Below are 228351 nucleotides of genomic sequence, written 5' to 3' on the forward strand. Positions count from 1 at the left end.
GTCAGCATCTATAGTAGGGTTACCATATTTCAGCAACCCAAATTTCGGACACTCTTCAGCGCCCACTAGTGGATTTCAAAATAAGTTATGACGTCACACTAACAAAACTTTGCTCATAGTCCAGAGGTGGTCAGGATCCAGTTCAGGAGTATGTGAGTGACTGTGTGTTGTGTAACGGGACCGAAAGCACATGTTTTCAGCCCCTCCCGCCCAAATAAACAATGATTTTGAGCCCACACTATAGAGTAATCGATGCAACTTCTGGGGGGGGGGGTGCTTGCTATATCAATCTGGTTCCTATATGCATCAGGTCGTTAAATTATTTGAATGAATTCTGTCAATAATATTGTTCGTTCTATTTATTACTATATAGATTCTATACTCGCCACCCACGTGATCAGAGTTAGCGGTAGAGCCGGCGGATGATGATGAGTTCGAAAATAGGCCTACAGGGAGCGTAATCGCACATCGCTAAGTCATGTTCATGTCCTACAGAAAAGATTGTTCATAAGCCGTATGCCGGTGCGCAACACGGAGCTTTACCCCACATCCAGTGGTTTCCAACTTTTTATGGTCGTGACTCCATCTGAAATTTGAAAATGTTCCGTGGCCCAGATCAAAATTTGACGAGCTGATTACTAAAAGAAGTCAGCACCTTTGCCCAGACTTACTCACGGGCTATTTTGGAAGCTGATTACGTTCAACATATTCGCAAACCCCAGAATAAAGGCAAACGACCCCCCGTTTGGAACCCTTTGAATAAAGCATTTAAACAGCCTTAACAATCTCTAGGAACATACCGTTCTCCTATAATTTCGATTACAATTAGGCTTATTCCAGTAAATGGAGGTTGTTTTTATTTATATTTTATTGCAGTTTTTGCGAGGGTGGTAATCTCCATATAAAATTCAATAAATGTGCAGGTAAATCGCGCGCAGCGCGAAGAAAAATATCATGCATCAGCTTAAATATTCCCCCAAAATATTGTTTTTATACTGATGTACGAAAAAATTATGAGCCTACGTTAAGTCTTCAGAATTCCGGACATTTGGCATATTTTAGAAATTCCTCCCGGACGCTAGTTTGAATAGTGAAATTCCGGACATGTCCGGGAAATTCCGGACGTATGGCAACCCTAATCTATAGTAAAATTCCGGACGTATGGCAACCCTAATCTATAGTAACCAACTGTTCTTACACTTTCAGGTGGAAAGGTCATCCACACAATCAATAGTGACGTCACTGAATATTGGCAATCACTCGATTTTCATGGTCAGTCTCATTTATAATGTAACTTACACCGATTGTTCTTCTCAAACCCGTTGCACGCGGCTTAACGGTTGATGTTAACTTTTCCTCAATCATCCCGAATTTATTCAGGCTAGTGACATTAACACTCGAACCCTCCTACTTTACGACCCATTGGGAAATGAGGAGAGCTACGCTCAGAAATTTGAGTTACATAGGAAGTGAGATTCTGCAATTATACTCTACAAGTAGCACAGTCAATAACGACGTAAAATATCAACCCGGTCTCATAAATTTAGTGGTTTTTGGAGCCATCGCAAAGAGGAGTTCGCAACCCCGAGATGGACTATAAAGTCTTGCTCTCATGGTACGCAAGAAGATGGCGTCAACTGTGGTGATCTCGTGCTGAAGGTCATATATCCAGAGGTGGTCAAAGTAGTCAAGAAAGCTACTCAAGTAGAAGTAGAAGTAGCGACGAAAAAATCTACTCAAGTACGAGAAGAAGTACTTCTTCCGTGAGCCACCTAAAACTGCTTGAAGTAGAAGTAGAATTTACTGACCTTAAATCTACTCAAGTAAGTAAGTAGTTTTGAAAACAGTCTTAATTCGTTCGCATGGACTGTCAAAAGCTGCAAATTAAGCTATGCGGAAAGTTCAGAGAGCTTGATTCGTATTGATGCATCCCAGGGGGTATCAATTTTCGACAGAATAAGCATTCTTTCGAATCATGAGATGAAAATTATAGTATCGATATGAAAATGCGATACCAACCCTTTGTTTACTAGAAGACCCCCTTTTAGAGAATATAATGGCATGGCGCGCTACCCCATATTATTAGGCCCCAAGTTTAGGCAAAGAGCAATACGGAGAAGTTGTATCGGATACGGTTTCAACACTTTGCGCGATTAGTTTACGTTAACAACAAATATTGTGGATCGTAAAAGTTATATTTAGTGTAGCTTCATTTTCGGAAAATAGAGGCATTACTACGCTTGTTTATATGCTTCAACATGTATGTTCTGCAGACAAAAGAACTGAAAGTAATTAGAACTTAAAGTATGATACTCGGAATTGAAAGTGAAATACAAATACCACTTCTTAAAAGCGGAGAATATATTTCATGTCTTTTGTCCATAAAGCTTCAAAGGTGATCTGCTAAAACAGGTGTAACGTTAAAAAAAAGTTGGATTTTCCAGTTTAGCAAGACACGTAATGGGCTGCTAGTTTACGAAATGATTGGTAATCGCTAGATTATGAAACGGCAGTTTCAAACGTTATGGCGGGCCATATTTACTGTGATGAAATATTTGATACGGGCGACAATGCGGTGCGAGCGGAACCAAGCAATCCGGTACCTAACATATTTTCACCGATACTTTCGTGAAAACATCTTTGTCACTCCACAACTACTGTGCGCGAAGCGCAACTAAATTACTGGGCTTTACTTGACTTTTATGAATATTAAATGTTGGTACTACGTGAAAACAGCCCCGAACTTCCTCAGGCTGTCTTCCGTATTGGGAGATTAAACTACTTCTACTTGACAAACTGAAAATAGCGAAAAGTAAGTAAGTAGATCACAAAATATTACGAAGTAGAAGTAGAAGTAGAGAAAATCAGATCTACTTGAGTAAGTACCAGAAGTAGAGGAAAACTACTTGAGCACTTCCGAGAAGTAGAAGTACTTCGTTACTGACCACCTCTGCATATATCATATATATCAATCATATATATTCGAAATTTATCAGTCATGCTATTGATCGGATCAAACGTGAATTGTATATTGCTTTCTACATTGCAACAAAAATTTGGTTACTTCATGCTGGCTTATCAAATAGTAGTATCCCCGAATACTAAACCAAATGCAATCAGGAAATGAGCTAGCCCAAGATCTCAGAGTATGGAGAGAACTAGCTGCTCCGACCACGTCATCTGCCTTCTAGTCACATCGAGCAATGAGTATATTAGCGCTATTTCATACACTATGGCTTGAAAGTGACATCTCCTATTATATTTATACACCATCGTCAAATAGAAACATCTTTAATCGAGACGATGGTTCCCATAACACTATACGTGGTTAGGCTATTTGCTTGATTGTAAATATAATTTTATTAAACGCGATATTCAACCGAATTTAATTCGATTCTGTTCTGTTCCTGAGTTATTCCGAAGCTTATTGATTGTCAATTTTTGTTTTATTAGGGTACTTACGTCCACTGATGTGGTTGAATATCTTCCTTTAGGGTCCCAACATGGGTAATTCTTCGATTATATATGTATCGAGTTTGTCGGGAATTCAAGTGTATCTATGTATTGAAAGACGCGATATTAGGCCGAATTTAATTCGATTCTGTTCTGCTCCTGAGTTATTCCGAAGCTTAATGATCGTGAATAATTCTTTATTAGGTGTACTTACGTCCACTAATGGGGAGAAATGTCTTCCTTCAGGGTCCCAACATTGGTAATTCTTCGATTATATATGTATCGAGTTTGTCAGAAATTCAAGTGTATCTATGTATTGAACGACGCGATATTCAACCGAATTTAATTCGATTCTGTTCTGCTCCTTAGTTATTCCGAAGCTTAATGATCGTGAATAATTCTTTATTAGGGGTACTTACGTCCACTTGTGGGGATGAATGTCTTCCTTTAGGGTCCCAACATGGGTAATTCTTCGATTGTATATGTATCGAGTTTGTCGGGAATTCAAGTGTATCTATGTATTGAAAGACGCGATATTCAACCAAATTTAATTCGATTCTGTTCTGCTCCTGAGTTATTCCGAAGCTTAATGATCGTGAATAATTCTTTATTAGGGGTACTTACGTCCACTTGTGGGGATGAATGTCTTCCTTTAGGGTCCCAACATGGGTAATTCTTCGATAGTATATGTATCGAGTTTGTCGGCATTTCAAGTGTATCTATGTATTGAACGACGCGATATTCCACCGAATTCATTCGAATTCTGTTCTGTTCCTGAGTTATTCCGAACCCGAATACTCGTGAATAATTCTTTATTAGGGGTACCTACGTCCACAGATGGGGTTGAATATCTTCCTTTAGGGTCCCAACATGGGTAATTCTTCAATTATATATGTATCGAGCTTGTCGGAAATTCAAGTGTATCTATGTATTGAACGACGCGATATTCCACCGAATTCATTCGGATTCTGTTCTGTTCCTGAGTTATTCCGAAAGTTATTGTTTGTCAATATATCTTTATTAGGGGTACTTACGTCCACAGATGGGGTTGAATATCTTTCTTTAGGGTCCCAACATAGGTAATTCTTCAATTAAATATGTATCGAGTTTGTCAGAAATTCAAGTGTATCTATGTATTGAACGACGCGATATTCAACCGAATTTAATTCGATTCTGTTCTGCTCCTTAGTTATTCCGAAGCTTAATGATCGTGAATAATTCTTTATTAGGGGTACTTACGTCCACTTGTGGGGATGAATGTCTTCCTTTAGGGTCCCAACATGGGTAATTCTTCGATTGAATATGTATCGAGTTTGTCGGGAATTCAAATCTATCTATGTATTGAAGACGCGATATTCAACCGAATTCAATTCGATTCTGTTCTGCTCCTGAGTTATTCCGAAGCTTAATGATCGTGAATAATTCTTTATTAGGGGTACTTACGTCCACTTGTGGGGATGAATGTCTTCCTTTAGGGTCCCAACATGGGTAATTCTTCAATTGTATATGTATCGAGTTTGTCGGCAATTCAAGTGTATCTATGTATTGAACGACGCGATATTCCACCGAATTCATTCGAATTCTGTTCTGTTCCTGAGTTATTCCGAACCCGAATACTCGTGAATAATTCTTTATTAGGGGCACCTACGTCCACAGATGGGGTTGAATATCTTCCTTTAGGGTCCCAACATGGGTAATTCTTCAATTATATATGTATCGAGCTTGTCGGGAATTAAAGTGTATCTATATGTATTGAAAGACGCGATATTCAACCGAATTTAATTCGATTCTGTTCTGTTCCTGAGTTATTCCGAAGCTTATTGATTGTCAATTTTTGTTTTATAAGGGTACTTACGTCCACTGATGTGGTTGAATATCTTCCTGTAGGGTCCCAACATGGGTAATTCTTCGATTATATATGTATCGAGTTTGTCGGGAATTCAAGTGTATCTATGTATTGAAAGACGCGATATTAGGCCGAATTTAATTCGATTCTGTTCTGCTCCTGAGTTATTCCGAAGCTTAATGATCGTGAATAATACTTTATTAGGGGTACTTGCGTCCACTAATGGGGATGAATATCTTCTTTTAGGGTCCCAACATGGGTAATTCATCGATTATATATGTATCGAGTTTGTCGGGAATTCAAGTGTATCTATGTATTGAAAGACGCGATATTCAACCGAATCTAATTCGATTCTGTTCTGCTCCTGAGTTATTCCGAAGCTTAATGATCGTGAATAATTCTTTATTAGGTGTACTTACGTCCACTAATGGGGAGGAATGTCTTCCTTCAGGGTCCCAACATTGGTAATTCTTCGATTATATATGTATCGCGTTTGTCGGAAATTCAAGTGTGTCTAATGTATTGAACAACGCGATATTTCATCGAATCAGTTGTGATTCTGATCTTTTCCTATTCCTGAGTTATTTCAAACCATTTTTATTGCAAATCTGTGTTACAGTTGGGTACCTGTGTCTACTGAATGAGTCGCATTCTTCATCAGGAATCCCGATAACCAGTCACAAAAAGCTATTGCAAAATCTGGCAAGTGGTTTTTGGAATTCTGGTAAAAACTCCAAACTGATAAATACCTTAATGCCCCTGCTTTTTTGTGTGTTTCACATGAACATATATAATTCCCGAGAATTCTATTAGAATCACAGTGGTCAACGTAGATATATCAGGTGAGCAGCGATTCTCGTATTTCTCCATGTTAAAGTAATTTAATGAAAATGAAAAAATAAAGCATAGTGTGAGCAAAGGACACCGATTCCAGACAGGCCCAATATTTAACTCAATTTTGGCGTAGGAATGTCAGGACAGCATCCAGACACAGTGAGCACATTCCAAATATGCCTGTATGGAATCGGTGTCCTGGGCTCACACTATATTCTATTTTTTAATTATTTTTAATCAAATTACTTCAACTTGGAAAATCAACGCTGCTCACCTGATATATCAGGCAAAAAGGCCAGCGATTCCAATCAGGCAAATATGAAGTTGATGCTGTTCGATGCAATCTTGAAGTTATCTACTCCAAAGTATAGTTGCTTTGATGATATCAATAACTGTCTTCAATTACCTTGTCATAGTCTGATATAAATGATTCATGATCGATTTGTGTTCATATTGTTTGCAGACTATGCGTTTTCACATGAAATATACAAGCACCCGACTCCTGATCACTTTCGTAACATATGCCATCATTTTCCTCTTCTTTCGACGCTACGACTTGATCATATTCACTGAGATCGGCGCTCATGTCGAGAAACTGAAATCGAGTTCCAGAAATTCATTGACATCTGCTGAATATGCGCAAACGTTTCATTTGGATGATAAATACAGGTTGGTTGGTTTGAGTGAGCTGCAGTCCAAGTTAATATGTTGAACTAACAAGGTTATGGCAATGATATGATTTTATACAGTGTAACTCCTATAACTAGAAACATACAGCAGTCTGAGACCTGTTTAATTTTAGGATGGATGTATAGGATACTGAATAATTGTCTTACAATATAAAACGGCGTAATGATGCGTGACTTGATGTTGTCAGCTATGCTCAATGTTTATGATGCAATTATGAGCAATATTTTCGTAGTTTATCGCTTCCAATTTATTTGATTATTCTGTTGAACCGCACCACTGTGGATGAAGACTCAAAGTATTTATAATACTTGTATGGTATGTTATGGTAGATGCCATAAATATCTGAAATTATGAATAGCCATTTCCTAAACATTACATGTTTAACATGTCAAAGCTATATGAAATAGCAGTATGAAATATACAGCTCAAAATAGTAGAAGTACGCCATTTCATTTTAAACTTGCCTATCTTCAAACGTCATTATTCATTAATATAACCCACAAAATTACTAAAAGTGCCTTTTTTTGCATATTGTTAAGTACTGTGAAATGTTGTTTTTGTGAGTTATCTTCAGGAGAAAACATGATCGTTTGATCAATACGCATGAAAACAAGATACTTTTCAGTTATTCTCGTACTGGGAAAAGCAGATCGATGATTCCAACGGGGTGCCGATAATGAAAAATGCTTGGGATCATCAACCCAATATAATGTTACCACCTGATTGACTCTGAACATCAAAACAAACAGCAAATTCCCATTATATTTTGAAAATCATGTTTTTGTGCCGATTTTTACAAATTCAGGTTTTTTCGTGTGACTAACTTCTGCGCGACAACTGTTTATTAGTATGTTGACAACAGCTCATCATTTTTGGGAACTTTTATAGTCTGATTACTATGCCAATTGCTACACTTACTGTTTGCGAGTATTTATAAATCTATGTGTTTGTGTAGTTAGTCCATGTGAAATTCTTGTATAGACAATTCAGGGGGCCGCAAGCTTGCTAATTGTTTGAAAGATGTCAGTGACTTGAAGAAGGTGGGGAACCACTAATATATATCGATATCTTCTGCAGGACTCTGGAATCGAATGTGATTCTGATATGGGCGCCACCGTTTGGCTCTGTGCGGCGTACGGGATATCCTGAAGATGGATGCGTGTTGACGCATGATCGATCTGCAATTTCCGTGGCGAAAGCCGTCGTGTTTCATTTCGCTGAAATTCAGGATGATCCGGCTTGGCTTCCTCTGCAACACAAGAAGGAGTGGCAATGGTAGTTATCTATCGAATGTAATTTTGTTTCATGTTCAATAGTAGTACCGTATTAAATGTACCAGTGGGATACCCCTTATCACCATATGTTATTTATAAGTCCCAGTTGGTGATGGCAGGAGGGAAAATTGTGATAAGGGATGAATAAGGGGGCATTAGCCTTCATAAACTACTTAATTTTTATTTTTGGGGGGTGGGGGGGATTCGGTAAAAATCATGCAATAGGCCAGACATATACTATTTTGTTTCAGTTTTAGCCACTGCTCTCATCAACCCTTACCAAATAAGCCTCATTTTTGAGGTTTCATAAAAAATAGAGTGTAAAGGCATACAAAAAACTACATTGTCCAAAGTTACCCCACATGCAGGGGTAACTTTGGGCACAGATAATTTACAAAAATAAGGGACTTATTTATGACCATGAAGATTTTGGATTAGGTAATTCTAATCTTTGCTCCATGACCCCTGAAAAACACAAAACTTGCCTCCCCTACAACCTAGCATTTCCAAGATACAAAGCGAAATTGTTGAAAATTGTCCAAAGTTACCCCGGTTTACGGTAGCTGCGATTCCGCATTCCATGTAAAAATATGAGTTATTCGGCAATCTCCTAAAACAAACAAGGAGCTATCTTTTGTGCGATAATGTCGGGTGTCGGCTATCACAATCTCAGCAGCTTACTTCTTGCAGGTGGGTGTGGCTTTGTATGGAGCCCCCGAAATTGACAAGATTCGTTTTCCACAAGTCATTGACACCCTTGAACGGAGTATTCAATTTGACGATGACGTACCGCTCGGATTCTGATTTCCCGGCGTCTTACAGCGAAGACATGATTCGATCAAATAAGTATGCTCTGTAGTTCCCGCATCTTTAATTGAATAATTTTGTATTGCGAATATGTGGTGATACAATTGTTGATGTACCGTACAATAGGGTTTTCAAAAGAAACCTTTTCCTTCAGATTTTACTCGCTACTTGATAAAATTGTTAAGTTGGTTAAAAAAACGCTGCACACCAACTATGGCTGAATCCCGACCAGTATAAGCGAGATTCTTGCAGTAGAAAGTTTTGAACTTATCATTAAAAAACAATTTCAAAATTTTTCTGTCGACTCCATAAAATTGTTAGGCTGTCATTAGAGATGATGTGCACCAAATTTGGGTCAATTCCAACCACTAGAAGCAAAGTTATTGTAGTAGAAAAATTTGGGTTTGAATAAAATAGTATTTACGGTGACTAAGTCTTAAATTATTTATTATAAAATCCTGGAATTAGAAATTTTTCTGCTGCGATAACTTTGCTTCTAGTGGTTGGAATTTAGACAAATTTGGTATGCATCATCTCTACTGACAGCCTAACAATTTTATGGGGTCGAAAAAATAATTTTGAAAATTTTCTTTTTCAATTTTTAAATGATAAATTCAAAACTTTCTACTGCAAAAATCTTGCGTCTGGTTGAATTGAGCCAAAACTGGTGTGTATCGTTTTTTTTAACCAAACTAACAATTTTATCAAGTAGCCAGTGAAATCTGAAGGAAAAGTTTTTTTTTTTGAACAACCCTAATGTACAATGTTTTTTCTAATTCTCTACTCGTTGCTGACGATTATCCCTGACGAGTGTCAGCCGAAAATATTCGGAGTTATTTGAATATGGACATACTTTTCAATTGTGTATCGAAGTTATGTACCTCCAAGAAGCTCATTTGGAGCAGAGGTTGTCGAAGTCAACGTCGGTACCCAGTACAAGTAGCAGAAGAATATCCAAGGCCTGTCAAAACTACTCGAAGCGAAAATAGGAAAAAAGTCTGACAAGTACCAAGTAGTTTTTTAAAATGTAGATTTGGACGGAGAGTCGCATACTTTTTAGCAATTAATCAATGGTGGCATAAAATCACAAATGCCCAGGGTAAGTTTTCGTTGCACTGAAATCGTGAGAAGTTGCACTTAACTTCGAAAAAAAGATGCAGTAAAAAGTTGCATTGATGATTTTTTAGAATTATTAGGGTACGAGATACTCGAATTGTGTTTGGGAAGCTCTCGGAAGCTGTAAAAAAGTTGCAAAAACTTGCCCTACCAAAGACAAATGACACTGCTAATTGGTCGAATTCATAAGTAGCTTTGCCTGGAAAAATTTGGATGTGGTGGTAGTGTGAAGACGGTCTTTGAAAACATTCAGCAGTTACGGCGAGTCGGTGATGGTTATTTCTCCTTGTTCATACGAGGATTTCTCGTTTAAAAGTGATGCGAATTTAACGCAAAACTAATTTCTACTTTGGAATATCCAAAGTGGAACGCGAGTATGTAGTTCTGCATGAAAATTGTTCAGTAGAAGTGGAAGTTGGCTGAAATTATAAGCAATTGAGTGCGCTGTATGCAGTTCAAGTAGCCAAAGGTAGTAGTAGGCTACTGACAACCTCGAGGTCGCCTTCTCAATCTGTTTTTTTATAAGGTATATAAAATCCAAACTGTAAAAAGAAACTAGTTTTACCTAAGAACTTTTCCAATGCGAGAGGAAGAAGGCTGAAATCATATCCCAAATACCTCAAAACCTTTATAAGGTACTTTCTTACTGACCACCTCGGTTGATACTTATATCATTTTTTTCTCTTGTCAAGTTGAATGAACTTATCGTCCTTGCACTGACGCATTTTTTCACAGATCGGTGCAGGATCTTTTGCGGAACAAGAATGCTCCGGCTTTGGGGATATGGCTCGTGTCGAACTGCAAGTCCACTTTCCGAAACGAAATCATGAAAGATTTGCAGCGATACATGGAGATCGACGTGAAAGGAAAATGCAGCGGCGACGAGCTATGTAGGGGCGAATGCGGTAAAGCGGCGATAAACAGGTAGGTGTCTGTGTCGAACTGACTGACGCATATGATCTCTGTGCCTCCAGTAATTGGAAGATACATTAATCACTGAAAAAGAATAAAAGAGTAAATTTGGTACCCAGTAGAATAACAGGATAACTTGGGAGTTTTATATTTTTTTTCACAAATCCTCATCATATGTAGCTTGACCAGTATTTCTTAGCCTTTACTGACGTAGAGAACCCTTATGCTAATCAGCAAGCTATCGGCAAACCCCAAATATTCACCTAGCCACAAAAACAAACCTGTACCACTTGAGCATCTAATTATTGTAATACATTACTATATACCACTGGTGCTCAAAATTAACTGTGCATTAAAAACAGTCTTAAATAACAAAACAATAAAACATGATTTGTATCAATAGTTGCTGTAAATCTGTATGTATTTTGCTGTGCGAGTAAGGTGTGTGTCAGTGTCTCAACCTACAGCGAAACATTAGGGACCCTTGGTTAAGAGCCACTGAGATAAGACGGATGTGACTCGTGAATTAAATCTTAGCAATTGACAAAAGCATGTTTAATTCAAGCAATATGTTCTGCCACTTCATTGTAACTTGCTGCGCTTGCGGTTGTGTCTCTACGGAAATGATGACAATCGTAGCGAGACATTGCAGTTGCGCAATTTCCTATTCCTGATTCACAAGCATCGATATGCTGACTGATTGTTTTGCCGTTGATCGTGCAGTATGGCTTATACATCCTAAAATGTATTGAACAGATCACCAGAGAAAAAGACCCTAGATATTATGTCGATTTTGTGCCGATTCTTTTACCGTGTTTAGGTGACAACTTTATAAAGAGTCGATTTTGAACTGGACTTAAATGACATAATCGGATTAATCGCGCCCTTGAATGGCACCTCTCATATTTGTGCGTAGAGCAGACTCACGCTACATTCAACATCAATGTCTTTTTGTGACTTGATATGCACCGAACTTGATGTATTCTGGCTTTGTATATGACTAAAAACACCAATTTAGTAATGTTTCGGCTCTACAGGGACTTCTCGAGTGATGTTTGCACAGTGCCAATTTCTCTACACTTCCAAAATCTACAGTGCAGATGCAGATGGTGTCATTCTCGAACTTGTGTAGAATCAGCGAAGATACGTTATGTTGCGAGTAATGGTTTTAATCTGTTCTTGCCTTCCGTTTCAGATACAAGTTTGTGTTCACTCTGGAGAACTCCAGATGCCAAGATTATATAACGGAAAAGTTTTTCAACATCGGACTAAGGACGGAGGCAGTGCCGGTCGTACTGGGCCCGTCTCGGTAGGTTTAAAAAAATGGATTTCAACTAAATTATTGATATACAATTAGTTGCTGAGGATTATACCTGACGAGTGTGAGCCGAAAATATTCGGGTTCATTTCAATATGAATATACTTTCCAATTGGATATATACTTGCAATTCGTACAATCTATACAATATTTTCCGTGTACAGATCAAGCTATCAAAAATATGCGCCCGCCGGATCCTTCATTCACATGAATGACTTTGAAAGCGTAGAAGCGCTCGCCAATTATCTGAAGCGCCTGGACCGAAACGACACCGAATACTCGGAGTATCTGAAGTGGAAATCGACCGAGTACGCAGACCACGCGTTTCACACGCCTCCGAAACCGGACCCCTGGAAGTCGCTGTGCGAAAAAATCAAAAGCGGCTCGGGCACGGGAAAAGTGATGCAAAACCTTGACACTTGGTGGTATGGTGAGGGTTACGACCCCGAGCGTTCCGAGTCCACGATATCAATCTGCCACCGCGACGACGGCACCAACGGCCGCGATCTTCACGCTGTATTTGTGTTCTGTTATCATTTTTTCTTATCACTCTTCTTCATTATCACTTGCTGCATTATTTGGAAATCAAATCGTACATCTATACGGTTTAGGTCCGACTAGACCCTGATACGTGATTATGAAATGTATCAGTTTCGTTTTTTTATTTGTGTTGTGACTGAGATACCGAGATACAAAGTTTATTTTTAGATTATATGATGCAAATTTCTGTTCTTATGTATGCATTAGTATTAAATTATGATTCGTGAACTGTTATTCATTGAATGGTATATTGATATTCTTCAATTGTATATTGTCGTTCTGTGCCTCAAAGAATCTCTTCAATTAACTTTTTGTTGTTTTCCTTCCGCTTTGTATCAAGCGCAGCTAGAACAATGAAGGTACAGCAATGCAGTCGCAAAAATATTCGATGTACTCGCCAATGATGGCTATTATTCGCACCGCATTTCCATGCCTTTATGCACTATACTTAATAAAAAGAAGACTTATGAACTTTGCATCGGTCATGTGTTACGATTACGGCTGGGTGCCCGGGAGTGCACGTCCCCCAGTCGCTATGGGAGTTATTTAATCCATAGTAATGTGTTAGAGGTGCAGTTGAGGTAGATTTTTGTTTTTATGATCCAGCGAAAATTTGGGAAATCAGCGTAGTCTTCCGAAGGTAAGTAAAGGTTAAGAACCACTGACATAGACTATTCTGGTGGTCCTCAACCGGTGTGCCAATTGGAATGCTCAGGGATGCAGCTAGTGAATATAGTGAACAAAGTCGACATATGGAAAAAATTAGGGGATCCAAATTCCGAGTATGCCATTCGGTTTATTATCGATTTTTTTCATTTCAATACACCACAAAAATGTGATACAATGAAAAGATATGAAGGTGTCGAAACTTCTTGGAATATATAGTCTTTGAAATCAGACACCCACCAGAGCCTACCCGGTGTAAAGTAGAGGCATTCACACTGAATGAAAAGTAATAGAACAGCATAAAAGGATGGCATGTAACGGAAGGCGCGGTCGGAAGGAAGGAGGACGAATTGTCATAAAAAGGATCACGAAACCTGATGAAAAACATGCTGTTTGCTGACCTGTTGGCATTTCCATCTGAGGGCGATCAGTGCAGATTCTGTGAACTTCGTCATAACCTCATAATACATCATTTCAAAAAAATCGCTGAAGTAGTAATAATTGTAGTTTTGCTCATATCTTGTGATTTGATTGTCTGCCTGGTTCTCTCGCCTAGTTTATTGGTCTCTAATGCTCTAGTATGCTGTGATGATTGAGGCGCCTCTTGCTATTGGCGATTTCATGTCATAATTGTTGCTCTGACACGGAATAAAAATTGCTGTAGCCTACTCAGTAAGTATTGGTCGTTGGTTCTTAACGATGACATATCTTTCCGTTTCCCTTATATCTAGGCAAGCAATGGCATCTGTAACGATTGCTGTCGACTTTTTCACAAACTACATGTGTGTCACATGGGCGGCTGTCGCACGGATTGATGATCTATGTGGAAAGTACAGACATGTATGTAAGTTATAGTCTACATGTAATACAGGGAGGAATATGCAGTTCCGACATACTATTGCAACTCTTTCCGTCTCCCTTGTATCCAGGCATGCAATCGCATTTGTAACGAAAGCTGTCAATGTTTTCACAAATGGCATGTGTGTCACATGGGCGGCTATCGCACGGATTGATGATCTCTGTGGACGAGTACAGACAGGTATGTAAGCTGTAGTCTACATATAATACACGAATCTGCAGTTCAGACATACTATTGCAACTCTTTCCGTTTCCCTTATATCCAGGCAAGCAATGGCATTTATAACGATAGCTGTCGACTTTCTCACAAACGGCATGTGTGTCACATGGGCGGCTGTCGTACGGATTGATGATATCTGTGGAAAGTACAGACAGGTATGTAAGTTATAGTCTACATGTAATCAGGGCTTTGGAGCAGCCGTAAATTTAAACTGCTCCAGCTCCGGCTCCGGAGCTCTCTTCTATCATACATTAGCTCCGGCTCCAGCTCCGGAGCCGCATTATAACCACGGCTCCGGCGCCAGCTCCGGCTCCGGCTCTGAAATTATCGAATGGTCCTGTCTATATCAGGGGTGGCCCGCAAATGTGGCCCGCGAGAGGGTTTTGCGCGGCCCGCGAGGTAATGTCCTATTATATTATCGACAATGAATTGCTCAGATTGTGAACTTGCAATGCCAACCAAAAATTACAATTCTTACTGCGACACTTGGGATGTTGATGACCATAAATATCAGTTCCGACGCATTGGCAGATCCAGGATCCAGTCACATTTTCAGTAAACCGTCGTACATTACAATAGACTAAAATAGTAGCGAAATTTTTCTTCACGCTACCCCCTACTGAAAATGAAAAAAACGCCTATAATTTACCCGATTGAGTCTAACTGTATTCGCAGTTACGGAAGAAAGTCTTTTCGCGTTTGCGCTCGCATAAAAATCGTCGACGGTGAAATGTAGGCACAAAATGATTGTCCCATATTATCGGAGACCCTCGATATCGATGTGTCCAGACGCTGAATAGTCGTGTCGTGTCCTTGCAAACTGAGCCTAGCGGGTGGTATACAATAGACCAGCAATACTCACCTAGTTTATTTATAAACTTAGAAAATTTTACCCGCTTGGCGTGGCTAGTGGACCGCGCACTCGTTCGTCAATTGCATGTGCCCCTTTAGCCGAAAAGGTTGGCCATTCCTGGTCTCTATGGATTACTAATCTAATAATAATAATAATAATCTATAGTAATCTAGAGTCCGTCAGCCGTCAGTAATATCCGATGTAGCAACAAAGACATATAGGTGCCGCCGTGCCGGCTTGTGACTTCATACTGAATACTTGTCAATTGTCGACAACATCATAGTTGCACTAGAACGCAATTTACTCCATGCCATTGCTGTGCACAGCATTAAAATTCAGTTCAATTATGATAAATCAGCAGATGTGGTTGTTGCATATATAATAGCATCTTATGAAATAGGTCGGAGCCGGAGCTACTCCTCAAATAACGGGCTCCAGCTCCGGCTCCGGCTTCGGCTAAATTTTATGTAGAGCTCCGGCTCCGGCTCCAGCTCCGGTGAAAATGCACGGCTCCGGGGCTCCGGCTCCGGGCTCCGGCTCCGGCTCCAAAGCCCTGCATGTAATACAGGGAGGAATATGGAGTTCCAACATACTACTGCAACTCTTTCCGTCTCCCTAGTATCCAGGCATGCAATCGCATTTGTAACGATAGCTAGTAATGTTTTCACAAATGGCATGTGTGTCACATGGGCGGCTATCGCACGGATTAGTGATCTCTGTGGAAAGTACAGACAGGTATGTAAGTTGTAGTCCATATGTAATAAAGGGATATGCAGTTCCGACATATACTATTGCAACTCTTTCCGTTTCCCTGCTACCCAGACAAGCAATAGCATTTGTACCTACAGCTGTCAATATCTTCAAAAGTGGCATGTCGCAATGGCTGTCATCGCACGGCTCAGTAGAAAGAACACACAAATCTTTCAATTCTTTGTACATATCATAGTTCATCATATGATATTAGCGTTATATCAAGATATATTTGATTTTTGAAGGAACTCGCCAATCTTTTACCACGTAGAACAAGGATCTGATGTGATGGATGTCGGATGTGATCAGTAACTTCTATGTTTGGAAGTACTTGAAGTAGATTTTGCCTACTCGCACTTCGTATTAAGTAGTTATGATTTTTAGACTACTTCAACTTCTACTTGACAGTTTTCGTTTTTTTTAGGCAAAATAGGCGTAGAATATCTACTTACTTGCTTACTTGTGAACCGCCACTCCTACTTCAACTTGAATTGAAATTCCGGAGTTACTTCTACTTCTACTTGAGTAGCGACGTTGACCACTTTGACCACAAAACACGAGGCCCGAGAGAATATTTTGTGCGGCCCGCATTTTCGATTTTCAAGTAATTTGACTATATTTAAGTGCTAGCGTAATGGTGAAGCCTCCGGCGCTATCGCCGAGAGTCGTTTCCAGTTTTTCGCGCCGAATGCAGTGGGTTTAATCGAACACGCCCACTCGAATAATATTCTTCTCTTTGACAATATCGAGAGAAGAAGCGTTTCGGAGTCGAACCAAGCACCTTGTCGTGCTACCTTGCTCATGGCCCACTGCGACCAGACGCATAGGCTACCCTGGCAACTACGAATACAATGCGTGCCGCAAGAAAACACCATACAGCAACTATACCGGCCATCCGCCAATCCGCGCCGAAAGGCACTTCGTCAGCCCTCCCCCAAAAACGTTGGTCTTGGGCCCCACAGGGCAACAAGACAAACTTCCGGGGGCCTCGCCCCAAGACCCTACAGTGGGACGTATGTTTTCGCCTGTACTTGTCAGCATATTCATTCTGCTCAGTGTAAGTAGAAAGTTTATGCAGCTTAATCGCGCCTATAGCGAAAATTTTCGATCATTCAGGACTGAATCGGTTTTCTTGCTGCCGAATTTTCAGCACACCTTTCGGAGTCCCATGCTAGCCTAAACTTCATTATGTGTTGGTACGTCGAGGCGCGGCAATGGTTGATACCGAAATGCCTATTTCTATTAATCATGTGTATTTCTCGGAGAAGGGCACCTATTAACCACACACTTAGGGGCACTAAATCGCGCGAAAAGAAATTGAAAAATGTGGGAAAAAGTTTCAAAAAAGTACGCTATGATTTATGTGTATTTGCAAAATAATTTTGGGCTCTTTTCAAGCTCGGCCCCTCTCCAAATATGCGGTTTTGGGTTGCCCCAGTTACTGTCCTGCACAAAATGAATGAATAGGAAACGAATGATCCCGCGAAATGCGCTGTTTAGCGAGGAGTCAGCCCGTACATGCTCTGTTCTTGTCGCTCGCATGTTGTCAAATGACACGTCTTGAACTTTAAGTCAAAACAAACATGTTACCAGCCCTAATGTTACCTCACGAAGCTCTGAATCAGTTCAAAATTTTATGTTTTATTTATTTTATCAATAGAAAGCCTTCAACATTGGATCTTGAATTTAAGGTATAGAATTGTAAAATACCAGGCGGACCGGCAAGAATGTCGTCGCGGACCGGCGGTTGAGAACCACTGGCTTAGATGGCACTCAACGCTATTATGACGTATCTCGGCACAAAAAAATCATTTTGAGCCGAAAAGAAATTGCACTTACTGTTGAAGGATTTTCCGTTGCCTTCATATCCTTTCATACACGTGCAGATGAAACCGCGACCAACGTTATCGCAAGTTGCGTGTGTGTCGCATGGGCTGGTGTCGCAAGGGAGCGGTTCTAAAAGTATGGGACGACGTGATTTTGACTCAACTGTTTACGACGTTACTGCCGTTTTTCGCACGCTTAGTTCCTACCCGTCGCCGCAAACTGATGTACGTTGTCACGAGTAATATTTTCCAAATCTAAAATTTAGTTAGGGCAGTGGTTCATTAACCGGCGTTTCACGGAACACTAGGGATTACGCGAGCCAGTCTCAGGGGTTCCGCGCAGGTCCAGACGCGGCCTACGATAACCCAAGTGTTCGTAGGCCCCGGTCAAGAGTCACACTCAACTGATAAATGTGATTTGTGGTGATACGCCCGTCATGGCTATCAGGGTTGCAGGTAATTAGTCGAATTATGACTGGTATGATAGTGGCCTACGCAGGAGAGGCTGGTGTTCGGAATCGAAACACCGTGCTTCTAAAATGACAAACATTTGCTAATCCGCAATTAAGCAATTGGTCTCACGCTGTTGCGATTCGACCGAACAATGCGATGACACTTCCCAATGCCTCGCATTTCTGAACTGGTATATGAAAGGAAACAGCAGAAGTCATACTGATTGGCAAAAAAGATTCACTGTAATGTTATCGTTTGTGTGAAAATTATATTTTGATGGTTTTGTTCTTTTATAACTCTGTTGATGTCATTTTGTGCACCTGTAATCTATAGCAATGTACTGAATTCGTAGTTACATGCGTGTTGTGGTAGATTTGTCCTCCTTTTTCAAGAAATCGAAAGTGTCGCCCTGTTCTCCGAGGACGCCTAAATACCCTACTTTTTGGCAATTCGTCCTACTTTATAGCTTTGAGAGCGAGTCGATTGTATACGGACAGCTAAATATATGAGTTTTGACAGCAGTGACGGCAACCATTGTTTAAAAAAAATGAAAAAAGTTAACCACAAGCGATTGTGGGAGCGGGTCTTTCGGAGTCGAGTGGGCAAAATTACCTTTTTTAAATTACCCGTTCTTTATTCCGCTAAAATATCTTTTGTGACTTGTAAAACGTGCCCTCTTTTTCGGATCTCAAAATATGTTAACTCTTATCTAGTGTGTGCTAAGCGAAATCTTCGAACCCTATATAGTTCTATATATCCCTGCTTTCGAGTAAATAATTTTGTAATTGACAATATAGGCTACATATGCTAGTTTAGTGCTGTTTAGTGCTGCCGGCGCCATGTGGAGAACGGCCCGATGTTGAAAAGCGAAGAATTTCAACCAGAGACGTTATAATGACGTGACAAATTTATAATACATGAAAAAGGTTCGAAGTGCAGAACCTACCAAGGTTCGTTTATTACCGTGAACCTCAAATTTACAGAGGTTCACACACAGAAAGCGAAAGTGAACCTCACACCATCCCCAGTATTTCCGCTTGCTTGGGACTGAAGTTAACTGACTTTGTAAATGAATCCATTATTCGCGTTGATAATAATTCTGCCTGACAAGCATATACTCGCTACCATCTATTCTTGTTTGATGTAGTTGGCAGAAGTGATCAAGTAGCTAACAAAGTTACTTAGGTACAATAAGCAGTATCATGGAATGCCACGAAACTATGAGTTGAAATTGGGCAACGCGCATACGAAGGAATGTAATATCAATAATTATAATAATGTGTATAATAGAAAACGTCGGATATTCGGACGCTGTCGCGTTCCGTATCGTAACCTCCACTCCGGAATCTACTACCAACAGTCGTATAGTTTTTGAAAATTTAGCATTCATATCAACTTGGTTCAAATCATTTCCTGCGCTTTGCGTTGATTATCATCACGCTATATCGATTTCAACGTATGCTTCATTATAATTAATAAAGACATAACTTTCGGGGCAATGTTACGCCTCCAACACCATGTCTGTTCCAAATATTATTCAGCAACCAGTGGATCTTGAACCATTGCTGCGCTCATTGGAGTTCAAAGACCCACCAGAACTCCTGAAAAAGGTATTGAACTAGCTACGGGATGGATTATCAGTATGAATTCCCCTAGAAATCGAGATGATATTGTGATGAGTTACAGAAAGGTTTGCGGTGATCCAATATTATATACAAAATCAAACGACAGGCTTTTCTCTGCCAAATTTTTACTTGAGGTCATGGAAAAAATAATTGATAATGGAATGAAGCCATCCTCAGCCGGAGTCATTGGTCTCTGCCAGTATTTCTGAAAAGGAGAGCGATATTTTAGAATACATGGCTGGTTTTACATTGAGAAAGACAATTCGAAAATTCAATGACCAGTTAGACCAGGGGTGGGCAAACTTTTGAGCTCGCGGGCCGCATTCAACATCTGAATCCATTCGCGGGCCGCACTATATAAAATTGGGATTATAAACCAAAACGCAATATTGATATTTGATTATATAGTGAGGACATGCGGAGATAATATATGTGCTTATTTAAAACAAGCTAAACATTGCTTTGATGATATCGTGCACGCGTCAGAAACATATAGTGGCGAGATTTCATAGGCTGGCGGACCTCAATAACCAATTTGTCAAAACGATAGCGATGAAAGTCGGTTGGCCCGATTGTTAGAACATGATTGAAATTGAAATCTGTGAGCAGCGATCAGTCCACTTTAGGCTCAGTTCCAGGACACACAATGCTGACAGCATCATAACCATGTTAGCTTGAAACACGCTTCTGCTATGTGTAGATAAAATATAAATACCCCAGTTCTACGCATACCGACAATGAATCTATACTTGAGACATGCCCGAATCGTTTTTTATAAGCACAACACCGAAATAATTAAAAATGGAGTGGCCAATCTGAAATCCCACTCGTGATCCAAATTATGTCAATCTCGTTGCAGCTATCCCGCTGTGATATTAAGTATTTACTTTAGATCAGTGGTTCTCAAACTTTTCAAGACACGCCCCCCCCTGCCCCCCTTATGATGATGAAAGATTTTGCGTACCCTTATCGTCATATCACAAAACGCAACCAGGATGCTAGCAAACCCAACGGGTAGTTTGATGGCATGGAAGGTTACGACTGTGCATGAGAGACTAAATACAGAACAATAACTTTGAATTGGAAGTAAATCGCGCGAAGCGCTAAATAATTTTTCAGTTGAGCTCAGCTTCGCGCCCCCTGCAGATGCTTCCACGCCCCCAAGTGGGGCGCGCCCACCAGTTTGAGAACCACTTTCTCAGAATTATCATAGTGAAATATACTAAGAAAAAGTTAATCAAGTCCCTGCATTAATTCGATTTTTAGTACGCATTTTATCAATATTTTTAAAAAGTTTCTTTAGACTCTCGCGGGCCGCACAGAACGGTGTTGCGAGCCGCATGTGACCCGCGGGCCGTAGTTTGCCCACCCCTGAGTTAGACCGATCTTTGGCAAGTTAATCCCCCTGATGGAGCGCAAGGCTGGGGCACTTGTAAATCCAGGCTCAGAGCTGCTCTTTCTTCTTAGGAGAGCCTACAGAGAGTTTACGATGGAATGTAGCAAATTCCCAAAGTTGATGAACTTTTCAATTTTGCAGGACAGAGTTGTCAAAAGTTCATACGCAGCGTGTACTAATGTCCACTCCAAACTAGTGATAGACTGTGTCATTGACTTATTTCTTAGAGTGTTGGGTCACTCCTTCACAAAGAAGCTAGTTAACAAGCTTCGGAAAGAAAGAGAGTCGAATAAAGGAAGCCAGGGTACACGTTGCGATTTGAAGGGAAAACCTTGATCCGAAATTGTTTTACAATGTTTTCAATTTCAAAATTGATGGCATTTAACTTACAATGTAGATTGACGAGACACTGCAGTACATTGTGATTTAGTTGAACACACCGCCAGTGTCCTTTTTAGTTTATAAATCTGCTATATTTTTCAGATTGTCATGTTCTACCCGCGCTGCTAAGGATTGACATCTCATTGTAACGAGTATGTGATCGCAGGGTCAACAAGAAACGTTATTACAAGAATGACGATTCAATGACGATGCGAATATTAACAAACCTTTACCACATGAAGGTGTAGGGTACAATACCATATATATCACACCAGAAGCATTTTTGACTTCTAGGCATGCAATCCTTTCATTTCTCATCTGATCAATAAATGAGCATTGCAACAGTCATCATGTGTGGTATTGTATATTGACAAATTATCAAGTATATTGACGATTTATCATACATTCGCTGGATGTTAGCCAGTTATGCAGAGCTGTCCGGGGCACAACTGGTACGAGCAGATAGGTGCATGACGGCACCACGGAGACCAAAGTATAAACCCGATTAAAATGAAAGATCTCCGGGTCGCCATGACCCTTTCATATCCAGCAAATGGGTTGGGTGTCAGTGACAGTTTTCGGTTTTTCTACAGATTTTGTGATTTCCTGGCATGGTTCATATTTTGTAATCTCCTTGCATGGTCCGCGGCGTCATGTGGCCGGTCATATTCATCTGAAAAATAAGATCATACGGCAGCATACGATGGACAAGTCATCGTCAAACCATATCCTGAAATGATAGGACATAAGTGATCATGGTTGGCATAAGCTGGTCGCATTTTCGATGGATATATACAAATTGGTATCGAATCTATGATACGTTTCAACCATATGTGCAGCATTGCAAAAAGTGTGGGCTGTTTTTAATCTATAAACCTGTATTCGAGAGTAGCTCAGGAATTTCGTAAATTTATTTATTTGTAGACGCCTGCACGCCCTGCAGGCCTTGGGAGGAGCAAATCCAAAACTGACCTGATTTTAGGTTGAATATGCTGATCATCTTCCTCCAAATCAAGATAGAGCTTTCCATTCCTCTCATATGCTACCCAGCCACGTATTGAACAGTAAGAAAGTGACAAATTAGCATCCAACTTGATTCTAAATTTCACCTACCTTGAATAAGAGATGCGTCCTTTTTCAATCGGGCAACATTTTGATAATAGAATTTCTTAGCACAAGCTTTTCTGGGAGCTGGCTCTTTCCTTGGTGGGGAAGAGAATGATGCGGACTTTTTAGGCAAATTGAGGCAAGGTATGGCTCCCAACTTCAGCCGACGTCTCCCAGAAGCACCTGCCGCTATGATATCCTCTGGCCGGAAATGTAGATCACATATTGTGGCTCTTAAAAACACAATAAATGGTCAATGAAAGAATAATTGCATGATGCCAGTAACAACGTATCGGTCACTGGTTTGCGCTTAATACATATAAATATCCAACTTTGATATCATACCGGTATGCACTAGCCTGGCGGAACACCTCCCATACCATTTACAGATCATAATCTGTCACAACAGAAAAGGAATTCCGTAACTCACGATTCTCTACCAAGCTGACTGATTATATTATCTCTTTTATCCGTAGAATCACGCATGGACAATATAAAACAACGTAGATGCGACCGGTGCTGCCTTTCCTGTTCGTCCTTTGCGAGATCCACCCTGTAAATGACAAAGAGTGCTGAATTACCATTTTTTCGACTAGTATTACAATCAGGGACGGCACAATTCTTCGCAGGCATTTTCAATATCCGATAGCTCTAAATAAGTACCGATATAGTTCTGCAAAATATATATATATTTATATAGTAGGTCAAATGGTACATCCGATCACAGCTAACAAAAGAAACTTTGTGGATGCCGAGGTCTCGGCGGTCTCACGGCTCTCGCCATAGTGAGCAAAACACGGTTTCGCGCCTGCGCTAATTTGCTCGATGACTTGTCATTCAACCGTATCTGATTGACAGGCCACGCAGTCACAATTCTATCCCATTCAGTTTTCCATGATATATATAGTTCAATACAGTGGTTCTTAAACTGTGTTCCAGCGTCATCCAGATGGCTATATGGGTGGCGCCAAGCTCAGGGGGCGGTATGTGGGCGCTGAAAAACATGGCGTCGCAGTAGATAGTATAGTAGGGACATATGATTAATGATTAAGTAGAACAATAGTTCTATATTCAGGGGTTCGTTTCGTCTGTTCAACAGTTATGGCAAGTAGATATATCTCATTGGTACGGAATGCGTGTTCTGGTAATGATGACCGACGACCGTAAAATGCTGCATAACTCTGTATTGCTGGTTTAAAATATTGTCAGTCTGTTTATGACAGGGGTCGCGGTCGCGAAATTCTCTAGTGGCCGGTCGCAAAAATATACTCATCCACTGACTGTCCACGGAAACGCTATTGCCCTTACTGTCCTACGCTAAAGTGGAAACCAGGTTAAGAAACCTAAGTTCCACTCATGTATTTACAACAGGGGTGTCAACTACCCGCTGGGCGCATCCGGCCCGCCAGACGATTTCATCCGGCTCGCCACGCAATTATGAGTGCGAATTGAGAAATGCTTGTAGAATGTATAAATGCACCACATTTCTAACCAAAGTCGAGAGTTTTAGTAAGAAATTCGTTCACGTATTTATCCCTCAAGACAGGAAATGTGAAACATGTTCGTAGGCCACATTCCAACTATACGGTTGTAGTGTTGCGGCGTCACTCTAGTCATCATTATGCACAAGTTACCGAATTCTGAGAAGGCAAAACAGTACACACTCAGTTCGGATTGTTTATGGAAAGATGGATCAAAACGTACTTATTCACGGAGGCGAAATCACCAATACAAAATCTTTGTATGCAGTGTGTATAGTGTTACAGGGCATGTTTTTGTTGCACTTGAGCTCGTGAGAAAGTTGCACTTAAATTTAACAAAAGTTGCAGTTATAAGTTGCATTTATAATTCTTTCGCATCATTAGGCTAGAGATACTCGAAAGGTTCCGTTGTATAATCCGACAGGTTAAGATTTGCAGGATATCTGCTAGTTTTGTTTCTTTCTTCGCTATTCAATCGACTATGTATATACTTTCAAGTTCTTTACGTTTTAAACCTACATGGCATCATTTCGCTGTTAGCTCCCGCGCAGCTGTCAAATTCGCAACTCCTCCATTTCACGGCCGGCCTGGTGGGACCGCCGAAAATTACATTTTTCGCGGTACGGAGCTAGAAAATAACGCAATGCGGACATAATTTAGTTAGTCCATAAAAAAGTGAAACATCATAATCCAAACATCCTCGGTCTGCAAACTTGGCAGAAGGCATTGCTGCAAAACTCAGTGTTGGCTACTTTAATAAAATCAATAGCCTGAAAAGGAGTCCTAGTAAAAGTGTAATTTTCGGTTGTTTAGCCTGGGCGCCCGCCGCCCGTGAAATGGTATAGGACCTCAAATTTAAACGACAGTGAACCAATCAAGCGATCGATGTACTTGATCGATCCTGCTTGACTGGAGTTGTTTAACTTCTACTTCGGATTTACGTAACCTTAGTATTCTTTAGTTCTATGCCTGGATATCTCATTTCATCTCTGTACTGTACAGTACCAAATTGTGCGAAGTATCAAGTACAAGCAAACGTCTCGGGCGTTTGCAACCTAAACATATACTAAAAATATCCTTGCCTACCCTTCACCCGACTTTCACACAAGGTAGCTTGCAAATTGAAACATAGCTTACTTTGTTTTGTACGTTATTTTATTAAATGCGACTCGCAGCATTGCAACAGTCGCAACGTACGCCGTCAATACCGCCGATTCCGAGTCGTTAGCGGCCACGGCGTGGAATCGTCCTTCGCGTGAAGGTCCGGGGGGTAAATCGCCTCACCGGCGTATTTTCAGTGGTTGGAGCAAGAGTGGTCGGTGCTTCAGTAGCTGTAGTCGTGGCTGGTGTCGTTGGTACGGTAACGACACCCGATATTCTGGAACTTCCTCTCGCGGCGTTGCGATCCAGTACCGACTGCTTGAAGAATTCGCTGCACGCCATCCCGTCTATGAGATCTCCGACTTCTTCGTTGTTTTCGCCTTTCCAGTAAGCTTTGCCTTCGCAGCACCAGTAGTCGCGGCCGTCGATGCAGCTGTTACCGCAGCACACAGCCTTGTCTTTCGGTATGCCGCCGAGTTCGCGGGGTTCGCCGTCGCAGCATTTGAACGCGTCACCGTCCATGGAGCTCTCGCCTGCGAGTGGATTGGGTTATTTTGTATGAATTATTTGCGTTAAGAGTGGTCAGCGTCAAAGGTGGTCACTAACGACGTATAGTTATACTTTTTCAGAGTAGGCCAATTCAAGTCAGTTTTTTGTTTGTGCTACGTACTCAAGCGGTTATGTTTCAGACTGCATTTACTTCTACTTTACCAGTTTATAAAAAGTAGAATATTTGAGAACATTTTGCATCTTTTCTGCGTAAAATTGTGATTCGAACCTCGTGAAATATATCTTTCGATGCGGTACCTGAACGAGGCTAATGTATTTTCGAAAGTTGTACCAGGTACCCGAAGGCATACCCACCACAGCATTGCGTGTCCGCGAATTCCGCTCCGTTGAAGACGTCGGTGCCGCAGCAAATTCCGTCTTCCCCGTACGGGTTGGGAAGTCTCACGCCTTCTTCGCAGAATATGGACACTCTGATGTCATACGTGGTATTGCCGTCGCATCTGCCGAAGTCCTTGTAGAGATTTCGATTTACTACGTCGTCGCAGCAGAGGTAAGTTAATCGATTCATCGCCTCTTCTGCGCAACATTCCAGGTCTGCTGGATCAATCTTCCTGCCGTCTTGTCCGTCTGCAAGATATATATATGTACAGCACCGTAACTGCCGCACCCCAAACCCCCCAATTGGGGGGGGGGCGAGCTCGAAGGGGGCCCCAAATTATTTCATGAATTATCATAAATTATAGAGTATTTTTTGAAAATTTATGCCATTTTTCCAAAATTTTTCGCGTTGCGCGCGATTTAAAGTTGCCAAATATCTTGATTATTTGGTACTCTTCCCACCCAAAAAACACACGCAAGATTTAGAGAAATGGACATATCGGCGTTAGCCATTAACACGCCACTACGCACCAAGATATATAACGATCTAGGACTTATTACATGCGACTCCAAGAAGTGTGCCAGAACGATCGGCACGATCGCGAAAAGCTTGGCCGAAACGGTCTGCCCTTACGCAGACCGAAAACTCCGTTATATATACAAAATAATATGTTTAATTGTCCATAGGCGCCTAAATGACTGGCGCCATATGTTCCTGTCTTGGCAATCTGAACCTCAGAAGACAAATACCATCCAGCAGGAAAAAAAATATATGACAGTGAAGAAATACCAATTTGAAATCGTGTGCGTCTTTTAGTTTAGTACGTTTGAGCGATTCTATATTTTTGATATAGCAGACAGGAGGTCACGAAATAAAATCATGTAACGAAGTCATACCAACGGGTCCGCCCGCCCGAAGAAGTTTAATTATTATTTATGGGCCCTACAGTTTCCGGTAAATCTGATAACGTGAGCAGAGAGGACAAGATATAGATAGCAATATATATGCAATTCCCGATCTTATTGGCCGATTGTATCATGAATTATCGAAAATTTTCGCGCTTCGAGCTGGCTCACTAAAGAGTGCAGCTAATTTCGTGGCAAAAGCGAACACTGTGATGAGGGGTCGGTTTATCACCCCATGAGAACCCAAAACCCAAGTTTTTGTGTGTGGGTATTTTTTGGTGCTGACGAAGTGCTGTTTCGTTCCTGCCAACGGGTATACGGCCGAAGATGTCTAATTATTATTGTGTGGTCCTACGTTTTGAAACAGACATCGCTCAGCTCTACCGGTAAATCTGATTACGTGAGCGGAGAGATGATCAAAATTGATAGCAATATATATATAATTCCCGATAATATTGCCCGATTCAATAATGATTTACTGAAATCTTCCGCGCGTCGCGCGTCTAGGCGGGAAAAACTGTCTCACCAAACGGACATCCAATGGAGATGTGAAATAGCGTCAAAAAGCGGAGAGCCAAAGGGGGTCTGGGGGGCTTCGCCCCCCAGAAGTTAGGTTTATCACCCTATGGGGGGCCCAAATCCAACGTTTTTTTGGGGGTGGGCTGACGAAGTGCTGTTACGGCCTTGTATATGTAATATGAACTGTATATGTATCTATATGTAAACGTTTCACACCGGCTAATAGAGTTTGAAAATTTCGAATTTGTCATAAAAAGTTTTAAATAAATAGTCAAATCTTACTGGCTATAACCCACGGAATTGTTAAGTTTTCTAAAATGCAAACTATGCAAAACAAATTTGACTCAATTACAGCTCGTAGAAGTGAAGTTATTCGAGTTTTTCATTAATATAATTCTTGGGTTACCCGCAGAAAATACTAATTTTTCAAATGCAAGATTTTCAACTCCAATAACTTCGATTCTACCAGTTGGAATTGGGCCAAATTTGAACGATTAATTGTGGGTAACAATGGTTATTGCTATGACCCAACAGCAAGGAATACGTTACAGAACAGGCCGTTTTAGCACTGAAATGCAAAATTTTAAATCACAGATTATAAAAAATCTTGACGTGATAGAAAAAGAGCGACTTCATATTCCTAATCAACGTACGAAAATTGACCTGATAGTCACCATTTTGGACAGAAAGCAAAAATCTTGTCGACCAGTGTAATCAAAATACTAGTCGGAATTGAGTCAAATTTGGTGTGAGACGTTTGTTAGCCAAGCTTTAGTTGATATCCGCGAAAATTTGAAAAAAATGATCATTTTTGAACAACCCTAATGTACATATTAGGTCTGCTCACCCAACGATGCGATGACTCCGCTGCAGCAAGTCTGTGAATCGTAGTCATACGGCCGCAAGGTGGACGGATCTGCAAAATCCCCGCAACAGCGAGTATGATGGCTGACCTGTATCAAGGAGAAAGATTACAGGTTCAGGAAGACATTATGTCGCGCTGCTATAGACCTATATATGACTTTCACCACCTCTACACGATACACATTATTACCTATAGGCCCATATCGTACTTGTACGATGCTCTGCGATAATTTGTTGAGAACAATACAATCCGTATAAAACCTCGAGTAAACTATAACAATATAAATTAAGTACGATTGATCTTCACTTACTGTTACGAATGACTTACGGGATTTGATGGTCAGGGTACTGCCCTGAAACTGCAATTCTTATGTGTAGGCGCCGACGATAAAATGCATTGCACTACGTAATCGAACGCCTTGATGACTTTTCAAGAACAATTTCACGTCCTACCTCTCCTCTGCTGTCCAACGGGTTATCGTAAACTTCCGTACCACAACATGTTTGATCGTAAGCGTCGAAGCTTTTCGTTCCGCAGCAAGCTGGCCATTGCATGTCCGTCTAAACGCGATGATTGCAAACAATTCGAGGATAGGTAAGGCATAAGGTTTGTATTAGCAAAATATTATTTTCATTACCAAATTTCCAATTACCACTATGCCTCTTGTAGCACACGTCTCGGCCACGAATCGAGCACAATAACAGATAATCACGATGGTGGTGACGATACTTGGTTGGATTATATCAATGATCGCGCCATGAAGGCAAAATCAATATATAGTATTCATATAGGTCCGGTGCAAACGACCATCAGAAATCGGGCACTGATAATAAATCTATATACCAACAAAAAGCGTTGGTCATCTAACTAATGCAAATTGTAAGTGAGACTTACAGTCCAACCAAATTCCCGACCACGCCTCAACTGTTCTGCAAATGTCAAGCACATCGCTTACCCCCACCACATCTTCTCCACAGCACACCCCGGTTACTAAGTCGTACGGAGCTCCTGCACAACAGCCGTCTCCCTCTGTATTTCTGTCATAAACCGTGTTGTTACAGCAGTTTCCATTGTCTTCGAAGTAAGCCGCATCACCGCAACACATATCGCCCTGAAATAGCATTTACAACATGATCCTATGTTGTTCTTGTTTTCGAATTTCCTTCAGGCGACAATGCCTAATTACTAGGGCGATTTTTTGACCTAAAAGACGGAAGATTTTGACCTAAAAAATCAAAATTTTGACATTTTTTTACCTTAAAAAACTCAATATTGACAAAATTTTTAACTAGCGAATGCGAATTAGGTGTTTTCCCACAAAATGTAGGAATTGTACTACTTATCTTCATTTTTGGTTGGAACTGTCTGTCCTTACGAAGTAGTTTAGCCTGAAAAAAACTTTTTTGACTCAAAAACTGACAAATTTTGACATAAAAAAGTTTTTCCTAAACGAAATCTGGCCGTATATCAAGAATTCCAGTAGTTACATCACGTATTATGTTAGAAATAATTAAAATTTGTTGTAGTACAGAAAAAGATATACATTCTCGGGTAGAAAGTGTCTGTCCCTATAAGTAGGCCTACCTTGCCAAGAATGGAGAAATAATGTTCAACAGCAGCAGTTGTTGGCTGACAACACTGAAGTTGTGCGTATACACTGCTGGTGACACATTGTGTTGTTTCATTCTGACAACGGTGTCTAAATCACAATTTTTCATCATGCGCTTCTTGATATAAGAATCATGCAATGCCCACGCAGTCTTGCTTCATTTAGTATATTGCGGTACGTTAAGCATAACACCATGTTAACCTATTTGTTTCATTGGAATGTTTATGATTCACAATGAGCAGAGATTGGGCCGTCTACAACGGTAGGCCTATAATCTAGGCTACAGTCTGAGAATTGTCAAATCATAAGTTCTCTGACAATGCAAAATCTACGATACAAACGAAATGCGGGTTGCAAACAATTTTTGATTTTGTATAGAATTTCGACTTTTTTTAACCTAACCCTGCAATTTTGACAAATTTTTGACTTTTTTTGACATGTCAAAAAAAAAATCGCCCTACTAATTACCATAAATCAGTTTCATAATACTAATGTCTCCAAGCAGGTAATACAGGTTTCGCGTGACTAGTTGAGCTCACCACCACCACGGAACGCACGATTCTCGTATTGGTTATCAATAGATTTTGTATATAGTAGCGCAGACTGAAGAGCTCGCAATACGTTATTTCTATTTGAACCGGAGCCTGCCCGATGGTGAAAGGAATATATCCGGCATCGTATACTTGAGTAATTACTGATATTACCTGTTTCTTATATCCATACTCTAGTGATTCATTTTATAAGATACCCTCATAGTTATATTAATTACGAAGGAAGCGAAATTATTCACCTCCGTGTCCCTGTCGACTAATACTCCTCCGCAGCAAGTTTGAATGGTGGCGTCGTACACTTGGTCGGAACCAGCAATCGAGCAGCACCCGATGTTCACATTACCTTCATTTCCTACATCTTGGTCAACCAGGAGACCGTTGCAGCAGTACTGTGACAAGAAAATTGCATTTAGAAGGTTCATTAAAATGCTAGGGTGATAACATCAGCATTATCGTGGCCGTCGGTATGGCTTATCAATCTCGAATGATTACGAGTAAATTTTGTAAGTTCGAACCTGACTCGACGCATTTGCGACCAGTCCATTGCAGCAGATTTCGAGCTCAAGGTCGTACACCTCTCCATCACAACATCCTTGCGTCGCAGGCAAGTAAGGTTGCCAATTATCGCGACTACTACCGAATCGGCAGCATTCCGTTTCTTCCTTCCTGGCGGGAATGACCTTCCCGTTTCCGCAAGGACATGATGAAGATCGCCTGTCATAGGCGACGTCATGACAACAGTTTGCGTACGCGGTGGAAGCTGGTGGAAGAAATTATGTAGTTGTCAATTACAGGATGTGGAGTATTGTTGTTCAAAAATAACTTTTTATTTTCGGATTCCAGCCATCCGCTGAATAAATTGTCAGGTTACCCTAAAAATCGCTGCACACCAAATTTTGGTTCCATTATTCTAACAAATATAAACTGCCTCAGAGTCAACTCCATGAAGTCGTTAAGTTCTCTTCAAAAACGATGCAAAACAAATTTGACTCAATTCCAACTAGTAGAAGCGGAGTTATTTGGGTTTTTCGTTGATAATTCTTGGATTACCCTTGACTAGTTGCTGATGATTATCCCTGACCTAAAATATTCGGGTCAATTTTAATATGAATATACTATTCAATTGTAGTTTTTCTTAGTAAATTAAAAATTTGGTGTTTTGTTGAATAACCGGACAATTTAATCAGTGAATGGCTGGAATCCTGAAAAAAAAGTTATTTTTGAACAACCCTGATGTGTAGTTGGAGATGCGTAAAAGAAAGTATATTCTACGAGTAAGTGATCATCATCATCATTGGTTTATTAGTAATCTTTATCAGTTCAATACACCACAAAAATGCGATACAATAAAAAGACAGGAAGGTGTCGAAGCGACTTGGAGTAGTCTATGGAATCAGACACCCACCTTGGCATAGGCGATGTAAAGAGGAGGCATGCACACTGAATGAAAAGTAAAGAAGATAGTGTAATGGTTATGCGTCCAGCTTCTCGAGCGGTAGGTCGTGTGTTCGATCCCCGGCCGGGTCATACCAAAGACTCGAAAAATGGTATCCGCAGCTATCCTGCTAGGCGCTCAGCAATCACGGATAGCATGGAGGAGAAAAAAAAAACGGGGGCGCAGACTAGATGACCTCATGGGGCCGTATCGCAACTCCGTCGCCAAAGCATCTCGATGGTGCAGGCGAGAAAGAATATCATCTCTCTCTCTCTCTCTCTCTATAGAAAAAAAGCGACAAGAAATGGGGTGGCAGGTCATAGAAAGCGAGATCGATAGGTCAGTCGTGGTCCGGTAATCTTGAGGATGGACTAGTATTTATTCACTAGTAATTGCTTGTATTTCGACTCGAATGTGGACATGCTCGTCGACTGTCGGATGGCCGGCGGGATACTGTTCCACACATCAGGTGCGGCATATTTGCGATACGTGTTCCCCATAACCGAGTAACGAACGAGTATAGGGCCAGTTATAATCGAGTACATGGATGATTCGGTTCTGTATCGAGGATTAGGCATCGAGTTGAGCACGCTATATTTGAGTATTACTCATTGCCACGCCATAACAGTACGTAAGATGTGCAAAGTTTAAATATGCACCTTCTATGCGAATACAAATAATAGGCTACGTACCAGTTTTACATATCATTAAAGATAATTTAGTATTTTTCGAACCAAACCAATTTCATTGCACTTCGTGACAATGCATGCAGTGAGTTGGTCACTACTCTATAGAAATGTCATGTCCGCTAACGCGATAAGCTTAGTGCTACATCCTTCGTATGCTGTGATACGAACGACCAGGCGACTTTTCAAGGCTTCCACAGTAAAGATATTATGGAAGCAATAATTTCCGTTCATAAATTAACCCTTAGTGGCCAGGATCATCAGAATTAATACTCGATCCTGATTCCAGTATACTAATCATTGTGCCAGCCCAAGTAACGAGATGCTATGTCGAAACTAGTCGAGAATTCGATAGGTAGCCGTCATAGGCCTGGGCACAATGATTCGAGTACTCGAATCTGAATCGAGTATTAATTTTAATGATTCGAGTCGAGTAATAAAATACGATTTTTTCGAGTACTGAAATTATATGCTCTTCGCAACCGAAAGTTAATTTACTCACGAGAATTATAGTTTTGATACTATTTTCCACTGAGGAAGCCGTTAAACCTTGATTGGCCGTGTCGCAGCAAACCAGACATTGTACAAAGCTATGAGCGTTACTGGAAATAACACATTTCCGAAGTCATGATCATGCCACAACATTGTCAAGAAGTGCAATGAAATCGGTATGGTCGAACAATACCAAAGTATCTTGCATGTGACGGATAACAGGCATTATGTTCTTTGTGGTGGCATAAGAAAATGTACATATTTTAACTTCGACATAGTACATTTCATTCTGACGTCATAATGAGTGATACTCGATTACTCGACTCGAAGCTACGTGATTCAGAATCGAATCAATCTGGTACTCGATTTTGCCCAGCCCTAGGCCCGACATTAATCCTCAGATATGAGTTGGGAATGTTCGGATTGATAGCAAGTCAGGGTCACAGTACAGCTCTAGCTCAGTTATACAAGGACAAGACAGGGCTTGAGGCAGCAATTGTAATAGGCCTACTCCTAATATGTGTGAATATTGATGAACTTTTGCTCCTGTCCTATGATTGTGAATGAAATTTTTGTTACCTACCCTGCTATTATATTATGCTAGGGCAAGGGTCGGCAACCTACGGCCCGCGGGCCAGATCCGGTCCGCCAAGCGAAATCGTCCTGCCCGCGACCAAGTAATTAGTTACCACAAAAATACGGCCCGCCGTTTCGTAATGAGTTCCAATCTGCAGTGCAGCACTGCTTGGAAAGAATACGACATTGCTGCGATATAACTATCCTACGTCTATTGTTACGCCATAAAACTGGTGCGAAGGCGGTTGACTAGTAGCCTATCTCGTACTAAAAGTAGGAGATAGAGAATATCTGTAGAGTAGACTAAACCAGTGCTTATGAAGCGGGTGTATCGTGCAACCAAAGGTATGCCATACTTTTTAAGGGTTTGCCACTCTAATAGGGTGCGACAATAAAGGTGCCGTTCCTCTGCTTCAAAAACGCAATGACAAAATCTTAAACTTTCCGTTTCATTATAGATAACTAGCCTCCGTATAGGTTAGTCATCTGCAGTTTAATTCACCAGAGGACATTGTACTCCAAGACAACAAACCTGAATAGTATTTTGCACACAGTGGCGAAAGCTGATTTTGGTCTCACAAACTTCATCACCGACAGATAGCCTACCCCATATATTACTAGAAGCAGAGAATCAATATGGCGATGTCCTGTATATCTGCCATGTTCGCACATTAAGTTGGGCAGCTATGCTTGCACGAGTGTATGAACTGAGAAACGAATAAGCAACTTTCCTTGAAAATACAAACATCGCCGACTCATAATCTTGTCATCAAAATGGGTATCTAATCTTACTTTCGTAGTACATTAAACGTCACATCTAAACAAATTGAATTTGCAACTTCATGCCGGAAATAACTGAATACATGAGATGTTGAGGCGCATTCAAAACTAAACTGCGACTCTGGGAATTACAACAATAAAAAGAAAATTATGCTCACTTTCCTATACTGGAGGAGAGTAAACCTAGTACCAGCACTATACATTTGTAACTGTGATGGGAAATTTAATTTCTGAATTGGGACCCGCTTTTCCGACATTCGTTCTGTACAAAATAAATTCTGACTATTGCTCAGTACTCCGTTTAATGTGAACGCCAATAGCATTGCCTGAAAACTTCAAATGGGCCCTTTTGAAATGCGACGCAGTTGAATTGAATGACAAATTTCATACAAAGAGCATATCGCTGCACGACTTTGACAAAGAGTCCGATATTGAAATGGGTCTTTATCCCAGCTTGACCAACAATGCAAAAGAAATGGCATCGACTTTTGGTAGCGCGTACGCAAGTGAACAATAGTTTTCAACAATGAAATTCACGAAGAGCAAGCTTAGATCACGCATTCCAACGCCCATTTAGAATATCGTCTGATTCTTGCTTCATCTGACTTGTTACCAGAACTTGAAAACCTATCACAAAGCGAGCTGAGCCAAGTGTCACATTTATCATGCGTTGTTGAAGTGTAAATACATGTGTTTTGCCCTTTTTGTGATTTGTATGATTGAGATTGCATCAATGTAGGGTACTATACCGACGTTAGCGTTAAATATAGTATTAGGAAAAATTCCGACCCGCCAAAAAGTTGCGCACTCGGAATTTGGCCCGTGACTAGCAAAAGGTTGCCGACCCCTGTGTTAGGGTTACCATATTTCTGTGAACCAATTTCCGGATACTCTTTAGCGCCCACTAGTGGATTTCAAAATGAGTTATGACGTCACACTAGCAAAGCTTCGCTCATAGACCAGAGGTGGTCACGATCCGGTTCAGGAGTATGTGGCTGTGTGTTGTCTAACTATAGATAACTAACCTACGTAGTTAGTTATCTATAGTGTAACCTGGACCGAAACCACATTTTTTCAGCCCCTTCCCGCCCAAATAAGCAATGATTTTGAGCCCAACATAGGGTAATAGATGCAACTTCTGGGAGGGGGTGCTTGATATCTGAATCTGAATTCTATATGCATCTGGTCGTTAAATTTTTTGAATGAATTTTGTCAATAATATTGGTTGTTCCATATATATTACTTCATAGTTACTACTCTCCGCGCCCACGTGATCAGAGTTAGCGGTACAGCTGTTGGAGGATGATGAGTTCAAAAATACAGGGAGCGGTATTGTACATTGTCAAGTCATGTTCATGTCCCACCGATAAGATTGTTTATCAGCCTTATGCCGGTGCGCACCACGGAGCGTTATAAACACTCCACACCCAGTGGTTTCCAACCTTTTATGGTCGCGACTCCATCTCCAATTCGAAAATGTTCCGTGGCCCAGATCAAAATTTGAAGAGCTGATTACTACAAAAACTCATCACCTTTGTCCCGACTTACTCACGGGCTATTTTTGAAGCTGATTACGTTCAACATATTCACGAACCCCAGAATAAAGGCAAACATCCCCCACGTTTGCAACCACTATCTTTGAATAAAGCATTTAAACGGCCTTAACGATCTCTAGGAATATACCGTTCTCCTATATTTGCGATTACAATTAGGCTTATTCCAGTAAATGAAGGTTGTTTTTATTCATATTTTATTGCAGTTTTTGCGAGGTTGATAGTCCCCATAATAAAATCAATAAATGTGATAGTAAATCGCGCTCAGCGCGAAGAAAAATATCATGCATCAGCATAAATATTCCCAAAGATAATGTTTTTATGTTGATTTACGAAAAAAAATTATGAATCTACTTCAAGTCTTCAAAATTCTGGACATTTGGCATATTTTAGAAATTCCTCCCGGACGCTAGTTTGAACAGTGAAATTCCGGACATGTCCGGGAAATTCCGGACGTATAGCAACCCTATATTATGTACGATTATACATTCTACATTCTACATGCATTGTCACCGGTGCGGTATCGTTCTTGACTTTGCACTTACTGATAAAGCCCACTCGGCCATCGCAGCACATGCTGGTCAGCGTGTCGAAAGCTTCCGGCTTGTTTCGCCAACTACTGCAGCACTGCATGTGTGGATTTGCTTCGTTGTCGTACAAATCTGGCCCGCAGCACTTCGGTTCGGTTGGACTATTCTGAACAGTCACCATGGAAAAGAATTAGATTGACTAAGGCCTCGTGTCTCGTGCGATAAAAGAGTCAAACACTGGACTATCAGCTTCTAATCCAGAAGTGCGTGAGTAATGTAGGCCTAAGGGCTGTAGAATCCTTAGAGTATCAGCAGGTAGGGATATATGGATAAATTATATCTATCCTTGCTTTCACTGAAGGTACACAAGTTTCTCGAATAGCATAGAAGTGAAGTGTGATCCGGTCCGAAAAATAACGATCAAATCATCAACAATACTTATTTCTAGTGAATTACAGAAACAGTAAATTATACGGTACGGGTTCAGGCGTACCGTATTGCAACAACAAAAATATGACGATAAAAACTCAATTTTGTATTGAACAAACGTTTGTATTGGCGGTTAACGGCGCGTAATTGGTAGTTACAACTTACAACAGCCATGATCATCAACAGCCTCAATTTGCGATTATGATCACATCAAAATCGTACAAATCCTGCTCTGGTCCGACTCCGGCCGTATCAAAAAATGTGAATCCGGCTCTGGCCAAAATTGAAAAAATCTGGCTGGATTTCAGTCCGGCAGCGGTCCATGCCCCGCTCTAGTGCAATAAAATCAAGAAATGTAGTGACACTAAATCATAACTACAGAATTCCTAAATTCCAAAAATTTATGGTTTGTGTGAATATTTTGGAAGGTGATTAGCCGTCCTAAAATATTGTCTCGTGGACCCGAGTTTGGGAACCACTGTAGGCTACTAAAGGCATTACTAAGTGACTATAGTAGCGAAAAAATCTACTACATTGCCTGGTGATTTCGACATCCTCAATTGTAGTAACGATGCAAAGCTACAAAATTTGAAATGCAAAAATGTGACAACTGTGGGTGTACTCCGAACCAGACATAAAAATAATATATCCCGTGGTCCCATTGGTTGGTACACGATGTTACAATTCGAGCCAGGCTCGAAAACTCCAAAACACACCTGAGTACCAGAGTATCAGTACCTGAGTAAATGGAACGTCATACATTAATGTTGACGTACGGGCTGTTATCAAGATCTTGGCAGAGTATGTCCATTATAATGATTAAATTATAGATAAAACGATATAATGCGTATCATTTGTCGGGGATCTGTGACGGTCAAATAGATATACATAACCATAATAAATAACATCAGCACCTCATATCATTACTGGCAAAGGTCATGCAGCGATGCGTGCAACCTTCCCTGGTCGGAAATGCTATATTATGACGAATTTTAGATAAAATCGAAAATCATTATGACGCTAATACCAATAAGTCACTGATATCATCTGCTCAGTTCTTTACGGAGTAAACCTACTTCAGTTCGGTTGTACAAAGCGTAGTCAAGTGTGGGAGCCCATTCGCAGCATATTTGCGTCTGTTCGTTGTACATTTCTCCAAAGCTTTTGTCTCCGCAACATCTCAAGAAAGAGCCTTCGATGTCGTATATTTCCTTCCCTATTTAAATTGAACGGATATATTAATGATTATGATTGAAGAGTGGGGCGTTCTCAGAAAAGAACAACTGCCAGGGAGCCCATATTACTGCATATCTTGATATGTGATATGTCGAACCGTGCTATAGCCCATACCAAGCCGACAAAAACGGGGCTTAAACGGTGTTTTTTTTGTGATGAAGGCACTGGCCATGGTCAACTCCGTCTAAGCCAGAGGTTCGCAACCTATGGGCCATAGCGCTGTTTCCAGTTGGCATCGGAGCTTTCATAGTATACAGCAGTGTTTCAACCTGGGTAACGTTTGCCTTTGTTTTGGGGGTCGTAAATATACTGATCTTTTTGTGATTATGATCACTAATCAGCTTCTCGAATAAGCCGTTAGTAAGCCAGGGCGAAGGTGCTGACCTTTTTATATAGCTGGCATCATACCATATTAAGACGTGGGACTTGAAATGTTTTCAAATCGGGATTAGCAAGTTAGAACCACTGGTTTGGACATGGACACATTGTCATGACACTATATGTGATCGAGGGACATATATCGCTCATCGTCCTCATACATATCGAGCACCTCGATTGAAAGAAAGCAATAAACTGCTCTACAAAGTAAATTTACCAGATATCAATTGCGATTGATGTAGGTGTAAAATTAATACTCTCGAGCCTAATCGAGGACAAGGGCGCTAATCACGCTAATGACATGCAACCCGATGTTAGGAGACGGACTTCCCAAATTCCATCTTTCTGTTGATTGTTCGCTCAAAGCTCGCCGGTTAGGCGATGCGTTGTTCGACAAGATATATTTCAACACGAGACGTGCAGAATTCAATTCATATTTGGTTAAAAGTGCAGCCAGGCTAATTACTGAATTTAGGCGGATACTTTTAGTTCAAACCACGTTCACGCGAACATCGTCTGCCTGACCCTGTGTGACCGAGCTCACAGTCTATCAGAAATAACATACGCCCGCATTCCTTGTGTATATATAATGGTTAACTGTAGCTTGTTAGCAGCTCGACGATTACTTGAGTCGTTAAAAAACATCATCGCTCATTCGTCGCCCAACTCGGAAAGCGCCACAGTGTACACTGTACACTTATCCGCACATTTAATTGTGCTCAACGACAGAGATGGTTAAAGTAGTCAAGAAAGCTACTCAAGTAGAAGTAAAAGTAGCGACTAAAAATCTACTCAAGTACCAGTAACAGTACTTCTACCATAAGCAACCTAAAACTACTTGAAGTAGAAGTAGAATTGACTGACTTTATATCTAATCAAGTGAGTAAGTAGCGTGAAAACGATCGTAATTCGTTCGAATGGATTGTCAAAAGCTGCAAATTAAGCTATGTGAAAGGTGCAGAGCTTGATTCATATTGATGCATGCCAGAAGGTATCCAATTTTCGACAGCATAAGCATTCGTCCGCATCATGGGATGAAAATGATGGTATAAATATGGAAATGCGATACTAATCCTCTGTTTACTCGAACAGCACGTTTTAGAAAATATCATGGTGGCGACCTTTACATATTATAAGGCCCGTAGTTTAGTCGAAGAGTAACGCAGAGACAAAATAGTGTAATATGGTTAAGCGTCCGGCTTCTTGATCGGTAGGTCGTGGGTTCGATTCCCGGCCGGGTCAGACCAAAGACCTGATTAGTAACACTGGTATCCATGGCTTCCCTGCTTGGCGCTCAGGCATTACTGGGATAGCATGGAGGGGTACTGGTGCATGACTTAGAAAGCCGTAAAAGGCTATAACTTCCTTGTCCAGCGGCATATGCACATCATGCACTCATGGTATGCATATGCGCAGATCGTGTGTATGTGTATCATGAGTCGGTGTATATGCCGCAAAAACATCAAGGTCCTTTCCTTTCCAGAGAAGTTGTATCGGATACGGTGTTAAAACTTTGCGCGATTAGCAAGCGTAGTACTCCTACAGGTGGCGACTGTCTACTGAGGACTTGCGGCCCCTCGTCGTCATCCTGGTCGTACCGGATTTTCCCTGGTGTGACAGATAAATGATTGATTGTTAATAAAAAAAATGGTGGAGCGTAATAATGCCATATTGTGTAGCTTTTATACATCAACATGTATGTTCTCCAGACAAAAGAACTGATACTAATTAGAAATCAAAGTATGATACTATGGGAATTGAAAGTGAAATATAAATACTACTTTTAAAAGCGGAAATGTATTTCATGTATATTTAGTCCAGAAAGTTTCAAAGGTGGTCTAAAACATGTCTAAAGCTAAGAAAGAAAGTCAGAGTCCACTTTTGCAGATTAGGACACGCCATGGACTGCTAGTTTACGATATGATAAGTAAATGCTAGATTGTGAAACATCAGTTTAAAACGTTATGATGGGCCATATATACTATGATGAAATATTTCATATGGGCGACAATGCGGAATGAACGGAACCACGCAATCCGCTACCTAAATTATATTCACCGATACTTTCGTGAAATCATATTGGGCACTCCATATCCTCTGTGCGCGAAGCGCGACGAAAATTCTGGGCTTTACTCAACTTTTATGAAAAATAAATGTTGATACTCCGTGAAAACAACCCCGAAATTCCTCAGGCTATCTTCCTGCTTGGAGGATAAAACTACTTCTACTTGACAAACTGAAAATAGCGAAAAGTGAGTAAGTAAGTAGATCACAAAATATTACGAAGTAGAAGTAGAAGTAGCGGGAAATTAGATCTACATGAGTAAGTACCCAAGTAGCGGAAAACTACTTGACTACTTCAAAAAAGTAGAAGTACTTCGTCACTGACCACCTCTGCTCAACGACCACTACATGTGTGAAGAAATGTTCGCGAATATGTTATTCTTCAGACGTTCAAAGCAGTTAATAATAGAAGCCTTCAGCACCGTTTGCATTGGCAAGTTTCCAGGCTACGGCCTACTCATGTACTAGAACGTTTTTTTTTGTGCACGGGCAGTCGGGCATTGACCGCAATTCTGCTCGAAAAGTGACTGTAATTTGATAGCAATATTGAGTAGACCAATGCTTCCCAACCGGTGGTTCAAACCAGCTATTTCAGGTCGGTCGTTAAGAATTTCTAAATGTTACAGCTTTCAATTCAATTTGCCAAATATGCCGAACTCCATATCCTCTCACGATTGGACAGGCAAATACACGTTCTCCTCTAAATTAAATTGTTTTTGCGCCCATGAGTGCCGTAATCCACGTTCCGTGCTGAGAATACTTGTTGAGACGAACTTTCGTAGCTGCCGACTTGTAGCACGGCCCATTTCAAGGTTTTAAAAGTCACCGCTCGCATGGAGGAGATGGCGAGGAAGAGCCTAAGCCTCCAATACATCGGTCGGACTCGAATCCGCAACCCATTGGGGTTGCAGCCGTGGATTACACCACTATGCTATCTCGCCACACTTGATATGTATGTCTTAAAATTGGAAATTATTCATTTCTTCCGACAAAGACTTTCGGTTGATCGGAAAATGCAATCCAGCCCGATCATCATCGGCAAACAATTACCGCGACGCAAGCTATACTCGAGGGCCCGTTGTGATCGACGTAAAAGGAGAATTTCCGCTTGAATACGCGCTTTCTCGTAATCAATTTATGATCTATTACGTGAATTCTTGTATGCTTGATACACTCGTATTCACGTATATTGTCGCGTAATTTCACTTGTGGTCGCATCTTAGTTACCGTTACTCACACGGCTCATTGTACGTCGAACTATAAGTTTTCAATGGTTCCGTCATATCTCCTGGTGGGTCGCACAATGAAACATTGCATGAAAAGTGGGGCGCGTACAGAAAAAGGTTGGGAAGCACTGGAGTTGACAACATGGTGTCTTTAAGCATGGTTCGTTTTGCTTTATTTGTCAATAAGTCCTCGTGAGTCAGCCCCCACGGCCCGCGATTCCCGAGAACGAGATTTCACCGAAAAACAAACAATAGAATACGGCGACGCGATTTCATAAAAAGTGCCTACCATGTTTGAAAAATCAAAGGTGAAAGCATTTTACACTTTTACACCGATTTGTCGGAACTATGCTGGTCAAATATACACTGTAAAATTATTTTGAAGATTACGTTTGACCATGTTAACACTCTTTTCGCACCACGTCTGGTATGTCGTATATTTCGCATTGCTAATTCGGCTCATTTTTATCACATATGGTCAAAGTAGTTTTCGTCGGTACTCAATTAGGAGTAGGAGTAACCATTGCCCGGAATTTGTACTCAAATTCAACTAAAGTAGAAATTCATGTATATGCAAGTATAGGTAAACCTGTTTTAGCAAGTAGGAAACTAAACTTCCTCATGATTTCCCTAGCTTAGGAAATTACAAATTTGGTTATCATTGATGCTGCAAATTTAGAGGTGTCGTGCACCCCCTGAAAATACTTCAACCAGTTTTGAACCACTGGCCTATACAGTCATAGAAAGCTTGTTCTAGACATGGAATAGGCCAAATCAAGTTGAGCTTGATGTGATGACCTTTATCGTTTATTTTACTCATGAAATTCTGAAATTTCGGGGTACGCGCAACCGCCCGCGAAACTTGATGGCATCCGCGAACAAAAAAGTAGAAGAACCCCGGAAATATAGCAACAATTGTTAATCTTTTGTGTAGTGTTCACAGCGTAGGTACTGATAATTTCCGTAGTGTAGCGGCGATAAGGGCATCTAAATGACACGTGACGAACAAATTCGTGGAGAATTCCGTCCTCTGCACATGAATATGCCCGGCGAAGGCAAATGCAGATCGACGGAATCATGTAATAATAAATTATACGATTTCTAGACGAATTTATGCTGAGACCAAAGTTGCATTTAAAACAAAAATCATTTAAAAACAAACATCGACCATATTGGGTGCAGATCGTCCGGATAGGCTCATACTACATGTTTTTTCAAGTATTTACACAATTATGGCATAATTGTAAAACGTTTGAAACAAAAAACACAATTTGTTTTGAAGGCATTTAAAAAAAACACTGTTCATGTTTTACAACAATGTGTTTTAAGCAGCACCGTAACTGCCGCACCCCAAACCCCCCAATTGGGGGGGGGCGAGCTCGAAGGGGGCCCAAAATTATTTCCTGAATTAGCATAAATCATAGAGTATTTTTTGAAAATTTATGCAACGCGAATTCAAGTTGCCATGTATCTTTATTATTGGGCATTGGGCCATTACCGCGCCACGATCCACCAAGACATACAATCAAGTTTTAGGCCATATAACATGCGACTCCAAGAAGTGTGCCAGAACGATCGACAGCGAGAAAGCCTTGGCCGAAAGGGTCTATGCCAGTGGTTCCCAGCCTTTTTCGACTTTTGAAGCTCCACACCGATCATCGCCCCCCAAGTATTGGGAAACTAAAAGCAGCACTTCGTCACTCCCCAAACCCCCAGACCCCCCCCCTCAGCCAGTGGGCCTTTTGTAGGTACATATCAGCTATACCCTATTTCATGCACTGTTTGGTGAGTTACCGTATTTCGCCTAAACGCGCGAAGTGCGACAAATTTATATAATTCATGTTTGAATTGGTCAATATGGTCGGGAATTGCATATATATTGCTATCAATTTTTTATCCTCTTTCTGCTCGCGTAATCAAATTTACCGGCAGAGCTGAGTGTGGTGTGCTAGAAAAGATAGAACCCCTAAATATTAATTAGACATCTTCGCGCGGAATCGTTGTTATATTGACTCCGTTGCATGATGCTATTTCGTGACCTGCTATATCTGCTATGTCAGAAGATATGGAAATCGTCAAAACGTACCAAACTAAAAGACGTACATGATTTCAAATTGGTATTTCTGTAGCCTACTAGCAAATTATTTTTTCCTTGCGGGATGACATTTGTCCTGTAGGGTTAAGGTCGCCAGGACAGGAACATTCGACGCCAGCCATTGAGGCGCCTATGGAAAATTAAACATATATGTATATTGTATATATAACGAAGTTTTCGGTCAGCGCAAGAGGATTCCTTTTCGGCCAAGGCCTTCTCGCTGCTGATCGTTCTGGCACACTTCTCGGAGTCGCATGTTACATGGCCTCTAAGTTCAAATGTCATTGTGCGTCGTGGCGCAGTAATGGCCGACGCCGAAGTCTCCCATTTCCATAAATCATGCGTATTTTTGTTGGGTGACTGGAAAACCCTAAATCCAGATATATGATAACACTAAATCACGCGCAGCGCGAAAAATTTTTGAAAAAGTTGCATGAATTTCTGAAAGATTACTCTATAATTAATGTTAATTCACGAAATAATTTGGGCCCCCCTCGAGTTCGGACCCCACCCCCCATTGGGGAGTTTGGTATGCGGTAGTTACGGCCCCGACTCCAATATAGCCGCTTTATCGCGCCATCGCCCCCCTATCGCCCCCTTCGTCCGTTTTCGCCCCCTATCGCCCCCTTCGTTATTTTCGCCCCCCTAGACCGCCCAATCGCCCTGATTCTGATTCACTAAACAAACTCCCAACGCATATCCTAAATAGCGGTAAACAGGGTCTCGGCAGAGGGGGGTCTGGGGGGCGAAGCCCCCCAGAAGTTCGGTATATCACCCTATGGGGGGCCCACGACCAAAGTTTGGGGGGGGCTGGCGAAGTGCTGTTACGGCCCTGGTTTTAAGGCAACATTTGCTTGAAATGCAACCCTAGTCCCTAGTTGAGACTAACCATTATCGCAGCTGTCAAAATTATCCCAGCACACCGATTGATATTTTGAGCCTTCATCGGCGGTGATGTGATTCAAAACACCATATCGGCGCTATTGTAGGTCGACCGCTAGAGATTGTTCTATGGCTTGACATATTATGGAACTGCCGACCCATATATATGATTTATAATTATTAAAATTGCAAATATATATTTCATGGCGACTGCAAATTTTTTATCATCACACAGCGTTGAGTTCAATCATATTGTATGTCGATGTGTAACTTCCGGTGGTAGCCTAATGTTCCCATTGCTTCGGTATATGTGGCGAAAAGGAATATGGCTACAATGTACAATGTTACTCATTACAAGAGAAGGATGAACTTACCACAGCAGACTTGCGTACATGAGTCGTAGTTAATAACTGTTCCATTTACATCAGTGCACCGACCAACCGCCCTGCGACATCTGCGGCCACCTGATGATCTTGCATTCACGAAACCAAGCAAGCAAAGCAGGGCAAAACCAACTATCGACGCTCTGCTCCTCATGTTATTTCTAAATTTTAAATAGCCAATAACTCTCGCGAACTACCGTTATGAAGTAGACTGCTCATTCTAATTCGCATGGGGTTGATCGTCCAAATGTCAATGGAAGTTGTACTTACGAAGGTGACTTCTCGTGACTAACTATTGGCAAAGATGAAACAACGTCTGCAGCATTGCCAGCTGACTATCACATTGATTCCCCAATGCAATTCGTGGAAACGTAGATACAATATTTAGAATTGTCGGATAAAATGACACCCCCGATGATAATCAAATATACAAGCAGCGGTATCCATGTCGTTACTAGGTAGCCCAACATCGTCAAATGCGTTTTTTTTAAAGAACTTGCCGAGTGATGAAATGAAGTAACGCGATTAGCCTACTTTCTACGTTGAGACGTATATCACGATTTTGATGATGCTCACAGCTGGTTGATTAGTATAGCTGCTGCGAAATCCAGAGGTAAACGCAGATATCGCAAATGAAAGAAATGGCAATCAGAATGCTCACATGCTTGCCTTCCAGTGACCTTACCAGTAGCCTATATATTAGCTGATTCCCACGAATAACGGCAATCTGTTCTGGGCAATATGAATTTACATTTATATCCTGTCACCGACACTAAGCAGGTAGATCATATTAGCCTGCATTCTAATATTCATCACTGCAATGCTCTGCAGAAAACCATGTCGTGCCCTAATGTTTTCTCCAAAGTTATACCACGCACTCCGTCATTGCAATCAGTAATAAACAATCAGAACAAAACGAGAAATAAGGCCCGTCGCCTTTGTAACGATTTCTCATCTAAGGCGAAGGCTGCAGCTTCTTCGCATATAAGCTGACGAAGAACGGAAATATTACACAAGATTTCAATCCGACAAAAAGTGGAAGCGCAACTTTAACCAGTTGGGTTGCTATATCGCATATCGATAAAAGTCAATTTACCTTTAAACCAGCATTACCCGCGTTTGCTAATATAGCAACCAATAGCCGCAGGGTGCTTGTGATGCAGAGTTTTACCGTTTCCGCGGCATTATTGGATTCAAGCTATTCGCAGAAGTCAAAGCTGTGTGTATTCTGCTGTTATGCTGCACGATGCAAAACGATTCAGATATTCCTTGCTGGGGCCAACTTCGTGGAGTAGCCTACAGGATGAACTGCATGGTCGCTTCATTTCCAGATAGTATAGTTGGCATGAGTGGTAAACGTTTTGCTCGACATCTCCGCTTACCACCACTAAAATGAAATCTTCTCGTGCGAGGCATTCTCACTCGCTGAGCGGATCCAGTTATCATTTTGTAGCCAATTCAGTCTATGCGTAAGCCGACTATCATTTTAAATGGCAAATGCTATAGTTTCGGCTATGCTGATATCAGATTGACTTTGTGTAGGCTACCATTATTTTATACTCGTGTGTGTCGAAAATGACGAGGTTATTATTCGAATTGTGGGATATCGTTGTATCCAGGACTCATGTATTGTGTAGGCTTATACCAGGGTGCAGATAAAATTGAAATCCATTCAAAAGAAACGGGGTGAAAACATGTTATTTATTCTCTTTCTTTTTCATCCATGATTTTATGCAGACAAAAATTAACATCTGAATTTACAACACAGTATATGATAGGCTTACCATACGTCCTCTTTTAAGAGGATTTGTCCTCTTTTTTGACTTTTTTGAAAGTGTCCTCGGAGGACGCCCTTTTGTCCTCTTTTTTGAGATTTTGTCCTCTTTTTTGAAAATTTAGGTCAGATATAGAGGAAATTGCGAGTGATATGCCGCAAAATAGCGCAGAAGTGAAGCTCCGGCGGGTATTTCGGAGGAAAAGCGGTGATTTCAGCTCTGAGCGAAATGAAGACCTTTTTTTTTTTTTTTTTTTTAGTCATCCACCAAGCAATGTGGAGTGAAAAACGTTATTTTGAGATCTGAGCGGAAGTGAAGACCTTTTTTTTTTTTTTTTTTTTTTTTTTAGTCAACCGACCGCAAAGTGGGAAAAATTCACCGGTTTTTGGGAATTCTACTCCGGTTTTGTATCTTGCAAATTTCTGAAAAAGTGTCCTCTTTTTGCATTTTCAAAATATGGTAAGCCTAGTATATGAGTGCGCGGCATGGAATGCTCGAATATGGTTCTAGTATTTAAAAAATATTTTTATACGACAAAATCCCTGTCTACTGCATACTGCCTTGCATAGAGCAACAACTGATTGACCTTTCCCATATTCTCGTCAACGTCATTCATAAATAGGTCATCCTGCGCACCATCGCAACGGTTCTTAACCTGTGTTCAATACAATGGAACACTAGTGCTGCGCTTAGCTAGTCTAAAGGGTTCCGCCCGGCGACAAGATACACCTTCAACCAGGGCTTTGGAGCAGCCGTAAATTTTAACTGCTCCAGCTCCGGCGCTTTCTTCTATCATACATTAGCTCCGGAGCCGCATTATTACCACTACTCCGGCTCCAGCTCCGGCTCTGAAAATTATCGAATGGGTCTGTCTATATCAGGGGTGGCCAACCCGCGGCCAGCGGGCCAAATATGGCCCGCGAGAGGGTTTTGAGTGGCCCGCGAGATAATTTCCTATTATATTATCGAAATCCTGTTATATTATCGAAAATGAATTGCTCAGAATATGAACTTGCAAGGCCCATCAAAAATTACATGTCTGGCTGCGACACTTGGGATCAGACTTGGACAACTAGATAATTCTAGTTGTCTAATTTCACTAAATTAGAGCGAAATGCAAGTAATCTAATTCTAATCTAATTTGTGAAACGTTTCGATGCTCTAATTCTAATTCTAATCTAATTATTGTTTTCCTGAAAACGCCTCTTTGTCCGAGGCACATTGCACTATTGCAGTAAGTTAACAAGAATATCTCATCTTGCGCAGGGAAATCCAATGCCAAGCCGCCATCGCCTTACTTACACCGTGCAGTCATAGCAGATATTATGACGAATAATAGCATGCTAGAGTAGCTTGTAGTCTGCGAACAACATTCTAGTTTTTAAAACTTTACGTTAGTACATCGCCGTTCTGACTAACATGGGCGATGCCCATGGTTACCATAAAAGAAGTAATATTTCATTAAAGTATTGTAAAAATCGAGCCAAGCTTGGTGTACAGAAGTTAACCATTCTCATAGGTATGGGAATGCACTGTTGTTGTTGTTTATCAAACAACAAATATGTGGCGCTTATCGCCTGACGGCCTTTTGCACCACGCACTGTGATTTGATATGAACTGAATTTTGCAGTATTTATTTCCCATGTACAATTTCATTCAATTTCCAAGTTTTTGCGAACTGAGTACCTCTAATTCTAATTCTAATCTAATTTGTAAAAAGCTTAGTAGCTGTAATTCTAATTTGAAGAGCTTCTTGGAGGTACAGAACTTCAATATACAATTAAATAGTATATTCATATTGAAATGAACCCGAATATTTTCGGCTGACACTCGTCAGGGGTAATCGTCAGCAACTAGTAGAGAATTGGAAAGAACATTGTATATCAACAATCGTATCACAAAGTATGACGTCACCAGCATGAAATTTCGAATGAGAGAGCGTTCAATGTACTATTTTTAGGTGGTACACGAACTCCTTTTGTTGACAGAGTTTTGGTTGGTGTATTTTGATAAAAGTTGATTCCAAGGCACACAAATGGAATTGTGAACGGCTGACGATTACCCCTGACGAGTGTCAGCCGAAAATATTCGGGTTCATTTCAATATGAATATACTATTTAATTGTAATTCTAATTCTAATCTAATTTGGAAAAACTGTATAGCTCTAATTCTAATCTAATTACAAAAAAAAACCGTGGAGCTCTAATTCTAATTCTAATCTAATTCAGAAAAGCTGAACATTTTCTAGTTGTCCAAGTCTGCTGGGGATGTTGGTAACTAAAATATCGGTTCCGACGCATTGGCAGATCCATGGTCCGGTCATATTTTTAGTAAATCGTCGTACATTACAATAAACTGAAGTAGTAGTGAAATTTCTCTTAACGCTTCGCGTGTTTAATTGTCACACGACTTCTTGCTTGGTAGCCTACCCTCTCCTGAAAATGCAAAAAAAACGCCTAATTTACCCGATTGAGTCTAACTGTATTCGTAATTACGGGAGAAAGTCTTTTCGCGTTTGCGCTCGCAGAAAGAACGTCGACCATGAAATGTAAGCACAAAATGATTGTCGCATATTACTGGAAACCTTCGATATCGATGTGTCCAAACACCGAATAGTCGTGTCCTTGCAAACTGCGCCCAGCGGGCGGTATACAGTAGACCCGCAATATACTCAAGTAATAATATTATTGACCTAGTTCATTTATAAACTTTGAAAATTTTACCCGCTTGGAGCGGCTAGTGGTCCGCGCACTTGTTCGTCAATTGCATGTGCCCCTTTAGCCGAAAAGGTTGGCCATCTCTGGTCTATATAGATTACTAATCTACCCATGGGTTAGTTATCTATAGTAATCTAGAGCAGTGGTTCTCAACCTTTTTCACCTCGCGGACCGGTAAAGTTTTTAAAAATGTCTGGCGGACCGGTGCACTTCGAAAATTGAAATGAAGCCAAAATGTAAAGTATGCAACCAATTTTTTGCAATTATAGGGTGCTAGAGAGGGACATTTAAAGGGTTTTGATCGTAAAATTAATTATCTTCATGATAGCATCCATGTGATTTTATGGTAGTCAGTCTGCTGACTCGAGGTAAAATTGCCTTATCCAGATAAACGTGCTACCGCCGAGAGTCGTTTACAGTCTTTCGCGCCAAAGGTCGTGGGTTTAACCGACCGCGCCAACTCGAACCAAGTTGAACGAAGCACCAAGTCGAACCAAGCACATTGTCGTGCTACCTTGCTCATTGCCCACTTCCATCAGACGCATACGCTACTCTGGCAACTACGAATACAATGTGTGCCGCAGGAAAACACCTTGCCGCAACTATAGCGGCCATCCGGAAATTCGGGCCGCAAAAGCACTTCGTTAACCCACCCCAAAAACGTTGGTGTTGGTCCCCCACAGGGAGATAAGCCAAACTTCCGGGGGATTCACCCCCAGACCCTACAGTTCGGTGGATGTTTTCACCTGTACTTGTGAGCACATTCATTCTACTCGGTGTAAGCAGAGAGTTTATGTAGCTTAGTCGCGGCAATACCGAATATTATCGATCATTATAATGACTGAATCGGTTTTCTCGCTGCCGAATTTTTGGCACACCCTTCGGAGTTCCATGTTAGCCTATACTTCATTAGGGGTGGGTAGGTCGTGGCGAGGTAATGGCTGACGCATAAATGCCTATTTCTATAAATCATGCGTATCTCGGAGAAGGGCACTTAATATGCAAGACATTTAGTGACATTAAATCGCGCAAAGCGCGAAAATAAACTGAAAATGTTGGGAAAAGTTACGGTCCTACACAAAATGAATGAATCGAAAACGAATGATCGCGCAAACTGCGCTGTTTAGCGATGAGTCAGTTCGTACCTGTTCTGTACTTGTCGCTCGTCAAATAACATATCTTGATCTTTAAGGCAAATCGAACATGTTTCAAGCCCTAATGACACCTCACGAACTTCTGAATTATTTTGATGTTTTATTTATTCTATCAATGGACAAAACCTTCAACATTACATCTTGAAATTGAAGTATAAAATTGTAATATACCTCGCGGACCGGCAGGAATGTCGTCGCGGACCGGCACCGGCGGTTGAGAACCACTGATCTAGAGTCTGTCAGCCGTCAGTAACATCGCATGCAGCAACGATTTAGACATAGGTGCCGTTGTGCCGGCTTGTGACGTCATAATAAATACTTGTCAATTGTCGACAACATCATAGTTGCACTAGAACGCACTTTACTCCATGCCATTGCTATGCACAGCTTTAAAATTCACGCCTGCTGATAAATTATGTGGAATCAGCAGATATTTGTTGCATATATAATAGCATATTATGAAATACGTCGGAGCCGGAGCAACTCCTCAAATAACCGGCTCCAGCTCCGGCTGAATTTTATATGGAGCTCCGGCTCCGGCGAAAATGCACGGCTCCGGCTCCAAAGACCTGCCTTCAACTCATACATATGAATTTTAATGACACGCGCCCGTATTGGCAATCCTTGGTTGCAGGCAATTAGGGTCGATCAGAATAGTCGAATTGTGACTTCCATGGTGGTTCGTCGTGTGCAGTGGCATGCGCAAGGGAGGTTGGGGTTTGTGTTCGGTTTATTTGCAATTTTTATCCATTCAATATACCACAAAAATGCGATACAATGAAAAGATATAGGAAGGTGTCGAAACGACTTGGAGTAGTCTTTGAAATCAGACACTCACCTTGGCTTAGGCGATGTAAAGAGGAGACATGCACATTGCACACTGAATGAAAAGTAAACGAAGATAGTATAATAAAAAGCAAGATCGATAGGTCAGGCCGTTGGTCAGGTAATCTTGAGGGCGGACTAGTATTCATTTAGTAGATATTGCTTGTATTTCGACTTGAATGTGGACATGGACATGCTCGAAATCGAAATGCCAATTCTATCTCCGATATATATAAGTTCATTTGTAATACAGCAATAATTCGATTGGATTTCATTTGTAAGTCTAGCGATTTATTAGTGCTACTCTTTCCAAGCGCATTGCGACCATACAGTCAAGAGCGTGATCAAGAAACACGCAAAACATGGCGCGTGTAGTAAACTTCGATTGTGTGTCACAATGACGTCACAGCTCTTCGATTGTGATGTCACAGTTGATAGACGTGTTATGCGATTCTTTCGAAGTGACAATTGAAAATCCAGGGCAAATATGGCTCATTTAACGAAAATGGTTTGCGTTCCCTGTCTTATACGGATCAAAGAATATCCACATAGTCATGCCGCATATTTACGGTCAGTATATGGTAATCATGATTACATTCAGTGTTATAACTGGTGGTACATTACACACTCGACGAGAGCCATGTTTAGAGCCACGCCAACTGCACAGAACCCAGTTCCATAGCAGATGGGGCCGGGGGCATCAAATATTATGGATTTTTATAATATCGAATTTTATTGGGAAGATTTATTACGACGAGAGACATCTATATTTGTACCTAATTCTTAAAATGGCTCTGTCTCTTTGATATCAAAATGCTACTCTGACGTAATCAAAAATATACGCCAGCGTAAATAATAATAGAGTATCAACACACCGCGATGACACAGATAGTCGGAAAGGTTAACCAGCAAATTGAATGTTTTTGCGAAAGTACTATCCGTCGCTTTCCAATAAATATTCAGATACCATCACTGATTCATTTCCCAAAAACAGCCGCAAGTGCGATAAACAGCACGTATGAGAAACTGATATAGCTCTTTTACATGTAATTGAAGACGAAATATTTGCGCTAAAATGTCGCGAAAGGGCGGATGGAAAAAATCAAGGAGAGATAGCAACAGTTGTTTGTAATCCAAAATAATTCTAAAATGAGCCGCGTCTATGCAATCGGATCTTTTGCGGGGACGACTTTGAAAGTTTCCACTCGCCCGCAGAGCGTCGATCTGAAAATTACACTGGTGATCACTATTTATAACTAGAAGATGCCACCGATGTAATGTAACTGTATCACTACATCTGATATATATTTGTTAGTAGAGTAACAAAAGATCTCGTGTTGTTTGAGCATTGAATTCTAATACCTGGTCAGCGGGTTCAATCCAAAATTTCGCCATAGCTTGGTTTGCAAAACAAATCAGCAGTACATAATTCTGATTTACAACCACGCAGTTGTTGTAAGTTTGTAAATGACTCAAGAGAACTTGTGATGCTATAAGGGTGCGATCGATCAAATTCAAATGTTATTTAATTCAATTCAAATATTGGATGGTAACGCGGACTCTTTTTGCTAGTAGAACCGCAAATTGTTACCAATGCTGGTAACTTAACACAGTGTAAGGTCGGATATTCCACACAATATATGAAGGTAAGGATGTTGGCTGATCTGGTGGACACGCCTGCCATAGATATATAGCGGAATCAGAAATAGCATATGTATTGCAAGAGCATGTCCGCATGTATGTACGCATGTATGTACGCATTGAAGCAGTTTCACTGTAACTTCAAAACCTATGATCCATCATTCGATCAAATACTGAAGATATTGGATAATGCGCCTTAGAATTAGAATCCCCTCTTCAATAATTTCCAATAGGTAGTGTGTATAATCTCGTTCCCTTTTAGAGAACGCAATGCTACTTGCCCAGCAGTAGTGTTAATAATTAAAACGGGTAATACCAATCATGTTTTGCTGCTACATGTTAATGAAGGTGTCGAAACCAATTCACATTACAAAACACGGACTGACCTTTTCCTATTTTGCTCTTTTTCGGAGTTTTCTTATTGGATTTGGGTTGAACAGGTGGATTCTTTTGCAACCATGCTATTGCGCTCGTTTGCAACCGTTGCGTAATGTGACCTGCAAGAAACCATGGTTGCACAAGCACATGCACAATGCACACTTGTACAGTGTGCAATGCACACACTCTCGTTAACGGGATTTGCACATAATGGAAAAAATGCAAATCCAGCAAGTCTTGTGCTACGGATCTTAGTGTGTATTTGTAATTTATATCCATAATATCGATAACGCAGGGTGCAACTTCGTGACCTTTAACTTTAATACCGGGATGGATCAAGATAATTCGAAACGAAGCGAAACCTCAATCCCAATGCGAATACGTATTTCTACGAGGATGAGTTGGGGAAACTATCAACTTTGTACCAGTAGGCTACCGGAATTTCCATAGGTGACTTGAATGTCTCGAAATACGTAGCGATGGTGTTTTTTCTAGTATACACTTCAAATGATTCTACCTTTTTCCCTTGCATTCCGATTGATGCAGTGTGATATGTGGACAAGTGATTGACCGATAAATCATCATCGAATGGCTTGATATGTTATGTATCCTAAATTAGTTCGTCCGTTTGGTTGAAGTCTCTAATGAATGTCACGCAGCATCAATCCACGCATATCGTTTTTAATAAGTGTCATATTTCAAGAGTCAAATTTCTATGATGTTGAAGTCAACTTATAGGTGCAATTTTGTGCCGTAATTTGGCACTAATATAATACGGAAACAATACCGATAGAACGCATCGTGTCATATTCCATTTCGACCCTGACTTTCAACGCATCTACGATTTTTCGAATGGCGTTCAGGTGTCTCGCCGACGACATGTGATGTTTTAAATCAGCTTTACTTCCCAGCAATCCAAATAAGGAGATGTCGGCCTGTGATAAAGATCATTGTCGGCTAAGCGACGGGCATTAGCGTGTGTGAGAATGCGTATAACCTTTAAGCATCTATACTCTAGAAGAGCTTCCTCAAATTCGCTATTCAATACGAGTGCGGAACACAGGATGAGCCTCTCGTGAATTCCGAAGCCAGCAAGCAGTCTCATCTGCAACAAAACATTCCGAAATATTTAACCGATTGCGTGCGACTGGATATCGTCAAAATCGGAGGAACCAGGGATATCTGGAAGTATACATAACCTTGGGAAAAAATGCTTAACTTATGAAGTTGTGAGTATTAATTTCCACCATGTCGTGCTGTAGCTCTGCAGACAAAAACCTTGGCTATATAGAACAGAATTGTGACTGTTCTTATGACAATTGTCATCGAAATATCGGAGTTGCGTTACGATTTAGACAGGACAGCAGCACAAATACCGACGAGAATATCTTTGTGGCGTCACTTCGCGTAGGAATTGATACTGAGTATTTTTCACTACCTCCAAATATTGATTTTAGTTAAGTTGGGTATAAAGTTCAAAATACAAGTAGCCTACTGAACAACTGGCATGTACGGAATGCGAATACTGTAACCATGGACTTCCAACCGTTATGGTCCCGTGCACATATTTGGCACCTATTCACGATTAAATACCCCTAAGAAAAAGCTGCCTAATGCGCCTGATAACTTGAAATGAAAATTATCATATTTACTGCGCATGCTGACTAACATACCCACACACGTGACTCCAAATCACCTAATTTCCCCCCTTTATAACAGAGTGAAATTACTTCCAGGCTGGAAACCTCCGCTGGAACCTGACAATTTAATCAGTGAATGGCTGGAATCTGAAAAAAACGTTATCTTTGAACAGCCCTAATGTAAAGTGTACACTGTAGTGTACAGTACACCCATGGCATGCACTGTACACGAAACCAGAACCCACTTTAGACTTATGCCGCGGTATAAATCGAGTACAATATTTTATCCGCATTATGCGTGAACGTAGGTAGGGTTGTGTTTAAAACAAAAATCAATTTAAAACAAGGCCTTTGTTCAAAACATGTTTTTTTCTAAGCCATGACGTCACGCATATTCCATTGTGACGTCTTAGTGGATTGATGTTCACAATTGAAAGTATAGGGTAAATAGGGCTCCTTTGACGAAACAGGCTTCCAATCCCTGTCGTATACGGACCAAAAATATCTTTAACCAGGAGTGTCTTCACACTGCAGTTTCCGGACCGATTCCGTAACTTACACTGGTCACACAGTCTATAATTTACCGAAATATTTACGAAAGCGATTTTGTTGATACTGAAGGCGGTTTTCGAAATACTTTCCTTCACATTGAGCGATCCTACGGTAAATATATCGTAAATTTGCTTCAATGCGAACATGGCTTTCTGGTGTTACGAAAATACCGACTGGAGATGTTACAGAGTGTTACAGCTATAAGGCTGCGATTCGGGGTAGTGTCGTAGCGCCAAGTCGACACAATATACTGTCTTGTGGAAAGCGTGGATAGAGACAGAATAAACTGTCGGTAATTGAGAAGGTCACTGACCAATAGATGGCTTGATGTATGCAATACTAATCCCAGTAAAGATATGTATTCGGTGATATCAAGTGATCCTTGTTGCTTGGTGTAGTTCAAAGCTATTTGTCATATGTTTGATTGTTATTTTCAAATATTTACTCCATGCAGCGGTTAGTGTAAATATATACTTCTTGTATACTGCATATAGTTGTTTCTTGTAACGTATTGTAATTTTGAAATGTCGAGGGAAAGGTGTAGAATATTATTTGAAAACTATCACGAAGCTCAAAAATTCAATTCGTGAAGAATTAAAATCATTTGAGGATGCGACTGCATCCCCCTCTCATGCACCACTGCTGAACATTATCATTACTAGTCATTTTGTTGTAAACATGCCCTGAATGAATCCTAAATCATTATCTGTCAACCTATCTACAGTGCGCTTTCACAATCGCCGCCGGTACCAGACTCCCTGATCACCAAATCATCAAGCTGCTGCTGTCGTGATCATTGAACATTGCCTATTAGCCAATCAAGAGCCGCGGTTTCGTGATTACTAGTCTTCTCGCCGTTCCATGGTCGGCGGTACGCCCATTCTTCGGCAGCAACTTTCAAACGCTTTGCACGAAATCTTAACGACTTTCCTGTGAGCTTCTTTTTGGCCCATTGTTGTTTTTTATCAATAATCTATAGAATAAGACATTACAACCGAGCATTATTAAGATTTTCCAAATTATGGACAACCCTAATGCACACCCTTTTCGCTGAGAGTGTAGTTTAACTGGCGACAGCCACACTATCCATCATGCAGCGTTGTAACCCAGTCACAAAGCTCCGAATCACAAGTCAATCTCACTTTTATAGTTTTGACTCGAGTCAAGTCGAGTCATTTTCAATTCACCACCGAGTCAAGTCCGAGTCCAAGTCATCGAGCAGAGGGTCGAGTCCGAGTCATGGTAATATGACTCGCGTCCGAGTCCAAGTCATTGTGTTGACTGCTCGGTTTCCAGTTAAAGTCTTGTTAAACACACTTTTTATAACTTTATTTGGTGATATCGAATGGTTCGCATTTATAATATACTAATTCTCCTCACTTTTGGCAGTTTTTGGTCGCATTTTCAAGTACCAGTACCAGTAGACGAAATCCAATAGTGGGGTTACTCTACTATTCTTCGAAATTACAATTAATTGTCGGTCTTGGCCGTCTGAGTCTCGAGTCATATGACTTGGTTCGAGTCAAGCGCAATGACTCGAGTCCAAGTCGAGTCAATACACCGATTGACTCGAGTCGAGTCATTTCCGTATTTTGAGAAATGACTCGAGTCAAGTCGAGTCATCAGAAAATCGTGACTCGAGTCGGACTCGAGTCGAGTCATTACAACAGTGCAATCATGATCCTCTTCTCACCTCGTAACTCGTGCAGTTGATGACGTCCGACATCTCCGCTATATATCTCAATTTGTCGACGAATTGCTGCCTAATTTTCAAACTGGAACTCCTCCCCATTCGCTTGAGCAGGTACTTGGACGACTTGGACGGTTCGCTGAAGTAGGGCAGCCCGGGTGTCTTCTCCGTGAAGCCGGTCGCTTGGTGGAAGAACCGAAGGTTGGATTCGTGCAGTATGGAACAGTGCGTGTCCGGGAGTACGCGTCTGGTGGAGCGATCTAAAATAGCGATGATCGGCGGTTCTATTACTTTTATCCGTTCAAGACACACGATGTAGAATTTAATGTAATGAACAGGTGTGCTGATGTAGAAGCAACTATGCGAATGGTGTCTCAATCTAACAGCCACCTCGATATAATTTCCGATGCGAGAGCGTTCGATCATGATCTTTTCGGATGACTGTTTTTAAACGACGTTCATTCGTCTTTTGGTGGGTCATTCGCTAGACTTTTCATGTTGTATAAAAGTCGTAAGGACAGCGACATAGGAAGGAGGACCTCAAATAGGCTTCCAAGAGATCTATATGCGCTACGGCCGAGTCTCGAACCGGGGCTTCTCGTTGCAAGTATTGTGGCTTTATAAAGTAGGCCACCAGCTCCCACAGCATATCGTATAGTTGCTTTCGGACCGCTGTTCTGTCAATATTCGGCAGTCGGGAATCTATCAGAGCTAGTCAGTACCGAACTCGCTGTCACTGCTGTGTATCTGAAAGCCCAGAGACACGGTGAGCTGAACTAAAAGTTTGGCAATAGAGACCCTTTCTACGTAATACTATAGCCAGTGTGAGGGAAAGCAAGATACTATCAACTGTTAATCGTCATTGAACTGCGACTGCATGAATTAGCCAATACTTGTCGTGGTGCACACGACCTCTGCAGCCGAAAAGCAATATTGTCGTTATCGTGAAGTCAGTAAGTGGTCCAAATAGGCAGCGTTGGTGCTCAAGTGGATGCAGAAGTAGCGCCATAACTTTATATTCAATTACATTTTGAAGTAGCGATTTCAAACGCGTGTCGAAACTATTTTGAGCACATGGTAGTTCGTGGATGCAGGGATTAGATCGTTGTGTTCAGCGACTTTCGTGTACAAAATCTAATACGGGATCTCAGAACTGCCAGAGCTATATCAGAGTAGCTGCGGCACCCCAACACACAAAATTGGGGGTGAGCTGGAAGGGGGACCCAGAAATATTTTGTTAGTCATACTTTGAAGATGCATGCATCTTAAGAATTTTCTTCGCTTATGGCGCGATTTAATGTCGCTAGAAACCAAGATTTTAATATGGATAGTAGCAAATAAATAGCACATTTAATATAAATAGGCGTATCAACTCCGGCGATTACCACGCATCCGAGCAGAAATATTATTTGAAGAGACTCTTTGGGGTACAGAACTTTAATATACATTTTAATAATATATTCATTGCAAAATATATTAAAACCCGAGACTTATCGAGCTGATACTCTTCAAGGGCAATCTTCAGCAAACGTAAAATTTCAAAAATATGCATCTAGCTACATTGCATGCAACCAATTATGACGTCATAGAAACGAAACAACATGAAATAGAGGCAAACCGCGAGCACAGCTAGTGGCTAATTTTTAGATTGACTAAAAATTCCTTCTGCTGACACAAGCGCGGTCGGTGGATTTTAATATAAGTCGATTCCAGTGCAGACAGATGGAAATTTGTGCGGCCTCTACCTAATATAGAGAATCTTTCATCGCGATAGTTTTTAGCGCAAGTTGCATTCTCAGGCAAATGCTTGCCGATGGCAGAGTTCATAGCCATGGCCTGATTACGTTCTAGTAATGGCAGATCAGTTACGGCTGCGACTTCGCGAGAGTCCAATGTGCGCGATCAAATAACGCTCGGAACATGTTGTTTGATGCGTTCCTGCAAGCGCTGAGTTGTTCTTCCCACGTACCGACAATCACAGTGGCACTTGAAATCATAGACTATATTGCTTTGTTGAGAAGCAGTAAGAACATATCTTTGCGCGTTGCAATGAATATATTAATGAAATGTATATAAAAATATTATTAGTCTATGAAGTGGGACACAGAACACTTCAAACCCGAAAAATGGGCCACGGCCAATAAAAGATATAAGACTCCTTGGCCATACTCACCGACGAGTACTGCGTAATGATAAGCGGGGTTCCTCTGTAGAAATTGAAGTGAAAGAACGTTGTAGCTCTCTTCTGATGAGAAATAAGGAATTTCTTCGAAGTGATCTACCTGTGAAGGAGGCCTTTACATTAATTTAAGAGTGTATCGCCCTAAGTCTACTTCCGCGTCGAAATAATTCGAAACAAAATTACCAGCTTGCTTCTATTTACGGATTTTGTGACATATAAGGTATATATATGTCAGTGATATCGAATAAAACGCTGATTTATCACGGCTATCTGTATGTAACATCGGCCAAGGAGTCGGTTCACTCGACAATCGAGTCTAACACCAGGGATTTCCAATATTCCGACTCCGGCTCTGACTCTGAAACTACAACCGGACCGACTCCTCAAATTTTCCTCACAGGACTCTTACATTCCTAGCAATTTCCCCAGAAAATAACATGGTAAAGTCACAGCCAAGTAAATATTGTTTCATAATAATTTCAAACCTTCATTATAATAACGACTTCGACGGGTATTACAATATTTCTGTGACACCAACTTCATTAGAGAAATTTCGACTCCATAACGCTGTCTGTATTGTATACGCATTACACAACGATCCATTCAATGGCTCTTAGGGAAATAAGTCTTATTGGTTTGAACGTACTGTAATGACTTTCTGGTGGATAATTCCGACACAATGTCAGTAGAAATAAGTCATTGCAGATAACCCCTTAAAATGGGAACCAAATTTGAACTTTTTATCCAATTTCTATTTCATGCTAATGCTGATTGTTGAATAACTTTGACTCAAAAAGGAGTATACTTTGTAGTTTCAACATAAATTGTGAAATTGTCCACAATACTGTGTATTTAAAAAATGGTTGTTGGGAATTTATGATTGGGTAGAAATGAAACTCCTCAGATACTATCTGTAGTAATATTATTATCTCAAAACACCTTGTATGACCTTGACACTCCCGTCAAGACCGAGTACACAGCCCGCCAGTAGGCAGTTACAACGTCTTCCTCGTAAAAGTTCCACGTCGGCAGCGACACGAAACGGTACACATCGCCCCAGTAATCCTGCAGACAGCGACGAAGAAACAGCGGAACCCTCACAGTAAGCGATTTAACCGCCCTCGCGTAATATCCGAGTCGCCGGAACGCGAACGCTCGCCATATGTGAATGAGATGCAACGAAGGTTCGTGAACGATACACCTGTGATCAGGCTTCATTATTCGGGACATTCGGGCTGCGCAATTAAATTCAAAGGCGGTCAAAGTAAAGTCAGTCTGGATAGGCTACTGAATTAGGGGAGGAGGCTAGGGTCGTGAATTTGGCAGCGTCTGGGCCGTTATACGTTAAGAAAACAAGCCGATTCATATCAGCTGATATTCCCTCGATGGAACGCTGTTGCCATCATCGAAGCCGTTTCAGGTAGTGGGGAATAGTGATTTTGGGCCAGGCGAATAACTTATTTTGAATCAATAACAATATCTTGAAAATGAAATCAAGTTCATCCTTTCCAAACTTAGCGTTCTTCAGAAATCTCAAATCAGATCACGCGCCGCAAAATATGACCTCGCGTCGTAAGTCACTAAGCACATTCATATCAGCTGATTCTCGCCCGATAGAATGCTGTTGCCATCATCGAGGCCGTTTCAGGTAGTGAGGAATAGTGATGTTGGGTCAGGCGAATAGCTTATTTTGAAACAACAATAACAATATCTTGAATGTGAAATCAATTTTATCCTTCCAGAACTTAGCGTTCTTCCGAAATCTCAAATCACATCACGGATCGCAAATTCTGACCCCGCGGGCCGCGTGTTGGTGACCCCTGCTCTGGTAGAATAACAACGCATGGAATTGACCTTGATTGAAATCAAATGAAACAAATTAGTTTAGTCGTCAATCTTGCATGAGACTGGGCCGAGATTGTTTTACATCATTGGGCCATTGCTTAGCCTACGTTACGACTATGCCCGCGATTAATTCAATTCCATATTCTGAGGTTTTGTTCGTCGGTTTTATTGGCGTGGTCTCGGCTATTTGCGAATCCCCTCGATCTAGTGGTTCTCAGTCGGTGGACCACGGAAGCGTTTTGGTGCGAGTCACAGGGATCTTTGGAAAACCTTCGAGTGAAATAAATTTGGCGTATGAACTATGAACAACTTTTTGTTGCGATATTGAAGTTCTGTACTTCCGAAGCCTAATCGCAGTTACTGCTTTACTGCTTGCTCAATGCTCACGGTCTGGGATATTTTACCACGATAGGGCCATCCGGGTTCGCCAATGGGTTGATTGGCATCCGAGTAAATGTAGAATAACGAGTGTCAAAACATATAGGCTATCAAAATCATGAGTATCCTGGCAGCGAGTCATTCATGAATCTATTGCCTCGTTGTTTGATATGTGCAATTTAAATGCCTCGTAATCATTATCATTGCACGTACGCTATTATGACGCGTGACTGTTTCAATGCTCGTTATTTTAGACGCGAGCCCGGGCTGACTATTTTATATAGAGGCAGTATTTGCGACGTGCTGTACGCACCTGTTTGCGTGGTCAAGAGCGTCTCTGCAGTTTCCCAGCAGCAGCAAACTCATGGTGATTTGGCACTCGATCGTGGCGAAAAAGGAATTGCATGTGTGGCGATCGTGCATCTCGTATTCCCACGTCTAAATGAGTCGGCACCAATCGATCGTGAATGGTATACGAGTGTTAAGTCTTGTAAGTCACTCGCCTTGAAATATAGTAACGAATTTCTGTATGCAGATATAGCTTTTCCGTACCGGCCAGCGGCGAGGTGCTTTTCTGCGACTTGCACCATGGTATCGAGTCGAACTGATTTGTCGTACTGCGTAGGAAAGCTTGTCAACAAACGTTTTTCTGTAACGGCGCAAATTTTGCTGACATTAGACACTGTACGAGTACGAGCAGAGCATGACACCGACGATATCACCCTGCTAGATCCTACTCGAAATGGCATTTCTGTGAAATCGTGACCAACCTATAACATATTTTAATGTTGTGTATAACCAGTGGTGGGATTGAAACGTTTTGACAGCCATACTTAATAGTAATTAGGTCAATTTTTTCAACTTGTTCTGTTACAAAACGGGATTGACAAAAACATCAATGCTAATCGGTTCACTGATCCCATAAAATATCGTGAGAGGTTCTGTAGGACCTGTGCGAACCTGCTAAATCCGGCCACTGTGTAGAACTTATATGGTTTCATAGACTGGTATTTCAACTTTCCACACCATCCCTATTCTTCTGATTAAATATCCATCTTAACTTAACATGTTAACAGCAAATTGTGGGAAGTGTGTAGCAGTGCATGCTGAAGTCCAGAAAATGTGCCCCTGACTTGATTAATAGCTTATCCGAGTCGAATATATATGAGGACTTCGTCAGTACCCTCAAAACAATGGTCTTGAGTTCCAAAAGGGTGATGAACCAAACTTCTGTGGGACCTATCCGTCACATCCTCTACGACGGGCCAATCGACTTACGAAACGCACGGGAATCACTTATCTTTACCTTTTGCAAATTTATTGTGGCGTCGCTGTTTAGTTGCGCCGGACGCGAAAATTTTATCAAATTCGTGAATGAAATTGTTATAATTTCATACATTACTAACAATTTCTGATCCTCACTCAGCCCACGTGATCAGATTGACATATGGAACATATGGCGGTTATGTGTTCGGAAATTTAAGGCAGATCAATAAAATTAATTATACATCTTGGGGCGGAGGCATTGTAATAAATTGCATTGTTGCATGTTGCTTTCTCATGACAACCGCACTCAGGATTGTCGTTAAACAATCAAAATATATTAGAATCGCCCAAACATATCAGACCAGAAGCGCAGGCTGTACGCACAATGACGTCCCAAAGGTATGAATGATATGATATGATCAAATATGTACCTTTTATGTGACCGCAAAGAAGACGATGTCAAAATTTTGTTTATTTGGTCGTTTTTCGACGATATCTCAGAAAAGACTTATCATTTCAGAACGTAGAATATAGTTGGAATCAGCATAAACAACTCTACAAAATGAGCCAAAGTTGTTTTGGTCGATATAGTCGACCTTAAAGAAATATGTCATTTCTACTAACGTGCTCACTGAGCAGTTCTGTTCTATACGTTTCGTATGCTGTGATGCGACCAATAGAGGCTTACAGCCTTACACAGTGGAAAAATAATAACTAAACTATAATTTTATCGTTGATAAATTAACTCATACCAATGACTCGAAAATTGGTATCCGCAGCTATCCTGCTATAGGCGCTCAGCAATCACGGATAGCATGGAGGAGAAAAAAACGGGGGCGCAGACTAGATGGCCTCATGGGGCCGTATCGCAACTCCGTCGTCAAGCATCTCGATGGTGCAGGCGAAAAAGAATACCATATCTCTCTCTCTCTCTCTCATGAGAGAGAACTAGCTCCAATAACACACGTTAGTATTACGCACAACGGAATCCACATTTCAAAAAGGTTCAATAAGGCTCGCCGCTAGAACATACATATTCGCGGTGAAAGCTACTCTACTTACAAATATTGGATAATCGTTGGTTGTCAAGTAACGGGACTAAATACAGCGAAGCAAATGAGTCATCACATATCCTATCATAGATTTGCTCACGTTTTGCAAAAAATAGAATCAAACGTTCCAGCCTGCAAATCTCTTCAACACTCTCAGCCATAGTCGGTGTTGTAGCTACAATAATCTGAAAATGAAGAAACATCACATGGCCGGTCCATGCTTCATGCAAAAGGTGCAATAAACTTCCAATGATATCAGATTTAATTCTCATAAAAAGATAAATTCTATCACGTAATGGCGCAAAATCGACTTCCATCGCAATGCACGATGCATTTCCAATTGTTTTGGTTGCATTACTACATTTCGAGACGAAAAACATAACTACCACGCGCCGCAACGTTTTTGCCTAATTCCAAATTCAAACAAAACACAGGAAACCATCAATTATGACGACACAGTGTGATATACAAATTGGTAAACCCATTATGACGCCATAAATAATGGTTAATCATGGGATTGCCTGGTCTTTTGATCTGATTTCATTGCGCGGCATTAGCCTGCTAATCATAGCGTGGCATCCGTTACCTCTCATGTCTGGAGCAAGTGGATACTGTACACTCTACTGTACGTGTATACACATTTAAGGCAAATGACTCGTAATCAGCTAATCACGCATGCGTCGTAGTGAGACGATTTTATAATCTTACTCTGGTGAAAACGTTAACTCCCTAGCCGCATTTCAGAGACTTCTGGCAATATATTTCGATGTTAGAAATGGAAATTTCACACCTGTTAGGTGAAATTGATCCCATTAATGAGTCTGCGTAATAGCGATGTTGTCTGTTCGTTTTGAATTCTAGTAGTAAGCGTTGGGCAGGTGTGTTGTGTGTGGTATTCATGGTGTTTGTCGACTACTATGGCTATTTACACCAGGCCAATTTTCTTCATTTCTATTCCGTAGATCTCGCCTTGTATAGCACGGCCCACTTTTGTGCTTTTATAAGACACGGCTTGCACGGATAAGATGACGAGAAGGAGCCTTGATAAACCTTCAACACTCAAGTGTAGGAATTCCGGAGTCGACCTCGGTTACGGCCAAAACTTGTTTTCGATCTGCGCTTAAATTTGAGACCCCATCATTTTTAGAGCGCAGTACTTCTTTGTACCCGCAACTGAAAGCGTACGTTAGGATTGTCATGTATATAATTCATTGTTAGCGAATTGCTATAATTCGTCATCATGCTGTTTCCTTTATCCGGTGACCGCAAATTCTAATTGGTCGTCATTGTCAACAACGAATATTACATTGATTATGAATACATATAGATACACTTTCAGATACTGTATAGTGTATATAAGAGAGTAGCGTGTCTGAAAAGCAAGAATATGTGATAATACAATTATGTAAAGGGAGAAAAATCAACCCTCATGAATCCGCTCAAACAAGCTTTATATTTCATTAGATATTAATTTATAGTACATAATTTCCATGTCATTGCTGGGGTCGTAATGAACATTGTAGATCAATCAGTTGCGCTTGTTCGTTCAGAGGCTGCTAGGCCTGCAGTACCAGGTTATTACGACGGGTCGGTTAGATTTAGACGCTAGGAATGACATCCCGGGATTGCTTTTAAAACTGCCGATCAATAAATGCGTTTTTTTTTATCTCCTGGGATTCTTTCCAATCGATAGCCAAAGCGCGCGATTCTCCCGCTTCTCAGCTCCTACAAGTAGAATCGATGGGAATTCAATAACACTGAATACCGCATATCTACCTGGCCTCAACGGAACAGTTGTTCCTTTAACGGAATAGAGTCTGCGGCCTCACAGGAAACTATATGGCGTCTCAGGAAGCGTGTAAGTAGCTTTATTTCAACTTTCTGCCGACTGCACGGCTGTACGCTGGCAATGGACCGACTTGTCATTTCTGGGGATGTAGTTCAGGTGAAGATAGATTCTATGAAAGAAATATTGGCCAGGCTTCAACATGGTAAGACGCCGACTGCTGCGGACTATAGCACTTTGAAGAGCTTGACGAAATACTTCAAGGAAATACTAATCAAGTATGTTAATTGCATACAACCGATACAGGTTAAAATCGACCTCCGTTCCAAGGGGGGATTGCGATATCAAACTCGCTGTGCTGCTAAACTGGTCGATGGCTAGCTCAATAGCGTGGGATTGGGTGAGGTTTTGACAGGCCTACGTTCGTATGATTCCGTGACTGTCATTTGTGGCAGTGGTAACCGGTGGCGCAGTCATGACTTTCCTATATATCTTATTGGGCTAATAGTCCAAGCATGGGATTTTAACCAGACAACTAGCGTTCCCCTTAGTAGCTAACTTTGTGATCTCCACCCTAGGTGATCTTTTCGCCTCTTTAGGTGTTCCGCGTCATGAAAATCAATATTGATAATGTTGAATTGTTCAATGTTCACCCACTATCTGTACGTCTCTCTAACTGTCTTGCTCCTATACTACGATACTTTCCCCTGCTTGGCTCAATGACTCACCTTTCCGAGCATTTTGAATCGACTACATTCGCACGGAGGTTGGCGTTTGAACGGGTTTAACTCCTGTTGTGGCTTTGAGAACTGGGTAGCCCAGATAGTCCTACGGCGTGACAAGTAGCCTATATATAACGGACCGCAAACACGAGGCCAAGTCAATGTACTCACAGAGAACATAGACAGTTACACACGTACGATGCTTGTGCCTACTTTCATAAATATATTTTGGCTTCTATCCCAAAGAGAAAAACAGTATATTTGTCTACCTGTCCGTTAATTCTCAGGGTACATAAAGCAAGAGTCGTCAAAGGCAACGCCAAGCCAACACTCTGGCTACAAGCCAGAAGATCGAGCGATGCCAGCGCTTGGCCTGAATATTTGGCATCGTTCGCCCCGTTGAAGTATTGCCAGTTGCACGACTTATCACTGTCGATGATGCAATCTATTCCATTCGCCCCGGAAACTAAAGGTAACCGACTACATAGGCTTCTATAACTTCTTGTAATGAATGAACACATTTTATTGTGTTGTGATGTCTCTATACTGTCTACATATTCATCATCATCATTGGTATGGTAAATTGGTTCGGTAAATTGTCATGTCTATGACTGTTGTTTGGGACTTGAATGACACTCAGCCGTACAGCGTAAGCATACAGAGATGCACAGATTGCACACGTTTAATTTTCTATTGTCACTATGTCTACACGAGATATAAAATGCGATAGCCGTTACCACGTGATTGATATAGCCAATATATTAGTTTGCAAACACAAACTCCGTTATGCCTTCCGGGCTGTCCATTAGATGTGGTCAATGACGAAATAATTCTAAGGTTTTACCTAGTGTTTTTGTACTACTTATTCACAGGGCCGTAACAGCACTTCGTCAGCCCCCCCCCAAAACGTTGGTCTTGCGCCCCCCTTAGGGTGGTAAACAGAACTTCTGGGAAGCCCCCCAGACCCCCCTCCGACTATGCGCAATTTACATTGGGTATACGCTGTTTCTTCATGAGATGTCCGTTTAGTGAGTCTGCTTTGCCCGCCTAATCGCGCGAAGCGCGAGAAACTTGTACAATTCATGACTGAATCGGTTAATATGACGCTGTTTATACATTGAGTGTCCGTTTAGTAAGTCAGCTTAGCTTGCTTAATCGCGCAAAGCTCGAGAAATTTCTATAATTCATGACTGAATCGGTCAGTATTATCGGTATTGCTTGTATATTGCTATCAATTTTTATCCTCTCTCTGCTCCCGTAATCTTATTTACCGGTAGAGCTGAGTAAGGTGTGCTTGAAAAGGTAGGACCCCTCAATAATAATTGAACATCTCCGGGTGTATACCCGCTGGCAGGAACGAAACAGCACTTCGTCAGGCCCCAAAAAAACTTGAGTCTTGGGCTCCCATAGGGTGATAAACCGACCCCCCCCCCAATCACGTTGTTCGCTTTTGCCACAAAATTACAGTTGTACTGTTCAGTTAGCCAGCGCCAAGCGCGAAATCTTTTGATAATTCATGATAAAATCGGTCAATAAGATCGGGAATTGCATATATATTGCTATTAATTTCTTGTCCTCTCTACTCACGTAATCAGATTTACCGGTAGAGCTGAGTGAGGTGTCTTTGAAACTGTAGAGCCCGTAGATAATAATTGAAAATCTTCTGACGGGCGGACTCGTTGGTATGACTTCGTTACATGATGTTATTTCGTGACCTCCTGTCTGCTATATCAAAAAATATAGAATCGCCCAAACGTACTAGACTAAAAGATCACACGATTTCAAATTGGTATTTCTTCACTGGCATCTAATTTTTTCTTGCGGGATGGTATTTGTCTTGTGAGGTTCAGATTACCAAGACAGGAACATTCGGCGCCAGTCATTTAGGCGCCTATGGACAAATAAACCTATATGTATTTCGTACATATAAACCTATATGTCTTTCGTATATATAACGTAGTTTTCGGTCACCATAAGGGCAGTCCTTTTCGGCCAAGGTTTCTCGCTGCCGATCGTTCTGGCACACTTCTTGGAGTCGCGTGTTACATGGCCTGAAACTGTATATGTCTTGGTGCGTCGTGGCGTGGTATTGGCCAACGCCTATATGCATATTTTCATAAATCTTGCGTATTTTTCCTTGGGGGAAGAGTACCCAATCATAACATTTGGCAACGTGAAATTGCGCGCAGCGCGAAAATTTTGTGAAGAAGTTGCATAAAGTTTCTATAATTTATGCTAATTCACCAAAAATTTTGGGGCCCCTTTCGAGCTCGCCCCCCCCCAATTGGGGGGTTTGGGGTGCGGCAGTTACGGCCCTGCTTATTCAATTGTTTATGTTTTCTCTACTTTACAGGTTTTTAGGCAAAACTACGTACTTATAGATTTTGGATATTGTGAAGTAAAAAGTAGTTCTTGGATATGCTTGCATCCGTTTTACGAGTGAAATTGCAATGACATCCGGGTGAAAGAGTGCCTGCGTATCACGATGACTGAATCTATTTTCGAACTTTGCACCTATTCGTATGGTGTCATTGATCATTTTTCGTTAGTTGGAAATATGCATCTCGACATTTCGAAAGTGGAACCTACTTTTTGTAGTTACTTACTTAAGTACTTTTCACATCTTCATTTTATACTTCTATTTGAAGTAGTTTTGACGTGCTTTTGAAACTGCTTCTTCTACTAATATTTGAATAGAAATTTGTGAAGTTACTTGTACTTCTACGAGTTGCAAATCTGACTACTTAGAGCACTAGTACTGTGCATTACCGGCAAACTATCGATAAAAGTTGTAATTTTGCATCCGATTCCTTCACAGATGTCTGCGCTTGTATTATCGAGCTGCTCTTTCATACAATGATTTTCGTGGAAGACAAAATCAGAAATGACCTTCCGTTGCAATTAGCCTATCTTCTTTCTAAAGCAGACTTTGAGTTTCATGCCCTCATCGTTGATGGGCTCAGTGATAATCTCTTGCCAATGTGCTTCGGTAAGTGCCGGTATTGAAGAAAGATTTGAATTTATACTAGTTCGGCTGAGATACTTGGTACATTTTTGGCAATAGAAAGAATGGCACTATTCATGAATCTTTTCTTAGCATTTTTGAAGTATATACATTCCTCTTTCAGACTTCATTTGTTAATTGGTATGTAATTTCTAGGTAGAATATATCCTTGAGGGAAATGACCATCTCCATAGCGCAAATAAACCCCACTAATAATAATTCATGTAGTGCCTTACGATTGCACCCCTTTTAAACATCAGTTTGTTTTCTGCTTCAATTAAAGTTATGCATTGTCTAATATTATTTTTATGAATCAATATATGGTTGAACGTTAAGAGCTGCGTATAGAGTTCCTTGCCTCATAATGTTATTAGTCTTTGAAACACATTTCCAATTACCTTTTCATATCCTTGTATAGTCTGTCTTTAAACAGCAATTCTACTTGTTTTTGTAATCTAGTTCAACTTGAACACTACTTCTACTTTTATTTGAATGTCTGAAATAATAACTCAAGATGTTGATCACATTGTTTGCTCACCCCACATCAATGCCCCTTGATTGATATTTCTTGAATATATCCCTTGCCGATGTCTGTGGAAATATTCACTATCTGCCTGCTCTTGCTCATCCTATTAGCAACTGGGAGCCTAAATTTAATATCATGCCGCACAGCATGTAGACCCGGCGAAATACCTGACGAATATTTAATTGCAACGATTCCTACAATCGCCTCGGTGATGTTTGAATTTGTCATGGACCCCTTGCTTCAAATGAAATTGCTTGACTGCCTGATGGTTTATAAAAAAGATCTTTGGAAGGTATGTGTAGGCTTACAATAGACTGTAGTCTAACTGAGGGTTTGTAACTTTGCGCTGCTTTACAGGATCTTCTCATGGTTATCGCGTTCTGCTCAAAACCCATCAAGATATGTGCCGTGAAATACCTTTTTCACTACTGGCCTGAACTAAATTCCACGATGGATCACACTGTCTTATCAAGTACGAAACATACTATAGCAGGGGTCACCAACCTTTTCGAAACCAAGAGCTACTTCTTGGGTACTAATTAATGGGAAGGGCTGCCTAGGTACTCTCTCCATTTATCGATACCAGGTTGAATTTCTTCACTTGAACATTTGTTGCACTGGGTGGGGTTTCCTGACCAAGTAAAGATAACTCTCCTCGGTAGTCACGCCAGCGTCTCCGAGTTGATGACTCCTGTACTATAGTCAACCAGTATGTATTTCGTCAAACACATAGTTCATATCTACACATAGGCTACTCACTAGTCTTTGCGTTAAGACTACTTCCACTTCAAAGTATTCAGTTTTAAGGATGATTGAGATGCTTTCTATTCTTGAAATTTTTTCAAGTATAATTTATGTTTGAATAAATTTGTGAAGAAATAATTTCCCCGCTAGCATAGGCAAATAATTACTATCATCGTAACATCGAATCGATGTAGAGATCGATATCTATATAATTATACATGCATTATACATGATACATGATTTCTGTGAAAGCTAGTTGTGACATAGTATACAGTGACCAAATCGGTGAGTGCAATGACCATACCATGGTGTGAATAAATCCTATTAGGCCGCAATATAGATAAATTGACAATCGAAAGAGCAGGGATTACTTATAAACATATTACTTGGAGCTAGCACCAATTTTCTAGCTGTCAAAATTTTGCAATTAGGTTATCACTCATGATATTATTTTGAAATTAAGTCCTAAATTGTATTCAATTTCAACGCAAGGGTTGTGGATTTATTAGCATAGAAATATTCTAATTTATACAAGACTATGCGTTACAATTGGGTTTCATGACATCATATTTCAATGTAGTACTGCTTGAGAATAAATGTTTTTGACACCATATGATCAGCATCCTTCATATAGGGGTGAACGTTCCAAACTGCGAGAGACATGACTGTTCTTCCGTGAATGCTGATATTGCTGCAACATCCCTGCTATTCGATCCCACATTATCAGCACACTATGGGCTGAAAAATGCACCATTGTACGTCTGCGATACATGCATGGTATGTTGCACTCTTTCGAAATCTCTTAGTTTTATGGATACTGAGATTATGTTGTTACAGAATTACATTCACGAAAAAAATGAAGACACCTTTTTTATTTCCGTTCTACTGCAAAACGAAACGATGAGCTGTTTCTGTGAGAACAAGGTTGAAAATTTTTATCCATGCTATAAATGACACATTTAAATTTCCATTCATAGTAATGAATACATGAACTATCGCCATGGCATGCCTGTTGTCAGAGTCATGAGCTTGGCGTTCACTTGAAATATGTTCGATAGACTACGATAAATGCACAAAAAATCGAGGTTTAAGATATCCTACCGTGTTTGAAAACTTCCTATATAGGACAACTTTTGTCTACTAGATGAAAAATGTGGGCTTGAATGTGGGTTTTAGTATAGTTACTGTAAATAACTGCACCTCATCTTGTCAAGAATTTAAATCAATTTTATTAATTGAAATCAGGTAGCCATGGTATTCCCCTTTTCCCATTCGATTGAACGAACTTTGTAAGTGTAGCAAGGAAGATGCTGCATTTTTGTTCAAAGTATTTAAAATTTAGAATATCTACAACCATAATCATAATCATGGCCACACAACCATATTCATTGCCACAGTGGTTATTGACAAATGGGAACTTAAATCTTCGATTTCATTGCAGTATTGCCTGTCACAAAACAAGCAAGCCTCCGTTACGGTCTGCGCAAATTATATAACAAACAAATTGGAAGACGTATTGGGTGCATCATTACCCAACAAGCGCAGGACGAGATACTGTCTCGAGTGCTTTAATAATTTCTCAAGATGTTTCGGTGACGGCAAGCTGTTGGTGCAACATTCGATGATAAATCCTTGCCATTATTCTGGGGATGATGATTTAACTTTGATGGTTGCTGGCATAACTAGGTAAGTTGTTTGATTTAAATTCGATTCCAACAGTTGAATATATTCTTCTCAAAATCATGTTATTCTTATTGTTCTTACGTTCCGATAGGTTAGGGCTAGGCCATATTTTTGAACAGAATAAAAGTCGTATTACTGTTTCCGCCTTAGCATAATAAATTACTTTATAAGCAATCTCTTGAATAGTATATTCATTTCAATTTGAATATAATATACAACTGTATATTGAAGTTCTGTACCTCCAAGATCTTCAAGCAATCTCTATGCATCACTCTCATCGGACTTAGTTAATGAGCTCATTTAGGATTCTTTGTTCGTGATAAATATGTGCTGCTTTCATATCAGGCCATCGCCACCCAGTCGCCTACATACTGTTAAATGTTGTTTTACGTCCTTATAAAAGAAAGAAAGGTTCTCAAATTAATCTCTCACTGGCCTACTGCCTAATATGCAATTATCCCAACAGCTGGCCCCCCATTACTTTCTTGACGACACAATGCAGAATTAATGAGACGATATCAATATTTACATAAAAATATTGGTCTAACTTTTGCGAGTAGCAGTTTTTTTTACCTTGGTAATGGAATTGTACTCATTATTTAGTTTGCTGAATGAAAGATATTTCTTACCCACCGATCCGGCCTTAGAGGAAAGTGATGAAGATCTTACACGGTCAAGTTACTTCTATGTGTCAGCATTCGGAACAGACTCGTCAGCTTCACTATCAGAAATCAGAGCCAGCTCTAGTATGCTCTTGTTATTACGCTGTACAGATGTGAATATAAAAGTGTTGTTGTTTGATAAATATGAGTTATTTCAACCGTTATAAGCAGTAGCACCTAGAGATTTGGTCTTGTATTTCAACTACTGAAAAATTTCGCCTTTCTAGCGTCCTGCATTGGTCACAAAGGTTGATTTTTCGATTTCTCAAATGTTGAGAATTTGTGAGAAGGTATATTCACTGCAGAAGTAGACTTTTTTAAAGTATAACTAACGGAAATTCGATTGCTATCAGTGACTACGTTGTCATGGGACCGGACTTGGGAAACTAGATAATTGAGTATTGCTTTCACAACTACATTCATTGCAGTAACGAATTTATTAACTCGAAGACTTTTCGTGTGCCCCTTATCGAGAGTTAACGGCACAATAATAAGCATACAGAGAGAGATTCAAACGAAAACCAAAAAGGCAAAGTATGACGTAATGACAGTTATTCACTGTGATTGCTAAATGCAGATCTGCCTTCCATCTGTCTGTCTTGGAGTCAACTATAATAAAATTGACCAATCCTAATTTATGTCGGCAGAAAGAGTTTCTATATAATCTCAAAATTTCCCATTAATATATACCGCTATTTGTCTGTGTGTTGTCTTCCGTGTATCATAGTATAATTTGATTTTCTCTCGTCTCTTGTTATGACTACCGGTACAGCTGACTTTGCCTAGCGTTAATTTTTTATTATTGTATTATTACGTCATACTTTGCCTTTTTGGTTTTCGTTTGAATCTCTCTCTGTATGCTTATTATTGTGCCGTTAACTCTCGATGAGGGGCACACGAAAAGTCTTCGAGTTAATAAATTCTTTACTGCAGTGAATGTAGTTGTGAAAGCAATACTCAAGTTTAGTACCGCCAACCATATTTTCAAACTAGATAATTATAGTTGTCTAATAAATATAATTAACGCTAAATGCTCGTGATCTAATTATAATCTAATTTGTAAAATGTATTTATGCTATAATTTTAATTCTAATCTAATTTGTGGTTTTCCTGAAAAATGCTACATTCTCATGAAAATTAATTCTGATGTTATCTGAACTTAATTCAATTTCCATATTTTTGCGAATTCAGTATTCCGAATTCTTAATCTAATTTGGGAAGAACTGTTCAACTATAATTCTAATTCTAGTCTAATTTGGAAAATCTGAAATTTTTTGTTGTTGTCCAATTCTGCATGCGACAGCATGGCCAGTAACTGGCAGCTTAGCCGTTGACTGTTGCAGTCGGCGCATACAATACATGTGGAGCATGTCGAGATAATTTGTGGAATACCAAAGGTGGCGTCCAAGGTCAATTTGGGATATGGATTCTCTTATCTGTGTGGAAATGGGAGAATCAAATGATATTGACGCAGGTAATGATACTGAACGACATTGTATAAAAATTTTCATTTCCATGTAAGATAAGCAGTTGGGGAATTGTTAGTACTGGTGTCACATTTTCAATATTTAGAATGCCATAAATCACAATATCAATGGTGATGTTTACACAAAACTCTAATTTTGCTCTTTCGTTACAGCGAATAGATGAACAAGTGTGTTTTCCACTGTAAAAGTTATTGAAACTGATTAATTATGGATTAATTGGATATATTTTGGTGCAGGTTCAGCTGAAAAAAGTATGCTCAAGTGTCATGCAATGGTGTACCAATATGACATGCTTACCCGACGGTTAGTATCCTCAGACACTAAAGCATTAGTGATATTATACAGAGAATATATATCATTCAGATGCGTACGGCAGCAAAATTGAGAATCTCAAAATTCAGGTAATGTTTGCCAGCTTATAAATGTAATTTTCAATAATAAAAACGTGCATTTTGTGTTTTACTAGCTCTTTTACTTTTCAATGCATAGAGATATAAAAATCATTGTTGCATTACCACGAAATTATGCATTGAAAAATCGAATTATTGAGCATGAAAATTAATTTATGTATATGCTACAGTGGCGGCTCGTCCTATAGGGCGAAAATCGAATTCTCTTCTGTGTTTTTGCTTTGCGAATGCCTAGCCGGGGCATGCCCCGGTAGCGCTCATAACAAGCTTTCACTGTCTATTCTCTCAAAGCTGCGCACAATAAAGAAACGGTGATTTACTCTCTCCTATTCATAAAATTACCGAGCAACCGGGGCACAATAGCTCTGTGCCCCTAAGGTGTGATGTAACAATCGTATCTTTAGCTGAACTCGGTTACCGTCATATGCGTTTTGTTGACATTTGCTGGTATAGGTCGATTTTGATGGTGTTTCACACCATAAAAACTCTTGAAACTTGGTATGTCATGTCGTGATGGTGGTATTTAACACTGCCCCAAGTTTCAGGGTTTCTACTTAAAGTTTAGGGTAGTAATTCCGTTTCCTAAGTTGAGTGTGTGCTGATCCGTCATGTATCGCAAACAGATTTTACTCAAAAGCCGGTATTGGTATCCATTGATTTTGACGATGTTCAATACTAAGATCGGTTATGACATCTGGCACGGTAAGTCTTAATGGTAGTATCGAACGCTGTACCAAGTTTCAAGTTTGTCACTGAACTTTGTTAGTGGTAATTTCGTTTCCTAATTCGAGTGAGAGCTGACTCGTCATTTATCGCTGACAGATTATACGCAAAGCCGGTATTGGTCTCTATTGATTTTAACGATGCTCCTTACCTAGATCCGTCATAAGCTTTTGCACGGTATGTCTTGATTTTAGTATCGAACGCTGCGCCAAGTCTCAAGGTTGACACGCAATGATTAGGGCAGTAATTTCGTTATCAAGGTCGGTGTATCTGCGGTAACGTTAACTGAGATGATGATATCATTCTCAATTTGCATTCAAATATTTACTTTGATATTATATTCTCCAATGTCAATTTCACCGTGAAATTGTGGCCTTCAAGCCATTTGCTTACAACACCCTGTCACGCGCGATAGCTATTTAGTTTTCGATGGCGGCTAACAGCTGACCACTCGATCAGCCTATTCCTCAGTAAATTTTACACAAAATTCGGTGTTGGTCTGTTCGCATTAATTTTGACAGTGTACCATACCGAAAAGGGCCATGAGGCTACTTCTCGATGATGGCATGTAACAGTGTACTAAGTTTAAGGCTTGCATCCACGTATTTATTCGGTAATATATTTTCTAAAGGCGATTTCGCAGCAGACCTATAGACAGTAATAAAGCCGTGTGTGTCGTGTTACAGTCTCCAGTTTCAAGGCCAAAATCTCCTATGCTGTACCGAGACCGAATGTCCGAGGCTGCTATTCTTAGTTCTTCAGAATGATGTTTTGGATGCAATATGGCAGGCCCAATCTATGAAATATCAATTGCATATCTGTCCGAACTCGTTGACCTTTCAAATTAGGCTTACGCTATCTCTCGAGTTATAGTCATTTCCAGGTCTAGTGCGAACATGAACCGTGTTGAATATTTGTTCCGTACGCCGTTTACGCAGTTACCACACTTCAAGTCACAGCTCACCGGCGGACCTCTCGTGGCACATACGTTAAAATCACTGTTGCCGGCAAATTCATGTTACCGTACCATCACCAAGTTACTTGTTTACGTTGGAAAACGCCATTGTGACGTTAACTTAATAAAAAGTCGCTTGCAGCCCTTGCCCCAACACCCGATATTGTCACGAGCCGCCACTGATATGCTAGCATTGCTACAGACTGTACGCAACATTTGGAGGTGGATAAAACTATCAACGTAGGATCTAAGAAATAGTTTCATAACTTTTTAAAGTATTCAGAGTATATGTACCGGATTTAAGTTCACGACAACTTCAGATTTCTTTATTTCAGCTTATCAGGGACTGGCTTGATAAATTCAGCGTTTATTATCCTCTCGAATTCAAGGAATGTTTACTCCCGCAAGGATTGCTAAAAGACGTGTCTCGTCAATGGTGAAACAATCAATTTTGAAAGAGAATCATTTCATCTGATATATCATCAGATTTTTTATTGTTGCAATATATTGATTTTCATAATGTTATTTGAATGACAGAGTATATCGGCGTCTTCCTAAAGTGAGGTTGCCATAGAGAATCAGCTATCAACAGGCCTGTTTATTTTTGGATAACGGGTTTTATTTTTGGAGATTCTCCAAAAATAAGATTTGAAAACATCCAAAAATAAGATTTTTTTGGATGATGTTTTCTCAAGTTTTTCAGTAAAATAAACAATCCAGAGCGATGTAAACGACCAGAAAATTCATGAAACACACAAAAACACCATGTATGTGAGGGAGGGGTCACCGAAACGCTAAAACTACTTCCACTCAATCCACTTCACGTTTCTGCTGACCTTGCCCTCCCGCCCCTCCACCTTTGTACTCCTAGTTTCACAGTGCGACACGTATAGAAGACGGAAAGGCAGCTTGAGTGAGGCGAAGGGAACGGCGAAATCATAACCACCACCTCTGTCACGATCACTTCGTCCACAGGATGACGGGACTGATCTGCTGATGCTTCAAACGGCAGCACAACTTGATCCAGTAGATGGAAAGTGCGCGCCCCAAGTTTGTTGTCGCTCGTTTATAGTCAATGAAGTGGGTGGCCTCTTGGTTGACTGGAAACCGTACCAAACTCCTTTAGGTTATGGACGAGAACAGTCCGAAGTGTGCACCTTCGCTGCAGTGGTGAATCCAGCTGATTGCTCTCGATCGCATGGTCACGGTCTCACAGAGCTGAGCACCACCGTCGCGAAGCTTCATGGTCTTGACGTTCTGATCATGGAGCAGTAGGAGCTCATGCGCCTTATCGAACGCCTTTGGGCTCTGTGTCCAGGCGAGTACTGGGACAAAGAGGACCGCCACAAGGAAGGTTTTCTGGTCAGATGGTGTTGGGCTGTCAAGTTCAATGAGGCACGCAACTTCGTGGAGGATCAGAGGTTTCAAGCGCATTACTGACGAGCGCTTGTCAGGAGCAAAGGCTTGGAAGATTGGAGAATTTGAAGAATTATACATTCCTTCATTTTTGGGCCCCTTAACCTCGATGTTTCCCACAATTGCGACGTTCGAGGCCGATATCTCGAAAATCAAGTGGGATGAGGGTCTCGGCGGGGCGTCTCGCAATGATTGATATTCTTTAGAAGGCATTCTTCATGTCAAAGACTAAATTTGTGAAGAATGTATTGGAAAGTTAGATCAAGATCACTGATGATATCTATGTGTTGGAGGACTTGAATACATGATAATAACATACTTTTGGTGGAGTTTTTTAGTAGTAATAGGGCTCAAAACACCTTCATTTCTTATTTTTGGAGATTCTCCAAAAATAAAATTTGAAAACATCCAAAACTAAGCTATTTTTGTTATTTTTGGAAAAATCCAAAAATAAACAGGCCTGGCTATCAACGATCTGTGATTAGGCTTTAGTTTAAGTAGTGTAAAATAGCATGATGCTTGATAAGCTTATCCTTGCAGACATTGGTTTACATAATGCATTGTTGATGCCAATTTGTGAAGGGACTGGCAACCTCAACCTATCAATCATTACTTACTACGTTGAATCGAAGGGTTATACTTCTGGGTATCTGGGTTCCTTGGTCATGTTGCAAATATGTTCTTCAAATAAGATCGGCATCCAACTGATTATTATCTTTTGTCTGATGTGATATATTGAGTATGTGATTTTTTTGAAGGGAAACTTATTGCCCGAAATGGCAAAACTTCTGTTACGGATTGAAAGTCATTCTCTGCTTGGGATCCTATTCTGTTGTCAAGTGAGGCTGTTAATTTGTTCACTATCATTCAGTCTATTTGTCTGTCCGAATCTGGATTATTGTAGTTTTCTATCTGGGTTCAATACTCATATGAGAATTATCTTGTTGATATATCAGTATGGGAAATTCACATGCTCATACTAACGTGATTACTAGTGTGAAATCTACAATAGTCTATGCTTAGTAACGTCTCATAATTATTTTGAATCTGCAGCATTCATCACAAATATCTCAGTATGGTGTCTTTTATATAATGTTACGATGAAACAAGTACGCTGCTATTTCATCTACTCGATAAAGACCCATTGTAGACAAGACAGAATGTGATGAAGAGATATGAGAACTTGAAACAACCAAGTGAAGTTCATCAATTTAAGATCCACCGTTGCCAAGTGGTATTACAAGTATGAACATAAAAGTGACATTGATATTGTTCATGATCTCTGTTCTCTTTCTTCGACCCTTCTGTGATTCTGTCAATGCCTTTCCTTGTATATGTCCTTTGGCTGGTCCTTCTCTGGGCTTTTTTGGCAATGATGAGGTATGAACAGAGATACAGGGAAGTAGGAGCTCAGAAGAGCCTCCTGCGTTTTGTAACATGTTATTGCTGAGACTCTAACCCTCTGGGTCTCTCTCCCTAGCACCGGGCACCCAGCTATTTTTTTACCAAACTTTGCGTTGTCAATCTGTGCACATCCTTAATTGAGGCACACTGCTATATATCCATTTGACAAAGTGTTGATTTGTTTCGAAAACCTTATTTACTGGCACACCTTACAAATAAATAACTTCAATCATAACATTCTATATTCAGAGAAGACACCTGGAGTGAAATTATGCCTGCCTGGATGGATGTGCTTGAAGAGATATTTGATGATATAAAACGAGAAGCGTCTACTGTTGAATTCATAACGTTAGTTACTGAATGGAATGGTGATAATATTTGTGCGTTACCTGATTTCTGTGTGCAGCAAACTTCTCGACGTAGATCTCTCGCCTCTACCATTTGACTCCAAGCTTATATTCCAGTTTATATTTGATGCATGCCAATGCAGTTGCCTGTCTACGCGATTGAAAGGTCTCTCTTGGCTTTTGGTAAGGCTATATTTTCAATATACTTATTCCAACTCCTACTCACACTACGAATCCTAATATTTCCTCCATCAACTGTGACCCTAACATTGCTACAGACTTACCAACAAGATCTTACCACGCAATTTAACTTTGAATTGAATTATATTTGCTGTACCGTTTACATCAATATATATATATTATATCAATATATCATTGCTGTACCGTAATTTATCTTTGATCGTGAATAGGACGTAGTATATTTTTGTCCTTGACCTGTTTTGCGGCATATACTCCGACTGATGATATACATATACACGATCTGTGCATATGCATACCACGAAAGCATGATATGCATATGCCGATGGACAAGGCAGGTGCACCACCCCCCATGCTGTTCCGGTAATGCTGAGCGCCAAGCGTGGAAGCCATGCATACCACTGTTACTATAATCAGGTCATTGGTATGACCCGGCTTGGTATTGAACCCACGACCTACCGATTTTGAGCCGGATACTCCACCATTACGCTACCTTGTCGCTATTGGTTGAAATTTTTGAAATATGCTTTCTTCTTTTCATTTTTCACTCTTCTATATACTTGTGATGGTTTAGGTTTTGACAGACATCCGTGTTATGGTTCCACTTCCTAATCTACTCGACACTTTCCAGTCATCAACACTTCAAATTACAGATGATCAGCAGGTTTGTAGTGATTTTCTAAATATTTGGTTTACAAAATGTTTGTGAATATGTTTGTAATTTTGTGGACAAAACATAGTATTGACATGTTTGATAGATATGAAGCAGAACTCAAGAGAGAGAGAGAGAGAGAATCTTTATTCGTATACATTACATATCAACATTACACTACAAAAATGTAACAGTGAAATGCGACATGCAATGTAGATGGGAGGCTTGACATGACAAAGTCTTCAGAGCCGAGCCACCCGGGACAGGAGCAATTTTTACAGTTGATAACTAATGAACAAAAAATAAAAAATTACCATTAACTAACGAACGAAAAGAAAAATAAGACACAATATCATGGACCAATTCGAAATACAATGCAAATACAATTTAGCCGTAGTTAGAGATAAGGGAATGAAAACATTGTTTTTTTAATTGCTCAAGAGTCTAAATTGTGGAGATTAGGTGGCAGCTTATTCCAAACATTGACACCAATAAAACTGATCGAATTTTGTACTAGACAAGAGATATAAAACGATGATTTCATTTTATAACCTTTGACTTGTCAGATAATTTTAGGTATGTGGGCTGCGTGATGGGCTAAAATTTGTAGCATTAGAGGAAATTGAACAACTTTACCTGCTCATAATCAGGAATTATTACCATGTTGAAAAGTGATTAGTCTGGCACACCAACTTCCATATTTACCCACATCCACTTTTTCAGATTATCAAAACTGCGACCGGGAAAATCAGACCATCTCAAATAAGTAATGTAATTATATCGTGAATAATTTGGATGGTGATAGATTACTCTCTTTTTCGTAGAAGAGGATTGGTCAGCACACATTGATAATGACGTGGCGTTAGAATGTTTCGATGCCATGCTGGAAATTTTACAAAGTCAGGTACACCTTTCCTGGACACAAAATATGGTGGCGGGTTTATTCACGTTTAATGTTTCTTGTGAATTATTTCTGACAGATGTTTGTCCAGGAGTTTGACTCGGGCAGTCAAATCACGTATGATTCGTCGATGGCGAATAACGTGCTTAATCTCCTCATCATTCAGTTAGCTTGGATTACTCGGGGCCACGACTCGCTGGAGTCAGAGGAGGAAGAAAAGCTTGGTATACAGAATTGGAGATTATGTATTGTGTGCAGTAAGCTTAATTCACTTTAAGCTTGCTTTTATTCTAACATGTGATAGAATGGACGCCATGGTTTGATGTTTCGTATGGTGACGAAGGCGAAAATGAAGAATGCTCTCAAGATCCTTCAATCCTCTGGCTTTGGAGAATGTTTGATATGTTGCAGACTTTGCTCCGTGAAAAACCAGATTGTGTTAGTGTCGCGTAATCTTTTTCATAAACATGTGCTGCATTGTGCTACATTAACCAACTGTGTGGTAAATTAAGGTTTCAATGCTCCCTTAGGGCTAAGCATTTACTCCTCAACCCCAAAATAATCTCGTTGATAATTCTCAGTCACAGGGGGCTTGATTTAGAAACTCGAAGGAATCAGAAATATCAACATTATCCACTTGGATTGTATCATTTCAATCAGTACCCGACTGGGATTTCAGTAATTGAATCTCAACACCTAATCTGACTCCTAAATGCTCGGACACCCGAACTCCTGGTTCTGCCTCCAACTCTCCAGTTTTACCAATAATATATTCAGCTCCCATTTACATATGACATAACTTGGAATTAATGTATCATCATAGGCACATACTTGGTTTGTTGATACAATTCATCTTTCACTCTTACCCGAATGCAATGCTTTCGTCTAATATACATCATGATGTGATGTCATTTTATATTGTGATAGTATTGATTGAATTGCGGCAATTCTGTTGATATTTTTGTTTGTTTCAGATTGTTTCGACTGTCTCCTTCGATGAGCAAGCCGGTGCATTGTTTATGCAGCTGACGATTATGCTCACAGATTTATGTAGCCTTGTCACCAATTTCACACCCAATGATCTGGAAGAAACAGTTTTAGACTTGGTAGGTCACTGAATCTTTATATACTGCTTTCATCTACTAGATCGTGGCCCACATGCAAACTGTGGCTCGCTAAATTATTACAAGTGGCCAGTCAGAGCCTTGATGGTTTGGAAGTAAATAGATCAGCAACTGAACAAAAACAAACGAAAGAGGTCACCTCAAAGTACTTAGCCTCAACATATGAAATTCACCACCTAAGCGCATGAACAGTGAGCATGTGTTATTCATTCAGTGTGCAACTGTTCAAGGTGGGTACTTGTCTAACTTTTTTTTCATTCTATCACAATCCTACGCTGTTTCGAACGTATGAATATATTATTAACATGAATGTCTTACAAACTGTAATGCAACTATCTTGTGCCACATTTTTACTGAATTCTCTGTTTCAGTTTGTATCGCGTTCTGGAAAATTCATGCGTCAATATATCATAATTCAAATACTGAATCTCCTTGTGCAATCTATTGAGGGTGAAGGGGCAGTTATTAACAAGAATAGCATGAAAGCATTCGAGGACTTTGCCTTCAAATTTCTAAGGTATGCTGCGACTGTAACAGTAGTTCAATCCAAAAGCTCATCTCATCTGGTACTCATTTCTTTGGTAATTGTGCTGTTTCATTGTAATCATCTTTTAATATATTCTAGAGTTACTCCCTGATCACCTAATTGTAATCAATAGCACCTGAAGTATCTGTAAGAAATGGTATCAGTATAACACGCAATACAACTATCAGGTATGGGTCCTACATGGAGGAGGTAGTTTCGTTTCATTACTGCTAAATCTTCAGGACAGAATGGCAGAATGACCGTCTAAGATGAAATATTTCTTCAATGTTCTTGTCAGGCTGTGGATGCATTTGCCACTCGGTTGCTATGATATGCATAGTTGTGCGACGCAAATTCTCATGACCACATTAACTTCATTTCCATTGGCGGAGCGCGTTGTTTCCACCTTAAAAAGATGTCTGACGGGGGAAGAGTGGATTATGAGATACAATGCAAGTTAGTCATGTTTATATGCTGTTAAAAATTGATGGATACGACAGAACGATGCTGAGTAGATAATTTATACAGTTTCAAGGCAAGTTTTATGATTGATTATCACTTATGTATGATGTCATGCCAGCACAAATAATTTTATATCCCTAGCAACTGAAACCGAAAACTGTGATATAGCTCCTTAACAATCTTGCACACTAATCTTAACCCCACAGAAATACATTTCCTTCAAGCAATGATAATATGCCACGTTCACTATGTTTTGATTTTCTACAGTAAGCACGCAACAATTCCCGATTCATTGTTGAAACAGTATTCTACGGAAATGGTAAGCTTAGGGCAAGTCTGTAGAAATGGTAAATAACTGTTTTATTTAAATTGTGTGTGTCAATTCTTCACTTTGAACCAAGTGGCGAATTAGACCCTATGCTAAAGTTACTGTATATAGTCGCCCTTTTTGACATACGAGTAGGAGTTGAATTTCATTGTGCATAACAGGGGAACTCCAAAAGGATAATGATCAACAGATATGTGATTCTATGTTTTATGTTGATAAACTCTAGATAAGATTATATTTTTTGGTGATTTTGTCAAAGAGAACTTTCATCACTGACCTATTTGAACCCGGATGGTGTTAAAAATCCATGAAACTGATAAGATGTGAACCGCTGCTGAAATAAACCTTTGTTTAGACTCAATTTTACGAAGGCCAATATTGGCAACATATTTGCCAAAGAAATTAGTCTGATGTGGTTGCAAATTCTTATGTTTAAGATCAAACTCTTCTGGAGAACTGAATGAGGAAAGAAAAAAAATTGGTCATCCATACAACTAGAATATTTAAACGAGCTTCTCTGTCTGTAAATGCGAGCAATTGAATACTGTTTCCAAATCTTTCAGTTGACAAAATGCAGTGTCTCCTCGACGGTCTACAACCCCACTCTCGTCGCGACCGATCGCCGCACTCCTACGTAATTTCCAATTGCTTCTGCTCATTACTGGAAATGTTTGACGACAAAAGTATTGAAGTGCAGACCAAGTCTTTATATGTATTCAAGAATATCAGCTTGTCATCACTCAAAGTAAGTATCGATTAGCTCCTTTCTAGGTAGATATTACATCTTCCCGGTATGATATATGTTGATGTACAGATCAGTGCTGTAGGCTACCATTGCAATATTTGGACTGCTGTCGAATATAAATTTCAAGTAATCTGACAATTGGTAAAATTAGCGTTTTCAAATGCATCCAAATTACTAGCTTTACAGAGTATCATGGATGCCAATTCACGATCTTTTCCTGTATACTGGAGTGGACCCCTCTATTACAGGTCATCGATACATGCCTTGATGTGGAATTCACTGCCGAACACAATCTTCGGACATCAATCTTGAATCATGTGCAGATGATACAATACCTTCGTCCTAATGCAGATTTTTTCTCCGAGCCGTACTCGGCTTATTTTGTGTACATTCTAAATCACTCTCGCGCCAAACAAAGGCAACGTAAGTTGTATAGTTGGTGATTTTCTGGATTTTAAGTGAAACTTATCCAGTGTCTATCAACCTCAATGTATACGCATGTTCATGTTGCTAATATTGTGTCAAAAGCGTCCTTGTGGCGGTGGCACAGAGACATAGGATAAGCTGCCATTGCTGGTGGGTTTCGAATTGGTTGCATGTATTTCTGAATAGCTCACATTTTCCTGTACAATCTCTATGGTGGACCCACGCTACAAGTTTCACTTATTATACATGGAAATACGAACCTCTGTACTTTGAAGGATTTGAAAGTTTTAGTGATGTTAGATCACCCTGTGCTTAACTGGGAATGTTAAGGTGGAATATTGCTCAATTGCTCTCGCCAATGTATGATTGTGCGATAAACTAGTAATCTAGAGTCACTGTAATTTGAAAAAAATGTACATCCTCTTTCTTTAGAACAATATAGTTTGGCACAAAGCACTTGCACCGATCTTCTGTTGGATCCTAATACCAAGCATTTACTGTTTCATCATGTTTGTAAGGTAAGGAGGATAGCCACAGCGTTGTCCGGCCAAAAATTTGCTTATGGTATATAAAATTGATTCAAGTGATGCAACATAGATTGTGATATTTCAATGGTTTGTGGCAACTTCAAATATTTCATTACTTGATGAGCGTGGAGCAGCTACTGACCTTAATAATAGTGCCACTAATGTAGGCACAATATGCTTTGATCGCAATAGAATTGTTTTATTGCGTAGTGGTTATGAGGACTCCTCAGATAAAAATCGAGTGAAGTAGATGTAGACTAGAGTCAACACCTTTTGCGTGATAAAAGTAGAAAGAACCTACCCTGATCATATGTAGGTACCGTATAGTATGTGCATTTTCATATTCAGTCGCCTGCTTTGATTCCAACTGTTTTTTCCTTCTCATGCAACTGAATTTCAGAATCTCATGGACTATTCCAAATCGAAAAAATCGTCCGACATCAAAAACCTACAAAACATCGCACGGACGGTGTTCATACATTTTGAATACAACAGCAAGGTAGAATGATAATCGAGTTTCTTCTGCACTATTTTCTCCCCTTTCATTTGCAGATGGGACTGTTCTCGCCAGACAAAATGAGGAGAAGCATCGGCTTCTCTGCTTATATTCTCAATATTCCAAGGGTATGCGGTCTTACTACTTTTAGCATTTCAATATATGAAGTGTAACACCGTAGTTCTTTCAACTCCTACACTGAGCATTCTAAATATACCGCCGTTATCAAATTTGGAAAATTGGAACACTTCCACATACTTTCAGCCGAACAACAGCGAGGATTCAGTGATTGAGTCGTTTATTGATTTTTTTTTCACGAAATCAGGCCTCTAGGATTGGGCAGGAAAATTATCATAGTAATGACTATAGTCAAGTTATAAAAAGTTATTGTCATTTGCGCATTGATGACGAAATACAAAAAGTAAGCAAGCTAAGGCATTCATGGTTCGCGAACATGTTTAATTGCATATACATTCACAATGTTTATAAGCGTCTGCTATTCCGTCAATGGAATTTTTGACATCAACAATAAAATTGATAGCTTTTGAGCGACCGTTATCATTTCAGGTAATGGTTCTGCTGAAATAATATGAAACTCGAAGAAATTCCTGGACACAATTTCATCGATAGATCAGTGCTTCAAATTTAGCTTCCTTTTTATGACAGATGTTTGATCATATCGGATCTAATGACAATACACTCATCGGGCAGTCGATAGCAATGCTGGAATGCGCCGTGTACTCGGACGATATTCCCTCGTCCGGTATGATGTCTGAGCATACGACTCTGTCTCTTATACCCTGTCCTTTGCAACCGTCTTGGATAAAGTCGCTACTTATTTTTCTCTATAAGGTAACGTAATATCAAGTTTTTCCTTATTAAACGGTATCATCTGTCACTACTGAATTTGTTATTGTTTTATTTTATCATGTGTAAGCATCACAGTTGGTAGCTTCCACCGAACTTGCTACCATGATGCCATAATTGCAAGGTTCTAATGTCAAATATAATTCTTTCATCAGTTGTTATCATCACCAGTTTAATAATGATTTGATTGCGGTGCGTGATTCATTTATCAATGACACGTCATACTGTGCGCTATTGTTGCAATAAATTTTAAAAGGGCATGATGCATATAATCTTCTCATATTAATAAATATTGTGATTATTGTCATTTTAGATGTCTTGGAGCTCGCTAATTTAGGGCTAGGAATACCGGTTTGTGCTCTTGAATTTAAATTGGTTATCGATTTTGATGATGAATCGGGTATTGGACGCCAATGTTTTCGAGCATCAAATTCACTGTTTTTTGCCACTGAGAGTCATTTTCTCATCACGAATTGATGATTTGGTGCTGAGAATTCTGAAATCCAATTCAAAACATGTAGTACAAGGCTACGCATGTCCAATAGGGGTGTTCAAAAATGACCTTTTTCCTCCAATCGTACTGGCTACTTGATAAAATTGTTAGGTTACCTAATCTAAGCCTACACGCCAAATTTGGCTCAATTCCAGCAAGTATGCGCTTTGATACAGGAGAAGAAAGTTTCGATTTATTATGTAAAAATAAACAACAACAAAAATTGAAAATTTTCTGTTCACCCCGTGAAAGTGTTAGGTTGTCTATAGAAACAATGTTCACCAAATTTGGTTCAATTCCAACCAGTGGAAGCAGAGTTATTGCAGACGAAAAATTTGGATTTGAATAAAATAGTATTTACAGTGGGCACAACTATAATAAATAATTACGGAATTGGTCACCGTAAATACTATTTTATTTATATTCTAAATTTTTCGATGGCAATAACTCTGCTTCCACTGGTTGGAATTGAACCAAATTTGGTGTGTAGGCTTAAATTATGTAACCTAACAATTTTATCAAGTAGCCAGTAGGATTGGAGAAAAAAAGTCATTTTTAAACACCCCTAATGTCCATTGTTCATGGAAAAAGTCTGACTTACTGGTAAAACATTATAATGACCTATAATTGAATTTGAATACACGACTTGAATTTAAGGTTAATACCTCGTATGAAGTCGAATCCCTCTGGTACTTTATTTTATTAATTCAAGTTTCAACACAGGTGTCCGCAATCTTGCAGTTTCATTGCCTACACATGATAGTTCTGGTCCTTCAATTTTTATGGTTCACGTTTTGCATTGATATGCTTTGTCAACCGTCTCACTGTTCAGTATTCTGTCACGGATCGCTCTCAACTGATGCAAGTGTCTCGTCTTGTGACAATATGCTTGAACACTTTGGAGTCCGAAATTCACCTTTGCGTGACGGAACATTCCATGAAAAGAAGTGAGAAGATGAAGAGTAATTCAGGTAGACTGAGTTTTATTTGCGTGTTCAATTCTCCTATTTTATACAATATTTTGACATGCCAACCATCTTTCTGTGATGAAAAGGTCTCTTAAGACCGCTCTAATCCTAATTGTAAATCTATGTTCATGAATATATAGCTATAGCAGAGCTTCTTGGAGGTACAGAACTTCAATATACAATTGAGTAGTATACTCATACTCATATTGAAATGAACCCGAATATTTCCGGCTGACACTCGTCAGGGGTAATCGTCAGCAACTAGTAGAGAGTTGGAAAGAACATTGTATATCAACAATCGCATCACTGGTGACGTCATATTTTGTGATACGATCGTTGATATACAATGTTCGTTCCAATTCTCTACTAGTTGCTGACGATTACCCCTGGCGAGTGTCAGTTGGAAATATTCGGGTTCATTTTGATATGAATATGCTATTCAATTGAATATATAGCAGTTATGGGATGGCAAATGACGGTACACAGAGCTTTACAACAACACATCTGAATCTTTGAATGAGCAAGCAGGGGTAGTCAATGAAGTCAGTGGTGGAACTAGAAGTAACACACTCAATTACAATTGAACGTAGAAATTTTAAAGAAACATCAAAACTACTTCAGGTACTTCAGGTCAAAGATATTATATTCAAGTACAGTGACATAAACGCTTTTTTCACCCCATCGACTCATAATAGTGAAGCAAACGTCTCAAACACTAATTTCTACATTCAACACACACTGGGTAATTTCTTTGAATTCGATTCAGACCGTCCCGAGTGTGGACATTACGGCAGTTACAGAAGATTCGAAGGCGGCGTTCGCCCGGAGTTACGGCCAAGCTCAAGGTATACGCTGCGTTTTCGACTTAAGCTGCAATGTATCGATAAATTCAGATTTTCCAGCTGTTCATCAAACAAAGTACAGGAGATTTTTGGCAGTGAGATGCAAAGCCCGTGGCAAAAGATCTCGCCTACTCAGTCGCACCATAAGATGGGTCAGTTTACTTCTAACGTACACGATTTGCATCAGTGTAGGTCGTACATACTGCACTCAGAGATAGTCACAACAATTTTGACAGTAATGACAACAGCTGTGCAGCAAATTCATCTGAAGTAGAAATTCCAGTGACGAACCCTGAATTTTTTTTCCGCAAATATCTTTCAGTACTCGTTCGACACACAGTTTTGCTTTTCAATTGCTTCTCTGCTAATCCGAGAGCATCTTGTGCCACACTGGAAATATACTCAGTAATACGCATCAGGATTTGGCAGGAGCTTTACGTCTGCTTAGGGTTGTATTCAAGTCACAAGGTTCCGAGTCACAAGTCAATTTTACTTTTATAGTTTTGACTCGTGTCAAGTCCGAGTCCAAGTCAGTGAGTAGAGGGTCGAGTCTGAGTCATAGTGTTGTGACTCGAGCCCAAGTCATTATGTTCACTGTTCAGTTTTGAGTTCAATTCAGTTCAACCCACTTTTTCAACTCTACCCACGTGATATAGAATAGCTCGCATTCATAACATGGTATTTTCCTCAGTCGTAACAGTTTCTAACCCTATTTCCCAAGTATCAGGACTGATAGACGAAATACCAATAATGTGGAGACTTTACTATTCTTCGAATTTAAAATGAAATGTCGGTCTTGGACGTCCTAATCTCGAGTCATATGACTTGGTTTGAGTCATGCGCAATGATTCGAGTACAAGACGAGTCAATACACAAATTGACTCGAGTCGAGTAATTTTACGCATTTGAAAAATGACTCATGTCTAGTAGAGTCACCAAAAAATCGTGACTCGAGTCATCTCAGCCCCGCATCTGCTGCCTTCACAACCCTTCCCATTTACTGTTACTCGCCGGCGGCTGGATTCCGGGGTACACCCAATCGGAATGCAACCCACCACCGCTGGTCAGTAATATTAGCGGCCAAACGGATACTGTGATAGAAGCAGCATAGGTGCCGTAAATCATTACTCAATTGCACGTAAAATTAGCAATTTCCACGTTATGTAAAAACTACTCCAAGTGGAAGTAAAGTGTGGCTAACATGTCGTATACTTTAGTAGTCGATCGAAGGTGACTATTTTTCGAAATTACATCAGGCATTCTCGGCAATAATGAAAAATGAATAAAGACAGGACAAATCGGTTAAATCTTTGAGAATAGATTCAGTTAACATGAGACATGGTCTCTTACGCACAGTGATTATGAAAATATCATTTATAAAAGCGATGGAAGCATCCCAAAACTACTTTCTACTTAACAAAATGCCAACAGTAAAAATAGGGTTGTCATATTTTGACATCCGAAAAAATTCTGAAAATACTATATTAACTTAAGAAAGGTCATCACTTCGGTTCGACTCTCGCAGCTTTTTTACGATAAAGTGTTGTATTGACTAAAAAAAACGACATATGGTAAACTAAAGTAAAAAAGAAATAATTTTGCCAATTTTGCTTGTAAAGCAGATGTCGAAGTGGTAAAAAAATAACGACTTGAGTATATAGTGCAAGAAACCAACTGTACTCCGAAAAATTCAAAATACATCGTTATTGACCAGTTCTTTCACCGATAATACCACAGAACTATGGTGGTTGTCTTCTACTTGAGCAGTTGATAGGAGCAAAAATACATCATTTAATTTCAGAATTTCTGGAGTCAGTTGTTGAAGACCGTACAAACATACTTTATTGACACGAGAAAAGAAAACTGACATCAGCTTTAGAATAAGTCCTGCTATAAAACTGACTTCATCTGGGTCTTGTGTAGTAACTATATGTATCAATATGTTACAGGAGCATCGTATGAGAAGAGCGCGGAGAGAGTGACTTTCTGCTCAGGGTCACCACCTCCTCGTCATAAGGTTGCCACAGTAATTGTGTTTATTCTTCTTTATATGAAGCACATTTTTTCTTCAGAGAGGAAAATTAGGTTCGAGTCACACTCTCGACGGAAGAATGGCGTCACTTGAAGCGAATCCGATTGTACGATTTCAGTCGCTGGGCTGCAGCACTGACGATTACAGAAATGAGGTCGGTCGCAGCCACATTTATTTGGCGTTGGTTCATGATTCTGTGGTGATTACACCAAGATAAATATCGTAGTACGGTGGTTTTCAACCGGGGTGTCGTTTGGCCCGATCGTTGGCACCGCTAGGTAATATCGTCAACATATAACAATAAATACAGATATCTTAATTTTGAGTAACATTTGGAAGCTGATGAATAAAAAAAGGTCAACAATAAATACACACTACAACTGGCAATGAGGCGGGGATTAAGGCTAGGGTAAGAGTGAATACTTTTTTATTCATCAGAATGAGCATCTATGCATGAACACTGAACAGTGATATGACCGTGTTGACCAGTGCCACAATCTATCTAACCCTTTAGGAGGGTTTAGTGACGTCAATAAGTTTAAGAACCCCTGCTGCAGTGATTTGCCATCACTTGCACCAAAGTTTTCCTAACCCTTGCTATGCAAAAGGTATCCTTGGAGTGTTCACATTCAGGAGGATGCTACTGGATTTATAGCAGAATGTGTTGACATGGGATCCAGTTTTTGACAGCTAAATTTTGCCTTTTGCTCCTACAGATGATTGCTTTTTACTTATATTTGCTTATGATTTCTTTCTCGGTCTATGGCTTTCCGACATGGCATTCTTTCATTACTGTTGGCAGATTGAGGCGGTGGTTTGAAAATAGAGTTGTATCCACTCCTTATGTCCCTATCTTTTCATTGTAGTACTATATAGACACGTAATGAGATATAAATACTAATGAAACTGACTGAGAGTTGCAAAGGATTGAGCAGATTTTCTGAAGAACTCAATAATTTTATCACAGTATACTGACTAAAAAATTACTGGCTACAAATGTCTTCACATGAATTGATCTCAAATAGCACACTATATCAAGATGAATTGCTACAGTGGTCATTTTCCAATTTATCATTTTCTAATCATGATTTACAGGACGACATTCTATCGAAAAAGCCCAATACACTCATGGGATTTACATCCCCTTACAGAAGACGGAATAAATCCGAGATGAGCAAGGAATGGAACAACATTTCATCTGTACCCCTACAGTCCGTAGTTCAAGGACCAAAGTAAGCACACGACGTATTCAGGTGCTTTCTTTTCATTACTGAGCAGAGAGAGAGCAGAGTTTACCGGACCACGACCTGACATATCGATCTCACCTTACGACACATGTCACCTTTTTTGTCACCTGTCCTTTTATATTCTCTTCTTTTACTTTTCATTCAGTGTGCATGCCCATTTTTTTACATCGCCTAGGCCAGGTGGGTGTCTGATTTCGAGGACTACTCCAAGTCGTTTCGACACCTTTCTATCTTTCATTGTATCGCAGTCTTGTGGTGTATTGAAATGATGAAATTTTTAGCAACAAATTGAATTGAATTGAAAAAAAAAAGTAAGAACAACAACACGGCGTAGCCATCGACACTTTTAAACATGCTACAGCTGAGATTCGAACCACAATCTCTCATGTCGCTGCCGGTGGGGGAATAACTGACTTGATATATTAACAATTGTATCGCTTTCGGACAGGTGTCACAGATGCAACCAGAGGCTACTGAGTTTCCCGTCCGAAGTCCTGGAAGGCTGCGTGCTGGCCATTTGTTACTTTGTGAAATTTCACGAGGAAGGCGCCGTGCCGCTGTTACCGCGACTGTTAACGCAGGTATGATTGTGTACCAGGGTTGTAATCAAGTCACGAGGTTCCGAGTCACAAGTCAATCTCACTTTTATAGTTTTGACTCGAGTCAAGTCGAGTCATTTTCAATTCACCACTGAGTCAAGTCCGAGTCCAAGTCATTGTGTTGGCTGATTAGTTCAGAGATAATGTCATGTGAAACCCACTTTTTGCAACTCTGCTAGGTGATATCGATAGCTTCGCATTCAAAATATACTAATTTTCCTCTCTTTTAACAGTTTTTGGTAGCATTTTCAAGTACCGGTACTGATAGACGAAATAACAATAGTGTGATAACTTTACTATTCTTCGAAATTACAATGAAATGCCTGTCTTGGTAAACCCAGTCTCGAGTCATATGACTTTGTCCGAGTCATGCACAATGATTCGAGTACATGTCGAGTCGATACACAACTTGACTCGAGTCGAGTCATTTTTCATTATTAAGAAAATGACTCGAGCCCAGGTGAGTCAACAAAAAATCGCGACTCGAGTCATTACAACCCTGCTCAATACTTGACTCGAAATCATCAAATGGCCATGCCTAACTCTACTTATTATTGTTGATTTAAGAATAAATTTTCTCGTTTTTAGCTTATCTACACATCCAAACTGCTCGCCGATTCCAGCAGCGAAGAACAGCAACGTGACAAATTAACTTCAACGCCTACCGCGGTTATGCCACACAGAAATGCGTATTACGAATTAGGGAAAGTAGCCCGACAAACTGTGATCTGCATCATGCAGCAGCTGAAAACAAGCCTATTGATTACAAAAGTATTTTTATTGCCACTAGAAGGTGACTGCCCACCCCCGTTAAACTGTGTCGCAGTGAATTGCGGATATTTTCCTCTCGCGCAGATCATCACTTTCTCCAAGGATTGGCATTGTGCATGAGCGACTATCAGAATTTAAATTCCTTGACGGTGCTCAAGTATGCCTTTGAGGTGCCGATTGTGTGTGGCGTGTGACGTGACTGAGTCTTGGTTTCAGTTCGAGATATTGCAGGGCCTTCCTCAAGACATAAAACGTTTGTCCGGCGTTGAACTGGAGGGATTTGTGAAGAATGTGTTTGCGTACTTGAAGTGTCTTCCGATGAAGCCGCACACTGCGCCTTTCTGGCAGCAGCTTCTTTCTTGTTTCGGGACGTTTTGCGGCAAGCTTCTGGCTCTCATATCTCACGGGAAGGTTGGTGTGGGATTAAGAATCACTATCTAGGATCGGGATATGATTCGGCACACTGTAATAAAAATATATTTATACGTATGTCGCTCTCTAGTGTGATTCGGACTGCCTGTTGAAGATTATGGATATTCTTCTGAACTCGCCCGCACCGATGTCTGCCAAGGTAGGGAAATTAAACTCAATGTATTATTAACATCTTAAGTCACTGTATTTTCAGTTTAAATGTGTTTCTTTACTGGCAATTTAATCTATAGTTACAGAGTAACATATGGGCTTCAGACTTGACACCCAGGATAATTATATTACTGAACTAGTCCGCTGGGTTGGCTAAATCCAGCATGTAATAATGAGATAAACATTTTTTTGCATCAGTTTGACATAGCAGGTAATAATAACACCTCTGAAATTTAGTTCATTTTAAAAATAAGTTCAAACAATATTGCTTAAAATATCATGTAATCTACATATCTGTATAAAAATCTGTAGATATCAGTGGCCAAAGTAGCCAGTAGTTGATACTCAAGTATTTTTACATAAGAACAAGTAGAATTAGCAATTTCAAAGTAAGTAAGAATTGTGGATTAAGTTTTGCCTAAAACACTGGAAATTGGTAAGTAGAATTAGAAGTAGTTTAAAATGATAACTAGGGCAAGTTTTTGTTGCAGTTAAATCCGTGGAATGTTGCATTTATTCATTTATTTTCGAAAAAAGTTGCAGAAGTTGCATTTTGACCACATTTTGCTCGGTTGTCTAAAAAAAGAGGTCAATTTTCCGGCTCAGCTCCCGAAATACCTGTAAAAGTGTTACTTCGGTGGTGATTTACGGTGTTTCCGTCGAATTTGGCCGTGTATTTCACCAAAATCGAAAATACTGTCATGAAAAATCGAAAAAGTTGCAAAATGTTGCAAAAAGTTGCATGAAAAATATGGACAAAAGTTGCAAAAAGTTGCACCATAAGATTCCTTCAAACAGCTTAAAACGGCATTATACATATCTTACGAGTATTTAGGAAGCTGGCGGTAGCTGTAAAAAAAAGTTGCAAAAACCTAATCATAACCACTTGGTAGTATTTTACTGACTAAATCTGATACCATACCTATACATATTTGAACGTACCGTTTCAATTGGAAAGGTGATTTGTCGTATAGAGCCAAATTTGTATTTGTGGATTATTAGAATCAGTCGCAAAATGTGGATTACAAAACATTCAAATTTTAGCAAAATCTCGCCGAAACGTTTGTCAAGCTGTTGGTAGCCATCTTTCCGTCGCTGGACTTCTCTGCCGGACCGTTGTACGCCTTATGCTGCACTACTTTCGATGTTTTCATGAGAGTGAGTGGCCGTACGTTGTCATGTACTTCTGGAGATTTCAATACCATTTATCGCAGCCTCGCGAAAAGTGCATTTTGATGCGCCATATTGTATCAGAGTTGCTGTCGTCTTTGAAATTGAAATCCAAGTTTGCGTACGAGAATATGTTGATCTTATTGCAGGTTAGTGATGTTGGGATACATGCAACGCAAAGTGGTCACTCATCAAGGATTATTAATATGTAATAATGTGAACTCATATGTATTTGTAGATTGTACTTGTCGATGTTGGCAGCTGCCTGCAATCTACTGTGTATGAGGGAATGGAGGCAAGAAGATTTCATGTGTTCCAGGCCGATGCGGTAAGAAAATACATGCAGGCTGCTTGTAGTTTTAGCGGTTTGCTCCTTATCACTCCGAGACGTGTTCAAAATAGACAGGTACGGGGTGAGGAGTGATTGATATTCAAATTCAATATCAAAATCGAACATTTTAAAAATAAAGTTTTCGGGGACTGATGGAGATGTCTTTTTGAATTTTTAAATGTCATTCAACGCAGGTTCAATTTATTCAAGATGCATCTGATACGTTACCAATAGTTAATGTCTGCAAACTACAGCAATACAGAGAAGGCCAGTCTTCTCAAAGCTACTTCCTACTGAACAACTACCTTTTTTTACTTCTTCTGTAATTCTTTTCAACTAATATTCGTTGCAGATATCTCCAAGGTCGTATCGATCATACTTATCCGATACCAAATACTCTGCATGCGTATTTTCTGTATCATTGTTACCGTCCGGTTGATCCATATTTTGGATGGATGAAAAATAAATACTCTCTGTAGGAAAAATGATTGCTTTGCCTTCAATACTCTTAAAATAGCAGCGGAAAACTAAACTGCCGAAGTATGTGGTGCAATCAGAGAGAACATACTAGATACTGGTGTGTAAATTATGGGATTGAAAATTATACGTTTGATTATTCCACAACCTATGTATTTTCAATGCCTCCAAGTTCGCAGCACTATCATATTGCACTTTGGTAGAGTGGTTATAATGCACCAGCATGCAAAATTGACAGAACTGAAAGCCACAATCGGAGATAAATCTACATTGTAGCAAATGATGATTTACAAAGTTGTCTGTAATAATACTTGACCAAAATGAATTTAGAATAAATAACGGACTTGAATATCAACCTTCAAATTTCCAGCCAACTGGATTCGCCATCGAGTGCATGAAGTCAAATCTGCAAGACTGTCTTGAAATACTCGGTGACGCAGAATTTATCAGTAATATGAAGGTTGGCAAGACACAATACTTAAACTTGTACCCGTGCAAAGACTTTTTCCAACCTCTTCCTATTCAGAATCACACATATCCCTGTCAGAATATGCTACCTTGTTTCATAACTTTCGGCGATGTGAAGGTTGCCATCGCGCAAATGCTTTGCTGCGAATTCACACGTCTACAGCAGGACAAACCGCCAGACAAACAACAGGACAAGCCACTCTATTCGTTACTGCCTTGGGTGTATGAAACACCACCCAGTGCACAGCAAGGGTAAGTAGAAATAATGGTGTTATAGACGCTGAGTATGAACCAGGGTTGTAACCAAGTCACAAGGCTCCGAGTCACAAGTCAATATCACTTCTATGGTTTTGATGCGAGTCGAGTCATTTTTAATTCTTCACCGAGTCAAGTGGGAGTCCAAGTCGTCGAACAGAAGGTCGTGTCCGAGACATGGTATTATGACTCGAGTCCCGAGTCCAAGTCATTGCGTTGACTGCTCAGTTTCGAGGTAAAGTCTTCACTATTCTTCGAAATTACAATGAAATGTCAGTCATGTCCAACTGAGACTCGAGTCCAATTCGAGTCAATACGCAGAGTGACTAGAGTCGAGTCATTTCCGTATTTTGAGAAAATGACTCGAGTCAAGTTGAGTCATCAGAAAATCGTGACTCGAGTCGAGTCACGATTTAGTACATTTACCATTTGAAAACGTAATACTTGATCATAATCATGAACAGTGGTGTTATAATTTTCATCTGCTCAAGACACAAACTGTACAATGCGATACACATGACACTACGCTAAGTCTATTAATCTAATATCCACCTCGGCATACTAGTACCTCTAGCATTAATGTTCAATGTAGAACAATGTAGGGATCAAGTCACTACCTTGCAGTCATAGGTGCTTTTGATTCATAGCATTTTTCAACTTGACTAACTCAAGTGTTATCTTTTCAAATCTTGTCACGAGTCAAGTCATGCACTCATTCAAAGTGAACCAAGTCAAGTCAAACGATTTGGAGTCAATTTCAAGTGACTGAATCGTTTGAGTGAATGTGCAGATGCATATGCATGTTGGTTGGACCATGTCATAATAATACAATACAAGACGATATCACGGTTATCTATGTAGCGTAACATGTGGAGAATGCTGCCCACCGTGTATGCTCCTTGTGAAATGGTATGGGGTGAAAATCATACAATGTAAGCGATGTCTGTCAATTCATCGGAAAAATGTGACACGAGTCAAGTCGTGAATAGCGCGTTACCATGACACTGCTGTAGATACCTACTGAAGTAGTCGGATGTATCTCAATCAATAAAATTTCCTTTACAGTTTGAAAGAATATTCGGATTGCGTGTCGCATCTGAGAAAGCTTTCTTGGATAATTGTCGGAGCTTTGACACATATCGGCCTATTTTATAACGAGTTACATTGGCACTGGCAAGCCCTACCCACCGCTTTGTCTCCGCAGATTGCCAACATCGTTCAAGTGGTGTTGGCTGGATTTCCTGGACTGCAGAAGGTAAATTCCGTTGTTCGGATATCTATTTTCAACATATCTAATCTTCACGACGTCCAGTTTATTAATAATTTCATCATTTCGAATCACCACAAGATTAAGATACAATGTAAAAATGGGAAAGACTTGAAACGATGATAAAACATGATCTATGGACAGTTGTTGAACAAACATCCATATTTGGCTACAGTAACTATAATTATGCAATCTTTAGTTTGGGTTATTGTTACTCGAGATGTGTGCAGGTGATTCATGCTCAATTTCATAATGCATAGACTGGTTGGGTTCAATTTTATCTGGTGTGTTGGTAATAACCGTCATATAAGATATTTTCATCCGCTCAAGACACACAGAATGTACAATTTGATGCATAAGACTATGTAATGAACAGAGGAAGATGCCAAAGCGACCAGTTATGGTCTTTTAATCAGGCATCCACCTTATAGTTTGGACTGTGTATTTGGAACGTAGGAAGGTGAATTGGCCGGCTTCAGTGTGAGTGTTGATGTGGCTAGGGAGTTTGTCAAGCACTGATTCTAAACTGAACGCTTATTCCTCTCTCTGCAGGATTTCCTAATGAGCACAACGTCGCTGAGTCATCTCTTCAATTTTTGTCAGGTAATCCACACCGTGCAAGACTGTTGTTCGATGAAACTGCCGACGCAATTGCAGTCAGTAAAAAACTACTTTTGGTTAAGCTCGTTTGTAAGTCTGGAAAACATTTCGATGCTATCAACGGTTTGAGCCTCAAGCTTGGTAGCCATTTTAGGAAATAGAGTGGTCTGAGTAGTATCTAAATTTTATTATGACACACTCGGTATATAGAGCATCTTGATTGTATTTTTCGAGTCAATTAGTTGCATTTGTAGAATTGGCAGTCATTGGTAATCTGCAAGAAGGTCGTATGTCTATCTTTAAAGGGGTACTGCGCTCTAAAAATGATGTGGTCTCAAATTGAAGGTAAAAACGAACAAAGATTTTTGTCCGCGGCCATTTCCTTCAGAACGCCGCCGTAATGGAGCTGCAATTTATTGAAATTTCTACAAGACCAGCTGCCGCGGCTGCTTAACCCGTTACATGGCACGATGTCTTCATCGTCGCGCTTGCCCGACGCGATAAGGCAGTCACGCAGAGAACGAAACTTAAGACAAATTTCCTTCATAACATCGGCTGACAACGATCTAAAATCCGTTCTCTGCGTGACTGCCTAATCGCGTCGAGCAAGTGCGACGGTGAAGACATCGTGCCATGTAACGGGTTAAGCAGCCGCGGCAGCTGGTCTTGTAGAAATTTCAATAAATTGCTGCTCCATTACGGTGGCGTTCTGAAGGTAATGGCCGCGGCCAAAAATTTTTGTTCGTTTTTACCTTCAATTTGAGACCACATCATTTTTAGAGCGCAGTGCCCCTTTAACATCCCCACAGGAAGAAAAAGTAGGAAAAGTAGTACCGTAGTCCACTTGGCTACTATCAGGTCAATTCGTTGGTCATTTCGACCTGTCACAGTTGGTAATTTCGTGATGTTGTAATATGGTAGACCCTAGTAAACCAGAAAATTCCTCTTTTCCAGTTATGGACGATCTACTGCAGCGAAATCTCGTTCTTCGCTTCCCTTTCTGCGGAAAACTGCGATCAAGACGTCCACACTCCCATGATCATGAATTTCTGGAGTAGAGTAACGCCGAGCATTCATCTGCACTTGAAGCACAATAACGATGTGAGTCCGTGACAGGCTGAGGCGGATTGTGAAGTTTACGATCGTACTCATTTCCAAGTGGAAGTAGCGATTTTTAGGATACGCCTAGGCGTAAACTACTTCGAGTAGAGGTATAAAACATGAGGTTTGAAAAGTACTCATGTGGTTTAAAGATGTATTAGATTAGAATGACGCGTCGTAGATTTTTTTGAATCACCAGCGATAGCTTTCATAATTTCAAGAATTAACTTCACAATTTCACGCATGCTAATGAATACTAGTTGGGCCTCTGGTTTACCGGACCACGGCCTGCCATATCGATCTCGCCTTCTGTCACATGCAACCTTTTTTGTCACTTGTCCTTTTATATTATCTTCATTTACGTTTCATTCAGCGTGCATGCCTCCTCGACAGTTTATTATTCGTATTTTCAAGTCATAGTTATCATTTTTTTTGAGATCTACATCTACTGTTTTCAAAGTCGCTTTTCACTTTAAATTCCGTCAAGTCAAAAGTAGATTTTTGCGAACCAATTCACCAAATTGTTATATCCAAATAGAGCCACTGTATCCTGTTCACAGAACTTGATCTCTGAAATGCACCCATTTGCAGCAGTCACATCGTTCACATTTGGTAACAAATACACCAGAGATGCGCCATCGGAGGGTACTGCAAGCTATGTGCTTGATTTGGTGTTTAAGCATCTTTTTTCTATATATACCCTTACTCTAAAATGATTCGCCTCTTCAAAATTTATAATCGAGTAGCATTGATGACTTTAACATCTGCCTCTGCTACACTACTTTTACCTGTGAAAGTATCTCTATATAATCTCAAAATGACATTTTGTGTGTTATTTCGTGTCGAACTGTGAGTAGACAACTACACACTTATCTGTTTTTACAGATGGCTGATCTTGTGTATGATCATGTTGTTTCGTTGTTGGAAAGTCTCGAAGATTGCAATTATGCGGTTGTTTTCCAGGTATACAACTCACTAAATCACTTCTATTTTAATGCTTAAAATCCTAATTACTATGCACTACCGTATTGCAGTACTAGGAGAATATCAATACGGAATCTATTCATCCAATAGACAAATAGCCACATTTCCTTTTCCTACTGTAGCAAGCAATTGATATATCGCAATATAGTTATATCACGGTATGTCATTGATTTTCAAGCTTCGCTCACTATGGAAGGTTATGTTAGAGAGCAGAAATCCAAGATCTGATTACTACGATACCAACTACTTGCCGACCATGCATCAATATGATAAGTATCCCTCGGCTTCTGCGACCAGAAACGTGGTGAACTTTCCGTTTAAAAAAGCAGGTAACTGTGATTTATATCTCCTCTTTTTGAATCTGTGATGTTAACGTTTGAGCAATGGGCATATTACGTAAAGTTTTGAAATACTGTTGGTGTTTTCTAATTGGTAATGAAGCTGGTTATTTGTGTTTGTAAATTATAATGAAATAATAATTATTGGCTTGCAGCTGCACTTTTGCTGGATAAAAAAAACATCACAATATGTTATTCTCTTCTACGATTAGGTATTGTCCTGGTATAGTAGGCCTAATCTACATGGCATGAAAATTTAACTTCTTGTACACGGCTTTGTCAATGTTGTCATCCGCGATATTCAGAGAGTAACACGGTTAAGCTAATGTCGAGAACCAGGAATGTCTAGAGTTATAGATATCCCTGATAAGAACATGCCTGTCCATCGAATTTGCTCATTTCTTGATGTAACAAGGGATTAAAATCAACCCTATCAATGCTGGATTTTTGAAAATGTGGATATTTTCAGGTGACGGTCAGAAGTTACTTGATATCGCCAACAGAATGAAGAATGTCTTAGAATCTGCCGAAGTTGGCAGACAGGCTGATGATCTGTACATAGTTCGATAATTTTGCCACAAGAGATGAGCGAATTACAGATGTGTCAAAATACCTTCCTCCATCATGTCGTTTTGCACCATATATTTTCATGTCCTAATGTGAATAAATATATTGATATATTTTTTGTGATGCTTCAATAAATTATACCAACAAGCGTCGAAATTTCAATCGTAATGGTGGAGCGTCTGGTTTCTTGATCGGTAGGTCATGCACTCAATCCCCGGCCTGGTCAGACCAAAGACCTCATTAGTAACATTGGTATTCATGGCTTCCCTGCTTGGCACTCACCATTACTATGATAGCATGGACAGGTGGTGCAAGACTTAGTAAGCTTTAGTACATCACGCACTCATGGTATGCATATCATAGGGTTACAGTATTTTGGAAATGTGAAGAGGTGCTTTTTCAAAATTTTCAGACTTACAATACTGCAGTAAAATCCAGAAAAAAAGCAGTAAATTTGTCCCGTCTTCGTGGTTGGTTGATAAAAAAAAGGTTAACTTTCCGGCTCAACTCCCAAAATACCCGCAGGTGCGTAACTTGGGTAACCCTAGCATTTCACGAGTCGGTGTGCATACGTCACAAAAACATCGAGGGCAAAAATATACGTGCTGTCTACCCTGCCCTCTATCATGATAGAGCGATTACTGACGAACACGAAAAATGCGACATACCGGTATATATGCATTTCAAATTCGCAACAAAAAGAATTTAATACAATAATAAAGAAATTTATACGATAAATAATAACACCAAAGAATTCTTGAAATAAGGTTCTGAAAGTTACTCGGAAAATGATAGATAATAATGTACGTGAATTAGTATGAATCGGTTTACTGCTTGTGTGTAACGCACCATTTTCATTGGCCAGCATAAACAATTTTTGTCTTGGAAACTGAAATTTCCCGGGTTTTATACTTCATTATCATTAATACAAGTCCATTTGCCACAAAAACGTCTACATTTCAAACACCCGGTTTTCTGGCATTGTGTGTCAATATGGTTCTGAACATCACGTAAGGACTATAATGAGAATCATTACTGAAATGCCAATTTGTTTCGAAACACGATTGCAAATATGACTAATTACTAATACCTAGTGATAATCATCATTCAAGTCACAAGTTTAAAGTCAAGCACTAGATTGCATTTCGAAACGGTAGAGCTGCCCAATCAAAAAATCGATTTCTATCTCCTTCAAGATTCAGAGAATATTCGCATTTCACATAATATTTTGTTGATGCAAATCCACAAGTCTATATATAATCCCAATACCGCAGTTTGAAGTGATCACTTTTCGTATACAGATCTGACTCATTAGTCTCGGCTAACACGCCAACGTTGACTATGGGCATGTCCATCAAAATTGACGACACCCAACACTTTGCGCAACGTGTATATCATTTTCACCAAGTGGCAACCCATGAAGTCCAAAAAAACTTGCGATTGGATTGCTATTCATAATCTGTTGATTTTTTTCCATCAAAGACTCTGTCGACTCCACAAGAAATTTACTCTTTTCCTCGGAAATTTTGGGAGACCACAGTTTTATATCGTTATCCAAACCGCTCGTGGCTAACATGCAACACGACGGGTGAGGCTGCAGACAGTTTACTACACCTGAATCAGCACGCATCACCCTTACTAAGTTAGTGGAGTCATGCTCCCAAACATAAAAATTGCCTTCATCAGACCCGGCAACTATAAATTGCCCGTTACCACCGAAAAAGTTAGCTTCTTTGATATCTGTGGTGGTGTTACAGTGTCCAACATAACGGTATTTGTAATCAAACATGTCTACTACAGGCGATTTATCACTACCGGACTTATTTTGTTTGGCGGTTTTCACGGACTCATCGAGAGATCGAAACGCAGGACTGTCCGTGTGTTCGGGGTGGATTTTTCGGAACTGCTCCAGATACTGTTCAGCCTCTTGTACGTGCTCTAAATTCAATAAGCATCGTGCTAAGCGGTAATGAGCTTTGACCATGGCCGGGTCGATGGAAAGTGCAGAGCAACAATCTCTCAAAGCTGCATAGTTATCGCCCGCCCACTTCCTTTTGATGAAAGCAGCGGCACGGTTGCTGAACAAAAGCGGGCTGTGTTTTTCGCGCAATGCACTACTGTACATTGATATGGCTGAGGAATACATTCGCTTGTCGTAACGTTTATTTCCTAATGTGTGGTAGGTGCGCCATTTCGAGGACCACGACTCACGTCGGTTAGAGCGATTCACCGAGTATCCCGTCTTGTCACCTGAATTTTCAAGTTCTTGTGAAGTGCCTTCAACGTGTACAAGTGGGAGCACATATGGCTTTACAGTGTCGTTGATATCGAATAAATATATCTGTTCATTACCAATGTTGGCAAGAAGTTCGTTTCCTGAGGCGTTGAATGCGAGATAGGTAGTTACATATTCTCTTGTAGGTTTTGTTGAGAAAATATGACCGGGCGCAAAACTTACTGCGTTCTCTGCACCTAAATTGCGCCGATCGTACATTCGTATTATAGGGTCACTGCAACCAATTGCAAAATAATTAGGATTTGTCGGACTTATCGCAACGCATTTGCACTCTAATGTGTTATCAACTTCCGCTACATTAACCAAGACTTGCTTGCTGGCTTGCAAATCGCCACGTATATCATATTGTGTGACCTGACCATCTTCCGATGCGCTAATGAAAATGTGTGGCTCGGCGTTGGTCGTGACGATTCTTTTGACTCGGCTGGGAACTGATGCAGAGCCGATTGGCGATGAGTCTGTTACATCATAAACAAAGACTTGTCCATCAGCGGCGCCAGTTACTATAACATTGTCTTGGCGGGGCATGAATTTGACTGAGAAAATATTTCCGCGGTGCATCGTATCAACTTTCTTCAATGCGTGATATCCATTGAAATCCCATATTATGACTTTGGTGTCGTCCGATCCACTGGCGAGCATAGATCCACATTCGTTCCAATCCAGACAATTGACGCAGCCCTCGTGACCATGTAGCGTTTGCTCCAACTCTAAATTTTCGATGGCAAAATTTGTTACGTCATTTGTTCGTCGGAAACTTCGAGTTCGTCTCGCCGTAGTTTCTCTCGCGGCAAGTTGAGTTATATGGTGGTCCGTCATATCAATGTTTCTGCCAAAAAGATAGATGGCAAAGGATTAATAAAGCTAGTAGTGGTATGCAAAATGTACATATTTTAGCCAGATTTTATACTACATGTAGTGATATGTAATTATAATACACCGACAAATTCACAAATAATATTTATATTTCAAGGTACTCTTGAAAGAATGATGAGAGAGATACAATGGTATGGTAGCCTATGAACAAATTTAAAAACTGTCCATGTGCTTCATGTATCGAAATTACGAGATGAATGATTCAACACCAAAGGTCAGAAAGCAAATTTTACTTGCATTGAAAAAAAAGTGCTTTCTCAAAATAATTTCATGGCATACCTCTTTACACATAGCAAATGTTTTGGTAAGAAACAAGATGTCGCTAAAACAGTCATTTTTCGACAAGATAGTGTAATGGTGAAGCGTCCGGCTTCTTGATCGGCAAGTCGTGGGTTCGATCCCCGGCCGGGTCAGACCAAAGACTTGATTAATAACACTGGTATACATGACTTCCCTGCTTGGCGCTCATGGATTACTGGGATAGCATGGAGGGGTAATGCATGACTAAGAAAGCCGTATAGGCTATATCTGCACTTCCTTGTCCAGCGGCATATGCACTCATGCCTGATTGGAATCGCTGGCCTTTTTGCCTGATATATCGGTTGCCGGAGAACCCGGACCTTGGAGAACCCGGCCTTACAAACTCGGCCCCCGGAGAACCCGGCCCTCGGAGAACCCGGCCCTCGATGAACTCGGCCCTCAGTGAATTCCGCTCTCGGGAAATTTTGAAATTAAGTGTATTAACAAGTATTAATATGAATTAATAAACTAATAATGTTATTATCAACTGATTTGTCGGTCTTGTAAGGAGGTCAGGGCATGCGTAGGTCACGCAGTCACGGCGTGATCAGATCACGTGATCACGATTGCGTGGTCGGCTCATTGTTGGATTGACTTGGCGAGGGGCGGACGTGCGACATCCTCGTATCTGTTCATGACATCGCATTGGGTCTTATCGCATTGTATATTGTGTGTGACTTGTTCAGATGAAAAATATATCCCAACGATTGTTATTGCTCACATATCAACCACGCGTGGTCTGCTCGTTATTGCAACTGTAGGTTGAGGTGGGGTAGGGTAGGGGGGGAGGGAGACATTAGGGTTCGGGGAGTGGGACATTGGGATCGGGTAGGATACTAGGGTGGGGGAGGTGGGATATTAGGGTTGGTGGAGGTGGGATGTTAGGGTTAGGATATTAGGGTTGGGGGAGGGAGGATATTAGGGTTGGGGTAGGATCTTAGGGTTAGGATATTAGGGTTGCTGGAGGTGGGATATTAGGGTTGGGGGAGGGGGGATATTAGGGTTGGGGAGGGGGATATTAGGGTTGGTGGAGGTGGGATATTAGGGTTGCCGGAGGTGGGATGTTAGGGTTAGGATATTAGGGTTGCCGGAGGTGGGATATTAGGGTTGAGGGAGGGGGGATATTAGGGTTGGTGGAGGTGGGATATTAGGGTTGCCGGAGGTGGGATATTAGGGTTAGGGTTAGGATATTAGGGTTGCCGGAGGTGGGATATTAGGGTTGCCGGTGAATACAAAATTTCCCGAGGGCCGGGTTCACATTTAATGCATTTTTAATTCAAAATTGTTCGAGGGCCGCATTCACCGAGGTCCAGAGTAGCCGAAAAACACCATGAATACCACAACAAGTAGACCACGCGTGCTTGATATACAAAATTTCCCGAGGGCCGAGTTCGTCGAGGGCCGGGTTCTCCGAAGTCCGGGTTCTCCGAGGGCCGGGTTCTCCGAGGGCCAAGTTTGTAAGGCCGGGTTCTCTGGTAATCAATATATCAGGTGAGCAGCGATGATTTTCCAAGTTAAAGTAATTTAATAAAAAATAATTAAAAAATGAAATATAGTGTGAGCACAGGACACCGATTCCAAACAGGCACTCATGGTATGTATATGCACAGATCGTGTGTATGTGTATCATGAGTCGGTGTATATGCCACAAAAAACATCAAGGACAAAAATAAACTACGTCCTTTCATTGATAATACCACTCAATTATACGAGTAGGCTAGTAGTGATTTTCAAGACAGTCTACCAAAACTATATGGAGCTGTACGAGTGAGGTATCAAAACTGTTCGCGTAAAAAGATTTCAGAAGTAGAATGGTGCATTGTACTGTAGAAAGTTGTTGATCAATCGTCAGTGCTAGATTCCAAAATTTCAAGAATCATCTCCGTGATATTGATATGCAAAATGAATAATGACAACACAACTATGTGCAATTTCCGAAATTATATCATGATAGAGTAGGCTAACACCTATGCTGGGATATTTATCTGATAATCACGGGTATAAATTGGTCCATATACATCCTTATATGCATACGGATGACTTATATAGGCCTCCTATGCGCCGAGTTGGAATCCCGGTACGTTTAGCGTGATATCTTTGGTGTGCCAAGACGGTTCTGAGCGTCACACCTGTGTGTAGTCGGTAGAATCTTTGGTATGCACGAGACACCGATTCCATATTGGCCTATGCATACATTATTCATCTACTTGTCAAAATACAAGTTTGAACCAGGGTTGTAACCAAGTCACATGGTTCCGAGTCACGAGTCAATCTGACTTTTGTGGTTTTGACTCGAGTCGAGTCGAGTCATTTTCAATTCATCACCGACTCGAGTCCGAGTCCAAGTCACCGTTTTAAGGGTCAAGTCCGAGTCATAGTGTTATGACTCGAGTCGAGTCCAAGTCACAGTATTGAAGTCATGTTCAACTTATGTTTTCAATCCTGCTTGGGTGATATCGAATTCCTTGCTTGCCAAACATGCTTATTTTGTCCCTATCATAGTCTTGGCACATGTTTATTTAGGCAGATAACGGACAGTTCCTGGCCTCATTTACCGATGCTACAGATAGACGAGACAGGCCGCCAATACGATAACTTTACTAATCTTAGAACTTTAAATCAAATATCTGTCAGTCTGATATATCACAAATGCAAGCACTCAGTTTTTATTACTAGCACATCGACGACCGCTCACAAATAGCTTATAGAGAATTAACGAATTCACGTCTACATACTATCTGATAGAGAACCTACGAATTCACGTCTAGATACAAGCTGGTAGAGAATCAACAAATAAACGTTTTTGTAGAGGTACGGTTTTGCTTTCACATTAAATCAGGTGGTTGACCAGAAAAATGTCAACTTTCCTGCTCAGCTCTCGAAGTAGTCCCTGGAGCGTTACTTTAGTGCTGATTTACTGTTATCTTAGTCGAATTTTTTCTACATTTACCAAAAATTCTCAAAAATGAGGGCAGAATCTTAAAAAGGAGGCTACTTCTTAAAATTGTTAGATTATCTGAAAGAACTTAAATTTGGCTCAATTCCAACCAGTAGAAAGCAATGCTAAGAGAAAATATTTTGAATTAATTACAAAGAGACTTTCGAATTTTACCGGCTACCTCATGATATTGTTAGATTGTGTAAAAGTATGATTCATGGCAAATTTGGCTCAATTCCAACTAGAAGAAGCGAAGTTATTAGAGTGGAATATTTTGAATATGAAAAAATAGTCGACTTACTACTAGTATGTAAGTATATTATATGAAATCATTTCTCACTAAAAATACTCCATGTATTTTCAAATCCAATATTTTCTCCTCTCATATCATTGATTCCACAATTTAAAATTAAGCCAGATTCAGTGTTCTTTTTATGCAACGTAACAATTTAATCAAGTAGCCACCATGTAGAATAAAAAAGAAGTTATTTTTGATCGGCCCTATTGTACAAACATCACACAACATTAGCCATTCATATTACTCACGTGCACAATGCACATATCTAACAAAACGTCAAATGGACGGAGGGTATTGTGTGTTTATACAGACAGCAGATCAAATCAATGAGTTATACTTGAAAAATACTAAAGTGGAAAGGAGATTCTCATATATGTTGAGGCGGCATGGCCTTAGAATAATCCACATTTACTGGATACACGTTCCACTGGTGCATTAGATGCAGGAATTGAAAAGCAATTTTGAACCACACTGAAGAGCATTAGATACTCATCCATTCTAGTCGCCCAAAAATACAAAGAATCATCGCCTTCAAATCTACACATGAGCTTATCAGTCTCTTCCAAGTAGGCTACTTGACCATCTGAGTCATTTCATTGGCTCTAATTGGACTTTGCTTCGATTGTTTGCTTGTATAATTGAAAAGTCTTGAGTACTATTACCTCTTCACCACGGGATTATTTTGTACAATGCATTGCTCTTTGCTACTATCAGAGATGAGCACGGATTAGGATTAGGTTTTGAAAAAACAGGATTTGTGAAATTTTGTCGGATTTGGATTGAATTTGGATTAGACATTTTTTTCAGAACGGATTAGGATTTGGATTGGATTGACGTATTTTCTGAGAGATTGAAATGTCGTGTGGCGAATGGCGACAAACTTTATTCAGATCAGTTATTAATGTACTTATGGTTACTAGGTTATCTTGAATCAAGTGAATCGTTGGTTGTGAAAGAAAATTTTCAAATCATTCCATTGCATAAATTAGTTTTTTTCTGAATTTCCAGTTTGAATCGGATTAGGATTGGACATGGACTTGAATATGAAAAAGTTATGGATTAGGTTTTGGATTTGGATTTGAAGCTTCGGATTTGGATTGGATTAGGACATAAAAATTTCAAATCCGCTCATCTCTGGCTACTATGTACCATTGTCTTTTGTTTTTACGGCGGCATATCTGATATCAGACGAGTGCAACGAAAGCAGTGGTGACAAATAGCGATGTCGACAGAATTCGTCACATGCGTTGATCTAACCATTGTAATTCCCAAATTTCTTCACCTTCAAGTCATATAAAATAAGCCGAGTCAATGACTTGAGTCGAGTCATGCGTAATGACTCGAGTACAAGTCGAGTCAATCCAAATATTGACTCGAGTCGAGTCGAGTCATTTTCCAATTTCAAGAAAAGGACTCGAGTCAAGTCGAGTCACAAAAAAATCGTGACTCGAGTCTGACTCGAGTCGAGTCATGACTCGAGTCATTACAACCCTGGTTTGAACAGTATAGGCCTACCGTAGTCCTATATATAGTTTGGCCTCAATGAACTCGAAAGTTAAGTGAAAGTATATAAACACATCACCACTTGAGCAAGTACCATGCACATAAAATCTCTTTGGTTGTAATGAAAATGCATTTCACTATATACGAGTATGAGTACTGGCTCCGACTATTATATACCTAGCTCTGTCAGTAACCAAACAGTAATGGTAAAGGTCATTCATGACTCAGAATCCAGACAGAACATTCAATGAACTGCCTAATTCTGAACGAAAATCATTTGTATTCCTATTAAAAATTAGTGTTGATATACTAATAAACTGCCAAAGCTCGCCAATGAATTTGAAATTGGTTGTTCATCTTGATGGATTACATCTAAAGCAATCAAGAATTGGAAATAAAACCAAAACGAAGCACATTCTGACACTATAATGAGGCTCGTTTAATGCAGCAAAATCAACTATTCATTGCTACTACCATACATGAGGCTATACCGGTAGTCGGCTACGGTTAGTTTTTAGAGAAAAATCTTTTTTCAATTTTCAGGGCATTCTCGGGATTTCGAAACATTCGGAGGGACAATATCCACATTCATTGAAACATTGATTAGTGGATTAGCATATATCGAGCCACTGCTGAATTAATTTCGAAAAACTTTCGAGTGCAGAACGTGCAGCAATTCAACGCACACAGTCACAACCATTCAGTAATTTCTACACTACCCGACTACCGTTTGTTTCGTTATGGTTTGTTGTTGACACATTTTCTGCAGTGGGTCCGCTAAGGAGCGCCAAAGACAACAAATAATGGAAAATCAATGACGTTGTTTATTTTTGTCCTTGATATTTTTGCAGCATACACCAACTCATGATATACATGCACTGATTACACACGATCTGTGCATATGCAAACCATGCGTGCATGATTTGACAACGATGTAAATTGCTATGCTGGTACGGCTTTTTAAGTCTTGCACCTCCCCTCGATGCTATCCCAGTAATGCATGAGCGCCAAGCGGGGAATTCATGGATACCAGTGTTACTAATCAGGTCTTTGGTCTGACCAGGTCGGGGATCGAACTACCGACCAAGAAGCCGGACGCTTAACCATTACGCTCTATATTCGGTCTCTATTATTTTAATCCGCCTACGACACGCAAGGCACAACACAAGACAAAATGCGATCTAATGGACATATAGGATTATATCGAAAAGAACAAGTACGACCACTCAATCCACATCCACCTCGACCCAATGACCGCATGTGAATTGTGATTATCCCGTTCAGTACCATCACTTCATACGTTTGTAAAACGAGAACTTGCGGTTTCACGGCATTTCATCAGCCCAGAGTTCTTTTAAGAAAGTTCGTTCATTCTTTCGGACAAAGTATAAATTCTAATTCTGGTCGTATAACTTGAATCGAACAAATGTATAATAAAACTGAGGTTGATTATGCCGATATTTACATGCGAAATTTTAATGCGATTTATTTATTAGTCCGTCGGCCTTGTGAGTTAGATATACAATATCGGTTTCCCTATTTTGATAATGTCACCTCTCATCCGTCGCTCACGTCGGATTGGTAGATAGCGTCGATCGCGTCACTCCTGTTTTCCTCCGTTTTTATTTTGTCGCCTATCGTCGCCCGCGTCGTTAACGTCGACTACAGAGTCTCCGTCGTCACTTCAGAAGTACCGGATTTGTATTTTGGATGGACTTTGGAGCAAAATTCTGGTTTGATGATCTAAAGATTTCAGGCTGTATTTGAAATTCAAACGTAGCGTACTGTAATAAAAGAGCAGGATATTGCATAGTTTTGACTAGGGTCGAACATCATGTATAATCAAATTAAAGTGCATGATTGGAGATAACATCATTATAGTCGCGAATTCGCTTGACAACCTGCCCATTGACATTGCTGGTCCACTTTTTACAACGCTATAAAAATGCCTCTTATCTTATGTGTTAGGCTAACATGCACGTTTGATTGAAACAGTACTCCAAGCCGTATAATTGTATCGACTGCTTCCTATAGCCTTTCATTTTATCGCAATCTACCGGTAATCTTGATGGTGCCTCAATTCAATTTATTGAATCAACAATTTAATCAGAATTTCAAATTCAATACGAATACATCACCAGAAGACTGCAATAAAATGAAAGGTATAGGAAGGTGTCGAAACGACTTGGAGTACGGTAGTATTCAAAATCAGATGCCCACCTGGCCTAGACGATGTATAGAAAGGAGGCATGCACACTGCATGAAACTGTATGAAAATAGAAGAAGATAAAGACAAAAAGAGGTGCATGGCATGTGTCGGAGGGTGAGATCGATATGTTAGGTCATCGTTTGATAAAATCATCAATCAATTGAACTTGTACCCGGTAAGTGGAACAACCTAATAATAGATCATTCCATTTAAGACTTCTAATTCAATCTATGTACGCTAATCTTCCAAATAAAAATAAGCTGTGGGATTTACCTAAGGAAAAGAGGCGGTGATAATGCTTGTGCAAGAACCAGTCAAGGTACGTAATTATTTACCTTGAGTATCGCTGGTATGTATTGGTTCCAGATTCAGTGATTCATGTTCTGTATTGTATGTGGGGATTCATTTTTCCATATCGTTATCTTGTGTCATTGTATGGCAATTATCATGCTTTGATTGTTCTTGCTCACATGATAATTAACATGATGTTTCATTGCACTGCCATATCGATTAAGGATTGGCACGCTTTGTGTTGAAACATGACCAAGGCGATTGATATTTCAAATACTTGAAGATGTTTGAAGGATTGATGTTGCTGTGTCAATGAAAATGATCATGAAACCAGGGTTGTAACCAAATCACAAGTCAATCTCAATTTTATAGTTTTGACTCGAGTCAAGTCGAGTCATTTTCAATTCACCACCGAGTCAAGTCCAAGTCAGCGAGTAGAGGTCCTAGTCATGGCATTATGACTCGAGTCCGAATCCAAGTCATTGTGTTGACTGCTCAGTTTCCTGTTGATGTCTTGTTAAACCCACTTTTTATAACTCTGGTGATATCAAATGGTTCGCATTTATATTATACTAATTTTCCTCACTTTTAGCAGTTTCTGGTCGCATTCTCAAGTACCAGTACCAATAGGCAAGAACCCGATAGTGTGGTTACTCAACTATTCTTCGAAATTACAAGGAAATGTTGGTCTTGGAAGTTTGAGCCTCGAGTCATAGACTTGGTTCGAGTCATGTGCAATGACTTGAATCCAAGTTGAGTCGATACACAGATTAACTCGAGTCGAGTCATTTCCGTATTTCGAGAGATTGACTCAAGTCATCAGAAAATCGTGACTCGAGTCATTACAGCCCTGCAAGAAACTGAATAGGGTCTGAATAGGGTCCTTCCTCACGCAGAGAGGAATGGAGTTCATTGTTCTACGCAAGAAACCCTTCTGTCACGCGCAACTTATTGACGAAAACAACCGCTGTTTTCAGTCAGGCCCTCCACCAATTGGGCCAAATCCAGAAGGGTCCACCCCCACCAACGCGACCAATTCCTAAATATAAAAATCCTTTTTTGGCCAAGTCGCACCAGCTGGTGTAACCAGATAGGTTATCTCCCCAGTAGTTTGACCAAATCCAAGATTTTTTGCCAATACTGACTTCAGGTCAGCTGATGTGGCAGATGGGTCCTCCTTGAACCATTCAACTGATTCTTTATATAAATTTGATTTTGGTTGTAATTAATGGCACTTGTTTGCGAACAAAACTGCGAAGTGAATTTCTCATATATGTGTGACTGATGTCTCTTTTTTTCAACAGTCGGTCATTTGGAATTGCCTGAATCACTATGCATACGCAGATGCAATCTTTCTTGCGGAACACCATTTTGCTGAAGGTAAGAAGACAGCATAGTGGTAGAGCGCCAGTCTTCTAAAATCGGTATAGGTTCTCGTTTTTTATGGAAGTAGAAAATAAAGTTCTGGAAAGTAGGCCTACTTGAAAAGTAGACCTGGTCCAAGGGCCGTATATACTGAGCTCAGTTAATCGTTAGTTTTTTCGAAATTGAGGGTGCATCTTCGTGCCAAAGATAAAATAACAAAAATACCGCGAATAGGTTCAATTTTAATAATATATTCAGTTTGTCATGATACAGGGTTTATTTTGACCAGTTGTCATGACAAATTTCCTTCGTGGAAGTGGCACAAACATATCTCAAAGTACTTTCTACTGACTAATGTGGATAGTAGAAAGATTTACCTGAAAAACTGTTAACCACTAGATTAAGTCCTGCAAGTAAACTGTAACATATACTTAATTACTCCGGAAGGGTAAATAAAATCTTTAAAAGTAGGCCTACTCCAATAGCTCTTTGTTACCACCCATGATAACATAGCAATGCTCATTACTCGAGTCATTAACCTTTAAATTAAACGATGTTGGTGTTTGACGTCCCGGTGACCTTGCAATCATTTCGCCCAAGTCCGCTTGTTGTTCTATAGATGCTGATTGCACGGTATCGGTTTTCATATCCGAGTGTCTTGTTTTCCAGTCGGTGACAGTGATGCCTTGTTTATCCTGGCGACAGCATATTATCAGTCAGGAAAGCCGAAGCTTGCTGCCGTACTGTTAGATAATAATACCGCCTACACACCACAATGTAAACTCTTACATGCACAATGCTTATGGGACCTGAAAGCGTAAGTCGATGCTCTCACTGTCCGTCATCGCTGTTGCATTGTGAAATTTTTCTTTTCAGATATTTAAAAGTAGAACAATTATTGACCTCCGGGTGGACCAGCAAAAGCATATATTCTTTCAAGCAAAAGTTTCAAGTCGCCACTGTGATATCGGAGATTCAGAAAGAGTTTGGAGACTCGTCGTGCTTCGTGTTGAGCCTTCTGGGTAGAACGTATCTAAAAACGGAAAGGGGCAGGCTCGCCGAGCAGTGCCTTTTAGCCGCGTTAAAATTGAACCCCCTACTCTGGGCGTGTTACAGTAGAATGTGCGAAGCAGGTGGGAGATTTTTCAGATTTAGCACCCGCTTCGTTTTTGCTGTGAAACGTTTGAATTTTAGGTCAAAAGCCGGACCCGCAAAAGATTTTCGCCGCTAACTCCTCGTTGAATATCAACGTTTTGATGTCTCATTCGAACTCTAGTCAAGCATGTAAGTTACCGAACTTTGGAAAGCTAATTTAGCGAGCATTGTAGTTTGAAACTTACTCTTCGAAAAAGAATACCATGATATCGAATAAGGCATTATTTGAAACTTGAACCTCAAATGAGCTATGGTGTATCCTGCTCAGCAAAGGATACGTCAGTATCTCGAACGCTAGATTTCGGTCCAAAAGGCTGCAAGTTTTGATCGTTTTCAGCTTCATTTCGTTGACAAGAACAATATTTGTATTGGTCATCATAGTGTGTGAAATATTTTGCAAATTTGTCACACAAAATAGTTGTTCCCAACTCGAATTTCGATTGGAATAAGGTCTGGAATTATCAGTGGAGCCATTTTGAGTGTCTGATTTGAAAAGTGGACGATTTTGAGAGACGGGGGCCAAAAAAGTGTTGAAGTTGAAGTAGTATGCAAAGCAAACTACTTGAGTAAGTGTTTACAACCTACTTGAATACTGCGGAAAAGTAGTTCAAGGTTAACCTTACTGATGACCTATGGCTTGATATGGTGGCTATGAGTCAAAATTGTTTGGTGACAATTTTTTTTGTATATTTTTTGGTATATTCAATTGTTTCCAAGTTATCTCTATTGTCTGTTGACAGTGAAGCAACCTCCGAATTACGCTATTCAAAATAAAAGCGCTAACACAAGAGATTCCGAACCAGATTCCAATATACTCCGAACCCGACAATTACAAGTAAGAACCTCTCACATTTGCAACGAGCCTTGATGATTATGATTATTGAAATTTTTGTTTTGGCAGAACCGCACTAATCAACCTCAACAAGTGTCCGGCATGCAGCCGTCTGTGCCTTTCAAGCCACCGAGCAGCGTCGAAAAGCTGCAACCTTCATCGTGTTTGGTCAATCCCGTGGTTATGCACTTGAATTACGACAACATGTTAACTCCCCCAAACATCGGTCTGACGCCTTCCTGTTCTTTTGCCGTTCCGTTTCGTAAACGAGCTCGTTTGTTTTTTGTAGGGAATTGCGACGGTTTAAATACTTTACCTTTGTCGGGATTTTCCCAAAAAGACACGGCCGTCAACACGCCGGACCTCGAAATTTACCGCGTAAGTACCAGGGTTGTAATCAAGCCGCAAGGTTTTGAGTCACAATTCAATCTCACTTTTTAGTTTTGACTCGAGTCAAGACAAGCCATTTTCAATCCATCACTGTGTCAAGTCCGAGCCATAGTGTTAAGACTCGAGTTCGAGACAATGTCGTTGAGTGTTCACTGTGCAGTTTTGAGTTCAAGTCCTGTTCCAACCACTTTTCTACAACTTTGAGTGGTATAAAATGCCTCGCATTCATAATATAGTAGTTTTCCTCACATTTTTCGTTCAATCTTGAATTCTCTAGTCTTACTCCTAGGCCGGATTATCAAAATGACCATGATTCAGTCCGAAAAACTACGATAATAATCATCTAGGAGTACTTATTTCTTGTAAACTACAAAAACAGTAGATTATCCCGTAAAAATATATGACAATAACTAATTGGTTTTTTATTGAACACACAGGTTTGTATTCGCGGCTACTGGCACACATTTGGTAGTTATTTAACAGTCATCCTCATCTATAGCCTCAATAGCGGTTCACCGGTTCTGACCATGTCAAAAAAGTACTTCCCGACTGCGATCGTATCATCGAAAATATGCATCCGGCTCCGGCAAAAAAATTAGAAAAATCTGGCCGGATATCCAATGTGGCTCTGGTTCATGCCCCGCTCTAGTGGAAATCGACTCGGAAATCAAAAAAATCAATAACAGATTTTGATGTTATATTTCTGATTTGTTTCTGGTCCGTAACAGTAAAATGACGTCTAAAAACTATTGTGAAAATCTTCCAACTGCTGTTTGAATACGGTGACTCTCTGAGGGCGATGGCAGCGGCCAAACGTTTTTTCACCCTTAACTGTAATTAGAGACCACATAATCTTTAGAGCGCAAAAAATCTAAAATGTCCTACGAGGAACCCCAGATGTCCTACTTTTTGGAAATTCGTCCTCCTTTATAGCGTTGAGAGTCAGGTGATCGTACAGATAGGACTAAAAATGATGATAAGTCTTTCGAGAGTGTCATAGAAATGATTTTTTTTTCTACACAACTCATCAATATTAGCAGTAAAATTTCCAAATTTCCCGTAGTAATAAATGAAACTTCATCATTTGTGACTTGTAAAAAGTGTCTCCTTTTTCGGATCTCAAAACATAGTGACCACTTTTAGAACAGCATTTTACGACGTAAGCGACAGTTACGTTCGCGGTATTGTATTTTTGTGATGTTCATGCGAAGCATTACACTCTAAACGAAACCAGTAATGTTATTTCAGTCCACTCCTGGGGATGAATGGAACAGCTCGATCGCGTTAACGAATTCCGGTATGCAACCGCCCAGACGGAAAAACTTGACTCAGCAGAAAATCAACAGAGTGCTCAACAGCCCGTCGGCCTTGAGCCCGATTTCACCGAGGTAGAAGTCCAGTTGGCCGAAGGAGACAGGAAATTGTATGCACCTATGTTTTGTAAGGTTTGGCGTTGCCCCGTTGGCAGACACGCCCAGTCCTGCCGGGGATCGCGTTGGTTCCATGGTGACTCCGGCCGATGCGGTACAACAGCCTGATATACCAGCCCCGGTGAAAAAGGTATAGGATATATAGAATGATATTATAATCGTTAATGAGACTGCCATATTAACTCGCTCTTGTGAATTCAATATGTTATGCCCTTGACTAGTTTTGCCGGGATATTCATTTTGGTGGTTTCTTAACAATTCTATACCTCAAATGCAAAACGAAGAAAGTTTGACGCTTGTACAATTTTACATTCATGACATAGAGCAATAAATTTTTCTGTATTGGGTCATAAACTCATAATATAGTGTTTTAAAGTTGCCTAAAGCTCGTTTAGGATCATTGTATATGACAGCTAACAGACCAACAGTGCCATTTACCGACATTTGCAGTATAATATAGTCTAGCAAACAGCGACAGTTTCAGTTCTCTCAACAAAAACCAAAGAATCAAAATTAAGTTTGTGGCTCCTACAGGACATGCAGCATCTTTGGTAGAAGCGCTATAACGCATATAATATCGAAAACGCAACTCTCATTGTATTGAAGTTTCCAATATTTGATTTCGTGGGCGTATGTCGTACATTTGTCATAATTTGGTTTTGAGTTCATGATCATTTTCTGTTTGTTTTTAAATTTACCTGTCCTCCAAGCTAAAAACGTTGAGAACCAACGGGTTGGGTGATCCTTCATGCATGCTAGACTTGCAATGGGATAATATTGTTGCGCTTTTGCAGATGGTGACGCGACAATCCAGAAAACTGAATTCCGGGCACCACGGCGGTAATCCGGCTTTCGGAAAATTACATTTCTCCTCGGAAAACACGAACAGGTGCATGCCCGTGGGTATCGCAAACAACGCGAAGCCGCTCTCAAAGTCGTCGTCCACTAACCAGGCGGTTCCGGCGCGCCGGAGCACGAGAGGTTTCTCGAACGCGGGCAGCGCTATTAAGGTAAAGTGTGGTTGTTTGCGATTGCGTACGTCCTGTGCTATTTTTGGTGTAACGCAAACGATCTGAGATGTGAGCAATTTACTAATTTACTGGAGAAGTTGCTCGCCTATAGTGTGTAGTTTTACTAGGGTTATAATGACTCGAGTCAATTTTTGTATTGACTCGAGTACAAGTCGTGCACGACTCGAGACTAGGACGGCCAAAACAGACATTTCAATGTCATTTAGAAGAATGGTGAAGTCACCACATGATTGGTATTTCGTCTATCAGTCTTGATACTTGAAATATGGGGCCAGAAACAGAAGAACATGACTACATTATGACTTGGACTCAGACTTGACTTGGTGTTGTGTTAAAAATGACTCGACTTGATTTGAGTCAAAACTATGAAAGTAAGATTGACTTGTGACTCGGAATCTTGTAACTTGGTTACAACCCCGAGTTTTACTCTAGTCTGCAGGTCGGATATAGGAAAATGAAGTGCTTGGCAGGCCTGCTCCCTGAATCGGTACATTAATCGTGTATTTATCCACTTATACAAGGAATAAAACTTATTGAATGCAAATAAAATTCTAATAAAAATATTTTTTTCAGGAGAACACGAAACACACGACGAAAAACAAACACGGTTTGCCGACGAGGCGGAGCGTCAAATCGCGTAACGGCCAGAACAAAAACGGTGCTTAGTTTCTTGTGTGCAAATTTGCAGGTCGTATTTTCACCGTCATTTTTCTCATAGAAGATAACGCTACGGGCAACGAGACGACGGGCGTCACCGAAAACCAAACAAATGCGCGCAATGCAGATATGTTCGGTAACCATTTATTATCTTTACTACCTCTTGTTGTGTGGCGTTGATTTCTGTTTCGTTCTGCAGAAGGTCTTCTCAAAGTGCTGAGGACGATCGGGGAGAGTTACCTTGCCTTGTGTCAGTATCGGTGCCGCGATGTCCTTGCGTGCGTGGACAGCATACCGCTTCACTGCAGGAAAACGGGATGGGTGCTGTCTTTGATCGCGAAAGCCCACTTTGAAATGAACGATTATGCGGAAGTAAGTCGTGCTAAAAAATGTTTCGTTCTTTATTGTTGCAAGGTAGTGGTTTGTTTAACTATTTGCTTTACGGTGATATGGCTTTAGCTGTTTCGATTTTTTTCGCGATACATATGTTTGTTAACCTCTGGATGCTTGTTCGGTCTGGGCAGGGACTTTTCGGATATCGGATGTAGAATTTTTCATCCTTGCTGTGTAGAATTTGAATCCGATACCCGTGGTGCAGCTGTGGAGTCGCAGTTCGCAGTTTTGATGGTGGAGACTTACTCACAGAAACAATATAACGCCCTTTGAAGTCAAAGTTGGCTGGATTCTGGGCTTGTTCCGAGACTCCAACTTCAACTACTTGAAAATCGAGCCAAATTTTGTCGAATGTTACTAAAAAGTGGCATTCCCATCAAACTCTATTTGTATCCAGGCCGCGGCTGTTTTCAAGGAATTGCGCGCGGTGGCTCCGCACTATTGCAAAGGATTGGAGATCTACAGCACTGCATTGTGGCATCAGCAGAAAGACGTGGAGCTGTCCAGTTTGGCCCACGATTTGCAAGACCTCGACCGATTGTGTCCGGAGGTAGTCCTGATGAAATTGTTCCCGTATTTTGTGTTGTCTAGATGTGATAACAGACCAGAAAATTTACCATATCTCTAAGATCATGCCCAGTACTGTTTTGAAATTGTAAGAAATTCACATCTTTCACACAAATTTGAAACTCCTGATAAAAATCCTAATCCTGAGAATTGCAAATCCGAATCAAACATACTCAAACTCACCTTCATAATTATACCCGCTTTTCTCATCACCAATTACTCATTATTTTAGTACTGTCGATAACCTAACTGGTTAGAAAGATGTAGTATACAGTCCCGGGCGTTTGAAAACAAGTTGATTGTATTCCTCACCAAAGCCCATTGTACTCAGCCGACCAAATGCTCACACACAACAGTACCAGATTCTAAGTCGTCAGACTTTCTCAAATGTTACCGTCAGTCATTTTATTATGCCTAACAATATATCAAATTCATACTATTATATGCAGTATCAAGAAAAGTGTAAGAATGTTTGATTTCCGTCATGAATGCGTCACAGTTGGTCGCTCGCAAAAACAATTTAGAAGGACTATCGCCCTTTTCTACTCTGTGATATCACCAGGGCTTGGCGTAAAGTATTGTTGTCTGAATCTGACTGTAGGAGCCGTGAAACATCGATACAATTTAGTAAATTATTTTAAACATGTAACACAAGGCTACCCACGTCATGGAAACGACATTTCTGTGTATACATGTGATCGAATTACGATATTATCCCATATCGCAATGATATTACTGCCAACTAGTTGTAAACATTTGATGTAACTGTCTTTATTCACTTCACGGTGACATGAGAAATACATATTTCCACACTTTTTGTGTGTCTTACTGGTATGGCGTCCTAATGCGTGATACTGGAATTCTCGACCATGGATCAAATTGCTCAGTTGCTAAATTTTGCCCAGCCCTAAATAATACAATGGCACTGGATTTCCAATGACATGTCAGCAACGAAGAAATTGAAGGCTCTTAAGAGCTTCTTGAAGGTACATAACTTCAATGTACAATTGAAAAGTATATTCGTATTGAAATGAACACAAATATTTTCGGCGGACACTCGTCAGGGGTTATCGTCAGCAACTAGTAGAGAATCGGAATAAACATTGCATATCAAGAATCGTATCACCAAATATGGCGTTAACCGGCATGAAATTTTGAGTAATCTGGGCCAAGAGATCGCTTACGTCAATGTACTAATTTTAGATGGTACACGAAATCCTGTTCGCACAAATTCGAGGCTGTTAGTGAATTGTCTGCGAAATCTTTAAATTGACTTTCGCTAATAACACGATATCTTTAGACGTGGTGCGCGGTGGGAAACTGTTTCTCGCTACAACGTGACCACGCGTCCGCGGCCGCATTTTTTCAACGCGCCATCCAGCTAGACCCGGAGTTCTCGTACGCCTACGCGCTGTTGGGCCACGAGAAGACGACGGTAGAAGATTTCGAAGGGGCCCTCACGTGCTACCGAAGCGCCATCCGATGGAATCCGAGATTGTACAGCGCCTGGTGAGTACGCGAAATCTTTGACTAGTGCACTGTTGGCATTGTTGACAAACAAAGGTGCTTAGCAACATAGTACCGCAAATTTTCCACAGTACTCATGTAAATTTGTAAACACATCGCAGAGCTATTCTCTGCTTTACAAAATGCAAAGTCTAAAAAGGGAGTGATGTTGCCTAAAACAGTGTTGAGTAGAAGTGGAAGTAGTGTTAACAGTGGTTCTCAACCGCGTGTCCGTGGCAAGTTTCCTCCCGGTCCGCGACATATATTAGAATTATATATCTCACTTCCAAAATGCAAGAAGATGGACGTTTGCCCATTAATATGACTTATAAAAAATCAAATTAGAAATTCATCGACCAGTTCGGAACGGATTTTTCTGCATTATGTCGTAATAGAGAGTTCACATGTTACTTTGGACGTTTTGGACAAGGTATATTTGAATAGTATATTCATATTGAAATGAACCCGAATATTTTTGGCTGGCACTCTTCAGGGGTAATCGTCAGCAACTAGTAGAGAATTGGAAAGAACATTGTATATCAATAATCGTATCACAAATTATGACTTCACCAGCATGAAATTTCGAATGAGAGAGCTCTAAATGTACTATTTTTAGGTGGTACACGAACTTCTTTTGTTGACAGAGTTTTGGTTGGTGTATTTTGATAAAAGTCGACTCCAAGGCACACAAATGGAAGTGTGAACGCCTCCTACCAACGACGCGAAACCTGTCGTCTCGATAATTATTCGCACAAATCGGATTAGGTATATGTAAAAAATGCGGAGACTTTTAAACGAACTTTGTTCAATTCCGACAGTGCAATTTACCGACACTAGCAGAGTCTACTGTATAGCAAACAGCATCTCAATTTGCTGCTGAACACTTCTGCTTGTAATGAAGTATAAATATATAATGTTACTTCTGCTGACGGTGACCACTTTAACCGTGTCATTCTATGAAGGTACGGCATCGGAACGATATATTACAAGCAAGAGAAGTACAAGTGCGCCGAAATACACTTTCGCAAAAGCCTGGAGATCAACCCTCGCAATTCTGTGCTGCTGTGTCATATCGGTACGTTGCCCAACAGACCTTTAGAGTAGTTCTAGTTCTAGTTTTCCAATTAAACTTGATTCAATGTTCCGTTGTTGGATTTTCTTGCAGTCATTGCTAGCTCACAGTCGATGCTGCTAGCAGTGGCATAGCCCGGGGGTGGGTTTTGCGGGTCGAAACCCCAGGGTTGTAATGACTCGAGTCACGATTTTCTGATGACTCGAGTCATTTTCTTAAAATACGGAAATGACTCGACTCGAGTCAATCTGTGTATTGACTGGACTTGTACTCGAGTCATTGCGCATGACTCGAACGAAGTCATATGACTCGAGACTCAGATGGCCAAGACCGACCTTTCATTGTAATTTCGAAGAATACTAAAGTAACCACATTATTGGGATTTCGTCTATTGGTACAGGTACTTGAAAATGCGACCAGAAACTGCTAAAAGCGAGGCAAATTAGTATATTATAAATCCGAACCATTCGATATCACCAAACAGAGTTATAAAAAGTGGGTTTAACAAGACTTAACTGGAAACTGAGCAGTCAACACAATGACTTGGACTCGAACTCGAGTCATAATACCATAACTCGGACTTGACTCAGTGGTGAATTGAAAATGACTCGACTTGACTCGAGTCAAAACTATAAAAGTGAGGATGACTTGTGTCTTTGTTACAATCCTGCAAAACCCTCCCAGTCAATAGTTACAATTCTAATTGTACTGGTTCTAGTTAAGAATTTTGAAAATCCAGTAGTTTGTAAATGTTTGTTGGTTGCAGATTTTTAAAGGTCGTTAGTTCTAGTGTTAGTTGCGAGTTTTGAAATTCGAGTAGTTCTATTTCTAGTTCTAGTTGCGCCTTTTTAAAATCCAATAGTTTGTAAAAGTCTTTCGGGAACAGGTCGTTATATATTTCTGTCCTTGATGTTTTTTGCGACATGTACACTGACTCATGATGCACACACTCACGATTTGTGCATATGCATACCAGTGGTGCATGATGTGCATGTGCACATGCCGCTGGACAAGGAAGGTGCAGATATAGCCTTGTAAGCCTTTCCAAGGAGATTGAACCCACGACCTACTGATCATGAAGCCTGACTCCCCACCGTTACGCTATCTTGTTGCCGATGATAATATTATGTTTTGACAAACTATTTCGCAGGCATCGTGCAGCACGCCTTGAATCGTACGGCGGCCGCTTGCGACACCCTGGAAACAGCCGTACGCATGAGTCCCAAGAACCCGCTATGTAAGTTCCACCACGCCAATGTGTTGATCGCGATGGAGAGGTATGAGGACGCAGCCAACGAGCTTCGCGAACTGAAGGAAATAGTGCCGAAAGAGAGTCTGGTTTATTTCCTACTGGGAAAGGTCAGTACACGCTTTTTTATCGTGTTTTCGAGTTGTCGTAATTTATGAGTAAGTAAAAAAGTGAATGTTCCGGACGTAGTTTTGCTTGAAAACTGAAAACTATATGTAGCTGTAAAAATATAAGTGGTCTGAAAACTGAATACTTGAGTACATAGTGCCAGTGAAAAACTAAAAAAGTAGGTGTTCTTGGATTTTCTCTTGATACAAAGTCACATTTAGCAACTCGAGTTCTACGCGTGTTTCGTTGACAGGTTTACAAGAAATTGAAGCAGAATCACCTGGCTGTGATTTGCTTCTCGTGGGCGATGGACCTCGATCCGAAAGGCGCCAACAATCAGATCAAGGAAGCCATCAACCGTCAGCATTTGATGGACGATGACAACGACGGGATGGACGCCGACAGCACGGGCTTGACCGCTGATATTTCGCACCTGCTCTCTTCCGGTCAGTTGTTGTGTTTCTTTAAACTTTACTCGCATATTTGGTTTGACATGTCGAGGCAAAGTACGTCGACATTTGAGTGGAATGCAACTGTTTCAAGGCCTGTTTAAAACGAACCAACTCTTTAGGAATATTTGTGGCCAAAAACAATTTATTTGGCTACTGGCTTTTTCGTATCAAGTTCAATCTGGGTGTAGTAGTTTAGTAGCACTGATTACATTACTAATTGCACAGTAGGATTAGGAATCGGGCGTTGTGTATTTTTATCCTTGATGTTTTCGCGGCGTATAAACCAACTCGTGATATACATACACACGATACGTACATATTGGGGCGACTTTTTGTTGCAGTCAAATCTGCGGGAAGTTGCATATATTTTTCACAAAGTTGCACTAAAAAGTTACAGTCATGGACAAGTTCCTTGAAATTATTAAATCATCAGACATTCGAATCTATCCGTATCCAAGGCACTGTAGCAAAACTCAGTGTTGGCGACTTCAACAAAATCAATAGCCTGAAAAAATTGACGCAGTAAAAATATAATTTTCTAGCCTGAGCGTACGGCAAATCAGAAAGGACCTCAAATTTAAACGACAGTAAAATGAAAGCGATCTATTTACATGTATTGCCGAATATTTTCAGTTAAAAGTTAGTTGCATGAAAAATCGAAAAAAGTTGAAAAAAGTTTCATGAAAATTGAAAAAGTTGAAAAAATTGCATGAAAAATAGAGAAAAGTTGCACAAATTGCAATATAATAATCCTCCAAATCAGCTTAGACTTCTGAGTATTTATGAAGCTGCCGGAAGCTGTAAAAAAGTTGCAAAAACTGGCCCTAGTGCATGTGCATACCACGAATGCATGATGTACATATGTCACTGGTCAGGGGAAGGAGCAGATATAGCCTTGGACGGCTTTCAAAGTCTTGCACCATCCCTCCATGATATCCCGGTAATGCTGAGCGCCAAGCGGGAAGTCATGGATACCATGTTACAAATTAGGTATTTGGTCCGACCCGACCGGGAATTGAACCCACGACCTACCGATCAAGAAGCCGGACGCTCCACCATTACGTTAACTTGAGTGGTTTCCATGGAATGGGTTAGAAAATGGCTGGAGGAATAATTAATTACACATATAATAGAGAAGATATTTGAACCATTGGCCATTTATCCAGCCGGCATTTCCTTCTCACTGCCAATGACTTTTTGTAATAGAACCTGCTAAAAAATATGACTTTCGACTAAAAAAATATTTGAAACCCACACACAGACGTAGCAACACAGTGATACCATTTGGAATTCATCGAGAGCTAGTGGCATTGACAGATGATAATCAAAATATGTTGGAAATCCATTTCTTATATCTTGTTGCAGAGTCGACTTTGCTGCCTTCAGATAGAACACCTTCATTGTTGGCCACCTATGTTCAGAGTATTCCCTGTGTACTTATTCTGAATCAGTGATACTGCATTGAATTTCTTACATTTGCGTTTTCTTGCAGACATACTGGGAGGGGATCATATCTTAACGCGTGAAGGCTTGCTGAACCGCTCCAGTAGAATGGACGAAACTAGTATGGAAAGCGACAACGATAGTTTACAATATTAGCGTGTATACGCCGGTGTATCGTATATCAACTCATTATGTTACAATTGATGTGGTTCGTAGTTCACCTTCAGACCATGCTTAGGGAAGTAAATACAATTTTTTTACATATGGCGTGTTCTTCCTGCAGTTGTTATTGATGTTGTGAGCAGGCCGAGGTTGTTCGAGGGTATCCTATCCAGTATCCATGGCTCTGACGGATTGCCTTCGCTAGTGTTTTTACGTTGAGACGCTGCATAACTTATCGTTACGAATGAGGGTCTTCGATCTGTAATATTTCAAGTATTCGGCGGTTTAGTATGGCGTAGTGCTACAACGAAACTTGATTTCAGGTCTCCTTTACGTTCTAATTTCCAAAAAATATACGATATTTTCAATATTGTCATTTTTGGAAGAGGAAAAAGTACTATAATAAGTGTGGTGCAGGCTACTGTAGTCTACTTGCACCAGCGGGGACTTCGCAAAAGAGCTTAGTGAAACACCCGGTGAAGAACGAATGAAGTGAGCAAGTAATAGTGTCTATAAAGGTTTAGAGCAGTGGTTCATAGCCTTTATACAGCCAGCGGAACACTTATGTTAATCTTCAAGCCTTCGCTGAACCCAAAAACAAAAATCAATGTATATATAAAACATTCAGTTATTTGCTAAACTATGACTATCTTGCAGAGCCGGTTAAATATATAATATTGGCTGACAAGTAATTTCCATCCTACTAGTCAGCCCTGAAGATTACCGGACCCCGATCTGACTCATCGAACTCGCCTACCGACGCATGCAGTACGGTTGGTGTGAACGTGAGGCTCGCAAGAACCAAAACCTTTCAGGGGTTCGCAGCATTCATTTTTGTTGCATCCTTTTGTGTTATTAGGGCTGGGCACAATGATTCGAGTACTCGAATCTGAATCGAGTATTAATTTTAATGATTCGAGTCGAGTAGTAAAACACGATTTTTTCGAGTACTGAAATTATATGCTCCTAGCAATTGCAAGTTAATTTGCTAACGAGAATTATAGTTTCGATACTATTTTCCACTGATGAAGCCTTGAAACCTTGATTGGCCGTATCGCAGCATAGAGACATAGTACAAAGCTACGAACGTTACTGGAAATAACACATTTCCGAAGTCATGATCATCCCACAACATTGTCAAGAAGTGAAATGAAATCGGTATGGACGAAAAAATACCGAAGTATCGTTAATGTGACAGATAACAGGCATTATCTTCTTCGCCGTGGCATAAAAGGTTCATATTTGGCATCGTACATTCTGTTGTGACGTCATTATGAGTGATACTCGAATACTCGACTCGACTCGAAGCATTTTACGTGATTCAGAATCGAATCACTCAGGTACTCGATTTTGCCCAGCCCTATGTGTTATCCTTTCTTAAATCCAGTGTGTATCCCAGTGTTGGGATCAAGTCACTACCTTCGAGTCACGAGTCATCTCGAGTCATTGCAGATTTTGACTCGAGTCGAGTGAATCAATTTTCAAAGGTGACTCGATTCAAGTCAAGTCACTCGTTTTTTGGAGGTGACTCGAGTCAAGTCGAGTCAAGTCAAGTCACAATTCAATTCAAATTGAATTTTCGAAGTATGAGTGATGATTCAAAGTCATTACACTTTGCTAAATGTGTGAAAGAAAGATTAAATGATCATTTATCTAAATCAAATAACGAATATCTAGTTAAATATACATGCAAAAAGACGGTGTATCCCTCACCTACACGTAAACTGCACAGTGCACAGCTACCTACTACAGTCAGTTCTTATCAGCCAAAATATAGGACCTAATAAGAAGCTTCGAGAACTATATCCATCTACACATCCGTGAGAATATAAACGCACGCAATATATTCGTTCGATTTAATTCACACAAGAGCAGGGGTTCTCAACTTGGGGGCGCGGGAGGCTCTCAGGGGGGGGCGCGAGAAATTTTTGTCAATTTTGTCAATATCTGTATAAATTGTGACTAAACATGTGTTTCACAACCATTCTGAGGATACGATTATTGAAGATTAAACTTAATTCGTATTTTAGAAAGCTTGACAAACTCAAACTCCAGCAGTCGCGCTCAACGGAGTATAGAGGCTTCAACTTCATTTGAGCATATTTTTGATATTCTTTGAAAATTTAGAGAAATTCCTACGTGCAAGTCATTCATTACTTTATAGCTTTGACAGTAGCCTAAATCTCTGTGCGCTAGGTAGCTGTTGTTGATAGCTGGCTAACTGCACTGCCTAAGACAGACTTAGATGCAATATAGGTTGCCCGGTTTCGCCCTCAATTTGGCTATAAATCAACACAATTTAATTCATTTCCAAAACTGATCAAATTTAGCATGGCAGGACAGAACGACGCCGTATACTCTCTGTAGTCACTACCAGCATCAGGATTAGTCTCAATGCAACCTACCTTATAATTAATTGATGTCCTTTTCAATGTTTTTTTGTTATTTTCAAACTAGTTTGCGGCAGTTTGTCAGCAATGTAAAAGACTAAACAACTCTAATGCGGATTCAAAATTTGCGTAAGATATACCTTATGTATACTATTATATCAGGGGTGGGCAGCCCGTACGGCCGCATGCGGCCGTAGAAGGGAATTTGTGCGGCCGTCGACGCCTAATTCAATTAGTATGTGTTGGCAGTAGGGCTGGGCACAATGATTCGAGTACCCGAATTTGAATCGAGTATTAATGCTAATGATTCGAGTCGAGTAGCAAAAGACGATTTTTTCGAGTACTGAAATTATACGTTTCTCGCCACTGAAAATGATTTTATCAACAAGAATTATGGTTTTGATACGGTTTTCCACTGGCGAATCCTTGAAACCTTAATTGGGCGTATCGCAGCATACGAAACAAATAGTACAAAGCTGCGACCGTTACTGGAAAAACATTTCCGAAGTCATGATCCTCCCACAACATTGTCACAAAGTGCAATGAAATCGGCAGGGCCGAAGAAATACCAGAGTATCTTTTTAATGTGATGGATAACAGGCATTATATATTCTTCGTGGTGGCACAAAACGTACATATTTGAACTTTGACACATTCCAATTTGTTGTGACATCATAACGAGTCATACTCGAATACTCGAGTCGACTCGAAGCATAATACGTGATTCAGAATCGAATCACTCAGGTACTCGAATTTTCCCAGCCCTAGTGGGCAGCCGTAGACATGCAAATTGCAATTACGAATTTACTCCCGAATTTTCGAGAGATTTTATTTAATCTTGAAATTTTCTTCGCGCTCCGCGCAATTCAACAAGACTTCATTTTTCGATTTTAATGCAGTAGGGCCCTTCTTAATTGGAGCAGGAATGGGAATCCTCAAGAAATAACAATTCATTCGCGGCTGTGAAAAAATTCTTAGCGGTCAGGCTTCGCTCAATCCTTACAAAACTATAGTAATATGATCATGTGCAAAAGTACGAAATGGTACGCGAGTAAAAAAGTTTAGGAATCGCATATTTAGAGTTACGAATAACGGTTTATCGAGTGAAAGTGGGATCGCTCCTGACTTATGATGAGCGACCAGCCCTGAAGCGCCGTGTTTTTGCGGATACTGAATGATAGGGTTTGGTGTTCCGCGTCCGCTAGAGTTTGTACGGGTACGCGCACATATCCCAATGCGACGAGATTAGGTCGTTTGCTCATTGTGGATTGTAATGACAAACAACTGCAAGCATCTTTTCGAAGCTCGGGCTCCTGTTGATAATTCCTTCGTGATTATCTTCTTTGTCGTCGGTGTACATAGCCAGATTTGTCATGCTGGGGTCTGTGAATGGATATTTTTTCCCAGAATACCACCATTTCGAGGGTATGGTCTTCGTCAAACTCTCCGTCTGCATAAATACGATTACACTGGGAATTGCAATAACCCTTTATTTCGTTTTGCTACACCCAATTCTACACTTAGGAATTCTGAAGTGACGATGTAGGCGGGCAGCGACGATGATGGATGAAGGACGTAGACGACCGTCCATCGCAAACAGTTGAAATGACTTTCGAAACCAGAAATTAATCATATTTAGGCTACAAAACTGGACTAGAGTATTAAAGCAACTTTGTGCCGGATGCACCCCGGAAGCTGGTATGGTTCTGGTCCTTTGAGTAGCTTATACTGACCTTGGGGTTGATGGTGCCGTTGATCCACGCGGACATATGTGTGAACTCTTTCCCTGGCTTACGCGTCCAATTTCGCCGTAATATTCTCATGGTGAGGTTGTATTCTTCATCAGTCTTTATTTCCGCGACGAAAGAGTTCCCTTTTTCACATTTCCTTCTGCCCATCTCTTAAGTCATATTTATTTTGCCAGCTAAAGCTATCCAGATACAGCCTCCTCTCGAAATCTTCTTGCCTTGCCTTGAATCGCATTTGCGCGTGTGAGTACCTGCAAATATTTGAAGTTTTTTCGAACTGTACGATATACAAGGCTGAGATAGGCTCCATGGCTCCATAGGATCCATGACATTTATTATGCATATAGTATATACAATATACAGTGTTAATAGTATCATTACAATTTAAACTAACGTTCGTGGCGCTTATTATCTAGTGGGTCTGTTGCGTCATCACGGCTACCATTCATTGTGCGTAAGAAAACTTCGATATATATATACATATGTTTAATTGTCCATAGCGACCTTTATAGCTGGCTGGCGCAGAATGCTCCTTTCCTGACGATCTGAGCCTCACAAAACAAATGCCATCCCTCAGGGAACATTATTTGCCAGCAAAGAAATGCCAATTTGAAATCGTTTACATCTTTTAGTTTAGTACGTTTAAGCGATTTCAATATCTTTTGACATAGCAGATAGGAGGTCCCGAAATAGCAACATGTAACAAAGTCATTATACCAACGGGTAAGCCCGAAGATGTGTAATTATTTTTAGGGGGTCCTACCTTTTCCAACATAACTCACTCAGATCTACCGGTAAACCTGATTACGTAAGCAGAGAGGGGATGGAAATTGATAGCTATATATTTGCAATTCCCGATCACATTGACCGATTCAATCATGAATTATAGATTTTTTTCGCGCTTCGCGCTGTTAGGCGATAAAGCTTACTCACTAAACGGATACTAAATGTAGATGATAAGTAGCGGGAAAAAGCGTGTATCCTGAGGGGTCTTGGTAGCGAACCCTCTCCTTGTAAGTTTCGTTTATCACTCTATGACAGGGGTGGGCAACATACGGCCCGCGAACCGGATCCGGCCCGCGGAGAGTTTTCCGTCGTCCATGATAATGTGGCCCGCAGCCCCAGTCTGACGAGATTTCCCACTACTTGCTTACTTCGTCAAATTTTAGTAACTGTATAATTGTATATGGTATGAGATACGTGTATGCGCAGCTTGCGAGAGTGGAGCTTACGCGTAAGTCGAAGCGAGAAGACTTATTGCATCATCGGCATTTACGATGTACCCAGCCCTAATGTCGTTAATGGTAATCACGGTGTTTGTCGACTACAATGGTCCTTTACACCAGGCTGATATTTCTTATTTTTCCTTCCGTATACGTAACCGCCGACTTGTAGCACGGCACACTACTATTGGCTTTTGTAAGACCTAGGGATACCATATTTTGGAAATCTCAAAAGAGGACACCTTTTAAAAATTTTCAGACTTGCAAAACCGGAGGAAAATCCTGAAAAAATGGCAAATTTTCCCACTTCGTCGTGGGTCGACAAAAACAAAGAAAGGTCAACTTTCTCGCTCAGCGCCAAAAACACAGTTTTTCCTTTCACGATATCAGTTGGTTGACTAAAAAAAGGTCAACTTTCCGGCTCATCTCCCGAAATAACCGCTGGGGCGCCACTTCAGCGCCAATTTAATATATCCCAGTCAATTTTGCCGTATATTTAGCCAAAATTCTCTAGAAAGAGGACAAAATATCAAAAAAGAGGACATCAGTGCGTCATCCGAGGAAACTTTCAAAAACGTCAAAAAGAGGACAAATCCTCTTGAAAGAGGACGTATGGTAAGCCTAGTAAGACACCGCTTATACCAGGGGTCGCCAACTTCTTTTTGTCTCCTGTTTTCTTTTGCCCTTTTTTATTTTATCTAATTGAAAAGTCGATATATATATATAACTCAAAACGGGTCGCGGGCCACTTTTCAAATTTCGTAGAGGATGCGATCCGCATGGATTCAATATCGAGATTAATCAGGCCACACAGTTGAACAACGACGCCATCTCGTCACCAGCTACTCAACCCTAATGAATTGATATATTGGTAAATTAGGGGTACCGGGGTTATCGAACGCCTTGAAATCTTCATTAAGGATTGCACCGTGTGTTGATCGATCAGATAGAAGCAGACATGGCGGCGCCTGCGTTTTTCTCAAATCCACATTGTCTTCGTCATTATCGGCGAGAAATGGCTTTGAAGTGACACTGCTGTCATTAAAATACATTGAATAAATACGATTTATTCCTTGTGTATGTGAATAAATGGGCGAATAATGTATCGATTTAGCAATCCGGCCCGCCACGTACTTAATTCTCCTATATCCGGCCCGCCGACTGGAGAAGTTGCCCGCTCCTGCTCTATGATCAACGTTTTGGGGGGCTGACGAAGTGAGGATACGGTCCTGATTGTGCGTATCGTATACGAACCTGGTGCTGCAATGATCTTTGTGTTAATGGAAAGAACACTATCTCCTTGACGTTCTATTAACTTGCTGAATTCATCAAAAAAACGTTCATCTGCAAATGAACAAGAGGTTTCAGAGATCGTCATTCTATCAATAATTCTGGCATTCTTCCTGTCAACAACCATCCACTTATGGCGGTGTCTTGCGATGTGATGCATATTTAGAGATTTTTTTTCTTTCGCTTTGGCAGGTCATGTTGATATGATGAAGTATCAGATTCTTCAACTCACCATTAAAGTCCTAAAACATATAAATATATATTGTATCAATTCATACGTTTCATTTGGCGTGTTCCTATATACTATTGGGCCTGAATACTAGTCAGTCTTCAGGATTACCGGACCACGACCTAACATCGACCTCGCCCTCCGCCACATGCCACCTCATTTTGTCGCTTGCATCTTATATTCTCTGCATTACTTCTCATTCAGGGAAGCGAGTGGCGCAGTTGGTTATGCGCCAGCGTCACGACACCAATGGTGGCGGTTCGAACGGTTCGAGTCCCGGTTCGGACTAATTACTATGCATCGGAGATTCTCTGGCCTCCTCATCGCCGACCTCACTGCTAAGCCCAACTACCGTGAGCCGAGCTATAATTCGGTAGCATCAGAAACGATGATCAACTGATGAAGCGTGCCTGGAAGAGAAGAGACTGAGAGAGTGCAGCAAGGAAACCATGATAAAGCGAGCCTGAAAGAGCGGAAGAACGTCAAAGACTCGAAAAAGAATGAAAATTCCATTGTACTGTCCGTGTAATTGTAATGTCGTGGAGCACAAAGCCTTAACCTGACTGAAAGCACCACTGTTGTGTCCTATATTAATAATAATAACTTTTTATTCAGTGTGAATGCCTCTTATTTACTTCGCCTAGGCTAAGGTGGGGGTCTGATCTTAAAGGCTACTCCAAGTTGTTTCGACACCTATCTTTTCATTGTATCACAGTCTTGTGATATTTTGAAACGATGAAAATATTAATAAAACCTGATTGATTGACTGACGCAGATTCAACAAAAACAGAATAAATAGTTATGTTAGACTGAAAGAGTGAAAAACGCATCATGAAAAGTTTATAAAGTTCCTTTGCACTCAAATTTTAATTCTGACTGTATAACTGAAACTCCCATCCACGAACGCGGCATCAAATACACAATTCGCAGTACTCACCAAAGATACCGTAGCTTGGCAGGTGTCGCATTGACCGTCTGTACTTAAAAAAAAGTGTTATTACACGTTTGACAATATGCACAGTTACTAATGCAGCGTCGAAAGAACGAACCTAGACTACTTTGATTAACATTACCTGTAATGTAGCTTCCAACGAGCAAATTTATCACAAAAGCTGCATATAGGTAAATGATCCTCATTGCTCATCAATCATCTAATGAGAGAACTACTATCGTGCTGTGTTGGAATCCTGGAAACACAGGAAATGATGACCATAAAATTCCACAACGGGTCATGCAGATTACCTGGTGACACAACTATACAATGTAACATATATTGCTTTTCCTAAGAATTGATCGCACAACTTGACCTGTGTTATTCTCATACCGAACTGATATTTATTGAAATATTTCCGGCTGGGGGTCGATATCGTAAAAGCTCCAGCACGCGGGCCGTACGCTTTTACCATATCGTATTTGGCCATCGGACGATTTCAGATGAGAGAGAGAGAGAGTCTTTATTTTCATCGAACCAAAATACATAACAAACGGCAGTGATGGTGGTACAGAAAATATGCGCGCACAGTATTCGGTATTAGATAGGAATGATCGATAAGACCGTGAAGGTCATCTAGTCTGATCACACCAGCATCAAACAGGTACACTTGACTCAGAACAGTCTGGCTGTAAAAAAATGTTTAGTTAGGAAAGGAAAATTGAAAAAAATTAAACAATGGTAGCAAATGATCAATGAAGCAATGTCTGGGCGAGGTAGGGCAACAGTGTTAGTGTAACGACAAGAGGTGATCAAGTAGGGCTTTTTTGAATCTATTATAAGGCAATTCACGGATATGTGATGGTAATGCATTCCAGATGATAGGTCCCGAGTAGTCGATAGATCTCTTAGTTAGGTTGCTATTGGGTTGGGGTAAGTAGACGTTTCCTTTAGACGAAGATCTCGTGTAATGGGAATGGACATGTTTAGCAGGTATGAAAAAGTCATCAAACACAGGAGGGAGACTATTGGAAAAATATTTGTGAACAACTTTTGATACTTCGAAGCGATACAGTTCATCAACTCGCAAAATTCGATGCTTACGGTAGTAAGGCGATAAATTGGTACGTAAATGTACAGATGAGATCAGCCGTATCGCACGGTTTTGCAGGGTTCGAATTCTGCACAAAAATGTTGTACATGCATTTCCCCATACTACGATTCCATATTGCAGATGCGAGTGGAAAAGAGAGAAGTAGATGGTTCGTAGTACTGATCTGGAAACCAAAGATTGGAGACGGGTCATTATTCCCACACACCGAGCTAGTTTTGATATTGTGCATTCAATATGCTGCTTCCAAGACAATTTGGAATCAATGGTGACGCCGAGATATTTTGCTGAGTCACATATTGAGATTTGTTTATGATTGATGTTCACAGTGAAATTATGACTGGCATTATTTAAAACGAGCATCTCGGTCTTATCTGCATTCAAACTTAGTTGATGTCAATATAGTGCACCACAGTGCTTCCTGACAAATAGCTGGGGAACCGAAGCACCTAAAAATAATGGAAAGTGTCGACAGTTCGACACCCGCCATCAATAGCGGAACATTTCACTGTGATGCGATTGTACTTGCTAATCACCGCGGTAGCTTTCGATTGATATTGAATTTATCACATTTCGCGCTCGGGAAGACAACTATTGCCGTAAATTGTCTTTGGTAAAATGAATATAATGTTTTGACCCAAGCGTAGAGACTAAGGAATTTCGGTGCTGCTTGTAAATAGTACCAACAAGATTTTAATTTTCACAGAAGCTAAGTAAAGCACAAAATAAAGTAGAGCAAATATAAAGTAGATATGGAGTGACAAATATACTTTCACAAAAGTATCGGTGAATATAACTTAGGTAACAGGTTGCGGGGGTTCCGTTCACAACCCCATTGTCGATCATATGACATGTTTCATCTTGGTAAATATGTCTCATCCAAAGTTTGGAACGACCGTTTAGCAAATCTATCATCTACCTATGTCGTATCGTAATCTGGCAGCGCATGGGGTGCCCTAACCTGAAAAGTGGACTCTGACTTTTTTGAGCGTTACGCCAAAGTATCTTGCCACAATTTCGTACAATAGGCTACTTTATTCCAAAATCTAACCGCGTATCATACCAAATATCGCACCTCCTTGCAGAGGAGGACATCTATATCGCTTCCATTCGCCCGTTGAATGTTTTGAAGCACTATACTATCTCGAGAAACAGATCCAAATGCGGCAACATTTTAGCATGGTTTAAATGGGACAACTCATTAAAATACCACTCCTCTGACCTGAAAGAGTCTGTTTAGGTTTTGGTGACCTGCGCGATATCTAACCTACAAAACTACTAAACCAATCCGACGCACGGCCCAACATAAAACAATACGTATATTTTGTGTTCATATCACGAAACAGTACGCTCACGCTCATCCACGACAGCAATGATAAAAGCGTAATTTCCATGATGATTGAGAGTAGACTAATGCATAAAGTGAAACTTCCTTCTTCATGACTACTGGAATTCAGGCAGCTTGCGTCACATACCGCGTATGAATCACACAGTGTTATACCCGTCATACGGGTATGTGCGATTACATCCCATAAGGAAGCAGCGATTGGAGAGCGAGTAAACGCGACCATCGGTCAGGGATATCTAAAACTCCATACTCCATGTTTAGATATCCCTGCCATCGGTAAACACAGATGAATGGGATCGAATGGAGCTAAGAGGCTATTTGAAGTCGCGTGATTGTCTGCGCGGCTGGTTAGATACATTGATTGTGTGCATGTGGCTGTAACTGCTATGTTTCATACCGTCTTTGCTATTGCTGCTCAGCGAGTCCTATACTATTGCATTTTCCACGATATATTCTGTATTAGTTTATCCTGGTTAGTTGCTGGTTTATGACAATATTTAATTTAAAAAACCCTTTATTCTGGCACGAAGATCGTCACGATCGGCATGTCGCCGGTACCAGTCAATAACGATCAACCACGGTTTTTCTTTTGTTTATTAAAGTCTGCATATTTATACGTGTTCTATTTTTCGGCGGATGCGGAAAAGAGGAAACGTTATGATTTGAATATTTTTACTGGGAATACTGTTGTGTTTAATAAAAAAATAAAGGTTCGTTGACTAAACAAAACACGGTCATTTTTCCGAATCAACTTCCGAACGAAAGTTTGCGTCAAAGGTATTGTATACTTGCTGTGTTAGATGTGTATGCTCCGTGCTGGGCGATTGGTACTGTATTCTTCAAAATACTTTGTGTTGTATAATTGTATTGCAGCACTCACTACTGGCATCAAGGTACGATAATGTTCTTAAACTGGCATCCATTGGCCACTTGGGGATCCGCGAAAAGCCAATATTGAAACTATACCTCTAAATTAACAAAATTTCATGTTCATAAGATTTGTCCTTGTTTTTGGCTTGGCCTAATTTGGTCTCATTTTCAGTAGTCTCCAGTCTCCACATGTCACAATAGCCGCATTGACTATACCAATACTAATAATTCCGATCCGACTGGTTATCTTCTTTAGTGTTCACGGCGTTGCGACTACGTTGGTCATTATGCACGCGGTCGACATTCCTAATTAAGACTCCTGATCTACAGTCTTGTAGTACGCCTCAGTTTCGCAAGAGTATTTTGCAAGACACCGCTAACGGGCTAATACGACACCACTCGAAACCGGCCCGAATGACAATCAGGCACATACGAGGGCTAGGCGCAAGTGAATACCCTTTTTTAGTCATCATGTAGGTTTGTATGCATCAACTAAAGCACATGCATGGGTGCGCGTCCTCTTGATCAATACTGATCGAAAACCATGACCTCTTTTTCAGTCATCAATTGTTCAAATTTTGCGGTTAGGCAGCTGTCCTTAATTTTTGACCCACGTCTACGGCAACACAAAAATCGTTCTTGAACTAGGTCACAAAATAATTCTAGGATCCGCACTTAAAAGTTTCAGAACTCCTGGTCTAGTGTACGGTTACTTGCTCACTTAATTACGGTCTGTGTGTCGCATTGCTGTAGATGAAAAAATAATTAGTCCGGCAAATTTCAGTCTGAATAATCGAGCTATTGCGCCTCTCCATATATCCTAATGTTTTAGTGTGTTGAACTGATGAGAATATTAATCAGCGAACGAACGGTGGAGAAACAAAATGTGTTAAGTGATGCGTACTCTGCCCACAGATATTGTTGTAATCATCATGCTTATACTTTTATCGAGTAGTTCAATGTATGACTTCAATGCCAGCATAGATATCCAAGTTTCAAGATGTGTACTCTTTTCGTCAATTTTTTTCGGGGCATGGCACTATACCATCTCGCCACTCGAATGTCTCCATCATTGACCGTTACTGCTGCAGATCATAAGGGCAATATAATACACTTGGTCAGTTGCCGCAGCAGTTCTAGTTTGCGTCGCATTTTCAGTAATGTAGCGACCGAGGTGGAGAAATATTCAAACAGCGACACTTAAAAGGGCACGATTGGCAAAGGTTTGTCGAAGAAGACGTTTAAATCCATTTGCTGTCGCGCAGTCATACATTTTATGTGTGCAGCGTGTCCTGTGCACAAGTTTCCAAATTATGGTGACGCTTCCGTCTACGCCTACTTATTTTGGGATGTAGTGGCAAACAACAGCAAGTGTGTAGTTCGAGGGGTTCTTGTTGATAAGTCCTTCGTAATTATATCCTTTATCGTCCGCGTAAAGAGCTAGATGAGTCTTGCTAGAATCGTCTTGCGGATAGCCTGACGAAGGATTCCATATAAGACTTGCGGTCTGCTCCGTCACATTGCCCGCCTAAATGAATAAGTGGTGGGTTTATAATGGTATGTTACTATATCTACATGCTATGTCAGTGGGGGTTGGAGTCAATTTTTGATTAACAAATCCAATCTTGTAATTTCGTCCATGGAAAGACCAGGGAGTAGCCTATAGGTGCCGTAGTCATTACTTCAAAACTATCTGAACCGCGAGTCGCTGTCATAGTCTGTAATTTAATAATAGTGAATTCACGAGCAGGGTCGGAATTGCAGTCTGAAATTAGACGAGGAGTCGTGCGAGTCATTACTGAAATCAACCACCTTTGGCGACCGATGGTGATATATTGAGATGACGGTATGACCCGTGGAGGTTCACGTGGAACCAGTCCATCAAATCGCCGAAATGTTCAAGTAGCCTATATATGTATGTACTTACTTCAGGGTCAATGCGGCCTTGGATCCATGCGGACACGTAGCCTATGTGTCGTTGGTGGATGGGTTAAGCTTCGTATTTCCTCTCAATATATCCACGATGATATTATATTCCCCCTTACTCTTCACTTCCGCCACCGAAGAGTTTCTTTCCTTGCATTTCAGTCTGCCCATCTCGTATGTCATATTTCTTCCATTTGCGAATTCTATCCAGATACATCCTCCTCTTGAAAGTCTCTTTCTATGCTTCGATTCGCAGTGGTCTATACCTCGAAATAACTTCACGCGTTGTTGACTTCACGATCTACACTGCCATTGCATATGTGATTTGTCCTTCTCAATGTACAGGACCTATCACGCGCAACAGCGTAGCCATACAATAGAAATTTGACATGACGTTGCATGCATATTTTGCGGTGACCAAAGATAATGACATCACAATGCATGAGAGCCAAAACTTTGGGACAAGAACGGGTGACTCATTACTGCAGACTTGGACGACTAGATAATTCTAGTTGTCTAATTTCACTAAATTAGAGCGAAATGCCCGTAATCTAATTCTAATCTAATTTGTGGAACGTTTCGATGCTCTTAATCTAATTCTAATCTAATTTATTGTTATCCTTAAAATACCTCGCTGCCCGCGGCACTTTGCAGCGAGTTAATAGGAATAACCCTCTTGCGCAGGGATATCCAGTGCACAGCCACCATCGCGTTACTTACACCGTACTTGCAATCATAGTAAGAATTATGACCAATATTAGCCGTGCGTTAGACCGTCGCCGAAGCCGTTTCATTTAGTGCGGAATAGTGTTGTTGGGCACAGGCGAATAGCATGTTTTGAAACAACAACAATAATAATAATTTGAAACTGAAATAAATTTTAGCATTTCAATATGCTTTACTTCGCGTTCTTCCAAAATCACAAATCAGATCGCCGGCCGCATGTGGCCCGCGTGTTGGTGAGCCCTGGTGAGTGCAAAGCGAGCCGAGCTTGGCGTACACTACAGGCGTTAACTATTCTCATGGTTGTGGGAACGCACTGTGATTTGATATGGACTGAACTTGATTTTTGCCGTCTTTATTTCTCTTTCACAATTGCATTCAATTTCCAAGTTTTTTACGAATTCAGTAATTCTAATTCTAATCTAATTTGGAAAAATTACTGTAGCTTTGAAAAAACTGTGTAGCTCTAATTCTAATTCTAATCTAATTTGGAAAAAACTGCGTAGCTCTAATTCTGATTCTAATCTAATTTGGAAGAAACTGTGTAGCTCTAATTCTAATTCTAATCTAATTTGAAAAGAACTGAGTAGCTCTAATTCTAATTTAATTCGGAAAAGCTGAAAATTTTCTAGTTGTCCAAGTCTGCATTACTTGAAGCAACATTTACTGGCATAAGGAAACAAGATTGAAACGGAGTTCACACAGCTCGTTGTCAGCTGGGGTAGGCTATATCAGTGCTCTTCAACCGGGGTTGTCGTACACCCTTGGGTGTACCAGAATTTGCAAAGGGTGTACCACTCAGATGGGGTGTACAGGGGTGTACCAGATCCGAATTACAATGAGCCGATGGCTAGCTATCACAAAGACAGGTTTATGGGAAGTACAGGTTGACGCACAGGTCAATGAGCAATATGGTACGATGTTATCTCAAGTGTATACTGTACACCGCTTGATTTTGATGTCATAAGCAAATATTCCTCCTATTCATCAGAGATGAGCATGGATTAGGATTAGGTTTTGAAAAAACAGGATTTGTGAAATTTTGTCGGATTTGGATTGGATTTGGATTAGACATTTTTTTCAGAACGGATTAGGATTTGGATTGAATTCACCTATTTTCTGGGAGATTGAAATGTCGTGTGGCGAATGGCGACAAACTTTATTCAGATCAGTTCTTAATGTACTTATGGTTACTAAGTTATCTTGTATCAAGTCAATCATTGGTTGTTAAAGAAAATTTTCGAATCCCTCCATTGCATAAATTAGTATTTTTTCTGAATTTCCAGTTGGAGTCGGATTAGGATTGGACATGGACTTGAATATGAAAAAGTTATGGATTAGGATTTGGATTAGGATTTGCAGGTTCGGATTTGGATTGGATTAGGACATCGAAATTTCAAATCCGCTCATCTCTGATATTCATTTAGCCGTCGGCAATAGACCAATGGTTCCGTTTGGTGTTGGAAAGTATGCAGTTAAAAAACATGTGTTCAGCTAGTCATTTGTCTTTTAGTGATTTTTTGAGGAAAGCGCCACGATAGCTCAGACTTCTTGAATCAGTACTACCCGACGTTAACCCTTTTGAAATTTGGTCAGTTTTCGCGAAAATGACCATCACTTTTCAAATTCATACCGTGACCTCAGCAAGACTTACATTTGGGCTGTTTCAGTTTAAAAGTGGGCGGACTATATCCCTCTACCGTTTCCACCCTCGATCGACACCCCAAGACATGTCTAAGGTTTTTTATAAGACTAAATAAACAAACTTTTTCTCTAAAAAATCTTTCTTTCTCTCATTTTTCAAGACTGACCCACAGGAAAGCGCTAGAGAGCCAAAAATGATGCATGAGTGCGTAGCCAGAGCCACCGTTGCCTGGTTTCAAACAAGCCGTCAACCATGGCCGTAAACCACGCTGCTCGCCAGTTATCGAAAAATCAAAAATAATGAAAAATTTACATATGGGCGTGGTCAGTAAGTGGTCACAATGGTCAACTTCAAGATCAATACCGAATCGGACCCTTACCGCCCAGTTAATGGCATGAAACAACGTGGTATACTTTCTCTTGTCGTATCCAGCCATTTGCAGGCATAGTAAACCAGTTTATGACTCACATTCGGTCACGAACTTAACTATGTTCTGGAAAATCACCGAAGCGTGACCACAGTTACCAAACCCCTTTAGAATACTCCCAAGAACTAGTTTTGATGTTTGAAACGGTGAAAAATTACACAGAACACCGTACAAATCGACTTCTGATGTTCTGGCAGAATGTCTGACAAGATTTCCCACTCGGAAAATATCTGGAAATTTCTGGTGATAACCACTTTTTTTCATGCGTATTTTCGGCCGAACTCCTTATGTAAGATCGTCGGTGCTCGAAAATTGTCATGCCTTATACCTTCGAATTAGGTATCATATGAATCAGAAGATTGCTAGCTTTCCCTACGAACAAAAATGAAGCCTCTAGGACATAGACAAATAAAGATATGGCCAGATGAAGTTGATCGATTGCGTATACGCAATCCGATTTTAAAAGGATACCGCAATGCACATAAAATGAAGTGACGTAGCCAGCCAGGGTCGAAACAGCTTCCATGTTGAAATCGAAACCCTTTTGTTTTAAAATGCCGATTTTATGTCCAATATTTCGCCATACATTTGCAATTTAGTATTTTGTTATTAGTGATGCAAATTAGCGACAATAGACTGTGTATAGCGGCATACGATCTGAGGTTACTGACATTTCTTGCAGCCCATGTGCTACTATCGACGGTGTGTGGTGCGGGGCAGGCCTGATACGCAGTAGGCTGGTGCGCCTGCTATCATCGCTGATCTGAATGACCGCTTCTGCAGCAGTAGCTTTACCTACTCTCTCCCCAATACTGTTTAGGTTGATTATCGTTCGTAATGTCATGCTGTTTTGGGGCTGACACGAAATGAATTCCAATTTGCGTGGCGGCCGGCCTAACTGGCTGCGAATAGACTCTGTGACCAAATACTATTTTATTCAAATCCAAATTTTTCGACGGCAATAACTCCGCTTCTACTGCAGGTTGGAATTGAACCAAATTTGAAGAACATCATTTTTATAGACAACCAAATACTTTCATGTGGTGAACAGAAAATTTCACATTTTTCGTTATATATTTTTATATTATAAATAGAAACGTTCTTCTTCCGTAGCCATGCAGCTACTGGTTGGAATTGAACCAAATTTGGTGTGTAGGCTTAAGTTAGGTAACCTAACAATTTTATCAAGTAGCCAGTACGATTTGAGGAAAAAAGTCATTTTTGAAGTCCCCTAATGAACAGGGGTGTACGAGTTTTGAGCAAACGTTAAAAGGGTGTACCACGTCGAAAAAGGTTGAAGAGCACTGGGCTATATGATGTAACCGTGGCGAAATTCTGGGAATTTGCACCGCGGTACCAATGAACTGGTCAGGTTATGTAATTGTTTTCAAAATGAAGAATGGGGCTAAACATTGTCTAAAATAAGTTTCAAAAATCATCATTTAAAATAAAAAACACGTTTTTTTCTCACTTCATAATTTTGAAGATAATCCCAAAAACTCGCAGTCAGTACCCGCTCCATAAATACATATATATATAAAGGTATCAATTATTATCATCAACAATATTTGCGGTGTGGGTCATTATTCAGGATAGCTGAGGACGCTAAACGCAGAGCTTTATGTGATAGTGACTTCATTCTGGCTGATTATAGTGACAATTATTATATAATTATAATCATAATCGGCGGAATTATACGATCTACCATGTTTTCAGTTGATTTCCTATAGTGTTCGATACAAGTTACATGCGGATCGCTAAGGCCCACGGTAGTACCGTCACATGTTCGGAGGGCACTGGGTCGAACGAATGGTATAGAACCACTGTTCCATTAGTGTGGAAAAGCTATCATTTGTATCACATGATGTGATCGAATTCTTGTGCTTCTGAAAATATATACCTCCTGTATGGGACGCAGAAATATAAACCCAGCTCTCTGCACCGTTTGCATATGTCACTTTACCAGGTTTTATGTGTGACTGCTTTTCAAAACTACTTACTTCCTGAACATGGACAACGCGGACAAAACTAAAAACTTTATTCGGAACAGCAGTTCGTCTCAAATTTTGCACCGGACCTGTACTTGTAATCCTCGTATCGATTGAAAGGATGTTGCTTCCTTGGCGTGCTATCAATTCTTTCAAGTCAGCCATAATGCTTCCATCTGAAAATGTAACCTTAGGAATTCGACATTGTCCAGATCGGCTACATATAATCGACAAGAGGTCGCCAGGGCAGCCATGCTCAGTGTTACTCCACAGAGGCAATTTTGACACATCATATGCTTGATTACCCATTCGTTTATTGATTCATTGTTTGAAGCCATTACGGGATTGCAACGCCGGAAAGACTCCGGAAAATGCAAAACTTGTAAAGGAAAACTGTGATGCAGCATTTCAAGTTCTAACTTCTCACTAGCCTACGTACCGGAACTGCGACTCTCTGTCTGCAAAATAACAACTCAGTCGACAGAATGACAACCTTTACACTTTAGCAGGGGTGTCAAACATACGGCCCGCGAAGCAATTCCGAGTAGATTGAAAAATGCTTATCATATAATATCCAGCACATTTGTGGCAAATGTTGAAAGAAACACTTCCGTCAATTAAATAATCCCACGAAAAGCAATTGGTGAGTGTGTTCAAAGGCCACGTTATAACCACCCGACTGTGGTGTTGTGGTTTCACTCTAGTTCCAGTAACCACTAGGAACAAATCGGTCACATTGACACTCAATATGAGAAAAAAAGCGCAGATTGAGTTCAGAGTTTTATGGAAAAATAGAACAACAAGCCGTAATTCACATAATCAAAAACGCCAATGCGGAATCATTTATATGCAGTTTATATGAAGAATATATTAGTTACACAGAAATACCATTCAAATATCTGTGGTCGCACCGCTGTGTCACTTTCAGCTGAAAAGGTCACCGGAATCCAGAGAAATATAAATCGCAATTTGATAATAATGATCCAAATTCCTCCAACGTCTGCTTTTACAGTTGATTCTCTCGTATTCCTCACAACGGACTCACATATCTCGCACACACACATACATGTCTAACGCAAGATTACGACTAAAGCAAAGGCAGCATGGAAATATGCCGACTTATATCGTCGCCGCCACCATGGTTATAGTGCTTGATAAATGTATTCAACAGGCCAATCATCGTACTTTACCGATTTCATTCATCGGGAATAAACGCCGTATGCGCCTTGATAAGATATAATATTGTTTCGTCATGCTTGATAATATAGTATTCAAGTGAAAATCAGGGGCATTAGATAACATTTGGGAATCAGTTGACTGGTGCGGCCCGCGAGCGATTTAAAGGTTATGAAGAATCCGGCCCGCGACGTAATTTGGGTTTGACAGCCCTGCGATACAGTCTCCACTTATCATGTATTGGAGGCTTCTCTGACGATAATATAACCAATTAGTATTGGTCTTCATGTGTTTGACGTCGCTCTCATTTTATGCTTCTCGCATGTCATTCTTATGTCAAGATCCTTATCTGCATGCGCAATGCGCATTTACTGACTCTCGCCCCTGACGAGAGTCATTCGAATAGCTAGTATGAAATATGAATATGACTGTACGCCTACTGCTCGCTGCGTATATAGCGTACGGCCGCATTCTAGCAGGCAATCGTAATGGCCCACCCGGAGGCCAAATATCCATGGTAAATTGGCCACGCACCGCGGCAGCTACATAATTTCGCCGGTTAGGCAACCGGGTTATAGGCAAACCTTCACCACCAATGCAGGTAATAGAGAATAGGTATTGATTGAAATCGAGCCCACAATCTCTCGTCGGTGTTCCAGTAGTGGCGTGCACTCTATGCAGTCAGTGCTAGTATATCACGTTCGCATTTCCCATCAAAATTCACGTGATAGTCGCTCAAGTTCTTCTACTCACCGTTTAAGATCTAAAAAGAGAAAGAAAATACATGCTTTCACCAATTGACTATATTGTTTCATTTCGTGCATGCCTCTGACACGGAAAAGCTACAGCAAAAACTACTGGGATCGTCAGTAACTGGGAGGCTATACAATTGGCCATCGATTGGCATCTCGTGTTTAATTCCCGACATTCCAAAAGCCATATAGTGACCGGAACATGTCATTTGAGGGTGATGTTAATGAAGGAGATTGGGCAGCTAGCATGGGTCGAAGGCGCGGAAATATGCTTTTTCCCAATTCTAAATGCTGGGCATCTGAATTCTATTTGTGATTGCTATGCCACAATTTCGGTAACTTACGTATTAAAACATATTTTTATTCTGGTTACGCTCATTCCACGGGCACCAATTACGCTGAATTGCAACAGGATATACTCACCAGAGGAATCTCGAATTTGCAGGTATCCCGTTGACCATCTACATCTAGAAATATGAATGGGGCGTAATTGCATATGCGACCGCAAAAGTGTTTTACACGGCAGGCTAAATACATATAGTACTGGCCTGATAACGATACCTGTACTTTTGCTTCCTATGCAAAAACTGATTACAGCAACGACAAATGGATGAAGGGTCCTCATCGATGATAAAATATCGCGTAAAACCAATGCACTGAAAACACAAGTAATGTTTAAGGTCTATAACTATACAATTGTATTATAAATATATAATAAAGCCCACTTTACGCTTGGCCTTGCGAGGGTGGATTGATTTATAACAATATTTGTATTTGTCAGCGTTAGAACATTTTCAAAGTAGGCCTATGCCTTATCTATATTGCTTCGAGGAATGAATGAATACCAAAACGATATTCCAAACACTTAAGCATGAGAACCGCGCCATCACCTCATAGGCTACAGCACCATAATTCCCATTCAAAGCAGTAGCATATTCAAATACAGAACTTCAATTTACTATTGAATACTAGCAAACTAAGCGTTTGCCCTTCATTTGTTTCTTCCTGACGCGGTGGTGAGTCACTTATTTCAACTGTCATAATTTCATTTCCCGATCTGCATATATGCGGATATACTGTAGTAACACAATGTCAGCGTAAGCTTCCACACTTTATGAATTCGACTCCCTTTAGCGACTATATAAGTAAAAGCCTGATGGTGGTGTTCATCTCGAAAAGCAAGATATATTTTGTTTTACACGCCATAAACATGTAGCAGACACATTCAAACTCGGGTAAATTGTCAAAGATGCATGTTGGTAATGGTGGTGAAGCACTTCATTGATTTTGAATATATTTTGTAAATGTCACAAGCATGGATATCTAGAAGTTATAGATATCCCTGGTCACAAGATCGTGATGCTATATATGTCATGCGAAGACAGATAGGACATAGGATGTATTGAGTTTTCAGTGAGCTTGAGAGTGTTCGTAACCAGGAAGTAGTAGTAGAATAGGCGATAAAATCTTGCAATGTAATTCAATTTAAAAGCTCCATTACTTTTAAACACATTCGAGCAATTATTCCTGACGTAGAACTTAGTCCACAGAATGCATTAGGGCCCTGCGAATTTTCGCGCATTCTCTTTCAACTTATAGAGATCTTTCCGTCTAGGTAGCTATTGGATATGTCATATTATTATGATGTCGATTGGCTTAGCCCGCTTGTTGTGTAGGGCTTCAGAGACACGTTATTCAAGAACATCGACGGAAAATGTTAATATTCATTGAAGGTTTTCACAATTTTCCTTTACTCATCCTGGCACTGCCTCACGTGCCTCCCTTGACCGCACGTCACTGGAACCCGATCTTGAATAAACTAGCCAAATTCACATATTCAAGTCAAAGTCATCGCAAAGGAACTTGAGCACCGGTGCCCCGGCCGACCGATTCCCGGTGCCCGCTGATAGTGTCAATGCTCAACCGACCCGCCGGCTCTTACGTCAATCCTGTCCCGAAGTTACGGATATGATTTGTTGTTTGCCCTTGGCTATATAGTTTCGTCGGCCTTGGACCTTTGAGACCTGCTACGGATGAGTTGGACCTCGCGCGAAAATTAAATCGTCTCAATCGAATTTCCAACGGTCGACGCAAGTTCACCGGACACCGCGCTGCTTTAGGGAGCCTCCCATTCTATCCCCTGGAGAATGGATTCCAGTGTTTCCGCTCCTCCTTCATCGCACTGCCCGCCGAAGCGCCATTACCCAGGTTCCCTTTCAGACTATGTGAGGCAAAGAGTAGCAACGCTCCCACGACCGCGAACTTCTTTTGCTTGTTCATAGGGTCGACTGACCCATGCTCAATTGCTGTTCTCGCTGAACTTAAAAATTTATACTTGATACGCAGGTGGTCAGTAACGAAGAACTTCCACTTTTCCGTAAATCTAATTTTCCCGCTACTGCTACTTCGTAATATTTTGTGATTTACTTACTTTTCGTTATTTGCAGTGTTATTCCAGTGCGAGAAAGAATTTATGGCAATTTTCACGGAGTACTAACCAAAATTCAAAATTCGCAAAAGTAAACTTTTGTTTGAATTTTCGTTGTGCTGATAATCAGGGTAGAGTTTATGCCATAATTTACACGTTTGCCTTTACAAAACACTTCCAATAATGAATTTACTTGTGGAATAGCGTCAGTTAAATGATGTTTGGGATTACAAATTAGCCTAGTACTGTGTGTTTTGTCTTTCAATGGTGTGCCCGTTAATGCAACATTACGTTTAAGGGGGTACGTCGTCCTGCAGAGGGGGGTGATAAATGGACTCAAATGGCTCTTTGTATGCAAAGGTTTGCCAACCTCCACCCTGATCTACGATCTATTACAAGCCAACTGTTACACAAACAGAAACAGATACAAACAATACGAAATACACGGTCTATTGCTCACCGATACTGCGGCATTCAGCAAATATTGATTACTAGCTGGTATTTGCCAGACTATTTCGAAGAGGAACTTATGATTTGCTACTAGCAATGTCGCCACAAAGGACAGGCCAATAGATTCAGGAAATCCATTGGATATTATCATCAAGACTCAGGTGCGCTTTTATGGTTGTTGCGTTCATTTTAGTTACAAACTTCATTTTATGTATGCATGTTCAGCAGAACTTAGATTCCCGAATGTTTGAGTAGGCCTACCACTCTTAATCATCTTCCCTAGAATTATATAGTATAAAAGATATGAATTCTGCCGTGTTTTGAATAGTTTCGGAGTTTATAATATAATAGAGGAAGCGATACACGTGCTCAATGATGATAAAATGTGACCATGGCCATCTTATGAACGACAAATGTCAGGCCATTCCGGATAGGCCAAGGCTACATCTCGTATCATTTTTTCAGGAACATGATCGATAAACTCTGCCGAGTTACGCCGTTGCGACCGTAATTGATATATGATATCGCATCATAAGTCGTTGTAAGTGGCTTAAATAACAGCTAAGGGAATACATTCATATATTAACATCAGTTAATTCCACCAATCAACGCTCTTCAACTCAGCAATGTCGTCGAGTTCGCAGTCCAATGTGAAACAAAATCCTTCGTCAAATGTGATGACGTCGACGAAGGAGACAATACCGCAGGAACAGGTTGGTCTGCCAAAGTTTGTCTCGCTGCTCACGTGATATATGATATTTACTGACAAAGCTATAAGGTTATTCTCGCTTCGCAATTTTAAGCCTATGTAGAGTGTACACAGCTCGTTGTTCGCTATCGAAACGGCAGATCTAGTAGGCTACATTCGGTGATTACTTATTTCAATCGATATTCCTCGGAGAACTAGGGCTCCGTGAATGATCTCGCGATGGCCGCAAAACGTTTGTAGTTTGATTCTGTTCTCACTGTGCTGATCTGATACGGAGCTGAACTCCGGTAAATCATTTTATATACTGTTGCAATCGTTACAATAAGAGTGTAATTACACGAGTCTATTCCTCCTTCATTACGATACAGTAGTCAATGAATTTAATATTTTGCTGTAAATTTCATCATTTTACCATGATTCATAAGTTTCATTTGATTCTACTCAAGATGACTGTACGGTAGGGCTGTACAGAAATAATTCAGGTTGCCTAAAAATCGCTTCACACCAATTTTGGCTCAATTTCAACCTCCAGTTAGAAGCATTGCTATATAAGAAAAGAGTTTTAGATTTATTTAACTAAAACAGATATAGATTATTTTCAAATTGTACTGGCTACTACATGAAGGTGTTAGATCAGGAGTGGCCAACCTTTTAGGCCCAGGGGCCACATAGATTTACCAACCATTGCGCGGACCTCTTGAATCGGTGACCATTTTTGCCTTCCGATAGGAGCGAACCGGATTCGGTAACAGTGTAATGTCAACAATACTTATAATAACACGCATCAAAATCAGTAACAATTATGACATGAAGACTCAGTGCCTATCTACGGCCTAGCCGCGCGCAGCGAAAATGTTTCAAAGGTAATGAATGAATTCGGTCAATAATAATGCTATACTTGCATATATTGCGGGTCGCATCTGCATACCTCTGGGCTCATTTGGCAAGGACGTGATTATTCAGCGCTTGGACTCATAAATATCGAAGATTTCGGCTAATATGCGAAACATTGTACTTTATGGCAATTTATTTTTTGAAAATACAACCAATTTCGAGAATTACCCCGCGGGCTACGGGTTGGCCGCCCCTGTGTTAGATTGTCTGAAAAAACGATTTGGCTCAATTGCATTTGCAACCAGTAGAAACGAAGTTATTGGAGTACAAAATTTTGGATTTGAAAAAAATAGTAGGGGAGATGTGGTACCGATGGATCAAAAATTGGAAAATGATCGCTGGCCCCGAAATGTTCAGCTGAAAACAGCAGATCTTTTGCTGACTTAGCACTTTGATACAAGCTCTACGTATCGCGCACATATACATGAATACCCGTCTTTTCAAAAAATATTTATGGACGTTCAAAATTTGTTGCTCGAACGTGTCATCGGTCCCCACCTGGTGGGTCCAATGACACACGACCCGGGGACCTATGACACATATACCTTAAAAAACTCAAATGTGACTACTTTTCTTGCTCAGTATTATAATCTAAGCTGCAGCAAGCCAAAGAAGAATGTTTGGTCGCAACTGTCAAAAAATAGAATTAATATTAACTCAAATGTTGTCATAAAATCACGTTTCGATTTAGGCTCGAACTTATAAATTTGTGGGTACATACAAATTGCCCGAAAATCGACAGTGTGACTTCCAAATACCTCGTTAAAGCGATAAAACATCATATGCAATTATTAGATAAAGATTTGCTGTACGTAGGCATGTTTCATTGATTTCATGGTTAGTATGCTTGATTATTTTGCTTGATTTGGCTATTGTATCATTGGTCCCCACCCTACGAATTTTATACATGAATCCAAAAAAAGTCCACTCAAGGAAAGTACTGAAAAAATAATAGATGCCATTATATAGCCTGATACAAGCCCTACACTTCACAATAAAAATGATTGCTGGTTTGTTCGTGTTGAAGGTTACAAAGAAAAATGTATATGTCGATCTAAATTTAATTCAGACCCCCCAAAACAAAAATCATCTGTGAGAGACCCCATAGCTCGCCCACGTCGAATTTTCTTGTATGTGAGGAAAGATTTTGCCAGCATGCAATTGTAGACAAGTTCACGGAGTGTAATCATGGAATTATCATAGAGAATTTTCAAAGTATTTTCGGTCCCAGTGATCCATCGGTACCACATCTCCCCTATATACGGTGACAAGTTCATTAATTTAATCTATTATAGATCTACCCTCCGAAAATACTAAGATTCGAAATCCTAAATCTTGAACACCAATAATTTCGCTACTACTGGTTGGAATTGAGCCAAATTTGTTGCGCATCATTTCTTCAAAGCTTAGACAACCTAAGAATTTCATGAGGAATTTCAGTGAAATTTAGAAATGCCTCATGTTTTTCTTTATTAAATAATTTAAAAACTATTTTGTTGTATAGCAATGCTTCTACAGGTTAGAATTGAGTCAAATTGGTGCCCAGCGTTGTTTAGGCAACCCGACAATTTTATCCAGTAGCCGGTAAAAAAGTTATTTTTAAACAGTCCTTCTCTACGGTAGGTCTGTGCTTAATGCTAATGCACAAGGCGTTTCTTGGTCGAGAAGGGTTGGAAGACACTGATAATTATTATAATACTTTGCTGTAAAACACGACTTAATAACGCTATCACGGCACCTAACTAATTATGCACTCCTCGCACTTCCTGGTTGAATCACGCGAAATCAAGTTACTCCGACTGTTCCGAGCCAAGTGCGTTTTGCTGAAGATTCATGAATTTATCAGCATGGCGAATGACGCCAAGCCAACCTATTGACAAATCTTCCTAATTATTCCGCGTTTATACCCGATATATGCCCTAAAATATAGGCTATCCCCTATATGACTGCTATAAATGTATTCTGAAGGCCTGCTATCGATATTTGGCGATTTAGAAATCTGCATCGAACACTTCACACTACAGCCAGAGCTTTGTACCAACGAACGACTACTACATGCATCGTGATGAATTCAAAACTAGACTCCAATACCCAAGTCCACGTGTTTCTGGCATGTCACAAGGTGAGATTGCCCAAAACTGCTGAAGGTATATCCTAAATGCCATAGTCTGAAGTAGGCCGAATTGTTTTAACAGAATCCCATGAGGTGGGAACATTCCAGCCACTCGGGCAACACCTACCATCCACCTACCATGTGTATCGAGGGATCTCTTCGCCTCAACACAATCAACGATTCCAGCCATTGAACCGCCACCATCAATTACCTTATGGCTATCAGGGCGATCAGAGAATATATCAACAATTGCCACTTTACAACATGTCACCAAGATCGCAGGGTCCTTTTATGCATCATCAACAATACCCTTCACCGTATTTTATCCGAGCGATGAACACGGGGCATAATTATAACGACTGCATAAGGCTCATACCTTATCACGATTTCAGTCACTCCGTATCCGGTCCAGTTCCGCCCAATCTCAGACAAGTGGCGCACCAGACTTCATTTATGCAGCTACCACCTAGTCAGGTAATATTTGATTACGCGTCGCTAGTTCTGTAGCAAGAATATATATGGTTCAGTCTCGCACGTGCTTTTCATTCTTTCGACTTAAATCCGTCCGTGGCTATATCGACTTCCACAAAACGAAACGACCGACACTGTCTACGACTCTTAACAGTGTATTCCAGCCCGCTTAGGACTACAAGGACAACGAAATACCCTAATTCCTATTTTACATCCAGTCATATGCAGCTGAAGAAACTTATCGGTTGCCAAGCCAAACATTTCGACCGTTTGAATGCTCACCTTACAATGAATTCACCCATCACACAGATGGACTCATCTGGGATATGAGCACTTTGTCTGTCTCACCAGGATCAAGAGAGCAGCAACAGTATGAAGGTAGGCACAATATCCCACAAGACTTAAGACATCAAATAAATGGAGTTTCACGACATCAGTGCATCTATCATCCCACAGGCGAAAATACCCGTTTGAATTTAATTCAGAATAGCGGATTTATTAAGGAATTCTCTTTTGCTCAATTCCCTCCATTTTCCACCGTGTATGAAGAAATCTGTAAGGTGGAAAAGGAAAATATATTTTGTCCTATAAACCAGTGCTTCCCCACCTTTATCGGTTCGCGACCCACTTTTCATCCAAATTTCCTTATGCGACCCACCACGAGATAAGACAAAACGAATGAGAGCGCGATTCAGCGCACGATGCGTCGTTCATGTCGTTTGTGGTATTCATGTTGTTTTTCGACTGCGATGGTCATCTACAACAGCTCGATATTCCTTATTTTGATTCCGTAGCTGCCGACTTGCAGCACGGCCCACTTCTTGGCTTTTTCCATACATCGCTTACGCGGATGGGATGGAGAGTAGGAGCCTACAAGTTGCGCGATAATTCAGGAATACAGGTGTATGAAGCAGATAAAGATGATTAACAGATGATTAAAAACGAGAAGGCGCGTATCATTTCCGTTTAACACTATCGGGTTCTGAGCAGCTTGCGTCGCCGCAATTTACTCACTATAGAACCAAAGCGTTCAACATACCCAAAACCTTTGGAGTAAGGAATTAATTCCAATTCTCAGGCATACACAATAACACACTGTCCACTTTCGCGCTCCAATCAAAATGACTGTCACGGAAATTATGGGCGCAAAAACAACTTATTGTAGAGGGATTAAAATGTGTATTGCTCGTGTAATCGTGAGAAGATATGCCACTTGGCATATTAATTAGGAAGCTGTAACATTTAGAAATCCTTCGCAACCCATCCAAAATTGCTTCGCGACCCACCGGTTGGGAAGTGCTTCTGTAAACGACGTGAAAAGGGTGAAAATGCTGGAAAGTAGCGTCACTTATGACGAAGGAAAAACTTCACATAATTCTGCACCCTCATAATCCTGAAGCCTATTCTTGGTGCACTATGACGTCGCTCTGTCAGCTTTCTATGCTTTGTTATAAATAAAGCAGTCCCCATCGAACACGCGATTTCTTCATCGAAGCGTAGTGATTGAAGCATAGCCTTTATAAATTAGTCGGGCCCCGGAAGTGGCTGGCCGACTTGGTGCTCTCCTCGTAGGCTCGTAGTGTCGTGCAGCGACACCATGTGGTCAACTGAAACTCGTCTTTTTACATGTGTATTTGCTACTTCTGCTTCCCACATTCCAGAGAGCATTCTGCCCCCAACCATCGCGCATGGGTTGCTACAGGCTGGAAGTATACCATCTAGCTACGGAAATCCATATCCACCCGTTCAAAGATCCGGAGTTGGCTACCCTTCCACATATTCAAATCGACAACCCAGAATGAACCACAGTGTTGCTAGTTTTCCCGATGATTCCATGTCGCATCATTCGGACCAAAGCTTCACTGCACCTAAGGTCGGAATTTTTAAACTATAGTGTGATTTTTTTTCTCAGTAATATGTTTTTACAGATGCCTGTTGTCGGTGCGAGCGACTTTCAACTGGCGGCGACTCAACGTAATTACGAACGTATTTAGAGATTAATTGTAGGCTACATGACCTCAGATAGAGATTTGATTGAGACTTTGTTTAAAGGTTGTTCCTATCCCAGACACCAGGTGTCTAAGAGTGATGTACGGACGCAGTTACCCGAAAAAGCCAACGATGGGAATGTGGAAAGTATGAACAGTAGGCCCGCAATCCTTCTCAATAAAGTAGCTTCCATCAGTGTAGAACTCAGTCATTGGCTCAGTAACGAAGGACTTCCGCTTTTCGGCGTACTCAAGTAGGCATTTCTCATTGACTCCAGTGTTTGTTAAGACTACTTCTTCGACTTCTGCATCACAGTTTCTAAGTCAAACTACTTACTATTAAAGTAGGAAGTAGCTATAAGATTTGTTTGCATCACTCTTATGAGTGAAACTGTCATGATAATCGTGCGAAATAGAATTGTATCACGATAACAGAATATATTTACGACAATTACACCTAAATTTGTTGAGCCGTTTGTCATTTTGCATTAGCCGGTAAGATAACCATTATGCAATTCTAAAAATAGCCACCTCCGATTCACTGCCACAATTATGCGACACCTCTACCAAATCTACAGTTTTGAAACTACCTATTTCAGTAAGTGAGACCGAGACAATTGTAACACATTTTGTGTTTTCTAACATTACGTGTTTTTCTCATGGAAATTTCATTTCCAAAGTTTCATATAATGAAGCCAACAACTCGATAGTTGGTATAAAAACTAAAATGGAACTCAATCAACAATCAATCAGGGAAATTTTGGCACGCGAAAATCGCCGCTCAAATGTTACAATCGCCCCGTACCCAGGGGCAATTGTACCACCTATACGGGACAATTATAGCAGTGTTATATATAACTAAAAACAAACGTAATTAACAACGAAAATGGGAGCACAAATTACATTATTGCATTAAACTATAATGAATGAGAAGTTTAGACGCTTCCAGGCTACACCCATCACATTTTCGCATCTTTTCTTTCGCTTCCTTTCGTGCCTTCTTCACGAGCTCAAAGTGTACAAGAAACACATTCATTCCATCATCTCCCTACATACATTCGGCCTCTTCCACCAAGGTGCTGTTGTTCAGCGTGCATAATGGGTTGGGCATTCGGTCACCCTGCGATGGTGCGAAACCGACCTCGCTAAAATATCTTGGTTAAATGGGCCGATGATGTGTAGCAAAGCGAGGACATAACATTGTGTGGCGTCAAAGCTAATGGCATTCTTTTGTTCCGTACAAAATTAAAATAAATTGTTCACACCAAATGACAAAATGTAAGTGGGCCATGCTCAAAGTCAGGGGATGAGGATTCAGTCATGGGCAAGTTACTTGAGTGACCATTGAAGGTCGACACATCAAAAGTCGATCTACATGAGAAAGGATGGTGTAATTATGGAAATAAACGAACCCTATAAGATTCACATCACCACTTTTGTATTGGCTTTTTGACTCTCGATCACATTAAAAGTGATATGGTAAGGTAGTATCTGTTCTGGTATTGAACTTCTGGCTGTTACAAGATTCATCTACAGTAGATAAAAGGTTATACCAGCATCGTTTCTGTAGACAACCCAACACTTCCATGGGGTGAACAGAAAGTTTTGAAATTTTTTTATAATATTTTTATATAATAAATAGAAAGTTTGTTCTTCTGTAGCAATGCGGCTACTGGTTGGAATTGAACCAAATTTGATGTGCAGGCTTAAATTAGGTAACCTAACAATTTTATCAAGTAGTCAGTACAATTTAAGAAAAAAAGTCATTTTATAAGAGTCTTACTGCGCAGTCAAAATATCAAGCCGAATTCCCCACTCTAATAGCGGTGAGGTCGATTGTTGCATTTGCCGGTGTTAAATTTGTCCCCGGTCTCCCCTACTTTCAGACTGACATTTTCTTCTACCACATGCCATCGTTTCAGCATGTTTTCGAAATCTCTTTTCTACTTGTAATGGGGTAGAAAATCTCGGCGTGAATTCAGCCTCTATTTGACCAACTTCTTTGACTATATACACTAGCGGCTGACAACCTGCTGAGATCCCGACTCAAATTCATTAATCTTCACCCGAAACCAGTGTTTCTTAACCTTTACTAACCCGCGGAACACTGACGCTATTCTGCAAGCATTCGCGGGACACCACATTTTCGCTGAATCGTCATTACAAAAAAATGTACCCCGATTAACATCTAATACATTACTATATAGATTACTGGTGCATAAAGGGAACTATGCTCGAATAGAGTGTTAAAAGAACGAACCCCATAAAATAGGATTTTCACACAAAACGAAGACATTATAATAAATAGACTATAGTTATTGCAAATCAGTGTGACATATGCTGTTCCCTTCCAGACATCAATTCAGAATTGCGAGGCTTCACCTTGGAAAGTGCCATCGTACTGTTCGGTCAAAATGCAAAACGGTTGTACCAATTGCCAAACTAAAAATATCTTATGAATATTGGAGGCAGCATCGTCATTTGGAATAGATGGGGTTTCGATTTCGGACCCTATGCAATCCCTCCTGCATACGACGTACCACCACAGCAGTGACAAGTCGACTTCTGCTAGGCCAGCTAGGGCCTAACTATCTACCAGATATAATGAGCATGGATTAGGATTAAAATTTAGAAAAATCGGATTTGTGAAATTTTGATGGATTGGATTAGGATTTGAGATTTTTTCTTCGATGGATTAGGATTGAATTTACCAAATTTCAGGGAGATTGATGTCCAGAGGAGAACAGTGACCAAGTTTTACGTCCTACCAAAATTACTCAATGTGCTTTGGCTCTCATTTAGCGTTGTATGTATTTTTACAGAATTATAGACATAAGACGAAGGCTTTCTAAGTGGAATTTCAAGTTTGAACCGGATTTGGATTAGTATTAGGATTGAAATCTACAAAATTTCTAGACTAGGATTAGGATTGGAAGCTTCGGATTTGGATTGGATTAGGACATTGCAATTTCAAATCCGCTAATCTCTGCTATCTACCATTAATGCCCATCACAAACCGTATCTCTGAGCTGATCGTGTGCCTTTACCTCCATGAATCTCCTGAGACCGGCTCAGGGTAATCTACCCCTATTGTTCCGTGGAATACCGGTTAAGAACCATTTCTCTAACTATACTCTGCATTTTCACAGCTTCATTAATCAAAGGCGTTACCGGTGACGCAAGCATCACCGTTAAGGACAAGGGACAGCTCCACGTCCACGTTGGTAACAAAGATGAAATGCGTGATAATCCAAGTGCGAACCGCGCCAGCTGGTTTTCTAGTTCAAATCTGGAAGCAATGAACCCGTTCCGATCAGTGCCATCTTTTTCTAGGAAATCCGCAACAAATTGCGCCTTCCACAAATATCTTTAATATCAGCGGTGACTACCACGTCGTTGATCGTCACGAGGACTTCCGTGGAAGCGCGGTGGACACCGTCAACAAAGGGCGGATTAGAAACGATAACATAGACTGCAAAACTATTATCTCAACAGCACCCCACATTATGGACGGGCATATTGATTCCCACGGTGATAGTAAGTGATAACGGTTCATATACAGAAGCAGGTCAAGCTAATAATTATTGAATTCAAACCACATCACATCTCAGCTCTGGTTTTCGTTACCACTGACATACAAAAAGGCTCCAGTTGAGCTAGAGATTCATTAAGAAAATGCTTGTCCCTTGTTGGTGGGTTTACCAGGACATTTCGTAGATATCGGTAACTATTACACCTAGGGTTGCATTTAAAACAAACATCAATTGAAAACAAACATATTTAAAACAAGCACCTAATTTAAAACATGTTGAAAATATAGGGTAGATATTGCTCCTTTGACGAAATATATGTACTATAGCTGCTGAACCGACTATTTTGAGGGTTCCAACCATCACATATCGATATAGGTCGGCAAAATCGGATGGCAATTGTCCGTATAATCATACAACATGTTTTTTGGAAAGTATTTACACAATTATGACATAATTTTACAACTTGAATTTTTTTTTATAAAGGCTTCTGTTAAAAACACTGTTTAAACTTTAAAGCATGTTTTGAACAAAGTGTTTTAAAACACCGTTTGTTTTAAATGCAACTCTGATTGTACCAAGTTTTAAGCTGAGAATCTACGACGTAGTGTATCGCTGAGAATGTTCCTCATTCTAATAATAATACTAATCGGTAATCCATCTAATATATTTGCAGCTAATCATCTCGAAGCTATCATGAAAGCAATTCACGATAGCGCGTGGCAAAAGTCGCATTTCAATATCAACGAAGTGAGCGCAGCGGACCAGATAAACGAGCCCGATTTTGAAGTCTACCCGCAAATGGTGGAGTCGAAGCATTATTACCGAGGCGGACATCACAAGGAAGCGGCAGACGAATCAAATCCAGGCGCGAAAAAGAAGGTTTTCAAGCAACCCCAGTACACCAAAGAGAGGCGTTTCGAATTCGGTAGCGAGCAGGAATCGACCGCCATATCTGATGAGTCTTTGATGGAAAAAATCCACTCGAAACAGGAAAGGTTAGGCGTTTTGGGACTCGTCGCCCAAGCTGGTGCGGGCAAAACAACATGCATGCGGCGATGGGCCAGGCGAACCATGATAAAAAGCAAAATCTATCCTGAAAGTGGATTCATCAGCTCAGACCAATCCCGTTTTAAACTAGTTCACTTCATAAATCTGAAAAGTGTCAAGCAAGCAGAGGAAATGTCGCTACCGCATTTTCTGTTCGGAGAGCTGTTCGCTGACTACAAATCAATGGAAATTATTTATAAATGGATGCTAGAGCATCAAAATGAAGTCGTGATATTCTTCGATGGGTTTGACCAGGCTCCGTGGACTATAGAAGAAGAAAACATCGAGTATCTCAATCCGTTTGCGATTTCCAGCACCGCCACCATATTCTTTAACGTACTGTCTAGGCACCTTCTTCCCGGGGTTCGTGTCGTTCTGTCGTCTCGCGAATACAAAGTCACGTCACTGCCGCAGGAAGCCTGGCTTAAAGACGTCGTTAGTCTCGTTGGCTTTTCGCATTGTGACGCAAAAAAGCTCTTCGACGCCGTCACGGCTGAGACTTCCGCAGCGGAGGGCTCAAAAGGAGTAAGCAACTGGGACCAAATGGCAAGAAAATCAGCCGCCATATTGCCTTTTCTGTCAATCCCGGCTTTTTTGATGTTCGCCGCGATAGTGTACAACTTTTTCGGCAGCCCGCCTACGTGCGCGACGGATTTGATGGCGAAAGTTCTGGAAACTCTGCAAGTATCGCCCATAGTAAAGGAACGAAGACGCATCTGGGATATAATCAACAAATTGAAAGAACTCTCTCAGAGAGGAATGAAAAATGGACTTGTCATATTTTCTACGAGCGACCTCAAACGTTGCGGTTTGTTAATGGAGGACGTTCGAGATTTGCTGCTCATGGTTCCGCGTAGCAGATCTCTGACACATCATCTCGTCGAAGGCGATAATGTATTCTTTTTCTGCCATCAAAGCATGCAAGAATTCCTCTCCGCGTGTGCGATTGTGCAGATGGAGTACAAAGGTTTCAAGGAGTTCGTCGCGACGCATCTACACGAGGACCGGTGGTCAGTGGTTCGTCGTTTTGTTTGTGGGTTGATTTTCGCCGTTACGACCAACTCACACTTACTGGAAGGTGAGTAGGCTAACTGAAAACCATGCATATTACTACAATAAGAGATATGCCCATCATGCCTGCCATATTTCATCATCCAAAAAGTGGACATTTTGCCGGCAAGTAAATCCACGGTAGAATTGTTACGTTTCAAAGTCACGAAGACAAAGCAAAAGTAACAAAACAACAAATGAAATGTATTTTTCAGCCCATGAATACTTTGCGATTCCCTTAACTTTTGACAATTAGGATTGATTATTTTAACGTGTTGGTGAAATTGTTTATACGAAATATCAACAAGCCACCAACTCAAAATGCGTAAAAAGAAGACATTTGGGCACTTTTGAGCGTCCTCGAAGGACCATTCAATTATTTTGATAAAAGAGGACAAATCCTAAAATAAGGCAATGTCGAGTTGACGGGGTCAACTGCAATACTCAAGAAGTTCCTATTTGGGTTAGCTCTATCGAATGTTCTTTGTTCAGTCTCAGATTCATCCAAAAAACAACGATATCTCCGCAGAAGCTTGGCTTCTCAATTGCAATCCGCTGACAAATATCAACTCCTCGAACTTCTCGCGGCTATTTATGAGTCTAACGATTTCGGTCTCATTTCGTCGAATCTAAATAGCATTCAAGTAGAGCGCACGCCGCTCGGACGCGATTCCGCGCATTTGATCAGCTCTCTGATCGCAAGGCGAAAAAAAATCGACTATCTATCGTTGGAATTATCGCAAGTAGACGACGATCTGCTGGAGTTGATGGCCGAGAATATGGAAAACTGTAAAGTGGAGGTAAGCGAACGGTGTGACGTTTGTTCCGTTGTGAAGGTGCACAGTTCCGCTTTCAGATTAATCTTCTGAATCTGCAACACAATAGATTCACCACGAGCGGTCTCAATGCCTTCCTGGAAAACATTGACGCCGCGGAAATTGTCATTCACCACGAAAAATCGTTGGTGGAACCCGACTGTCTTGACTGGAAAGTACGATTTGAATTATATGCATGAGCTAACGGTCAAGCAACTATTGTTGTCAGGCAAATTCGTTTGGTTAGCCGGGACATCAATCTTCAGGTTATGTTATTGCTATGGATCTAACCAGCGAGTTAATCTTTCAGAATATTCGCAGAATGAAGGTTCTTCAGCATGCCATCGACGAGAAAGTCTTATTTGTCTTCATCTCACACCCCGACTCTATTCATTTGGAAATAGATGTCAGCGAAGCCCATCAATATTTTTCTGGATTCCACTCTACGAAGGTAATACACGGTAATCGTCACCGCTGGTGGCATGAGCCTTGCATTTTTGCGTAAATCATCTTTGGTATCCCGTTAAGCGCAATGAAGGTTGTATAATCAATATATGATCGCCATTACACCGATGAAAACTGCTTAGCAAGCTATCAGTTCTACTGACTTTTTAAAATCTGAATAAACTATTCACATGATAGCTTAAAACGTACCGCAATAACACTGTTGTGCGTGATGTCATTATAGCTAGACGGGTCCATCTCACATTAAACAAAAAATAAACTTAGTCAGTGTCTTTTATATTAAATGAGCCTTGACATTACCACTTTCATCCGATGTTCTTACATCGCCATAGGACAATTCGCTCAACATCACTGTGGACGCTTCGCAACATTGCAAAATGATCGACTATGCAATAAGAGCTGTCGATGTTGCCTCCGATTACTTTGACCCGATTGGGGTATCGATCGCTGTGACTGGAAACACTTGCCGACAATATCTGCACTATTATCATCTCATCTCGTCGAAAGGATGGTCTGTCAGCAGAGAGGTATCAGTCATTATTGGATAAGCCTAGGATACTCTTAAATCAAAATCGAAAAACTTATTTACATGCTAGGTCGACGAGGTAGTGGTGGAATTCAGCGAATATGAGTCTCTGGAACATTGCAAGGAAAAGGAGATTTCGTCATTTGTGCACCAGTTCAAGGTAGCATGATTTCGATGCGATTCGGTTCGAACCATATTTTTACGGATTCCGTATCGGGAACAATGAATCTGATGCATCGGCGACAATTATATATTTTAAAATTTAATACCATGATAGCATCTAACTTCTAAACAGTCTTCCCCTACTTAGCCTCCCCATAATCGTATAATGTCGATGGTTCTTCCGGTGTCAAAAAGCCCAGAGAAAACACCTGATGAAGGAAACAAAACAATGAATCGAATGAAAAAGAGCAAACAAGAGCTGTCAAAACAAAAACAGTCGTGACAGTTTAACATCGAACAATAGGCCGATGTGAATACCAAATTGCAGGACCGTACCTTGTCCTTTCGGCATCCTCAAATCTGCTCATGACATGCGTCTTGTTCATCGCATTTTAGATTGTGTGTCTTGATCACGTAAAATATATATGCCTGTGAATAATATGATTATTACCAGGTCATGTCTATCACTGCGGAACCAACAAAAGATGTGTGCAAAGTTATGTCGATATATCCTGTTCATTTACTGGAATTTCTATTTTCATGACAGGTTAAAATTCTAAATTTCGCGATCGGAATCAAGCAATTTCGCCAAATTCCCAGCACTTTGAGGGATATTGTACCCAGGGACTGCGAAATCAGAGTCAACGTATGTGTGAGAATCGGAACGGAGTCGAATTTCCAATCCCTTTTACAGCTCCTAGAAATAAATCAAGTAAGGGCTGAGAATGAGTAGCTTGAATAACACTATATCCAAGTTCTAATCAATTTTAGGTCGAATATCTGCGAGTTGAGTTCCATTATGATGCATCGCAGGACGATCTCTTATCATTGATTAATATCAGCAACGTGAAGAAACAATTATCAATTATCAACTTTCGTGGATGCGTTAAGCTGTTAGAAAGCAAGGAAAACTATATTCGCGAAACCGCAGAACCTCTCGAAATTCCATTGCAATTTATTTCTTCAGAGGGTGAGTGAATAGGCTCGATAATCGAATCATACAAATTCTTAACGTAAGCTATATATATGTATATATGACCTGTTGTTGCATGTCACACGTTCCCTCTTGTGTCTTTACAGCGCTACAAAATGACGATGCTTGGAGCTGGGTATCGTACATTAGTCCTTGAAGAACCCAAACATACCGGTGTTCTGTTGCAGCAATCTTCAAATAACATCAATTCGGTTTTTCACATGTTTCATGTATTTCCTTACGATCTTAAATGCATTGTACATGGTTCATATATCTTCAAATTTAATCCTAAAATCGGCTTCCATGCTACAATTTTGGCGTCTGCAATGCGACTAAGGTAGAGGTTGCCAACCTTTTCGATCAAAGGGCCACGTGAGATTTACGAACCATTGTGCGGGCCACTTGAATGTTGATGGCCTTTTTTTAGTCGTCAAGACTTATATTACTACGCTTTAAAATTGATAACAATTATGCCATGAAAACTGTGAGTGCAGCGTGCATTCATAAATTTTTTAAAAGGTAATGAACGAATTCGATCAATAAATATGTTACTTGCATATATTGGGGGTCGCCTCTGTATACCACTGGGCTCATTTGGCAAGGACAGGATTATTCGGCGTTTAGGACATAGCAATATCGAGGGTTACGGCGAACATGCCTCTATCATTTTGTGCAAATGTGCTATCGCCGACGATTTCGCTGGGAGCGCACAAGCGAAGTCGCATGTTGGACGACACGCATCCCATCATTATTTAGAAGTATCAAGTAATGCGTGCACGCTGTGTATTTTCTTGTTGGCTAATTAGCCTATTAAGTAATTATTAACCTTTCTACGGGCATAGTTAGCAATTAATATCAGTGGCGTTAGTTTTTCATCGACGGATCTATAAATTGATAAGATTTCCATTGTTAGATAGGAACCAACTATAGTCCAGTATTTCATTCTGCTTCTGGGTAGCTTTTATTTCACCGTACCACTTCCGCGTTTCAGTACGGCAAGTTTATGTACCTCGACTTGATCAACGAATATATAATGAATGAATTTCATATGCAATTCTTTTAGCTTGACATTGTTACCGTACTTTCGTCACTGGTCACTTAATCAGGCACGTAGCGTACAGTAGGCTACACTCGTACAGGAATACAACCCAGCGAAGACTGGGGTGCTTTCGTTCGTTACGTTACGTCTTCAATACTGCGACATTTGTTCCGATATAGTTTATATGACTGCACCTTCGACACTTAACGATGATAGTAGTAATAATATATTTCTCTGTTTATCGCTATATCTGCGGAGTGACGTGCAGGGTATGTGAATTTTATTTATGGAGTTTCGCAATTCAGAAATATACAATTGAACCTCCTTATTGCTACTAGCTCAATATCAGCTAGTGTAGGCACGAAAGGAGGCTATATGGTTGCAGAATGCAGCTATCCGCAAAAGGATATCTCTTCTTCTGAAAACCGATGAAAACGTGGACGCCTACTTCACAATATCAAGGGATAGCTGATTACATTTCGCATTACATTGCCATTTTATATCATGTTCGTATCAGAGGTTCAGAGCCTGAAATATGCACGCGGTATGTTGTTTTCAAATGTTGGATGTAGCTTCTCAAAACTTTTGCGAGGGACAATCAAGCCTTATTGTCATTGAGTTAGCTTATGAGCGATATTTTTTGATATGTCACAATAAGTAAAAGTTTGTCAAAATTGTATCGTTAGGTCAAAGAATTGTCAAAATTGTTACGAAGTCGTTGTTGTACTACATCAAATTTTAATTATTTCTACCATACGGCGTGATGCAACTACAGGAATTCTTCATGGGTTCAGATACTTCCCACGGACAGACAGTTCCAACCAGAATGAAGTAGTAAAATTCTATCATCATGCAGGAAAACACCTAATTTACATACATGAGGTCAAAATTTGGTCAAAATCAAGTTTTTTATGGTAAAAAATGTCAAAATCTTGATTTTATTAGGGCAAAATCTTCCGTATTTTAAGTAAATAAAATCGTCCTGCTTATGCCGCGTTTAAATAGGGTTGGAGGATTATTCCGAGATCAGCCATCTCTTATCGTAGTGGAGTGGCACATTGCTAAATGTCTCAGAAATCTACACTTAAGTTCTAGTTCAAAATAATTTGTCACCTGTTGCCCGATGAGATATAATGAGCTTGAGCATAAACAATTCCACATGTCCTAAAGAGACCGTCAACAGTATAGTAGGCGTCTTTACGCCAACCCCAGAGAAAGGCCTGGTCAAGGACTAATCACTAATGAAAAAGCGAATGAAAGCACGTAAAGCGCCAGAGAAAGGTAAAGCATCTAAGAAAGATAGCAGCCGAAAGATCAAAATCGGTCAATGTTACATAGGCCATTAGATCGATGTGGATCTTAGATTGAGAGACCATGGTCGTTTAGACATCCTCTGTTCATATCTTTTCATTACATTGGATTGAATCTCGTATAATGATAATAATAAACCGCTTATTATGATTAGTATGATTACTTATTAAATATTATATTTGAATAGTATATGATTCGAGTATAGGTTCACTACAAACAGCCTATCAGAAATCGAGGTGTTTCGATGTACGCTTCTGTGGACAAGAGTACGGAAAACTTATTGTTCGATATGAAAAGCGGGCGCTCAATCACAAAAGCCCTTGTAAACACTCAAGTACCATTAGCGGAGGCGTTGTCAAGTAGCGAATAGGTATATGTGTGCGTACCCCGAAAATCAGTATCTACCATATGTAACGTTATGAAGTTGAAGCATCGACAGCAGTATATTGACGCTAAGTTTGTAGATATAGATATAAATATAACAGATGTAATAAACAATAGGTTTTCAGTGTGTAATGAGAATCGACAAGTGAATGGTGGAAATGTGACGCATTCGATAACAGCTTTTGAGTTGTTTGTGATTTTATAAAACTATGACGTCTTGTCGGGCATCCGGATTAAGATCTTACCTGATCCCTCTTTTCTGTTAGATCATCCTCCTACTGTCATTGTCAGAAGGAAAAGTTTATGGTACTAGTGATGTAAGCACAGAGGAAAATTGTGAACATTTCGCATTAAAATTTGACCGAAATCTACTGACAAAATATTTGGACATGTCGCGGTTAAAGAAGTGTAATCTACGTAATCCCAGAAGCAATCGTGGATAAGGTGTAAGTTATGTAGGCAAGGTTTACCGAGAGGTTGTTTTCTGTTAGGATATTTTTGTTAGGTAAGAACAATACCCTATTAATTGACATGCTCTATTTAAACAAAAATCGGCAGAATTTAAAATGCTTTTCAAATCTATAAATAGATCACCTATCCTGACCATCCATAGTCCACATCTAATCAAAAGTCCACAAACAAGCATATGAAGATTCGTGATGAAGCAAAAGTATTATGCACGAGTTAGTTACAGCTGTGAGATCATTACGTTTTCGTAACCCGGCTTTTTAAACAGGCTATAGTATTTCATGTTAGCACTATCTCGGTGTAATACCTATATGTTTCGCAAATGACTGATATCCCTAGAATTACATGATCAAAATATACGCAGGTATCTAAGAGCAAACATGGTGAATTCCGAACATTGTGTCAGCGGGGATCCACATTCACGGTTGAAAACGTCCTAAATCGCCTCGTGAGAATTTAGGTATCCACTGTGGCATTAATATATGGAAAAACGAATGTACTACGACCTTCTAAAGTGGCGTATTACAAAGTCGATGAAATCTCATTGAAACATACTCAAAATAAGTTTAAAATTCCCAACGTATAATTATTAATTAGTAGTAATTGCGCGAGTGTACTGATAGAAGACTATAGTGCATAATTTGAAATTATCATTGTTGTTTAGCCAGGATTCACGATTCTTCGACTATCCATTCATCATTGTATGCATACACCAGATCGATATTGGCTATCCAGTTACTCTATAACTGAGTATATACAGTCAAAAGTGGTCAAAGTATAGTCATAGTTTCTGCTTGAGTAATAGCAATAAAAATACCAGCGCTTAAGTAGTTTTAAAAAGTACATTTGTTCGCGGGTCGTACACTTTCAACATATAATCGGAGGTTAGCTACATTCGTCAATACAGAATGGATCCTGACAGTGCTACAAAGCCTGTCCAGTCTTTTCGACAATTAATATCGCTTGAAATCTATAGATTCCTTTCAATATATGCTTGAAAATTGAGTTAAAAGGAAGAAAATGTAATATTCAAAATTCCCATGCTCAGGCTGCTTTGTGATGCCAATGGTTCAGACGAATCGCTCAGATGTAACATAGTGTTTACAGTAGGTTATTTTAGATGCTGTTTTGGTACTTGTTGTTGCCTTCCATGCATTATTTGAGAAAATTCGTTATAGGTTGACGCCGTCATCCTGACGTCCAAGCATCAGAAATTCGGTGCCTAACAGCCCGTTCGTAGAAAATCCTATTAACGTCGGGGTTCAAAAATACGTTCCTAATTAGGACCATCTCAGTTTGCAGCTATTCAGAACATAAATCAATCAATCAGGTTTATTAATATTTTCATCGTTTCAAAACATCACAAGACTGCGATACAATGAAAAGATAGGAAGGTATCGAAACAACTTGGAGTAGCCATTAAGATCAGACACCCACCTTAGCCTAGGCGAAGTAAATAAGAGGCATGCACACTGAATGAAAAGTAATGCAGAGAATATAAGACGCAAGCGACAAAATGAGGTGGCATGTTAGGTCGAGCAGTTTCTAATAAACGATATAAGAAGGATAGACATTTTACCCGTAGAAATGTTTTCAGAATATCCTGCATTGGCCTTTGAGTGTTGACCCATTCAACTGTTGCAGTGATCCCGTTCTCTCGTCTTACACAAGTTTCACATTTATTAACTAAGCCTGTGACGGATTTTAAGATGTCGAATAGGCTAGGGCTACCGACTACCTCCTTGGGAAGGAGTCGTCCGAGCTCAACAAGCGTGATTCCTTTCACCATCCCACCTTTAAGAGAATCGATTTCTGGTTCAGGACGTTCAGGTACAATTGCTTGATTAATTTTCGAAATGTTAGCGATTAAAGATACTGTGCATGAGCAGCATATCTTCTCAATGATCTATATTCATCATCTAAAGCTGTAGGTAGGTCTATATTTATGATTGCATTTAAAACAAATCGTGTTTTAAACAAAGCTTTTGCAAAAGACATTGACTGTTTTTTTTGTGTAAAACCATGTAATCATATCATAATGACTTAATTATTTTCGAGAGACCATATGTAGCATGATTATGACGTTTACTTGCATTAGATATAGAGGTAGTGTGCAATGGGTAACCCCCAACGCAGTTGATATATCGGCAGTTTTATCACGCAGACTCTATCATCCAACCCGGAAGCAGTGATTGAAATTTATTTAACAATGAATGGGTCGCAGGTTCGAGTCCGACTGAAGTCTACTAAAAAATTCCTTCCTAAATGTTACAGGATTACCCAGGCATCGAGCACTATCTGATCCGATCCGAACACCAAAAAATGTTGTAAACAGATGGGATTCAACTGCAATTTAATTTTGAACACAACCCCACCTATAGCATATACTGAATTGATTGTTTTCGCCATTTTTCTTTCCCAAATGGTTCGCGCATCTCTGCTATTTGCGCGTCAGGCCTCATGGTCGGAAATGATTGTTATCTATACGTGACAATGAATATTTTACCGGTAGCGAGCTCGCACGACCTACACCACGACACAGAGCTGATTGATGAGGAGACGGATGGGACCGAGAGTGCAGATGCGTGTGATGATAACACCAAACAAAGACTACCATCGGTGAATGGATTTCAGTTACACCTATATGAGTAAACAATGCTAGATTGAGTGATATAACATCACGTGACAACGGTATCATTCCAGGCATTCGGAGTGCAACGACGAGACATTGCCGCAAAGTCGATTTGGAAGGATTTGGTATACTATATTGTACGATGCCATTGTTGAAACTCTGACTGTGAAGGTGATAAAGGTACTGCTACCTTACATGGATTCTTGATTTTAAGAACGTTGAATAACGAAATAGACGTAGTGACCTGGTATTCATAATTTCTCATCCGTCTCCAAAGTTGCATTTTGATCACGACCTGTCGGGTAATAAGTAATGGATACTTTTTGCTGAAACTATCACGTTAAAATTAGGGCGGCCTTGATTTATTTACCATAATGAAGAAGTTATCATGGCGGGTCTATCAGTTTTGTCATGGTGATAATATTTCATTTTTAAAAAAATGCTGGTTATCATAGCTCATTTGAAAAATTGATTTCATTTATGTTACATTTATGCCGAATTGCCGATGCAACTATGATCTCATTCGGCAAACTGACGTTTTCAAGGCTCCATGCAACTCCGAGTGTACTTTCATTAGTTTGTCACTCTCGGCAAATTGATACACATGAACATTGAACAGTAGGCCTACATAAATAGATGTGAAACCATCGGTCATTTTGAGCACTCGACCCTAATCAGAGTGCGGACAATTGAGCAGTGAGCACTCATCCGCTGTGGCAACCCCACAATCGTGGGAAGTCCAAAAGACTCTCTCTCTCTCTCTCTCCCTCTTTCTCAGAGAAAAATATTTGACGGTGCTAAGGTGAACATCACATAAGCACTAATAGCGATATATAACATATATCTATATGCTCTGAAAATTTGTTACCATGTTGCGAAAAAATGTCAATATACTTTGATACTTCTAAAACACGTATAGGTTATGCAACTACCCGGACGTGAATCAAATGCCCCGCACGATTCATTTGTGAAGCTTTATTTGCTTCCCGACGAACGGATGTCGCAGCAGACAAAAGTGAAGCGAAGAACAAACAATCCGAAATTCAACGAAACCTTCATTTTTCAGGTAAGCGATGTAACGAAAATTATGTTTGCTTTCATGTATGATTTCTCGTGTGTGAATAGGCTTCGTCTTCAAATATCAAAGAGCGAACATTACGTCTGTCCGTATATGACGGAGACAAAAGGAAGGTCACGAAACAACTTTTGGGTCATGCCTTGATATCCCTGGCAGATGTCGAACTGTTGGCAGAAGGGGACGCGCTGAAATGGAAGGATTTGGAAGATAAAGCACGGGTGAGTTATTGTTAAGTTGCAATCCATCATTTAGCTTCCAGCCTAAACAATGCTGTCTGATAATTTGCCCTGGCAAATGGCATTAGTTGTTGTGAATTATTTCGTTCAATATAAATTCGTACATGGCAAGAAGGAAAAGCCACCTGTTTTGCAGCGTTTATAGTAGCGGGGCCTACGATATATGAATATCGTAGGCTCCAATAGTAGCCTACTGCGGTCGACTTGCTTCGATCAGCCCCACGACACTCATCATCATTTTCGAATAGTAGGAAATACTAAATAGTGTTTTGCATTGCAATGCTGTAATATCTCTCCCTGCTATTCTATATATATTCGGGTAGAGGGGCAAGGGTGGAAAACTCACCATTGAAGGCGGGTTTAATTCATTTTATCAAAATACACTGGGGAAATGGCACGAGTTCGTTTTCCTTCCGCGTACGACTAGATCAATGGACTATTTTCAGACTGATAGGGACGGGGTGGCCTAGCTTAAGCGTAGCCTACAAATATAACACTTTTGAGTGACGCTCACCATTCCAAATGGATATTTCTTTATGAGACACATTATTTCTATCTGCGGTTAGTATATGCACTATGGGTCTCAGATTGAAAATTGAAAATTGATCAGCTTTCGGAGAATAGACAAAAAAGTTTTGAGTTCTGAGCATTTCTGGACAATAAAATGTACGCCCAGATAGACATTTCCAAGCGTAAATACAAAAAAATACCGCGATTTTCACCGTAATGTTGCGATTGTCATTGCTGATATTTTTTAGCATTGACTGATAGTTGGGGCAAAGCCCCGATTGCCCCATAGACCGCGCCGCAACTGTAATGAAAATTAATTTTGCAATGCGAGTGTTGATATACGGTATTGCGCCCAAAATTGTCTCAAGCAAGGTTCGGTATCTTGACTAGATAAAGTGTATAGTGTATTTAGAGGTTCACGTTCACAAACGCACCTTGGTAGATTCTGCGCTGTGAAATGTGAACCTTTTCCATATGATATAATTTTCACTTCACTATAACATCGTTGGTAAAAGTTTATTGCATTTAAACTACGGGCCACTCTATGCACGGCGCTCGAGGCATAAAAAATCAACACTTAACGAGCAATCGAGTATGAACCTTGAAAATCTCACAAAATTTAGTTGTTTTGTTACAAAAGTTTGCTCGAAATATCCAGCTTTCCGTTTCCGTTTATTATATCATTTGATTGCCCCAGTTGATAAATTTGGCGACGTCTAAAACGTCAATATGTACTTTAGCATTGTGGCAATATGTGGCTCGAGTCGTCGCTAGGTATCATGTATACTTGTACAATAATATATGCTATTACTTCACTGAAATGTAGGGTTGGAATTGGCAATATGACTCTATTACTCTACTCATGTCAAATCAATATACTTCTGTACTTATGTTGCAGCCGGGAGATTCTGGGTCATCATTGGGTGACATCAATCTATCCCTGTGTTACCATCCATCCATGAATCGCCTTACTGTAGTCGTGATTCAAGCTAGAAATCTAAAAGACATCGACGTCACGGAGACAGGTAACGCCGTTGTATAGGCTAGGCTATACCCTCATTGGAATAGGCCTAGTTATTTTTCAAAGAGACGATGCCTTGATAGAAGTAACCTTTCCGGACACCACATTTACTCAATTTCAGTGGTTTTGATGGTATTCTGGTGTTGATAATATCGACGACTGCGTTAATTAGGCTGTTGCGACGGTGTCATGTACCTTGGATTCATCAATCCTAAGTTTCCATCTATATTACTACAAGCAATGAGAGAGATAGTCCTTCCGCGTTTCCATTTCGTGTTTAGGCGTGCGCGTCACGGTATCGCTATCACATGGCCACAGAGTGGTGAAGAAGAGGGAAACAAGTATGAAAGTAGGAGAGCCAAATCTCGATTACAATGAATCATTTTCATTTCACGTATCGTCCAGTGACATCGATTCGTCTTGCATTTCAATTGGAGGTAAGTAAGCCTATGGTACCAGACACTTCATCGTGTGAATAATCATATCATAATATAGTAGATCTCAGGTGGTCAGTATCGAAATACTGGAAATAGGTTCTCAGTGTAATCAAGTAGATACCAGGGTTGTAACCAAGTCACAAGGTTACGAGTCACAAGCTACTTTGACTTTTATGGTTTGAGTGTCGAGACAAATTGAGTCCATTTCAATTCACAACCGAGTCAAATCCGAGTCCAACTCGGGAGGTAACGGGTCGAGTTCGAGTTTAAGTCACTGTGTCCAATGTTCAGTTTCGAGCTCGGGTCATGTTCAACCTACTTTTTTCAACTCTTGCCTGTGTGATGTCAAATGCCTCGCATTGATAATATAATCATTTCCTCACTCGTAACAGTTTTTGGTCCCATTTTTCAAGGCCTACTGATAAACCAAAAACGAATGGTTTGATAACTTTAATGTTATTCGAAATTACAATGACCTGCCTGTCTTGGCCGCTAGAGTCTCGAGTCATATGACTTAATCGAGTCGAGTTGAGTCAATGCACAAATTGACCCAAGTCGAGTCGAGTAATTTTCCGTATTTTAGGAAAATCACTTGAGTCAAGTCGGGTCACCAAAATCGCTACTCGAGTCATTGCAGCTCTGTTGTTACGTCACATGAGCTTAATACGGCACAATGGGTCACTGAAATCACGTATTTGTTAGAAAACTTTAGCCATCCCCCATTATCAACACCCTTTCGATATTTACGTCCTTTGTGCACCTATGCCGGTAATTATACACTTAATTTGTAACAGTGACGACACATCAAAACCGTAAAGGAATGATTGGGTTCCTATCCTCGCTGAGAAGCTTCGTCCGAATTGGAAAATTGCAGGCAACATATAAATACGGAAGAGTAGTCGTCGGCTCGTTCATGTTTTGCCGAGGGGAGCAACTTTTACATTGGCAGGAGATGTTAACGCAACCAGACAAGACGGTTACCAAATGGCATCCTTTATCGCAGACTGTCAACAGCAGTTGACAGTAGATTATCTTTTACACCGAGAATGGAAGCGTTTTACACGGTGCGAATGTGATGGGTCATGAAAGAGCATTGACCGAAAAATTGTACCGTGGATAATAAGATGATCGCTTTGGAAACGTGGATACAACAACGCGCATCGTATAGTCATAGTGTGTGCCTATTTGTATTGGGCCTTCGGTTCACGAGGAACGGCGAACTGATGATATGCACTGTGCCATGAAAATTGCAATGATACACTGTAATATAACGGTCCCACATGATATAACTATCTCATGTGGGATGTCTGGGTCACTATTATGAAATATAGGCCAAATAGATACTTTCTTTATATGGTTACTTTACTTTGTGATCCAAAGAGTGCAAAATATATCTTGTGAACTTGCTGCCAACAGATGAACTTACGAATTATCGTGGAGTGGAGTATCGCGCATTATGTGCATCGTTATGATGCCGTAATCCTACGAAGTGTATTTATCAGAATACCGTTATGTTGCTGTGGGACCGAGGAGTGAATCATTATTAGATTGAAGGCGACTTGGTGAATAGATATCCATTCTCTGATCGAAAATATACAGAGTAGCCAAAGATATCTACAACTACACTATTTGAGTAAGAAAGTGTGTATCCACACCGTAAAGGTGGTAGGTTACACGATAACAGAACCTACGCCAGAATAATACCGCGGTATGCATCGAACACACCATTTTATTCCAAAGGATGCTTGTCGATGTCGAAGTATAAGATACGTACAAATGTAGTTTGAAGTAACGTATTGGCAGCATAGGGACGTTGGAGGGCATGCACACATAGGCATGAGGGATTTACAACGATTCTTTTAACCACGAATCAATCACAACCGTCTTTTTCGCGAAGAAACCAAACTAGCGATTGAATATATGCAGAGAAAGACAGACGCTGATTGATAACGATGACTGGTTCTAAATTGAAACATATCATTGAGGATGTTCGATCGACACCCGAGAACGGGGTTACTGAATTCTGAAGTAGGTTCTGTTTTGATGTAACACCTTCGGGGTGAGAATACACAGTCTTTTCGCTGAGAGTGCATATATCTAAGTCTCCCCGAGAGTAGATCAGGTATATTTCATTTGTTTAAAATTTCTAAACTTTTTTCAACCTCTTTCTGGACTACAAAATACATCGCCACGGGAGTCACGGGCTAATAGCTTTTATTGCAGAAAAGAAGTATCGCAAGATCTTCCATCATCATATTGCTGTGTGTCAGGTATTCTCCAATATGTCATTCTCGTATTATCATAATAGAATCCATGCGTTGATGGGTCGGCTAATAAGAAGAATTGGCCAAAAAATGAAACCCGGAGCACGTTCTTCTCTTTTATATCGTACGGATATTTGAAAGCGATATCCTGTTGGTGTACAGATTTGATCAAGATATGGAACCTGTGTTCTCCTCTTCAGGCCACAATGAGTTGTCACAGTATCGTACATATCGAACTTTTCCCGGATTTCTCAATCCCGACCATCCTACGCAGCTGTTCTATTTCTCTTCGCAAAGTCTTTGTATCTCTTTCAAATGCGGCGTGGACGTCAGATTCGCTCTTTGAAGATTGCTGTATGTATAAATATGTTTTAAATATTTAGAGTTAACATTATTCGGCAACATATCAAACAAGTTGAATACGATTGGAGATCCACTTCACTACTCAGAAATTATAGTCGACGGATCATAGCGTGCTTTCATTGTGTCATCAGTTACGCTTGATCTATTTTCGTCTTGCTGCTCGGGGTTGTCAATAACGACATTAAAAATTTTGTTACAAGGCATTGAAATGTGCGAAGTAGTCACATCCGATTAACTGTTCCGCTCTTTTAAACTACGTATTTGAGTACTTTTGAAAACTTCATTTCCTACTTCGACTTGAAGCAGTCTCGAGATGTCCAGAAAACTGCTACTTTTACTTATGCTAGAGTAGAAATTCATAACGCTACTTCTTCTTTTCGGAGAAGTCATTCTGTTTTACGCGATATCGGCGTGGCTCACGGGACTCGCAGGATGTAGAACTGTAGAGAATGGGAGGTTGGTAAACTTAGTATATATTTTTCAGCGAGCATTCAAACAGTAGATGTTGTGGCGGTTTCAGCTTAATAAAGACCGACATCCTGACAGGTTTAAAACGTCATACCTTTGACTAATTTGAGTGGAGTAAAAATAAATTCGGATTCAGTATTTGAAGCTGTAAATATATTCTATGATGTCCAATGCAGGGTAAAGTAAGTGCGTTGTAGACTTGAATATACTGATACTAACTTGTTCCAGATAACTGTTAACGAATAATTTCAAGTTACGTCGGTCTAGTTCACTTTTGTATTCAAATTCTGCCGAGTGCTTATCGAAGTTGCTTTCAACGAAGTCCAAACAGATCTGAAATAAGCAGACTTAGCTGTTGCAGCGATTTATTAGCAACCGATTCCGGTCAGTAATATGCAGTGCAAAACCTAATATTAAAACATGAACAACAAAGGTATGCATATCATATTCGATCTTTGGTGGAATCATGTTAATTTATTTCGACAATGAATTTAATTCGCTTACAGCTATCGGCTCATACAATGCCACAAAAAGGCGCTCTTTTAGGCTCGACCCACACTTTTTCCGCCCACTGATAGCAAATAGACTGCGAGGAAGGAATGCAACGTTTGACCTGTTTCCAAGTTTTCTTGCGTCAGAAATTAGAATACATACCGCACCACCGCCCCAGACGGAAATTTCACTTAGGAAAACGTCATGTTTTGTGATGCTATTGATGATATGCAATGTTCTTTCCAATTCTCTACTAGTTACTGACGATGACGCCTGACGAATGTCAGCCGGAAATATCCCGGTTCATTTCAATATGGATATACTATTCAACTGGAAAACATACAGTAAATAACGTGACGAGAAGTAGCAATGAAAACACGTATAGCAGGATTTGTAAAAACAAAACAGTTCACAAAAGCATGGACTTCAACGACTCAAAACTCTACCTCGTAGCCTATAGAATGCCCGCAAAAGCGGTTTTCTTGTTCGGGTTGGCAGGACGATGCATGACGCACACGAGCCCCTTTACACATCATACCTCCTTGTTTGTATTCGAACTCGCCGTGGCAGAATGCTTGATATTCGACAGTTCCTTCTGATAAGTTTGCACGGAACGATGGAATCCACTTTCCAGATCCTTCCGAAAGCTTTTGGAATATATTTCGGTGCAGTGGCTGTCATTTTCATCAAATAATTCTGTTTTTCTCTGAATAATGAATGAACATTCGAACCTATTCGAATGAATTATTAAATTTAATAATATCTGGCGCGTGGTCGGAGAATTTTATATATTTATAAGGAATATGTAGTCTACCAGGTCGGTGCGCGTGATCATATTTTGACCTGAATGGTTGCTTTTTTAAAATATATTTTATGCATAGCAGTTATTTGCAAAGTATAGGTCTAGTGAAGCTTATTTCTATATCATCGGCATTGGACAACAGGTACTTTTTTGTATTCATGCTTTTTCGTCATTAATAGCTAATCTACACGAGGCCGAAATACATTCTACGATTCCGAAACTTATATAACTTAGAGTACTTATAGTTATAGAACGGCTCATTTGGGTTCTAGGATCTTTTGTAAGACGACGCTTACGCGGATCGAATGGCGAAAAATAAATCGACGCTTCGGAAATATCATGACAAACCGTCGCCATCGACGGGTTGTCCATTGGCCAGCCCTGACTGCCGCTCTATATATTGTAGTTACGCATGTTGTTGGTGTACCTTGAACATGGACATAAACCAAGCTACATATGGAATGCTTAGAATGCAATAAAGTCTATCATAGGGATTTCCATGTTCAGGTAAAAAAAATGTAATCGGACGATTATCTTATCTTATCTTATCTAAGTAGCACAGTTTTGAAGCATATTCGTTCGTGGATGGGACGGCTCACTTTTTCAATTGTAGCTCTGATCGCTTTCCAATCTTCTGAGAGATGTTTGGCAGAAAATAGGTCAAATCGCATCTGCTTGTTGCATTTTTCTAACGTTGTACGCGCTGACAGGATCCGTTGTTTTTCGATGGCGCTCATCCGGTCCCTTAATGAGAATGTTACAGACGAAAATCTTATGGAATGAAGTCACAAACCACACGCACTATTAGTATTAATCAGCATTCAGAAATCATGTCATAATTTTAGCTGCTCAATTGATGCTTTGAATTATTATTATTAATATATATACAGGATATACTGCCAGCAAAAATAATTCCAAGAGTCAGACATAGCCTATCCCACGAGCATGCGGAGTGATTATACGCTCACAAAGAACCTGATTTGCCAATATTCCCTCAACAACGTGGTGAAACGTGACTAGCTTTCAAATTTATTTCAAAGTCAACGTGACATCAATGATACTTATATTTTTTTTCATAAATTTCAGAGCGTTGACGTGATGTGAGTCAGAGACACGGCTGGCAACCTGCTATGCATCATTGGTAAAATAGCTTATACCTTAACCTCAATGTCAAAGATTCTGATAGATCCTGTCTGAAGTCTTCTAGTTGTTTCATCAACGAAACCTGCCAACACAACAATAAGACATGGTTTGCCGAAATTGAAATATGTCCATTTTTGCCGCTTGACGTCAGCAATATGTTTTGACGCGACCGCCGCGTGGAATTCGTCACTAGGGATGGTGTGAACGCGAGGTTCACGTTCGCGTTCTGTGTGTGAACCTCGGAAATTTTGAGGTTCGCGTTCACAACAGAACCTTGGTAGGTTCTGCACTGTGAACCTTTTTCATATATTGCAATTTTCCCTTCATTATAGCATCTTTGATTTAAATTTATTGCATTTCAACTGCGGGCCACTCTATGCATGGCGCTGGCAGCATAAGCAATCGACTATCGACTAAACGAGTGTTCCTTGACAATCTGAGAAATTTTACTTCCGTTGTTGCAAAGTTTGCTCAGTAGTAGTATAGATCGGTCGCACGCGGCTATGGGGTTCTTATGGGCCCGCTGGTGAGGTGCCGCGAAACTCGTGTTGGTGATGGCACCCTTTTGACCCCCCCTTCCGCTGGTGAGGTGCCATGTGTTCTTATGGGATCTCTGGTGATGGTACCCTTTCGGGTATAGGCTTCGTCGGTGATGTGCCGCGAAAACTCGTGTTGGTGATGGTACCCTTTCAGACCACCTATCGCTCATGATGTGATAGTTTCTTACGAGATCTCTGGTGATGTGCTATTGGTTCTTATGGGATCTCTGGTGATGTGTCATTGTTTCTTATGGGATCTCTGGTGAAGTGGTGTTGAATATCAAGTATAGTAAACAGTGACGCCATTACCTAACGTGTATATTCAAAATTATTAAATATGACCGATTCGAGTTAATCCCAACGTTTACGGTGAGTGCGACTTCAATATATCGTTATTCTTATGGGTGCGGCGGTGATTCGCCTGTCGTGCATATAGGATCTCTGATGACGCCACCCTTTCAGGTATACGTTGTGTTGACATGTCGTACTTTCAACAAAAAAGGCGTGAAAATAGTTTGCTAAATCTAGGAATTGCTCACATGGTAATGTTTGAGTAATTAGATTACCCCAGAGCCGGCGTAGACGGTGATTCGAATACCAACAATAGCCGCGTTCACATATTAACACTCCAAATAGGTGTGAAATAGTTTGCAAACCCTGCGATCGCTGACAAGATAATGTCTCGGACATAGCCATCTTTCGCGGCTTCGTGTTACAGGCATACCGATCGCTCACGTGGTGAAAATTTAGTAAGCAGTTTGTCACAGAACTCGATTTCACTCTTAAGATTTAATAAGTAACGAATGACAGAACCACCAGTGTCGGTAACTTGAATAGCGACAAATTGTCATTTATTTCTACTCTAACCCTAATCCTTTGTGAAGTGTACGCTTATTCAAAAAGGTGTGAAATAATTTTAAAATCCTAGGACCGCTCACAGGGTAATGCTTCAGACATAGCGATCGCTCATGATTTGGTGTTACAGACATACCGATCGCTCACAAGGTAATATTTCCGCAATAAGTTTGTCACAGAGACGGTGATTCGTAAACCAACAATTTGACACTTTCTGGTGGTCGCTATATGTTTTGACACTTTGGAACGTGGTTGACTTTAGTTGTATGATAAGAATAATGCGAATATTCAAGCAATGTGTCAATTTGTCAACTTGAAATGAAATTTACTACACAGCTCAAGTTGATTCGTATCTGAATGTGTTAATTCGGTACAATTCTAATTATTTCGAGAAATCCATTTACCGCGATCTGTTGATTCGAACGTAACCTGAATATTACTGACTCCAACTTCAATCGCGTCGAATTATTCACACATTCCACGTCGCTGTTTCACACCTATAGAATCAATACCAACTAACTAAACAAGAATCAAGAAATCGCAAGTATGCACATACAATAATTGTCTTTATCAACTTGAAATCAAACTCTTAACAAAAACACGCATCTTATCACTTGTCAACTCTATCATGAAAATCCTTGAATCCGTATTATTAATAGTGTTATAGTACGGTGTCGGAATCCGCTCGCGTGATGTTCTATAGGTAAATTGAGATAATCCGAAACGAAATATTTTGACTTTGGTGTAGTGTGAATTGAAATAGGATTGACAAACATGACTATCAACTTTCCCACAGTCCCATATTGATATTATACGCACATTGATTTGAAACAAGTAATGGAACATTGCAACTCTATTCGCGATCCGACTTTTCGTTTGTCAAAGAGACATCTTACCATACTCAAAAGAATTATTCATAATATCAACCTGTGGTAAAAATATAGTTTTCACTTACTTGATTATACCACTACAACTCGCAAACTTGAATTAATAATAATTATTCATATGACGATAATTTTTATTCAACTGTAAAGTCCGTTACTACACTGCAAGACAAAGTATTTACTAATCGTTACATATACGACTTGGCATAACCTATTACATTTTGAGTATACGAGATTTAAATGTCTGAACAATAACTGAGAATTAAATGATCACGAGTGAATCCGTATATTACAGCGTAAAAGATGTTGGAATGTCAGCAACTCTGTACGGCCATAGTTACTACCACTAATTTACCCGCCCAACTCCTCATGATCATTCCTGAAATCTACACAAACATGACCACTGACTAGAGTTAACCACAAAACGGCATCAAGTTTTAAATCCACTTGTAACTGTCGTATTATTTGAATGCGGGTTATGTTTTATTGTAATTGAGTTAACGGAAATAGTATTAAGGCTCGACATTTTAACATTTTACCATACTCAGTCAACAAGGAAAAACCTTGTCAAGTAAATCGTTTGTAACTCACCCGATCAACTCAAACAGTATCAGTATGAAACCAGTCAAGCATACACGAGTCCATACAATCGCTACAATCTAAAATCCATAGCAAGTTCGGTTTTAGGCATATACCGTCAACTCGTCTTTTTTGTTCAACTGTAAAAGTCGTTACTATTCTGCGAGACAAAGAAATTACTATGCGGTATATTTTGTAAGATAAAAGTAATTACTTCTCGGTGCCGGCGACTTGATATTAACATAATATGTTTGAGTATGCGAGATTTGAAAGTCTGCCCAACATGTTGAGAATTCATTTCTTACAATCGAACGCAGGTGTTATATTGCAAATTATCATGATGTAAACATAAGGATTGACACATTGATTTAACATATGTAATAGTTGATCATGACTTGACTATTAAATCATTTGCGTTAATTAGACCCGGCGTTGTGGTAAAGGTTATGACAACTACAAACTTTTCAGTACCATTGTTATTAACATATTGAGTTGTAAACTATGTGTGTCTAAAATGTTCTCGATTGGAAAATTATTCAGCCTTGGTACAAACCACGCAGTGTATTGTGGATATCAGGAAATATTTTACAAATCTCTGATGCCTGCAACGCAAAAGGATGTCCTACCTGCGACAAATCAAAGCAACATAATATATGAATACACGTGCCGATGTGACAGTCGGTATGTAGGTCGCACGTCTCAGCGCTTGCAGCAAAGAATTCGCCAGCATGTCCCACGGCAAATTAGAATAAATAATGTTTCTCCAACTCCTTCATCGCAGTCTGTTGACACACTGCGTGATTATGATCAAGTTACTGCTTGTAATTCGGCTATTGGACAGCATCTCTTATCCCATCCAGAATGTGCTGATCATTACAATGACAGTCAATTTTCTATACTCGCTCGTGGCCGTTCTCTTTTTCATTTAAAGGTCCTGGAATCTACGATCATAAAGCTACGAAAGCCGATTCTCTGTCGCCAGAAGGAACGCCTCTACACTCTTGGAATATTTCATTAATGTTATGTGTTGTGTTTTCGGTTATTTGTAACCGAATATGTACTCGTTAACGTTTGTTTTGTACCGTTACTACCGTATCTAGCCCGTCTACTAGTTGTTTGTTTTTGTTATTATTACGTCATACAGACAAAATAGTTCTTAACATTTCGAATTTGATTCACCCCATCACTAACGTTCGCTACTGATGAGAGTTAGTCGAAAAGCTTTTAGCGAATAAATTAACAATATGAAGTTATTGTTTCGCGTTATTTTACAAATGTAATTGTCTGCAGTGAACAAGACTAAAGATGAAACAACAATTTCCTTTGTTGAACAATAACCGGTGCAATACTTTATTGTCGGTGAGAATTGAAACACTTTCGCCGATTACCTGGTGTCAAGATATCACACTAGGTGAATTGACATACCACCATTTGATTAATGCTTAATCCGTTCACATCATTTCACACACACTTTGATCATTACAAAAAAGCAAATTGGAATATGTTTGCTAGGCACCACCTATTCAACTATACTTGAGTAATACAGAAACCTCTCAGCATTAATAAAATCGAAATGTGCGCTACACCGAAATCTACAAAATGTGTTTGTATTGCTGTTCGTAGTAGCGATATCGATTTGAACCTCCATCATCTAACCAAACTACTGAGAGTCGTTGTCAATTTACATGACGTTCACTGATTACATACTTGAACTATTTGTGCAACGCACACGATCAGAGAAATTGGACATTTTTCCATTGCCATTCGTCAAAGTAAATGTCGTCACAATAATCAGTCACTAAAAGACAATATACTTGTATGTGATTGAATCGCCGACAATTAACTCGGTAAATCAAACCCCTGAGAAATTTCACTCAGTCATTGGATAGGAAACAACGTCGCTTAATCGGTGTGAGTCGTTTCTTCTAAATACTAATCATATCTGTCCAGCCAAGAACAATTTTCACTCACTTGGGTAACGAAACCAGTGTCCAATATCAATACAAGATATTTTCGTCACACAAAAATAATCAACTTCACTCGATATTCCCGTACTACGAAACTGTACAAAGGTTACATGTTTTTGTATGACATGGAATTAATACCGATCGAAGTAACCGTATTGGAAATAACTTTTAAACAAACACACTCTACGTGGTTAACATTCTCATCGATTCTATTGTGATTAATGTATACTTCATGTGATCTGGATTCATTTCGATATGGCTAAACATTCAACCTCGACGGATACGAATTGTCACACACTCAAGTAATATCATACCAAATAGTTATTTACAAGACACAGAAAATTTGTTTTGGTCGTTTCGACTTTTTTACTGGAGATACTCATCGCTTCGCTTAATACAATCTAGATTTAAACTCCATCGAACCTTTGGTGTCTATCGTTTTGCTGGATACAAATTATGTTAGTCTAAGAGTACACAATTTTCACTATCTTGGGTTATGAACTCAGTGTGTTAACGATCATTCAATATTTTGTAGTATCAACTAGCTACTTCGTAGGATACGAATGATCATCCTCACAACTCTTACAAAAGTACGAAGGATATTTACATCACACAAAGTAATCGACTTTACTCGATATCCTCACACTACGAAACTGAATGGTTGGTTTGACTCTACAAACTGTTCTGATGTCGCAAGAACTTTTTCATACGAATGGTTACGTATCTAAATATTCAAATAATCCAACACACGACTATAGCACTTACAGAAATATCATAGTTCCTGTAACAAAGTTGTATAAGTATAATGTTTATCGTAAGTCCTACATAGCCATGATATCCGTCCGAGTTTGACTTTTAGAAAACATTATACCAACATCGCGACATCTTTCAAAATTAAAACCACGGTGACTGCTTCAGAGACCTACCAATGATATTGCAGTAATACAGTTACTTCCACAAAAGAGTATGTATTCGACTTACTTACCACAAATCTAACGCACAAAACAATTTACTTTACTAACGAGAAGCACCGAGCCTCACATCCAAACAACTAGAAAGTGGAACTATATTAAAAAACGTCGCTAACCTTTGTGCACCAGCTGTAAATCACACAAGCAACATGCTTCAAGATTCTGGTTATTGAAAAACGTTAAAGTGTTTCTCCTGCACCAAGTCGTTATGTTGACGAAAGCGTATATTGTAATACCATGATCGATTTGCATTCGTTGGTCACAAACTGTCACTACTCTAAATAATTATTTTCCACTCAAACACAAAAGCATACTTGTCGCCAATCGTTTTCATCAAGCACGAGTTCAAGAATCCTGCTACGACATGAATTGTTATTTTGATGTTGTGTAAATAGGTAATAATTTATTTTAGTAACACTACATCAACATCATCGAGTTGTGCGAATAGATTTACATGTGGTTTTAATCGAAGCACACAGCGTGTTCTAATGTAGAGTCATCTCTATTGTACAACAACTCGGTAATCGAAATGTGTTAACATTTAAACAGCGATCCTGTTTCGTCACGCGAAAAATATCTTTACTGTCGCAACACTCTGATACTCTGCACAAGATGTGTAAATCCTTTTCACACTCATAATAATACACTAACGGGATACCGACGTCAAGCAACAACGTTTACCAACATCACTGACGCTGAACATACGATACCTACCCAAGTAAAAATATCATTTTCACCAGGAGGTCAGCCGTTACCTGTGTACAATTACCATTTGCCCTTGGGGGCCTAGCGTTACCCGAGTAACAAAACCATTTTCACTTGGAAATATATGTTTTCCCTCAACAACAAACGTTTTTCACTTGGAAATATATTTTTTCCCTGGGTAACAAACCTTTTTCACTTGGAAATATATTTTTGCCCTGGATAACAAACCTTTTTCACTTGGAAATATATTTTTTCTCTGGGTAACAAACCTTTTTCACCTGGGAATATATTTTTTCCCCGATCAACAAACCTTTTTTCACTTGGAAATATATTTTTTCCCCGAGCAACAAACCATTTTCACTGAGCAACAAACCCTTTTCTCCCCAGGCAACAAACCCTTTTCGTTTGGAAAACTATCATTTACCTGAGTACCAATACCATTTTCGTTTTGAAAACTGACAACTACACCGGTCAATTTGATATTTTTTGTATATTGTTACAGCAGACAGTGACAAAATATACACCAACAACGACTCCGATACATTTGCGTAATCAAATATTCACTTGCTCTGATGCATCCCATCAAAATCATTGGTTACTCACATACAATAACAATGTGCTGTTGTACATCGACATGTATGTTTTCGGAATTGGCGAATAAAGGGGTTTCTGATATGTCCGCGATGTCCGGGTTCGTGCTTTAGATTTTCCAGAGTCAAAATGTCTGAATAAAACACCTCCTTGACGATGGTTGGTATGTGGATAACGGTGTTCGGAAAACGGTTGGATTTATGTCACCCATCGCGATAACAACTCCAGGTCGAGTTTTCCTCCCGCATGTTTACTATATTGTGTCTTTATTGGTCAATGTATGTCTCGACATTCAGTTTGAAATCGGAAACCCTGATAAAGTACGTAACCGGATCCGGATATCAACTGTGAATCGATAAACCAATGGACAATATTCAAAGTAAACATGTTACACCCTGTGTTTCCACGAAAAAATACCATCCAGACATACGTCGCGCTTGTTTGCCCACACCAGTATACGCGCAAATGGAGGTGTGTGACATTGCATGCAATGTGTTGGTATACAAACATCGATCCACAGACATTATCATGGCCGGTAGTTTTGATGTAGATCGAATGTCACCTGATAACAATACCAAGCCACATTGCAATGAGTCCGCGCTATTACATCGATATTTCGGCACCGTTCACTGATTTACTCGATGGTGTTATCGTGTTGTAACATTACAAGATAGTCATGGCCCTATCTCCGGACAGATCACTCAGACCAATTGGATACATCGGTCAATGTGTTGTCGACACCGAAGTTTTCTGCTGCAGCGTTTGATCTAGGTGAACTATCGAAGTGGTGCTCGAAATGATTGCGATCAGTCTTTCAGTCACGATGCATGCATGTCGCTACTCCCACATAACGACTCCAGACAAATATCGTGAACAGTGATTATGCAAATCTCGGACTGATACTGTGATCCAATAAGGTGTGTTTCTGTGGAATCTGCAATCGTACACCGCAATAGAACACTACCTCGCGATTTCACACGCAATCATAAAACACATCATCGTAAGGATTCAGTTCGTCCGGTGACATTTCGAAACGGTCATCGCCACAAGAGATCGAAGTTGCACTCGTCATATCGGTAACATTTCGAAACGACATCATCACAAGGGTATTGACATCAATTCTGCTGGTCATATCGAAGAACATGTCAATCCGTTTCGCAATCCATCGTTTTTCGAGTCCCTGCACCATAGTGTTACGACACAGGCAAGAAGCGTCGGTGGAAATAATAAAACACGGAAGGCACACTTTGGTGTTATTTGACATGGATTTTACACCCGACGAACCTCACATTCGAGCGATGCATTTGAATGGCGATTGTAATATTGATGTCCAGAGAAAAGAAATGTATCGATTTATTGGTTTCGTACATATCCAGCAAAAACCTGGGTTTATGATTGTGCACGGTTCGCATATTTGACTGTGAACACTCTACTGGTATATGCTGTATAGTTCACTTCCACCGTCGTGCGAATACCCATGTTACGGTTTCTATGTTTGTGTGTCCGTATGTCATGCTTCAGATTGACTCAGAGTCATTGCAATGTGGCTTATTGGTATTGTTATCAGGTGACATTCGATCTACATCAAAACTACCGGCCATGATAATGTCTGTGGATCGATGTTTGTATACCAACACATTGCATGCAATGTCACACACCTCCATTTGCGCGTATACTGGTGTGGGCAAACAAGCGCGACGTATGTCTGGATGGTATTTTTTCGTGGAAACACAGGGTGTAACATGTTTACTTTGAATATTGTCCATTGGTTTATCGATTCACAGTTGATATCCGGATCCGGTTACGTACTTTATCAGGGTTTCCGATTTCAAACTGAATGTCGAGACATACATTGACCAATAAAGACACAATATAGTAAACATGCGGGAGGAAAACTCGACCTGGAGTTGTTATCGCGATGGGTGACATAAATCCAACCGTTTTCCGAACACCGTTATCCACATACCAACCATCGTCAAGGAGGTGTTTTATTCAGACATTTTGACTCTGGAAAATCTAAAGCACGAACCCGGACATCGCGGACATATCAGAAACCCCTTTATTCGCCAATTCCGAAAACATACATGTCGATGTACAACAGCACATTGTTATTGTATGTGAGTAACCAATGATTTTGATGGGATGCATCAGAGCAAGTGAATATTTGATTACGCAAATGTATCGGAGTCGTTGTTGGTGTATATTTTGTCACTGTCTGCTGTAACAATATACAAAAAATATCAAATTGACCGGTGTAGTTGTCAGTTTTCAAAACGAAAATGGTATTGGTACTCAGGTAAATGATAGTTTTCCAAACGAAAAGGGTTTGTTGCCTGGGGAGAAAAGGGTTTGTTGCTCAGTGAAAATGGTTTGTTGCTCGGGGAAAAAATATATTTCCAAGTGAAAAAAGGTTTGTTGATCGGGGAAAAAATATATTCCCAGGTGAAAAAGGTTTGTTACCCAGAGAAAAAATATATTTCCAAGTGAAAAAGGTTTGTTATCCAGGGCAAAAATATATTTCCAAGTGAAAAAGGTTTGTTACCCAGGGAAAAAATATATTTCCAAGTGAAAAACGTTTGTTGTTGAGGGAAAACATATATTTCCAAGTGAAAATGGTTTTGTTACTCGGGTAACGCTAGGCCCCCAAGGGCAAATGGTAATTGTACACAGGTAACGGCTGACCTCCTGGTGAAAATGATATTTTTACTTGGGTAGGTATCGTATGTTCAGCGTCAGTGATGTTGGTAAACGTTGTTGCTTGACGTCGGTATCCCGTTAGTGTATTATTATGAGTGTGAAAAGGATTTACACATCTTGTGCAGAGTATCAGAGTGTTGCGACAGTAAAGATATTTTTCGCGTGACGAAACAGGATCGCTGTTTAAATGTTAACACATTTCGATTACCGAGTTGTTGTACAATAGAGATGACTCTACATTAGAACACGCTGTGTGCTTCGATTAAAACCACATGTAAATCTATTCGCACAACTCGATGATGTTGATGTAGTGTTACTAAAATAAATTATTACCTATTTACACAACATCAAAATAACAATTCATGTCGTAGCAGGATTCTTGAACTCGTGCTTGATGAAAACGATTGGCGACAAGTATGCTTTTGTGTTTGAGTGGAAAATAATTATTTAGAGTAGTGACAGTTTGTGACCAACGAATGCAAATCGATCATGGTATTACAATATACGCTTTCGTCAACATAACGACTTGGTGCAGGAGAAACACTTTAACGTTTTTCAATAACCAGAATCTTGAAGCATGTTGCTTGTGTGATTTACAGCTGGTGCACAAAGGTTAGCGACGTTTTTTAATATAGTTCCACTTTCTAGTTGTTTGGATGTGAGGCTCGGTGCTTCTCGTTAGTAAAGTAAATTGTTTTGTGCGTTAGATTTGTGGTAAGTAAGTCGAATACATACTCTTTTGTGGAAGTAACTGTATTACTGCAATATCATTGGTAGGTCTCTGAAGCAGTCACCGTGGTTTTAATTTTGAAAGATGTCGCGATGTTGGTATAATGTTTTCTAAAAGTCAAACTCGGACGGATATCATGGCTATGTAGGACTTACGATAAACATTATACTTATACAACTTTGTTACAGGAACTATGATATTTCTGTAAGTGCTATAGTCGTGTGTTGGATTATTTGAATATTTAGATACGTAACCATTCGTATGAAAAAGTTCTTGCGACATCAGAACAGTTTGTAGAGTCAAACCAACCATTCAGTTTCGTAGTGTGAGGATATCGAGTAAAGTCGATTACTTTGTGTGATGTAAATATCCTTCGTACTTTTGTAAGAGTTGTGAGGATGATCATTCGTATCCTACGAAGTAGCTAGTTGATACTACAAAATATTGAATGATCGTTAACACACTGAGTTCATAACCCAAGATAGTGAAAATTGTGTACTCTTAGACTAACATAATTTGTATCCAGCAAAACGATAGACACCAAAGGTTCGATGGAGTTTAAATCTAGATTGTATTAAGCGAAGCGATGAGTATCTCCAGTAAAAAAGTCGAAACGACCAAAACAAATTTTCTGTGTCTTGTAAATAACTATTTGGTATGATATTACTTGAGTGTGTGACAATTCGTATCCGTCGAGGTTGAATGTTTAGCCATATCGAAATGAATCCAGATCACATGAAGTATACATTAATCACAATAGAATCGATGAGAATGTTAACCACGTAGAGTGTGTTTGTTTAAAAGTTATTTCCAATACGGTTACTTCGATCGGTATTAATTCCATGTCATACAAAAACATGTAACCTTTGTACAGTTTCGTAGTACGGGAATATCGAGTGAAGTTGATTATTTTTGTGTGACGAAAATATCTTGTATTGATATTGGACACTGGTTTCGTTACCCAAGTGAGTGAAAATTGTTCTTGGCTGGACAGATATGATTAGTATTTAGAAGAAACGACTCACACCGATTAAGCGACGTTGTTTCCTATCCAATGACTGAGTGAAATTTCTCAGGGGTTTGATTTACCGAGTTAATTGTCGGCGATTCAATCACATACAAGTATATTGTCTTTTAGTGACTGATTATTGTGACGACATTTACTTTGACGAATGGCAATGGAAAAATGTCCAATTTCTCTGATCGTGTGCGTTGCACAAATAGTTCAAGTATGTAATCAGTGAACGTCATGTAAATTGACAACGACTCTCAGTAGTTTGGTTAGATGATGGAGGTTCAAATCGATATCGCTACTACGAACAGCAATACAAACACATTTTGTAGATTTCGGTGTAGCGCACATTTCGATTTTATTAATGCTGAGAGGTTTCTGTATTACTCAAGTATAGTTGAATAGGTGGTGCCTAGCAAACATATTCCAATTTGCTTTTTTGTAATGATCAAAGTGTGTGTGAAATGATGTGAACGGATTAAGCATTAATCAAATGGTGGTATGTCAATTCACCTAGTGTGATATCTTGACACCAGGTAATCGGCGAAAGTGTTTCAATTCTCACCGACAATAAAGTATTGCACCGGTTATTGTTCAACAAAGGAAATTGTTGTTTCATCTTTAGTCTTGTTCACTGCAGACAATTACATTTGTAAAATATTTCCTGATATCCACAATACACTGCGTGGTTTGTACCAAGGCTGAATAATTTTCCAATCGAGAACATTTTAGACACACATAGTTTACAACTCAATATGTTAATAACAATGGTACTGAAAAGTTTGTAGTTGTCATAACCTTTACCACAACGCCGGGTCTAATTAACGCAAATGATTTAATAGTCAAGTCATGATCAACTATTACATATGTTAAATCAATGTGTCAATCCTTATGTTTACATCATGATAATTTGCAATATAACACCTGCGTTCGATTGTAAGAAATGAATTCTCAACATGTTGGGCAGACTTTCAAATCTCGCATACTCAAACATATTATGTTAATATCAAGTCGCCGGCACCGAGAAGTAATTACTTTTATCTTACAAAATATACCGCATAGTAATTTCTTTGTCTCGCAGAATAGTAACGACTTTTACAGTTGAACAAAAAAGACGAGTTGACGGTATATGCCTAAAACCGAACTTGCTATGGATTTTAGATTGTAGCGATTGTATGGACTCGTGTATGCTTGACTGGTTTCATACTGATACTGTTTGAGTTGATCGGGTGAGTTACAAACGATTTACTTGACAAGGTTTTTCCTTGTTGACTGAGTATGGTAAAATGTTAAAATGTCGAGCCTTAATACTATTTCCGTTAACTCAATTACAATAAAACATAACCCGCATTCAAATAATACGACAGTTACAAGTGGATTTAAAACTTGATGCCGTTTTGTGGTTAACTCTAGTCAGTGGTCATGTTTGTGTAGATTTCAGGAATGATCATGAGGAGTTGGGCGGGTAAATTAGTGGTAGTAACTATGGCCGTACAGAGTTGCTGACATTCCAACATCTTTTACGCTGTAATATACGGATTCACTCGTGATCATTTAATTCTCAGTTATTGTTCAGACATTTAAATCTCGTATACTCAAAATGTAATAGGTTATGCCAAGTCGTATATGTAACGATTAGTAAATACTTTGTCTTGCAGTGTAGTAACGGACTTTACAGTTGAATAAAAATTATCGTCATATGAATAATTATTATTAATTCAAGTTTGCGAGTTGTAGTGGTATAATCAAGTAAGTGAAAACTATATTTTTACCACAGGTTGATATTATGAATAATTCTTTTGAGTATGGTAAGATGTCTCTTTGACAAACGAAAAGTCGGATCGCGAATAGAGTTGCAATGTTCCATTACTTGTTTCAAATCAATGTGCGTATAATATCAATATGGGACTGTGGGAAAGTTGATAGTCATGTTTGTCAATCCTATTTCAATTCACACTACACCAAAGTCAAAATATTTCGTTTCGGATTATCTCAATTTACCTATAGAACATCACGCGAGCGGATTCCGACACCGTACTATAACACTATTAATAATACGGATTCAAGGATTTTCATGATAGAGTTGACAAGTGATAAGATGCGTGTTTTTGTTAAGAGTTTGATTTCAAGTTGATAAAGACAATTATTGTATGTGCATACTTGCGATTTCTTGATTCTTGTTTAGTTAGTTGGTATTGATTCTATAGGTGTGAAACAGCGACGTGGAATGTGTGAATAATTCGACGCGATTGAAGTTGGAGTCAGTAATATTCAGGTTACGTTCGAATCAACAGATCGCGGTAAATGGATTTCTCGAAATAATTAGAATTGTACCGAATTAACACATTCAGATACGAATCAACTTGAGCTGTGTAGTAAATTTCATTTCAAGTTGACAAATTGACACATTGCTTGAATATTCGCATTATTCTTATCATACAACTAAAGTCAACCACGTTCCAAAGTGTCAAAACATATAGCGACCACCAGAAAGTGTCAAATTGTTGGTTTACGAATCACCGTCTCTGTGACAAACTTATTGCGGAAATATTACCTTGTGAGCGATCGGTATGTCTGTAACACCAAATCATGAGCGATCGCTATGTCTGAAGCATTACCCTGTGAGCGGTCCTAGGATTTTAAAATTATTTCACACCTTTTTGAATAAGCGTACACTTCACAAAGGATTAGGGTTAGAGTAGAAATAAATGACAATTTGTCGCTATTCAAGTTACCGACACTGGTGGTTCTGTCATTCGTTACTTATTAAATCTTAAGAGTGAAATCGAGTTCTGTGACAAACTGCTTACTAAATTTTCACCACGTGAGCGATCGGTATGCCTGTAACACGAAGCCGCGAAAGATGGCTATGTCCGAGACATTATCTTGTCAGCGATCGCAGGGTTTGCAAACTATTTCACACCTATTTGGAGTGTTAATATGTGAACGCGGCTATTGTTGGTATTCGAATCACCGTCTACGCCGGCTCTGGGGTAATCTAATTACTCAAACATTACCATGTGAGCAATTCCTAGATTTAGCAAACTATTTTCACGCCTTTTTTGTTGAAAGTACGACATGTCAACACAACGTATACCTGAAAGGGTGGCGTCATCAGAGATCCTATATGCACGACAGGCGAATCACCGCCGCACCCATAAGAATAACGATATATTGAAGTCGCACTCACCGTAAACGTTGGGATTAACTCGAATCGGTCATATTTAATAATTTTGAATATACACGTTAGGTAATGGCGTCACTGTTTACTATACTTGATATTCAACACCACTTCACCAGAGATCCCATAAGAAACAATGACACATCACCAGAGATCCCATAAGAACCAATAGCACATCACCAGAGATCTCGTAAGAAACTATCACATCATGAGCGATAGGTGGTCTGAAAGGGTACCATCACCAACACGAGTTTTCGCGGCACATCACCGACGAAGCCTATACCCGAAAGGGTACCATCACCAGAGATCCCATAAGAACACATGGCACCTCACCAGCGGAAGGGGGGGTCAAAAGGGTGCCATCACCAACACGAGTTTCGCGGCACCTCACCAGCGGGCCCATAAGAACCCCATAGCCGCGTGCGACCGATCTATACTACTACTTTGCTCGAAATATCCAGCTTTCCGTCTGTGAATATTTAGTGACTCTTTGCTGTGAGTTTAACCCGCAATCACATAACATCAAGAGCGAAATACACTGCATTTAGTCAGCGAATGATGCTTATTAAACCAATCAATGAGATTGATATCGTTTTCTGATGTAAAAATCTAGCAGGCGTACGGGGTCAATCGTGATTTCATATGTAAACTGTATCATAAACACCAAATCCCAAATCCGTGCGATTGGGGTGTTGCCTGTTGTATAAATTGATAGTGTGGTTTTGTTTGTTTGTTTTGGGGTATTCATGGTGTTTGTCGACTTCTATGGACATTTACACCATGCCGATATTCTTCTTATTTTCCGTATCTGTCGATTTATAGCACGGCCCACCTCTAGGCTTTTGTAAGACTCCGCTGACGCGGATGAGGTGGCGAGGAGGAGCCTAGGTAAACCTCCAACACTTAGGTATCGGAATTCGGAAGTCGACCTCGGTCGGACTCGAGCCCGCACCCATCGGTGTTGCATCTGCGGATTATACCACTGCGCTATCTCGCCACTATTGATAGTGTGGTAATATCGGTACCAAGTATAGAAACCCGTTTTACACTCTGCTCAATATCCATGTAGCAATACTCAGGCGCCGAATACATTGTTCGGTCTGGCCGAGACCGTTAAGGCGTAAGCTTATATTCCCTGACAAGTCCTCGTCGAAATTGTTGGCAAAGCGACGGAAGATCTTGATTTTATGGAATTAATATATCATTTGATTGCCTCATTTGATACATTTGGCGACGTTTAAAACGTCAATATGTAGCATACTTCAGCACTGTGCCATTATGTGGCCCGAGTCGTCGCTAGGTATCGTATACACTGTACAGTACATATATTGTACAATACATATGTGTATAATTGAAATGAAGGGTTGAAATTAGCAATATGACGTCACGTGACGTCATGAGGTTCACGTTCGCGTTCACACAGAACCTTTCGAAAAGGTTCGCGTTCACACGAACCAGAACCTTTCAGAGGTTCACACCATCCCTATTCGTCACATCTGAAGTGTTTCTGGACATTTAGAAATCCAGAAATCCAGCAGCTCGCTTTTGCAGACATAATTAGGCCTAATTACTCGGTTGGATTCGGACGCTTCAAAGCTTTCAAAGACGGTTACTATGCAATGCTAATTGCGGCCTATGGGCTGCAACGGGAAAAGCCGTTGTAATGATTGCATATTGTACGAATGATCATAGGTAGCGTGCCGACATCGGTCACCGCGTTTCTATGTTTCGTATGAGGCAATACGACCACTCATGGCTTTATATACGCACTGTTGCGAAATAAGTGTGTATTCACACCATCCGTGATATAAATATAATCCAAATTATGCTTGCACGTAGGATTTATAACAGCAATATAATTCTGAGTCAGGTTCTGTTTTCGTGTAGCACCATTTGGGTGTGAATACAAACTCTTTTTGCTAAGATTATAGCTTCCAAACCGTGGAAAATTATATCAAAACTGTATTTTAGTTGATGCAAGGAGCATATATTTTCATTCGAGTTCTCGAATCATTGGGTCCGCCCTAGACATGGGTTGACGAACGCATCATATCACACTACTAACAAAACCCATATAAAAATTATAATAAAAATTTAATAAATTGTACTACGTATAAAATACCAAGCATTCTTCTCTTAACGTTTCATTGTACTGTTCCATCTCAATGTCTCGCAGAGTCAGTGCAATTGATTCATTCTTTACCTGTGTGAAGAATGATCATACATGTTGCTATGCATTGATAAAACGCCTATTACACCATGATTAGTGTATTTAGGCATACAGCTCAAAGGGCTCCAGCAGGTGTGCTGGATGAGGATCGACCGAAGGCTATAACTTCACAATATAGCCACTCGCCGTCTAACTGTTATTCTACCGAGTTACCTATAGTACAAACAAAAAGATTGGTATTTACCTATCTAGAGACACTTGCTCAATCATATCAATAGATTTATTGAACTCCGTACGTAACCGTACTGATATGAGTTTAATTATAAATTAGCATTCCGATTCTGTCAAAAGATGAAGCGAGTGCTCTTGCACATATATTTTAGATGCGATATCTAGGGTTGCGTTTAGAATGAAAGTGGATTTTAAACACATATGTTTAAAACATTACTCCTATTTGAATCATGTTTTTACGTATTTATTGCCATTACCCATGAAAGATGAAAATAGCATATATAATTGCAATATTTCAATCCACTATTACTATAGGGTGCAAGAAATATAACACTTCAAAATCACTGGTTGCATTAACGGAACAGTTACTTTTGTACTTGGGTTCAGGTGACAAAATCAAGGGGCGTCCACGACATACTGAGCTGTGTATGGTTGTGACAGTTGAAGACTCGGTCATTGTGAGGTCATATGCCCTCACTATGTCAAAAGGAAGTCATGACCGTGACGATGCCCAATTGATCCGATCCGTCAAATAGGTTATTTATGTGTATCTGGCTGGAGATGTTGAGCGCCCCGGCCATGATATATAATTTGTGTGGTCGACTACCGATATATAAGGTGGTCATCTCACATGTAAATACCAGGCTTTAAGAAACTTTGATTCTTTTACAGGCTTTTGTTTAAAACATTGATTATTCCACGTTTAAACAGGTGTATTTTAAAACAAATCTTGTTTTAAATACAACCTTATCGATATCAAACATACCACGGGCATGATTTCTCCTATCACATTGCGCCATCCGGTATTTTCCCTTCTCTGATCCTTTATCTACAAAATTAACATCTGAACAGTGAATGGTGAATATTCTACATGTATATGCACATGCGGATTGCGCAAATATCAGCTTCTGTACTAACGCTATTGCTGGGAGTGCTTGATCTCGATGTAGAGGCGCTTGATCTGGAGCTGGTAGCATCGGACGAACCAACACTATCTTTGGATGAGATACTGATTGCTTGATGGGGCTTGGATTCCACTTCTTGCATTATGTTATCGACAGAACTGATACTATACTTGATGCTCACGCCTTCCGGATTAATACATTGGCTTCGCAGCTTGTATGAAAGCTGAGCTGGGAGAGACCTCATGAATTTTATATTGCTGTTATGCAACGCCGCGGCATGACTTAATTACAGAGTGTCGAAAACCGAAAACAAAACCGTCTCTCGTAAATAGACATATTGCAACGTGACTTGTTTTGTACTATGACTAGTGGGTGCGCACGTCTACCATACCATTCCAGCTGTTCAGCGGAATGCACGAATGGTGACGAATCCTATCCATTGTAGATGACAAACTTAGAAGTCATGGGCTGAGCATACACATAATCCCTCCAGGTAAATATACGCCTTCGCACCAAGAGTAATATTTAATCAAGGAAACTATTATTTCGTTACTTTATTCCCACTGCGGAAGCTTCAAAACCTATATTGGCCGTCAATCTGATGTAAAAGGCAATTATTTTGTCGACATCCCCGTAAAGTAGTGATCGATCATCGCCATAGTCCAAACGTCATGCCTGCTTTTGCGTTTGAAATGAATAGTTATAGTCAATTTCTGTATATGAATGCTAAAATAGGGGATATTAGTTATGTCAAAAGCCGCCCGAAGCCGCTTCTGAAAACGGGGAAAGAATTCTTGCAGAATAGCGTCAAACGCATGGATGAATACCCGTCCAGCAATGATATATCTTGAGTTCTACACGTCATAGACCTTTATAGATCGTCTCTGTGAAGAGTAGCCTATATTTCGACACAATTTTACCGACTTCGAAGTAACGGCTCATAGTCAAGTATAAATTGCAATATAACCAAAATTGCTCACCGTATGATCCGCATCAAACTTGTTCATTAAGTGCTTGGATGTATGAAGAGCTATCAAATGACGACATAGATAGTATTCTGTAGTTGTGATACGAATTTTCAGTTTATTTCAGTAAGCTTACGCCTTGGTCTAGGCCATACCGGACAATATATTCGGCGTGTGACTATTGCTACATTGATATTGAACAGAGCGTAGAACTGGTTTCTATACTTGCTACCGATATTACCCCATAAAAAAGTTGTACAGCAGCCAACTCCTCAATCGCACGGATTTGTTTTATTTTGATACAATATCAAATCAAGAAGGCTGCTAGATTTTTTACATTAGACAACGATGTATTCTTTATATCAATTACATTGATTGGTTTGACAATGACAAGCATCATTCGTTGACTACCTATATATATGGTGTACTTCATTCTTGATGTTGTGTAATTGCGGGTCAAGCTCGCAGCAGAGTCACTAAATATTTACAAACGGAAAACTGAATATTTCGAGGAAACGTTTGTAAAACGCGTGTAAAATTTTTGTGAGCGACAAGATGCATGCTTGTTTAGTGTTGATTTTTTTATGCTGCCAGCTCCCTGCATAGAGGAGTCCGAAGTTGAAATGCAAAGAACTTCAATCAAAGATGTGATAATGACGTAAAAATTGGTGTTCCTCACGTTCACACCATCCCGAGTTTGCATTTAAATCGAAGGCCTTCTCAAAATGTTTGTTTTTGTAAGTTGTAAAATTATGCCATAATAGTGTGAATACTCTTCAAAAAAAAGATGTTGTATGAGCCTACCGACAATTACCACCCCCTTTAGCCGACATATATCGATCCTTGATGGTTGAAACCGTCAAAATCGTAGGTTCATGAGTTATAGTACAGATATTCGTCAAAGTAAGCTATTTTCAATTGTTGATGTCAATCCACTATGACGTCAAAATTGAATACTGGTGACGTCATGGCTTAAAAAAACACAATAAAAACATGTTTTAAAGGAGGGTCTTGCTCTAAACATGTTTGTTTTAAATTGATTTTTGTTTTAATTGTAACCCTATTTCCACCGTTTCGTTTTCAATCAGTTGAGCCTGACGCACTATTTATAGCAAATGCAGAAACAGGGTTCTTTAGCTGAGCGGGAGGAATATTACAACCGATTCGGGTATATTGAACCGAAATATAGTTGATTCTGAAATAACAGCACGAAACATACAACCGATGATAGCCTCGACGAAAAGAATACACGCCGGATGCAACTTATTTCTGCTACTCTATTTTACAAAACGCATCAGGGAAATCGAGTGGCGTAGTGTTCTAAGCCAGTGCTCTTCAACCGGGGTTGTCGTACACCCTGGGGTGTACCAGAATTTGCAAAGGGTGTACCACTCGGATGGGGTGTACAGGGGTGTACCAGATCCGAATTACAATGAGCCGATGGCTAGCTATCACAAAGGCAGGTTTATGGGCCAGTACAGGTTGACGCACAGGTTAATGAGCAATATGGTACGATATTATCTCAATTGTAATACTGTACACCGCTTGATTGTGATGTCATAAGCATTTCTCCTATTCATTTAGCCGTCGGCAATAGACCAATGGATCCGTTTGGTGTTGGAAAGTATGCAGTTAACAAACATGTTTTCAGCTAGTCATTTGTCTTTTAGTGATTTTTGAGGGAACCGCCGCGATAGCTCAGACTTCTTGAATCGATACTTCCTACCCGACGTTAATAAATACCGCAATGCACATAAATGAAGTGACGTAGCCAGCCAGGGTCGAAACAGCTTCCATGTTGAAATCGAAAACCTTTTGTTTTAAAATGCCGATTTTATGTCCAATATTTCGCCATACATTTGCAATTTAGTATTTTGTTATTAGTGATGCAAATTAGCGACAATAGACTGTGTATAGCGGCATACGACCTGAGGTTACTGACATCTCTTGCAGCCCAAGCAGACTTGGACAACTAGATAATTCTAGTTGTCTAATTTCACTAAATTAGAGCGAAATGCCAGTAATCTAATTCTAATCTAATTTGTAAACGCTGAGAATTTTCTAGTTGTCCAAGTATACGCATGGACAACTAGATAATTCTAGTTGTTTAATTTCACTAAATTCGAGCGAAATGCCCGTAATCTAATTCTAATCTAATTTGGAAAAGCTGAAAATTTTCTAGTTGTCCAAGTCTGAGCCCAAGTGCTACTATATCGACTGTGTGTGGTGTGGGGCAGGCTTGATACGCAGTAGGCTGGTGCGCCTGCTATCATCGCTGATCTGAATTACCGCTTCTGCAGCAGTAACGTTACCTACTCTCTCCCCAATACTGTTACATTTAGGTTGATTATCGTTCGTAATGTCATGCTGTTTTGGGGCTGACACGAAATAAATTTCAATTTGCGTGGCGGGCGGCTTAACTGGCTGCGAATAGACTCTGTGACCAAATACTATTTTATTCAAATCCAAATTTTTTAACTCCGCTTCTACTGGTCGGAATTGAACCAAATTTGAATAACATCGTTTTTATAGACAACCTAATACTTTCATGGGTGAACAGTAAAATTTCAAATTTTTCGTTATTTATTTTATATAATAAATAGAAACTTTCTTCTCCCGTAGCAATGCGGCTACCGGTTGGAATTGAACCAAATTTGGTGTGTAGGCTTAAGTTAGGTAACCTAACTATTTTATCAAGTAGTCAGTACGATTTGAGAAAAAAAGTTATTTTTGAAGACCCCTAATGAACAGGGGTGTACGAGTTTTGAGCAAACGTTAAAAGGGTGTACCACGTCGAAAAAGGTTGAAGAGCACTGTTCTAAGCGACATTTCAGTAGTATATCTCCATAACACAGTACACCGATCCGTATAGCTTTAAAGTTCGTGTTCACGGAGACGTGAATATGTATGTGGATATGAAATTCAATGCAATACATGCAGCCGCCATATTTCAGCACCAGTATTGGCAAATATACGATACAAAGCAATGAGAAATACGGGATTTGTCCAATTTATATTCCAGTGTCAGAAGAAGGATCGTCGACTCTTCCGATAAATAAAATGTTTTGGGTCTTCTTTTCGTAAACCATGAGCAGGAAAGGCTTGTCGCCAATAAATTGCGGTGGCAGAGACAAAGGAACGATGCTCAGTCCCGTAACCCCGGCTGCGACTGTTCCTCTTTCGTTTACCTGGAAAGATCTAAGGTGAGCACATGCCACAAGGATATTGTAGATATGATGTTAGTTCAACAAGACAATATCATAAAACACAGCAGCATCCTCATAATGCTTGTGATGCATGTAGATCAGATAAATCCAAGCGGTTTTTCGAATTCTGAGCCCTATTTATTCTAATAAAACTGTCCTCTGACACACTACGCGGCCTGAAATTGAGCAGATAAATCATGCATCCGCTAGAATAATTATGTTGATAGGTCCCTTATATATTTCACGCGAACTAAGACGAAAATTGGTGACTGTTCACGAAAACAGCCCCTGAATTTTTCCGTCTTAGTCTCTCTCTTTCTCTCTCTCTCTACCAAAAAGTAAGTTGGTCAAAAATATAGGAGTAAGTACTGCAAGTAGAGTAAAACTACTTGTGCACCTTCAAAGAAGTAGAAGTTCCTCGTTACTGAACACCTCTGGATTCTGCTTACCTTCAACACAGTCTTGTGGATAGCCGTCTCGAGATAGAGTGGGTTGACACGTTTGTTCTTGGGGGAGAGCATTCCACGTAGATTGGCGAGTCCGGGGCTCGTAAGATCGGACATTCCCATTTTTTCCAGCGCATTGGTCAAAGTGTAATCCGCGGTGAGATTGAATTTAGGGATGAAAACTATAGTCTGAATAAACATTTAAATATTTATTTCGATAAAATGAATATTGGACTATTTGGTAAGATGAAGGTCTCTTCCTGTCTCGTTTATACATCATTAGCTATTATACGCAGATCTAGATGACTGGTTCTTAACCAGTATTACACTAGGGGTTCCAAGAGCAAGTCTCAGGGGTTCCGTGGATGTCAGACTTAACTCTTAGATCTGATGTGAGATGATACGCCCGTTCTTGTAATCAACGGTTGCAGACACTTTGGCCATATTACTAATCGGATTGTGACTGCTGTTGTAGCAGCACTTCGTGTGCAGTAGCGCCCGTAGGTGAGGTTGAGGTTCAAAATCGAGACCCCGACCCGTTTGAACGAAATGCCAATTCCATATCGAATATGCATAAGCTCATTTATAATTAGGCATTGGTATCCCGCTACTGCGTTTCGGCCGAGCAATACGATGACACTTTTAAAGTTTACGCATCGAAGATTTGGGGGCTCCACGAAGGCTTGCAGATAAACGTAAGTGTTCTGCGGGGCATGAAAGTTTAAGTACCACTGATTTAGATATTAAGATAAATATTAGCTAATGTAGGGCTACCCGTCCTAGGGATATCCGTGCCCATAGCCGGGGTCCCGAGAAGGCCATTGGTCCACTGAGTCTGGTCCAGGGGTTCCTCTGGAGGTCAAGACAGACATTCAACTCATACATAACAATCGTGATAACAATCCCGTCTGGACCATCATTTGGTGGAGGAAGTTAGGCGCGATCAGTAAACGAAATGTAGCTGCTGTGATGGCACGTTGTGTGAAGTCGCGTACGCGGGAAGGTACGGGAACCCGTCCTTCTGAAATGCCGATTCCAATCTTTTTTTATCGAATTTGCGACTAAGAAATTGCTGTTGCGTTTCGACCGAACAATATGATGTTACATTTCTGAACTGTTCTCTTAAAGGTGCGGAAGAATTCACGCTGATTTGCAATAAACATCAATATACTGTTTTTGGTGTGTGTGAATAAAATCATATTTAAATGGTTTTCTTCTTTAAACACCCTGCTAAGTGCTGATGCACAGTTAACTTCGTGCTCCAGTAATCTAAAGTAATGCATTAGATGTGTAATGTGGTAGTTCTTTTGTTTTGTAACTCATCGAAAATTCGGGGGTCCCTGATACTTGCAGTTTATCGTATAAGGATAATTAAAGGTTATTAAAGGTTAGGGACTCTTAGATTAATGTATGCAAGCAATATCCATATACAATTGCACCCAGCAATATAGTCCTCCTTCCACTCACTCGGTACGCCTCTTGCGAAAACAACAGAGATAACTCCTCGGGAAGTATGTCTTCAGTCAGACTTTGTTCTGTATACTCCATGCTTCTTTGCGGGAGAATAAGAATCATACTGACTTCGTGTTGGCCTGTGGAGCAAGCAAGTTATCAGTCGATGCGACGGGCAACGCTTTACCTGGCACTCACCGTCATCTAGGTAGGGCATTTCCAGCATATTGGCCTGGATGTTTTCGGAAAAGTAGGTCTTAAAGCGGTCGGTATTGCTCATGAAGTCGACTTGGATCACTTCGTTGTTTTGCTTCGTAAATTCGGAGGCACTGGTGGCCCTTTCTTCAAACGGCGTCTTCCAAGAACCCTTGGGTACATCACATCGCACAATATTATGCTTAGTGTTGGATACAGAATAATAAAAACATTGGATATACATTAATATACAGTAATATTATGGTGGTCCCCAACCGCGGTTCCGCGGCACCACGCTGGTGCCATTTGGAATGCTCACGGGTTCCGCGAGATAATAAGGCATAATAAGACCAATACGGTCTATTACTCTCTTCATGTTGAAACCCTTAAGTGTGGCGTTTCTGCATGTAGAAACCCAGTGAATGTGTCGTTCGTTATTGTTAGAACACTCCCTACCGGTCCATCTGCTTTGCGGCGTAAAATTCCGTCTACAGGCAAGAGGAATACGGCGCATCACAAACCCTACACCGTTAGGATACAATATGCAGCTCATTCCTTCGATGTTCTACGATAATTGGGAAACGCGACGAGTTTCGTAATAAAGTGCAATTTGAGAAGGATGCTGGTGCCCTGTATATAATGATATTGAAATTTCCGAAATAAAACAGCTTTCAAATTGAAACAATATCTGTTCAGGTCGCAAATAAGCGGCAGTACATACTCCTTATTTGGCATTTCCTCGTAATTACTGTAGACGCGGGAAGTTGCTATGTGTCACAATCTATTGTTAAATCAGTAGGCCCATGAGCTAAATAAATTGTCCCTCATAAAAAATAACCATCAATATATCAAAGACTTCGACTGGATTATGGAACATCAGATTATACGTGTGACTGTGATATCGCGACAGGCAGGCACCGGCACGCACCAACTCATGTATCAGGCTATTCATGACGGTGCAGGTTTAACCATGATAATTTGTGAATTGTGGCAATCGGTGTAGGGATATTGAGGCCTTGTATAGAGACCAGCAACCAGTCACTAACGGTCTCTACCTACATGAAATCACATAAACGCTTAACAGCGATAACAGCTCAAGGCTATTAAACCCAAGTAAGCTATCTCTAAGGAAGATTACTAAACCGCAACCAATTAACGACCGAACAGTAAGAGTAATCAGCACGTTATTCCGCTACGCCCACACTATCATATGCTTATGGCATTATTCAAAAGTTACCTCAAAATAGATTGCCGACACTATGGCCAGTGCGGTTTGAGCAGTTATGTCGCCGGGTGCGAAGAAGTCCCTGATATTTCCTCCGGTAACGTTAGACACCCATCGATTTATGTGCTCCCGAATGATTTCAGCATCGGTGGCGAACTCCACCTGTATCAGACATTAGTGTTAACCTTCGGGATAAAGTTTGTCTCCATTGCTAGAATAAATTTTACTGTCAATTCTGTCCACCAATCCGTGCACTTCGCGAATTATAATCTCGCGTGATGGGAGGTCTGCTCGTGGTAACTTAAAACTTGCAACTACTTCTTGCATGCTTTTCAAACCATTTATACCTCGACTTGAAATCGTTTTGGTCGGGGATATATAGAACTCATGTTCTAGATAGCCTTTGTTGTTGGTGGGCGTCCAAGATTTCTACTTCGAACTTTATTGCAGTGCTGCAGATGTGTGTCTAGTTATTTACGGATACACTTAGCCTGTTGCCCTCGTAAATTCCATCACTTTTCTGATTGGGAATCACATATGCTATGTAAATTCCGAGCTTACAATGAATACCATTGTTAATCTATTTCTAGTGATACCTGAACTATGTTCCTATGGTGAAGTTTTACTATGGCGCTTACAATCGAGACTCATTTACGCATTATTTAGATTGAAAAGCCGCTGCGAAACCGCATTGGCTGCATTGCAATTCTCTCGTTTGAGATCAATTTTATGTCATACTTCTCGATGACCTAATATAACCCATATCGGATCATAAAGTGTTGTTAGCAAATTTGCTCTGACATATATATTACGCATCGTGGTCGGGCCAGCTGCCAATTGCTTGCTTCGCTTATTGTTCTGTAGCCTACTGTTTACATGCCGTGCAAGCAGTTTTTACTAAATACAGCCCTCACGATTACCTGACCCCGATCTGACATTTCGACCTCACCTACAAACACATACCATATTCCTTTTCATCGCTAGTCATTTATGTTTTCCTTTGTTAAGTTTTATCCAATACGAAATATGCATGCCTCCCATGTATATGTCATAGATCAGTGGTTCCCAACGTGGGCGATATCACCCCCAATGGGCGATTTGGCGGTCTAGGGGGCAAAAATAATAAAGGGGGCGATAGGGGCGAAAAAACGAAGTGGGAGATAGGGGAGCGATGGCGCGTTAAAACAGCTATATCGGAGTCAAGTCAAAGAAATGACCATTTGTTAGTCAACTCACAAAAATGTAGCCGTAAAAGTGTAATTTCGAGGTCGGGCCAAAAAGTTGACCTTTTTTAGTCAACTGGCCGGTGATTACAGTTTGTATGTCCATTTTCGGTTCCAAATATTTGCAATTTGCAATGAATGCATTGGGCCTGAGATTTATTTCACATCATTATAAGTTAGTGTTCAGTGCTAAATTTTCGTTTCTAATACCTGCTAACGAGAGATTAACTAATTTAGTATTTGCCAATGCATATCAAGGATTTAATTCATGTCATGTCCAAATCAAAGGTTTTTTCTTAAGTCGCATGAAAGTTGGAGATTATTATAAATTTGATGCCCCTGTCAAAACCCTAATACAACTTCAAAACGTTTCAAATCCGACGAACATTGCCAAAAAGTTAAAATCCGGTAGTTTTGCCTATCCAATTTACACTCATTACTCCTGCTACCCTACAAAACATTTATAGAGAAAATACTAGGCCAGAATCATAACGCCAGACTCGTTACGAATTTTTGGGGTCCAACTGCAGCTATTCGAACATGAGGGGATACATGTCGTATATTCATGCCATTGTGTATGAATGTGAAGGTAATGAATATAAATCGAACCTCTTCCATAGACACTCCATAGTCCCTTGTTTGCTGCAAAAACGTCCGATCGAACTTGAAATATTTTTCTCCATACAATTTCGAAGCGGTGCGGAGCGTCATTGTCGGGTTTTTCTTGTCCTTACCGGGGTTACTAGCCGGGTACGGGTCTGCATAAGCTCCCACCAAGCATTTGAACGAATCTTGCGCTACATCGGAACTGAATAAGCGATACCGACATACGGTCAATTTGCAAACGTCAATAATTCACATAAGAATTCCTAATAAATAACCTAAGTAATATATATTCGCTCAAGGCCTGGATCTACCGCGGTCTAAATATCTATGGATGCTGTGAATTCCAGAGTTGGTCAGCATCAGCAATGAAGTACTTTAACTTGTTCGAATTGGGCAAGCCGATGGGTGCACATTTTATTGCTATATTATCACTTCTATCTAACATGTGTCAAGGATTTAGAAAAAACAACATACTTTTTCACTTACTTGAGAATCACTATACTTGCACTTGAGTAGAAATTCATGAAACGATCACGATGACTACTTTGATCGCAATTGCCGAATTAGCAAATATTACTGCGTCGATACAAAAAATATTCAAAGCAATAGAATTTGTGGTCAAAGAGGATTCGACTTTGAGATACAAAATGTTTACACCTGCATGGCACGGAGGGTTATCTCCTCGCAACTATTTTAACATAGGCATACACACACTAGCTGAAATAGTCAAGTAGGTCGATTTTAAACTCACGCCAAATTAGGGAAGAGTGAATCCAAAATTTGCTGTCGTGTGTTTCCCCCGCTTCCGACTAAGACCATCGCGAGAGCAGATCCTAAAGTAGTTGGTGCTAGCAAAATATTTTCCCCCGCGTTGGCTTCTTGTCGGATTTGAGAGTAAAATTCGTACGCGAACCTTCGTCGTGCAGACTGGATCTGGTCTTGGCTGAAAATGAACAAAGCGATCAAGTTCAGGGAGTTACTTGATAGGATACTGCAAACACTAAAAGAGCTTGTCACCTATTACTTGTGAAATAGGATTTGATATCGAATTTCGGTCGGAAATTCAATGAGCGTCGAAGTGATCCGCATAGTAGATGACATATATTAAGTAAATACGGGACACCCGGTCGCCCAGATGCATAAATAGAGTAGGAAAAAGTATACTGAGGCTGCGGAATTTCACAATTAATCGGATCTCAATGGAAAAACCCTTCACTCTTTCGCATGAATGAATACAATGGCTCGTGTCCACTAGGGGTGTTCAAAATGCCATTTTCTCCCAAATTGTACTGGCTAGGCTACTTGATAAAATTGTTAGGTTACCAAATTTAAAATTTAAGCCTACATACCAAATTTGGTTCAATTCCAACGGTAGCCGCATTGCTACAGAAGAACAAACTTTCTATTTATTATATAAAAAATATTATAAAAAAAATTCAAAACTTTCTGTTCACCCCATGAAAGTGTTAGGTTGTCTATAGAAACGATGTTCACCATATTTGACTCAATTCCAACCAGTGGAAGTGGAGTTATTGCCGTCGAAAAATTTGGATTTGAATAAAATAGTATGTAGTGTAGAGACGCTCCGAAAGGTTCAGGTTCGTGTGAACGCGATCCTTTTTAAAAGGTTCTGTGTGAACGCGAACGTGAACCTCATGACGTCACGCGACGTCACATTGCTAATTAGTGAATCGATATGTTAATATTGTACAGTGTACACACATTATCCCACAATGGTGAAGTAAATACTGACTTTTTAACCGTCGCCAAATGTGTCGACCGGAGCAATCAAATGATATAATAAGCCTATAAAATCCATATCTTCTATCGCTTTGCCAACAATTTCGACGACTTGCTACATTGATATTGAGCGAGAGTAAAACAGGTTTCTATACTTGCTACCTATATATTATCCCATTAACAAGTTATACAGGAGTATCCACCACCCCAATCACACGGATTTGATCAAATCAAGATGGACCCATAAGCCTGTTAGATTTTTTACATTACATAACTATGTATGCTTTATATGATTTTCATTGATTGGTTGAATAAGCATCATTCGCTGACTACCTACATGTAGCGTATTTCGCTCATGATTTTGTGTGATTGCGGATCAAGCTGACAGCAGAGTCCATAAACATTCACAAACGAAAATCTGGATATTTAGAACAAACTTTTGTTACAAAGCAAGTATAAGTTTCGAGATTGTCAAGGTCAGAGGTCTCAAACTCGAATGAGCTCGCGGGCCAATTTCCTAGTTTTGATGACGCCGCGGGCCGCAGCACCAATAATGAGGTTATTCAATGTATTATTTCCAAGTAGGCCTTTTTGACGGGACCTTGTAGACAGGCATTCCACAATCATCTTAGATATGTAATTTACTATACTTATGTTCACGCTGGACACGGAAAAAATTCATATTATCAAATATTTGATTAAAATTGATTTCGTGGCGGACATAATTTTTTTTTTGATTAATGAGTTATAGACATCAGGAGGATGCATCATGCACTCCTTGTGATTCCAATGAGATTTCAACACAATTTCTGATGGTACCTATATGAAAATCAGAAAGCCCATTCACATAAAATCACGCTCCAGTTGAATAAATTGGCTAAGAAAATATTCCACAGCATATAGGCCCAATTCCACAATGCATCTCGTGCACCCTGATGTGGTGCTTCGTACCCCGATGGGGTCTACGGAGCCTGGTTAAGAATCCCTGGAATAGAAATGTCCAATCGGCAAAGAATTCATTAGTGTTCCAGCTGTAGAACTTACTAATATCTTACTCGCCACCGATATTAACATGGATAAAGAGAGCAAACAACATCCAACATGTAACCAACTATACGTCATGGATGTCATGCCAATCGTTGCCATACAGACCCGATTAGATAGCTACATATCCCATGCGCAACGCAAGCAACGATGTTTTGATATATTACTATTCCCCATGACAGTTTCATAGATTGTTTCGTCCGTAGGAATACCAAGTCACCGTTCCGAGTCGCAAATCCTTCTCAGATTTTACCGTTGGACCCGACTCACCTTAAGTCATTTTTATTAAATCACCCAGTCAATCCCAAATCGAGTAATTTTACGAGAAGATCGCACCAAACCAAATCACAATTTTCAGTCACGAATCATCAATGGTCAAGTGTTATCATCATGAATTGGAAATGTGACGTAATAGCAGATCTTTGACTGCATAGTAGCTTTCAAAAGTGATGTGATAGTTAAGTTTTTCGGGATTTCAGTGATCTTTATAGTAGTTTTAGGGTGAACTTTAAGATCTTAGATCTAAAAAAGATATATGGCACTTGAATATATTGTTGAATACTTGAAATTCCAAAATGCCGTCGCGGGCCGCGTGTTTGAGACCTCTGGTCAAGGTGCATGCTCGTTTATTTTTTTTATGCTGCCAGTGTCATGCATATAGACTGGCCCGCAGTTGAAATGCAAAGAAGCTCTACCAAAGATGTTATAAAGATGTGGAACATTTTAATATATGAAAAAGGTTCACAGTGCAGAACTTATCAAGGTTCGTTTGTGAACGTGAACCTCTAAATTTCTGAGGTTCACACACTGAACTCGAACGTGAACCTCATGTTCACACCATCACTAGACTATTTACGGCAGTGGTTCCCAACCTTTTTGACCTCGCGACACACTTTGAAAATGAAAAAGAGTTCGCGGCACACTGGCACAGTGGTTCTGAACTCTTTTGGTTACGGCAAAAGCAAACTACCAGAATGCGTATAGCAGCAACGACAATATTATATAGGTGGTCACTGGTCACTGACGAAGTAATTCTGCCTTTTCGGTGTACTCAAGTAGGCTTTTCGCTGCTTCAAAGAAGAAATTAAGTTTTCTTTTCTTTTATCTCTGCCGACATTTCACAAATACGTCTACGAATGGTATATAATTTGACATGGGGATCGTTTTCAATTCTTCTTTTTTTACAATTTTATTGCAGGCAGGAATAAGGACTTTCTCTCAATCCGTGTGAGGTTTTGAATTATCAACCATTACCTCTGTTGCCACATAACTTGCCTGCTAAGATCTCGTTCAAACTTCAGGCGAAGGTTAATTTCATAAGATTGGCTTGACAACAAAGTCTGCCCACTACCTCGTTGTCGATGTAATTAACCGTCGCATGGAAGAGTCCAATCGCGATCGTCACTAACAAATACAGACGCGTATAGAGGTGTCTATGTCTATACTTTGAAGCCAAACGCGTTTCCATGCAGATCGTGTAATAGCTTCTGTGAGGATAGCAATACCTCAGTCAAGAGTCTTACTGGCAGCCAGCTGCTGTTCAATTGCAGTTCCAACAAACTGGGATGATAAACCTCAGGACCGGTGAAATTTGTTAACTGATATAATTTGATAGAGTGGGGTAAAACGCCCAGGCGAGGTAAGACGCCCACCATCAATATCACAGAACAAAACGAGCATTGAATGCGTCACAGTATCGTAAATATCGCCTAATGGTCAGACGAAACTGTCACTTTGATTTCCACACCTGGATGAAGATTTGTAATGTTTTATGAGATTTTATGACTTTTACACATATTCTTACCAAAATATAGCCTTTTACAATTAAGTGAAATGTCATTTTTAACGGATGCCACAGAGACTTTTTCGGTTCCATTTATGCTTTCACTACGCGTAGCTGGATTTAAGCCACAGTCCGAAGGTGAATTTACAGAAAAACCACCTGGTAGCTTATCCACAAACAATGGTGACCTGGAGGCTAAAACGCCTACCCCCTCTGTGGGGTAAAACGCCCCACCCCTCAAGTCCAGTAAATGTGGACTGAGTAGTCGTTTATGGGTTCATCAAGAATGCTTTCTCGGAGAACGTCACTCCCATCAAAATTGCTATTCAGCTGTGTAATATAGGCTATTCCTCCGACTAAACAAGATATATCTCAATAACTTCCGACTTGTTTTTGACTTTCATAATCAGTTGGCATTTCTGGGTGAAATTTTTTTTTAAAATATCCGGTACGCCATGATGGGGCGAAGAAGCATGTATAGGGATTAAATATTTATCGATTACTGAGTGGTATGCTATATTTAATAGGGTATAATGGGGTAAAAGCCATTGGAGGCGTTTTGCCCCACCTCTGAAACAAAACGTCAAATTGGTGGACATAAATGAATGATAATTTTACATATGATAATTGATACTTGGACTTTCCATACGATTGTGGTAGAGTGGGGATGATATCTCGAGCGCAAATTCCGAAATTCAACCCGTTTCGACCAGTTTGGTGGATATTATGACGTTTCCCGCTTAGGGTAGGCGCGCTGCCCCACTCTACCCCTACTTCTCAATTCTCAAATTTGTCGCCTGCAACATTTCGTTGCGCCCTGAGCCTACATTTTACCTCCAATGCTGGCACGCTACCTAACAATCGGAATGTGAATGGCTATGTCGGCAATTCTAATTTGTAAACGAGAACATCACTTCCAAATGAGTATACATTTCTCGATGGCGGGAATGCCTTCCTAGGTGTTGGAGGTTTATATTGGATCCTACTCGTCCTCGGATCTGCAAAAGCAGTATCTTACAAAAAGTGGACCGTGCTATAAGTTGGCATCTCAGGAATCAAAATATGTTATATCGGCATGGTATAAAATTATCATCGATAACGAAGACATGGCAAGAATACGACTACAAATAGAAACAGAAAAAGGTCATCAACTACGTCACGTCCCTGTTCTGCCTCCGGTTCTGATGGGGTGACAAGTTAAAGGTCACCTTCGGCCACACCTCAACATCACGGTCCTATAGCCCGAGTCTAGTTATCTATCTATCACCGTCCTAAATGCCACCAGATGTCGGCAAACTAGCGTATCACACCCATTGACGGTGGAGGCCCCAGTTTCATTCATGGCAGTGAAGTAGCAAGTTACGAAGCGTCGCGACGACTCCGACCCTATACGTTGCTGTGCTCAGAACGTCTTTACAATAAAAAGCCAGAAAAAGACCCAATCCATGACCTGATGGGGACGCCTGATTGAGATAACGTTACTACGGCCGTCGCGACATCCTTGTACCTGTTCACTGCATCGGATTGTACATCGCGTGTCTTGATATAGTAAATTCAATAGAAAATCCAACAATGACACACTCAAAATTTGGATTTTTGTTATAATTCGACCCAGTTTGCCGCATTTGCTCGCGGCACACCTGAGCAGTCCAATTGGCACACTAGTGTGCCGCGGCACACCGGTTGGGAACCACTGATTTACGGTGTCCAATTCTTTAATTATTTATTATAGTTGTGCCCACCGTAAATACTATTTTATTCAAATCCAAATGTTATTGTGCTCATGGTCCAGGACCCCCCTAAAACCTGCCACGAATTTTGCATTGTGATCGAGTTTTAACATTGTGACGCGACAATTCTGTCTGGCAAAACGATAGTCCAGCTAAAAAGGAAGAGCCAGACAGCAATGTTGCGTCACAATGTCAAAACTCGATCACAATGCAAAATTCGAGACATGTTTTGGGGGGTTCCAGGACGATGAGCAGAATAAAATTTCTATTTCCGTAATTAGTACAGCAGCAGCTTTCCATTCATACCCGTTTCATCGAGTTTAGCGCTCGGTAAGCCGGTCAAGAATGGCCGTAAAGTTGCCTTTGACCAAATGGAAAGTGTGACATACATCTATTTCACTGAGCCGTGAGATATGCTTGTGTCCACACCATATAGCAGAGATGAGCGGATTTGAAATTTCTATGTCCTAATCCAATCCAAATCCGAACCTTCAAATCCAAATCCAAATCCTAATCCATAACTTTTTCATATTCAAGTCCATGTCCAATCCTAATCCGATTCCAATTGGGAATTCAGAACAAAAACTAATTTATGCAATGGTGGGATTCGAAAATTTTCTTTCACAACCAACGATTCACTTGATTCAAGATAACCTAGTAACCATAAGTACATTACTAACTGATCTGAATAAAGTTTGTCGCCATTCGCCACACGACATTTCAATCTCCCAGAAAATACATAAATCCAATCCAAATCCTAATCCCTTCTGAAAAAAATGTCTAATCCAAATCCAATCCAAATCCGACAAAATTTCACAAATCCGGTTTTTTCAAAACCTAATCCTAATCCATGCTCATCTCTGCCATATAGGACACTATGATCATACTCTCGTTCCTATATGTCCTCGAAATCTCCTTGCTTTTATTTTTTGTATCGGTTGGATTCGGCGCTGTACATGGTTCTTTTGGTGCTGGACTAAAATGGGGGTTATTTAATGTTTTTATGTCGATAGATGGGTGTTTGCCTCTATTCCGCAGCTATGACCGTCAATGGAACGATGTAGAAAGTTCAAATGTGAAGAGGCCTGCCTTTTATGTTACTACAAAGAATATCATACTAGTTCCACATCACACTAAAGATAATATGGTATTTTTTCGACCATTCCTATATCATTGCACTTTGTGACGCTGTGAGTTGATCAAGACTTCACAGAAATGTCATTTCCATCTACCGTGCTGCGTATCCTAAGTTGCGACACGACCACTGACCACTCGAGTTTTCAAGACTTTCACTGTGGATAATACTATCGAAACTATAATTTTCGTTGATGAATCAACTTTTAGTGGCAAGGAGCGGATAATTTCAGTACTCGAAAGAATCGTCTCTCTCTCTCTCTCTCTACTCTAATGGAACCATTCGATTGAAAACTCGAATCATTGCGCCAAGCTAGACTGGTCACTTGGAGCAGTGATCCGCTGTGGCAAACTCACACTTGGAAGGCCTCACTCAGCACTAATTAAGTGCGAATAATTTCGTAATACTCAACTAGGCTGAATGATTGGTAAACCGCGAACAGTAAGAGATAGCAAATGGACCAATTTCGATTTTTCCCCATAATGTGTCTAATAACCTGAATGTATATAACTATTGCCCATTGTTCGCTCTTATCTAAAGTAGAGAAATTTAACATGCACATTGTACAGCCTGCGAGGACTATTCAATTCGAAGTGATCACGCATTCGCTGCTAAACTCACTTGCATGGTCCTGTTTCTTGCGCATTTCCGCTCAATATGAACACCATAAGACACGATAGCACTGCCTTTGATAATCCCCTCATGTTTGAGTCGCAAAACCCCAGCTAAAGTATGTTTCTAGCCGTTGACGGAGTTGTGTTGCAGAATACTTCGATTGAGCGCGAACTTTGTTGCTGTGAGGCGTAAAATTCTTCTGTATCAAGTGAAACTGACTTCTTCGCCTTAGGTTATGGAAGCTCAGCAAAACAGCATGACTCACTAGTTGCAGCCGCTCGCGATATTGCTGCTGGTTGGAAAATACCCGATTGCAACATTCCTGTCTCGACCAAAGCAAGTTTGTTACCTATACAGTATATTAGACATATCGTTTTCAATGTATATTTGGAAAATCGAACATTGTGGATTCAATCATTGCTTAAATGCCACTGTGGCACCAATGCGCATGTGCAGGTATATTCTTGTGATCTGCATGTCAGATTGTCGGTGTTAGCGTGCGTTTAAATAGCAATGTGCACTGTGCAGCAATATATCCATTTGGGTAAGGTTTGAAAATCATCATATGGCGCGGTTGTTCGACAGAGAAGTGTCGAGTATGATGATTCTAGTTCATCCATACTCCATAATGACAATGTTTTTTTACGCGACTAAATCATTTTTGAAGACAGCCCCGTCATCCCAAAATATTGAGGTACTCATCACAGTTACAGTGATCAGTAATTGAAGAGCTTCTTGGAGGTACAGAACTTCAATATACAATTAAATAGTATATTCATATTGAAATGAACCCGAATATTTTCGGCTGACACTCGTCAGGGGTAATCGTCAGCAACTAGTAGAGAATTGGAAAGAACATTGTATATCAACAATCGTATCACAAAATATGACGTCACCAGCATGAAATTTCGAATGAGAGAGCGTTCAATGTACTATTTTTAGGTGGTACACGAACTCCTTTTGTTGACAGAGTTTTGGTTGGTGTATTTTGATAAAAGTTGATTCCAAGGCACTTTTATCAAAATACACCAACCAAAACTCTGTCAACAAAAGGATTCCGTGTACCACCTAAAAATAGTACATTGAACGCTCTCTCATTCGAAATTTCATGCTGGTGACGTCATATTTTGTGATACGATTGTTGATATACAATGTTCTTTCCAATTCTCTACTAGTTGCTGACGATTACCCCTGACGAGTGTCAGCCGAAAATATTCGGGTTCATTTCAATATGAATATACTATTTAATTGATCAGTAATTTTGCGTATCTGCTAATAATAAGGTGACATATAATCACACTTCACCAGAGCTGATCAGGGTTGTAATGACTCGACTCGAGTCACGATTTTCTGATGACTCGAGTCATTTTCTGAAAATACGGAAATGACTCGACTCAATCTGTGTATTGACTCGACGTGGACTCGAGTCATTGCGTATGATTTAAACCAAGTCATATGACTCGAGACTCAGACGACCAAGACCGACACTTCATTGTGATTTCGAAGAATAGTGAAGTAATCATACTATTGCGATTTCGTCTATTGGTACTCTGGTACTTGAAAATGCTATCAGAAACAGCTAAAAGTGAGGAAAATTAGTATATCTAAATGCGAACCATTCGATATCACCAAACAGAGTTATAAACAGTGGGTTTAACAAGACTTTAACAGAAAACTGAGCACTCAACGCATTGACTTGGACTCGAGTCATAATACCATGACTCGGACTTCACCCCCTGCTCGCTGATTTGGACTCAGACTTGACTCGTTGGTGAATTGAAAAGGACTTGACTTGACTCGAGTCAAGACTATAAAAGTGAGATGGACTTGTGACTTGATTACAACCCTGGAGCTGATCAAGTAAAGAAGTAGCCTATTACTTTTTCGGAAACACAAGTAGGTTTTACCTATTTAATGATTCAAACTTCGGACTACTTGAACTCCCACTAAAGTTTTTAGGTAACACGTTTTACTTTGAATAATTTCGTTTAGAAAGTAGTTTTAACATATCGTTCAATCGCGTTTACGAGTAAAATTATCATGGCGACTGGGCGTAACCGTCCCTTTATCGCGGTACTGCGAGATAGTGTAATGGTGATGCGTCCGGCAGCTTCAATCCCCGACTGGGTTAAACCAAAGACTCGAAAAGTGGTATCTGCGGCTATCTCGCTAGGCCAGTGGTTCCCAAACGGTGGGGAATTCAATGGTTTCTGGTGGGGAATAGACGCATTTCTTCAAAATTATTTACAGGACAGTCAACATATTCACGGAGACACATGCGCAATTACCGATACCAGTTAACTGCTCTGCAATGTATGTATCGAAAATTATATTGCATGTTGTTCACAAAACCTCAGTTTTAACTCCGGATGGCCAATGATGGCGTCACAAACGCATCCAGCACGAGTAGTTTGACGTGAAATAACGCTTTCGAGAAATTTTGAGCGTTACTGGTAGTGGTTCACAACACGTTTTATGTTGCAGTTATAGGCGATTTTCTTGCGTACTGGCGTGGTTGTGTAGTCAAACCAGCAAATAGCTGCTCTGTGATGACAAAAGTACTGGGTACCGGGGAACAGCTGCACCCCAATTCGGGGGGGGGGAGCTCGACGGGGGCCCAAAATTATTTCGTGAATAACATAAATTAAATTATATTTTTTGGAAATTTATGCCACTCTTTCAAAATGTTTCCGCGCTGGGTGTGCGATTTACTATTGCCGAATATCTGATCATTGGGTACCCTTCCCCCACGAAAATACGAAGAATCTATAGAAATGGAGACTTCGGCGTCGGCCGTTACTGCGCCACTACGCACCAAGGCATATGAAGTTATAAGCCATGTAACATGCAACTGCGAGAAGTGCGCCAGAACGATCAGCAGCGAGAAGACCTTTGCCGAGAATGAATGTCCTTGCGGTGATACAAAACTTCGATATATATACCATATACACATATGTTTAATTGGCTAAATGGCCTTTCCTAGCGATCTGAACCTCACAGGACAAATGCCATCCCGCGGGGAAAAATAATTTGCCAGCAAAACAATACCAATCGTGTGTGCCTTTTAGTTTTGGCGATTTACCTATCTATTATCATAACAGATATGAGGTCACGAAATAACATAATGTAACGAGGTCAATATACCAACGGGTCCACCCAAAGACGTTTAATTCTTATTTAGGGGTCCTACCTTTTCAAACACACCACACTCAGCTTTACCGGTAAATCTGATCACGTGAGCAGAGACGGGATAAAAAATTGATAGCAAAATATATGCAATTCCCGATCATATTGGCCCATTCAAACACGAATTATATAAATTTTTCGCATTTCGCGCGTTTAGTCGAGGTCAGGCGACGCACTAAACAGTAGCCCAATGTAGTTGATAAGTTGCAGGGAAAGCCGTACAGGTCCAGCGGGGCTGATGGGGTTCTGGGGGCCCAAAACCAACGTTTTTTTGGGCGGGAGTAGTTATATAGATCTCTCGCATGACGCAATGGGGTTCTTATGGGTGCACCCGACCGGTGCCGCGAAACTCGTCCTGAACCGGTGACCCTTTCAGACCCCCCTTCCACCCGACCGGTGCCTGGGTTGGTATAGGCATCTCTCGACCGGTAACCCTTTTCGGTATAGGGATCACTCAACCGGTGCCTCGAAACTCGTCTTGAACCGGTAACCCTTTTCGGTATAGGGATCACTCAACCGGTGCCTCGAAACTCGTCTTGAACCGGTAACCCTTTTCGGTATAGGGATCACTCAACCGGTGCCTCGAAACTCGTCTTGAACCGGTGACCATTTTCGGTATAGGTTATCTCTCGCACGGCGTGGAATATCAGGTATGGTAAATAGTCACGTGATTGGTACTTAATTATTGTATATATCGCAAATTATTATATATGACCAATTTGAAGTAATCCCAACGTTTACGGTGAGCGCGACTACGATATATCGTTATTCTTATGGATGCGGCGATGATTCGCACTTTCGTGTATAGACTGCGGGCGGCATGTCGTACTTTTAGCAAAAAAGGGTGTGAAATATTTTGCTAAATCTAGGAATCACTTACTTGGTAATATTTTGGTAATTAGTTTGCCACAGAGCCGGCGTAGACGGTGATTCAAATACCAACAATAGCCGCGTTCACATACTAACACTTCAAAAGGTGTGAAATAGTTTGCAAAACCCCGCGATCGCTGACAAGATAATGTCTCGGACATAACCATCTTTCGCGGCTTCGTGTTACAGGCATATCGATCGCTCACGCGGTGAAATTTTCGTAAGCAGTTTGGCACAGAGCTTGATTTCACTCGTACGATTTAATAAGTAACGAATAACAGACCGCCAGTGTCGGTAACTTGAATAGCGACAAATTGTCACTTATTTCCGCTCTAACCCTAATCCTTTGTGAAGTGAACGCTTATTCAAAAGGGTGTGATATCATTTTAAAATCCTACGACACTCACAGGGTAATGCTTCAGACAAAGCGATCCCTCATGCCCGCTCACAAGGTAATATTTCCGTAATTAGTTTGTCACAGAGTCGTCGCAGACGATGATTCGTAAACCAACAATTTGACACTTTCTGGTATGGTCGCTATATGTTTTTGACACTTTGTCCGTGTTTGACTTTAGTTGTATGATAAGAATCATGCGAATATTCAAGCAATGTATCAATTGAATGGAATGAAACTTACTACACAGCTCAAGTTGATTCGTATCTGAATGTGTTAATTCGGTACAATTCTAATTAATTTGAGAAATCTTTTTAATGGGATCTTTTGATTCGACCGTAATCTGAATATTACTGACACCGACTTTCAGTCACATTGAATTATTCACACATTCCACGCCGCTGTTTTAACAGTTATAGAATCAATACCAACTATCTCTAACCCGATAATATTCAATCATTTTGGTAATTTACCAACTTTAAATCCATTCGCGGATGTACTAAAGGTAAATCCAAATAATCCAAAATGAAATATTTGGACTTTGACATAGTCTGAATTGAAATAGATTGACAAACATGACTACCAACTTTCCCGCAGTCCCATTTCGATATTATATGCACATTGATTTGAAACAAGTAATGAAACATTGCAACTCTATTCGCGATCCCGCTTTCCGTTTGTCAAAGAGATATTTTAGCATCTTACCATACTCAAAAGAATTCTTCACAACATTAACAATTGTTAAAAATCTAGTTTTCACTTACTTGATTATATCACTACAACTCACAAACTTGAATTAATTCATCCTGGCTGTATTCGTATGATCGGTCTTTTTTATTCGATTGTAAAGGTCGTTACTATTCTGAAGACAAAGTATTTACTAATCGGTACATATACGATTTGACTTGGACATATTATATTTTGAGTATACGAGATTTGAATGTCCAAACAATAACTGAGAATTAATTTATCACAATTAAATCCGTATATTACAGCGTAAAAGATATTGGGGTGTCAGCAACTCTGTACGGTCGTAGTTACAACCACATTAACTAATCTACCCAGGCAACTCGTCATGATCATTCCTGAAATCAACACAAACACGACCACTGACTTGAGTTAACCACGAAACAGCATCAAGTTTTAAATCCGCGTGCAGCTGACGGATTATTCGAATGCATCGATGGAGAATATTATTGAACTCGTCGGTGTTGTTACTTCAACAAATTACACCGACTGCGAAAGTTAATATCGAATGGTAAGACTTGATCACAGACATGACAAAAAAAAACATTACCGAGATTTTATAAACTAGTCATATTACTCTACACATCTATCAATATCAAAATGCGAGTCATCCAATTTTTCTACTAAAGTAACATTGCACTTTCGGATTCGGATTCGGTATAGTCATACAAATTGTATTAAATCCAACATCAAAACAAAAGGAATTTTTTTTAGTTTATTGAAATCAAATCATTCGTCTTCGACTTGTGCTTTTCTAGATTGCACGCAACAATTCGTTACGAATGAGCTGTAACCAAAGTTAAGAATTCTTTGTATCCACAGATATAGAAGATGAATATAGCTAACACAATCACGAATCGACGTTTCAGAGTATTTCACGGATGTAATAAACTTGTTAGTGTCGCCTATCTAAAAGTATGCATGCGTTCGATTTCCATACCGACTGTTGCGATGTTTAGGATTCGCTTACAATGACCAAGAGTGAGGATTTAACATCAATGTCGTTACTGGAGGTATTCACAACAGAGAATCGAAACATTACACAGTGTGAAAATATATCTTTGATATCAAAGCACTATCCCAAGTACACGATTAATACTCAACTCCGTTCACACTTTCTATAGAACGTGCTAAACGTAAAATATCACGAGGTTGCACTCTAAGACTTTGATCATTACAAAAGTAAATTGAATATGTTTGCTCGACGCATTCAATTCAACTAGAAATGTCTAGTGCACAACAATCGTAATATTAAGGAAGTACTTGCTACACTGGAATTCACTAAACGTGTTTTGCATTGTTGTTCATTTGTAGCATTGATTGAAATTGTTTTTTGAACCCTCAAATAATAATTCCCGACATGAAACCAAACCGCTGAAAGTCGTTACCAACACAAAGAAACACTTTGTACGATGTTTGCCAAATGTACCCTATGGTTAGGTGTACTAGAATTATTTGTGTAACACATACACCGACAATGTAATCGAGAATTTTTCCGTTGTCATTCGCTAAAGTAAATGTCATCACAATACTCTGTCACTAAAGATCTTACTTGTATCTGATTGAATCACCGATAATTAACTCGCTAAATCAAACCATAAGGAAATTTCACTCACTCATCAGATATGAAACAGCGTCGCTTAATCGGTGTAGATCGTTTTTCTAAATGCAAATCATACCTGACCAACAGAAAACAATTTTCACTCACCTTGTAATGAAACCAAGTGGTGGACCTTCGTTCAATATTTTGTTTGTGTCAAATACTTTGCAATAAACACAGTGGAGTGGTCGAGCTTTACATCAGCAGACTGTAATCTGTAAATCAAGCTTACATCCGACTTGTAACTGTATCGTTTACCTAACCGAGTTGTATGCACAGTTTGATATTTTTTGTTATTTGGTAATTGCTGAATATACTACTTCGAAATACTCCCTTGAACGTAATTTCCATCATCGTAATAATCGAAGTACATTTGTGTCGAATTCGTAACAGCCGACTATGACATGATAAATTTTTGACAAGTTATGCTTGGAAGATTGGTTGTATATCACGAAAAATAATTACCGCTCATATTGATACTGTTATCCATTGTTCGGTATTTTCAAACGAGTAAAATTTATTACTTGAGTTACTCCGCTTAATGCAAATGTAAACACAACCGTCTTTCAACATCACAAAGACATCGATACAAAGTATACAATCAAACGCAACAAGTTTTACTTTTGTAGGTTGTGTATGGTTATCCTGCATAACTCATTTCTTACCAAAGCCATATGAAATATATTCATGTTACACGAAAATATTCACTCATGCTACAAACCTGTACAATGATTGGTGGTGCTTTCAAACTGTTTCGATACTTCAAGAACTTTATTGTCTGAATGGTTGTTCATGTATCGTAATAATCAAGTAGTTCAACACAGAACTAGTACTAACAGAAACACCAGAGTTGTTTGCACAAAAGTTTGTATGTGTACAGTATACGAATACCATGTGTAAGTCCAGCACAATTGTGGTATCCATACGAGTTTAGTTAACACAATTTACGACACCGAGGTCGCGTCATCTTTCGTAAGACAACAAACCAAGGCTTCAGGATATGTCCATGTCATAGCAATGAATCGGCTACTCCAACAACAGAGTGCATATGTTTCCTAGTTACGGTGCTTACATCTTACACACAAATCAATCTACTTTGATAACGAAAAGTGGTGAGTCATCATATGGTTATCCTCACTAGTAAAACATACTATCATACAAAATGGTCGTTATAGTTTGCACACCAACGGTACATCGTACAAGTCTCGAGAATCCAGTTATTCAAAAAACGTGAAAGTATTTCTACACCAAGTCGTTATGTTGACGAAAGCGTATATTGTAATATCATGATCGATTTGCATTCGTTGGTCACAAACTGTCACTACTCTAAGTAATTCTTTTTCACTCAAACACAAACGCATACTTGTCACCACTCGTTTTCATCAAGTACGAGTTCAAGAAACTTACTACGACATGAATTTTTATTTTTATGTTGTGTAAATAGGTAATAATTAATTCAAGTAACACTATATCAACATCATCGAGTTGTGCTAATAGATTTACATGTGGTCTTGTGGTTTTCATCGGGACATGCAGCACGAACTAACTGTAGACTCCTCTCTGTTGTACAGCTACTCGGTAATCGAAATGCATTAACATGTAAACAACGATCTTGTTTCGTCACACCAAAAATATCTTCACTGTCGCGATACTCCGCACAAGACGTGCATAGCCTTTTCACACTCGTAATAGTATACCAACGTCAAGCGATAACGTTTAACAAGACCAACGACACTGAACCCACGACGTTTACCTATGTAAAATTACCACTTTCACTTGCCAGTCCATCGTTTACCTGACTAAACATATTATTTTCCTTTGGAGATCTGACGTTTACCCAGAGTAAGAAACCATTTTCACTTGTAAATATATTTTTTCCTTGGCTAACAAACCTTTTTTCACTTGTAAACATATTTTTCCCCGGGTAACAAACCTTTTTCCCTGAGCAACAAACCATTTTAACTTGGTGGTCCGTCGTTTAGTCGAGTAAAAATATCATTTTCCTTTGGAGATCCGGCGTTTACCCAGTGTAACAATACATTTTCACCTGGAAAAATACTTTTACCTAGAGTAACTAATCATTTTCTCCTGGGTAACAATCCCTTTTCGTCTGGAAACTATCATTTAACTGAGTACCAATACCGTTTTCACTTGGAAATACATTTTTTCCCTGGGTAACAATACCATTTTCGTTTTGAAAACTGACAACCACACTGGTCAATTTGATATTTTTGTATATTGTTACAACAAACAGTGACGGAAATATACACAGACAACCGGTTTCAGAGTATACCCCATCGGTCGTATCACATCAATATCATCGGTTAACCACATACAATATGCTCTTGTACACCGAAATGCATGTTTTGGAAACTTGGACAATAGGCCTCGATAGTTCTGTGATGTCCGGGTTCGTGCTTTGGATTTTCCAGAATCAAAATGTCAGAATAAAACACCTCCTCGACTTTGGTAACTGGTTGATACACGGATAATGGTGTTCGGAAAACGGATGAATTTATGCTCCCCATCGCGCTAACAACTCCGGGTTACTTGTGACTTTCCTCAGGTCTGTTTACTATATTGTGTTTTTACTGGTCAATACATGTCGCTCCAGTCAGCTGAAACCGGATCACTAATATGAGAAAGTGTGTGGGCCTGATCCGGATATTCACTCATGAACCAACGACCAATATTCAAGTAAACATGTTACAGACCGTGTTTTGTCTCCATGAAAAATACCAATGCATACACCATCACATACAAGTAACGTCACGATTGTTCACAAGTATTCACGTAAACGAGGTGTACATACAATGTGCCGGTGTACCAACATCATGGAAAACAAATTCATGTTCTCAAGTCTCATCATGCGACGACTCTGTACATTCAATGTGGACATAGATGACTTGGAGACAGGCAAGCAGCCATATTTGGACGTAACATGGTCTTAGTATGAACCAACCTCCACCCAACTTGTGAAAAATCAATCTCACACGAGTACAGCCCTTTCACGGGTTCACACCTTGATTTTGCAAGATTGTTCGGATTCTCAGGTAGACTTGTATCGTGACCCAGACTTCGACATAATCGGGTTGCGTAACTCGCTCAATCCCTCCACGTATTGTTCGTCCTAACCTGCGAACTTTTTTGCTGAGACCGCAGTGTTTCACATGGTATAATGTATTTGGCGATCACCTTCGTTATCAATCTTTCATACGATGAATGGATGTCGCTACTCCCACATAACGACTACAGATAAACATCGTGAGCAGTGACTCCGGATTGAAATCGTAAACAGGGACTCTGTGGGTGTGTGAATCTCAAGTTCGATTACGATTAGATAATGTAATCCAAGGTGTGTCTCTGCGAGTTGAAGGCTTATTTCGTGTTAATCACACCGCAAGAGGGTGCTATCTCGTAATTCTATAGGTCGTTATAAAACGCGGTAGGAAACTTTTGGTCTAGTTGATCCAGCTACGTATTGAAACGGTGCACCCACGCAGACCATTGAGAAAACGTTGTCGTAACCTGACCATATCCACGAGTAAATATGGGACTACGCGTAACTGTCCATAGATTCCTCTGGCCCCACGCCGTGGTTTTACGACACAGACAAGATGCAGCAGTGGAAATATTGAAAATGAAAAACGATACCTTGGTGACATTTGATTTGGATTTTACACCTGATGAACCATACACTCGATTGGTACATTGGGATGACAACTCTATCGTCGAGGTCAAGGGAAAAGAAATGTACAGATTTGTTGGTGTTGTGGATATTCAACGAAAATCAGGGTATATGGTTGTGTATGGTTCGCATATTTGACTGAGATCAGCATGCATAATGCGCTGTCAATTGTATCATGTTGTGTGTCATCTATGCCCACATTGAATGTACAGAGTCGTCGCATGATGAGACTTGAGAACATGAATTTGTTTTCCATGATGTTGGTACACCGGCACATTGTATGTACACCTCGTTTACGTGAATACTTGTGAACAATCGTGACGTTACTTGTATGTGATGGTGTATGCATTGGTATTTTTCATGGAGACAAAACACGGTCTGTAACATGTTTACTTGAATATTGGTCGTTGGTTCATGAGTGAATATCCGGATCAGGCCCACACACTTTCTCATATTAGTGATCCGGTTTCAGCTGACTGGAGCGACATGTATTGACCAGTAAAAACACAATATAGTAAACAGACCTGAGGAAAGTCACAAGTAACCCGGAGTTGTTAGCGCGATGGGGAGCATAAATTCATCCGTTTTCCGAACACCATTATCCGTGTATCAACCAGTTACCAAAGTCGAGGAGGTGTTTTATTCCGACATTTTGATTCTGGAAAATCCAAAGCACGAACCCGGACATCACAGAACTATCGAGGCCTATTGTCCAAGTTTCCAAAACATGCATTTCGGTGTACAAGAGCATATTGTATGTGGTTAACCGATGATATTGATGTGATACGACCGATGGGGTATACTCTGAAACCGGTTGTCTGTGTATATTTCCGTCACTGTTTGTTGTAACAATATACAAAAATATCAAATTGACCAGTGTGGTTGTCAGTTTTCAAAACGAAAATGGTATTGTTACCCAGGGAAAAAATGTATTTCCAAGTGAAAACGGTATTGGTACTCAGTTAAATGATAGTTTCCAGACGAAAAGGGATTGTTACCCAGGAGAAAATGATTAGTTACTCTAGGTAAAAGTATTTTTCCAGGTGAAAATGTATTGTTACACTGGGTAAACGCCGGATCTCCAAAGGAAAATGATATTTTTACTCGACTAAACGACGGACCACCAAGTTAAAATGGTTTGTTGCTCAGGGAAAAAGGTTTGTTACCCGGGGAAAAATATGTTTACAAGTGAAAAAAGGTTTGTTAGCCAAGGAAAAAATATATTTACAAGTGAAAATGGTTTCTTACTCTGGGTAAACGTCAGATCTCCAAAGGAAAATAATATGTTTAGTCAGGTAAACGATGGACTGGCAAGTGAAAGTGGTAATTTTACATAGGTAAACGTCGTGGGTTCAGTGTCGTTGGTCTTGTTAAACGTTATCGCTTGACGTTGGTATACTATTACGAGTGTGAAAAGGCTATGCACGTCTTGTGCGGAGTATCGCGACAGTGAAGATATTTTTGGTGTGACGAAACAAGATCGTTGTTTACATGTTAATGCATTTCGATTACCGAGTAGCTGTACAACAGAGAGGAGTCTACAGTTAGTTCGTGCTGCATGTCCCGATGAAAACCACAAGACCACATGTAAATCTATTAGCACAACTCGATGATGTTGATATAGTGTTACTTGAATTAATTATTACCTATTTACACAACATAAAAATAAAAATTCATGTCGTAGTAAGTTTCTTGAACTCGTACTTGATGAAAACGAGTGGTGACAAGTATGCGTTTGTGTTTGAGTGAAAAAGAATTACTTAGAGTAGTGACAGTTTGTGACCAACGAATGCAAATCGATCATGATATTACAATATACGCTTTCGTCAACATAACGACTTGGTGTAGAAATACTTTCACGTTTTTTGAATAACTGGATTCTCGAGACTTGTACGATGTACCGTTGGTGTGCAAACTATAACGACCATTTTGTATGATAGTATGTTTTACTAGTGAGGATAACCATATGATGACTCACCACTTTTCGTTATCAAAGTAGATTGATTTGTGTGTAAGATGTAAGCACCGTAACTAGGAAACATATGCACTCTGTTGTTGGAGTAGCCGATTCATTGCTATGACATGGACATATCCTGAAGCCTTGGTTTGTTGTCTTACGAAAGATGACGCGACCTCGGTGTCGTAAATTGTGTTAACTAAACTCGTATGGATACCACAATTGTGCTGGACTTACACATGGTATTCGTATACTGTACACATACAAACTTTTGTGCAAACAACTCTGGTGTTTCTGTTAGTACTAGTTCTGTGTTGAACTACTTGATTATTACGATACATGAACAACCATTCAGACAATAAAGTTCTTGAAGTATCGAAACAGTTTGAAAGCACCACCAATCATTGTACAGGTTTGTAGCATGAGTGAATATTTTCGTGTAACATGAATATATTTCATATGGCTTTGGTAAGAAATGAGTTATGCAGGATAACCATACACAACCTACAAAAGTAAAACTTGTTGCGTTTGATTGTATACTTTGTATCGATGTCTTTGTGATGTTGAAAGACGGTTGTGTTTACATTTGCATTAAGCGGAGTAACTCAAGTAATAAATTTTACTCGTTTGAAAATACCGAACAATGGATAACAGTATCAATATGAGCGGTAATTATTTTTCGTGATATACAACCAATCTTCCAAGCATAACTTGTCAAAAATTTATCATGTCATAGTCGGCTGTTACGAATTCGACACAAATGTACTTCGATTATTACGATGATGGAAATTACGTTCAAGGGAGTATTTCGAAGTAGTATATTCAGCAATTACCAAATAACAAAAAATATCAAACTGTGCATACAACTCGGTTAGGTAAACGATACAGTTACAAGTCGGATGTAAGCTTGATTTACAGATTACAGTCTGCTGATGTAAAGCTCGACCACTCCACTGTGTTTATTGCAAAGTATTTGACACAAACAAAATATTGAACGAAGGTCCACCACTTGGTTTCATTACAAGGTGAGTGAAAATTGTTTTCTGTTGGTCAGGTA

General features: G+C 40.1%; 11 protein-coding genes and 3 long non-coding RNA genes across 33 annotated transcripts; 6 read left to right on the forward strand and 8 right to left on the reverse strand.

Moving 5' to 3' along the window:
• The first annotated feature begins 6124 nt into the window (after window positions 1-6124).
• Window positions 6125-13266, forward strand: LOC145459068 (alpha-(1,3)-fucosyltransferase 7-like). Of its 2 annotated transcripts, XM_080337660.1 has the most exons (7): window positions 6125-6141; window positions 6597-6802; window positions 7901-8098; window positions 8788-8943; window positions 10756-10944; window positions 12128-12241; window positions 12415-13266. In XM_080337660.1, the coding sequence occupies exons 2-7, from the start codon at window positions 6600-6602 to the stop codon at window positions 12869-12871; spliced, it is 1317 nt and encodes a 438-aa protein (XP_080193786.1). In that variant the 5' UTR covers window positions 6125-6141; window positions 6597-6599; the 3' UTR covers window positions 12872-13266. The 2 variants fall into 2 exon arrangements, with proteins under 2 accessions (XP_080193786.1, XP_080193785.1); XM_080337659.1 differs by lacking the exon at window positions 6125-6141 and having other exon boundaries at window positions 6534-6802.
• A 2680-nt stretch (window positions 13267-15946) lies between these two features.
• LOC145459138 (uncharacterized) lies at window positions 15947-22166 on the forward strand. Its single transcript, XR_013921288.1, has 2 exons — window positions 15947-20026; window positions 21921-22166. It is a non-coding gene; the product is annotated as an uncharacterized LOC145459138 (long non-coding RNA).
• A 29-nt stretch (window positions 22167-22195) lies between these two features.
• On the reverse strand, window positions 22196-23795 carry LOC145459137 (uncharacterized). The gene is made up of 3 exons (XR_013921287.1): window positions 23356-23795; window positions 22791-23158; window positions 22196-22491 (listed from the first exon to the last, which is right to left on the reverse strand). It is a non-coding gene; the product is annotated as an uncharacterized LOC145459137 (long non-coding RNA).
• A 1748-nt stretch (window positions 23796-25543) lies between these two features.
• On the reverse strand, window positions 25544-206553 carry LOC145458766 (uncharacterized). Its single transcript, XM_080337246.1, has 11 exons — window positions 206549-206553; window positions 45582-45751; window positions 38403-38542; window positions 36913-37063; window positions 31361-31605; window positions 31085-31234; window positions 29641-29796; window positions 29138-29245; window positions 28668-28773; window positions 26372-26644; window positions 25544-26040 (listed from the first exon to the last, which is right to left on the reverse strand). The coding sequence occupies exons 2-11, from the start codon at window positions 45742-45744 to the stop codon at window positions 25631-25633; spliced, it is 1902 nt and encodes a 633-aa protein (XP_080193372.1). The 5' UTR covers window positions 45745-45751; window positions 206549-206553; the 3' UTR covers window positions 25544-25630.
• LOC145458769 (uncharacterized) lies at window positions 53081-65050 on the reverse strand. Of its 2 annotated transcripts, none has more exons than XM_080337249.1 (10): window positions 64786-65050; window positions 62871-63016; window positions 62681-62805; window positions 61084-61345; window positions 60136-60169; window positions 57966-58222; window positions 55078-55185; window positions 54868-55015; window positions 54089-54199; window positions 53081-53285 (listed from the first exon to the last, which is right to left on the reverse strand). In XM_080337249.1, the coding sequence occupies exons 1-10, from the start codon at window positions 65000-65002 to the stop codon at window positions 53206-53208; spliced, it is 1488 nt and encodes a 495-aa protein (XP_080193375.1). In that variant the 5' UTR covers window positions 65003-65050; the 3' UTR covers window positions 53081-53205. The 2 variants fall into 2 exon arrangements, with proteins under 2 accessions (XP_080193375.1, XP_080193374.1); XM_080337248.1 differs by having other exon boundaries at window positions 60136-60244; window positions 64786-65045.
• LOC145458762 (protein unc-79 homolog) lies at window positions 65890-103054 on the forward strand. Of its 8 annotated transcripts, XM_080337231.1 has the most exons (53): window positions 66026-66543; window positions 66626-66749; window positions 67481-67665; window positions 70012-70182; window positions 70870-71015; window positions 71081-71195; window positions 72102-72244; window positions 72305-72391; window positions 72909-73153; window positions 73754-73896; window positions 75156-75286; window positions 75536-75602; window positions 75663-75700; window positions 77723-77823; window positions 79562-79642; window positions 80457-80555; window positions 80614-80737; window positions 81327-81416; window positions 82128-82170; window positions 82229-82308; window positions 82385-82529; window positions 82610-82743; window positions 83280-83411; window positions 83801-83946; window positions 84254-84411; window positions 85309-85490; window positions 85739-85913; window positions 86349-86434; window positions 86844-86942; window positions 86996-87067; window positions 87606-87791; window positions 89132-89270; window positions 90034-90112; window positions 90161-90261; window positions 92059-92126; window positions 92182-92295; window positions 93237-93373; window positions 93837-93969; window positions 94576-94780; window positions 94843-94928; window positions 94990-95169; window positions 95261-95329; window positions 96385-96498; window positions 96555-96659; window positions 96749-96838; window positions 97689-97778; window positions 97845-98038; window positions 99107-99296; window positions 99861-99911; window positions 100863-101009; window positions 101895-101972; window positions 102172-102322; window positions 102801-103054. In XM_080337231.1, the coding sequence occupies exons 1-53, from the start codon at window positions 66525-66527 to the stop codon at window positions 102899-102901; spliced, it is 6369 nt and encodes a 2122-aa protein (XP_080193357.1). In that variant the 5' UTR covers window positions 66026-66524; the 3' UTR covers window positions 102902-103054. The 8 variants fall into 8 exon arrangements, with proteins under 8 accessions (XP_080193362.1, XP_080193361.1, XP_080193358.1 ...); XM_080337229.1 differs by having other exon boundaries at window positions 66025-66749; XM_080337230.1 differs by having other exon boundaries at window positions 66026-66749; window positions 90170-90261.
• On the reverse strand, window positions 103557-112891 carry LOC145458767 (WD and tetratricopeptide repeats protein 1-like). Its single transcript, XM_080337247.1, has 2 exons — window positions 112664-112891; window positions 103557-106023 (listed from the first exon to the last, which is right to left on the reverse strand). Exon 2 carries the CDS (start codon window positions 106011-106013, stop codon window positions 104253-104255), a length of 1761 nt encoding a protein of 586 aa, XP_080193373.1. The 5' UTR covers window positions 106014-106023; window positions 112664-112891; the 3' UTR covers window positions 103557-104252.
• LOC145458765 (cell division cycle protein 27 homolog) lies at window positions 113388-127523 on the forward strand. Its single transcript, XM_080337245.1, has 20 exons — window positions 113388-113637; window positions 114914-114989; window positions 115644-115791; window positions 115851-116107; window positions 116169-116258; window positions 116870-116964; window positions 117031-117187; window positions 117251-117339; window positions 118600-118739; window positions 118797-118911; window positions 119576-119791; window positions 120386-120470; window positions 120531-120605; window positions 120669-120841; window positions 121260-121412; window positions 122730-122938; window positions 123898-124010; window positions 125158-125366; window positions 125618-125810; window positions 127309-127523. Exons 1-20 carry the CDS (start codon window positions 113614-113616, stop codon window positions 127413-127415), a joined length of 2724 nt encoding a protein of 907 aa, XP_080193371.1. The 5' UTR covers window positions 113388-113613; the 3' UTR covers window positions 127416-127523.
• On the reverse strand, window positions 128269-146384 carry LOC145458773 (uncharacterized). The gene is made up of 6 exons (XM_080337258.1): window positions 145360-146384; window positions 140489-140753; window positions 135375-140089; window positions 134037-135276; window positions 131545-131810; window positions 128269-131261 (listed from the first exon to the last, which is right to left on the reverse strand). The coding sequence occupies exons 5-6, from the start codon at window positions 131707-131709 to the stop codon at window positions 131070-131072; spliced, it is 357 nt and encodes a 118-aa protein (XP_080193384.1). The 5' UTR covers window positions 131710-131810; window positions 134037-135276; window positions 135375-140089; window positions 140489-140753; window positions 145360-146384; the 3' UTR covers window positions 128269-131069.
• On the forward strand, window positions 150003-166189 carry LOC145458764 (uncharacterized). Of its 7 annotated transcripts, none has more exons than XM_080337241.1 (20): window positions 150004-150237; window positions 150542-150617; window positions 150669-150789; window positions 153675-153801; window positions 153875-154266; window positions 154482-154641; window positions 155925-156136; window positions 156192-156249; window positions 156316-156399; window positions 159401-159505; window positions 159585-159788; window positions 160458-161909; window positions 162374-162681; window positions 162738-162872; window positions 163007-163147; window positions 163494-163688; window positions 163758-163847; window positions 164397-164561; window positions 164621-164819; window positions 164930-166189. In XM_080337241.1, exons 3-20 carry the CDS (start codon window positions 150703-150705, stop codon window positions 164977-164979), a joined length of 4164 nt encoding a protein of 1387 aa, XP_080193367.1. In that variant the 5' UTR covers window positions 150004-150237; window positions 150542-150617; window positions 150669-150702; the 3' UTR covers window positions 164980-166189. The 7 variants fall into 7 exon arrangements, with proteins under 7 accessions (XP_080193369.1, XP_080193367.1, XP_080193366.1 ...); XM_080337240.1 differs by having other exon boundaries at window positions 150701-150789; XM_080337243.1 differs by having other exon boundaries at window positions 150003-150237; window positions 150542-150789; window positions 156192-156237.
• On the forward strand, window positions 167606-175351 carry LOC145458771 (synaptotagmin-15-like). Of its 3 annotated transcripts, none has more exons than XM_080337252.1 (8): window positions 167606-169854; window positions 170537-170672; window positions 170728-170836; window positions 171576-171722; window positions 171782-171952; window positions 173379-173505; window positions 173783-173938; window positions 174733-175351. In XM_080337252.1, exons 1-8 carry the CDS (start codon window positions 169734-169736, stop codon window positions 174957-174959), a joined length of 1194 nt encoding a protein of 397 aa, XP_080193378.1. In that variant the 5' UTR covers window positions 167606-169733; the 3' UTR covers window positions 174960-175351. The 3 variants fall into 3 exon arrangements, with proteins under 3 accessions (XP_080193378.1, XP_080193379.1, XP_080193380.1); XM_080337253.1 differs by having other exon boundaries at window positions 169840-169854; window positions 170537-170643; XM_080337254.1 differs by lacking the exon at window positions 167606-169854 and adding an exon at window positions 169940-169955 and having other exon boundaries at window positions 170537-170643.
• Window positions 176136-197960, reverse strand: LOC145458772 (uncharacterized). 3 transcript variants are annotated; one of them, XM_080337256.1, is made up of 8 exons: window positions 197501-197960; window positions 197349-197411; window positions 196304-196384; window positions 179491-179552; window positions 178927-179071; window positions 177972-178199; window positions 177253-177366; window positions 176136-176554 (listed from the first exon to the last, which is right to left on the reverse strand). In XM_080337256.1, exons 1-8 carry the CDS (start codon window positions 197729-197731, stop codon window positions 176417-176419), a joined length of 1062 nt encoding a protein of 353 aa, XP_080193382.1. In that variant the 5' UTR covers window positions 197732-197960; the 3' UTR covers window positions 176136-176416. The 3 variants fall into 3 exon arrangements, with proteins under 3 accessions (XP_080193382.1, XP_080193381.1, XP_080193383.1); XM_080337255.1 differs by having other exon boundaries at window positions 179485-179552; XM_080337257.1 differs by having other exon boundaries at window positions 178064-178231; window positions 179485-179552; window positions 197501-197943.
• On the reverse strand, window positions 201320-215083 carry LOC145458770 (leukocyte elastase inhibitor-like). The gene is made up of 8 exons (XM_080337250.1): window positions 214859-215083; window positions 207557-207748; window positions 206809-207007; window positions 204989-205138; window positions 203755-203923; window positions 203572-203696; window positions 202108-202293; window positions 201320-201640 (listed from the first exon to the last, which is right to left on the reverse strand). Exons 1-8 carry the CDS (start codon window positions 214939-214941, stop codon window positions 201464-201466), a joined length of 1281 nt encoding a protein of 426 aa, XP_080193376.1. The 5' UTR covers window positions 214942-215083; the 3' UTR covers window positions 201320-201463.
• Window positions 215084-219794: 4711 nt separating this feature from the next.
• On the reverse strand, window positions 219795-224822 carry LOC145459109 (uncharacterized). The gene is made up of 2 exons (XR_013921276.1): window positions 221666-224822; window positions 219795-220164 (listed from the first exon to the last, which is right to left on the reverse strand). It is a non-coding gene; the product is annotated as an uncharacterized LOC145459109 (long non-coding RNA).
• Window positions 224823-228351: the final 3529 nt, after the last annotated feature.

This window comes from Botryllus schlosseri, chromosome 16 (genome assembly GCF_051294905.1).
Source record: "Botryllus schlosseri isolate E-star chromosome 16, Bs_hap1, whole genome shotgun sequence".
Lineage (NCBI taxonomy): Eukaryota > Metazoa > Chordata > Ascidiacea > Stolidobranchia > Styelidae > Botryllus > Botryllus schlosseri.

Excerpts from the sequence above, each read along its gene's own strand:
- LOC145458765 (XM_080337245.1), top strand. The coding sequence starts at position 113,614 with ATGCTTGTGCAAGAACCAGTCAAG. Across the intron at positions 121,413-122,729 it reads TCGACCGATTGTGTCCGGAG|ACGTGGTGCGCGGTGGGAAA; the intron begins GTAGTCCTGATG and ends CGATATCTTTAG. Across the intron at positions 125,811-127,308 it reads TTCGCACCTGCTCTCTTCCG|ACATACTGGGAGGGGATCAT; the intron begins GTCAGTTGTTGT and ends GTTTTCTTGCAG.
- LOC145458772 (XM_080337255.1), bottom strand. The coding sequence starts at position 197,731 with ATGAGGTCTCTCCCAGCTCAGCTTTCATACAAGCTGCGAAGCCAATGT. Across the intron at positions 178,200-178,926 it reads TCAGAGCTACAATTGAAAAA|CCACTGCACCGAAATATATT; the intron begins GTGAGCCGTCCC and ends TGAAAATGACAG. Across the intron at positions 177,367-177,971 it reads GGCATTCTATAGGCTACGAG|ATCTGTTTGGACTTCGTTGA; the intron begins GTAGAGTTTTGA and ends TGCTTATTTCAG.
- LOC145458767 (XM_080337247.1), bottom strand. The coding sequence starts at position 106,013 with ATGACGGACCACCATATAACTCAACTTGCCGCGAGAGAAACTACGGCG.
- LOC145458773 (XM_080337258.1), bottom strand. The coding sequence starts at position 131,709 with ATGGGCAGAAGGAAATGTGAAAAAGGGAACTCTTTCGTCGCGGAAATA. Across the intron at positions 131,262-131,544 it reads ACGGCACCATCAACCCCAAG|ACGGAGAGTTTGACGAAGAC; the intron begins GTCAGTATAAGC and ends GTATTTATGCAG.
- LOC145459068 (XM_080337659.1), top strand. The coding sequence starts at position 6,567 with ATGATCGATTTGTGTTCATATTGTTTGCAGACTATGCGTTTTCACATG. Across the intron at positions 8,944-10,755 it reads GACATGATTCGATCAAATAA|ATCGGTGCAGGATCTTTTGC; the intron begins GTATGCTCTGTA and ends ATTTTTTCACAG. Across the intron at positions 10,945-12,127 it reads GGTAAAGCGGCGATAAACAG|ATACAAGTTTGTGTTCACTC; the intron begins GTAGGTGTCTGT and ends CTTCCGTTTCAG.
- LOC145458770 (XM_080337250.1), bottom strand. The coding sequence starts at position 214,941 with ATGAGGGGATTATCAAAGGCAGTGCTATCGTGTCTTATGGTGTTCATA. Across the intron at positions 205,139-206,808 it reads ATGGAGTGTCTATGGAAGAG|GTGGAGTTCGCCACCGATGC; the intron begins GTTCGATTTATA and ends TGTCTGATACAG. Across the intron at positions 203,924-204,988 it reads TGTCGGCAATCTATTTTGAG|GGTTCTTGGAAGACGCCGTT; the intron begins GTAACTTTTGAA and ends GATGTACCCAAG.
- LOC145458769 (XM_080337248.1), bottom strand. The coding sequence starts at position 65,002 with ATGGAAGTCGATTTTGCGCCATTACGTGATAGAATTTATCTTTTTATG. Across the intron at positions 55,016-55,077 it reads TAGAGTATAGATGCTTAAAG|GCCGACATCTCCTTATTTGG; the intron begins GTTATACGCATT and ends TCTTTATCACAG. Across the intron at positions 54,200-54,867 it reads TGACACGATGCGTTCTATCG|GTCACATTACGCAACGGTTG; the intron begins GTATTGTTTCCG and ends GGTTTCTTGCAG.
- LOC145458762 (XM_080337229.1), top strand. The coding sequence starts at position 66,595 with ATGGACCGACTTGTCATTTCTGGGGATGTAGTTCAGGTGAAGATAGAT. Across the intron at positions 92,127-92,181 it reads CACCACCTCCTCGTCATAAG|AGAGGAAAATTAGGTTCGAG; the intron begins GTTGCCACAGTA and ends TTTTTTCTTCAG. Across the intron at positions 102,323-102,800 it reads CTTTCCGTTTAAAAAAGCAG|GTGACGGTCAGAAGTTACTT; the intron begins GTAACTGTGATT and ends GGATATTTTCAG.
- LOC145458764 (XM_080337237.1), top strand. The coding sequence starts at position 150,703 with ATGTCGTCGAGTTCGCAGTCCAATGTGAAACAAAATCCTTCGTCAAAT. Across the intron at positions 159,789-160,457 it reads TATTGATTCCCACGGTGATA|CTAATCATCTCGAAGCTATC; the intron begins GTAAGTGATAAC and ends ATATATTTGCAG. Across the intron at positions 163,848-164,396 it reads CATTTGTGCACCAGTTCAAG|GTTAAAATTCTAAATTTCGC; the intron begins GTAGCATGATTT and ends TTTTCATGACAG.
- LOC145458771 (XM_080337252.1), top strand. The coding sequence starts at position 169,734 with ATGTCGAATAGGCTAGGGCTACCGACTACCTCCTTGGGAAGGAGTCGT. Across the intron at positions 171,723-171,781 it reads ACGAAACCTTCATTTTTCAG|GCTTCGTCTTCAAATATCAA; the intron begins GTAAGCGATGTA and ends GTGTGTGAATAG. Across the intron at positions 171,953-173,378 it reads ATTTGGAAGATAAAGCACGG|CCGGGAGATTCTGGGTCATC; the intron begins GTGAGTTATTGT and ends CTTATGTTGCAG.
- LOC145458766 (XM_080337246.1), bottom strand. The coding sequence starts at position 45,744 with ATGAGGAGCAGAGCGTCGATAGTTGGTTTTGCCCTGCTTTGCTTGCTT. Across the intron at positions 31,606-36,912 it reads TGGCCGAGTGGGCTTTATCA|CTTCCACCGCGTACGCAAAC; the intron begins GTAAGTGCAAAG and ends TTCTTCCACCAG. Across the intron at positions 29,797-31,084 it reads TAGTCGACAGGGACACGGAG|GGCGATATGTGTTGCGGTGA; the intron begins GTGAATAATTTC and ends ATGCTATTTCAG.